General features: G+C 41.7%; 1 pseudogene; it reads right to left on the reverse strand.

Moving 5' to 3' along the window:
• Positions 1-27322: 27322 nt before the first annotated feature.
• On the reverse strand, positions 27323-172966 carry LOC101609383 (annotated as a pseudogene).
• Between the last annotated feature and the right edge of the window lie 112848 nt (positions 172967-285814).

The raw sequence follows: 285814 nt of genomic DNA on the forward strand, positions 1-285814 counted from the left end.
CTATAGCTGATTCTTTGTGGCAGTGGATTTGTCAACAGAGAGGGTACAAGTGTTATAGTGTAACTTTTGGTGGCAATAGGTGGCTGACCAAGAGGACACACATGTTTTACAGCTCTGAATCCTAGACAGGCTCTGGGATAACTGTGGGGAGGCATTGAAATAGGAATGTGGACTACCCGAGTGCCAGCACGTCCCATCACCTCAGCAGCCAGAGGCTGAAGGAGCAGCAGCAGGTCTCCTCTGATGCAGGATCCAGAGGCTGTCAAGGCAGCAGATCCGGTTGGGGACTCTCTCCAAGGAAGGAGAGAGTCCCGGCATGGAGGACACAGGTTGAGTGGGTAACTGAAAGCTTACTATTTGGATTTGAAGCCTGTTCCACGGCAGGAAGTTAATGTCTGGTACTAGCCAAAAGGCTATGGATTGGAAGGTTATAGGCTCTAGGATGGGAAGCTACTACTGTTTAGCTGAAAGATATATTGTGCTGATCAAATTCTAAATATTTTTGTTTATGCACATAGATTAGCACTGCTTTCCTTTAGGTCAGAGAAGCTTGTTTTTGAAGATGGTGGTGAACTACTGGTAGACTCAAAACTCATCAAAGTGCTGAGAAGAAATAAGTGCCAGTTAAGTGTTCAACACTAAATGAGACATCTCTATCACACCCTGGTCCTACAAAGGCAAGTGTCCGGAGCATAGGTTAGCTCGGGCACTCTGAATATAGCCCTCCAAGCTGAAAGAGATCTCGGGCCTCTCAGAAACACAGGAGCTCCAGTGCAAGAAGCTACAAGGGCCTCTGGTACATCCTCTCAAGCCCAAGCACCCTGGGGGTCCTTCAGTCTGACAACCCAAGGCCCATCAGCTCCTGGCGCCTTCTGGTGCCAGACGCAGAGCAGGTTTTCACCTCAGTCTTCTCACTGAACAGTTAGATGCATCTGTTTTGTTGAGGAGCTGAGAGCTGAAGCCTACCTAGATCCAGCTGGGTCCTGATTGGTGCATGCAAATAAGGTGAACTTATAGGGACCAATCAGAAGAGCCAGTGAACCCACTTTAAAAGTTCCTGCCAAGTGCACCATTTTCCCTGGTGCCATGGTGACTGCCAAGTAGCCACACTGGCTGTCAAAAGGATTGGTGGGGCTGCACTGGATCAGCAGCCGGAGTTCCTCACTGGCGGCTCCCACCAAGACTCCAGAAGAGATCTTACTTGCTTTGGGGAGGGGCGGGGGTGCGCCAACATCCGGAGCAGCACTCAGGTGTCACAATGGGCACACACAGTGTTCAATTTGTGCCTGAAGTTTTTTTGTGGAGCGGCCTCTTTCTGTCACAGCCAGGGAAGCTGCTTCTTTCCAGCTTCAAAAGGCTAGGACACTTGGAAGGTATGTTAACAGAGGAGTTTTCGCCAAGGGCAACAGCCTCAAGTTGCTTTCTAATAATAAGACCACGCTGGGGGGAAGGGGCAGATGCATTCCCTAGGACTGAGCCCAAACATGGCCTGTTTCTCTCTCTCTCTCTTTTTAAATTTTATTTATTTATTTGAGAGCGATAGACACAGAGAGAAAGACAGATAGAGGGAGAGAGAGAGAATGGGCGCGTCAGGGATTCCAGCCTCTGCAAACGAACTCCAGACGCGTGCGACCCCTTGTGCATCTGGCTAACGTGGGACCTGGGGAGTCGAGCCTTGAACTGGGGTCCTTAGGCTTCACAGGCAAGCGCTTAACCGCTAAGCCATCTCTCCAGCGCGGCCTGTTTCTCTTAAAAGACCTGCTGTGAGTTCTCCGTCTTATACTGGTCTCAAAGCCCAAGCGCAAACCTGAAGTCAGGATGCCTTCCATATAAGCTCTCTAAAAATAAACTGTAGGCGCCTCTGTGTCTCTGGATATCTGGTTTGGTAGGGGTTGATTGTTCCCTGTGTCTATCTTCTTAACAGTTGTGCTGGTTCCCAGTTCACCAAGAAAACAGCATTCTTGCATGTTTCCCCAATTATACTTAGTTTCAGCTGGACCCTTTTAAGGTATGAAGGGGTGGATCTGCGTCTATCTGAAAAAGAGAAGCCGATTCTCCAACAGAGAGTAAAGTTAGCACCAAGTAAATGTGATAACCATTGTTTCTTAGACAGAGTTTAATGGAGAGTGCGTTCATTTTTGGATATGGTTCTGACTTGTTTCCCAGCTCCAGCTATGGGTTCCGTTCTACTGAGCAGATCAGGTATCCAAACTGAGAGCAGTTGGTTTCCCACCATGGCTATGCACCACTATTGTGTGAGCGTCACCTCAGGTCGTTTGCTGCTAAGTAGGTTAGACCATGCGTTGCTTGGGCAGAATTGGTCTTTATCCCCAGTCGCTCAGGTAGCACCTTCAGGCACTAGACATGCTAACTGTCTGGGGACTGACTCTCTTCTAGGTTCCACCCATGTCCGTCCATGATCCATACCAACAGTGTGTAGTGTCTTCAGCAGTAGGGTGCTGCTCAACATGGAAGCAGACTTAATATGAACCCAACATGGCTCAGGGAAATTTGCAGAAGAGGGGGTGGAAAGAATGTCAGAGCCACAGGTTGGGTCATGACATGCAGAGATATTTCCTCTTACCCAAAAATGAAGGCTAGCCCCACAATGCATGATCCATATAACCTAACAAAAAGGATCCCAGTGGAGAGGAGAGGACAGAGAGGAGGCTAACAATGGTACCAACTTGACTATATTCACTGACCACAATAAATAAATAAATAAATAAATAAAGAAAGAAAGAAAGAAAGAAAGAAAGAAAGAAAGGAAAAAAACTTAAAAAAGTAAACTGTAGGAGAATAAGAGACAGGCACGGTGGTGCTTGCCTGTATATCAGCACTTGGGAAGCTGAGGCAGGAGGATGAATGAGCTATGAGGCAAACCAGGGCTACTTAGGTTGTTCCCGGCTAGTTTCAGCTACATGAAGAAATCCTATCTCAGTTCCCTCACCACCCTCAAAAATTCCTAGTGTGTGTTTAGTGTGTCATCCACTTCTCTTCTGATGGCCTGAGCAAGTTGTAGCATCCCATCCTTATCACAAGGCCAGGATATCTATTCAGGATGGAAGTCCAAAGAAAGGAATGCAGCAGCTTCTGGGATAAGCTGATTGCTGGTCCTCAAGGCCAGGATAGGTCCACAGAAGGAAAAAGTCTTCAAAGCTGTGCTCAGGTCTAGCAGAAACACTCAGATATTGATCCACTGCACGTGGATAAAACCCCTATTTTCTCCTTGTCTGGGACAACCTTAATCTTTGTTAATCAGTGCTGTTCCCTCTTGTCCTCTGTTCATTCTCTCTTCCAAGTTTATTAAGCTTGTGGCTTGAGTTTGTGCTACCCATGGGATCATTTCTGTTATCATTGACGTAGTGCATCTGGTGTCAGTCACCAGGGAAGAACAGTGCAGAGCAGCCAGGAAAGGTCAGTGCCACTGGGGACTCCAAACTCCTCCAGAGGTAGAAGAGGCCAAGAAGGAATTCCTTGGAGGAGAGATCTTTAATGGAGAGCTCAATGTAGAGCAGGAAGTGACCAGGTGCAGGTGGGGTGGAGGGATGTGAACAGGAGTGGGCATCAGAGGACAACTGGAAATAGGTGGGCTTGTCTGGTGCTTGCTGGGTTTGAGATGAGCTGCAGTGCCAGAGATTATATGGGGACTAACCCTGAAATGTGTACTGCCTGGGCCTTCATGGGAAAATTTGTTAATTCCAGAGCCACTGTACTTCCCTGGTGTCCTGCTGTCTCTAAGCATGGAAGCAGGGTACAGCCTTCTCCCCAGATCTCCAGAGAGTACTTCCATCTATCAGTTCCAGCACTCCAACTAAAATTAGCAGTGTAGCCCACAGACAGGAATTATTTGGCTCATACAGTGTTTTGATCATTTTGTGGAAGAATTGCCACCATTTCAACCTTGGAAAAACCATTAGAATTACAGGGCTTCAACTTCTCTTGACAATGAGTAGCTCCAGTCCTCATGGTAAATCCTGAGAGCCCAGTGTCTACATTCAGTGTAAAATGCACTTACTTCACTGCTTAGCCTGACCCCATAGTTCCCTCCAGGCACCTTCTCTGTAGGCATTTCCTGCCTGGTCCCCACAGGTAGCTGACTCTGAGCCCTGCTGAGGATGAACGGTGGGAGAGAGAGCAGTATTCTTGGTTCTTAGAGGAGGGTTGGTCCAAAGTAAGCCCTGGTGTAGGTTTGCTTAGCCATTTACACTTTCTTCCAGAGTAAATGTGCCCATCTCTTAAGTGTCTCTCAAGAAAGGTTCTTCAAATGAGGCAGACTTGAATGCCCCCTATAAGTAGGTTTCCTTTATGCTTCATGTTTCTTCTCTTTCTCTTAAAAACAGCAATGAGACTTGTGTTTTTTTTTTTTTACAATGAATACTTTATGCAAAAAGCAGCATAAAATACAGAACAACGTGAGCCTGTTGAGGTCGAATCTGATGTGCTCATCCTAGACAAGCTGGCAGCTTGATTTTCTCTTCTTCCCCACCCCAAGTAATTTTGGGGCATCTTGGGAGAAAAAGAAAGTTTCTCAGAATATAGTTGCAAAGTCCTGCCAGGAACAATATGGGGGATGCTGCTTCCAATAGAGGGAAGTGGAATGTAGGGAGAAGGGTTGAAAATAAAATGTTAAAGGAAGACACTCTGTTAGCTTCCTTTAGTAACTCTGGGCCAGTGGAAATTGGACCATATGCAAATAGCACGTCTGGATCTCTGTCCCTTGCTCCCGGATCTCCAGACATAGCAGCAGTTAAGACAGCTCATCAGTGACAGGTGGGGAGTGTCAGAGTCGAGGCCCTGGGAGCAAGCCTGGTCTGCTTCATCTTGTTTCTTGAGGGAATTGTGGAGCTGTACTCTATTTGGGAGCATGCCCCTTTATGTAGCATGCCATAGAAAAAGCACCAAGGTCCCACTGTAGCTTTGAAGTGGAAGCCAACTCTCTCACCTGCTGAGGTGTGGTACATGGATCTCTTGACCGCACTCTGCATGAAATGCCTATAGGAGTCCCAGCAAGGTGAGGGAAGTTTCTGAGCTTCCTGGCTTAGCCTAGCAGCTCTACTGTCATGTTATTACAAATGCTTGTCATTGAAGCATTCCTGTCTGAAACCTTGACATGTACTGATTCAGATTCATTTTTCAAAATTGCTTTGAAAGCCAGGGCCCAACCCATCCATTAGTGAAACTCCTCTCTGACAGGTGATGGGAATGACTGAGGCAGCTAAGAATTCCCTGTGCACTGTGGCAGGTTGTTGGATCACATGGGAAAGACACATAGGCTTCCTGGTGCCTAGTGTCCATGGTGGCTTCAGGGTACTGGCTTCTTCCTTCTCCTCTCCCCCTCCTTCTCTGCCTTCTTTCCCTTCTGTTTCTGCTCTAATCTTCCTTCTTCTTTTCCTATTCCTCTTCCTCAGTCATCTTATTTCTATAGGGCATAAGATTCCCAAACAGCTTCCTAAAAATGGAATCCAGTATACCTGTATCCTGGCAGGTCTCTTAAGATCTTGGAGCTTTGTGTGTCCAAACTGGACAGATATTGACAAGCTTCTAAAACTTTATGTTTCTATTTCCTCATTTGTCTAAAAAATAATACTTATTAGCTTCATCTATGCAGAAAATAACACCCACCCAACCAGAAGCAGCTGATAGAAGAAAAGGGTTTGTCTTATGGTTTCAAAGGGATGTTCCATCATTGCAGGGCGGCATTGCAAGAGAAGACAGGGAGCCAATCCTCACGTCTCCAGAGCAGCAGCAAGAAAATAGTCTATTAGCTGGGCCTGCAGCTGGCTATATCTCCCTAAAGCCTTCCCCAGTGAAACACCTCTTTGAGCAATGCTCTACCTCCCAAAGACTCCACAGCTTTCACAAATTGCCACAAACTATGGTCCAAACATTCAAAACACTTCAGCCAAAGGGGGATATTTCATATAAACCACCACAATCTCCACAGATCTTCATCAGTATGATAGAAATAGGATCCACCTCCCAAATTTCTCTGTACATTGGAAGTAATATCCATTTCACAACCTCATCTATATAATCGAAATAATGATACTTGCCGCCCAACCTCATCTACAGAACAGGAATTCCAATCTCCACCTCTTAGTTATCATCCATAAAATAGATATAATAATATCCACCTTGTACTTTTGTGTGGGAATTAGAGGTAATATGCCAAAAATGCCTCACAGTGTATTACATTAGTGGTGTGTTTAATATATAACAATCATAGGAACTCATAGCTTTCTACAGGCCCAAGCTAATGCCGTTTTGAGCCTCTAGGTGTATTTAAAATAAAGAAATCTCAAAATCATTATAATATTGTTGGATTTTCAGTGGATATAGACTCCTTCAAGTTGACCTCAATAATATAACTCCTTGGCTTTTGAACAGATAGGGTTTGGACCAAGTACATCACCATTCATGCCCATTATAGCCTTTAAATCAGCTTTAATAAATGCTAGTCATTCAAGCATGATATGATATATATCCCTTGAGATTATAAACATTTCTTCTCTAGTTTTATCTGTCTATAAATCAATGGAGTCTTCCTAGCATTAAAACACTCTGTGATGGGCCAGTGAGCCTAGTGGGAACAGTGAGGAAGGAGCTTGTTACAGCTGTTGGCAGTTGCTGAGCATTGTAGAGCCCTAAATGGGACCTACACGCATGATGGCAAAGCATGATGATTGTCCTCAGACCAGAATCACCCCACATACTGGCTGATTTCCAGTGTGCCAGGCTACAACTACCTTGGGCTATGTGAGATGGACTACAGTTATTGCTGCTAGTTGCCTTGGTGGCAGGGCATCTCCCTTTGGATGTTCCCATCGAAACAGCCTTTTCCTCATTGGGACCAGCTACCCCAAATCTCAGAGAGAAGTGATTTAGCTACCTTGGATTTTAGTGGGTTGAAATACACAGGTACTTAAGCCCTAATCCTGAAAAGAATCTTAAAGCAAGAATATATGAATATATACGTATAATTTATGAAGTGACAAGAACCCATCCTGTGCCTGGCTGGGAAAAAACACGGTTCTAGAGACACTTGGGCCACTTGGACTTGTCATGTCCCAGACTTAAAAATTTGATTATTAGCTCCAATTTCCTAAGTCAGGTATACATTCTTCAAAGCTAAAGTAAGAATTGTGAGAATTGCATGACTTCCTGTGGAGACAGAAACAAAATTTGTTTACTCCCAATAGAGTCTCTGGACCAAAGAAATTATTCCACCCAAGTTTAGTTTGGTGAAGCAATGAATTTATTGAGGTCACTTATAGGGGCATAGGTCACTCAGGCAGCCATGGATCAAAAAAGCTACCTCAGTATGGGTGTGACTCTCAAAAGCTGCATTTTTGGAGTTGACTACCAGATATGCAGGCAGCTCCACCACAGGGTCTCTTCTTCCTTTTCAGTTTTTTGCTTTTCTAACCCCAGGGAGGGTCATGTGAGTTTTGTAAGCTTAAAGAACTTTCTGAGCCTTGAAAGGAAATTAAAAAAGGCTAGAGAAATGGCTTTGCAGTTAAGTGCATGCCTGTGAAGCCTAAGGACCCCTGGTTGAGGCTTGATTCCCTAGTACTGACATAAGCCAGATGCATAAGTTGGTGCATGCATCTGGAGTTCACTTGTAGTGGCTGGAAGCCCTGGAATGCCCATTTTTTCTCTGCCTCTTTCTCTGTCTATCTCTCTCAAATAAATAAATAAATAAAAATAAATAAACAAAACACCAAAAAGGAGCATCCTGAGTCTTAATGACTCTTCTCTATCCCTTTATCAGAGATATATTTCAATTTGGAGAAGATAGCTACATAGCATGTGGTTTGAATGATCATAACATTAAGGATGGGATATTCTAAATGAAGGCCTCTTGAGAAAAGAATCCAAGACACTGCACCATAGCAGTAGAAATAAATGCCAGCAGCTACTCTATGAGAGGCTAGCCCACAAGTAGAAAGCAAGCTTTGAGGAATTAATTTGGGGTCTACTCAGTACTTCATAATCACTCCTTGGACATGTCTAGAATTTACACTTACAATCCAGTAGAACTTGCTGCGGAATTAATTTGAGATTATATTTAGAGATATGCTTTATCATTGTTGTAGTGAGTGGTAATTAGGAATAAAGTGGGAAACAATTCCCATAAAAGATTGTGATTAACATTGATTATGCACATAACTCAAGGTTTTCTACTGGCACCTTGTTACTTCTGTCTTGCTAATTAGCATTGATTTTTGCCTCCTCCTATTTTGTGAAACAAAGCTCTTATTTCTAACTCTACACTTAGGCTGTATTGCCCCATCTGCTGCTGGATCAGGATAGAAAATCAGAACACTGCTTTATTATTATTATTATTATTATTATTATTATTATTATTATTATTATTATTATTAATTTGAGAGAGTTAGAGGGAGGGGGAGGACAGAGAGAGAAAGGGGGAGAGATCGAGTGCACCAGGGCCTCTAGCAACTGCAGACAAACTCCAGATGCATGTGCCACCTTGTGCATCTGGTATACGTGGGAAATAGGGAATTGAACCTGGATCCTTATGCTTTGCAGACAAGCACTTTAACCGCTTAGACATCTCTCCAGCCCCAGAACACTGCTTTTTATGCCCATTTGGTCAGAATCCTGTGGTTTCTACTTCCATCATCTTTGGTTATCTCCTTTCTGCCTCTCATCTTCCTTGTGTGCCTGGTGGTGCAGAGGAGGCTGCCAGAGTGCACCTGCTGTTGGCCAGGGTTGAGACCCCTGGGGAAAGGATGTCTGGAGTGTGGAAGAGCCTGGGACTCAAGAATACATCAGGCCTCCTCTTCTTACCAGGTTACCTGCTATTTGAACCAGCCAGTGATGCAGGATCAGCTTATAAAGAGAATGCTTCTGCCTCCTATCATTGATTTCCTCATTTCCTGCTTCTCATGCCCTGGAATTTCCATTTGCAGACAGATATTTCATAGACTTGAGTCTTGAGCTGCAAACACTGAGGCTGTCTGCAGTATGAGGTGAAGAGGGGGTTTCAGGCTCTACGCAGGTCCTAGTGTTTCTGGTGAGACTATAGAGCAGAGGAATGTTTGGTGTCTAAGAGACTGGGCAGCATTCTTCATGGAAATGTGACCTAGAAGGGAGATGGAGATGCTTGAATGTCATTTAGACAGAGTTTCTGAATCTGGAGGATTTGCTTTTGAGTGAATGCTGGTGTGATGTAGACCTCACCTTTTAGTGCCTCAGACCTTGTCCATCTGTCCCTCATGAACATTGAGTCCAGGTCCCTGGGCTGCAGATTTTCTGAAAAGTTGTGTCAGAGCAGCTCTGTCTTCTTCCAACTGACATACCTTGTGAGAAGAAAAAGCTACTCCTGCACTAGATCTGAAATCTACCTTTTATTTATTTTTTTTGAGCTCTTAGATGGCAATTATGATTGCATTGTTTTTTTTTTTTTTTTTTGCTGAGATTATCTAACAGTCTCCTAAAGCTCTTAGAACCCAGTTCTAGATTATTTTATTTTTATTTTAAAATTATTTGATTTTTATTTATTTATGAGAGAAAGAGAGAGAGAGAGAGAGAGAAAGAGAGAGAGAGAGAGAGAGAGAGGGAGAGAATGAGAATGAATGGGCTTGCCAGGGCCTTCAGCAAGTGCAAATGAACTCCAGAAGCAAGCACCACCATGTGCATCTAACTTATGTGGGACCTGGAGAATTAAACCTGGGTCTTAGGCTTTGTAGGCATGAGCCTTAACCACTGAGTAATCTCTCCAACACAAATCCTAGATTATTTTAAAGTCCTATTTGATATGGTTTTTGCTTCTTTTCTGGTATTGTGTCCTACTACTAGCTTCACCCTTCCCTCTCTCTCTCTCCTTTCCTTCCATATATCCATCCATCCATCCATCCATCCTGACTCATCCATAGCTACTTGCCTGAAGTGCCTTTAGTTCATTCCTTCTTTTACTTGCCTTTGCTTTTGCCTAAAATGTTCTTTCTTGTAATACCCACAGGGTTTACTATCTCTTCAGTATTTGGGTCTCTGTTAAAATGCTCCTTTGACTTACTGTGCAGGTTTGTGCCTGAAAGGGCCATGTTGGGTGTGTGAAATGTGGTCTTTTATTTCTTGATTTGAGTTCTGCTAACATTCTGTGCCCCAGTATGTTCATGCGCAGTGAGCTGTAAATTTTGTACATTCCTGGGTATGTGTACTTCAAGAAAAAATTGTAAATAAACACTCTCACTTCCATCTCCATATACTTTGCATTATTTTTTGTCATGGTCTCATCACTTCCAGGCATTGTCTCATGCCCTCATTTGCATCATCTGCCACGTCTCATGCCACATGTAAATTTCATGAGACAGAAATTCAGTCTTGTTTCCTACTCTAGATCAGTGCTTAGCGCAATGCCTGTCTCATGAAGGAGTAAATTATCACCATCAAGTGAATGCATAAGTAACTGGCTGGATACCATAAGCAACAAGAAGGTGTAACACAGGAACTAGAGGTAGACTAATTAATCTGATGTTTCAGTTGAAATGGCCTAAACTAGGCCTTATTTTCCAGGGGACTACCCCATTCCTCTCAGAGCCTCTCCTGTGCCACATACCCACATTGCTTGGCCTCCCATAGCAGCGTCTGATGCATTTCCTTTGGTTGATTCTCTGGCCTTGTTTATGAACATTCATGCCAATGGTCAATCACGTCAGGTATCCCAGAATAAAATGTCATAGAAAATATTTGGGCTGATATTCACCCCACCCACAGTGAGTATCATGGGTCACAAAACCAGTTGTAAAGCCAGGAGCCTGAGATTTGAATCTTATTTTTGTCTTAATTTAATCAGATGACCTTAGACATGGCTATGTGGTACCTTCTTTCCTCATGTGGATAAAAATATTGGTTGCCATACCTACCCCTCAGCATTGTTCTGGGAATGTGGACTTGGCATCGTTTGTGACATTTGGTAACTATTAAGAATGGCTGACAATCTTAATCATTCAGTTACTGCAAGCTCCAGCAGTGATAATGCATATTTCTAAATATAATCTCAAGTTAACTCAATAGCAGGTTCTGCTTGATCATAATAACTAATATTTATTGCCACTGGTATCCACTGTTCTCTAGGGATATTATGATGTCATAATATGATGTCTACTTTGTGCCTTTGGGCTATGCCAGTTCTCTCATCATGTTTCTGTCTTCACTGGCTTTGTCTCCATGAATTGTGACATTTCAGAAATAACCTTGCATTCCCTTTCCTGTATCTTAATTTGTATAAAGGTGTTTTGTAGATAGATATTCTTGCTGTACACACCATTGTTTCTGTTTGCTTACATATGAGACTGTGTGTGGTAGAGGATGCTGTTTTGGGATTGAGTGACAAGGAGCAATCACTTAACCTCTTAGAAGCTCCATTTCCTCATTTAGGGAATGGGATAATAGCAGGACCTCCCTTTTAGAGAGGCTTTGAGTATCCTAGAAGGTGGCAGATGTGAAATCACTTGCAAGGACTATAGCAGAAGTTCAAGTGTTGCCTCTTTTCTCCCCCTTCTTCCCCATCTCATGAGTATTAATTAAATCTCAGAAGAGCTTTTTATCTCTCTTATCCAAACTTTCTTCAAATAACTTTGCACTGGCCATAGAGGATTTTTTTCACAATTTCGCTTTTTTTTTTTTTTTTGTTAGCCTTGATCACTGGCTGCCTTTGGTCTTCATCCAGAGGATCCAGAGGAGGCCTAGTGCATGGACGGTTGTCTACAAGGGCTCAGCACTGGAGCTGTAAACAGCCACAGTCAAGTCTTCCTATTACTTTTATGCATTTGACTCTCTTTGACTGTATATGTTCCACACTCCTCTCATTTTTAGGGTCATTACGATCATAGCAGCTGATTGATTTTAAACTGTCTCCCATTGCTCTAGTAAGCACTGGCCGACAGCTTGCTTAGGTAGAGGAATTCATGTGTTTTTAAAGCAAGAGGAAAAAGGTATGCTGGGTTTGGGGTCTGGTTTTATATCTTTAGTTATTTATAAGATATTGGTTTTCTCATCCCTTCAAAGATTTTGACTGCTTTTCAATGGACCTCTGTGACATTTGTGGTCATGGAGTGGCTGTCTGAGTGGCAGAAGCAACACTGGCCAGGAAGCTGCTGGAAATGCAGAATCACAGGCCCCCACCCGGGGAATCAACTGCACTGTGAAGAGGGATGGATTATGTTCTGTAGGATGTAGTTCTAGTAGGAGCCAGCAGGGTTTGTGCTCCACCTCACCTTTTTAGGCAGTGCTTAGAGGCCTGTGGGCTGAGTGTGACTTGAGGTAGAGAAACTGTGCATGTCTATCCACAGATGACTACTTCAGCTCTCCACATCTGCAGCCGCTTTGTCTGTCTGCCTGACCATCTTTCTCCTTTCTGCAGGCCTGTGGCCCCACCGCAGACCAATCACCACTGCTGCAACTGTTATCACCTGTGGTGCCCTAAAGCCTCCCCAGGAGTTGGCTGTCTGATTCACTTAGAGAAATCCAAGTACTGAGAAAGGAAGCACAAATTAGTTTGTTTTTGCCTTGCTTATCTGTCTAGAGAAAGCATTCCTGCTCTTTCAAATGTCTGATAAATGGACTTGATTACCCTCTTGAAGCAAACATGTTGGGGAGCCGTGGGAGTTGCTGGTTGTTGGAAAGTCTGCCAGCTGCCAGCAAATCCTTCTCTTAGCTCTTTTCTTCACTTTCCCAATAAAAGGAGTTTTTTCTGAGGCTCAAAACCTCTAAGTTTGTGTTTGATAAACATTGCTTCTCAGTACTTTCCTCTGCTTGCTGGGATGCTGGGAGGCAGTGGCCTTTGTGTGTGTTTGCTGGTATGTCAGAGAAGAGGTAGGTGAAGATGGGGAGTGGGAACCACTGGGCAGCATGACCTTAGATGTTCATTGCTAGCAGTGTTGTTATTTGATTTTTCCTATTCATCTTTCTTTGCTCATCCAATAGTGATGTCTTTAACTCAAAGTATCATGGTTCCAATCAGCTTGTGGAGCCATGCTTCCTGAATCCTGGTTTACCACTTAGCTGCTGTAAATTCTTCCACAGGTTATTTAATCTCAGTGTCTCGCTTTCCTCATCTAGAAAATGGAAGGTAGTGAAAGAATCCATCTTCGAGTGTTGTTGTGAAAATTAACTAATGAACACTACCTCATCTTTCTGGCATCTCATAAACACAGCTAAGTATTTGCTGTTGAATTAGTACTGTTGTGGGGCAGGCAAGATGCTGGGCTCCTAAGGGAGCATAGGAGCAGCACAGGCAAGGACTCTACCCTAAATGATGTTCCTTGAATGGAAGGGCAATAATTGGCTTCTTACCAGTCCTTTCTCTCGTGTGTGTGTGTGGTGTGTGTGTGTGTGTGTATGTGTTTGGTGTGTGCATGTATATATGTGGGGTGTGCATACTTGGATGCATGTTTGTATGTGTGGTTGTGTGTGTACCTGTGTGCATGTGCATGTGGAGCCAAAAGTCAGCACTGAGTGTCTTTCTCATTTTCCACCCTAGTTTTTGAGATGAGTTCTTTCATTGAGCCTAGATTTCCTAGATTTGGCTATTCTACTTAATCAGCAAGCTACAGGGATCCTGCTGTCTTTGCTTCTTCAGCACTGGGATTATAGGCACACACCACCATAAGTGGTATTTTATGTAGATCCCAGGGGTCTGAACTCAGGTTCTGGGAACCATCTCCCCAGCACCATCAGTGAAGTTTATAATCATCACAGTGAGAAGTGTGGGGAGAAACACATGCAGGCTGCAGTGAGGGTGAGTGCAGGCTGTTGTGGTTCGTTCATATCTGACATGTCCTCCTAGAAGGTTTTCCAAGGATATGGAAGACTGGTGACAGTCCTAAGGAAGAGGGGTGGCATTTATTTAGTGGGGCTGGAGTGTAGACAATGAAAACAGAAAAGGCACCGAAATGAGAATGCATTTCTTTGGCAACTGGCAAAAGAATCAGAAATTTTTCCTGAGGTTGTCATCAGAATTGATGGGAGAAGTTATGTAACAATGGAGATTTGTGTCACTGCTCCCAGGGGCTCTGAGTTAGAAGATCTGGAGGGAGAGCTCTGTGTGCACGCAAATCCTGAGGTCTTTGGTGCAATGAGCTTCTGGAAGCAGCACTGGCAGCATATTCAACATGCGTGTTTTCATCATTTTGTTTTTGTTTTGAGACAAGGTATTTTCAGTATTCAAAAATGATTCATTTATCATTGCTTGAATGTATAGTTCTCTTTTTACTACTGTATTTACTTGCTATATATTCATAGCAATTCTTTGGTATCATGTTTTCATGTCTTGGAACAATGTGTGTATATGTGAATAATGTATGTGTGTGTGTTCATGTGTGTGAGTATGGGCAATCATGGAGGTGAAAGGACAACTATGGGTGTTGCCTTTCACTTAATTTGAGGCAGGGTATCTCATTGCTGTTCATGGCTGCATTCTCTAGGATAGCTGGCCCATGAGCTTCTAACAGATTCTCTTGTCTCTGTCTCCCTCCTCTCTACAGGCAGCCTGGAATTCCAGGTGCCTGCCACAGAATCTGGCTTTTACTTGGGCTCAGGGGCTCAGAACTCAGGTACTCACTCTTGTGAAGCAAACACTTTATCCACCTAGCCACCTTCTTATCTCTTGTCATGATTTAAAAAAATGAATTCTTTTATTAAATTTATTTATTTTTTTAATAACTAGTTTTCTATTCAGTGAAATTGTTACCATTGTTATTCTCCTCCCTGTCCTCCCCCCTCCACATGGACCCTCCTTGCTGAGGTATATGGGTCATGCATTGTGGAGTTAGCCCACAGTTATGGGTAGGAGAAATGTCTCTGCATATCATGACCCAACACATGGCTCTGACATTCTTTTCACCCCCTCTTCTGCAAAATTTCCCTGAGCCATGTTATGTTCATTTTGGGTCTACTTCAGTGATGAGGTGTTGGGAGCCTGTGTGTCTCTGGATATCTGATTTTATAGGAATTGATTATTCTCTCTGTCGATCTCCTTCCCCCCTGTGCTGGTACCAGGTTTACCAAGAAAATAGCACCCTTGCTTGTTTTGCCAAATATTATTAGTTTCAGCTGGGGCCCTTCTGAGGTATATGATGGGGTGGTTCTCTCCTTAGGATCTGTGTCTATCTGAAAAAGAGAAGCAGATTCTCCAATTGGGAGAAAAATTAGCACCAGATAAATGGGATAGCCCTTATTTTTCTTATAGAGAATTTAATAGGTGTAGGCCCTCTTGTAGCTCATGATTGGTGGTGGCTTGATAATGGAGAATGGGCTCATGTTTAGATATTGTTCTGACTTGTTTCCCAGCTCCAGCTATGGGTCCCATTCCACCGAGGGGATCAGTTAGTCAAATCAGAGCAGTTGGTTTCCCACCATGGCTGTGTGCCACTATTGCACTTGTGTGGGCATCATGACAGGTTATTTGCTGCTAATTAGGTTAGACCATGAGTTGCTTGGACAGATATTGGTCATTTTCTCCCAGTTGCCCATGTAGCACCTTCTGGCACTAGATGCGCTGACTGTCTGGGAACTGACTCTCTGCCAGCTTCCAGACATGTCCTTCCATTTTATGTGTCAACCATATATGGTGTCTTGAGCAGCAGGGTCTTACCACAAACCTTTGGTGGGTCATCAAGTACTCTGACAGAAATCTGTCTTTCTTTTAGGAAACCTTTGATCAAAAGCTCATAGTGGATGATAGCCACCTGCTGGTACTGGGAGTTACAGGTAAGTACCCACTAAGAAAAGGAAGAAAAAGATAACGAATATAAAAGAGTTAGAGAGAAGAGAGAAAAAGAAGACAGAAAGAGAGAGAGAGGGGAACATTTAAGGTTAGTCTTCATCGTACCCTCTCCAATGCCTTGTGATTTAGTTGTCCCTTCTAAAGGCCTGGTGAAGGTTTAACCATTTGGTCTGCCTTTTAGGATGTAGAATTTTATGGCACCATTGCTGTTTGGGTCTAGATTTTTGTCCTCCACCCCCCCTCCTTGCCCTCTCCACCCACCCTATTGTTTAGTCCTCAAGATGCTTGCTGGGTATGTCAGCATCTTAGGTAGATTCAGGTTAGGTGCTATAGATGAGTGAGGCTATTTGGCGATTATCTTTCTGTGATTGGGTAAGCTCACTGAGAATGAACCTGTTCTAGGTTCAACCATTTTTCTTCAAATTTCACTGTGTCATTTTTTTCTTGCTGCTGTGTAGAATTCCATTGTGTAGATATACCACATCTTATACAAATGGCAAACACACACTTAAGAAAATGTTTATCATCCCTAATCGCCAGGGAAATGCAAATTAAAACAACTATAAGATTCTACCTTACCCTAGTAAGGATAGAAAACATCAAAAAAATTAAAAGAAAATAAATGCTGACAAGGATGTAGAGAAATAGGAACCATCATCCACTGTTGTGGGAATGTAAGATGGTACAACCACTTTGGAAAGCAATATGGAGACTCCTAAAAAAGCTGACTATAGAGTTACCAACAGACCCAGTTATTCCCTTACTGGGCATGTACCCTAAAACCTTTAAACCTCTGTCCAGAGAGATTTTCTCAACCATGTTTATAGTGGCTCAATTCATAATAGCTAAGAGCTGGAATCAACCCAGATGTCCATCACTAGGATTCCTTTACTCTTATTGAGTTTTGAGAATTCTTTATGTATTTTGGCTACATATTCTTAACTAGCAATATGTTTTTTCAAATATTTCCTCCAAGTCTATGACTTATATTTTTCACTTTTCAAAGAGCAGAAGGTTTAAATTTTATTAAATATAATTTATCATTTATTTTCTTATATAGTTCATAATTTTTTGTGTTTTGTGTAAGAAATTTTGCCTAACCCAGGTCCACATAAATTTTCTTTTAGACATTCCTATAGTTGTAGGTTTCATGTGTGGTTGTATGATCCATTGACATTTATGGCTATGATCTCACTTTGAAACATGGTATGGATCATGATTCTTTTTTAATATTTTTGGTCACTTCTTTGGCTAACCTGGAACTTACTCTATTAGCCCCAGGCTGACCTTGAACCAATAGTAATCCTAACTCATCCTCTCAAATGCACCTCTATGCCAGGCTCTGGGTCATGATTCTTACCACTTTGTCTTAATTAAAGAAAAATCAATTGACCATATATGTTTCAGATTATTTCTGGGGAATGTATTCTGCTTTAATTGGCATGCCATTACTTTCCTCAATAGTAGTATGAGCCACTTAGCATTGTTTTTCTTCAGAATTGTTTTTTATATGTGGTAAGTTTTTTTCATTTCCATATCACTTTGGGACAACTTGTCAGGTTTTAACAAAAAGTCTAGTGGGATTTTCATTAGGATTTCATTGCTTCTATAAATCAACTCAGGGAGAATAAAAATATTGAACCTCATAGGACTTAAATAAAGTGTATCATCCTATCTGTTAGGCTATTTAAAATTTTTATTTATTTACTTGTTTGATAGAAGGAGAAAGAGGGAGAGAGAGAGAAATACACACACACACACACACACACACACACACACAGAAAGAGAGAGAGAGAGAGGGAGAGAGAGAGAGAGAGAGAGAGAGAGAGAGAGAGAGAGAGAGAGAGAGAGAGGGAAAGGGAGAGAGGGGGAATGGATATGCCAGGGCCTCTAGCTGCTACAAAAAAACTCCACATGCTTATGCCACCTTGTACATCTGGCTTATATGGGTCCTGGGAAATCTAACCTGGGTCCTTTGTCTTTGCAAACAAGCACCTTAACTGTTAAGCCATCTCTCCAGCCCTATATTTTTATTTTTTATTTGTGTGTGTGTGTCTGTGTGTGAGAGAGGGAGAAAGAGAGAGAGAAATTTCTAATATTTCTCAATGTTATGGTTTTCCACATAGAAAAATCATACTTATCTTAGATTTATACCTCAGAATATGATGTTTTGGGAAGATTATGACTGTGCATTAAAAATTAGTTTACCCAGTTTTGGATTAAGATGGCATCCTCCTAACCATATTTCAGCTCCAGGGTAATATAAGGCAAAAATCTGTGAGGCCCCAGTGTGAAGAGGTCTTAGTAGAACTACAGTGGTCAGGCATGGAGGGGCACAGTAGGGAATCTGCTGATTCCCACACTCTCAGGTAGCCCACTAGACCCTCAGTTTCCCTCCACCACCCATCCCAAAACTGTGCCCTTGAGCAGAATCTCAGCTGTGCAACCTGCAGCCTCCACTGACTGGGCCTGTTTTGTCCTTCTTGCATCGTATCAGGTCACAATGCTGTAAAGGTAGTAATTAACAGCAAAAGATGCTTCAAGAATTCCACCATCTCCTGGAGACTGAACAACACACTTATTATTATTATTATTATTATTATTATTATTATTATTTGTGGTAGGGTCTCACTCTAGCTCAGGCTGACCTGGAATTCACTCAGAGTGAATTCTCAATCTCAGAGTGGTTTTGGCCTCACAGTGATCCTCCTACCTTTGTCTCTGAAGTGCTGGGATTAAAGGCGTGTGTCACCATGTCTGTCTTGTAACAGCACACTTTTAAACAATAAGTGGGTAGTGGAAAAAATAAAAATTAAATTGTAAAATTTCTAGAATTTAGTGACAATAATAACATAACTTACCAAAACTTATGGGACACAATGAAGGCAGTCCTTAGGGGAAAATTCATACTTCTCAGTACCTTCATAACAAAGATGGAGAGATCCCAAATTACTAACCTAACCATCCACCTAAAGGCAGTGAAAAAACAATAATAAACCAACCCAAAAACTTCCAGATGGAAAAAAATAATCAAGATTAGAGCAGAAATTAATGAGTTGGATACTAAGAAAATAATTAAAAAATTGATGAAACAATGAGATGGTTCTTTACAAATATAAACAAGATTGATAAACCCCTGGGCAATTTGATCAAGCAAAAAAAAAAAAGAGATGTTTCAAATAAACAAAATGAGAAATGAAAAAAAGAGAGGTCACAACAGACATCAATGAAATTGGAAGTATCATTAAGACTTACTTCCAAAACCTCTACTCCACAAAAGTGGATAATCTGGAAGAAGTGGTTTAGTTTCTAGACATATGCCAAGTACCCAAACTAAACTCAGAGCAGATTAATCTCCTAAACAAACCTACTACATCTTCAAGATTGAAATAGTAAGCAAAACCCTCCCCTAAAAGAAAAGTCCAAGACCAGATAGCTTCTGAGCAGAATTCTATCAAACCTTCATTGAAGAACTGAAAACAATTTTTCTCATATTGTTTCACATAATCAAAGGACGGAGAATGTGCCCCAAGTCATTTTATGAAGTGAACATCAACCTAATACCAAAACCAAACATAGAAACAAAACAAAAAGAAAAGGATAGGCCTATATCCTTGATGAACTTAGATGCAAAGATCCTGAAGAAAAATCCTTGCAAACCAAATTCAACAACACATCAAACAGCATTATCCACCTTGATCAAGTAGGCTTCATCCCAGTGATGCAGGAATGCTACAACATACAGAAGTCTGTCAATGTACTATACCACATGAATAAATTTCATCACAAGAACCACATGATCATTTCAATAGATGCAGAGAAGGCCTTTAATTAAATATAACACCACTTCATGATCAAAATGCTGGAGAGACTAGGCATGGGGAATTTATACCTCAATATAATAAAAGCCATATATAAAGCATCTAAGCCCTAAAATTACTGAATGTGGAAAGACTTACAGAGTTTCTATTGAGATCACAGACAAGACAGGGCTGCCCACTCTCACCACTGCTCTTCAACATAGTACTAGAAGTACTAGCATAAGAAATAAGACCAGAGACATAAATAAAAGGGATATAAATTGGAAAGGAAGAAGTCAAGTTAGCTCTATTTGTGAATAGCATGATCTTGTACATAAGTGACTCAAAAGTCTCCATCTCAAAACTTCTAAAGGTTATTAATTCCTTTAGTAAAGTGGCAGGATACAAAGTCAACACACAAAAGTCAATAGCTTTTCTATATGAAAAGGACAAAGATACAGAGACAGAAATTAATGAGGTTGTCCCATTTTCAAAAACAACAAAAATTTAATACCTTGGTATAACACTAATCAAGAATGTTAAAGACCTATATAATGAAAACATAAAAACACACAAGAAAGAAATAGAGGAGGACTTGAGAACTTCCCATGCTCCTGGATAGGTAGAATTAATATTGTGAAAATGGCAATTCTACCAAAAGCAATATGCAGATTTAATATGATAACAATAAAAATTCCAGCATCATTCTTCACAGAGATAGAAAAAAAAATGACCTCAAAATTCATATGGAATGGCAGCAGGTCTCAAATATCCAAACACATCCTCAGCAAAAGAAACTCTTATGGTGGTATCACCATATGTGATCTAAAGCTATATTACAAAGCCATAGTGACAAAGATAGCATGGTACTGGCATAAAAACAGACATATAGAGCAATGGAACAGAATTGAAGACTTAGACTTTAGGTCAAGTAAATATGGCTACTTAATCTTTGACAATAATGTACACCAGAGAAAAAACAGCAGTCTTAAACACATAGTGCTAGAAAAATTGGATAACCATATGTAGAACCATACACAAAAATCAAGTTCAAATGGATTAAAGACCACATTATAAGATGTGAAACTCTTCTCCCAGTGAAAGAAAAAGTAGGAGGGACTCTCCATGATATAAAAGTGGGGAAAGACTTTCTGACAGAACCCCAGTAGGGCAGGAAATTAAACAATAACTCAACCAAATGGGGTCCTGTTGATCTAGGTTGGGGATGCTCGTGGCTTCTATGGGCTATGACTGACTACCCAGAACAGAATTTTCTTCTATGCAAGGCAGAAGGGTAAGGTACAAGTACAGCTATTAAAGCATGTTTGAACTTCCATTTACATTATGTCTATTAACCTTCCATAGTCCATAAAAAACAAAACAAAACAAAAAATAAAAAAGACCTCAGAAAACAAAGGCACATGGGTAAGCCCAAAGTCAGATGAAGGGGAAGTACACTTGTCATGAAGCTATGGTGATGAGGTGGTGAAAGACATTACTTCAGGCTAGCAAAGAATTAGGGTCAAGAATTCAATCATCACATCTCTTAAATGAAGAAACACTTCAAACAGCTGGTAGCCAGGGTAGTGTCCCCCCCGCCCACACTCCCATAACTAGAGTGACCAATACAACACCTGCCTGGTGCTAAGTACTGAGATTTGTGGGACACTGGTAAGTTAGCTAACCCATATGTTACTAGTGAGGAGGGTCTTAGTTGAATATTTATTTCTCCTCTTCTGTGTATACTATCAACCCGAAAGGCCTTAGGAAAATGCTCTTTAGTGATAGCAGAAAGGATAAGATGAACAAATACATTTGTACCTCAGGAACGGCCAGCCTTTCATTGGAAAGCCCAGCTTGGGAAGATGACCTGGGTTTGTTTGTGCTCAGCTTTCTATCTTCTCAGGCTTTATATGGGGTGGGTGTCAGTGTACCCAGCCCCTGGATCTCTGTGTCCTTCTCTATAAAATGTTAAAATTCCTTGTTTGTGTCTTTCTATGCCCACTATTAAGATTTTTTTTTGTGTGATGGTGTATAAAATTGTGTCTCTGTGATATATATGCGTGTGTGTTTATAGGACCATAAAGGGTCATAAGATAAAGAGAGTTGCTACTGTGATGATCATGGACTACTGGGAGCCTTTGTCAGCTCAGGAAAAGCTGTGCTCTGGGAATGAAGCCCTAAGCCAGAAGGCTGGTGGCAATTTGGATTCTCTTTTGAAGTCATAGTCTTTTATCTCCCTAACTCCTGTGTCATCCTTGCCTGGTGGTCTTCTGTGCTCAGGGGAAACTTCTATCTCCTCTCTTCTCCTCTGTCCTCCCCTCTGCCGATCTTTTCTTTCCTCCCCTCCTTCTCTCCATTCCCTTTCTCTCTGTTATCCCCCCCTTTCTTCTCCTATGCTGTCCTCACCTCTCCTGCCCTTATTAGTGACCCTAGTAACTGGGGACAGGGATGCAGGTGATGATGCTGGCTCCACCCCTGAGAACACTGGAGGCCTGTATGCAGACAGGAGTGCTGAGTTTGTGGTAGGACAAGGAGGGAGATAAAGAGCAGCAGGAGTGGCGGGAAGCCTGGAAGGGCTATGGCACCATAATGCTCCCATAAAACCTATTGAGGACTCTCTAATAGCATCTTGAGAGCAGTCACTGTTTGAGTAGCAAGGAATGACATAGGGGACAGTGTACATTGACAAACCACAGACCTATGAGTAGTAAGGTGTACGATCCCACTAAGGTGTCTATGAGTTACTGTTCCAGAAATTGAACTGCAGTGCTGCAGTGTACCATGTTTTCCCCCCTCAGGATTTAGGCATTCATTTTCTACCTACCAGCTATGTTACCTGCTGATTGCAGCTGAGTGCTTCCCTAGTATTGTCCTGGCTGTATGAAGTTATGCTCCTGACTATGACCATCTAGTGTTTGATGAGTTGTGGATTGTTATGTGTGGGATCCAGCCATCCTTGTCTCAAGGAGGGCCTCTAGCTCTAAAGCACCCATGTGATTGCCAAGGTCACTTTGCATGCTGCATCACAGTTCAACTTCTTTGTTCAACAAGCTTCTCCCACTTACTCACAGAGGAAGAAACTAATCAGAATCTATCTCCCAGAAACCAAGATAATCCCCAACCTTTGACCTTTCCCAGTCTTGCAGGGTCAGTAGGTGCCTCCTGTAACTTACATGTGATGACATGTTGAGTCCGAACACTTCAGTGACTTGCCCAAGGTGATTCAGATATAAATGCTGCATGGGAAAATGGTCATTTAAGAGGAATGGTGGTATAAGTGAGCATGAATAAAAATAGAGTATTTTGGCACTTTTCTTCACAGAGTGGCAGGGGAAGGAAGGAGAAGCTACAGGGGACCTTGTGACATTTATGCATACTGTGGTGACATGGGGTAAGGGCAGTTTCTGAGATCCAGGTTCTGGCTCAAAGAATACACCTTGTTTTTTCTACTCACCTGATTCAGCTCTCTTTCAATTGCCAAACTTCACAGAAAGAACCCTTTGTAGTCATATTTTACTCAAGGGGACATCACCTTATAAATTACCTTCTCCCTAAAGACTTACTTGCATGTGTGGAAATATTTTTTTGTTAGAAAACATTTTGACCACAGACTGAGCTGATTATCAGTGTAATTGTGCTGTAATCATATCTGAGAAAACTCTCCAGCAAATCATCTCTGACTGTCCGCCTACTCACAGGTAACAGACTCAGAGCTGTCAAATCACAGCAGAGGAACAGCTGGCCTCATTCACAAAGGGAAGTTCTTTTCCCTACATGACTCTTTCTATGGAGAAGTAGAATGGCTGTAGGAGTTGAAAGGCAGCTGACCCATATACACAGAAATTGTTCATACATTGATAACAAATGGCTAGTGATTTTCTTCACATTTGGGTATAGGTGGTTTGTGAAATATTTCTTTATTGTCATTTTGGAAATGTTTGGAAAAGAACTGGCTACAAGGAATTAAAGGCAAAGTCTTATTATTCACTTAGTCTTAAAGTTTCAACTTTAAGATACCTGTGCTCATGTCCCCATGTTGTTGCAGAATTTTGGGATTCAGGAGGGATCTCCCAGAATCTATGAACACTGTTTTGGGTTATGTCCTACTTTCTAATAAAGAATTAATAAAGTTGGACTCAAGAAGTATAAATTATAAAAGATTAAGTTTATTTAGGGAGAAATCAGAAATTGTGGGGTTTATTTAAGGGAGAAATTATAAATTTGGGGGTCTATTTAAGGCAGATGGGAGCTAGAACATAGTCATAAACATATAGGAAGCAGAAAACATGTTCTCATGTGGAAACTCTGCATAGTTTATCAGGTACATTTAAGAGAATTTAAGGCCTTTAGAAATACACTAAGGTTTCTGGCATGTGGAAAGTAAAATCTAGGAACCATGTGTTTTTAGAGAAGATGACAAATGGTTAAGGCTCAAGGAAAAAAAAAAATATGAGAGGATAGATATCAAAACACTGACCAGAAGATTCAGAGGAGAAATGAGTAATGAAGAGAGTTATGCTCATGGTTACCCCAGGTTTAAAGAAATTATACAGGTCGTAGGCCTAAAGTTAGTGAAAGCACCCTTGTGGTTAAGTCTGGAGGGAAAGGAAAATACACGCATGGTGAGTCACACTGGAGACCTCTCCAACCTAGGGCCTAATTTGCAGGGCAAAGAGTTTCTCTTCCAAATTATGATTAGGATAGAAGTGCTTCTATCTTGGAGCTCAACTTCATATCAATAAGCAGCCTCTCAGATCATTATACTAGGGCAGAGGGATGGTGGAGCACCCACACCCACTTTTTAAAACTATGACCACTAAGGGTCAAATTTCTGCTGCTAATAGCCCATGAACCAGAAGTTTTCATGAGGCCTTGTCTGATGCAATGAAGCTGGGAAATGGAGGAACACACAGATATGGGGTACAGTAAGTACCTCTGCTAAAACTGGATTTCAATATCTGCATCTGCAAATGAATTAACTTATTAATTGAAAAGCACATGCATTAAATAAATAGCTCATGCCTTTTGGGGTTAGTACTTATGCTAAGCACCTGGCATATAGTGGTGACTAAGATGCCCATACTCCCTTCCACCACTGCACATCTGCTTTGTAGTGAAGTCAGATATGCCAACAATGAATACAGTCACTTTCTGTACCTGCTGCAGTAGAGGAAATGAAGGGCTCAGTGGCCGCACATGGATTCAACTACTTACTATCTCTGGGTTAAGGACAGTTCTTGAGGAGGAAGCATTATCTTTGCTGAAGTCTGAAGGATGTCTAAGGCAGACCAGAGAAAGATTGTTTGAGTGGAGAGATCACACTGGGAAGTCCTCAGATGAGGGAGCTACAAGGGAGCTAAGCAGTTTCCTTGAGAAAACACATATTTAGGGTGTTTGCTGACTATTGAGTATTATACATACTTCAAGGGCTTGCTGCTTAATACTTACAGTGAAACTTACATAGAATTCCTATTGTAAGACAGGCTTAGCTTTATGGAAATAGAAGGAATGGCAGGGCAAGGACTGAACACACAAGCATTCACACTCACAAGCCCAATTTTGTTACACAAAGTAACATTTTTGAGCAAGTTGTGATGCAAATATATGTGAAATTGTCATTGTAACCATCAAGTTCATTCAACTTAGATGTTCATTTTTTAGACAGGGTTTCTTGCTGAACCTAGGGCTTATCAATTTGACTAGGCTAGCTAGCTAGCAAGCCCTATGGATTCTCCTGTCTCTGTCTCCCCACTGATGAGATTACAGGCAGGCACGGCTCTGCTTGGCTTTTCCATGGGTGCTATGGATCAAACTCACATCTTTATACTCACACAGCAAGCACTTTGCCCACTGAGCCCTCTCCCAAGCCTCAGTATGCACCTTTTGACAATTTAGAATATGGTTATATTCTGATTAACTATGAATTAGGTTGAAGGCCACACTCATGAAGTTAAATCTGTAACATTGGATATGAAAACTGACCCATTTGTCAATAGCCAAGCTAGGGGCAAGGGAACGTTTCCTTTAGAGCTAGTGGATGGTATTTCCTAAGTCTATAAATCAGCCTCATTTCTATCAGACCCAGCCAGACTCCTGCCAATTCATAGGTGAGACAAGCATGACCTCCAACCTAAGGTAGGAGCATCCCTACCTAAGGTTCAGGGAGAGAAAGAGAGACAGAGCGCAGGGAGCAGGGAGACAGTGAAGAAGCCAGGAAGTGGAGAGGATGAGTGAAGGAGCTCCATTGGTCCAGCCAGAAATTGGTTCTTTTCATTTATCACTCATCCCAACTCATTTTACCTCTATTGTTATGTGGGGACTAAAACATTCATTTATGAAGAAATCGTCAAACTTTAGTGCTTTGAGATAATTTATGCCTTTCATCAGCTCACCAAATTGAGAGAATGACTCGACAGAGGTCTGCTATCAGGCAATCTCAGTGGAGATCTCTTTTATAACATTCATGCAAGGAGCCTCCTTCGAGATGCTGGTAAACAGTCCAGTGATCACGAGATATCTGAGAAGACATGCTTGCAGAACCAGACAGTGAACAAAGGGCTTTCATGGCCAGGAAACATACTCACAGGGGACCTGTCGGTCCCAGGCTCTGCCTCTGATTGGAAATGCAATCATTTGGCTGTGTTTAGCTGTGTCCAGTAAAGGGCCATTGGCAGCAATGCTCCACTAACTAGAAATCTCTTTTGCAATCAAATTAAACACAGCCACAGCATCCTCATGATGCATGCTGGTTATCACAGAGACATTTTATTGCAGAAATGCTTTTTAAACATTAATTATGCTGCATATGATATGACCCAGATAAAATATGGGTGTATTATGACTTGTCTGTGGCTTTGGATATGCTGTTTAATCCCTGGCAAGGGAGTAAAGAAAAAAGGTGGGTTGGACCATTTGTTTAGGATCTTTTCTCATGGAGCATTCCATGTCTATACTCCAAAAGTGGCTGCAAATGCTTTGGTTTCTGATTACTCAACCTGAGTCAGCCTTATCCTCTATCCATACTTCATGTCTCCTAGCAGAGCCACGGAAACATCTGCATTGCCTGTGAAGGCTCTGGAAGCCCGTCATTTATGACAGTTTGCTTTTTCCAGGCACAGCCACCCTCTGTCTCCTTCAGTGAAGACCTCCTATATTCAGGTTTGCCTGGTGCTTGGGACTTGCAGAGGGTTACCTATTGCTAATAATGCTCTGCACCACCTTCACCCTTTAAATATGGAAACTGAGACTCAGAGCATATATGACTTGGCTAATATCTCACCATGATAAGCAGTAAAGTTAAATTTTACTGTTTCATTTTGTCTCTATGAGCTTTCCACAGTGTTTTTTTTTTTTAAACTTTTATCTAAAGCAGTGGAAGTTTTTCTTTAGCTGAAATCTTCTTTTTTAACTTTCTTTACTGAAAACCAGTATGCCATTTGAGAATGATAAACTTATACTGAGCAACATAACTAAGGACAAATGAAGTCCATGGTATACTCCATTAGCATGCTGCTGTGGATTTCATAAAACAAGCCCTCCTCCACCAATTCCTGGCTCCTGGCAAGCAGAGATAAATTGTTATGCACTGTGGGATGATGCCATTAGCTGAGAACTTTGGTTTGTACAGTCGGCTACTGCAAAGGTTGCACTCCAAACCTGCTGTCCTGGCATCCCAAGTAAATCAGTGATGGTGGTTCATGGTGTCAGCTGTGTACCTTCAACACCAACCAAGCCAAGGTTTATTGTGCTGGCCCACTCCAATTAGTCAGGTTGCTTTATGTTCTAGGAAGCTGGAGTCCATCTTTGACTTCCTGTAGTCTGGCAAAAGCCAGTGGCTAATCAGGGTCTCTATCTGCAAGTCCATGATGTGTAGGTAGCATTTGTCAAAGGCAGACATCTTCAAAGCTTAGCACCCTGAGAATATCATAACTGTCATAGTCTCATTGGTTGAGACTTGGGCCAAACTACAGATCATATAGTTGTTGTCAAAATGAAGTCCTGGCTGCAGGCTGACACTTCTTTTTTTTCAAACCATTTCTTAAAATTTTTATTTATTTGCAAGCAGAGAAAGAGAGAGAGAAAGAGAGAGAAGAGAGACAGAGGGAGAATGGGCACACCAGGGCCTTTAGCCAGTGCAAACAAACTCCAGATGCATGTGCCCCTTGTGTAGCTGGCTTATGTGTATCCTGGGGAATTGAACTGAGGTCCTTTGGTCTCACAGACAAACACCTTAACTGCTAAGTCATCTCTCCAGCCACAGGCTGTCACTTTTATCTTCAAAGGCAGGCAATGGATTTAAGCACTTGCAATTGATTTCTCTCCCAACTGGCCAAGTCTTGATTTCACATTTGCCCACACTTAAGAGGATATAGTATCCAGGCCTGTGCAAGAGAGACTTGACTTTGCACTTATACAAACCCGTCTTGGTGACCCAGTCAGTATGTTCAGGCATGTCTCAGTAGATAAAGCCCATATTTTCATAGTGAAATCCACAGAGATACTTACTAAGATATCCAGTTCATTAGTATAGTCCACACTAAACACTGTCCCTGTGTTCCCTTCGAAGTGCTAGGTTCTGGCTCCAGCTCTCCATTCCTACCAGTCCACAGTGTTGTCAAAGGAGCCTGTCACAAGATTCTGTACATCAAACTTCAGCACTGCACAGGTCTCAATCTGTATACCATAAACTCCTCTCCTGTGCTTATAGACAGGTCACCTGACCCTGGACAGACAATTCCATCTTTATAGTTAAGTGCGCATACTCTGGCTCTGTATCCAATTAATGATGAGGTCTCAAAGGCTTCATGGTCCTTAAGTTGCTCCATCCTCAAAATAGCCTTCAAATAAACCTTCTTCCAGTGCCAAGCATCCTAAACAGAATCATCTATCTGCCAGCCCAAACTTGTATACACAGTTTGCCACCTCTCTGTATAGGCACTTGCCACCATATCCCAGTGTTCAGGGGAACAAGAAGCATGGCAATAAAGTCTGAGCATTTAGCTACTTCAACAAGTAAAATCTGAGGTCCAAGGGAAGGAATTTGAGGAAGTTCCACTTGAGGAGTCTCTAGATTATTGGAGAGATGCCCAAGCTAGACTGTCTCACTCAAGCTAAGCAGGTGATTCAGAGTTTCATTTGTCTGTGGTAGAACAAAATGTTGTATCAGTTCTGCTCAAAAAGACTAGCCAAGCAAGATTGCTGACCAGGCACCCTAGGTCCAGGATCTCACACCAGGCTCACATGAATTAGGTGCTGTTGGCTACCAGAGCCTCACAGAGCGTGGCCAGTTCACTCTGTAGCCATGGTGCCTGCGAGGTAGATGGAATATTACACAAATGCTCAGATATATAAAACAACAAAGGAACTGTCCTGTATGGAGAAGGAGCCTTGCAGAACCCTCTATCACAGACCCCTCTAGCCCTTGCTTTGGTAGCTTCCCAGTGTAAAGACTACTGCCTCACACCATCCTCATTCTAAGGTCAAATGCTGATTATGGTCCAAACTGATAGCTGTCCCTGTTCCCTGGAAGCTTGCCATCTCCTCAAGTAAATGGAGACAGAACACATAAGAAAAGTATACTCTGTTAGATGGATCAAGTGTCAGGAACCACAGCTGAGAGAGAGGCAACAATGTAGGTTTCTACAGAGTGAATAGGGTAGACTTTGCTAGAAAGGAGACATTTAAGTGATCAGGTATCTTGGGGAGGATTGTTCCCAGTTGTGGGAAGAATAAATGGGCACTGAGAGTTATAGCCACCCTCAGGTGAGAGCCACATCCAGTGTAGAAGAGCAGAAACTCCAGGGAGCAGAGTGGAAGGGTCAGTGAGGTAACAGGTTTGAAGACATCATGGACCTTGCTGTCCTGAGAGAGAGGTGACACTACAAAGAGTTAGAACCAGAAGACAAGATATGACTCACAGCTTCATGAAATCCTTCAGATTTCTGGCTTGACAACAGGCAAAGGTTGGCAAGAAAGAAAGACCTACAAAACCCAAATGTGCCTTGACAAAGATGTTGAGGGAAATCTCTACCTCTATGTAATATCCTTTTTATTTTACTATCTTACCATCATTGGGATTCACTTAATTTGAAACAGACTGAAGATGAGAGAAAAAGTTAAAGCACGTGTATGCACACCTACTCGAGTGTATGTGAGTGTATACATGAGCATGAAATGAGTAAATCCATGCATTTGAATATGCATGTATTAATGTGTGGAACACAAGTGTAAATGTGTCAGTGGGGCTGGAGGGATGGCTTAGTGGTTAAGTGCTTGCCTGTGAAGCCTAAGGACCCCGGTTCGTGGCTCGATTCCCCAGGACCCACGTTAGCCAGATGCACAAGGAGGTGCATGCATCTGGAGTTCGTTTGCAGTGGCTGGAAGCCCTGGCATGCCCATTCTCTTTCTCTATCAGTCTCTCTCTGCCATTCTCAAATAAATAAATAAAAATAAACAAAAAAATTTAAAAATTAATGTGTCAGTGTGTTGAGGGTGGGAGTGTATGACTGTATAAGAGCATGACAGTGTATGAGTGTGAATATGTGGTGTGAGTGTAGGGATAAGACTGTGGAAGCTTGTGTGTGTGTGTGTGTATCTGGACCTTGTTCTGCAGTGGGAACCTCCTTGTGGAGGCTCGAACTCAATCATGTGGACCAGTAGAGGGACTATGAGAAGGGCCACAGACAATCCTGAGGCAGCATGGTGAGTGGCTTTCAGCCACCACTCTTCAGCTACTGATCTCTGCCCCAGCCTTCTCCACCTGACATCCTCTTCAAGGTCAATTCTGTAGCTTCTCCAAGAAAAGCCACTCTACCTCAGCATACACTTCTTGTGTCTTGCCACCTTGAACTCTGGGAATATGTGGATTTCTTGAAGGCTTTGACTGTGTCTGGTTGATTCAGGTTATTCAAGAGCCTAACAGGTGCCTAAGACTTGGAAGAGCTGAATGTCTACTGAATGAATGGGAATCTTTTCTTTCTCTTTGTCTATATTCCCATCATAGACCTGTCTGCATGGAAACCATACTCTAAAGCTTTGCTCTGTACAATAGATGGGTGTGTTTTGTTCTGCTTGTGTGTGTGTGCATGATGTGTTTGTGTATGGATGTGTGCTTTTATGTGTGTGTGCACTTGTGTGTATATGTATATGTGCATGTATGTGGATGACAGAAGTCATCACTTGGAGTCATTCTCAATCTTTCTCCATGTTTCTTACTGAGACAGGGTCTCTCACTGATCATGAAGCTCACCAATTTGGCTAGTTTGTCTTGATGATCCACCTATCTTTGACTGCCAAGTACTAGGATTATTGGCACACATCACCATGCCCAACTTTTGCATGGGTGCTGGGGATCCAAACTTTGGTCCTCATGCTTGCACAGCAAGCACTTTACTGACTGAGCCATCCCTTTACCCCCAAAGGTTTCTTAATGATCAATCATTGGCCAGTTGATCAGATCTACTGGCCAGTCTGACTTGCTTGTCAATTCAGTTGGTGGCTAGAGTCTGCTTTGTGGTTTAGTCAAGGTGTTTTCTTTACTTTTTTCTTTTTTCTTTTTTTAATAGCATTATGGGATCAGAATTGAGTGTGAGAGAATTAGTAACAGGTCATTGCTGAGGCCTGGCCAGAGCATTGGATAATAGTGTCCATCAGTGGGAAATGCTCAGAATAAATTAGAGCCTAGAAAGAAGTTGACAAAAGGTGTCTACAAAGAATTTGCAAGAGGAAACAGAAACTGTGGGGAGTTGGGGTGAGAGAACAGATAGCATCAAGTGGAGCCCTGGTCTTCTTAGGCCCTCCTCTGCATAAGCTCTCACCCGCCCTTCTGGAGTAGTATCTTGGGCTCTCTTGGGGGTCATTTGGGCTGTGAGTTTCTGTTGTGCTGCTTTGCTGCCTAGGGAACTGTTTGGAAGAGAAATGCTTTGTGCAGATGACGCAGTGCACAAGATGGTCCCCGTGAGACTCTCAATGGGCTCTGAAGCACCAGAAGAATTGGACTAAGAAGATTCAAGGCTGGAGGAGAAATTGGACCACATGCCATCCTAGGAAGTGGGAGATTGTACATGCGTGGAGGAAGGAAGGGAGATCCTGTTGTGGACGGATACAGGGCAGGGTGGACTGTGCCTGTAAGGAGGTGGCTCTCTGTCTCAAGGTCTGGAGCTATTCCAGAGTAGGGAGAACAAAGTGGAGGGGAAAGGGTTCATGTGACACTCAGGAGACCAGTGTTCAAATTCTAGCTCCACCCCCTACTTGCTACCTGATGTGGGCAAATTGGGTCCTTCCACCTAATTCATATGGTAAAGTGCTTACTCTTGGCATGTCAGAATATGCATGTATTTGTAGCTATGTCTTTGAAAAAGTAGTTAAACTATAATGAGGCCACATGGATAGGAACTAACTCAATAACTAGAGTCCTGGTGAGAAGAAAAGATTAGAACACAGGCACAAACAGACGGAAAACTGTGTGAACACACAACCATCTGTCAGCTAAGAAGAGAAACTGCAGAAGAAATGAACCACCCTGCCAACACCTTGAATTTGCACTTCCAGCCTCTATAGTTGTGAGAAAATAAACGTCATCCAGCCATTCAATCTAGTACTTATGTATGGCAGCTCTAGAAAAGTGACACACTACCTAAGAGACCTTGAGCACACTGCTCCCCTCTCTTGGCCCCAATTTGCCCATTTGTAAAGTGAACGTGATACCACTCATCTCTCAGGGGTTTGAAGAGAAGTGAGAAAGGTGGCGTATGCAGATGTTCTCTGCAGTTAGCAAATGCCAGACAAATGCTCACTCTGACAGACTGTCTCTCATATTTACATTGCAAATGTCATGAGTGCCTACAATGTGTCAGACGATCTTCTAGGGAGTGAGCTTTATAGGGTCAGAAAGTACAGGAAAAGCTATCTCTGTCCTCCTAGAATTCTGCAGTAGAAAACAATAAACAGGTCAGGAAAATATGGGTTGTGTAAGAATAGGATAGATGTAGTGGTGAAAACAATCAAGGGAGGGGACAGGGCAGCTGGGATATGAGTGAGGCATAGTAAAGGATTTCAGATATTTACGTGAAGAGGTCTTCTCAAAAGAGGGATATTGATCAAAGACAGAAAGTTACTGGTGACACAGTCAAGTGCTTGTAGAAGAATGGCATTCAAAGAAGGGACAGCTGTGTCAAGGCTTTGAGACTTGGGTTAAGAAAGTACCAGTTTACTTGAAGCCCACAGAAGCTTGACTTCTACATTCTGGAGGGTTTTGGCATGTCTGCAGCTGTGTGAAATGAGTTCTTTCATTGCATACATCCACCCAAGTGGTCATCATCAGGGAGGCCCAGATCATGCACCTGTTGTTAGAAGGTTGGTTCAGGGAGACTTTTTTCTTATTTTTCTAGAGGGTAAGGCCTCAGAGTCTGGGTAGAATTAGTTACAAAGGCCTATTGAAGCTTTTTGACTCCTTGCTGCACCCATGATGCCTATAATTAGTTGGTAAGAATGAATATCTCTTAGAGCAGAGAAAAAGAAAGAGCAGGAGGCCAAGTGAACTGGGAAGCTGCTAGCAGGGCCAGAGTTTTTATTGCAAAAGAAAGGTTGTGAGCTCAGTGACCTGATCCAGCTATAACTGGGTCCTCTTGAGGAAATTGAAATCTCTTGCATGTATATTCAAGGAAATTGTAAATCACAGATAGGAAGAAAGAAGTCACCCCTTTGATACTGGCCTAGGTAGATGTTTGATATCTGCTTGTGTTAAGAAGTATGACCATGGCAGAATAAGGTGCTGTGAAGTTGGTCCACTTTTTTCTAGCTATATTTTCCCTGTGTATCAGAGTAACAAAAACTTTTTTGAAGATGGCCCATGCTTGTAATTACAGCATTTAGAAGGCTAGGCTGGGTTGCATAATGAGTTCCAACCTAGGCTAGGTCACCCAGAAAGAACCTGTCTCCAAAAATTTTCATGTTTAATATCCTGATCCTTTGTGGGGCTGGGGGTTACAGGTACACATGGCCATGCCTAGCTGTTTATGTGAGTTTTGGAGATTTGATCCCAGACAGTATTAGGCCCCCTCAGATCTCAGGCTTGCACAGAAAGTGCACCTACCACTCAGCATCTCTCTAGCCCTTGATCCTTTTAAAATCTTAATTAATTAGCACATTTTTTCATTATGCAATTTTTCATAAATATCGCAGCATAATATTTCATTATGTGCATGATTATAATTTACTACAACATTCCCTTGCTATCAGCTTGCAGTGATTGCTCCCCTCTATAAATAAGACTGTATGGAACATCCCTATGGATGTGGCTTCCTTTTCCTTTTTTTTTTCCTCTTCCAACATTCTTAGACCCTTTTCCCTAGAATCAATTTCCAGATGTAGAATAGAATTACTTTAGTAAAGGGTACAATTTCTTCAAGGCTGTCAAAATCAATGTGAATCATCTTTATTCTCTATTGGATCGCTTATTCCACTCACTTTTGTTTCCTCTGTAAATTGGAAAAGCATTCTTTCTGTCTTTACCCAGGATGCTGTCATACATGTTGAGTAGGACAGGTTCAAGGATACAGTTTTTTTCCTGTTGAAAGGTTCTCTACATTTGAAATTCCCATTTCTGTAAATTACAGTACTCTCTAACTCCATGTAAATTTAAAATTTTGTCCAATTATTTCTCTTAAAGTGGGATGCCTGAGAATTACCACTGATGCCTAAGTGTGCAGCATGTGTTTTCCTACTTGTGTGAATTTCCAAGCTTGATGTATTTAAGGAGAGATTTGAAAAGCATTTAGCACTGGTATCAGATTTATTTAGTTTTAATTATTTTATGTGAGTTGAATTGCTATGAGTAGCTTTGTGATGTTAGTTGCAAAATTTATTCTTCTCTTTTAAAGCAGGGTGCACTGCACAAAATAATCTTGAAATGGCTAGATATCATTATCTTTTCTTAAAAAAGAGTTTTTAAACTTATATTAGCCATAATGGGGTTTCTGCAAATAAATTGTCACATTTTGTTGCAAGATGCCAGAACTCCAGCTGAGCCTTCCCAAAGACTGGTGGGGGCAGGGATCTTGAACCATGTTTTTTTTACATGGTCACACATGTATATATGTGTACACACACACACACACACACACACACACACACACACACACACACCATTGTCCCTCTTTCAATGGAGCACAGTTTTCACTCTCTATAGAGGAGCAAGGACATAATTACTGGATAGTGACATGATTCTGAGTTCTGTGGCTGACAGTGTGGTTTCCACCAGTGCTGTAGGCTGACTGGGGAAAATAATTCTTTAAAAGCTCCCAATAAAAGACATAAATAAACCAGTGCAGAGCCAAGGGTCTGCTTAGACTCAGCCAAGTTATACGTCCCTGTGACATATAGTTGTTTCAGGACAATGACAAACATTTCTGACCATCCATAGGAAGCCACTGGGGGAGCTCTTGTTTCTCTCTAATCACTCCCAAAGCCTTTATGGCTAATAGTGTGTGTAATGAGTCCAGCTTTCTAGCCCCTGAGAGGAGCAGCAGGATTGTATGTAGGGAGGGAAGTTTTTTGCAGTTTGCCCAGCACTAATGGAACAGGTCCATGGTAAAGGAGGCAGATCACCTTCCATCAGAGATGGTGGGGAGAAGGGGCTCTGGAAATGAAACCAATGAGACAGGCAAGGCTGCTTGATTTGGACTTCAGCTCTCCAGCTCAAGGGAGCCAATGGTGACAAAGCAGGTGCTCAACCTGCTCCCTTGAGTAAAAAGATCACCTAAGCTGTTATTAATTTTCTGAGCTTATGTTGATAATTGTCCATTAGTCATAGGAAATAAATGACTAACAAGCCATGGAGCCTCTTTGTGATGATTAATATTCACTGTCAACTTGGTAGGATTTAGAATCACCTAGGAGACACATCCCTAGGCATATCTCTGGGGGTATTTCCAGAAAGGTTTAACTGAGGAGGGAAGACCCACCCTGAATGTGAATCACATTTTGAATGTGGGAGGCACCATCACATAGGCTAGAGTTCCAGGATGAATCAAAAGGAGAAATTAAGTAGAGTACCAGTACTCATCTCTTTCTGCTTTCTGAATGAGGATGCAGTGTGATCAGCACCTCAGGCTCGCCCAAATAAATCTTTCCTTCCTTACATGGGTTTTGTTACAGCAGTGAGAAAAGTAATTATTATGCTGTGTGTGCACAAATCCTGGCCTTGAACTTGGTACACAACAGATAGTAACTTAACCCAGGAGTTATCAAGTCCTTGTTTCTGGTGTCATCTTGCTAAAAGACTTTCAGTGCTTGAAGTAAGAATGGCTGAGCTCCTCCTCTGTGTCATCACCACGGTGCTTGATGTCAGGGCTTCACAGTTTGGGCTGGGCCTTATCAAAGCTGAGGGACTGTTGGTGCTTGAGTTACAGAGAAAGTACTAAGATGGAGTAGAAGAAACACATGTTGCTTCAACAGGCAAAAAAAAAAAAAAAAAAAAATTAACCCATATTATTGTCTTGGGCAGAACATTTCCCAAACAATAAGCATGTCTACATTTAGAGCTGAGTGAAATTTGACTCAAAAGTTTAAGCTGCAAAGGGACCAGACACAATGTATAAACAGAGATGCCAGGCCCTTTGTCCCATCCTAATCACCCATCAGAATTATGATTCAATGTTTGAAATATGATTGAATGGGGATTCAATATTTTAGCAAACGAGACCTTTCAGGTTTGCAAAGTAACCTAGACAATGGCCGCAATCCACATGTCAGAAGTGTTACCTCCAGCAAGATAGGGGGAAGCAAACAATGTAGTGCTCAGTGGTGTGACCTCTAAGATGGTGGTGTTTAGGTTAACTAGGAGCAAACATTCTGGACTTGTGGCCTAATATGATGTTTTTGGTCAAACTCTTGAAAGCTGGCCTCTGAATAGGTAACAGATTGCAGGCCCAGACTATATTTGTATTTTGTTCCCTGGTAATGGGGACACTGTCTCACTTGGACCAGCACCATCCACAACATCCGGCAAGTCATTAGGAATGCAGATTTTTCCATGTCAGAAGCTCTCAGGTGGAGCTGTCAATCTGCATTGTGAGGGGGCCATCAGGTGACTCTGATGCAAGTGTCAGACACCTGAGATGGGGGTTAATTACAGCAACAAAGGCAGGAGGCTACCTGGGTTAAATTGGTAAGAAGAAGGATTTGGGGAGCTTATGGTGCCAGAGTTCCTCATACCAGGTCTGTGGCTTAGAGATGCAAGAGGAAGCTTCACATATCATTGTCACATGTGAGGCCACTAGTGAGGGAATGCCAGGAGAGTGTGATGTGGAAATGGAATGTGGCTGTACTCCTAAGGCTGAGGGTCTTTAAAGCCCACCACTGATGAGGGTTGGGAGTGTCAGAGATTACAAGTGGCAGGAGAGGAGATACCAATATCCAGGAATGCTCTAGGGACATTTGGATGGTACTTACTTTTTCAGAGCCAGGCTGTAGCTATGTCCACAATACCAATCTGTCTCCCTCACAGAGCAATGCTGGGCAGAGGTAGAGAATAAAGCTAAACACTCTCAACTGGCTGTGGGTCCAGCCATGTTCAGATGCTTGTCCTGCCACACAGATGACATCTTTCTCCCAGTCAATAAACACGATGTGCAGCTGACTGTGGAGTTATCCAACATACAATGTTCAAAGATCTCTTTTATTGTCAAGCAGAGACTCCCTTTCCTGGGAGGGCAGCAATAAAACACTCACAGTACTTTGGTAGAAATAAATGAGGAACAAGCCAGATATATGTCAGGTGCCTGGAGCCCTTCATTTGTGTGGGTTATGTTGCTGCTTAGAAAGACCCATACTGGCAGCTACTTGTAGAACCCACTGCCAAGCCTGCCTACATTTCTGACTTCTAACTCAAAAAGCATAATCTTTTCTTTTTTCTTCTCTTCTTGAGATACTGACCAGAATCATAAGCATGCTTGCCCCGGCACTTTGGGCTTTCTCACACTTTTTTTTTTCTTCAGTGAATCTCCTTTGTTTTACTCACACATACAAAAAGACCCAAACTGAACAGCCTTAACACAGGTACTCCCTAAGGTCTCTCTATGAAAGAATCCCTGACTACTTGAGAAGTGGCAATGGCCCGGAGAATCCACATTGTAGAGAGCTAGTCTAAACTGACTTTGAGAAGGATTGAGTAGCCACTAAGTCCCTATTTTGACTGGATTTGTTCAGTGAATTATCCCCTGCTTCTGGTGAGAAAACTTCATCCACTTTTTGGATTCCAGAAGGTAGAGGTGGAGGATGGCGTTTTGACCTAAGCAGGGATATTACTGAAACTTTGTTTAATTTGAACAAAATCAAATATTTTGTGGGTCAGTGTAGGTTGATGGACCATCACTTTATCTAGCTTGCTTTGACATCCTATACAGAGTTTAACTTTGTTACACATTTTTGGTAGAAATTAGACATTTCAAAACCAGTTTCCATTATGCTATTAGGTTTCTTGCATTTTACTTACAGTGAAGAGACTCTGGAATCTCACATGAGATACCTGAAATTATTTTTTTAACCTTTTATCATGAAACCTTGAGGCATATCCAGAAATGGATAGAGTGGTACTATGAAAACCTGTGATGTGTCACACAGCTTTAACAGTTACCAGAGGATGGGTTTTAGATTTGTTCACACCTACTTCTCTCAACCCCTTTCACTCTCTCTCTCTCTTTTAAGGTAGGGTCTCACTTTAGTCCAGGCTGACCTGGAACTCACTCTATAGTTCCAGGCTGGCCTTGAACTCACAGATCCTCCTACCTCTCCCATCCTGAGTGCAGGGATTGTAGATGTGCCTCATCATGCCTGGCTCTCTTTCATTCTCATATGCTTACTTGGAAGGTAACCTCAGTCTTCACATCATTGTATCTACGTATGATTCAGGTTGTATTTAAATATAATAGTCTTTAAGAAAGACAATCACAATAGTATTATCATATGCAAAAATTAAAATGTCTATCACAAGTATCAAATATCCATGTGTTATTTAGCTTCTTGTCTGAATCACTTTTGTTATTGCTATGTTTGAATCAGAATTCAGAGGATTTTTATACTTTTTCATTGGTAGACATGTTCTGAGAAGGTGATTTGAAATAATGCCTTGCACACAGCACACTTTGACTTGTTTATATTCAGAAATGCCACGTAAATGACAAGGGGCTGAGGCCACTATGATGTCCCTTCACAGCCCAGCAATTGGCCCACTGAGTACATCATCTGCCAGATTCTGGCAGTACAGGCTAGGAGCACAGGTGGTAGAAGACACGAAGAGCATAGGTTGCCAGGCTTGCAGCTCGGCTGAAGCTGTGCTCCTCCTAAAATTTTGATATGCTTCAAGTGCTAGTAGGCAAAGACCACCATGGAGTCTACTTGATGTGGAGCTGAGGATCCACGTGGGAAAATTCTTGATTAAGGGATGAAAGTTGCTCCAAACAATGGGTTTGAGAGTGGGACTGACCATCACCTGGTTCAACACTATGGACCCAGTTTGCCTACTAGAAGCATGCAGTGTGACCCATTCAGACCTTGGAATGTGTGGTGTGATGGCTCTGAGTCTGAAAATAGGAGGAGAATAGTGTCTATTACTCAGGTCATTTCCTTTTTCAAGGTTGGAGGCTTTTTGAAATTTCCCTAGGACTTTAAGGATTCAAGTTCTAGCACTGGGAAACCAAAGCAAAGTAGCTGAGTTTGATTAAGGCCCATGGTCTATGTATAGATGATCAAATTTTAGAAAGACATATTTATGCCTTGGGACACAGGCATGAACACCTCTGACCCCTTCATAGGTAGGGAGCAGAAGAGAAGATCCACTCACCCACCCACCCACCCACCTACCTATGCAACCCATTTCTGTTCTCTCCACATGTCTATGTTTTCCTGCTTAGCAGGTAAATTCTTTCCACAGGACTGGGGACAAAGCTACAAGGAGTCTCAGATTATTCTACACTACTGTAAGGGGAATTTCTTCCTCTCATCATTTGTATGTTAATCCTAGTGAACTTGAGCCTGACTGGTTATTATGCTTTCAATGTGAAATAGCCCTCACAGACTCATGTGTTAGAACACTTGATCTTCAGATGGTAGCACTGTTTGGAACCTTTTGGACACGATGCCTAACTGGCAGGTGTATAATCTGGCTCTACTTCTGGTACTGTTATCTGCTCGCTGTTCAGGGCTATACTTCCTGGAGTAGCTGCCACTTGACGCTCCCGACATCATAGACTAAGGTACTTCAGCTTTTCTGCCATTGTGAACTGCATTCCCTGAACCATGAGCCAAAACGAATCCTCCCTTACTTGCCTTGTCTGTTATTTTGTCACATTCATGAGAAAAATCACTAATGAACTAACCTTCTTAAATCACATGTCCACACCACACCAGTGATCCAGGAAAACAGGGATAGTCTAAGAGGTAGATGCAGGTCAGGTATCCACCTGTGTAATCAGACAAGAGAAAAAGGAACATTAAGGTCAAGAGAAGCAAATAATCACTTCCATTCTACATTTCCTTACTCCATTCATATACATACAACTCCAAGTGAAAGCATCTAGAGCTGGAGAACATATATTGTGAATGGGGGATCAGCCCCAGTGGCCATGTTTAGAATGTTACTGTTCAACTCACTCAATTGTATGTAGTATGGTTAACTCTTTCAACACCATATCAATCCAGTTCTGGGATCATCTCTAGCAGAGAGGAAATAGAAACTAGAGCAAATAGTGGTCAACAGATATGAAAATAGTTATATCCACATCATCAGCTAGGACCAAACCCTTGTCTTTCCTTCAATGCACAAGTCACCTCCAAGTCAAACCAAGTATCACCTAGACTTCCTGTCCTCCTCACCCCTCACATTTCTCCATGAGGACTTGCATTAATGTGACCTCAATTTAAAAAGGCAGGCAGGAAGTGTAGGTATTAAAGAGAAAGTGGGGCTATCAGAAGAGGTAAACATACAATTCTGGTTCTTCTATGGTGTACATGGGCATGCGTGCACACACACACACCCTGGAACGCATGTCCAGCATACATATATAAGCATTATCTAATTCAATGCTCTATTAAAAAGTTCTGAAGTTGAGCATATAGTTTGGTGACAATTGATAAAACTCTGAACATCATCTCTTGCTCTAAGAAACTTGTAAGGAAGGAATATCATTGTTTACTCAGCAAATCCTGAGAGAGTCTGAAAAACAAAGGAGACCTTTCATCGCCTTTGAAAACTTTTCCAAATCTTGTGAAACTAGTCCAGTATTAACCTGTAGCTAATGTTGGTGTGGATTGAATGTAATAACAATCTATGTATACAATATGGTGGTTCACTTTATAGACAATATATAAATAATTCTCCCAAGTTTTAATTACCTAGAAGAGCTTATGACTTTTTTTTCCTGCTTTATAAAATATGTTATAACATTTTATACTAGTCACTGGTCAGGTACCATTTTCAAAATTATTTCTAATTGTAAAATAATATTTTTCTATAGTAATCTACCTTAAAAATCTTATGGGAGGCATTCTGTAGCAACCAAGTGGGCATTGACAGCAGTTCCTTTAGATTCCTTTATCAACATGGTCAAAATTTTGAGCCTGAATTAGAAACAACTGAATATTAAAATGCAAATGGCATAGCTGAACTCCAGGGACATCCTTCCCAGGCAGACGAAAGTACCATCAGAAACTCTACAGTGGTGTTATGAAATTTTAATTCATGATCAAAATGTCTTCTCCCAAGTCCCAATACCACTTTCCAATATATCTTTCAAATTATAGTGGGACTTGGTGGATAACTTTTTAAATATCCCTTAAATTGCAAGTAGATGAACATTTGGCCTCAAATACTTTCAGCTTCTTACTGTGGCTAAGCTGGGAGATTCAGTGGGAAGAGTTGCATCAGCACAGAGCACTTTGCCTCTCCTATCTTACATCTTATAGCAACCAGAATGTGTTTGAGGCACGCATTCCGGAGTTATGTTTAACAATCCTGAGACATCATCTCTATTCAGCCTCACAGCCTCTGGTGGAGACATAGTGAATATTAAATAACGAAGAGGGCTGCCACAAAATCCTGCTGCACTTGGGCAAAGCATAGCATTATGGTGACTGCTTTTTTTTTTTTTTCTTGTTATTACATTTGCATCTTGTTTCAGAAATAATATGCCTTAAGCTTTTAAAATGAGCATTACCAAGTGATTGAGGTCAGGGACAATCTTGAGTATTGATGATGTGTTAAAGGAAGCTATGGTTTAACTCTGTGAAATGTAAATTCCTGTGGTCTTATGCTGAAAACAATTATTCAGATGTGACTGAACTTGCAAAGTCTCACATAAATCATTTGTACCTGCAGTCATGTGGGAAGAAAATGAGGACTGGGGGGAGTCAGTAGTAAGGGGCCTGAGGTTCTTGCTGTGACTAGAGAATTGCTCCTGGCTGTGTAACATGTGCCTACAAATTTAACATCTTTAAACCTTAGCCATCTATTGGCTCCCTGTGCTGTGGTTCAGGATGGCAGGGCTGGGTCACCCAGTTGGGTTCACATCACAAGTCAAAATCAAGGTTTGGGTTGAACTAGCTTTCCCCCAGACATGTCTGCTTCCAGTCTTATTCTGATTGTTGGTAGAATTGAGTTACTTGTGGTTGTAGGAGGAAGCCTCATTTCTTTACTGGCTTATCAGGCATCCCACTCTTAGTTTTTAAAGGCAGCCTGTGTTTCTTGACCCCCACCCCCATGGTTGACCAAATTCCCCTGCTTTGAAATTTTTTTTTTTTTTTTTTTTTTTTTTGGTTTTTTTGAGGTAGGGTTTCACTCTAGCCCAGGCTGACCTGGAATTCACTATGGAGTTTCAGGGTGGCCTTGAACTCACGGCGATCCTCCTACCTCGGCCTCCCGAGTGCTGGGATTAAAGGCGTGCGCCACCACGCCCGGCTGCTTTGAAATTTTGATCTCTTCTGTGACTAATCTCTAGATGAGATTTAGAGAAGTCATGTGGTAAAGGCATGCTAATCCAGATAGTATATTTATCTTAAAGTGAATAAATTTGTGACAGTTGTAGCTTGAATATTTATTTTGTCTCATAACACAATGTAGCCATGAAAATGATGCCATGCTTACCATTATTACGAAATCTATAGAGCATGTCTACCAAGAATGGAGCTCTTCATCTGCTACAACAGGCGTGATGACCTTCTTAGATAACCATGGGCTTTTGGTGAGGGATATCAAAGCAGGCTAATGGAAGAATGATGGTTGGAGACTAGTTACCAGCAAACTACCTCTTCTACATCTGTGCCATCTTCTTGGTGATGGGATGAACCCAGGTCAGCTTGTTAATGCAGCAGAGTTCCTCATGTCCTTCCAGAAAATGCTGAAAGCATAACCTGAACTACCTAGAAACTTTGGTAAGTGAAAATAAACCTTGAAAAAAGACCCAGGGAAGGGGCAAACTTCCTCTTCTTCAGCTTTTGGAGTCATTAAAATTGGGAAAAGATATTCCCTTTTTTCAGCCAGATGTAGTTCTTCAGGCTTTGCCTGGTCAGTGGTCCACCAGACCTAAGGTTACCAGTGCTTCATCTGCCATTAGTCAGGCACATTTGTCCCTACTGAGCCATGTGTTCCTGTAGGGATTGTTTGCACATGTCAAGAGGCATTTGGGCCTGTTCAGTTTGCATAGCAGAATGTGCATTTTGTTGTTAGTTAAAGGAGAGTAATCTATAGATTCACCGTGAATTCACAAAACAATTAGATAGAACATATTTTCTCTATAGAGCCAGTTCATTCTTTGTGATGGGGCTGTCCTGTACATCACAGGATGTCAGCCCCTGGGCTATACCCAGTATGCCAGTAGCATGCCGCCTGAGTTGTGGCAACCAAAAATTTAAATATATGTATATATATATATATATTGCAGTGCATTGTAAAATTTTGGGAGAGGGTAGGCAAAACTCATCCTCAGTTGAGAACTGCTTTTAGAGTTACATTATTATGCAACATAAGAGGAATAGAAAGGGAAGATGGAGAGAAGGAAAGAGAGAGAGTGAATCAGAATGAACATGAATGATAGCAAATGAGTGCTTTGCTGGAGTTATGATCAAGTGATAACTAAAGCTATTACCTTATTTTTCTGTCACTCACAATCTAAGAGGCCCTAACTGATGGAAAGGATATCACAGACAGAGACAAAAAGGACCAAAGATAATGTGTTGTAGAGTTTTGCCATGCCATTCATGCATGGAGGAATGGGAAGGGCAGGGAGGAATGGGATGGGCAGTTTGTTTTGTAGGGATATGGCGGTCAAGGTCTTTGAGGGCCAGCATGAGTTACAGGGTTTTAGTCCTCTCATACTGAAAGTGTGTGTGTTGGAGGGATTGGTGGAACAGGTCCAATTAGCATATGCCTGAAACTGAGCCTATTGCAGCCAGAAACATATGGCAAAATGCTCGCCATTCTCCTTGTCTTAGATGCTTCACTTCCATTGTAGAAAAACAATGGAACAGCTATTAGTAGTGAAAATCCATAAACATCAAGAAGAATGCAGATCCATGACCCATAAAGCTGATTTATAAAGAAAAATTTGCCAAGAAAACGTGATTGCTTTTATTGATAGAATGGCTAAATTAGAAGATGAAAGGACCACAGTAGAAGTCATAGATCTTATTTCAGTAATGCAGCTGATATATTATCTCACAAAATTTTGCTTGACAAATTAATTCAAATTGGGCTGGCAGAGGAGTTGTCGGCACAGATTGAGAGCTGGATGAGGGCTCATAAAGCCACGGTAATGACAAACGGCCATGAATGGAGCCGCTGCCAGTTGACCAGTGTGCTACCGGAGGGATGATCTGGCTCTGGCTTCACTGAATCTCTTAATTCCTTATTGAGAAGAAGGGACCAATAAATGTAGAGTGGTCAGCCTTTGGCTGCTGGGTCACTTAATGGAAGGACCCAGAAGATCACTGGGAGTGAGGAAAGACAGGAGGAGTTGTCTTAGGGTTAAGCCTCAAGGGAGGGTCTCAGTATTTCAGCTCTCGTGAGAACTGTGGAATGAGCTAGAGACCATGTCTGGAGCTGTCAGACAATGCAACATGCTTTAAATCGTAATTATTTCTCTGCATCAGGGAGCTATATGTCCTGATATAAAAGTCCAAGTTCAAATGCCTGTAATAGGGCCAGGTGGGGAGATGACAGAAGCTGAAGAGAACATGATCCATCTAGCAACAAAAAGAAATGAAATCCATGGGCCTAAACAAATCTCAGGCATGATGGTGAGCAAGAATAGCTATGCCCAAGAGAAGGCAACTTAATAACATTTCATTTAAGTACAGCTCTTCAAATAGACAAAACTGTATACCTCAGTACATTCTTACATGGTGAAAATACACGTAAAAACAAGAAAATGGCTATGATGACAGTCACAATTGTGGTGAGCCATGGAGGCTGGTAGGTTGTAACCAAAAGTCATATGATTTTTCTGGGGAATCTGGCTCTACTCCACCTCCTGGAGCTGGAGGTGGGCCATGTAGATGTGGCATCATAGGAACTCTAAGTTGTTACTATACACTATTCATTTTTCTGAATATACATCTACCACAGTGAAAAAAAAAAAGGAAAGGAAAAAGGGCTTAGGAAGTATATAAAAGAAATGGTTTTGCCATGTGAAAATTGGGCCAATGTTTTCAGACCAAGTTGTTAAAAGAAGAAGGATATGTGAATTCTTTTAAATGTGAAATGAGCTGGTAAATAATTCCAAAATGCTTTAGACACTGAAAACTAGTAATATGAGACAACAAAAATAGGTCAAAAGGTAATATCAGGCCTATAAACTCCAGTTGGTGACTTGCCCAGGTCCAAAGAGTGAGGAAGAGAATGCAGACATTTCTACCTGGCTAGAGTCAAGAATAGTTTTTTTTTTTTTTTTTTTTTTTTTCCCCACTGACTTCCATTTGGGAACCATAATGATAATTGCTAATGACTTAGTAGGTACTTCTTCTCATAAGTATTTCATTATAGCTGACACTTAGTTCTACAAAGTTAGTGAGTGGGGGATTTGAACTTTGACCCTAGGTAGATTTAATTGCAAAGCTTGTGCTGTGTCTAGTTTTGCAAGGGTGCATGAATAAATGGTGAATTTTGTGCCTCTCTATTGACCCCTACACCTGGAAGACATCACTAATTGATCAATGCTCTTTCCTGCTGAGTGGATACCTATCTTCTACTGCATTTCACCCCAGCATTCCAGAAACCCACACATAATCAACTGTATTTGACAAATTATATGAAATGCATTTCCTCTTCTAACACCATGCCATTAGACAATCCCAGGGTTTCCAGGGTTGGGGTAGATGGTACCTGAAGGGTGTTGCCAGCCCTAGTTCTTTACTTTTGGTAAAATTCCCCATTAAAGAAATGCTTAGCATGTCTGCTAAGTGGATTCTTTCTGGACTGATCTCTTGTACATTCCTACTCCAGAAACAGGATGCTGGCTGGGTACTTTCTAGAGCTTGAAGGGCTCTCAGTACAGGGAGTTACCATGTCACTTGTTCCCCTCACTACACCATTGGAAAGAAGAGAATTTTCAAGGGTGCATTATTGGGATGTTACATGACCTTAGGACAGAAGTAAGGGAACAAGTGCATGAAGATAGTGCAAAAAAAGGAACGGGCAGTGGGTGTATGCTGTGCCAAGCAACCATCTTCACAAGTGGCGGACTATTCTAGGAAACACAGACCATTGGAGCCAGAGAGAGCCTGAGGGAACTGCAGTCCATCTCCATTTCACAAGTGAAGCCTGATTGTGAGCATGATTCTTCTAAGGAGCTAGGACGCTTCTTCTATCATTCTCCAGTGTCTCTTACTGCAGTGTGAACAAAACACAGCACAGCATTTGGGAAACAAGTCTTGGGTAGATGCCCCAACTTTGTCAGGATTCCAGCTTATGACTGTAATCAAGTCCTTTTAACCAACTACAGTGTGAACAAGATAACTGGAGGTATTTTGTAGAATTGTTAGGATAATAGAAGGAAATATAGATGAAGTATATATGTCCAATGCTTAACAAAAAACCAAGACTCAAAATATATGTGATTTTATATATACATGTACATATTTATAGAAAATCCTCATATCTAGTATTGTGGCAAGTAATATGCTCTAAGACACATATTTCCAAGGGCCTCAATAGTTAAAATTGACTCATCTTTTATGAAGTTGGATTTATGTGGCCATTTTGGCTCTGTTATGTCATTTTGGAAGGACAGCTCAGTATCTTTTATGAGGAAATATTGCCTGAGTGCTACTGGGAGAGGTAGTTCCTCCCAGCAGAGCCCCAGCCCTCTGCTGACACTGCTCTCTGAGGGGTAATGCTTCTTAGTTCCAGAATGGTGGTTGACTGACAGTTTCCTGCTTTGAGCAACTCTTAATAATAGCTAAAAGAGTTGTTTGAAATCAGGAATTTTATAAAAAGAAAAGGAAGATCATTGAGCACAGAGCTAATCCCATTCATAGAGATAAATGAAGTGTCCTGATGATTTTCTGGGGACCTTTCTGGGTGCCTGTGTCCTTAGGGTATGGTTACAGGTTAGGGTGGTATTCTAGGCTGGTAAAAAATGGCAGAGTAGATATGTCCTGTTGTCCACAGTGGAATTAGAACCTGGAGTCCAGCAGGCTGCTAGAGTGAGGGTCAAGCAGAGGACAGAAGTAAGATGTAAGATTATTAGAAAAGACCTAGGGCTAGGATAATTGCAGGCTGGAGAGGGTCCCATAACTGGTACTTGTCACTGAGGCTTTCTGGTGACTGTAAGCCCTACCTAGAAGGAAAATATATGTTTTAGGGCAGATGTGGGAAGTCTATAGATGATTGACACCAGACACCATTTGCATAGGTAATAAATAAATCATAGATATTAGATAGATATATAGATATTAAATACAGGCAATGTCTAGATAATAGATTAATAGACTGATGGGTAGTTTGTTCATTCTCTTTTCTTTACTTGTTATACCAAATTAACAGAAATTTCATACTTTAAATCATGTTTTTGTTTCTTTATCTGTTTTTTGATGAGGTCTTGATTTGTTGCCCAAGCTTGTTTTGAACTCATGGACTCCAGTAATCCTTCCATCTCAGTCTGTTAGTACTAGGATTATAGGTCATGATGCCCAAGAATACACCTGTTGCAGTCAGGTTTGCATTGCTGGAAGAAATCACCTGCCACGGAGCAGCTTTTGGGAAAAATGGTTTATTTTAGGTTATAGACTCAAGGGGAAGCTCCATCATGGCAGGGGAAAATGATAGCATGAGCAAATGGTGAACATCACCCCCTGGCCATCATAAGGTAGACAATAGCACTAGAAGTGTGCCAACCACTGGCAAGAGGAAACTGGCTATAATACCCATAAACTTGCCCCCAGTAATACAATGCCTCCAGGGGGTGTTAATTCCCAAATCTCCATCAGCTGGGAACCTAGCATTCAGAACACCTAAGTTTATGGGGGACTTCTGAATCAAACCACCACATCCCACTCCTAATTCCCATAAACTGATAACCATACATGATAGAAAATACAATGTTTTCAGGCCAACTTTCAAAGTCCCCACAACTTTTTATCAATTATAATGATGTTCAAACAAACCCATAATCCAAGGTCTTTTAATTGAGCCATAATACCAAAAAAGATCCCCCCAAAACCCATAATGGCACAGAATAAACACTCACACTGCAAAATTTGGCATTGAGCCTAGCAAAGGAATATTCAACTAATACAAGATTTAAACACGGAACACATCAAAACTAGTTCCAAGTCCAAAAACTCTGTTGAGTGACAAATCTCTAAGTCTGATAATCCTAACCAGCAACAAGTCTCTGGAGTTCTAATTCTGCCCCTCCATCTAGGCTACTCACAGTCCTGGAAAACTTCATACAGTGCTGGCAGCTCTCCTTGGCAGCTATCTTGTGGTCCTGGCATCTCCACTGGGTCTCCACTGCAACCTATGATTCATCCTCATGATTCCATCATGTCTCCATGTAGGCATCAAATAAACCTGCTTTATACTGCCCATGGCTGTTTCCAAAACACCAGACCAGCTACAAACTCAATGATACTCTTTTTCCTGCATTTCTTATACTCCACAATGTGAGGTAGGTACCAATTTGTTAATCTAGGGGGAATAAAGAAGACTTTTAAGAAGAGGATACTCCTTGAGCACTCAGGGCCCTTCAAAAGAGTCTACATTCTTCCTGTTGCCAAAATGCAGGTCAGATGGCCCAATCTCAAAGGTTGTAATCTCTCATATAATTGCAGCTGAACAGGCAGCAGTTTTGGCCCACAGATTTAATTTCTGTGCCATATTCCTCTGCTCACATCAATCAGTTTCTATGCAACAAAATCCTGCACAAATTCTCAGGATACAGGCATAACAGCAAGCCTCTCACACAAACTGCTTCTATCCCAGTCCAGTCATAGCTCTTTTTCACCCTCAGAAGCCAAAACTCACAGTCCTTAGTTATTACTGCATTCAAGTCTTTCACCTCTGACCAGAGTAGTCCATCAGCTGTACTTATAGCACTTCAAGGCATCTCTTGGGTCAAGGTTTCAAATCTTTCCACATTCCTCGTGAAAATCAACTCCCAAAGGCCAAAGCCACACAGTCATTTGTCTAGCAGCAATTGACACTACTCCTAAGTACCAAAATTACCATTGCAATAAGGTTTGCATTACTGGCAGAAATCAACCCAACCAAGAGCAGCTTTTGGGAAGCTCTATCATGGCAGGGAAAAATGATGGCATGAGCAGAGGGTGGACATCACCCCCTGGCCAACATAAGGTAGACAACAGGACAATAGCAAAAGGACAGTGTGCCAAACACTGGCAAGGGGACACTGGTTAAAATACCCATAAGCCCACCCCAATAATACACTGTCTGAAGGAAGTGCTAATTCCCAAGTCTCCATCAGCTGGGAACCTAGCATTCAGAACACCTAAGTTTATGGGGGACACAAGAATCAAATCAACACCACACCTTAAGGTTTTATCAACTGCATAGGTCAGAAGTTCAGTCAGCTACTTGTTCTAGGTTCATTAAGGCCGAAATCAAGGAGTTAGGCAGGCCATACCCTTCCTGAAGTTTCTAGAAACAAATTTTCCTTCAAAGTACATGGAAGTATTTGGCCAAGTTCAGTTTATGGAACTTCTTAACACTGGAATTCCTGTTTTCTACCTGGCTGTCACCAGGAACTACTCTGCTCATTAGAATTCCAGTGTTTCTTCTCATACTTCCATGGGACAGCCCCTGACCCCTCCCCTGCAGCTACATGTCTCTGCATCCTCTTCTGCTTAAAGAGCTCTTGCAATCACACTTGAGATCATATCATTCAGCACAACTTCCTTGTCTAAAGTGCAGATAAGTAACCTCAGTTACATCTATAAATTCACTTTCAATTGTACCTAGATTTGTGTTTCATTGAATAATTCATAAAGGGATGAAAATCTTTGGGAGGGCATCACAGAATATGGCTTGCCACTGACCAACATATGAGTGGATGGATGGAGTGATGTATTTCACATAGCCAGTTGAGTGAGAGATAGTGAATAGATGAATGGATGGATAGTTATTCAAATGATATGTAGGTAGATGGCCAATGAATAGACAGATGGATGGGTGCACAACAATAATACTCTGGGCATACACCAGATCATAGTTGTTATGTAATTGCAGACACCTGCATGAATAGGATTCAAGGAGAATTCTTATCAGGAGTGAGTGGGATGATTTCATCATGGTCTGGCCTACTTCCCTTCTTTAGGTTCTATATTTCTGACTCAGATGAATGTCCACCATATGCTATTGCATATCCATTTCTCTCACTCTCTACACTAGAAGGTGTATGAGAGTCAGGTATCTTTTTTATTTTTTGTATGATATAGTGGTTTGAATTAGATGCCATCCATTAACTCATACATTTTCAATGCTTGTTTCCAGCTGGTAGCAATTTGGGAGGTGGAGACTCACTGGAGGATGTGTTGTGTTGGAGAATTTTGGGTGTTATAGCCCAGCTTCCCTCTTGCCAGAATTCAGTTCACTCTCTTGCTGTTGTTTTATCCCTGCTGTGGCAGGAGGTAATGTCCAGCTTTTGTTATATTATCTTTTCTTTGCCATCATGAAGCATCCCCTTTGAGACTGTACACCAAAACAAACCCTTTCTTCTCACCAGCTGTGTTTAGTCAGATGTTCTATCCCAACAATGTAAAAGTATTACAACACATAAGTATATGTGTGTGGTGCACATGTGTATGTATAAGGGCATGTGTATATGTGTGCATGTGTATTTGAGGGCATATATGCGCATGTTTGTATGTGGGTATGGAGGCCATAGTTTAACATCAGGAATCATCCTTAACCACTCACTACATTTTCTTTTTTCTTTTCTTTTCTTTCTTTTTTTTAATTCAGAGCTTAATGAGTCAGCTAGGCAAACCAGTCAGTTAAGCTGCAGGGATTCTCCTGTCCTAGCCTACCCAGCACTAGAATTATAGGTGCATGTTACTACAACTGTCTTTTACATGGATATGGAAGATTTGAACTCAGGTTCTCATGTTTGTGTGGCAAGTGCTTTACTGATTGAGCCATCTACCCAGCCCTATCTTTTTCAGGTTTCATAAGCAAGTATTCCGTATTCCATTCCATTTCATTTCATTTCATTCTCAGTGTACTCAAAGCTATTTACTGAATCACAGCTTTGTTGAGATCTTCTAGTGCAACAATGATGAACAAGAAAGACTCAATCCCAGCAAAGTCTGCATATAGTGGGTGAGAGTGAAAAATAGACCTCTGTCATGTGATAAATACCATTGAAAGGGAGAATGCAAGATAGGAACTCTTGGCCTCATCGTGAAACCTGGGAAAGCTGTGTGGAAAGAGAAACATCTAACCTAAGACCCCAAGGATGAGAAGTGACTAAGTGTATAAAGGAAGTAGCTGCCTTGAGCACCAAAACCTCATCAATTCTAATGCAGTTTCACCAGTTATTTCTGTTCCTAATTGCTCTTGCACAGATCTGTACATTTGCTGGGTACTTAGGATGTATTCCTACTTTCAAATGCAAATGTGTTCTGCAAAAATGTCTTCTGTTTGTGAAACTCAGCAAAAGTTCTCCGTATCTTTGGCAAGGGTATGTGCTTTGCAGCTTTTTATTTAATTTTCATTTTTGATTTGGATAGGGTGAGGAGTCAGTGCTTGTCAGACTGTCTGGATGATGCCTCCATTACCAAGAGGCTTGTGCTCTGGCCCTGCTGTGCTTAGGACCTTGGGGGTTGCTTCAAGGCTGTGCTCAGGGGAAGTGCTGAGGCAGCAGAACTTCTGTTGAGCCCTTCTCTGCTCCTCATGTGGCATCACACTGGAGGGCAGAGCTGAAGGACACAGACAAAAAAGTGCCAAAGGCTTTATTTAGCTTCTGTCCTCTTGGCTTACCTTTCAAGTTCCAGTCCTGGCCATCTTAGGCTCCAGCAGATCTCCCTTGAAGAGTTCTAGTAGCTTCCAGGGCACAGTGGCTGCTAAGGAAGGAGCTGGAATGACTGGAAACCACATTCCTCCGTTATATTCTGGAGTGGCCCATGGGTGATCTATGTTGTTGCCAGGAATAGTGAACACAAGCTTGCATAGCCACTTGTCTCTGTGTTATACTTCTCAACTCCAGGGATGAGTTTAAATAGGACATAAGGGAACAGAACATTGTTGGAGGTTGAGAGTATTTGCTTCAGAGTTAGTGTTTAAACCACAGCTGTACTGCTGACTGTGTCATTGTTGGCTTGTTACTTTACCACTATGAGCCTCAGCTGCAATGTCTCCTAAGTGGGCTCAAGGAAATAATATTTGTCAAGTTTAATCTCAGTGTTAAAAAAAGCCTTTTAGTTTTAATTGTTACCTAATCTTCTGCATAGTTCTGATTCTTTACTGCAACATCTCACTGGAAGGAAACACCCACCAGGATCTTGTTTTACCAAGAAATTACATTTTATTAAATATGTATGCATGTGGTATGCATGCATGTGTGTGTATACACGTTCATTTATGTATAGACAGATGCGTGTGTGTGCAAGTGCATGTGGAAGCCAGAGGTCAAAGTTTGTTTGGTATCTTCCTCAATCACTCTCTTCCTTATTCTTTGAGTCAGGATCTTTCACTAAGCCTAGAGTTTACTAATTCCCTTAGATTAGTGAGCTGACAACCCTCTAAGGATCTATCCTTTCCATTGGGATTTACAGGCATGCACTACCACACCCAGCTTTCACATGGGCACTGAGGATCTTATCTCAGTTCTTATGCTCATGTGTCAAGCACTTTACCCACTGAGTCAGGTCACAGGAGCTGGTTTTATTGACTACGATTACATGGTGACTTTTCAAAGAATGTAAAACATAAAAAAAAAAAAAACACTAAGAGGAGTTAGTAAGCAGCAAATGAATGCATTTTGTCTTTTTAACTTTTTAATCCATTTATTTTTGGGGGAGGGCACACAAGAGTCTTGTGTCTCTGCAAATAAATGCCAAATGCGTGTACCAATTTTTTGCAAATGGATTATATGGGCAGCTGGGGAATTGAACCTGGGGCAGAAGACTTTGCAAGTAAGTATCTTTAACTTCTTCTCAATACTGTGAATGTATTTTAGCAACTTGATTTCTAAGCTTATGGAAACCAAGGCGAGAATTAAAATGAGATATGGATGTGATATTAATGCTGATAATGAATTTTAGAGCAGGAAGAGAAAGTATGCTTTTAACTAGAGTTTGCAGCACAATTTAGAATGTATTTTATAAAAAAACTTCATAGATAAATAAGTTTTATTCCAATATTTGCATAAATATGAGTTGATTTTGGGCAATAAAGGTTTATTTCAAAGGGTTAATGTATGTATATTAGGCAACAGGAATAATTTTGACCTTTTGGGACATCTCTGGATCCAGTTGATTGACACTTTGTTCTTAGAAGTCCATTCTCACTAATCATTTTCACTATAAACATAACCTAAAATCCTGGGATGGCACTTTCCATTTCTTGACTGTGTTTTTTTATTAACAAGGATTTATTAATAATTTTATAAGGAACACATGAAATATTTCTGTAGAAAATTATGGCAGCTGTTGATGGCAAGAAACAACTGACAGGTTTTAAAGGAAGCAAGATAGAAGGAACACTGAGTTTGCAGGAAGGCATCCAAGCACACCAACTAAGTGGAGTAGCTGTGAGAGAACACTCAGCAGACTGGAGGAGGTGGAGCTGGAGAACTGGGAAGGCTTAGATGAGTTCATACGACTGAAGAGTCTGGATATGATTGTCCAAAGATTAGGAAAGAATGATCAAGTCAATAGCAATGAAAAATAAATGTGCAAAACTAGAGCATATTGATAAAATCTTCAATTTGTCCTTTATCATTCCATGAGCCAGCATGGTGTGCCAGGAAGTAGGGACAAGAATGAAGTATAGATGTCAGCAGATCTTGTGGAGCTTATTAGAGAAAATTAATGTATTTACTCTGGAAATGGGAGGACCTGGAGAGAATATCATGATTACAGACAGATGTTTGAAGGGTTGTCAGCATCTGTTGGGTCAGAGAACCTGCCTGTCCTATATGCCACCAAATGACAAAGAATGTGTACATTAAAATATTTATTTATTTATTTATTTATTTATTTATTTATTTATTTATTTATTTATTTGAGAGAGAGAGGCAGATAAAGAGAGAGAGGATGAGCATGCTTCAAAGGAAGTTACAACTCTGTGAGTCTGTGAATCACTAAGTCATCACATGGTGGCCTTTAGAGAGATCATTGTCATCCCACCTCAACTGTTGTCAATGTGCATTTATTGTAAAGGACAGATGGATCAGGAAGGAGGTACAAGTCTATTTCCTTAAAAATAACTACTCTTCCATTTTCTTGTGATTAAGACATTTATTTAAAACGAGCCTTGCTAGCAAAAAGGCACATAATCACTGGTTCTCTTCATCCCCTGTCATGACAGATTAGCATTAATAATTTAGAGAACAGCAGCATTAAAAGTAATTACAAACTGTCAGAAAGATACAAGAATTATGACATAGCTCATAGCTTCTTTTCAGACCTCAAATATTATTTGAGGGGAAAAATAATTACATTTTCCTGTTCATTTCCCAATACAAATAACTTAGGATATCTTATAATTCTTGAAATTTGCAATTAATTCATTGAAAAATGAATGTCAGGTTGAAAAAGAAAGGCCTCTTTGGTCAAAAATTTCTACTGTGGAATGGTTCCTTAGGGCACATTCCCAATTGCCTTGTCAAAGCTCCTTTTAGATGCATTAACATAGCAACATGAATAAATCAACTAATGTTTTAAATATGAATGTCTAAACTTTAATTGTACATGAGTTTAGCTTTTCCCCTTTTGTCTATCTAAAAAGTAAATGTCTTGATTTAGGTCTGTGCTTCTATGAATTCACCTAAGATATCAGAATCTAGTAAAATTAGTTGTTATGAACTCTTATCCAACTCAAGCTTGTTCTTTTTATACCATGTAGTGTTCATTATTATATAAGATTAAAGTATCTATCATCTATCTATCCATCCATCCATCCATCCATCCATCCATCCATCATCTATCTATCTATCTATCTATCTATCTATCTATCTATCTATCTATCATGTATCTATCCATCTAGCTGTCCTTCCTTCCTTTCTTTCTTTCTTCCTTCCTTCCTTCCTCCCTCCCTTTGTTCTTTCCTTCCTTTATTTCTTCCTTCTTTCTTGTGTTTGAACCCAGGAATTGAACCCAGGGCTTGGCGCAGATTAGGCCAGTGTACTACCATTGAATCCTAGACCAGTGTTCACATCTTTATAACATTTGTAATGTTCTATGTCTTGTCCTGTTTTGCAAGCCTCTCTTTTTAGATTATATTTGCTTGAAACTGAGAAGAAACAAAATCAGAATGGAACATTGTTACTTTTATACTTATTCACTCTTATTATAGAGAAAGGAGGAAGGTTGCCTTTGCTTTTAAGGACTTTTCTCCACAAACTAGTCACTACTTTACTGTATATGAAATTTACAGTCCAAGCAGTTGAACAAATGCATTACACACATATCTTGATATGATTACATAATCTTATATCTGTTTCTTTATAAAAATATTTTTCATCTTTAGAGAATTGACCTCAAGGAGAGATTGTAAGTAGCCAACAGAGTGAAGCCAATTAGAATGGGTATGTTGCAGTGATGTCTGTGATATTTCTATCCTTTCAACACATGGCATATTGGAACATGCATAGTACCAGGGGGACACAAAGATGTCACATAAGAACTAAGGGGTGGGGAGGAGGGAGGAAGGTCACTGCATTCTAAGTACTGCCTATCCCTTCAAAACTTACCATTTGGGCTGGAGAGATGGTTCAGCAGTTAGGGTATTTGCTTGTAAAGCATAATGACACAGGTTCGATTCCCTGGTACCCACATAAGCCAGATGCATAAGGTGGCACATGCATCTGGAGTTCATTTGCAGTGGCTGGAGGCCCTGGCATGTCCATTCTCTCTTACTCTGTCCTTCAAATAAAAAAAAAAGAAAGAAAAGGACTTCTGGTAAGATTGCAGCATAGTAGCCATACCAAAGCAGCCTGGGGAGGAAATAAACAGAAAACAGCAAAATATACTCTAAAAATATTTTTTAAGGAGTGAGCAGTTCAACTATCTCTGGGGAGTGTTTCTCTTGTCACGTGCTCACCCACCTCTGGTTGCCTGGGTGCCATTGGGAACTATGGCTGGGCCCCAGAGGACACAGAAACCCACAGCTGGAGCCTGAACAGGGACATTATGAGATGGACAGGGTTAGGTGAGTGATCTCCCAGAGGGACTGGGGGACAATGGCCCATGCAGCCTTGCCTCCATGTTTTTGAGGCCTGGCAGGTTTCTCTTTTTCTTTATTTTTGGTTCATGCCATCAGGTGGGACCAGACATCACGAATTGGCAAATGAAGTGTCTTGGCTGAGGACACTCTTCAGTATTGACTGAAGGCCAGCCATCCTCTGTCTGGACCCTCACAGCCTGTTGGGTGTTGGCAAAAACCCTATATCTATTTCTCTTTCCTCCATCAGATGGAAGCTATTTTTCTTGTTCCCACTTTACTTAAGTATTGTCTTCCAGCAAAAGAAATCACAGACTCATTGATTATGGGCTCTTCTGAAAGTTAAGGGCATTAAGCTCTCCCAGAGGGAGGCTGAATCCTCTTGGGAAGTCCTCCAGGCTGACCCCTGGATTTCTGGGCATCCACATTGCCTAGACACATGGACCCACATAGCTTATCTGGCTGGGAAATGAAAAGTTCAGGAAGGAAATTTCCCCTCACTCCCTTTAAGGTGAAACTAAAAGCCAGCTTTGCAAGTACTCCAAAGTGGCTCGAGTCAGAGCCAGGCAGCAGGCTCACACGTGTCCAGACAATGGCACCTTGACCCGTGCAGGCACCATATCTTGGCCTCCTCTCTCAGCAGCCCCTGCTGATCCCCACTTTTCCAAGTGGTCCCCCAATGGGCCTCCTCCTTCTTCAGTGGCCTCCTGGCTGTCCTGAAGTCCCCCTCTTTTCCCAACCATCCCAGGGCCCCCCCATCCCTTCTTTCCCCTTCAGGTAGCTGGACTTAGACTCTGGCAATTTTCTCAGCTAGTCTCGGCCATTACCTCCACATGTACTAGACCTGATCCTGGGTGAGGGCCCAGGAGCTGGGAAGGGCTGATCTAAGGTGAATGCAAGCCCCACCCAGATGCCATAGCACACCAAAAAGTGGCAAGAAAGAAAGAAAAAAGGTCACATTTAACTAAAGCCTATGCTGAACTGAAGTTTTACATAAAAAATGCCATACTTTGTTACATGGTATCATAAATATAATTATTGAGTTTATGTTCTAGGTCTACTTCAACTTATATAGAGGATTATTGAAAACAACAGAATTCTCTCTGAAGTGGTAACTTATAATTTTTCAGGTGTTTTAAAATGATAAGGAAAAAGATTGTAATGTTCTGTTATTTAAAAGGAGGAGACAATGGACCTGACTTCTCGGCCAGCCTGCCTCGAGATAGCACCAAAATTTGCCTTAGTTACTCCTAATAAAGTCACTTCCAAGGGTATTATTGATATCAATGACATAAAATTGTCTTTAGACTACTTGCTTGTCAGTCAGTAATAGGATTAATCAATTTGGTATAGTTTTTCTTAACAGTCTTATAAGAAAGATGTTTAATAATGGGTGAGATGAGTTGACTGAAGGAACTGGGAAGGAATTTTTCAATGTTGGGACATAGAATGCCCATTAAAAATGCTTTATGAATGGCACTTAGATCAAAATGTTAAAGTATGTGGGTAAAGATGTATGTATGTAGGAAAGAATTTTCAGGCTAAACCTAAACACCATGCCTAAACTTAGAGATTTTTCAACTGTTTACAAACTCTTAAGGAACAAAAAATTAATTTTCAGGCTAAAATATGTTTGGATAGCTTGCATAAGCTTTATTAAATTTAAGTCATGGGTAAAACATAAAATTGTTTTATGTTAATAAAAATTTCTATGGTACATGAAATCAATAGCTATCAAGATTAAGCCAAAATCATTGGTATTAAATGGAGTCTTTTCTTTCAAAAAATTTAAGTCACGGGTTATATTAGAATTTAGCTAGCTGTTTTGGCTCAAAAAAAGACCAGACGCTGCTCTATTCTATGTTAAGTAACTGTCTCAATTAAGTCCAGTGCTTATAACAAAATTAACTCTTAAGACATATTCCCTACTTTAGTATTTTAGGGTATATCCTCATGCTCAAACAATGGTCCTCATCTGAGAAAAATAATATTCAAGCTCTGTGGTTCTGTTTCCTACAATGTCTGGTTAATTGGTACACACACAGAACTGAACTAATCAAAGATGTTTTCAAACACAGGTGCTAAGACTTTATACTCTTTTACTTGAACTTTTCTGACAATGTCTAGGTTAAATTATAAACCAATTGGTACTGTTTTCAAGAGTGATAGCAGTTTCTGTCTATATTTATAAATGTTATTTAAAGTGTGAGATGTGCCCACTTCCTGTGCCTCAGATATATGGCTTATGCTGCCCCACTACAACAAAAATTTAAAAGATTGGACAAAATGATTTTAGAAGCCTTTGTGCCATTCTTTAACTAAATCAATTTCAGTAATCAAATGTGCTCTATATGTACATACATCCAGGTTGGTGTAACTTCCTTTTTAAAATTTTCATTATTTTTTTAATTTGTACTAGCCTGCAAAGAATTATGTTTCATTATGATTTTATTCAAACAAATTTTGTTTTTGGTTTCTGTTTTGTTTTTTAATTTTTATTTATTTAAAATTAAAAAAAAATTATTTATTTATTTATTTATTTATTTGAGAGCAACAGACACAGGGAGAAAGACAGATAGAGGGAGAGAGAGAGAATGGGCGCGCCAGGGCTTCCAGCCTCTGCAAACGAACTCTAGATGCATGCGCCCCCTTGTGCATCTGGCTAACGTGGGACCTGGGGAACCGAGCCTTGAACCGGGGTCCTTAGGCTTCACAGGCAAGCGCTTAACCACTAAGCCATCTCTCCAGCCCTAAAAATTTTTTTTATCTGTTTTCTATTCAGCAAATACAGGCAGTTTGGTACCATTATTAGGCTCATCCATGACCTACCCCCTCCCCATTGGCCCCTCCTTGTTGAGATATATGGGTCGTGCATTGTGGAGTCAGCCCACAGTTATTGGTACATGTGTTTATTATGTAGAAGACAAAGCCAACTGGAATTATCAGAGCAAAAACAGCCAATATTTTGGCTGTGCTCCCAGGTCATGAGGCCACTGGAGATGATGGGACACTTCTACACTGGTCCTCTGGTAAGTCACCTGTCTTTTTGATCAGGGAGGATATGGAGACCCAAACAAACTTGGTGTACAGTCTGAAAGAGGAGAGTCATACTGAGGAGCAGTCAGTCCTCCTGATTTCCAAATGAAAGGAAAATTACTTGGCCAACATGGCCCTGACTCATCCTAACAGACACAAAGCACCAGTAAGCTATAGGGCTATTCCTGGGTCCCCAAAGTCTCTTTGGAGATCCATTAGTGACCTCCAAAATTAATCCTTAATTAAAATGTGGCTATCTATATGGTCTTAAACACTCAGAGGGAAATGTGTAACCAAAGATAAAAATACCTTAAATATATAAATGGCTTATTAAGTAATACAGCCAGAGCTTTCCAAGAGGTGAAACAAACAAATATTAAGACATCTTTTCCCCATAGTTCTAATTCTACAATAATAATAAAAAAAGTATAGATGCCCAAAAGGTTATTTTCAATTCAAAAATATATAAATAAGTTCTGAGACCAAAAATATATTTGTACAGCCTTTAATGACACCCAATAGCTCTCTATTATCAAGGTTAAATGTTGTGTATATGTTCCTGATAACTCTGCTGATATCTCATCTGTTTTACAAGCCATGTCGAACACTACTGTGCCATTTAATGAACAGTTCTAGAAGAAAATCTCAGCCTGCTCATCCTCAGATGGTCCTGAGATGATCCAAGCCTGTTTACCTGGATTCCCTTGACCACAAAAAGTACCAGTTTTCTCTGTGCTGACTTCTCATTACTTTTATTCTTCCTCTCCAGTGTTCTCTTCCAAGACTACCTTCCTACAGTCTGGGGCCCATTAGAATAGTTCCCATCTGTGGGAGAGACTCTCTAACTATAACAAGTCCCCACTTCATGTCCTATTCAGCAGGGAACAATAAATGATCTGATGTCTTTGACCCTTGTCCCTTAAAAGCAGTTAGAGTGTCTTCTCATGAGAGGGAGAAATAAAGGGGGATAGAATTAGAGTGACTAGACCCCTGAAGGTAAAAAAGACAAGGAAAAATTTCTTATCTCTTGCTCATTTTCAAAGAACTGTTTTTCCGTGTGTGCTCTGAGTCCCTGGCTCTGCAAAGGACAGGCCTCGCCCTCTTTGATGCAGGTCAAGTTATGTCTCTCTGCCAGTCCAGCTCTAAGCTGTCCAGAGCTGAATGCCTGCTCAATGTTTCCATAATCAGGACCAGTTGTGTCAAGACACCCACTTGTGTGAAGGGCTAACCACCCCATACACAAATATTTTCCTGTTCCACTTATTGTTCCCCAGTCTTGATTGATTGACAGGTGTATCTGTACAAAAAAAATCTACAAATCCTGCCTGTGCCAACCACTAGTGCCAACCACAAGAGACATCTTCATCCTTTTGCTGGTGGGCATTGGCATGGCACTGTCTCTGAGTGCCTCCGGTGACCGACAGCCTCAAATCTCTCCAGAGACAATGAACTTTCTTCTGGTGTAGTGCTTCAAAACTGTCTAGCTTTAGACTTCATTACTGCCTAACTTGGGGGACATGCATAGTCTCGGGACAAAATATTGTTTTCTTTGTTAACGAATCAAATGTTATCAAACTGCTTGATTGCTACTAGCCTAGGGACCCCACCACCTGGTTCTCTAACCATTTAGTTACTTGGCTTCTCCTTAGCCCCTTCCTTTCTATAATAACCCTATTGCTTGTAGCCCCCTGTCTCATCAAATTTCTCACATAACAAATAACTACTATTACTAACGTTGCTACTAACCAGGTCCTTGTACAGCACTTAACTCTATCTGGACCTATGGTAAATTATAAAAAAGTCATTCAGGATGACACTGCCCCATTATAAAAACAAAGGAGCAGTTGTCAGGCACTGCTAGACACAGGCTAGATCCTTCAGGAGAGGGGCCTGAGCTTCCAGGTATGGCTAAGTACCCCCAGGTTACAGGAGACCACTCCCTCTCCAAGCCCAGAACTCCTTTGTACCATACTTTAACTAAATCAATTTCAGTAACCAAATGTGGTCTATATGTGCATACATCCATGTTGGTATAACTTAGGCTCTGCCCATAGCCCTGTAACCTTTGGTCAGTGGCCTAGGAAACTCCTTCTCAGCCTTCACACAGCCTATCCTTCTGAGATCCTATATCACCTCAACCCCCTGCCATTGTCTACGTGCTAGAATGAATGTCTCTATATGCTAATTAGGCATCAGAAATAAACTTGGTATGTCCAATCACCTTAGGGTCCTACCCCCACCCTCAGATGCTTATAAACCCATTTTTACTGATGATAAGCTGAGAGAGCTGTTCAACTATCAAAAAAATATTTTTTTTTAAATTTTAGTTTCTTGAGAGAGAGAGAGAGAGAGAGAGAGAAAGAAAGAGAGAGAGAGGCAGATAGAGAAAGAATGGGTGTACCTGGGCCTCCAGCCTCTAAAATCAATTCCAGATACATGCACCACCTTGTGCATCCTTTGACTTTGCTGACCAGTGCCTTAACCACTAAGCTATCCCTCCAGCCCCCCCCCCCATTACACTCTTCTGCCAAAAAGTGAAGGTGCATAAGGAATTATCAACTATAGTAGATAAACAAGAGAGATCCAGAAATTCAGCTGAGCAGGAAAGCAAACCAAAAGTGGCTCCCACTGTGGCATTGGTGGCCCCGATCTGTGCCCCCATCTGACCCTGTGCAGCACAGAACTGCAGGAGCAGAAGCCAGGTGAAGGGATTTTCCCACCCATACAAACCTGCTCCCAAAGTCAAGAAACATGAAGGGAAAGACAGCAGAGAACAGCTGAGTAGCTGCTGAAGGAGCACACCAATGGGACCAGCTGATCAACTATAGTACAACTCTAGGCATCTTGTGCAGCCTCCCATTCCCCAAACACCAGTGCCATGAACCTCTGGAAAGCTCATCTCTCCCTGGCCACATGTCATCCAGCATAGCTGATCAGAACACCAGATCCAGGGACCCAAGCAGCCTAACAGAGTCCACAGCACAACAGAAAGGGGTCAAGGTGGGCCCTCAGCATTGGTGAGTTAGGCAGCAATTCCAAAAGGAAAGTGGACCTACATACACAGAGCCAGGTATATAGGCCTGTACTGGAAATGCAATCTGACCTTCCATGTCAGGGCAGGTTATTATGTTAGAGTTTATTGATGTATTCTTGGTAGCATAGCTTTACCATTCTCAAATACACTGTATTCTAGTGTTAACTATTTTTGCCTTTGATGTTTCCTGATTCATAAGGCCTTTGTCTTTTTCATCTGTCATTATTGGGGGAAAGATCTCACTCAGGATGACCTGTAACCCATTTCAGAGCAGAAACTGCAGCCTCCCAGCTGAAAGAATTAACAGTGTGGGGTAGCCTAAGGGACTTTGACTTTATTAGATTATCTGTTTGTTTTAATCCCTACTGTTGCATAAATACCCCAAGCTGGTTTTGTTTGAATGCTTGTACTGCTCAGTTGAATTTTAGAATTTGCAAGTAATTTGCTCCACCCAGCCTACTAGAATACTTGAATGGCAGGCAAACTCAACACCAAGGGTCACTCCTGCTATTACTTTGGTAGTATAAAAACAATACCTGGCACCTTAAGACCCTACCCTAAATGTATGTAAAGTTGGATTTACATGGCTAAGAATAATGTAGGTGATTAGAAAACCAAAGCATGAAATTAACTGAAGATGCAAAAGTCTCCACATTATAATACAAGAAACACAAAAAGTAATGACAATACAATTCCACTAAAAATTATAAGTTCATCAGAAATGATCTCTAGTGAGACTGATTTAGATGAAATCCCTGACAAAAATTTCAAAACATGATTTCAAAGAAACCACAGATGAAATCAAAGGAATCAAAGAAGAACACAAACTTCTGAAGGAATACCAAGAGAACACAGGAAACCAACCTAATGAAATAAAGAGGACAATGCAAGGCATGAGTAAGAAAATAGAAATAAAAAAATAATACCAATCGGAAATACTGGAAATGAAAAACACAGCAAGTCAAACATAAAAATCTGTAGAAAGTACCATCTGAAGAATGAACGAAGGAGAGAACAAAGTTTCTAAACTAGAGCACCAAGTGGCCAATCTAATACAGTCAAACAAAGGGAAAGACAAATGAATAGGAAGGCATCAATGGGAATTTCAGGACATTTAGAATACTATAAAGAGATAAAATATAAGAAGTCAGGCTATAGTAGAAGAAGAATTTTACTACATAGGCATAGTAGGCATTTTCAATAAAATCATAGAAGAAAATTCCCCCAAATGGGGAAAGTGATGCAAATACAGATATAGGAAGCCTCTAGAATGTCAAACAGACAAAGGAAATAACTTCTCACTGCCATGTTATAATTAAGTTACAAAATACACAAACCAAAGAAAATATATTGAAAGCAGTTAGAGAGAAAAATCAAGTCACATTTAAAGGTAAGACCATCTACTCAACACAAACTTTAAAATCTAGAAGTTCTTGGAATGATGTATTCCAAGTCCTGAAAAATAACAGTTTATAACCAAGATACTTTATAAAGTAAAGCTATCTATCCAAATTGATGGAAAAATAAGGACATTTCATAACAAAAACAACCTAAAAGAATATATGAATACTAAACCAGCTCTCCAGAAAATATTTGAAAGGATTCTTCAAGCTGAAGGGAAAGAAAGGGACACACATAAGGAAACAGGAAAAAATAAACCATACTCAAATAAAAGTTAATACAAGAGTGTAAAGGAAAAACAGGAAGAAGTATAAAACAAGAAGAACAACAACAATAATTGCATACCTTCCAATAATAACTCCTAATACCAATAGCCTCAATGCCCCAACCAAAAGACACAGGCTTGAAGACTGGGTTAAAGAAACAGGATCCTTCTATTTTTTGCTTCCAAGAAACTCACCTCTCCTTAAAAGATGGATACTGTCTTAGGGTAAATGGATATAAATGGGCCTAGAAAACAAGTAAGTGTTGCTATCCAAATATCTGACAGATTAGGCATCAAACCAATATTATTGAGGAAAGATAAAGAAGGTCGCTTTATAGTGACTAAGGAAATACTCCAACAGCTTGACATTGCAATTATGAATGCATATACACCTAAATGTAGGCTCCCACTTTCATCAAACAAACACTACTAGACACAGAAAACACCAAACATAGTTGTAGTATGTGACTTTAGTACTCCACTCTCACCAATTTCAGGTCATCCCAGCAAAAAATAAACAGAATGGAGCATAAACAAAATCATGAAAACTAAATAGTACACTACTAAATGTTGAATGGGTCAATGAAGAAATCAAGAAGGAAATAAAAATTCATAGAATCAAATGATAATGATAACAAAATATGCCAAGACCTTTGGAGCACAAAGAAGGCAGTCTTGAGAGGAAATTTATAATGTTAAGTGCCTACATTAAGAAATAGGAGGGATGAAAGCAAACAACTTAATGATTCACTTCAAGGCCTGGAAAAAGAAGAACAAAACAAAGCAGAAATCAGTAGATGAGAATAATAAAGATCATTGTAGAAATTAATGAAACAGAGACTAAAAAACAATACAAAGAATCAATGAAAGAAAAAAAAATAAAAAAAAGAATCAATGAAAGGAAGAGCTGGTTCTTTGATAGGATTAAATAAGACTAATAAATTCCTAGCAATTTTAACTAAAAGAAAGAGAGAAAAGACAAAAATCAATAAAATTAGAGATCAAAAACACCATTAAAATAGATACCAAAAAAGTTCCAGAAAATCATAAGGATCTGCTTTAAGAACATATATGCCACTAAGTTTGAAATGAATTATTTCCTTGATTTATATGACCTATTAAAAGTAAATCAAGATGAGGTTAACCACTTAAACAGACCTATAGCAAATACGGAAATATAAGCAGTTATAAACAATAATCACAATTAAAAAAAAAGTCCAGACCTAGATGGATTCACTGGTGAATTTTACCAGACCTTCATGGAAGAACTAATGCCAATGCTTCTCAAACTTCTCCATAAAATAGAAAAAGAAGGAATTCTGCCAAACTCCTTCTACAAAGCCAATATCACCCTGATACCAAAACCAGACAAAGACAAAATAAAAAAAGGAAAATTACAGACAATCTCCCTTATCAACATAGATGCAAAATCTCTCAACAAAATATTGGCAAACAGAATACAATAATATATCAAAAAGATCATTCACCCTAACCAAGTAGGCTTTATCCCAGAGATGCAGGGATGGTTCAACATATGCAAACCAATAAATGTAATATGCCATATAAATGGACTGAAGGACAAAAACCACATGATTATCTCAATAGATGCAGAAAAGACATTTGACAAAATCCAACATCCCTTCATGGTAAAAGTCCTACAGAAGGTGGGAATAACAGGAACATATCTCAACATAATAAAGGCTAATTATGAAAAGCCTATAGCCAACATAATACTAAATGGTGAAAAACATGAAGCTTTTCTGCTAAAATCAGGACCAAGACAAGGTTGTCCCTTTTCCCCACTTAAATTTAATATTGTACTAGAAGTAAGTCTTAGCTATAACAATAAGAGAAGAGATACACATAAAAGGGATACAAATTGGATAGGAAGAGATCACAGTATCAATATTTTAAGGTATAATTCTGTACATAAAGTGCCCTCATGATTCTACCAGCAAACTATGAGAGCTGATAAAGGCTTATAGCAATGTGGCAGGATACAAAATAAACACAGAAATTAGTAGCCTTCCTACATACTATCAACAAACATGCTGGGGATGAAATCAGGGAATCTTTCCCTTTTTCAGTTGCCTCAAAAAAATGTACTTTGGAATAAACCTAACCAAGGAACTGAAGAATTTCTACAATGAAAACTTTAAAACACACAAGAGATTAATTACAGAAGACACTTGGAAATGGAAAGCCAGCCTATGTTCTTAGAGTGAAAGAATCAAAATTGTGAAAATGTCAATTTTACCAAAAGCAATCTACACATTTAATGCAATCCCACCAAAATTCCGATGGTATTCTTCATTGACATTGAAAAATATCCTAAAATTCATTTGGAAGCACAAAAACCTAGAATAAAAAAAATTAGCAACAAAAGTAAGGCTGACGGTATCACCATACCTGATTTTAACCAATATTACACAGACATAGTAACAAAAATAGCATAGTACTCACACAGAAAGATATGTATAGCAGTAGAACTGAACAGAGGACCCAGATGTAAGTCTGAGTAGTTACAGCCATCTGATTTTTTACAAAAATGCCAAAAATGCTCATTTGAGAAAAGACAGCCTCGTCAACAAAAGGTGCTGAAAAAACTGGATTATTTATATGTAAAAGGATGAAATAAGATCATGTTACTCTCCATGCATAAGAATCAAGACCAAACTGATCAAAGACCTTAATATCAGACCTGATACTCTGAAACTGCTAGAGAAAAAAATAGAGGAAACCCTTCAACATAATGACATTCTGAATATAACCCCAGTTGCTCAGGAAATAAAACCACAAGTAAATCATGGGAACCTTATGAAATTATAAGGCTTTTGTATGCCAAAGGACACTATGATTAGAGCAAAGAGGTAACCTACAGAATAGGAGAAAATCTTTTCCATCTACATATCTGACAGAGGATTAATATCCAGGATATATAAATAACTCAAAAAAACTAATAACATTCAAACAGCCTAATTAAAAATGGGCTATGACACATAACTGTGGGCTAACTCCACAATGCATGATCCATATACCTCAACAAGGAGGGACCAGGGGGAGAGGGGAGGACATGGACGAGCCTAACAATGGTACCAACTTGACTGTATTCACTGAGTACAAAACTAATTAATAAAAAAACATAAATTAAAAAAAATGGGCTATGGAATTAGGTAGAGAGATCTCTTCATTCAGGACAACCTCAGAGGTTCCAGGTGTCCTCTAGACTTCCTAGGGTCTTGCTGCCATTAGTTAGATATAGGGTCAAATCCAGATTTAGAGCTGGGCAGGCAACATTGGACCAAATTAAACAGTGGAGCTGAGTGATGAAGCTGTGAGCAAAGGAGATTCTCCAGGACAGTGTGACATACTAGTCATAGCTTTCCTAAGCCACAGTACAAGAACTGGAGTTATAGTTACCCTTCAGGCATCTCTCTCTGTCTCTGTCTCTTTGTGGTGGTGGTGGTAGTAGTAATAGTAGTATGTGTGTGTGTGTGTGTGTGTGTGTGTGTGTGTGTGTGTGTGTGGTGTTTTGGTAATAAGCTAAATAAGCTAAAATGCCCTTCTTTTGATGTCATGGTAAAACACTGAGACCACCTAAGGTTGATTTCTTAGGATAGGGGTCAACAAACATTTTATGTAAAAGGCCAGATGATAAATTTTGGGGACTTTACTAATATGGTCTCTTAATAGGCTCTTAGCTCTGCTACTGTCATGTGAGAGTATACAGACACCACATAAACACACAAGAATAGCCAAAATTCCAATAAAGCTTTATTTACAAAGTCTTGGGGCAGACAAAATTTGTACCACAGCCTAACTTCCTTTGAGTTACTATTTACTTACTACTAAGTGACAAAGTGTCACTGTTTGTGTCTGGTAAAGAGAGAGAGAATTTATTTTCAATAGAAAAACAACTATGATGGTCATGCTTTTACTGCATGATAGGTAATTCAACAGCTTAGAATCTAACTTGGCCACCTCTGTCCAGCTTTCTCATCTTGCTGGCTCTCATGTTGATAAAATAGACAAAACTCTGGGCTATCTTCACTATTTATTTATAGGAAATTTATAAAATATGTATATTTATAAGATAATTATGTTTTAAGTTTCATGAAACTTCCCCTTTCAGCCTGCACTTCTTAGGCAAGGTAACTAAGGAAAACACTTTGCAGAGAGCCTGGCTTCAGAAGACCCACTCAGCCTTGCAGTTGGTGTTGCCTACAGGCAAGTCTTCTTTTCCAGTCACCTCTCCGTCACTGTGACCACATAGGTAACTTACTGTCCCCAGAGCACCTTTGTCCTCCTGAAGCTCACCTCCTCAAGGACAGCACATCTTCAGTGATAGAAGGGACACTTACTTGTAAACATTGTGACAGTCTTGCTAAATTCATGCTGTGGCCAATGGAATAGTTTCTTGAACGACTTTTTTTAGAGTAACACATTTGCTACATCTTTTTAAAGTAAAATAAAATCCTTCACACTTTTCTTTTTTCTGTGATGACTTCACCCTGAAAACAAAACAAAGTCTATTCATCATCTCTGGGCTAAGCAGAATGCATGGAGCCTGAGGGTCACCTCACAGTACCCATTGTTTCATTGTGCTCAGCAGCATCTTTTTTTCCAGACCTTGGTATGTTTTCCTTTTAAACACTGTTGTGTGGTTCCTACGGACCAAGTGAGATCCTTCCCGAGTCATCTCCTTTGATTTCCCCAGACACCCTGTGTGGTGGTGTCCTACCACTGTTTAAAGAGGATCTAACATCTCAAAGAAGGTGACACCCTAGCTTCAGGTCACAACGCTGTGAAAATGCCTGTTTTACAGGCTGGTGGGATTCCTTAGCAGTTAAGGCATTTGCTTGCAAAGCCAAAGGATCCAGGTTTGATTCCCCAGGACCCATGTTAGCCAGATGCACAAGGGTTGTACACATCTGGAGTTGGTATGCAGTGGCAGGGGGCCCTGGTGCACCCATTCTCTCTCTTTTTCTATATCATATAAATAAATTAAATAAAATAAAGAAAATGCCTGATTTGGGCTGGAGCGATGGCTTAGCAATTAAGGCACTTTCCTTAAGGACTGGGGTTCAATTGCCCAGTACCCTCCTAAGCCAGATGCACAAGGTGGCACATGTGTCTGGAGTTTATTTGCAGTGGCTAGAGGCCCTGGCATGTCCAGTCTCTTTCTAAGAAAGAGAAAGAGAGAAAGAAAGAAAGAAAATGCTTGATTAAAATTGACTGGAACCCAGTTCTGGCTCTTCTCCACTTCAGACTCTGAGCCGTATGACCCTGCTTTCAATACTGCCTACCTGGACCACTCTTCCATCTTAAAATTTGTTCTCATATCATATGTATTCAATGTGTGAGCGTGTATGTGTATGATGGGTACATATGCATGTGTGGAGTCCAAAGGACAACCCTGGATGCTGTTCCTCAGAAGCTGTCCCTCTTTTGGGGACAAGAGTCTCTCAGTGACCTGGCACTCACCAAGTAGGCTAGACAGGTTGGCCAACAACAGGGACCCAGCTATCTTTACCTCCCCAGTACTAGGATTACAAGTGTACCATCAACCTGGTTTTTTACCTAGGTCCTTGGGATTGAACTCAGGTCTTCATGCTTGCAAGACAAGCACTTTACCAACTGAGCTATCACCCCAGTCCCAATGTTTTCAAGTGGATATTTCTTAGTGAGTTTTCAGAATTCTTTATATATTTAGAATTAAAATCACAAATATGTATGTCACTTATATTTTAAAGCTTTTAGTTGTGTCTTTTGGAGACAAGTTAAAACATTTTTTATGAAGTTCAATTTGCTAGATTTTTATTGTCATAGTTTGCTTTTCGTGTGTGTAAAAATCATTGCCTAATTCATTATCACAAAGATTTTCTTTTGTTGTTTTTGCCTTTAATTATTTTTCTTACAAGACAAGTTTTCACATACTCCAGCCTGTCCTCAGACCAGACTTAATGTGTAGCTTAAGGTGCACTTGAACTTCTGAGCCTCCTGCCTCTATCTCCTGAGTGCTGGGATTATAGGTATGCACCTGGTTTATACAGTACTGGGAACGAAATCTTGGGCTCCAGGCATGCTAGGCAAGCACATTACCACACTGGGCCATATCATCAACCATCTTTTTCTGTAAAAAATTTAAGATGCTAGATTTTTCATTTAGATATGTGATCTACTCTGTTACTGTAGTGTTTGAAGACAGATATTGGCTGAGAACTATTTATGTATCTACATATGTAGATCTGTGTATGCCCTTTGCAGTTTTGACTTATATTTAGAATCTTTGCTGATATCACCTGTCATATTCCTACTGTTGGAAATTTATGTCCTCATTTTTGTTTCTTAGGTCTAATAAGTGGTTAGAGGTTTTTCAATAGTATTGACATTCTTAGGAAACCAGTTTTGGCTTCATTGTTTTTCCCTATTGTTTCCAAATTAATTGAATTCCTAATTTCTAATGATGGAGGATAACATCATTGATCTGAGACCTTTCTACTTTTATAATAAAGCATTGTAGTGCTGTAAATTTTCTTAATCAGTATTGTTTTTGCTTCATTCAACAAATTTTAATCAATTGTGTTTTCATTTTCATTCATTTCAAAATATTTTCTATTCTTTCTTTTGATATCTACTTTGACTAGTGGCTTACTTAGAAATATGTATTATTACAGTTTTCACATATATGAAGAATCTTCTTGACATCTTTTTATTATTGATTTGTAAATTAACCTCATTTAGGTCATAAAATATACTGTTCATTACTTGAATTCTTGCACATTTATGGACATTGGTTTGTGGTCTATAATATGGCATTTTGGTAAATGGTTTGTGTGCATGCTGTGTTGCTGATAATTATTCTAGAAATGTTTGTTAGGTTAAACAGGCTAGTATTATTTAAGCCTTCTATATTGTTACCAATTTCATGTTTATATGTTCTATGAATTATTGGAAGAGAGATATTGAAATATTTGATAATGAAATTTTCCCATTCTTTTAAATTATATCTCTTAAGGTTTGTGTTTTGAGAATTTGTGATTATATGCATAAATATTTAGTTATTTTCTCTATTTTTTGAATGTGTACATGGTGCATGTAAATGTGTGTATGGGCACATGTACGTGTGTGTAGACTAGAGGTTGACATTGGATATCTCCCTCAATCACTCTCTACCTTATTTATTTGAACAGTGTCACTCACTTTAACTCAGAGTTCGCCAGTTCAGCTAGTCTAGCTAGCCAGCAAGTCCTGGGGATCCCATGTCTGCCTCCTGGGTGCTGGGAGTAGGGGGGCTACTATGCCTGCTAGGCATTGATGTGGGTGCTGGAGACCCCAAAGTCAGGTTTTCGTGCCTGAAGGCAAGCAGTTTACCAGTGGAGCTACCTCCATAAGCCTACACTTTCTCTTGAAGAACTGACCTCTATTATTATTACTAACCATTTTTACCCCTAGTCATCTGCATTATGCTATTTGCTTTCTCATCTTTTAAAAATTAATTTCCTCTTTTTTCTGCAATCTTTTCTGTTTCTTAGGCTAATTCTCTGTTGTATTCTTTTAGAGGTTTTGTTCTTTTTCTTTTTTTTTTAAATTAACAACATTTTTTTTTTTAAATTAACAACATTTTTTTTTTTAAATGGATACATCTTATGGTGGTTCCCTCTTTTCCCTCATCATCAGTAAGGTTTCAGGGAATCCCCACAGGCTTGTGGTTATGTGTTGTGAGAACAGCAGACAGGTTTATTTTTTTCTTTTTTGTGGGGAAGAAATGCCTCTGGCCATGATGTCTCAACCTGTGGCTCTTAAAGTCTTTCTAGCCCCTCTTCAGAAAAATTCCCTGAGCCATGGTGGGTGAGTTTTAGGATGAGTTCTTAGGAGCCTCTGGATCTCTGCTTTGGTAAGTGTTTAGGGCTTATAATTTTAAGTTTATAGTTTTACATAAATATTCATATATACATACATAGAGTTGATATCTTTTACAGTTTTAAATGGGAACATTAAATGATATAAAAAAGTCACTGTATTTACCCAGGCAGTAACAATTTCTAAGGCGATTCCTTCCTTTCTCTCAAGCCAGATTTATATCTGGAATAATTTTTCTTCTACCCTAAGGACTTTCTTTAATATTTCTTTTATTGCAGGTCTGCTGGTAATAAATTATTTCTATTTTTACATGTCTGTAAAAGACTTTGTTTTGCCTTTGTTTTTACAAGGTATTTACAAATCAACTTTTAAATTTATATATATATGGTTTATATCTGAATGAGAAAGAGGCAGAGAGAGGGGGAAGCAGAGAGAGAAAATGGGTGTGCCAAGGCCTTCAGCTACTGCAAACGAACTTCAGAAGCATGTGCCACCTTGTGCATCTGGCTTATGTGGGTACTGGGGAAATTGAACCTGGGTCATTTAGCTTTACAGACAACTGCCTTAACTGCTAAGCCATTCCTGCAGTTCATGCCATCCCTCCAGCCCTTAAAAATCATTTTATAAGAGTTTTAGGTTGACAGGGTTTCATTTTTCTATAAATATTTGCAATAGTTTTTCTAGAATATTTAAATTACTGGGAAGTGATTTAATTCATGTGTGTCTTGTGTTTGAAACTTTGTTAGATGAGGGTCATAGCAGCATTTAATCTAAGGCTAATTCTTCCCTACAACTAAAGCTTTGCCATCTTTAGTACTTTAACCAAAGCCCTGTGAGGGTATTATTCTCCAGGTCCCTTTGGGTAGCTGTCCTTCAGTGTGGTGCAGCCTCACTCAGCCTTTCCACTGTGCCTTACATACTACATCACCAATTACATGGCCTAGGTAGTATTGCACTTGAATTCATTCCCAGAATCATGAGCCCACCTTGGTGTCATGACATTCAGCTTTCTAACTTGCATATTTTGAGAGACAAAGTTACATGGATATACATCCTTGGGACCTTTTGCCTTCTTTTCTTTGTCCCTCCCTATCATTATACAGTCCCACTTCCTGCCCATCACCCTTTCTGAAGGCCACTCACAATGGTCTCTTCTTTGTTCTACTATCTCTAGTCAGTCAAGGATATGCCTTTGTTTCCTTATCTTGCCTTGTTCAGCAATGTTATCTATGTGGAGGCCTAATTTGTTTCAACACCTCTCTCACTTCCCCAGGACCTTCACTTCACTGCTTTCTTACCAAGGTCAACTCTAGTTGCCTCCCCTGGGCATTGTTCCTTATCTGTGTAGCAGGATGCATTTTATTCCACAAAACCACACAAAAGAAATGCCTCCTTCTTTTAATTCTCTAAATCAAGTTTAATCTAAAGTAGCAGAAAATTCAATCTCTGTCCTTTGCAGTGCTTCCTCTGCTGTTCTTCCAACCCCGCAGGGCTGGCCTCTGTCATTCTGCACAGTATGTACAGGAAGGGTGTCCCCTTGTGTGTGGCTTACCCAGGCACCTGTTTTTGTTCCTACTGGGATGTTCATTTGAAGGTAAAACCCTGAAGCTGCTGGACCAAGTTCAGACTCTGTGCTTCTCAGGACTAAACACTGACCAGTTACCCCCAGCCACTGATAACCAGCACCCCATAGTGTTTATGTTTGTGGGAACCTTCAAGGATTTCACCCTTGTTGTCTTGAATAAGGATCTATGTTACCTAGTGGTGATGGTTAATTTCACTTGTCAACTTGATTGGGTCAGGCCTCACATCAGAGGCGTGTCTCTTGGTCTGGTCTGGGAAGGCATTTCCAGGAAGGATTAATGGAATAGCAGTACCTTCGAGCAGCAGCACTGAAATGAAGAGGTCTGAAGGAAAATCTTTGTTGCTGGCTGTTGTGGGGCTAGAGTGTGGGTGCTGCATAAATTCAGAACTTCCCAAGCCAGTGGCTTTGAAAGAACACCCCAAGCTCCCCAATATTTAGGAAAGAATGAAAAACACAGATGCAAAGGGTAAGTGCTGAATGATCTCTTTTAAGAGAGAGTAAGCTGGGCTGGAGAGATGGCTCAGCAGTAAAGGCGCTGGCCTGCTAAGCCTAAGAAACTATGTTCAACTTTCCAGACCCGGTGTAAACCAGACACACAAAGGGGAGGCAAGCTCAAGGTTACACATGCCCACTAGGTGGCACAAGCACCTGTAGTTTGAGTTCAATGGCTGAGGCTCTGCGGCACCCAATTCTCTCTCTCTCTGTCTCTCTCTCTCTCTCTCTGTCTAACAACCAACCAACCAACCAAACAAACAAACAAACAAAAAACCCCAACCAACCAACCAAACAAAAAACATTAAGAAAGAGTAAGTCTAGAGAGAAGAACAGAAGAAAAGCTCCCAAGCTAATAGAGGTTTTCCCCTCAGGTTAGAAGGGGTCTTGAGAGAGAAAATCTAGGAAATTTGGGGAAATCCATGTGGCAAGTAGGAGCAAGTCTTTTTATAAAGTAGACATCCAATGGAGATTAGTCTCATTGCCAAGTTCAAATACATATGAAGGACCTTGATTGCTTAGTGAGCCTAGGAAGAGAGCTCAGAAAGGGCCAGCCAATGGGAGGGTCAAGCCTGAGAAAAGGAGGAATAATCAGGAAGCTGCTCCTTTCACCATCTTGATAAATCAGACTGAAGTTCTAGTCAAGCCAGGGACTATTGAACTGTGTCCTTAGCTGACTGTAAAAGCAACCTACTTCACTTTTATCCTCTATCCCTGATGTTACCTGTCTGCCTGTTTTTACTCTGTGCTGGTAAGTGCATCTACCGTATTTCTGTTATTGTTGATACCAGAATGCAGCTTCTCAGCTTTATTTTGTGTACTCTTCAGTGGCTCTCCAGAAATCTCCCAGGCCTTCAGTGCCAGTTTGGGACTGCTTTTGTATCCATCCTGTGGGCTAAGCAGCTACAAGGTTCCTAGCCTCTCCAGTATATAGACAGCTCTTTGGACTACCCAGCCCATATTATTTAATGGATTCTTTTTTGTGATATATATTCATTCTACCAGTTCTGCTCCATCAGAGAACCTTGACTAACATACTGGCTTAAGTCAGTTCAGATGGCTATAGCTGAATGCTGTTGATAGTTTGTCTCAACCATTTATTTTGCATGTTTTTGAAGATAGGAAGTCCAAGATTAAAGTGCTCACAGCTCAGGAATCTGTGCAGACTATTTCCTGCTTTATTGACTGCCATTTTTGCACACCCTCATGGCAGAGAACAGAGAGGAAGAGCGGTCTGTGTCTTCTTATGTCGACACTAATCTTACTCATGAGAATTCCATGTTCATGACCTCTCTCACCTCCCTCAGATCTTCCAAATATTACCACATGGGGATGGGTGGAGAATTTCAACACAGGAAGTTTATGGGGGACACATATATTCATCCACAACACCCCCTTCATTTCAAATTGCTTATAAAAATCCATGAAGCCTTTGTTTCTCCCTATCTGGTATAACCCACCAGAGCACTCCTCAGAGAGGGAAGACTTTTGGAAAAAAATAGCTGGAAGAATGTGTTCTTCTTTCCATGGCATATTTGTATTTGCCTCAAAGACAAAGATGTCAGTCACTGCTTTCCTGACCTTGGCAGGGAAAACCTACCTGAAGTGAGAAAAACAGCACACTTCCAATCTGAACACCCTAATTACTGCCACCTGTTAAATGGGTGACCTCAGACATGTTTTCTTTCCTTCGTCTGTAAACTGGGTATTGTGTAACCATCTAATGCTGATTTCTTATGAGTATTTCAAGGATTAAATGAGTTAATAGAGTTAATTAAAACTTTGTAACAGTGCTATACAAGTGCTATCTATCACTATGCACAGATAATGATACTATGGGTAATGTTTTCTCTATGCTGTGTGCTCTACACAGATAGATGTGTCATGTGTGGAGCCTCCAAAGTCAGAACATAGGCTAAGGCTAAATGTCTTGTGTAGCCAGAATCACCTCTGAATTCCCTTGGAGACTCACCATCATATTTCTTAATAAGTCCAGCCCAGCCAGTTTTCCTGCCAGCATTAAATCTAATGGTACTTCCATGGCTTGAGCACTGGATGAAGGTGTTTCCTGCAGATTTATACCTTCCTTCTCACAGTGCAACTGGGGCAAGTGTGCCTTTAGTGAAAAACTGCAGGATCATCCTCTCTCTCTCTCTGTCTCTTAAATTCATGTAGGTTCAACCTGAATAAGCTCTAACTCCAAGGCTGCCTGAAGTCTATCCCAGAATAAGCCTAGCTAAATAGGAAACTTAAGTCCATTTCTATCTCAGAGGCCCTTTGTGATACCTGTGGCTAGACATGGTGAGTGAAAATTTCAAAGGCCTGCCATTCCCCAAGATGCTCATGAAGGCAGATCATCTTCTCTCCTATGAGATGATAATAAGCAAATTACTTTGTTAAAGTCTTTTCTCTTTGTTGCAGTTCATGGGAGATGTTGTGAATCCATTTCTCTGGGCATGGCAATGTGTGTATTATGCTTCTAATGGGGAGTGGTCTTTACCTTGTGGTGGCTATCTAGTAGCTATGAAACTCTACACAACTATCTATCATTACCTATAATTTCGCTTGTACTGAGATATACTATTCTAAAAGAGATTACATAGGCAAAGATTATCCAAATGCACTTGAATATGGGAAACACAACATGAGAATACAATTCATGGGAGTGATGTGAGAATTTAGGGTATCTGTGAAGGCAACAGAGGCTTTCTTGGCATTAACTCAGAAGGTGGGATGCCAGAAACTCATGGCCACACAAAGCTTCCATGGAATTAGTTCTAGTCTTATGAATTCAAAAACAGCATTCATAAACCAGAAGTTAAAATTTAGAAAGATTTTATTATAGAGACCAATGAGCTTGAGAGAAGGAAAGAATGCTGAGCTCTTGCCAAAGAGGAGGTGATAGGATCCCAGAAAATGGAAAAGGCCACCTTGGGTCATTAATGGGACAGAATTGGGGTTGAACTAGCTTGTCCATCCTGATCACCAGGTTTCTAGGTAGAGGTCAAATTTTCTGGGAAAGGGAGCAATTGTTCCAGGACTCTTAATCCTCCAGGAAAGGGAGCTATCTGTTCTTGTTGAAAGGGAGTGATTGCAGGAGTGGGGAAGTCCTTTAAGGAAGAAGAGTGAAGGAACTCCTTCAAGCAGGAAGAGATAAGAGAATAAAACCATACTCATACTCTTGCTTGTAGGCTCAAGGACATTTCTCACCTGCAGCCACTATCAGTTTATTTTTGGGGTCCCTGTTAACCCTAAATTACCATAGGTCCAGGTACTTCCCAAATTTAGTTTTCTCTTGTTCTTGTCTATAATCACCTAGTCTCAGGGAAGTCCCTTCCCACCTCTGAGGGTCAATTTTCTTATCTGTGAGAAAAGGAGTTTCACATAACTCCCATCCTGTTAGGTGCTTCCACTCAGTCCATGTGAATTCTTCCTTGAAACTTTTCCATTATAGCAATTACTGTGAGGAATGGGGAAGACAATACAGCATTTCTTAGTAAATGTCACCTGGTGGAGGCATTGTGGCGAGTTTAGCTTCTTTTGGGGCACCACTCCCTGCTCTAGCCTTTATGCATATACCAGGTGAGGTGATTCTGTCTTGTCAGTCCCAAGGATCCTTCCATTCATTCAAATGTAGTCATGTGACCTAAAATGGCCCAATGGAAGTCACTCATGACTTTTTCTTTTCTTTCTTTTTTTTTTTTGGTTTTTCAAGATAGGTTCTCACTCTGGTCCAGGCTGACCTAGAATTAACTATGTAGTTTCAGGGTGGCCTCGAACTCACAGTGATCCTCCTACCTCTGCCTTCTGAGTTCTGGGATTAAATGCGTGTGCCACCACGCCGGTCTACTCATGGCTTTTGATAGAACTATTGGAAAAGAAGTTTTCTATTTCCTCTAGTATTGATAAGCTAGTAAGCCTGGAGATGGTGATAGCTATTACTTACTATAGTATGAAGAAAATAAGAGAGAAGAGAGAATGAACATAAGTGATGGAATCCCTTGATTTCAGTCTTTCTCCTTAGGTTTCATAGTAAAAAGATATTTTACTTAAATCACGAAGAATCAAAATTCTGCTGCTTGCAATTGAATGTTGCCTACATATGATGTTTCTACTGGCATGTTCAATGAAAGAGCTCACTTATCTCCAGATAGAATAGGAAGTCTTGGAATTCAGACAGAGAGTTGGGATTTCAGGCAGAGGCTAGTGTTGGAAGAGGAAAGAACCCATGGTCTGCCAAGTATGCTGTTATGCTTTTCATACCTTCCTTCCTTCCTTCCTTCCTTCCTTCCTTCCTTCCTTCCTTCCTTCCTTCCTTCCTTCCTTCCTTCCTTCCTTCTTCCTTTCTTCTTTCTCCTTCTTCTTCTCCTCCTCCTCCTCCTCCTTCTTCTTCTTTATTTTTCTTTTGGAGGTAGGGTCTTACTCTAAGCCCCGGTGGAGCTGGAATTCACTATATAGTCTCAGGGTGCACATGAACTCATGATGATCCTCCTACCTCTGCCTCCTAAATGCTGGGATTAAAGGTCTATGCCACCACATACAACTATTTTTCATATTTTTGCTCATTGAATTCCATGACCTCCATTTATCAAGTGAGGGCTTGGAGAACATGTCTGGCATTCACCTGTGGTCACAGAATAAGCAGCAGAGCTATTCTTTTAAACCTGACTCTTGGTCTCCTGAGCTTGAACACTCAACTGTTGAGCTAATATTCTGTGCCAATATTTCTTTGCCTAACTTCCTACATAGCTGTGTGGTGTTGATATGTCTGTTAAGAACTGCTGGGTTTCAGGGCATCCTGAGGTTGGCCAGAAGAGAAGTGCAGGTAGTAAGATCTTAAGTGGGCAAGTGATGTGGTTAAACAGAAGCATGAATGATAATTGCCTCCATGATCCATCCCATCCTGCACCAACCAAGAAGGAAAAGATTATCCTAGGAAAATTAAGGTCTTAAATAGGTGCATTTCTTTTTTGTTTTTCCAATTTTGCAAGAATTGTGTGCCAGGCACACATTTTTAAACTGTTAAATAATTTAGCAATAAAATTTGAAATGAGAGTATGTTACATATCATCACATCAACATTTTATGAACCACATTGAAATTTATTAGTTATCAGTGGAATGTGTCTCAGCATATCTGTTTGTGATAGTCAAATATTTCATTTTAATATTTCCTTTTGCAAGCAATATACATGAACTTTCAGGATGTTGAGGCTGCTTTCAAGTATTTCTGTCTTCCTTCTTTCCTTTTGGTTTCTTTCTTTTCTTCTTTGCTCCAACTTCTTTATGTAAGTATCTTCATAGGTTTCCATTTGACTATAAGGGCAAGCTGTATACTGCATATTAGCTCTTGTTTTTCTCTGGTACTTAGCACATGAGCTGCTCAATAAAATCTGTTAAGTGAGTGCATTGTATAATGAATGTCTCAGTGTATCTCATTATAAAATACCAATAAGTAATTTAAAACAACCCAATAATTGAAGTTAACATGCATCATTATAATTGCATTATTTTAAATGTATAGTTTTGATTTACTATCACAAATTAACATACACTCAGATCAAGAAAAGAAGTACATTAACTAACTCACATTCTCTTTTTGTTCCTTCCAGATAACTATTGTTTTTACTTCTTCTTTGTTCATGTATCTTACCTGTTCTTTTATTCAAGGTAGGGTCTTGCTCTAGCCCAGGCTGGCCTGGAATTCACTATGTAGTTTCATAATAGCCTCAAGCTCACTGTAATGCCCCTGCCTCTGCCTCCTGAGTTCTGGGATTATAGGGGTGTGCCACCATGCCTGGCTAACTTTGCTTATTTTTAAATTTGACATGAAGAGTCCCATCCAGTATATATGTAGTTTTTCATGTCTGACTATTTAAGAACTCAACTTTATCTACTTAAATGTAGCACTAATTTATTTATTTCCATTGTTGTATAAAATTCTGTTGTAATGATACACCACAAATTCCTTACTTATTCTGCAATTGATAGACATTTGGGTTATTTAAATATTTTCATATTATGAATAACGACATGTTTATTGGTACATATTCAAACATTCATTCTGGGTTTATATTTAGTAGTTCAAGTACTGAGCCACCAGGCATGCATGGTTTCAACTTTGGTAAATACTGGCAAATAGTTTTCAAAGTAGTGATAACAATTCACGTTGTCACTGCTCTGTAGCAAAAGACCACCAGGAATACACTTAAAGTTGAATGAAACACAGGAGTATCTGGGGATTTCAGTTCATCATGGTAAGAGAGGCATGGCAGAAGGACTTGTGGAAATTGGAGCACATGATGGATGCTTCTCATGACATTGCAGATGGAGTACTGCAGAGCAAGACAAAGTGGGGCTGGCACATCCATAATGGGTGAGCTTTGGGGGCATTAGTCATTTCTTCATTTTGTCTGTATTTACATGTGATTTCTGAAAGTTCTGTATTCTATATAGTGCAATAGGAAAATATATTCAACAGAATACCATGGCCAGTTTCCTGCTCTCTGGGCACCACTTTCCGTTCTTGCCAACCTCGTCAACACTGGGTTGCCAATCTTTTAAGTTTCAGTTCTGGTCTGTACACAATGACAACTTCTCATAGCTGTATCTGCATTTCCTTGAGGACAATGGATTGAGAACATTTTCATACTTTATGGGGTTCATGGTCATCCTTTTTTCCAAAGTGTTTGTTCATGTCTACTTCCCATTTCTTTATTAGGTGTTGCCTGGCCTTTTCTTATTAATTGATTTCAAGTATATTCTAAGGAAGTCTTTTCTTTGTTATGTATGTTACAAATATCTTTTGCCAAACTGTGACTTGCTTTTCTACTCTATTAAATGTGTCTGTCAATGAATAAAAATTCCTGATTTTAGTGCAGTTAAGCTTACTAATTTATTCTTTGGTAGTTAGATTTCTTTGTGTTCCTTTGTAATATAAAACTAGGTTTTATTTTTTGAAATAATCTAGTCAGTACGGTAGATGATCAAAGCAAAATAAAATAATATGTGTTTATGAAATAATGAGCTTTATTTTCAGAAATGGCACATCATTTTTGTCAAAATACTGTGTGCTTATACAATAACAATTGTGACTTTCCAATATGCCACACAGACAAGCTCCAAAGAAAACCACATACACATATACACATAATTCCTAAAAGGTTTTAAGTATTGACAGCAATCGGGGAATAACTGAGTTGCTTCTCAGTGATGTTGGTCATCATATATAAGTAGTATAACATCTTGGTTGCAGGAACAAGAGAAAAATAACAAGACATTTTCTCCCAACCAAATACTAACCCACCCCAACCTTGCTTAGGTTCCAAGATCAGGCAATATAGTGCTCATTCTGGATGGTATGGTTGTAGACTTTAAGACCATTTCTTTTTTAGAAAAGTATTTTATTTATTTATTAGAGAGAGAGAGGGAGAGAGAGAGAGAGAGAGAAAGAGAGAGAGTAAGAGAGTGCCAGGGCTGCCAGCCACTGCAAACCAACTCCAGATGCATGCACCAAGTTGTGCATCTGGCTTATGTGGCTACTGGGGAATCAAACGTGGATCCTTAGGCTACAGGCAAGTGCCTTAACCATTAAGCCATCTCTCCAGCCCATCTTTAAGACCATTTCTATAGGGAAGACCATGGGCTAAGCCCTCAACCTATGCCAAATGATTTAACCTCATGACAGCTCGATACTGTCTCCATTTACCGATGTGGAAATGGAATGTATAAGCATGGATAACTTTCCTGCAATATCAAGAAGCAAAGCCAGGTCATGAGTACTTGTTTCTGCTTGCTGTAGCATCCTGTCTGCCTGCTGTGCCTGGGAAGGAGTTCTCTGTGAAGAGTGAGGAAACAGGGGTTGGGTTCTATGCTGGATACTCAGGTTGCACCCCAAGTACCCCAGAAAAAAAGTCATAAGTAAACACCATTCACATTTGCTGAGGGGCAGGAATCTATGAAAAGTTGATTCATGATATCTGGGGCCTCACCAGGGAAGGCTTGACAACAGGGGGACTGGATGTCAAGGCAGTGATTCTGGGTATTGTTTAGGTGTATCCTACACATGACATCTCTGTGTGGTCATTTTCATGGCCAAGTAAGGCTTCCAAATAATGTGATGGCTGAGGCTCAAAAGTAAGGTATTCAGAAGGTGGACACATTTGTCTTTTGACATCTTTGGCATTATGTGGCATCCCTTCCACCAAAGTCAAAGACCAAACTGAGAAACTCCCCACTGACTCACAGAAGGATTGTAAGACCAAAACACCTCTACTCAAAAGAGTTTGTGGGGTAAGATGTATCATAATGGCTACATTTGGGAGACATAATCTGCCAACAGTTCTAAATCTGTCCCATTTTATTTAGGTGTTTCTGGAACTTACTTAAACCTCTCTCTTTTTAATCAGCCATAGTGTGAGAAAGATAAATAATTTTCTTTTTCTTCCTTGTGTATACGTTATATGTGTGGGTATGTGTGTGCATGTTGTGGGTGCATATGCATGTGCCCATGTGTGCATGTGAAGAGGCCAGGAGGGGTGTCAGATGTCATCTTCTATTACTCTTCTGGCCTTATTTTCTTATTTTCTTGAGGCAGGATCTCTCATTTTACCCTGTTTATTTTTTAGAGAGAGAAAGAGGAAGAGGCAGATAGAGAAAGAATGGGCACATCAAGGCCTCCAGCCATTGCAAACGAACTCCAGACCCATGCACCACCTTGTGCATCTGGCTAATGTGGGTCCTGGGGAATCAAACCTAGGTCCTTAGACTTAGCACCTTAACCACTAAGCCATCTCTCCAGCACTAGTTGGTACACTATTATTCAGGACATTATGATGAAGACAATATGTCTGTCAATGTTCAGTACAAATGTAACTCTTTTTATTTTTCTTTCTTTTTTTTTTTTTGGTTTTTTGAGGTAGGGTCTCACTCTAGCTGAGGCTGACCTGGAATTCACTATGGAGTCTCAGGATGGCCTTGAACTCACAGCGATCCTCCTACCTCGGCTTCCTGAGTGCTGGGATTAAAGGCATGCTCCACCACGCCCGGCTTAACTCTTTTTTAAATTAATTAATTAATTAATTATTTTAAAGAGAAAGGAAGAAGCAGCTAGAGAGAATAGAAGCTCCAAGGCATCCAGCCTCTGTGAACAAATTCCAAACGCATGCACCACCTTCTATATCTGGCTTATGTGGGTACTGAGGAATCAAACCTGTGTCCTTAGGCTTCACAGGTAAGTGCCTTAACCACTAACCCATCTCTCCAGCCCTCTAACTTTCTTAATATGTTCAGTATCCTATTGGTTGGATTTTTAAAAATTTAATTAATTATTATTATTATATTTTACTAAATAGTTTTGCACTCAGTGAATACAGTCAAGTTGGTATCATTGTTAGGCTCATCCATGTCCTACTCCCTCCCTTTTGCCCCTCCTTGTTGAGGTATATGAGTCATACATTGTGGAGTCAGCCCACAGTTATGGATAGGAGAAATGTCTCTGCAGATCATGACCCAACATGTGGCTCTGACATTCTTTCTGCCCCCTCTTCTGCAAAATTTCCCTGACCCATGTTGGGTTCATTTTTGGTCTGCTTCAGTGATGAGGTGTTGGGGGCCTCTGGGTCTCTGGATATCTGATATGGTAGGAGTTGATTGTTCTCTGTACCCTTGTGCTGGTACCCAGTTCACCAAGAGAACAGCACCCTTGCTTGTTTCACCAATTATTCTTAAATTCAGCTGGGGCCCTTTTGAGGGATGATGGGATGGTTCTCTCCTTAGGATCTGCGTCTATCTTTCTAGCTGACTCTCTTCCTGTCTCTACTCTACTTCCCTCACTACTAGGGTTACAGGCATGCATAACCACACCTGGATTTTTCTGTGGGTGCTGGGTATTGAACTCAGACCTTCAGGCTCATGTATCAAGTGCTTTTACCTGCTGAACCATCTTCCCAGGCCCAATAGATACTTCTTGAAGACCATTATAAGTAGGCAAATGTGGAAGATATACTATCACTGACTTGTGTTAACTTCAGAGGGTGGAGAGCTGAAATCTCTTCCATAGTTGCCTGGCTCATGCCTCTTGCTTTTCTTCTGAACTGTGTGTTACACAGTGTAATGCTCTAGATACAGGCCACCATGGGTCATGAGGTGGGCCCTAATGAAGGATCTACTGAGGGAACAAACAGATACTTCAAACTGTTCTTTTTTTAAAATTTTATTCATTTATTTATTTGAGAGCGACAGACACAGATAGAAAGACAGATAGAGGGAGAGAGAGAGAATGGGCACGCCAGGGCTTCCAGCCTCTACAAATGAACTCCAGACGCGTGCGCCCCCTTGTGCATCTGGCTAACGTGGGACCTGGGGAACCGAGCCTCGAACCGCGTCCTTAGGCTTCACAAGCAAGCGCTTAACCGCTAAGCCATCTCTCCAGCCCTCAAACTGTTCTTGTGCTTCTATAATCCTGACACGAAACCCAACCACAGGTACTTTATCCCCACCTATGTGAGGGTCACGCCCTTCCTCTTTCTTGCCTTGCTAGCACTACACTTTTTTGTTTTATGCACTGTGTCAAGTTTTTCTTCATCTCGTTTCTTTCTTTGGAAAATAAGCTCCTTCTCCTGCTACATTTTCTTCTTTTGTTTGCATATGTCTATGTATGTGATACGTGTGCATATTCATATTTGCATGTACACATGGAAGATACAGTTGATGTTGGACGTTTTTGTCCATTACTCTTCATTTACAGATTGTCCCTGGGATCCTGCATCTCCACTCCTGGAGTCCTGGGATCATAGGCAGGTTGCCACACCTGACTGGTACTTACATGAATACTGGGGATCTGAACCGGGTCCTCTACTTGCACAGCAAGTGTTTTATCTACTGATCCATCTCTCAGTCCTGCATGTATTCCCTTTTTAGCCTTCTTAATTTAGTCTCATCTTTGGGTCTTCATTGAAATGTCTGCTCTCCATTTCTAGAAACTTGGCTTCCCAGGCTGGAGGAATCTTCTCAAGTATGCTCTGAGTCATCTCATGGTCTTGACAGAGCCCTTATCTCACTTGAGATTTAGTAATTATTTGCATGAGATCTGTCTATTCCATTGCTCTATAAGCTCTTCCCAACCATCATATGTCAAGGTCTAGGCCAAGGCCTGACATACAGTAGGAGCTCATCAGTATTGTGTGAATGAATGTGGGAGTTATAGTTTGTGCCTTGAGTTTGTTTGATTCTCTACTTGAACCAGAATATCCTCGTGTCTACATGGATCAGAGGAACAAGAACATGCTCTCTAAAGGGCATCTTCCTTCTTCATCCACTGATCAGGTGTTATACAGGTACCAAGGCTGAGCTTGCTTGCTCCAGCTTATTTTTAACTCTATGACCTCATCTATTTCTAGCTTGCTCCAGATACCTATGCTGCAGCCTTTGCCTACAAGGCTTTCCCATCAGCTGTCATCCAAGCTAGCATGCTTCCCATCTTTTCAATGACTTTCAATATCCTATGTCAAAAAATTTGTGTTCTACCATCAGAAAAAAAAGTCGTTCAGCCTTCCTGCTGTGTGTATGTTTGTTTGTTTTGTTGACCCAGTGAGGAACTCATGGCCTAACATGGGAAGTTATAAATATTTTTTTTTGTCTTTTGTGTGACATTATCAAAGTACCTGGAGATCAGGGGAAAGAGATGATACTGTGAGATTAAATCCTAAAAATGATGCATGTGAGTTTCAACAACCGAGGAAAAATAGGTGGCTTCCAGGCTGATGGATACTTTAACAACCTGATGAAATACATAAATGTATCTAATTAAAAAATACGTGTGGGTCCAAAAGGATTTTGATCTATTCCTGAAGGCAGAGAGAAAAGAGAGTCTTGGTGGAGACTTTTGACAGTGTCCATCCAGACTCAGCCTTGGGAAAAGAAACTTTCCTAGCTCCTTTTGAGGGCTCTGTACCATTGGCAAGGGTATCCTACATGGAGACAACAAAGAAGTAGAATTGGTAACTTTGGCTCATTGGCAGGCCATGCTTGGAGCCCACTGGTTGCATGGGTTTGTCTTGTGTGATGCTCCTATACATCCCCACACCTTATGATTCCATCAAACATTTAGGTAACATAGATGTTCTCCTTTGTAAGCTCTAGGGAGAGAGTGCAGTTACTGGGAGAACTTTTTAAAGTTACTATGTCAGTCATTTATCATTTCATGTTAATACATTGACATTGTATTTTTATAACAAGTCTCATGAGGCTTAGTAATGGGATTCCACATCAGAGCAAAGGAGCTGTGCCGAGAAAGTCAGCTTTTTGTCTCTAAGACTGAGGGGTCAGACCTCAGAAGCTAATAAATTCATAAAGTGAGAATGTATTACACTTAGTGAGGCTTTCTGAGATACAGACCACAGGTCTATGTCTTGGTGGGTGATACATGACTGCACTGGAGAGCCTGTGTCCATGTTTGCAGAAGGGTTCTTTGTATAGAACATCTGATTTCTAGCTATATTCTCATACTACTTTGATAGGGGGCTGATGCCTAAGAGTTGTAGGTTTTTCAGTTTTAGGCATCACAGGACATGTAACTCTTATTGCAGATTTATTCTTTATGATGTGGGATGCTATAAAATGTTAGACCTTAGATTAACTACTTTCACAACCCAGTGATCGCCATGTATTATTTTTAAATTTTCCTTTGACAACTTTATGTTCAGATTTCTAATTTCTTTGTCAGATGCAAAGTTACAATCAAAATGTCACCTGTTAAATGATACAAGTAGACACCTCAACTAAGGTGCTGTTTTTAATTAGCAATGTCCATGGTAATTGTGGCTGCTTATTCTATGTCTCCTGAGCTTCTCTTCTCAAATCAGTGGCATGCAAGTCTTTCCTCACACTTTGCAGATGCAAGGTCTAGGATTTTCTTCCCTTCCTTCTTTTTTCTGTTCTTCTTCCCTCCTTCTCTCCCTCCCTCCTTTCATTTCCTATACTTATGCCAAATGAGCTCTGCTCAAGCCCACTTGCTGCCTGGTTAAGATAGTGAGAAGGGAGGGAGATACTCAAGCCTCATAGTATGTGAGTGAAGAGAACCCAGCAGTGCATTCAATAGACCACTTATGGGAGGGAAAGGTTTGGCCCAATCAAAACAGAAGTGAAGCCGGGCTTGGTGGCACATGCCTTTAATCCCAGCACTCGGGATGCAGAGGTAGGAGGAGACTACATAGTGAATTCAAGGTCAGCCTGGACCAGAGTGAGACCCTAACTCAGAAAACAAACAAACAAAAAAAGTGAATGCCAAACAAAAGAAGAAGGATAAAGACATGGCTTACTGTGCAAATTCTTGGCACGGAAACACAATGACATGAGTTTAGGTCCCCAGGACCCCTCCACTGTAAAGGAAGCACATGCATGCAATCCACTGGGGAGGTGGAGAAAGGAGGATCCTTGGGGCTTGCTGGCCAGCTAGTTTAGTGGAATTGGGGGGGGGGTTCAGGTTCAGTGAGAAATCCTGCCTCAACAAATAAGGTGGATAGTCATTGATAATGATACCTGATCTCCATATGTATGTGTACACATATAAAACATATATATATATATATATATATATATATATATATATATACACATATATATATATATACACAAACACATGTGTAAGAAAAGAAAAGATTCTTATCATGTGTCTACTTATATCTCATGTGCTAGAGTTTGTGGTTTCTGGCAGAGGAAAGCAACTACCTTTCCTCTGAAGTTAAGACATCCTGAAGTGTATAGGGGCTTGGTCCTTCTCAGTAAATAGACAGACATCTGTCTTGTCCTTATGGGTTTACTAGCTGGGTGAGTGGAATTAAAAATATCTTCCTTAGCCTACTTAATCAACTACAAGAAAGAATTAAAAACTGTATGTATTTACATTGTAAGGACAACTGTTGAAGAAGTTCCTTGCTGGGAATGAGATGGGAGTTGGTGGGTTTGTTGCTCAGGACAGGTGACCAGGTACCTGAGGGAAATTGCTGCTGTGTTTCTTCAGGTTAACTTGCATCTGGAGTGTGAAATAAATGAAATATATAGCATAGCCTGTCACTTGTCACAGATGACTGCTCCTGGCCAGCCATGATCCACCAAGATTGAGCTGCTCTGCCTGGGCACTGCTTGTTTCCTGTTACATGTTGAAGAATAGACTGCCAACTTCAAAATCCTTTCCTGACTCTGTCTAGGGTGGCATCCACTTGCAAATGTCATGCCCTGAGAGTTTCAGGCTCAAATCACTTCTGCAGTGAAACCAGATCATTAAATAGCAAGTGAAATGTGATGGAATGCAGGAGCAATCATAGTTCTGTATGAACACACACATGAAAACCATACACTTACTAGATAAACTGCAGAAAGCACAGAAATACATAGCTATAGAGAAGTCCCTTTGCCTAAAGTGGTTCAAAACCACTGACCTCACAGATGCTGTGCTTTGGAGTATACAGGAGAGAAGGCCTGGCCACCTTACAAATATTTGGCTTGGTTGTCCATCCTGTGGAAGCATGTATCAACAGAATCTTTAAAATGTAGGTGGCAGTGTGAGGACCAGGTGATGCTCATTTTCTGAATGTGCAACATTTTCTAAAGGAGCCAAATTAAATGCAGTGGTTTGCCAGGACACACTATATGAAAGACTGGTACAATAGCAGATGGCAGGAGTCATGTCTGTCATCCTGGTGGAAAGAACATTGTTTATTGAGCATTGACTTTGTGGTGTACACGTACTGCATTCATTACCTCACCTAATTCTTACCCTCATGGCTGAGGCAGTGCTTCTGTTATCTCCACCTGGCAGATCAGGAAGACTGTAACTTCAAAACTTTAAATAGTTAGTGGAAAGTTCAGGATGTAGACCCAAGTTGTCTATATCCAAAATCTGTATTCCCAAACTCTACTCTGTACTTACAGCCATAATTAAAAATACTGGGGAGGGGTGGCTAAGGAAATGTCTTAGCAGTTAAGGCCTTTGCCCTTGAAGCCAAAGGACCCTGGTTCAATTCCCCAAGACCCACATAAGCCAGATGCACAAGGGGGCACATGTATCTGGAGTTCGTTTGCAGTGGTTAGAGGCCCTGTCGTGTCCATTCTCTCTTTCTCTCTATCTGCCTCTTCCTCTCTCTCTCAAATAATAAATAAATGAATCTTAAAAAATAAATAAAAATTCTGAGGGAATATAATGAAAGGATAAGTCTGATTGGATAAGCTGAATATTAGGAATTGTCTGTTCTCCAGAGGAATGATGATTGTGTAGACTCAGGAATACATATTATGAACTGTTTCCATTGTAAGTAGAAGACTTCCAGCCTAAAGAAGAACCAAGAAGGGAATATGTTGACTCCTGTGGTCAGTGGAATAATGGAACTCAAAGATGACAAAATCTACATTTTTAGAACCAATGTATATATTACCTCATATTGTCTTATGAGGTTTTCTAGATGCAGTTGAGTTTGAGATCTTGGGGAAACTGACCTGATAGAGAGTACAGGTATCAAAGGGACAGCAAACAAAAAGTAAGAGCCATGAGCTTTCAGACTGGAGAAAGGAGGTCCATGACAAGGGTCCCTTTGGAGACCTGAGCTGACACCCTATTATCTTTGACCTCTACCTCATGGGACTGGCTGTTATAAGGGGTCTTGCAGAGGTGTTTTTCCATAACCCTGTTGTGTCTGCCCTAGAGGTCTCTGAACTCACCAGGAGACCACCAGAGCTATAACATCTAGGTGCCTTTAGATTGGGGCTCAGTTTGGGCAGTGCTCACCTGCTGGGCTGCAACCATCAGTATTCATATCTGTCTTCAAAGAATGGGCAAGGATGCATGAGACCCCTGCAGTTATGTGGCAGTGAAACCTTAAGCCAGTTCCACTGAGGCACCACTTTCTATTATTACTGTGTGCAGACTCACTTGTGTCAGTTTTATCCTTGCCCTCAGTTAAGTGCCTGGTTTTTGGTTCATAGTATGTGGTGGTTTGAATAGATGGCCCCCAATATATTCAGGTTTTTATTGTTTGTAGTTTACATCTGTAGCCACCTGGATAGAGGCAGTGTCACTGGGTGGATCTTAAGGTGTGGTGGTGGGTTTCAGATTTTAATCTAAAGATATGCAAACTGTGCCTACCTGGAGTTCCTGAAGTGTGCTGTGGCTTTTGGGTTTTGGCTGGTGCTTCTCTCTCTGCTTGGTCCTGTGAAATCAGGCCAGTTTCTTCTGCCTTTATGGAACTTCCCCTGGATCTGTAAGCTTCAATAAATATCCCTTCCTCCATAACTGTGCCTGGTCTGGAAGTACATCACAGCAAACCTGAAGCTGTCTGCTACATAGTACTAGACAAAATAGATATTTTTACCCCTACTTCTGAAGCTAAGCTAGGTTTTCCTAATCTTTACAAATATGTTAGATCATGTCAACTTCTGTTCAGAGCTAACAATGGCTCTTCAGCAACCTGACAGTCAAGGTCAGGTCCTAACAAGGCTTTCATGGTCCTGCACCAGGACTCCTGTTAACCCTCTGCCCTCCTCACCTGTTTCTCTCCCACAAGAGTCACCCTGGCCGCCTCTTGTGCTTACTTTATTGTCTCCTGGTGAGGCTCCTCGCTAGCAGGTAGTATTTGTGAGGTCTGCTCTGCTTACTTCCTGTTGTCAGCAACTGGAGGAATGGTCACAGGTTGGTGACATAGTGGATGCGCTCACATATGTGTGCACGTATTCATTTGCCAGCCTCTAAAGTGCGCATAAAGCAGCAGCTAATGAACTTGGTGCTGTGGTCAGCGAGACAAGCTGGGTATGGTCTCTGCCCCTGAACAGCTAGTGTGGAGAGAGCAGCAGGCAGGCCAACAATGGCAGTCTACATGTAATTCTCAAGAGATGGTGTGAGCCCTGTGTGCTCACAGGCATGGAGAAGGAGAGGGTTCTGGGGCTGGATTCCCTCCTGCGTTGGTGCATGTGGTGCTGCCTGGGGACAACATGCATAATTGCTACTTCCTTGTTTATTTCCCCTTGGATATCTCCCGTTGTATATGCCACTTTCCGAGACAGTGCATTCTAAATCTGATAGGTTTCCCTGCTCCCATGTGGAGTTCTTACTCCCCAGTCATTTAATCCCCCAATTCTAATGTCTGCTGCTGAAAAATTGCAGTTTACACTCCTTGCTGAGAGAAGGTGGGAATACAGTGTTGCAGCCTCCTGATCAGAAGGGAACGGTATAGAGAGGAAGGCCAGGTCTAAGCCTGTGTCCCACAGGGCTCTCACACTGGCTGGAAGCCAGCTAGCATGTTTCAAATTCAATTCAGGACTTACTTATTTTTTTCCATGTCAATCTTCCCCCATCTCTAGATGAAAATTTTCCTCCCATTATTCAGGCTTTAATTACAATACCAGCTTGAAGGAGTGACCATCTCTGACCACCCTATCCAAAGCTGTCACTCCCACATCATTCTTTTTACCCTTGCCACTAAGCAATCTGATCGCACTGTTTCCCTCTCTAGGAGCCAAGTTCTAGGTGGACAGGGGTTGCTTTTGTTTTATTTGTTGTGTCCCCCATGTTCAGTGCTAAGCACTAATTCAGGGGCATGAGCTACAGCTTCACAGACCTTGGAATTAGCAGGTTTTGAAAGAAGTGTTGCTGTTGCTATTGTTAATGGGGGTTGGCTAGCTCCTCAGAAGGGTGAGTGTCCAGAGGAAAAGTAGTTCAATGGAATCTACGAGGGAGAAGAATTCCTGCAGGCAGGTGATCTGCACCTAAGATGTCTTAAGCCAGTGGGTTCTGCTGAGCTGGGTGGTGCTAAGCTCCCCAGTGGCCAGAAGTGTGCCTCTCATGGCAGTCCTGTGGTAGATGAAGCTCCCCCTGGCTGCCCAGTTTCATGAGACATTTTACAGGGCACACCTTCTCCTCTGTCCTTCTTAACCATTCAGCTCCCTCTGGACACTCACCACAGATTCCACAGGGAACATGGCTGATAAATACCACAGCTATATTAATTGCATGACTGACCTTAACCAGTGTTGGATTGCCTCTAGAGCCAACAGCTAATTTTGAATACTAAATGTTCACCGGGGTCCTAGTGCCTTCCAGAACTGTCAGCTTTTCTCACGTGTGTTGTTTGCAAGATTTTAGTCCTGTATTCTTTTATTTAGTTTACTTTTTATTGCAGTATAACCTTCACAAAGTGAATTTATAAATTTTCACTGTGGACCTCAATGATTCTGGATTGTTTTTGCTGATTGGTTTTGCCTGCACTTGTGCTTCATATAGGTATCATCATTCAGAACTTTTTATGTGTATATGCAGATTTTTTATTCAATATATTGTCTGTAATAAATTGTTCTTTTTCTTTTCATTGCTGTGTATTATTATGTTGTAACTTTAGACAGGAGTGTAAGCTCATTGTAATTTGTTCATTCTACACTTACCTTTTATTGGTTTTGTGATATCACCTTAACTATTTCCATACATGTATTATTTGCATGTGAAAGTGGTGTGCATGTATGTATGGATACATGTTTATGTGTATTAGCACATGTGTACGGGTGCACATGGAGGCCAGAGGTTGACATTAGGTGCCTTCCTTTATTATTTGTCACTTCATTTTTATGAAATAAGCTCTTTCACTGACCCCAGTACTCACCCAGCAGGTCCCAGGGATCCCCTTGTCTTTGTTTCACCAGCGCTGGGATTACAGGCACATGCCACTGTGTCTGACATTTGATATGGTACTAGGGAATTAAGTTCAGATCCTCATGCTCCTATGACAGGCACTTTACCTACTGAGCCATGGTTCTACTCTCATTTATATATTTCCTCATTTATATATTTTCTAAGCACTCATTTCAGCTGTGAATGAATTAGCATTAGTAAGTACTAACAAACATTTTCCTTAAGAGGTTGTAGCAGTTTGCACTTTCTCTTGCAGTAAATGAGAGTTCTGGCTTTTCCACATCATTGTCAATTTTTGGTGTGATTGCTCATCTTCACTGTCAACTTGGCTTTGTTGGAGTGACCCAGTAGACATAACTCTAGGCAGGTATTTGAGTGCATTTCTAGAAAGGTTTGACTGAGGAAGGAAAACTCATGAATGTAGGCAGCACCACTCCATTGGCTGTGGTCCCAAACAATTAAAATAAACAAAACAACAACAAAAAGTCAGAAAGAGGAAGTGAACTGAGTAGTAGTGTTCATCTCCCTCTGCCTCCTGACTGTGAACACAATATGATTAGCTGCCCCACCTTCTGTTGCTTTAGCTGAGAGCTGCTCCCACCACTCAGGCTTCCCTGCCACTACGCATGGACTACTTGCTTTTAAACACTGAGCCAAGACAAAGAGTCCCTACATTAAGTAGCTTGTCAGATATTTTGTCACAACAACAAGTAAAGTAATTAATACATTTGGAATTGTCAGTCCTTTTAAGCTTGGCCACTTTGGCAGGTCAGTGTGTTGGGGCTTTGCATTTCTCTAATAACTAATGATCCTGGCATTTGATGGTTATTTAACATTGAATTCTGAATTCTGAACAACTAAGTATACATTTCTTGTCCAAAACATAAACTCTGTAAAAATTTCTAGACTGCTTTTGAATTCCTTGTCCTTTTTCATGTATCTATCTCTCCATTCTCCCATGGAATATACTTGTTACCATCCATGGAAAAATGGAGGATAGAAACATATGGTCTTTTCTCCTTGCCTGTCCACAAGAGGTCACAAAGTCCTGTGAACTCTACTTCAGAATTAACTCCTAACTGTGTTTTCTTCTCTTGACTTTCATAGTGACCACCCCAGTTCAGTTTTATCATCACCTGTTCTTGCTAGCAAGAGCAGGTCATTCTTCTTATTCCATTAGCTGAAGATGGGCTCCATCTATCTTAGAATGTTTTCCTCTTTGACTCAGCACCCAACACAGTGGGAAACAGAGAAAAGAATAATAATGAGAACTGTTAGCTTTGTAAAAGGGTCCAGTGTCTTTCAGGTCTTTCAAATTCCATTATATGTACTTTTTGTGGAGTAAGGACGCCCATCACTGCCTGCTCTCCCTTTCTTTCAGAATAAGAGCCTGAACTTCAGAAATTAAGAAACAAATGCACTGCCTGATTGAGCTTGGGTTTAAACCCAGAGTCTGTCTTCAGAGACAGCTGCCTAAATACTCTATGGTACTTTCCAGTGGTGCTTAATTGAAAGTTACAAGCTCATATTTAATAAGCAGATTTTACTTTTCTACACAATCATCATTTGGAGGTTTAGAGTTATGCAGCTGGGAATGAGGTGGATTTGACAGCTGCCATTTTGGCTAGAGAAGGACTCTCTGTGGTGGTGTCAGGGCCAATATTTTAGGTCTGAGCTTCTGCAGAACCAGCAAGCTTCTGTGGAGCAAAGCATCAGTGAGAGTGATGAATCTCAGAGGAGAGTGGGCCCATTTGTGGAGATGAGGCCCTGTGAATTGTCACCATGGCAGGTGCCACAGATGTTAAGACTCCTGTGCTTTCTCTATGGGGCATGTGTGCCTCAGTTGTACACCCAAGGGAGATGGGTCTTTCTAGAGTCTATAGAGTCAAGAACAGGAAAGTAGTGAGGAGCACCATCCGAAGTCTGCCTCATGGCAGTTAGGGAGCCATGGCGACAACATCCAGGAGGCCTATAGCCTTAGCACCTGGCTTCTTACAATGCTATTTCTTTGATGTGTTATTTCTGGTTTTGCTTCTGTCTCTCTCTCTCTCTCTCTCTCTCTCTCCCTCTGCAGGTGAATATATATGTGTGTGTATGTGAAGACAAGAGGACAACCTCAAATGTCAATACCTTCTACATTTTTTGAGACAAGCCCAATAGACTGCCTTTATTATTTGTGTGTGTGAGATTGAGAGAGAAAGAGAGAAAAGAGAGTGAGAGAGAGAATTGGTGCACCAGGGCCTCCAGCCTTTGCAATCAAACTCCAAATTATTGTACCCCTTGTGCACATGTGTGATCTTGTGCACTTGTGTCACTATGCGCCTGGCTTACGTGGGACCTGGAGAGTAGAACATGAGTCCTTAGGCTTCACAGGAAAGTGCCTTAACCACTGAGCAATCTCTCCAGCCCACTTCTACATTTTTTTGAGGTTGTGTCTCTTATTGGCATAGAGTTCTCTAGTTAGGCTAGACTGGCTAGCCAGTGAGCCTCAGAAATCTATCTTTCCAACACTGGGTTTACAAATGTGCACCATAATGCCCAATAGTTTCAATAGGATCTAGGGATCAAAGTCAAGTCCATATGCTTTCAAGGCTAGCATTGTACTGAATGGGTTATCTCTCTAGCCTTGTGTGGTAGTTTGAATGGATGTCCCCTAATAGATGCAGGAATTTTATTCAAGCTTATAACTTAGATCTCCAGATCACTGTTGGTAGATCCTAGATTCCAGCCCCATGGTGTGTTTGGGGGAGGATCTGTTTCCAGACGAAAGCCATGTGGAATGATTGAGTTCTGCCATTATGGGTTTCTGATGTGTGCTTGCTTTTGTCAATGGTGGTGGTTTTTCTTTCTGCATAGACCTGAAAAAGGGGGCCCAGCTTCTTCTGACATTATGAAACTTTCTCTTGATCTGTAAGCTTCAATAAATGCCCGCATCCATATCTATGCCTGGTTTGGAAGTTCATCTCAATTATCTGACACTGTCTACTATACCTCCTTTGTTTATTTTCCATGATAGGGTCTCACTTTGTAGACCAGGATGACCTGGAACTCTCACTAGTTAGTGTGGTTGACCTCAAATTTGGGGCAATCATCCTGCAACAGTCTCCTGAGTCTAGGGTTATAAGTGTTAGCCACCATGCCTGGCTTCTTGGAGAGCTTTGTGAAGGATGTGATGGTTTCATTTTCTTTACCTTATGCTTTTGGGACCTAGCCCTTATTATGACCTAACTTCCTAAAATATTATTGTACCAAAAACTTCTAACATTTGCCAAGCACATACAGTGTGAGAAAAAACACCAGCCATATTACCCAGAGGATCTCATTTGATGCTTACAGAAATTCAGAGTGTTATCATCAACCCCAAATTTCAGATGAGAGACAAGATTCAGAAAAACACAAATATGCCCAAGGCATATTTAGTGTATTTAGTGTCACTATTTAGTGACAGAACTAGATTTAACAGCCAGTTCCAACTCCCCTAAACTTACTTACAAAAGTTACCAAATGAGCATTTGGAGGTAACATTATTGTTTCTTTGGTGTGGTGGTTTGAAAAGAATAGATGGCCCCCAATATATTCAGTTGTTTATTTGTTTGTAGTTTGCATCTGCTGCCACATGGCTGGAGGCAGTGTCACTGGTGGATCTTAAGGTATGGTGCTGGGTTTCAGATTTCAATCTAAAGATGTGCAAAGTGTGCCTAGTAGTTCCTTAAGTGTGCTGTACTGTGTGGCTTTTTAGCTTGTGCTTCTCTCTCTCTCTGCTTGGTCCTGTGAAGTCAGGCCAGCTTCTTCTGCCATTTATGGAACTTTCCTTGGATTTGTAAGTTTCAATAGATATCCCTTCCTCCATAACTGTGCCTGGTTGGGAAGTTCATCTCAGCAAACCTGAAGCTGTCTGCTACACATGGTAACAGGTCACTTACCACTTATGTTATGGGATCAAGTGGATGGAAACATTGAGCTTGGAGAATGGGACCCATCATGCTTGAGACATACATATTTAAACAAGCTGAGAAAAATAAAATAGAAAATTGTTGGCTTGGTAAACTAATCCCTATATTCTTCACTTTTCATTTTCATCCTATAATCCTTCTGTAGGTCAGGAAAATGTTTCCACTTCATGTTTGCTTTTAATTTTAAAAAATGACCCGAGCTATGCAGAAGGATGTATTTTGTCATCAAGAATGTGCATGTTTAACCCAAGTACTGGCAGGGTCAACTCACTTCTTTATGTCAAGCACATTATCTCAGAGCACAAGGAGGGTTAGGATTGCATTCTGGTGCCAGTGGACTTAACAATTTTGGGGACATTGTAACCAGTTAAATAGGACTCACCTCTTCAGGTGAGTTTTCTTCATTACTGATGAGAGTGTATGCTGCATGTGGAAAGGAGAATAGGGAGGGGGGGTATGATCTGCTAAAACAGCAGGGGTCAGAGCTTGAAGGTCAGGCAACCCTGATTTCACTGTCTGTAACGTCTGCATGCGAGTTAATGATGATTCTGCAAGTCCGGTTTCCTAGGGGTGAGATATGAGATGCCTACCTTCCCTAGTCAGGAAAGAGCCATCCATGTTCTGTAGAAGTTGGGATTTGATGAATAATCTAGAACTCTGCCAGAGTTACCACTTGGCCCCAGAAACTGGGACCACTAAAGTGTTTTCAGTTGTATTGTTATTTTCAAAGGCAAAGAATCCAGGCTTATGTAAGGGCCAGAGAAGCACAGCATACAGGCTATCAGGACTCACATGACTGTTATTGGAGGCCTTAAAATTTTGGGCCTTGGTGAATGGAGGCTGATTCCAGTCCAAGATCCAACCTTAGAAGTTCTATACAATTAATGATGCTTTTCCTACTAGTAATGATAAAATGCCTATAATGAGGGCAACACAGAAAAAATGCTGACTCTTCCTTTGTCTGCAGCATCTCATCTCCTTATATCCAAAGGGGTACCACCTGGTACACATCCCTGAAGCCTCCTCTATTTAGTCATTTTACCCTTTCCCTGGCCATCTGTGTTGGTCCTGGTCTCAGCAGGGTGTTTTTATTTAGTAGCACATTCAAATAAATTTCAGGCATGCTTATCAAATAGCAGCTTTCTAATGTGAGGGCAGGGTCTAAGGAACACAATGGATCTCTAGGTATCTGAGGGTTGGCAACAACCAGGATATTGATAACCCATGGCTCTGAGGGATGAAGTAATGGTCAGATCTCAAGTCTGCAGAGAGAATCTCCTTGGGTGTCACTGTGGCCTTGAATAGGTACAGTGCCATCCCTTCCCTCACTGACTCTGTAGACATCATCCCATCCTCATCTCCTCTGGCATCCTCCAGGACATCCACTGGCCAAATTGTAAAAAGAGCCACAGCCACGAAAATATTTAGATGTAGTCCACATGTATATGGAGACCAGAGGAAAGCCTTTGGTGTTCTTCCTCAGGTATAGTCCATTGGTTTTGAAACACACTCCATCATTGGCCTGGTGCTTACCAATTGAGCTAAACTAGCTGGCTAACAAACTCTAGGAATTCTCCTGTCTCTGCCTCCCCAGTGATAGGATTAAAACATGTGTCAACATGTCCAGCATTTTGTGTGGAGTCTGGGGATCCTCATGCTTGTAATGTTGAGATATCTCCCCAGCCCTTCAAATTATTTTCAGGATCTAACAGTATGTGTCTTATTTTCTGCAGGGGTTCTGTCCTATAAACTCTGTTCTTGCCTATCTTTGGGACATCCAGTTGTTTTTTTAGGACTTCAGATCTTGAAACACAGAATCTGAGTCCCCTGTGGCTACTGTGCTGGTAGTCTCCCTTTCTGTTCTTGACAACTCAGACCTGAGTCCAAGGTGCCCTGTTGTCTGTCAGGGATTCTGGCTCAGGGCCTGCAGGGAGGGGCTTCCTTTGAAGAGCATTGCTTAATAACGCACAGGACAGCCATCAGGATGTCTCACAAAACCCGTGACAGCTCCCTGGATACCTCTGTCATTACAGTAATAATTTGAATCAATAGTGTAGTAAAGCTGCCATAAGTTTATTTCACCCAAGAGATTAAGTAAACAATTACATCAAGCATTCTGTAGAAAAACCAAATGCTCCAAATACAGAGAGAGACTGCATGCTTGCCCCTAAACAAATGCCATTCATTTTAATACATTTATTTATTTGTTTGTTTTTCTAGTGCTTTATGATCATATTCTGAATTCCCATGTTGAGGAAGAATAAAACTGTGTATTTTCTCTATTTTGTCTGGGGAACTCACCCTGTGTGTGTGTGTGTGTGTGTGTGTGTGTGTGTGTTTTCATGAGTCTCAGTGTGTCTGTGCTACATTAAAGTCTGTGTATAGGAAAAGCTCAGAACATGCCCTGTTTTTTGGTCACAGCAATTGTTTAAAATAGTGAATGTGGCTGACTTCTGTAAGATTTCATGGTGGTGGGCCTTTGCTTTTCTCAGCTTTCTCCTTCAGGACAGTAACCAACTAGTACCACTCTAGTCATGTGAAATATCCACTGTGATGGCTTTATTTTAGCAGCGGTCAGAGGCAGCTGCAGCCATCTGCATCTCCAGCGCCAAAGGCAGCATTTGCTTCTGGAGGCTGGGATTTCCTCTCTTCAGTAGTCTGGAGGGCTCTCTAATGTACACTCAGTAGTTTGAACTTGGCCATAATTGCAGTCTTATTATCCTCACCAGCTTTACTTATCTCATTATCTCCTCCCTCTTATGTTAGAGGTCAGTAGAACATGCCTTTTATTAGCCACTTAATCCTTCAATCTAGTAGTTCAACTCTGATTGATCCACTTAAGGTCTTTCTTTGTAGTTAACTTTGCTGACATTTGAGATTCCCACCCCTCAAGTCCTTTGACTGGGCACAAGCAACCAAGTTCTCTGGATCAGAAATTCATTATCATTAATTTTATTGGAAGGAAGTCGAGTTTCATCACTGCTCAATGAGTACCACCTTATTTTATACTTCTCTTTTTCCCTTGACATGTTCTGGAAGTTAGCTCTTCTACCTTTGCATATACTTTAGTATTCTTCTGTCTTAACTTTTATAGCAGCTTGTAGACATCTGAAAATATCTACCTTTGTAGCTATAGCATTGTTGGAGAATACACAGGTATATGCCATAAATTATATGAATTTTATCAATTCATTCTACAAATACTTACTGAGCAGCTCTCCAATATTTACTGATAAAGGGGATCATTCAAGTCAGCATCTCCTGCTACCTCTCACTCTGTCTAGTCATTCCCAGGCAAATCTACTCACAAGTCGTCTTAGTTTGAATCTCTACCTGACTATAACTTTGCAGAATGTATACACTACTGTAAGACAAACCCCATACTTTCATTATGTATTTTACAATCTACAATTATGCTTTTATAATATTTTGATAGTTGTCTTTTATTTCCAGAGATTACTGTTGGATATACCTCTCTCGGAATGCTGGGGCTGGGGCAGGGTCACACCAAGGCTACTGCCACAAGCTACTTATGAGGCTCCAAAGTTGTTAGAGGCATCTGTGCAGTATACCCTGGTGCTGTGGGGGTGTGGGAGCACTGGGAGAATGCAAGAGATGATCTCTGTGCATGAGCAATGCGGTGTTTTGGAGTCATGGTCAAATGCTGTTCCATGGAGAGAAGTTCACAAGAGCCATCCTAATCACTTGAGGTAAGCCTGGTCTACTTGGTAGCGACAGTTGAGAAGAGTGAGTGCATGTGTTCTCCTGAGCTTTCTGCTCATCTAATTTTCCCTACATAGCTAGTGAGGTTATCAATGGAGTACAAGACTACTGGGGAGAGTGGATCTTCTAACTTCCAAAAAGGATAACCCATGCAGTGGCAAACAGGTACCAGAGACCTCCTGCTCTGCTACATGGGGTTACCTTGGAGATTCCCTGCAATATGGTCCTTATGTGGTTGATGGCCTTTGCCGGAGCATGTGAATGCCTTGGAGGGCTTGGAGAAAATGGAATGCCAGGCCTCAGCCCCAATTCAATGGATCTAGGGATGGCCTGAAAATTTACACTGGTGATAAATTCTTGTATAATCTTGGAGCCAAGACCCCACTTTGAGAGTAGCTGGCTTTTTTTTTTTTCTTTTTCTTTTTCTTTTTCTTTTTCTTTTTCTTTACCTCATTGAAGGTTTCACAACAATAAATTTCTCATGAATCAGGGACATAACCTGAAGGACAAGATTTAGGTTGGGTAAAGTACTTTTTGTCAAAAATTCAATTAATTTTGAACAAGAAAACTATAATAAACACGACTGAGCCAACAATTATGTCTAACAAATGTCAGCAGTTTGCCATGCACCCATGACAGTGACATTGCTTAAGTAATGGATTTGCTTGACATAATCTGCTTACTTCTTATACAGCTGTATGAGAAAGGTATTCTTACTCAACTTCAAAAAGAGGAAGAGACTGGGGCTCAGAGATATTGAAAGTCACTGGTTCTAAGTCCTCTAATTCATAAGCAGGAGACTAGCTTTGAGGTCAGCAAGGCTGGTTTCAGAGAATCCATGCACTTCACTACATACCTCAGTTATGCCTCTGGACATTTTCAACATTTTCTTTAAGGGAAAAATTACAGATGGAGTCAAAGTTCTGTCTCTACCCTGCCCCTGACCTCATGGCCACTTTTGTAGCTCTCCTGGAGCTGGTCGGATTCCTGGAGAGAAGATTGCATCATCCTACTTGAATCCTTTACTAGTGGAGCCATCTTTTCTGATTGGCCATTTGGGCTATGAAGGAAAAGCATGAAGAACTTTGTGGGGAAGGAGGATGACTACACAGTAAATATGGACACTACTAGGTGTCCTACATAATAGGGGTCACCTTCCCAGATGGCCTTTGTTATAGTGCCTCAGGAGGTCTCTACAAGCTCCTGTCCTTCTTCCCCCATTTATACTTAGTGGTGAGCTCCATCTCTCTGTGTGGGGTTGCCTGATATGATCTTGCCTGGTCACTGGTTCTGGCCTCCTGATTTGTCCTTTTACTGGATGCTCTTTTTGTTTTGTTTTGCTCATCCATTTATTAGAAAGCACTTAGTTAGCATCTATGTTGTGCTAGAAACTCTCATAGGTCCTGGGGATGCAACAGTGAGTGAGTGAGACAGGCGATACTCCCACTCCAAGAGCACTAACTGCAAGTCTCTTTTAGTTCTTTCTCCTCTGTTGCTTTCCAGATCTTTCTAAGTTCCCTGCTCTAGAGTCGAACTCCTGCCTTAGCCTCTACTTGTCCTGGAACAAAGTCAGCATAAAAGCCCTCTCTAAGCATCAGCCTCAGACATTGTCTAGAGTAGAAGCTCTATGTTAGATATCCCATAATATCATAATTTAGGAGATTCATGATATGAGACAGCATCATATATGGAAGTCCAGTTCATGGAGATATAACTGCCCAGGTACAAACACACAGGGGCTGGCAAACTGTGTAGTCTTAGATTCATGGTTTTCTTGAATGGGTCCCTATGTTCCTGCATGACATCCATTTGGTACCACGGAACACCATTTAACAACTGACATTGCAGAGGTGCATCCTTACTGAGATGGACGCTTTACAACAATGTTGTTCCTGTTGAAGTGCCAAAGGATGGGGGGTTGGGTGATGGCCCTCACTCCCCTTGCACATCAGGGCCACTGTCTCCCAGTGCCACATCTGAGGTTGAGCATAGTTATTTGTTGTTCTTCATCTTGCCTGACTTCCTGAGCTGCTCATTGTGTCATTGTGTTATGTCGTTGTTGTTGTTGTACTTGTCAGCTCCTATTTTCTTTGAAGAAAAAGGGCTTCAACCCACATATTATAAGAAATTGACTCTGACATGAATTTCCATTGCTGTTCCAAAGAAGTTTCCTTAGACATTTTCTCAAAGTGTCATTAAACTCTAATAGGCTTCCCCAATAGCCCCCTCCTCTGTCCCAGTCTGACTTAACCAAGCATTTTCTGAAAACAAGGTGACTCTTATTTAAAGATTCTAAACGTATCCCAGTTCTTGGCAGTCTTAAGCACACAGCTGAATGCGTGCTAAGTCTAGCATGGATAATTACACCAGCTGTGACCTTTTAGAAACATGTATTTGGACTAAAGTGGTGTTTAGTCACTTTTGATTGACTCAGGTTTTACTTGGCTTATGTTTGGTAAACTTCAAATATTTGCTTCCTTATAAGCTGGTTAAAATCCCAAAGAAGGTGCCATGTGGCATGCTTGGGGTGGGTCCCCATGATGTACGGGACACAATACATGATGTGTGTTTGTGTGCACACACATCTGCTCATGATTTGAGGCAAACAGAATGGCTGATGACATTTGGAAGTGATGCAGCATGGTGTGGCCATGCATGGGCTGTGAAGCCAGAAAGGGCACTGGCTGTCAGGAGGAAAACATGAGCTGCTCCTGCTCTAAGATAGCTATGTGGTGCTGGAGTGGCAGAAGTGGGCGCTTGAGTGAGCTGCTCTCCATCTATGCTCAGCAGCCTGTGGTAACCTTGGACAAGGCTCCCAAACTCTCCAACAGGGACCAGATGGGTATAGTCTGCCCTTCAGAGACTCTAGCTCACAGTGTTATCTCACAGGGATGAAACAGTCTAACCTTCAGCTGTGGCGGGACCACAGAGGAGACAAGTGGTGGTGCTTCCTCCTCATTATTCTCCTTCCCGCTCCTTTTCTCTTCCTCTCTCTTCCCTATGCTCTTTTCTTTCCACTTTCTCTTCTCCTTCCTTTTCACCTCTTGTTTCTCTTCCCCTTCTTCTTTTCCATCTGTCCTTTCTCTTCTTCCTTCTCTTCATTCTCCCTTCCTCCTTTTCTTCTGTCCTCCCCTTCTTTCTCTTTTATTTTCTTCCTCCTGTTTCTTTTCTCCTTCCTCTTTCTCTTCTTCTTTTGTGGTCCTAACACTTTATGATTTCCAAAGAAGACATAAAACGGTGTATTAGAAAGGTCTTTAAAGCTAGCAAATGTGGTAAGTCCTCCCCCACTCCCCGTGGACTCCATAGCTCCAGTCTCTGCATAAGTGACAGGCTGAGTAGGTTAATGCAGATGAGGCACAGCACAGCCATGCAAGAAAGCGCTCATCTGGGCAGTTCCAGTCAGAGCAATTTCTCACCCTGCAGGGACTGATTTGCTGCAGACCCAGAACCATCAGAATCCTGGTGTCCCAGAGGAAAACCACACAGCTGGCTAGGGACTCTGAGCTGCTGACTTCAAATCTGGAGAAAGCAAGTCTCCCATGAGGGATTGGCTATCAGTCACAATGGGAATGAATCTTTGATTCAGCAATCCTAGTCAGCAAGAATCACACCAGCCCAAACTTCCTGGCTTTCATTTGTCTTAGCTATGTTCCTTGCTCTGGTGCTTCATGCTGGTCTTCTTTGGATTATTTTTCCTAATAATTGCATTAGTGAAATATAATTTACATACCACACAATGTAAGTATTTAAAAATACACTTCAAGCCAGCACTTGGGAGACAGAGGTAGGAGGATCACAGTGAGTTTGAGGCCACCCTGAGATTACACAGTGAATTCCAGGTTAGCCTTGGCTAGAGTGAGACCCTACCTCGAAAAACCAAAAAGCAAAACAAACAAACAAACAAAAAGAAAACACTTCAGTGTTTTGTTGTTGTTGTTGTTTATTCAGTGTGGTATAACCATCCCTACAATTAATTTTAGAACAATTGCTTCATCCTCAAAGTAGCCCTTTGCCCTTTATTATCAAACCTCATCTTTCTTATCAAGCCTTAGGAAACACTCATTGATTCTTTGTCTCTATAGCTTTGCCTGTGTGGACATTTCATGTACATGCAGCATACCAGATGTGGTCATTTGTGGCTGGCTTCTTAAATTTAGTGTAGATGTTTTCAATTTTCCTCCATGTAAAATGTAATGCTATGCAACTCCTTCTAGTGGCTGCTTAATACTACACTGTGTAGCCATGTGCTACTTAAGGCATTCATTCATTAGTTGATAGATATATAGTCATTCCTAAGGCTTAGCTATTATGAATTAATGCTACTGTGAATACTGACAACCAAATTTATGTTTTTATTTCTCTTGTGTATATACCTAACAGTGGAATCTTTGAGTCCTGTGGCAACTCTGTGTTTCACTTTTTGAAGCATCCAGGATGTTTTCTACAGCAGCCTTAGCAGTGTGTAAGATCTGATATTTCTGTGGCTTGGTCAGTGCTTCCTATTGTGTGTCATGTTACTAGTGGATATGAGGTAGTATCTTTTTGTGGCCTGATCATAGCATAGAGCCACCTGAAACTTGAATCTCTGCCTATCAAATTCCAGGTCCCCTTCTTTGATTTTGCCTAGTGCTCAATTTCCTGCCCGTGGACAGAGGGGGAGATGAAGGGTTGTCCACAACTGCCTTCCCAGCAGCTCCACTTCTGCTCCAGCCTCACAAACAAGACTTTGACCCTTCAAACCCTTTAAACCATCTCCTCCAATCTTTGGTTTCTCTCTCTTACTTCACAACTGACCAAGACATAGCTGTCCCAGAAAATGTCCTTGGTAGCCCTCAGAATCAGGTCAGGTGTGACAAGCAGTCTCAACTTTGCTCTTAGTTGACTTGGAAGCCAGTGGAAATTTTTTATTGACAACTTCTATAATTATAGCCATAAACCATGATATTTCCCTCCCCTCCCCCAGTTCCTCTTCACAATTCTGTCCATCATATCCCCTCCCTCTCTCTGTTAGTCTCTCTTTTTTTCTCAATTATTATTAACATTTTCCATGATTATAAAAAGTATCCCATGGTAATACCCCCTACTTTCCCCTTTGAAATTCCATTCTCCATCATATCCCCTCCCCATCTCAGTCTCTCTTTTATTTTGATGTCATGATCTTTTCCTCCTCTTATGATGGTCTTATGTAGGTAGTGTCAGGCACTATGAGGTCATGGATATCCAGGCCATTTTATGTCTGGAGGGAGCATGGTTTGAGGACTCCTAACCTTCCTTTGGCCCTTACATTCTTTCTGCCATCTCTTCCCCATTAGACCCCAAGCCTTGGAAGGTGTGATCGAGATGTTACTCAGTACTCCAGTCACTTCTTTTCAGCACCATGATACCTTCTTAGTCATCCCAAGGTCACTGCCATCTGAAAACAGAAGATTCTCTACCCAAAGTGAGAGTAGTGTTAATAAAAGGGTATAAATATTAAGAGAAGTGCTTACTGGGCAGTTTAATAACCACAGTATATACATTTGTTCCAGACATCAGCAGATGTTACACCCCTAGGGCTCATGACCACCCCTGTTCTTTTTTTTTAATTTTTAAAAATTTTTTTTTATTTGTTTATTTGAGAGAGACAGACACAGATAGAAAGACAGAGAGAGGGAGAGAGAGAGAATGGGCGCGCCAGAGCTTCCAGCCTCTGCAAACAAACTCCAGACGCGTGCGCCCCCTTGTGCATCTGGCTAACGTGGGACCTGAGGAACTGAGCCTCGAACCGGGGTCCTTAGGCTTCACAGGCAAGTGCTTAACCGCTAAGCCATCTCTCCAGCCCATGAATACCCCTGTTTTAAGTTTTCAGTATCAGGGATGTATTCCCCCCCATGGAGCATGCCTCCAGTCCAATTGGAGGGCAGTTGGTTTCCACCATGACAGACATGCCACTATTGCACCAGTTGGCTCATCTGGCCTGGCTGGCCAATTATAAGGCTTGCAGTATCCACTGTTGAGAATCTTCACTGGTGGTATCACTTTCTCCATTGAACTGCATGTAGAATGACTTCTTCCAGCTTTCTGTTAGCTGGTCTACATGGAGGAGGTTATCAGCTCAGTTCCAGCAGGGTTTCTCAGTGGCCTTGCAGCCCAATTATGTGGAGTCTTCAGTAATAGTGTCTTACCATCTATTCCTGGTGGGAAATCAAGGGCCTCAGCAATGGCCTGTAATGTTTTGGGGGCATCAGGGACTGCCCTGGCCAACAACTCACTGGAGGTATCCCATCGCTGGCACTGAAAATTTTCTAACAACGATCTATGGCTCTTGAGTCTCTTTTATTTGATGTCATTGTCTTTTTCTCCTATTATGAGGGACTTGTGAAGGTATTGCTAAGCAATGAGAGGTCATGGATATTGAGGCCAATTTCAATCTGGACAGTTGTGTTGTAAGGAGTAGCACTCTTCTTTGTTCACTTACATTCTTTCTGCCACCTCTTCTGCAATGGACCCTGAGCCTTGGAGGATGTGATAGAGATGTTTCAGTGCTGGGTCCTCTTCCATCACTTCTCATCACTATATTGCCTTTTTGGTTATCCCAGTGGTCATCACCATCTGAAAAGAGATGCTTCTCCAACCAAAAGTGAGAATAGCATTAATATATGAATATGAATATTAAGTGTAGTGCTTTAGGGCAGTTTAGTGAGAATAAAGTAGGCATTTATCCAGACAAAAGCAGGATTTATACTTACCCCTAAGGCACATGATCTCCCCTGTGACTTGAGTATCCAGAGTGCAGGAGGCCCTGCTGAGAAAGAGGTATGTCACTGAGGGCAGATCTAGTGGTCCAGTCCTAAGGTGTGGAAAGAGAAGTTTGAGCTCTGGATGTTTATACTTGCTTGCTGCTAATCTGTCTCTCTGCTATGCTGATGTATGACAGAGTGAATAAACTTCTTCCACCATTGATGGTGTTTCCCCTGCATTCTGTAATCCTGAAATGAACACTTTTCTTCCATAAGCTGTTTCTGGTTGGATGTTTGTTCAGCAACATGAAGGAAACTGTGACACTAGGTATCCTGTGAGCTAGAGGATTCCTTGTCTCTGCCTCCTCAGTACTTCTGGGAATCTCAATTCAGGTCACCATGGTGGCACAGCAAACATTTTACTCACTGAGATACTTCCTAGCCCTCAGAAATGTTTTGTCTAAGACTTTATAAGGTTAGCATAATTTATTGTCTTCTGGGTTTCTTTCACCCTGTGCTTGTGCTTCCTTGGCAACTCAAGCTCTGAAAGCCCTTTATCTCTCTCTTAAGGCCATGTTGCTTCCCAATGATAGTGAGGCCAACTATAGCTCAGCAGCTCCTGAGCAGAGCTGACCAATCATTAGCCTACCAAATACATGGCCAAGAAGCTTCGTATAAACCAAAAACTCCTTGGAAACTGTGACTGATACACAATTACTAAACTTTAGTCCACCTCTAAAGATCACTGAAAGCCTGTTATTTACTTGACTAATAGAGTGAGCCTGGTCACTTCTGGTTAGTGCTCACTCCCTTTGGCTCAGGTTGGCTAGCTTGAACTGAAGTCCCAGATATAGAGTCTTGCTTATCTTGTCTTAGTATGTTTTGGTCTCATTTTTACTGTTTCCATGATATACTATCCCACTGTCCAATGTCACCTTCCTCTGTTCACCAGGCCAGCAACATTGCAGCTCTTTCGATGGAATTGTCTTGCCTTACTTTTCTACTTGTAAGGACCTTCATGATTACACTGGGTACCCCTTCAGTGTAATTTTCCTATGTGAAGATCAGTTGCCTAGTTAATTCCCCCTGCTAGTTCAGGTCTGCACCACCACAGAGAACAGCACAGTCATGGGTAGTAAGGATTTGCATCTGGGTACCCCGGGGAGTCAGAATGTATTATGTGCCATCCTTTGCTGCTCTTTGCTTTCTTCTTCCTCCCTTTTCTGTTATCTACCTCCCTCTAGCTTGCTCCCACCACATTTCTTTTTTCAGGCATCGTAGCACATGCCTTTATTTTTAAAATAAATTTTATTTAGTTATTTGGGAGAGAGAAAGAGGGAGAGAGAGAGAGACAGAGAGAGAGGAGAATGGGCACGCCAGGGCCTTCAGCCACTGCAAACAAACTCCAGATTCATGTGCCCCCTTGTGCATCTGGCTTATGTTTATCCTAGAGAGTTGAACCCGGATCCTTTGGCTTTGCAGGAAAATGCCTTAACCGCTAAGCTATCTCTCCATCCCCCACCACATTTTAATAGGGGAAGAAATGGAGCAGACTATCACTTTCCCAAGCACACTGGAAGATCAGTGGCAGTTCTGGGGTCATTACTGAAATGCCAAAGGCAGTGGAAGCTGTCTATCAAAATTGGCCTTGTAATGTGTAGGTCTTTTGGGGTATATTTTTAATAGAGTTTTAACTTCATAAGTTTCATTTCTTCAAGACTACAAAGAATAGCAAATTATAGAATACTTTAATCAGAAGCATTCAAAAGGTAAGCCTTCAGGCATCATGTACAAAGAATATAGATTTCTGGGTGGCATAGTAGCAGTTATAAGATGGGAAAGAGCTAGAGGGAGGGACCTGGTGCAGAGTATTTGTCTTGTGACCTTCACTCTATCCCTATGTAAAGACGATGGGATGAAACTCAGGGCCATAATTGGCTTCAAGCTTCAGATATATAAATTCGGAAGGTGAATGGGAGGAAGAGGAGGGGGCATGATGTAGTCACAAAGCAATCTAGACTTTATGTTTTAATTTTCTTGTGAACACATTTGTGAGATGACAGATGAAAGCAATTTGATTCATTCAATGACTTGTTACTGTGATGCACAGTTTGCAAAGACGAACATTATGCAACATGCATTGGCAAAAAAAAAAAAAATTAAAGGCACAAGGAATAAAGAAAAGGAAAGTCAGGGTGACAATCTCTTTCTTCTCTTAAGCTCATGTTAATAGTCATACTGTATATACCACAGAGTGGGGAAGGGCCTGCTGCTATGCCAGTGGTTATCCACGAGGGATGGTCCACATTTCTCACTTGAAATTAGTTCACTTGATTCTAGTATTGTGGCTCTTAGGCAATCTGCCCTATTAAAGTGGAAGTAATAGTAGAGACATTCTGTTAGAAGCAGGAAGTGGACATTTGTCCAGAATTTGGTCAGTCAGGATTGGATGGGGCTAAGAGAGACAGTGAGAATTTCTTGGTGGCAGTGTCTACAGAGGCTCATAGCACGATGGTGGTAGGCATCTCTGTAAAATACTGCCTCTGAGGGCTCTGACACCATCTTTGTTCTTGCTCACTTTCTAAGTTGGGCCTTCTGTCTTCCTATCCATATTGTGAGCCTCAGTTTTATCTAGGTTATGTCTCCACTTGACATGGCAAAATCCATTTTCTTTTGTTTACAAGTAGGAAATATGTAGATTCTTTTTAATTTTCTAGGATAAAATAACTAGAGGGCCAATGATGGTAAACTCACAGGAAACATAGGCTTTAGAACTTTTGTGTTGATTTTCACTCCTAACAAAGGTCTTCACCAGAGCTACGTATGTCCAGTTTTTTTTTTTTTCCTGAACATTTGGGTCCTAGTTAAATGCTGCCATCTCAGAGATGACCATCATAACCAGACTGTGTGTGCAGCTCTGCCACCCTGTCCCCCTCAATTAAGCAGGTTCAGAGTCCTGGCTGTATATTAGAGCAGTTGAAGAATAAAATACCAATGCTTAGGTCAGAGTCTGATTTAGTTGGTCTGGACATCAGTTGGGGCATTTGGGTCTTTAAAAATCAGCCCAGTTGGTTTTAATATACTGAGATAGAGAAACCTTTACTCACCTTATCATCTTATTTTAATTCTACTAAAGACCATTAATGTTTGTAAATATACAACCAATTAAAATTCAAAATCAAATGCAGAATGAATTCAAGGTATTTATTGTAGCATTCTCTCATGTTACATCCTGTGACTTCACCGCAGCCTTGTATTCTGAACACACAACATGCGAACTTTGTGCTACGCATGTTGTCATGCCACCAATGGACACTGGTTGAAACACCTGAGCTCAGATACATGATTATTGTACATTAAGAACTGCAGTGTTTTACTTTCTATAAAAACATAATTAATCAACTATGGAGAACAAAAATTATAATATTTTCTTATACTTATTTCTCAACAAGTAAACCTCAAGTTAGTATGTCTTTGGCTAGAATACTTAATTTTGAAACTAGCGATTTGAGTTGCTGACTTGGGTTTTATTAAAAAATAAAATAAAATTTTAAGCCAGGACTTGTGGCACATGCCTTTAATCCCAGCACTTGGGGGGCAGAAGTAGGAGGATTGCTGAGTTCAAGGCTAGCCTGAGACTACATAGTGAATTCCAGGTCTGCCTGGGTGAGAGAAAGACCCTACATCAAAAAACTAAAATAAATAAGTAATTAAAATAAAATTTTGAAGTGTTTTATTAAAAAAGATAAATTTTGACATGTAATTAGGACAGGATTTCCAACAAGTTCTGAAATGGCCCTAAGCATACTTTTTCCAGTCTGTTTCCATATTCTGTGTGATGTGGCATTCTCCATATTGACAATTATAAAACAAAAATATCAATAAAAGTTAAACTATCAGCCAACTCTGAAGATGCTCTCCACCCTGTAGCATCAAATGTTCAATGCAGCTTTAATTCTTCATATGAAAATAAGCAAGTACCTCTACCTCATTAGTATGCAGATTTACTTTCATCTGTTTTAAATGGAAAAATTATAACATATAATCAAGAATTGTTTTGCAACAAATTTCTCTGACTTGTGATCCACAAATGTTTGCTATGTATGATTTGCCACCTATTGTATATAAGTATAGATTCAGGATAGTGTAATGTTACTCAGGTGAAAAGGAGTCACCTATAGAACAAGTTTAAGAAACACTGCTCTAATAGTTCTTTTCTTCTTTTCTTTTTCTTTTTTTTTCAATTTCCTTCTTTGTGTGTGTGTGTGTGTGCATGCACATGCACTAGAGTCTTTTGCTACTACAAATGAATGCTTATCTCTCTTTACATGGGTGGCTGGGGAATTGAACTCTGGGCAATAGGCTTTGGAAGCAGGCACCTTTAACTGCTGAGCCATCTGCACAGCCCTGCTTTCTTCTTTTCAGAAATGAAACCTTCATTTTATTTTGGCATCAGCTTCTAAGCCCAGTGAGACCAGGATCCCTGTCTTATTCACACACTTGCAGCTAATAACACTGTAGGTCCTGAGTGAAGGGGGAAGTGGTGGAGAGTTTCTTTTCTCTTTCGGCTGGTCATTTTTCAGGGTGCTCAGATGTACTCTGGACAAGACCTGAGCTGCTTCTCTACATTTCCTCTTACTCTGATCCCCACCCTTGCCCATAGACTTGGAAGTATGGGAATTGATACTCTGAGTTGCATTTTGGGAGGCCAGTCATAAAGATTTACATTCTTCCAGGGAGCCATGGAGCTAGTCAGATTACTCAGTGGAGCAAAGGACACTCATTTCTCTTTGTCTGTGGTATAGGGATCTGCCCAAACTGCCTGGGTTTAGCTTCTGGTTCCAACATCCTCAGACTGTGTGCTCTTGGTTACTTCACCACTCAGTGCTTCTTTTTTAAAGGATAAAATGAGATTCATCAGTAGTACCTCACAAGGCTGGTGTGTGAGATGAAGTTACATTTCTGTGGCCTAATTAAGGGCTGTAGGTTATGTTAAAAGAGTCAACAGCACTGAGGAGAAAGAATGTGGAGAAGGAACAGGCAGGGTACTCTCTAACAGCCATCATGGTTCATTGACTGAGTGGCTGGGAGTACATCATGTTAAGTGTTATACATGGATTCTTCTGTGACATTATCATGGCCAGATGGGCCAGGAACTACTCTTATGTATGGGAATATGATGCTGCTATGTCTGCATGCCCAGGTCATGCAGCTGGAAGGATCAGCTGGAGTCCAAACCTCAAAGGCTTTACTCTAGAGCTCAAGGTGAGGTGTTACTATTAGGACTTGAGCTCCAAATATAGATGAATTTGTGAGCTTGGAGGCTACATTGAAGCAAATATGGAGGAAGACTTCCACCAGAAGGCTTGTCAGTGAAAACAGTGAGGAAGCAGAGAAGCCAGAGAGAGCACACAATGGGCAGCAGTCATGGAGCCCATGAGGAAAGGTGGGCTTGGAACTGAGCTGGGGCTGCTGAATGGACAGCTCTGTGCTGGAGTTGCGGACCTCTAGCATCCAGAGTCCATGTAAACCCTCTGCTCCTGTCTTCTGACTTCTGTTGTGCCCGGGATTCCCTTATCTTTCTCTCCCATTACCTATTTTCTCTACTGCCTCTCAAGTCTCCTGATGGGATAGTCAGTACATGAATTTATTCCTTTTATAAGCATTATATCTATCCAGGCCTACTTTATGTCAGAGGGATGCTGAAGATAAACCACCAGGTTCCCATATTCCTATGACTACAGACACCTTTGTCACAGCAGGACCTCAAAGATCCCTGCTAGCTCCTCTGCTTACCTGCCTGAGCCTCTCACATCATAAGCCCAGCTGTGCCTAGCAAGAGAGTAATCATAGCTTCACAAATTCCTGGGCTGGTTTCCCTTGCAAGGCACCCCTCAGACCTGTTATTAGATAAAACCATGAACCACTGGAAGTCCATCACTCAAAATGTTCCCAATTGCTTCCTCATGGGTCTGACCACCTAGAATGAGGATAGTGGATGAAATCATAAAACTGTTGTTTCTGTCACTTAGACAGTGCCATGTAATGTCCTTCTCCCCAGATAAGGTGTCTGTCTGCTGAACATCCTGAAGGTCTTCTTTGTGGAAGCTTCTGGCTTCCCTGACAGTCACATTGACTGCCCTGGATGGAGTGACCACCTCTAGCTTGAATCTCTGCAGTGACCCTGACCACCTACATCCCCTCAACAGGTACTATTTCCAAGGTGGAGATGCCACCATAGACTCCTGTCCCCACTCTGGGAAGACTGTGCAAGGTGGAGCTCAGGGGTGGATAGGCACCTGTTACCTGTGGAGAATCCGGACCCATGCCTGTGCCTGGCCCTTTCATACCTCCATCCATACTGGAACATACTCTGTTCTTCTAAGAATGCTTCTCAGGCCCTAATTCTCTGGCATACTGTCATTCCACTTATCCCAGCTGAGATTTCACTTGCTCAGATGATGATCTGCCATTAGCACATGTCTCCACTTTGAGCCCTATGTGGTCAGCAAAGTCTTGTCTCATCTTTCGTTCCTTTTGGCTACTTCTCCAAACTCAGCCCTCTTCCTCCCAGTCAGAACAGCAACATGCCCAGCTAAAAGACTTTACTTCTCAGATTCTCTTCCAGCTAAATGGAACCTGGCAAGGAAGTTCTGGATATAAAAATTGGTCTAGAACATAATGTCAAAATCATTTGGTGAAGTATGACATTTTGTCATTTGTCATATGTGGTCACAGTGGCAGGATTTGAGCAGCCATCATTAGAGCAGGGGTACAGCTGAGTGTTGCAGTCCAGCTCGCATTGCTGGTACATATCACTCAACCAAGAGCAGCTTGTGGGAAAAAGGTTGATTTGGCTTACAGGCTTGAGGGTAAGCTCCAAAATGGCAGGGGAAAATGATGGCATGAGCAGAGGTGGACATCACCCTTTGGCTCACATAACTGGACAACAAGAACAGGAGACTGTGCCAAACACTGGCAAGGGGACACTGGCTATAACACCCATAAGCCCACCCCCAACAATACACTGCCTCCAGGAGGTGTTAATTCTCACATCTTCATCAGCTGGGAACCTAGCATTCAGAACACCTAAGTTTACGGGGTATACCTGATGAGGCAGTTGTCAAGACAGGAAAAGGCAGGATCTCTGATAATCATGGAGCCCCCTCCCCACCAAATCTATACTGCTTGGTTTCAAGAATTTTCTTTAAAAACTTATTTCCATTGATCTTTTACCATTACAAAATTAATTCAATTCACATCCATTTGAAGTGGCAAGATCACAGCTACAGAGAAAGTCATCTTGTAAGAAATCTATTTATAAAATTCATTATGGAAGCATTTTCTTTTCTATATGCATTATAGATTTCCTTTTTTAAAGGCATATATGACATAAAGGTAAACCACTTGGTACATTAGCACCTAATTCTAATTTTGGGAGAAATGTTTCCTTATTTATAGTCCTATTCCATAGGGGCATCTGAACATAGCTTCTTCCTTCAGTTTTCTCCTTCCCTGCAGACCAGTTGTCAGAACAGCAAAGCTTTAGATGCTGCCACAAGATACTTAGAACTAGGAGATCACAATAAAACATAAAAATAAAGTACATCAAAAAAATCACAATGGGCTAGAGAGATGGCTTAGCGGTTAAGCGCTTGCTGTGAAGCCTGAGGACACCGGTTCGAGGCTCAATTCTCCAGGACCCACGTTAGCCAGGTGCATAAGGGGGCACACGCATCTGGAGTTCGGTTTGCAGTGGCTGGAGGCCCTGGCATGCCCATTCTCTATCTGCCTTTTTCTCTCTCTCTCTGTTGCTCTCAAATAAGTAAAAATTTAAAAAAAATTTAAAAAGTCACAAACTAGTGAGAACAAATCCTTCTAGAGTTTAAAAATTCATCTCTATTATTGTAGAAAGACATTAGGTAAGGAGTGAGTGGGCAACTTAGCTGTTGTAAATGAATGCATCCCTGCATAGTCTACACTGCTAAACACATGCATGACGCTCTAGTTGGTAGCTTACAGGCTGCAATTTGCACGTTTGCATTCTCAGGGTCCTTCTGTCATAAACAGCAGCTATCAATCAACTTTTAGCCACTTCATGGGAGCCATCGTATCAGGGGAAGCCTGCAGACACAGTACTTACAGGAACACAAACACTGGCCCACGTTGCCTGCCAGATGATAAGATAAAAATAAAATGACACATGCACGCAGAATATGGAATGAGGCTGCTAACTAATGGGCATTTGTTAAGCCCATTTACCAGAAGAAACTCTCATGCATGAAGGGACATTGGAGAGTTATTAGGATTCCTTTCATTTTCAAAACAATAAATGTGGCATTATGTTACCAAAAGATTTAATGAGAAATTAAGCAAAACACACAACAGCCTATCCAGGTGAACTAATTCATTATGCTTTGTAAAAAATGTTTGGTGCAGCTGGGAATGAATTAGTCTGTAAGAAACTGCAGAGAAGCCCACGAGAGCATTGTGCAAACTGGAAGGCTTGGTACGTATGGTTTTTGATTCAGGAAAACCCTGAAGGATGTTTCTGTGGGCAGCTAACCCCAATGGCTCCCTTATTTCCCACCCCAGGGCTTCATTTCAGGCCAAGGTTAGGTATAAGTTCAGTGGGCATGAGTATGAGTATGAGGAGAGGCAAGAGGGGCTGGAGGCTGAAGGAAAGGAAATTAAGAAAATCTTCATGCTTGGGCTTTGCCTGAACTTTTGCTGAGTGTGCCAAACCTACACTATCTCTTTCCAGATCTGGCACTGTTGTTTCAACCTCACCAGTGCTTTGTCGGTGGTGGAAATGTATCTGTAATAAGCTGCTAGGTCTGACTTTTTTCTTAATGCGTTATTGGAAATTCTATTAGATGATTATCAATTCTTTTCTTGCATGCACATGTGTATGCTCATATTAATGTGTATGTGGGTGAACATGCAGATGTGTACATTTGCATGAGGAGGCCAGAGGACACCTTCAAGTGATGTTCCTCAGGTGCTACCCTCCTTTTTTTGAGAAAGCTTCTCTCACTTTCTTAGAACTTACCAAGTAGGTGAAACTGACAGGCCAGAGAGCAGCAGGGATCTGCTTGCTTCTGCCCCCACATCACTGGGATTATAAGTGCACACTACAACTTAGTTGTTATTGTTTTCTGAGGGAGGGAGGGAGGGAGGGAGGGAGGGAGGGAGGGAGGGAAGGGGGGAGAGAGAGAGAGAGAGAGAGAGAGGGAGAGGGAGAGGGAGAGAGGGAGAGAGAGACAGAATAGTTGCATCAGGGCCTCCAGCCGCTGCAGATGAACTGCACATGCATGCAGCTGGCTGACATGGGTACTGGGGAATCAAATGTGAGTCCTTAGGCTTCATAGGCAAGTGCCTTAATCAGTAGTTCATCTTTCCAGCGTATGTTTTTCTTTCTTTTTTTTTTAAAACAATGTAATTTCTAGAGATTGAATTCAGGTTATGCTTGCAAAACAAGTGTTTTATTGACTGAGCCATCTCCCCAACTTAGAGATGACTATCAATATTATGTTGACTATGAGCCTAGAACTAGTTCAGGCTGGAAATATTTGAATCTCACAGTTCCTTCTGAGACTCTTCGATGAAATTCCCTCTGAGGGTCCCATGAACCTTATTATACAGGTATTGGATCTTGAGGTACTATGAGGTCAAACCAGTGAGATACAGCCATTCTCACCTCCCAGTGGTAAAGTCATATTTGGGTCATTGCTTGTAGGATTTTTAGCTGATGTGAAGGCTCTAGGCTAGGACACTTTCCTGAAGACACCCTGGCATGCTGGCTTGTTTCCCAGGTACTGGCTTTTCATGGTCCAACATATGCCACACATGAACAGTAAACACCTCTGGCTAGGATGACTGCAGAACATCATTCCACTCATAGACCTTCTCCATGATGCTTAAGTAGGAGCTACTAAGGTTCATGGAGAAGTGTATCTTCTTCCTATAGCCCTCCTGAGAAGTGGTGTCCAAAGTACAGTGTGGAAAGATCATTTCTCCAGTCTCAGGTGCCTAAATGGCTCCAGGAGGGTGGGAGATATACTTGCTGTCCAAGGTACCACCACATGTTTGGGCACAGTTCTCATTTCAGATGGGGCTCTCTCATCCTGAGCCCTAGGCTTTCATATGGAGAAGGAGCAAGATATGGTAATGCTTCTGACAGAAGTACCAAAACATAGATCACTCATCATGGGTGGAGGTTCTCCCACCTCTTATCAGGCTTGGCCAACTTTGAAGTAGTCAGAATTGCACAGAGTAAGTAAATACATGATGATGGGTGGAACTGGAATGTTTAAATGGGAAGAAAAGAAGAAGGAATTCAAGAAAGAAAGAAAGAAAAAAAGGAAGAAAGGAAGGAAGGAATAAAGAAAGGAAGGAAGGGAGGAAGGAAGGAAGAAAAAAAAGAAAGAAAGAGGGAGGAGGAAAAGAGTAAATGAAGGAAACGTAATGGGAAAGGGAAGGAAACATAAAAGGAAAAGATGAAAGGAAGGAAATAAAGAAAAAAAACAGCAAAAGGAAACAGGTGAGGGAAGGAGAGAGGAATAGAAGAAGGAAGGAAGGAAGGAAGAAAAGAAGGGTTGAATTGAAGTAATCCATGGTCCAAAAGAACTTTTAAGTAGGTATTTGTAAGAAAAATATTTTAAACATTGGGAGCAGGTATTATTCCTTTAAGGAAACACAAAAGTCCACATCTTAGTTTTGTGGGACTCTTAATTTGTTCCATGGTTGCAACAAATATTTGGAAATGGATTCTCCATACTAAAATATTTGTAGATTCTTGTGACACCTTCACAAGGCAATGAATACCTTCAACTGAACCACAGAAGTAGCCTAATGACCCTAGGTCCTATTATGGTTTAAATATGAGCTATTCCCCCAAAGCTTGTGTGTTGAAGGCTTCACCCTCTTGGCAGCAGTGTTCAGAAGTGAGGCCTTTGGGAGGAAACAGGATCACGAGGGCTCTGATCTCAAATGTGGATTAATCCATGTGTGGACACAAAATTAATGGGCTGGTGGGAGGTGGTAGAAACTTAAGGAGGGGCCTTGTTGGAGGAAGTCATTTGGAATTCATCCTTGAGGAGTAGATTTTGTTACCAATCCCCTACCCCACACATCCCTTTTACTAACTGGCAGCCATGTAAGAAGCTTTGATTTATCACATGCAGTCAGTCATGACTTCTTCCCTGTGACCATGGACCTCTAAACCATGAGCCAAAATAAACCTCTCAGGCATTTCATAAGGGAATTCAAAACAGCCTTAACACAATTCTCATTAGTCAATTGTACTATATTTATAAATTTTCTTAATTGCTAAAATTTGTTTGTAACCCCAAATTAGTACATGCTGCATTTCCCAGTCATTGCTAGACAGGTGCCAGATTGGGTCATTTGACACACAGGTCAAATAAAGTCATGATCTACCTTCTTTCGGCTTTCATTGTACAAACGCAGGACATGGATATGGTCCTTCTAGTGCCATACTTTTCTACAATAGGGAAGAGAGTATTACAAATATTGCCATTTAAAATCAGATTCATGTTGAGTAACAAATAAGAACATCATGTTTTTAAGATCAGAAAGGCTGTGGTAGGCCCTCTGGAGGAAGTAATGGGTTAGTACCTTACCTTCAGGAATGAGCTACAATGACATTGGCTGCAATTGCACTGAGAAAGTTTCACCCAATAGAAGCTGATAGAAAATAAAATTATAAACTTATCCTTCCTGAAGTTCTGTTCCATATTATCTGACTCCAAAGATGAACTTCTAGAGCAAATGTAACTGAAGTATTTCTGCTGCTGTAACAAAATGCCTGAAGCTACTAACTTAAAATGAGGAAGGAGCTATTTAAGCTCAGGGTTTGATCACAGGCTTTGGTTCACAGTCACTTAGTACTGTGATGTTGGGCCTGTGGTGACCAAGTGCATCATTGGACATGGGGTAGAAAACGTTGTATTCAAGGCATAATGCCCAATGACCTAACGTCCTTCTGCTAGGCCTCACTTTTCTAAAACTTCACCACCTAGTATTATTACCCAGATGATCATGCATTTAACCTGTGGGCCTTTGGAAGAAATTTCAGATCCATTTCAAAGCAGCTATTGTTAAGCATATTGGTACTGTACTGTAGCCCAAGCCTCAAAGACATCAGATCCATCCAGAATGGAGGGAAAAGACAGGGGTGTGATACTGGATTGCTCATTTCTCATTGGCTGAGTCATCCTTGAGAACCTGGGGCTCAACACAAAGCAAAATTTTCACAAGAGAACCAGCAACTTTGTATTTAGACAATTTTTTTTAAAAGAAATAAACTCAATAAGATGTCAGTTCTGGGGTTGGAGAGATGGCCTAGTGATTGAATGCACTTGCTTGCAAACATGACAGCCCTGCTTCTGTTGTTCAGTACCCATATAAAGCCAGGTGCATAAAGTGCCACATGCATCTTGAGTCCTGTTGAAGCAGCAGGGAGCCCAGGTGCATCATGCTCATACTCTCTGTCTCTCTCTCAAATAAATAAATAAATAAATTTAAAAATTAGAAATGTCAACTCTGTTCTCAAGTTTGTAGTTTTGTCAATTATAATATCTTGGAAGAAGCAGGGGAAATATTGCATTACAGATGTTCCAGTTCGGTGCTTTAAAAAATGTCAGTTTATAAGGAGAATCCACATAAAACATGAATCAGCTGTATCTACCTGTCATCAATATGAGCATTTCTAGAACGTGAACATGGCATCTTGGGAACATGATACTCTTCACTCTCTATGAGCTACCCAGAGACTGAAGAAACAAATCTGGAGTGGAGTTGGCTTTTATCTGGTCACATGGCCACATGGTGAGGGCATTCTGTTCATGGTCCGCCTGCTGTGCACCAGTCATGATTACAAGGAAAAAGTGTGCTGAGATGGAATATGAAGCCAAGTTCAAGCTCTGTGGTGCATCATCACATGATTGGCTACTGATATCTGTTGCAATTGTGTGTGGGAGGGGGACATATGCCCCATGTATTTTCCATCTACAAGTTATAGAAATTGAGCCTCACTAGAAAATCCATCTCATAGAAGATCATAGGGTCCTGTTTGATAGTTCATCCTTCTCAATGGTGTGCTTGGGACATTGTCTCATGTATAGTAGAAGCCTGACACATGATTTCTGAGTATAAATATGGAAAGCTTGTGCACCAGTGAATGTGTAAAGAAGGGAGGGGAGTAATGCAAGGTTTTCAGGCTTTAAAGTAGCATATCAAGGCCACAATGTTTTCCAGTTTTGCTATAGCACCCACCCCAGATGTGGCAGCTTCCCTTGCCTTCATTCATAGCTATTTAAAGGTACAGAATATTTCAACTGGTACCAACATCACCCTTCAAGAACAGCCAGAGCTGGTGGAAGCCACAGAGACTCAGCAGGACTCAAGCTTTGGAATGGATTTTGTGATGCTTCTGAGTGCTCAAAATTACAGCTGCCCATTGAGCATTACACAGGAAGATCCATGGAATGAGAGTGTTTGTAATTGCTTTGTGTCTGTGCTGGATTTGTTTGTCAACAGAAGGCCTTGTGTTCTTGAGGATGCATTAAGCCTGAACAGGACCAGTCCATGCCTCCCTCTCTGGGTGCCCAGTAGCATCTCCTCATGATACGCTGAGAAGCCACACAGAGGGATACCTGCCTGTTGCAGTCACATTTGCATTGCTGGCAGGAATCACCCAACGAAAGCAGCTTCTGTGAAAAAAAAAAAAAAGGGTTATTTTGGCTTACAGACTTGAGGGGGAAGTTCCATGATGGCAGGAGAAACAATGGCATGAGCAGAGGATGGACATCACCCCCTGGCCAATATCAGGTGGACAACAGGAACAGGAGAGTGTGCCAAACACTAACATGGGGACACGCTATAACATCCATAAGACTGCCACCAACAATACGCTGCCTCCAGGAGGCTTTAATTTCTGATTGCCATCAGCTGGGGAATGTAGCATCCAGAACACCTAAATTTATGAAGAATACCTGAAACAAATCACCACATTCCACTCCTGGCCCCCATAATCTGATAACCATAGATGATGTAAAATGTAATGTATTCATTCAACCTTAAAAGTCCCCATAGTTTTTATCAATTCCAACTATGTTCATGCATATCCATAATCTAAGAAGCTTTAATTGAGCCTTAATACCAAAAAAATTCCCCCAAAACCCATAATGGCACCGAATAAACATTCACACTGCAAAAGATGGCACTGTGCATAGCAATGAAACATTCATTCAATACAAGATTTAAACCAACCAGGGCAAACATCAAACTCTGTAGCTTTAAGTCCAATAATTCTAGTCAGTAAAAAATTTCCAAGTCCGATAATTTTAACCAGAAACAAGTCTCGGTATTCCAATTCCTCCCCTCCAGATAGGCTACTCACAGTCCTGGAAAACTTCATCTGAGGCCTGCAGCTTTCCTTAGCAGCCATCTCATGGTCCCAGCATCTCCACTTGGTCTCCACTGCAATCTACAGTTTATCCTTATGGCCCCATGGGGTCTCCATGCAGGCATCCAGCAAACCTGCTTCACACTGCTCAAGGCCGTTTCCAAAACAAAGACAACATTGCAAACTCAATGACCCCTTCTTTCCTAAATTTTTTATACTCTACAATACCAGGTAGGGGGCCAATTTGTTAATCCAGGGGGGAATAAAGCATACTTTGAAGAACAGGACACTCCTTGAGCTCTCAGACCCCTTCAAAAGAGTCTACATTCTTTCTTTTGCCCCAGTGTAGGTCAGCTGTCCCAATCTCAAAGGTTTTAATCTCTCAAATGCAGCTAAATGGGCAGCAATTTACTCAAAGATTTCATTTTATCTGTGTCATATCCCCCTGCTCACACCAGTCTGTTTCTACACAAAGCAACCCTGGACAACTTCTCAGGACACAGGCATAACAGCAAGCCTCTTACACAAACTGCTTCTAGCCCAGTCAAAGCAAAGCTCTTTCTCTCCCTCATAAGCCAGACTTCACAGTCCATAGTTATTACTGCATTCAGGTCTTTCAACTCTGACCAGAATAGTCCATCAAGCTGTACTTAGAACACTACAAATCATCTCTTAGGCCAAGGTTTCAAATCCTTCCACATTACTCTTGATAATCAATTCTAAAAGGCCAAAGCCACATAGTCAGGCATCTAGCAGCAAATGACACCACTCCTCAGTACCAATATTACTGTTGCAGTCAGGTTCACATTGCTGGTAGAAATCACTCAATCAAGAGAAGCTCGTGGAAAAAAGAGGATTATTTTGGCTTATAGGTTCAAGGGGGAAGCTCCATGATGGCAGGGAAAATGATGGCATAAGCAGAGGATGGACATCATCCCCTGGTCAACATCAGTTGGACAATAGGGTTAGAAGAGTGTGCCAAATACTAGCATGGGGAATCTGGCTATAACATCCATAAGCCTGCCCCCAACAATATATCACCTCCAGGAGGCTTTAATTTCCCATTGCCATCAGCTGGGGAACCTAGCATCCAGAACACCTAAGTTTTTTGGGGACACCGAATCAAATCACCACATTGTCTGAGCTGAGTAGCTCTGCTGAGGATGTCTGACATGATAAAAGAACAGAACTGGGGTAGGAGGGAAAGGCTCTTCTGTCTGTTGTTTGAGTGGAGGCCAAGAAGTAGTTTCTAAGTAATTCTTACACATGTAATCCCTAAAATTTTATTTTAAATTACTTGTAAAATATTGCTTCTTTTAAAAATGTGTTCTATATTTTATAATATGAAATTCGTTGTCAACTTGACTGGATTTAGAATAACCTAGGAGAAAAATCTCTTGGTGTGTCTATGAGGGTGTTTCCACACAGGTTTCACAGGGAAGGGAAGTCCTACCCTGAACATGGGCAGAATATTTACCTGGGATGGGGTTTTAGACTGAGTAATATTGAAAAGGAGAAAGCCAGGTGAGTGCCTCCATTCACTTTTGTCTGCTGAGATGTGAGCAAGCAGTCTCATGCTCACCCCTACTGCTGCAGCCACAAGCTGCCCATGAGTTCTTACTGTGATTGAATGTATGACCTCAAACTATGAGCCACGGCAAACCTCTCCTCTGCTAAGAAGTTTCTTGTCAGCATTTTCAAACAGTGATGAGAAGAGTATTTAATACCCATAATGTCCTGCCATGGTGATGAAGTAATGGGATGAGGTCCTCTGTCTGCCCAGTTGGAGCCATTGCAATGGAGACCTGGTGGAGAACGTGAAGTCCCACCTTCCAGTAGTATCAAAGCATGCTCATTCCCAGATGAAAATGGAACACTTGGTAGAATAAGGTAGTTTGATGTCAATACAGCACAATGTTTGCTAAAATAGATGTCAGAAGTCATCAAATTTCATAGCATAGTATAAAATGTTCAAGATAGAATAGAAACCACCCATCATACCAAGAACTAGGAAATCTCTACTGAAATGAGAAAATAAAATTGATAGATACCAACCCCTAGATGACACAGATACTGGAATTACCTGATAAAGATTTTGGAACAGCCACCATGAATATGTTTCATTGATCAATCCTGAACATGGTAGAACCAAACAGAAAAACAGAAAGTCTCAACAAGGAATGAAACATCTCATGAGAAAAATAATAAAGGTTATATGGAAATTCCAAAATTAACGATATAATAACTGAAGTTTTAAAAATGGATAGCATCTTTAAGCTACTCAACTGGCCAGCCAGGGAAGATGTGTCCCGAGTACAATAGTGGCATGTCTGTTATGGTACTAGCTTTATGCTCTCTGATTGGATTTGAGGCCTATTCCACAGGACATCTTTCATACCTGACACTGAAAATCTAGTCAAAAGTCTATGGCTGGGTATGTCATAAGCCCAAGGTGGGAGTCTAATAATCTTGTTTAGCTAAATGGGTATGCTATACCCACAAAATAACCCTTTATGCTCATGCCTATAAATTAGAACCACTCTCACTTTTGGTTAGAGCAGTTTCTCTTTTGTTTATTTGGTTTTTTGGTTGTTTTGTTTTTCAAGGTAGGATCTCACTCTAGCCTAGGCTGACCTAGAATTCACTATGTAGTCTCAGGGTGGCCTCAAACTCATGGTGAGCCTCCTACATGTGGCTACTGGGGAGATTCAAAACTCACCAAAGTGCTAAGAAGCAACAGTTGAGTGTTCAGCACTAAATGAAACATTTCACCCTCCCAGACTCAGGGGCCATTGCAGAGAGGTAGCAGAAAGAATGTAAGAGCCAAAGCATGGAGAATGATTGGGAACGCTGTTCCAGACACCCAAAGGTCATTGCATTCATGACCTCATAGTGGCTGTTGTTATCTGCACATGACCTGCATAATATTGGGCCCATTAACATATCATGAAGGTTGCAGGAGGAGAAAACACCAAAATAGAAGAAGGAACAGTTGGAGGAAGAGGGGTTTCAGTGGAGGGAGTTTGGGGGAGAAAGGACAAAGGAAGATGGTAGGAGGAAATCATGTATATTTCAATAACATTTTTTAAGTAATTAAAAATGGGTAGGCTCAACAGCAGAATAGATAGCAGAGAGGAAAGAATCAGTACACTTGGAGAAAGCAGAGTAAAAGTTGCTTAATCTAAACAACAGTGAAAATAGAGAAGGAAGCATCTCAGAGACCTGAGGGACCACGATAGTAGGACAAGCTAAAGTGAAAGAAGCTTGGGGGAGGACTAATGCATTTCAAATCCCCGAGGGGGTCTCAAGTTCAAGAAGCTGAGCTACCCCATGTAGACCAGCCCTGAGGATATCCATGCCAAAACCCTTATAACCAAGCCTTCAAAACCAAATGCAAAGAAACACTCTAGAACAGAGCAAGACCACAGCAGTATTTCCCTTCTCACATGCTCTAGCTCCAGAGGAAAACAGTAAGGATGTAAGCTAATTTCTGTATTCAAGTACTAACCAGGGCTGACCCTCCTTAGCTTCTGAGATTAGAGAAGATCAGGTGCATTCAGGGTGGAATGATCATAGACAATGACAGCTCATTTCTTATCAGGAATTATGGAACCTAGAAAGGAATGCACAATATTTTTCAAATGGCCAAAAAAGAGATTTGTCAACTTGAAAATACTTTTTAAGGATGAAGGAAAAATGAAGACATTTTAGGATTAAGGGAAACTAAGAGCCTTTGTCACCAGCAGACTTACCCTGAAAGAATGGCTGAAAGAAATTCTCTAAAGAAGGACAAAAAGATGAAAGAAGGAAACTTGGAACTTGAGAAAGGAATAAAGAACAATGGAATTATAAAAATGTAAGGAGACAGTAGACTTCTCTTACCGAATTTAAGTTTTCAGGATATGTCTGATGGTTGGGGCAAAAATTATATCATTGTCTGTTAATTTTCTATTGAGGTCTTCAGCGTATATAGAGGAAATATTTTATATTGTACATTATGGGGGCTGTCCAGGGAGTTAAAGAGTAGGAAGGTTACTTCATCGAACTAGTGAATGAACTACTTTATTTGAATGCCAGCAGTAGATGGTACAAAGTTATGTGTGAAAAACATAATACTTAAAATAACCATCATCAAGCCTACACAAATCAATACACTGGAAAGCACTCTAGGTAACTCACATTGGCTTAAAAATATTCACCTCACTCAGAATAAGGCAGGAAGAAGAAACAAGGAAGAAAACCAATGGGAAACAAACTGAAAAGGTAAATGTAAGCTCTAATATAACAATAATTACATTCCACTTAAATGGCCCAAATGCACTAATTAAAACACAAAGAATGACAATAGATAAAAAGATGATATAACTGTATGCTTTCAGAAAGAATTTACTTCAAATGTAGCATCAGTAAGTTTAAACTAAGTAGATGGGAAATGATATACCATATATCAAAAGAAATCACAGAAAAAAATGTTTACATTAACATCAGATTAAATAGACTTCAAAAAAATAACAGAGTAGAAGAAATGTTTCTTGATAATAAAAGGATTGGGCAATCAGGAAGAGATGGCAATTCTAAGTGTGTTGGTATCTGTCTTAGTTTATGCATTCCTGGTATGACAAAATACCACAGATTGAGTAAATCATAAGCCAGACAAATATACTTGGCTTCCATTTCTGGAGGGCTAGAAGTACAGGATGAAGGGTCCACATCTGGTGAGGGCCTTCTTGTTGGGTCATAGCAGGACAGAAGTGAGGTGGAAAATGAACATAAGAGATTAAGGGAACAGGGCCAATTTTCCCTCTTCTAAAACTAACCCTCTCCCATGATAATTGCAAAGCCCTCCCAGCTTGATCACCTCTTCAGGGCAGTCTCTCCGCAGTTACAGTGGCAATTTCAACGTGAGTTCTGGAGGGGTGTTTTATACTTAGCGGCCCTGACCACAAAGCTGCAAATCATGCAAAACAGAACCTGATAGAAATAAAAGCAGAACTAGAAAGTTCACATTTCCAGCCAGAGCTTTCAGCTCCCTTCTACTTAACTCTGAAGGAACCGTGAGCAAATCAAGGCTCTACAGAACCATCGGCAAGAGCACCAGTCACCATTTCCAGAATCGTCCACTCAACAGCAGCCCAGTGAGCAGTTATGAATATGGACCATATTCCGGGTCATCAAACAAGCAACAGATTAACAAGTATTGGAATCATACAGAGGATGTCCTCTGATTATATGGAATCAAACTGTAATACAATCACAGAAATGTGGTAGGAAAGCCTCCCAACATGTATAACCTATACATAGTTCTGTGTGATATATAGGTCAAGGAAGAGCTCTCAGGGGAAGTCAACAGAACACAAATGGAAATAAGCACATTAAGCATGGAGAATCAAATTTTATTTACAATGAATTTACAGAGTAAAACAGAAAAGGTGAAAAAAGCTATTTCTAAGTGTAAACAGAGATTATGTCTCAGGAGAGGAAGAAATGAGAGAAGATTTTTAGTACATTAAATATCAGCTCAGGGTCCTTCTCAAGACTCCACTTACGGGCTGGAGAAATGGCTTACTGGTTAAGGTGCTTGCTTATGGAGGCTAAGGACCCAGATTTGATTCCCGAGTACCCAAATAAGGCAGATACATAAGGTAACACATGTATCTGGAATTTGTTTGCAGTGGCTGGAGGCCCTGGTATGTCCCTTCTCTCTCTGTTCCTTTCTGTCAGACCCCTCAATTAAATAAAAATATTTTTGAAAAAGAATACATATAGGGCTAGAGAAATGACTTAGCAGTTAAGGTCCTTGCCTACGAAACCTAATGACATAGGTTTGATTTCCCTGGACCCACATAAGCCAGTTAAACAGGTGGTGAATGCTTCTGGAGTTCATGTGCAGTGGATGAAGGCCTTGGAACACCCATTCTCTCTTTCTCTTTCTATCTCTGCTTCTCTCTAGCTATCTAAAATAAATAAATAAATAGCTTTTAAAAAAGAATACATTTAGGGGCTGGAGAGATGGCTTAGTGGTTAAGCATTTGCCCGTGAAGCCTAAGGACCCCGGTTCGAGGCTCCATTCCCCAGGACCCACGTTAGCCAGATGCACAAGGGGGCCCATGCATCTGGAGTTCGTTTGCAGTGGCTGGAGGCCCTGGTGTGCCCATTCCCTCTCTCTCTCTCTCTCTCTCTGTGCCTTTCTTTCTTCGTCTGTCGCTCTCAAATAAAAATAAAAATAAATCTTAAAAAAAGAAAATAAAATAAAAAGAATACATTTAAACTAACACCAGCCAAGAATGTTTAACTAAATGTCTGTCCATGAGGAATGGGCAGGGTTTTTGGATATCAAGAGGGATGTCATAAAAGAATAGGACTATTACTGAGGACGATATGGTATTATAAACCCAAAGTGGATAGTGAAAGGCTTGGCATAAGAATATGCAGAGACTAACAGATATGCTGAGAAAATCATCTAGAAAAATGATAGGCCCTTTATTCCAGTGAGTCAGCTTTTGCCCTGCTACCCAATAAAGAGGAAGGTGGAGAAAAACTTCCCCTTCATCTGCTGCTAGCATCCAGGATGCTGGAAGTCGAAGGAAAGAATCTGTCTGTCTTCCATATGCAGTTCAGACAGATGTGTCTCCAATGGCATAAGCAAGGTGGGAAGGATTGACAGAGGATGAAGGAAAGGAAAGACAGGGAATTGGATAGCAGAGAGACACAGAGGTGGCTTTCAATCTTGGAGACATGTTTAAAATGGCAACAAAATGGACTTCCTGGAAGAGAGTTGCCAAAAGGAATTGCCCAATCCAAATGACTATCATGTAAAAGTGAGAAATAAACCTTTATTACATTAAGCCACTGGGAATTGGGGCTGTGTGTTAAAACAGCTACTGTTAATTACCCTGACTAATACCCCCAATAAAAAAATAAAAAAAATAAAAAACAAACAGAGCCTCCAAGTCTGTGTAGAGTCAAATATTAAACACCCAGTCCAGCACTCAGGAATAATTAAAACGTGATTCTACTATTTATTTGTGTCTGTTGAAAAATGCTAGTGGGGATACAATTCATAACTTTAGTGACTCATCCCAAAACCTATTTTATTACTCTTTGACTCAGATATGCCAATCCATCAACCCTCAAAACTTCGCATAACTCCTAGTGCATGCAGGACATTTTCTCATTCATTTAATCCTTTCCCTTCTAGGACTTCTACTATTCCTCTTTGTCTTTCCCATCTCCCCTCCCTTTTTATCACATAAATCTCCCCCAAATCTAGTTGTCTCTCACAGAGGGATGTGTAAGGATTATAGGAAATTAAGACAGGGAAGACAGGGAAGTAGCAGGGATCCTGGGATGTACTTAAGACACAGGTGTGTGCCTGCCATGGGTTGGCTTCCCTGGGAAGCTGTTGCTGAGACAGAGTTGGCATGCAGCATGTTCAGTGGGAGCACATTTCAAATCAGTGCCTACAGGGGGGAGAGAAAACAAGGATATGCAGAGACAAGCCAAGATGCACAGGCTCTGGTGTCTTCTTGTCCCCATTTTGGGCCAAAGGGACTTAGCACTCATCATCCAGCATCCATCTGCCATGAGTGTGATCTGCCTAGAAAGCAGGTGACCTTGGGTGAGGACATTCCTGAGAGAGCTGACAGCCAAAGGCTGTGGCTGACAGCTCTCCTTGCAGCTGGGACAGAGTATCCTGACAGCTCATCCCTCCTTAAAGGGAGACCTGGGCAGCTGGTCATCTATCATGGCACAGAGAGCTTGCGTATGTGCTGGGAGCGGGCTGCTGCTGAGTGGCTCTACACTGTCTGCCCTTGCTTTGTAGAGGCTGTTATTGTGTCCTGTTTTTCATTCCTTCCAAGTGAGACCTGGAGGCCCCTAGATTGTGTCATGCTTGCCACTTCCATCAAAATTTCCTTCTTTGAAGAAGTCTTGTGGCTTGGCTTGTATCTTATCCTACCCTGCTGCCCCAGTCATTGCTGCTCAATCTATTGCATGGGAACTGCAGCCCTGAGGCTTCTCCCTAGACTGCTGGGTTGCAGAGCCATGTGCAGCTGGCCTTGCTGGAATGTATTGATTTCTCATTATTATTAAAGAATAGGGCAATGACTGCAGTCAGTGAAAGTCCTCATTAATGGTTCATTCCCTCTTGACTATTGCCTTAGAAGTCACTCAGGGCTATGCATAGCTTGCTAGTCTCTAAGCTGATTATTTTTTCCTGATTATATATAATTTGAGGCTGGGAAAGAATAACCTTTTAATTTCTCTTTTCCCCATGAGCCTGGTTATTCAATACTTACAGAGCAGTGTTGGATAAACTCTGGACTTAAGTTGGGCAGATCATGAGAGGAAGGGAGTAACTACTATGGTGCCTGAGGTGTGTGTCTCTTCTTGGGTTTGGAAACCAGCTTAGTTTAGAACTTCCAGTATGATTCAACTTCCTCCTCTGTTAAATGAGGTTAATAGTGCCTTCCTAATATGGTTGTTGAGAGAACAGACTCTCTTCACATGATTGTTACCAGGCTCACCACTGGTACCTCTGATCAGTGTGGTCAAGATTATTTTGTGTGTGAGTGATTCGTGGTGTGTATGTGCATGTATATTTGTATGTGTGTGGGTTCATTTGTGTGTTTGCATCTTGGATGTTATCCTCAAGTACACTACCCACATTGTTTGAGTGTATCACATTGGACTGGAGCTCACCAATTAAGCTAGACTGTCTGGATACTGAGCTCCAGGGATCTGTCTTTGCCTCCCCAGTGCTGGGGTTATAGGCATGTGTCACCATACCCAGCATTTACATGAGCACTGAGGATTTAACTCAGGTCTGCATGCTGCCAGGCAAGCATTTTATGGATTAGATTAAGCCATATCCTCAGCCTCTCACTGTCATTTTTTTTCTATTTCCATTTTTCCTTTAAGAAAAACACACTTGGTTTGTCATAAGCCCAGTTAGCTTTTGAAATGTGTGAGAACTGGTTTCTCCAGCACTTCTCTCCATACTCTTTCCCTTGCCCTTCCTCCAGGTGTGCAGAGGTCATAAAAGCTGCAACACCTTTCATGCCAGCACTAGCTGCGAGCCCCCAAGGAACTTCTGAGAACTTCGTTCATTGGGATTGCTCTAACTTCTTGTTGAAAGCACTCATTGGCTTTGAGCCTCTCGGTGACAGACCTCACTGAATCTGCCAGAGAACTCATCCTTTAAGGGAACAGTTTTGGCACAGGTAAGAGTGAATTGTTCAAGGGAATACTTTCTAGGAAGTTGTCAATATCTGTTGATTTCACATCTTCAGCTTTCATGATAAATATGGCTATTGCCTTGAATTCTAATCTCTGACCATTTGTATTTCTCTGAACATTGCATGCTCAAGACCTCTGAGAATATGTGAAAACTGTATGCTAGTCTGGCTGTCTCTTCTACTCTGGTCTTCTCTGGTCTGACACCCTTCTCCAGCACTGCAGGTTTCTGTTGACAGTCAAACTTCACCTCATGTCACCAGTTTGTTTCTACTTGATTCTTCTTCCTTTTCCCCATCCCCTTCCTCCTCCTCCTCTTCTTTTTTTTGCCATCTCCTTTAGCTGCCAATGTCATAACTTAGACAGGGGGTCTCCAGAACCCATAGGTATGAAAAAGCACTCCTGTTCATCTTCAGCCAAATGCCTGGTCAGAGTCCTCTGTGCCCCATAATTTTGTGGGTCAACCTACTTCTGTGAAGTACATGAATTCCTTCCAGCTAGCCATCTAGTAATGTTTCTGGTGAATAATACACATGTGAACCAGGGCATACATGAATTACTACTTTTTATGGGATCATCACATCTGAGATTAAGTATATAGTGAAAACCTATAGAAAAAAGCAATACCATTAGATGTGGATATACATCTTTTCTGTAGAGGCAAAAGGAAAGGAATCCTTGGAGAAGAATATCATAGTTTAGCCTGATCTGGTATCACTGGACCTTTCAGACCAAGAATGAAGCAGAAGCAGCTGCCCTTGGAGTGCTGAGGAATAAGCTAGGACATTTCATGCATCTATGTGTAGGTTATAGGATGGATAGTTGCTTGTCACATTAGAGTGCAAGGTTGCATAAAAAGTATGGATTACCTTTGTTACCATGGAAAGGTTCTAAGTGCCAGAATGAGATGTGTAGAGCTGTGACTTGTAGATGTTTTTTTCAAGAGGAGATCCAAAGTAGACTATAAGAAGCAACTTGGAGCCTGGTGTGGCAACAAACACCTTTAATCGCAGCACTTGGAAGGTGGAGGTAGGATCGCCGTGACTTCAAAGCCACCCTGAGACTACATAGTGAGTTTCATGTCAGCCTGGGCTAGAGTAAGATTCTACCTGAAAAAAAAGTCATTCTGTGGAGAGAAGGCTTAGCAGTTAAGGTGCTTGCCTTAAGGACCCAGGATTAATTCCTCAGTGCCCACATAAGCAGATGCAAAAGGCAAGGGGGCATGCTTTTGGAGATCATTTGCAATGGCTGGATGGCCTGGTGTACCCATTCTTTCCTTTCTCCTTCTATCTGTCTCACATACTTTCTCAAAATGAATAATTAAAATTAAAACAAAGAAGTAGCATGCAATGTTTAGTGTGACCAGCCTACCAGCAATGGATTGCATCCAGGAAAAGAATAAAGGGTATTCAAGAAGCTGAATGTATGCAAAGTGGATGTCAGGACTGAAGGATTTTTAATTTTTTTTTGAAATGTGCATGTGTCTTTGCATGTTCATATATGTGTGGGTGCACATTTGTATAAGGGTGTATGAGCATATTTGTGTGTGTACATGTGGAGGCTAGAGGTTAAAGTTGAATGTCTACTTCAATCACTCTCCACCTTATTGTTTGAGATAGGGACTCTCATCAAGTGTGGAACTCATCAATTCAGCTACACTAGCTAGTCAGAACACCCAAAGGATAGATGTCTTGTTTCTGCCTCCTCAGTGCTGAGATTACAGGCATATGTTGCCATGCCTGGCTTTGATGTAGGTGCTGGGAATCTGAACTCAGGGCCCATGTTCTCAAGGCAAGTGCTTTATGACAGATCTCTCTCTCTCTCTTTGAAGGAGGTTCTGCAGACAAATAATGAGATTCCTACAGAATAGTAGTATCGTAATTTGGGGGGGGGAGGGCAAAGAGTTCTATCTCAGAGAAGGGAAGGAGATAGCTGGAACATCTGGGGTGGGGAACTGGGATAGTGAGAACATGGAGCTCTAGCACTCAGGCATGCTGGAGTAAGCATCAGAGTTGGAACATAGTGTCAAGAAAGCCTGTGAGGTAGCTGGGTAATACAGGAGTCAGTTTCTAAATTTTGAGATACCTCCATACCGATTTCCATAATGGCTGTCTAGTTTCACTCCCACCTGCAGTGGGTAATATCTGTAAGCATGTAGGTAGGGGGCAAATGTGTATAAATTTATAAAGATATGATCGTAACTGGAAGTGGGTATAAAATGATGAAGTTGGGCTGAAGAGATGGCTTAGCAGTTAAGATGCTTGACTGCAAACCCTAAGAACCTAGGTTTGATTCTCCAGTACCACATAAGCCAGATGCACATGGTGATGCATGCATCTGGAGTCTGTTTGCAGTGGCTAGAGGTCTTGGCATGCCCATTCCCCCTCTCTCTCTTTATGTGCCTTTGTCTCTCCCCCACCTCTCTCAAATAAATAAATAAAATGTTTTTAAAAAATAATGAACTCAGCTGGGATGGTGGTGCATGCCTTTAATCCCAGCACTTGGGAGGCAGAGGTAGGAGGATGTCTGTGAGTTCAAGGCCACCCTGAGGTTACATAGTGAATTCCAGGTCAGGCTGGGCTACAGTGAAACCCTACCTCGGGGAAAAAAAATGAACTGGAAGAGGGGGGAATGTATACGCGTGACATGTAAACAGAGTAAACAGAATGAGGGTGATACTGGGACAGCAGAAAAGTGTTGGGGAGAGATTGGGGATAGGATTTAGCAGATAAGAATCAACAACAAGTTGTATTTGAGAATGCCAGACTGTATGAATCCTGCTGCTTATATGCCAAATTAAAACAATTTAAAATAAAAATATACAGCTTATAAAGAAGAGCAGTAGAAATGGAAAGCTGATATTTTGATTCATAGTATAGATATTTTTACCATCTTGCAAGGGATCTGTTAGTTAGCTAACAGCTTTCCTGGTCCAAACAATTTAAACCTGTTACCTGATACATGGACTGTGACATCTATAAACATCTGGCTAGGGCCGGATCACTTCTACCTAGGATGTGAAATCTAGGTATTGACTTTATTAATTAATGGTTATTTCTTTTAATTGCCAAATTAGTATTTCTAGTGCATAGCACCCTTCCTACCATAGGCAGTGAAGAAGCAGAGTTGTGTTTCAAAGCCTATCTCTTTGTAGGGTCTCAGAAGGAAACAAAACAGAGTTGAGGGGCCATCTAGAAGGAGAGGCCAAGTCTTGAAGTCTATAGGAACCACTGATCACTCTGTCTTCTCCAGAGACTGGCTAGGACCATTGTCCCTGAGTCCTTGGGAGTTTACGGTTTTGTATTAAATTTAACTGTTTCCTTTTGATGAAGTATTTTATGATGGGCACTATAAATTACTGTAAGGAAATTTTTAGTCAGCAAGAATTTATGACAATGATAAATTTGGGCAATGTCTTTCTAAGTGTCTCTATGAATGAACACTTTCAAAATTTCCCCAGGTTCTAGTCAAAGGTAGAGCCTCTTGGTGATTATTTTCCTACTTCCCATGTCTCAAGTGACTTCTTTTATTAAGATTCCCAAGAATAAGACTTATGATTTATCTTGATGACATATTAACAGCCAGTCATATCAAATACATTTTTCTTTCTTATGTACCAGAAAGTATATATTTGCTGTCAGCCTTTGGGGGACAATGAATTTCAAAAAGTTCTCTGGTGTTCCTTCCTCAACACTGAACATTTCTTAGCTTTGTAAGTTATCAAAATTGCCAGAAGTTCTGGAGAGAAAAAAGAAGTAAAAATACAGGCAAAATGATGTCTTAAGAAAGACATAAAAATGACAGTCATCCCATGATTTGCACATATAAAATGATTGAACCACATCAGCATTTACGGTGAGTCCCATGAATGAATAAGGACTCCCAAGTACACTTTGTACTCCGCCCAAATAGGCTGATTGCTGGCCTTACTCAATATTTCTGTGCAAGTGAGAGCTCCTATGTGCCACAGAAAATCATTTTCAAGGAGGTGTCTTTGGGAAAGAGACAAATGCAATTGTTTGAATTTTACAGAGTCCTTTACTGCGTATCTCTTGGGCTTTACTTCTTGGATATGTTTATAGCAGTAAAAGCAATCAAATCACTGGCCACTTCAATTCTCCCAGGAGGAGATGAGTCATCATGACTCATTTAGACATGGCAACAGCTTTCATTATTGGGGTTGAGGGTGACAAACTCCACCAAATGCTTCTTTTATCTACCATGATTTACCCCATCCTCGGTATACAAGCCCTCACATTTCAATTCAGAGGTTCTAATAACAAGTCAAAACTTGCATTATGTCCCTTGGTTGTTCTGTAGCTACGCACCATCTCCACCTTGCTTATTAAGAATTTTCATGTCTCTGTCAGACCTCATTTTGACCTTAAAATTTTAATTCTAATAAATAGAAATGAAAAATGCATTATGGGACAGGGAGAAGTAGTGACATGCATTTTTCTGCATTTTGGTAGTTCCCTGTGGTGTTTCTCTTCTAAAGAGGATACTTCTCTTCTTTTAAGGAGAAAACTATAATGGAGAAATACAAAAATATTCAGTGACATTTGATTGACTCTCTTTGTGATGTGTCCATCAACAGGCTTTTTTTCTTTGAGGAAGAAATCGCCTGGATTTGTCCTCAGAAGAGAATTCCTGGCACAAGCCCTTCACTGCTTTGTGGGTATTTTTCAAAAAATAAATCAGCTTGCCAAAATGGATCTGGGTTTAAACTGTAATTGTGTACTGTACATAATACATACACGAATAAGTAGATGAATAAGTATGTGAACCATGCTCCCTATTGTTGGGGGTGGGACACTGAAATTGACATGGCAACTTTGTGGAAGATCCTGCTGACTATGCTGTTGGCCTCCAAAGGCACTAGTTGGGTAGAAACTCTGTGACTCATTTGACTGAACTAGAACTGGCTGTAAAACTGTGCAAATCAGCTGTTTAGTATGTTGATCATTAGTTTGTTTAGCTCACCACCTCACTTCATGTATGAGCACTGAGTTTATGATGCTCACTGATAAGTTCTACTGTAGGTATTGTAAGGGTTTCCTGATCAGTGGCTGCCCAGCTGATACTTCCTCATACATCTGCTTTCTTCCTCATCACCTAGAACTAACATGGCATTTTGGCACGGTTTCATATTGTTAGAGAACTGGGTGTGAATGTGGGATGGGCTGCAACAGCAACAGTGGCCACTGTGGGGGGAAAGATGAGAATTGGTAGGTGTGGCACAAACCCTGACAGGTAAATCCAGAGCATGGGAGTACTTGAGAAATGAAACAGATGATGGGATCAAACACAACAGGAGGTATAGAATCTAACATGAGAAAACCAAACAAATATCTCATGGAGACCAAATGATCATTGGAAGTCCTCTGAACTGCCCACAACATTCTGTACACATTGGCTCCTTTGAGCACACTGGAGACCTACAGAATGTTTTCTAGTAAGATATCCTTTGCTAATGTTCCTCCAGGGTCTGTCTCCTTCCCTGCTACCACGCCCTACCTCCACCCCTCTATCCCTCCTACTTATTCAGGAGCATATATATGGGTTTGCATAATTGGATTCTTTGATGCTAATCTCAAGTTCAAATACTGGGAAGGGTATAAGAAAGAGATTGTGAGTAACAAAGCTAGGAAGATGGGCTCAGTGTTAGACTTGATGTTGGAGAACCCAGGGGCACCGTGTTTGTGGGGGGATCCTTCTGACCTGTCTGATCACTGGTCCGGGAGTGAAGTACCCTTGTCCACAGTCTAGTTGACTCAGTTTAAGGATGAGGAGTGAAAAGTGAAAGAGAAAGCACTCTGGGGCGTGTATAAGCTTCCATTGCCTCACCCTCTTTGCTATCATGTTGGGGCAGAGCAGTGTTCCAAGGATTCCCTGACATACATGAACAGAAGTTGAGCATAGTAAGGGGTTACTGTGCTTGAAGTACTGGTTTATAATTCTCAGTGGCACTCAAATTAAGTCACTAATTTGGAAACAAAATTTTCAGAATATGCTACCTGAGAATACCTATATAGGCATTTTCATGTAGGCATATTTACTATGTAGATAGTTTAAAATCAAAGCATGCTATAATTTAATAATATTAAAATGTTAGAAATGAAAAGAGTATAATCCTAGCATTCCTAACATAACATCTTGTTTTATTATCACTTATTATTTTTCTTCCCATTCTTTTTTTCTTTTCATACTTATTCTATGTCTTCTTTCTTGAGGTGTTATTTTAGGACCTGAGGGACACAGTATCACCAAACAATGATTACTTCCCTCCTGGAGATTTATAAATATTAAAAGATAGACATAAAAATTATTGCTGAAGACTTCACATACTTGGGCTGAAAGGTCATTGAGAAATCAAGCTAGAGTTGAGGTGAACAACCATGTAGACCAGCTGAAAGAAAGCTGGGAAAAGCTATGCTGCATGCAGCCCTATGGGAGACAGAAGTCATCAGCTGTCAAAACAGTGGACACTGCAAACCTTACATTTGGCTAGACAGGCCAAATGACTGAAAGGTTGCAATAGTGGCATGTCTGTTTTGGGGGAAACTAACTGTTCTCTAATTGAAATGGAGGCCCACTCCATAGGAGGGCATATGTCTGGTACTGGAAACCTAATCAAAAGCCTATGGTGGGGGAGGTCATAAGCCCTAGGAGTGTTGTCTGGCTAAATGAATGTATTATGCCAACCAAATTTCCCTGTAAGCACTTTTCTTCATTTTCATACCCATATACTAATGCTACATTCACTTTTGGTTAGAGAAGCTTCTCTTTTCAGTTGGGTATGGATGGCCACTGGAATGACCCAAAAGGCACAATAGTGTCAAGAAGAAGTGATAGAGGTATGTTCAACACTGAAGCATCTTTATTATAATTTTCCAAGGCTCAGGGTCCATTGTGGAAGAGATGGTAGAAAGAATGTAAGAGCAAAAGGAAAGGTAGAGCTGCTTACAGTGCAATCATTCAGACTTAAACTGGCCTCAATATCCATGATCTTGCAGTGCCTAGCATTACCTTCACAAGATCATCATAAAAGGAGGAAAAGATGATGTCTTCAAAATAAGAGACTAATTTGCGAAAGAGAGGGGATATGATGGAGAGTGGATTTGTGAAGGAAAAAGTGAGGCAGGGGGAATGATCATGGTTTATTGTTTATAATTATGGAAGTTGTCAATAAAAAGTTTAAAAAATAAATATATAAACTTTTAGGCAGGAAAAGAAATAAAAATAAAGAAGTAACATTTTAGACGTTTTAAGCCAGGGTGGTAGGTATTAAGGATGATTGAAGGGAAGAGGGTTCAGGCAGGAACCCTAGAGCCATGGCTTCAAAGAAATAAGAGTGTTGTCACTGAGAATGCTGCAAGAACCACAGTTACTAAATCTAGGATGTAGGGGAGTCAGTTGGTAGAGCTCTTGATTAGCATTCACAAAGCTCTGGGTTTGTTCCCCAACACCACATAAACTGAGAATAATCTGGTTACACTTGAAATTGTTCTTTTTAATATTTTATTTTTATTTATTTATTTGAGAGAGTTAGAGGGAGAGAAAGAGAGAATGGGCATGTCAGCTCTAACTGCTGCAAACGAGCTCTAGACACTTGTACTACTTTGTGCATCTGGCTTATGTGGGTCCTAGGGAATCGAATCTGGGTCCTTTGGCTTTGCAGGCAAGTATCTTAACCACTAAGTCATCTCTCAAGCCCTATACTTGAAAACTGTAGTACTTGGGAAGTGGAGGCAGGAGGATCAAAAGTTCAAAATAATTTTCTGGTACATAGAAAGTCTGAGGCCACCCTGATCTGCTGAAAGCCTGTCTCATAATATAAAGAGAAGGAAAAGAAAGGAAATGGAAAGAAAGAAAGGAGGGAAGGAAAGAAGGAAGGAGGGAGGGGAAAAGAAGGAAGGAAAGAAGAAAGGAAGGGAAAAAAGAAAAAAAAAACAAATCTTATGTAGCTGGAACAAAATGGGTGATGGGGCTGAGGTAGAAGATGAGGTCTTCAGATGGGTCCTCATGGAGCCCTTGAAGACTTTGCCTCTTCATGTAGATGGAAGAGTTTGCTCTGCTTTGTGGCTGCATACAGAGATCAGATGGGGCAAAGCAAGGAAGGCAGCAAGGAGGCTATGTGGAAAACCACTGTATTGATCCAGGTGAGAGAGGGGACGAGGGTTGTATGAAGGTGGAACATTGGTTGGTAGATACCAGATCCACATAATTCTAAATGTAATGCACTTGACTTGTTGATTTAGACAGTGTATGCAGCATAGAGCCACAGCAGGCCAGAAGCTTTAGCAACTTTGCTCTCAGCCTTGTCCATAGCGTGCCCATCACAGGACGTGTAATTAATGGTTTAGGGAGGATAGGGGAGGGCTGCTGACCCAGGCCTGGAAGCTGTGTATGCATTCATCACATCTCTGCTAATGCCAGCGCTAATGAATCATCAGCCTCACTGTTTGCTGCTTGGGGATCACGTGCACCATCCATTTACCTTCATGAAATCTGGTAAACGAAATGTGTTTGATATTATGAGATTCTTTTCTGCCTAATTTATTTTATAAACTGCAAATGTAAATCATAACACTCTTGCATGCAATCTAAGTTGAGAGGGTAACGACGACGACGTTGCCATAATTGAGACATTCTGACTTGGGGGGTGCCCACAGAACCGCTGAGTCGGAATGCCATTTCAATTTTTTAAAGATGTTTTCAGTTTTAAAATAATTTCCAGAGTGTCATTTTTGTAATTCTAATTTCAATTTATAGCTTAAACATTGCTATGAGCTTTGGGGGGTATTGTTGGTTGCTTTAAGATCTTTGTCTGTTAATGTGTCCATTATTGCATTCTTAGTGAAACAATAACATTTTTCTTTTCTAAAAAAAATAAAAACTTCCGACATAAGTGTTTTCTAAGTGTTATCTGTTATGAGGTGCCAGGCACTATCAAGGAGCTTATGGCTGTAGTTGTGACCCGTCGTGGAGCACAATGCTGTCATGAGGGGTAGCGTTAGTTTTCCGTCATACATTTTTCCAGAGCAAATGAAGAGGACTGTGGTCTCTGACCTGCATGACTGGAGCGAGTTTCACATATGACACAGGCCACATCTTATATTTTCAGATGGAAAAACTGATACTTGGGATTACAAATTAGCTAGTGAAGAGCTTTTATTTATTTATTTAATTTTTTTTTTTTCAGTAGTCTCATTCTCAGGATATCCTGGGACTCATGTAGTTCAACTGGCCTCAAATTCTTGGCAATCCTCCTTCCACAGCCACTCACATATTAGGATTATTGGCAAAAATTGTTTCCCTAATATTATTAAGACATGGACTTTATCACACCCCACTGAGATCACACTAGGAGTAGGATTCACTTTAAAAATGTTTTTAAAATATTTTATTTATTTATTTGAGAGCGACAGAGACAGAGAGAAAGACAGATAGAGGGAGAGAGAGAATGGGCGCACCAGGGCTTCCAGCCTCTGCAAACGAACTCCAGACACGTGTGCCCCCTTGTGCATCTGGCTAACATGGGACCTGGGGAACCGAGCCTTGAACCGGGGTCCTTAGGCTTCACAGGCAAGCGCTTAACCGCTAAGCCATCTCTCCAGCCCTAGGATTCACTTTAAAAGCGAATTCCTGAGAATGTGTATGATCACTCTTTGTCTTAGCTGGCTTAGTATGTTGAAAGACCCATTTGTCAGTTTTGATGACCCACATTCAATTTGGAAACAAAGCAAGGGTTTAAGGCAACTGCTCTGTCCCCCACTCCCATATCAGGCTCCTAGACATATGACGAGGCCTGTAACTTCTAGAAAGAAGATACTCAGCCCAATTTTTCTTTTTTTAAAAAAATATTTTTGGTTTATTTTATTTATTTGAGAGCGACAGACAAAGAGAGAAAGAGGCAGATAGAGAGAGAGGGGGAATGGTTGCACTAGGGCCTCCAGCCACTGCAAACGAACTCGAGATGCATGCGCCCCCTTGTGCATCTGGCTAACGTGGGTCCTGGGGAATCGAGCCTCGAACCGGCTTCCTTAGGCTTCATAGGCAAGCACTTAACTGCTAAGCCACTCTCCAGCCCAGCCCCATCTTTCTGAAGCATAAGTAAGACACCATGACATTCATTGCCATTCTGTAGAGATTGATCCAACTTCCCTGTTAGGGAACTATAGGCTCATAGCTCACTTCACTCAGGAAAGTAACTCCTCTCTCTAGGTGACAATAATGACTGCAGTAGAGAAGTGTCATGGTCGGCAATGGCATGCAACCATAGTCCAATGAACGATCATACTAACAAGTATTGTTATGATGGAATGTGTCTGATGTTACCTTCCTTCAATGAGGATGCACATTCTGGTGATTTTGACAAGACCTCAGCTTCTATTTCCTTATTTGTGGGAATTATAACGCATACCTTGCCAGGTGAACAGACAGTTAGATTAGATGGCCAAGCAAGAGAAGAGTTCTGTGTACAGTTGGTGGTATCACATGACTTGATTATAGAAAGTTCTTCCTTGGACTAATATCAAATAAATAGAACTATGAGTTAGTCTGTGAACCCTGCTACAGCACTGACTGTCTATTCAAATGAGGGCATAGAAGGTTTGCTCTTCCTGTCACTGTATTTTAGATATACTGAGTTAGGCCAGCCATAGATGTGGTGGAGGTCTGGGCTAATGTAGAAGGACGGTGTCTGAATCAAGACTCTCTCCCTTGTATAGAACTGCCTGCGATGAGAGGACCTTTTCTCTTCTGTGCTTGGATTGGTTGGTCAGCTTAGTGGTGCAGGAATTTGGAAGCTGTGTTAGTTTTTTGGCCATTCTGACAAAATATGTGACATAAACAATTTAAAGAAGGGAAAATTTATTTATTTTTAATATTTTAATTTATTTATTTGGAAGGATAAAGATAAGGAGAGAGCACACCAGGGCTTCCTGCCACAGCAAACATATTCCACATGCATGCACCACTCTGTGCATCTGGCTTTACATGACCACTGGGGAACTAAACTCAGGTCATCAGGCTTTGCAAGCATCTAAAACTCTGAGCCATCTTTTCAGCCCAGATTTATTTTGACTCACGGTTTGAAAAGGGTCAGTCCATGGCCACATGATCCTATGTGAGAACATCATGACAGTAGGGTGGGGGGGGGGGCTCGGAATTCTTCAATTCATGTTGGACAGGAAGCAGGGGAAAGGTGATACAGGACAAAGTCAGGGAAAGATACCCCAAGGCCATGCTTTAATTACTTCCTCCTCCATTCTCTAACAGTACCATTATTTTATAAATCCATCAAGGGATTAACCCACTGATTAGATCAAAGACTTCAGGATCTATCACCTGGTAACCAAGCCATTAACACATGAGGCTGTTGGGACCATTTCATATTGTAACCATAAGAGTACTATCCATATTGTGGCCCTTGGTGACTTCTTGACTCTTCTGTGGTCCTTCTAACTGTTAGGCATACTATAATACGGAGGGTCTGGTGACCTGCCTGCATTTTCATTGAGGAAGAAATAATTGATTCACTTGAAATAGTAATGCAGCCATGCCACGTGACCAGTCACTTGTGCCCCTTCAAGTCTGTATGAGCACCGCTGACATGCAGGCCTTGACATCAGCTGACTTGGGGACTGCCTTGGCTGGAGAGCTCATCCATCCTGTGATCAACTGATATAGGTGGTGTGGAAGCCTGGCTTCTCGCACCATCTATAATTACGATGGACAATCCTAGCCACACAGCTCCCCACAGGGTCAGCTGAGGCCGCCTCAGCTCAGTTTCCTGAATCCTTGACCCTAACTCCATGCCCCCCTTTCCCCGAGCTGCCCCTAGATAATCAGTTCTCAAGAACACTCCTGGGTACTCATCTCTAGCTGGCTTCCCTGCTGTGTGACGGGGACACTGTCATGTGGACATACACATCCATCAGTAGTACTTTCAGTATTTTGTCTCCTAGATTTGACCCTTGGACATGCACACTCCCTGGGGTCCCTACCTTGCCCTATATATTCTCTTCATCCCAGTTTCTCATCCTGTTCTACCATCAGCAGCATTTAGTAGCCACTCAGTTTTAGATTCCAACATCTTCCCTAGGGAATGGACTGTGTTTCCAAGAGCTAAGTGCAGGGAGTTCCTAGGGAGCAGAGCTATGGTCACACTGCGATCAACAACCCGAGTGAGGATCTGCATGCAGAGCTGATGAAGAGGCTCAAAGGATGAAATGTTTTCTCCTCATATGCATCTTCAAATCCTTTATAAGTAATAGAGTAGGTTTCTTGTTTCTGTGTGAGTAGGATGTGTGGTGTGCAATGTGTATGTGTGTAGGCTGGTGTGTGCACACAAGGAGGCCAGAAAAGTACACCAAGTATCCTTCTATTGCTCATCTGTGTGTTTCCTTGAGATAAGGGTCTCTCTCTCTCTCTCTCTCTCTCTCCCTCTGAAAAGTGAGCTGGGATTTTGCAAGTTCCAGTCATTTTCTGGGCTCTGTTCCCCACAGAACTAGGGTTCCAGATAAGCATGGCCTCACCTAGCTGTTTACACAGGCCCCAGGAATTGAATTCACGTGCACTCAGGGCCCCCTACTTGTGGCAGGCATTCTTACTCACTGAGCCATCTCCCAGCCATAGAGTAGGTTTCTAATTATAAAATAGCTATTTTTAAGTATTCATGAACCTAACCAAGGCAAAAGAAGATTTTAATTTAACAAAGGTCTGAAGCTAATCAGTAAATTGGCCGTGTTTTGCTCTGAGTGGTGCAGCTATGGGTCAGCTGGTTCTAGTATCTACAACTTCGGTACATGTATGCATTATTTCAAAAAAAACCTCTGTATAAAGAATATATATTACTTTTGTAAATGAAAAAAAAAAGTAGACAGTTTATTAAGTAAAGTCTCGCTGCTACCTCCTGTGCATGTCCCCAGGAGCTATATGAAGAAAACCCTAGTGTTTCTGGCCTCTGAAATGAACACCCCTGTGGAAGGTCTTGAGGCTTTTTGGTCAAGGTAGAAAGAATTGTGAGAGAACAGAGCGTGTTTCACGCTACAGCTCATAATCTCAGAACATAGGCTTCTTTTCACTGTAGACTACAGAACATCACAGGCTGGGCCTGGAAACTTCATCTTCCCCTTTACAGATGTTCATTAACATAACAAAACCTCAGTGAGTGTTTAGCCTTTCCTCTTCTAAGCAGCGACTAAAAAGAAGTATGTCAGAAGTAAGCCAGCTAGACCAAGGAAACGCAGTTTCATGTAGAAATTTAAAAAAAAAAAATGATGTGAAATATGCAGTCACCAAAGAAGGGCCACCATGCTTTATTTTGTAATTATGAAAATTTGTCTTCTTTGACAAGTGAAATGAATTTAGGCACTCAGGCATGAGGAGAAAGTTGAATTGTCTGAAAATTAAATCAAAGTAAAAATGAAAAATATAAATGGGTGTTTCATATTCACTAACATGGGAGTCATCTTTTAGATCTGACATTTTGAAGCAATCCCTGAGAAACCTGATAGCTCATACCTCTGAGTAAATTATGATCTTGAGCAGTGTGGAAATAATTGAGAATGTTTGTTGTTTTTAAATAAATGCAATAAATCTCAAGTGGCATCAGCGGCCCAGAGGAGAGTACCATTTCATACTGTGATATGTACAGTGTGCTGGGGTCTCATGGGGAGAAACATGCATGTCAGTGGCTATGTATGGCAGGCCAGGTGTGCTCAGACATAGTCTCATGTGAATAGTGATTTGTAGTGGACCAAAGAGAGAAGACATCCAACAGAAGTAAGCTCACATTTGAAACCCTTGTGTCCTAGAGGTATGGCCCAGGCAAGTCATTTCCTTTTAAAAAGGTAAATGTCAGTGAGTCTGTGTGACTCCTAGGGATGCTGAAACATTTGATAAGCACTCAGTTGCTCCTATTACAGCAGGTGTGAGCACACACTCCATGAATAGTGCCTGGCTTTGAATAGTCAAATGAATACTTTTCAGTAATCTCTCCCTCTGTGTGTTTTTAATGCAGTGTGTGTGTTTATGTGTAGAATCTGTGTGTATGTATAGCTGTGCTTTTTATGTGTGTGTGTGTGTGTGTGTGTGTGTGTGTGTGTGTGTGTGTGCATATGCATATGCATATGTATGTGCATGCTTTGTGGGTCTGTCTGCATGGGTATAATTTGAAAATGTATGTACTTAGTATATTTGTAGTGTGAGTGTGTTTTATGTGCACAAGCTCTTTGTTTTGGGTGTTTTCAAAGGATAAAAGAATAAGGCTCTCTGGCACTAGTGATGATGAGCTGTTCTTCATGCTTTCATAGGCTTGTAGTCATAGAAGAGGACAAGAGATGGACTGGGCTAGAGCTTTGTAACTTTTAACTGAGCAAATGAATTAATGGCTTCTGTTCATTTTTTTTGTTTGTTTTTACTTTTTGAGATGGGGTTTCATGTAGTCTGGGCCAGTCTTGATGGAGAATGACCTTGAACTCCTGGTCTTTCTGCTTCTCCCTCCCAAGTCCTGGGATTACAGGTGTGCATCATGACTCCTGGTACCATTCTTATGTATCACTCAGTGCACTAGGTGCTATCTATACATCCGCACATATTCACATTTTACCATGCATTATAAAAATGTTCTACACATAGTACTATGTTTTAAAACACTTCATGCATTTTGAAAAAAAAAATAAAACAATGCTAGGGGGATAAGAAACCTGCTGTCCCTTTAGAGGAGGGTAAAGCTTCAAGGGCTAATTGTTCTCCAAGCCAAGATCTGCCCCAACTCATGGTCTAGATAGAGGCATGTCTCCATATGTGTTTGAAACCCACTTTCCTTCTCAGAAGACCTTTACCCTGCATGGTTCCCTCACCCTACTTGGCTTGCAGTGGAATGCAGACCTGTGTCTACCCGTGCCTAGGCAATGCTCTTCTTTCCCTGGTACAGCACCTGACTAATGGAAGATGCTCAGTGAACACTGAGTTTCTTTTTTATTGACTCAGTGCACATTTACTGAACATGTACTCTGTGTGTGTGATCTGCATTGGTCCCTTTTCCCCATCAGGCACAAGGCAGGTATCATACTCTGTGTGAGTTAGCAGATCCTAGGGATAGCCCCTTGCTTAGCTATGCATTGGTCTACACCCTCCCTTTCTTTCCTCTTGTTGTCCTGTGAAAGAGCCATTATATCCTTGCAATTCATTATATCAACCACAATTCAGATCAATGGAAACTCCTGGATATATGTAGGAATTGAACAGTAGACCCTGGGCAAGAGTCCTCATTATGAATGGAACTGGGCTGGGGGCTGTCCTGTAGGCCTGAGCCCGTGAATTAGTGGGAGAGGAGATGTTATACATGGTTCAGGAAGAAAATGAGACAATTATATTAATTCTGGAAAGTGGGAGAGGAAGAGGGAGAGAAATTGAGAGAGAGGGAGAAAGCAAGAGAGAGAGAGAGAGAGAGAGAGAGAGAGAGAGATGCATTTCAGACCTATATGAAGAAGCCATCCCAGTTGAAGTGCTTCGTGAATTATGCGCAGTTATTAAAGCTGAGGTACATGTTTGCTGGAAAAAGAGCTGTAAACATTGGCCAGGTTGGGAATGTATTTGTTGCAGCAACTCCTGGGGCTTTGGCTGGTGATGCTCTGTATGGCTGGAGCAAGCCTGTTAGGCAAAGGTGGCAGGCCTCTGAGGCTGCTATAGTCCCCCACACACCATCAGGGGGCTTTACACAGGAGTATGTGGCAATATGGTACGAGAATGGTCTATTGGGTACTTTTATCCTGGTGACCTGAAAGCTAATGGGAGTTGAAATGGAAATTATATGCTGAGTAGCTGCTATATAGGAGAGCATCTTAGCTGCTTGAACTCATTTTATTTTAAATAACTGAAAAGTAGCATGTAATAGTTCATAAAAACTCAAGCAGATAGATATGGGCTTGTACCCCAACTGCTATTTAATAGTCATGCCATCTTGAACCTTGGTATATGGATACTTAAGCCTCAGTTTCATCAACTGAGTCTTAAGGCCAGATTTTGGCCTGGCCTGTGATATGCTTCCCGCAGAGCCCAGCATAGGTTATATACTGAATGGATGCTAACCCATCCAAAGCACATGGTGAGGGGTCAGTGAAGGAGCACCAGCAAGCGGGGTCCATACTGCTTTTCTGGGAATCTCACTGCTGCAGAGGTATCTGGGATCCAGACATCTTAGGCTGACTTCAAAGCCCTCACCGTGATGGGTTATTGATTTTTCTTTTCAGTTAATAATGCTGGCTCCATGTACACAGTGGCCCGAGAGTCTTTACATTAGAGAGGAACTTGGACGGTCACATTACACCAGGGTACAGTTGCTATTTTCATGGGGTTTGAGGATAGTGGTTCAAACTGACAGCAATGGTATTGCCCCCAACAAGGAACCCCCATCTTGGGAAATACTACTTTTAGAATCATTTAAAACCCATTTTCAATTTAATTAACACAATCTGCACATGGTTAAAAGTCTAAAACAGAACAACCACATGAACTCTGAAGGGAGTGTCTTGTGTGGGTCAGACCTCTGGTGTCTCTTCCAGGGCCAACCCTGGCTGTGAAAATTTCATTTGTAGAATATCAGGATTTTTCTGCATATTTTCAGGTACTTGTATATGTTTCATGTATTTGTGAATGACTACTCAATAGGTTCTTACATAACACGCACAAACACACATACACACACACACACACACACACACACACACACACTTGCTCTTCTCAGTCATTTACCTTGGAGGGCATTCTTTATTGCCTACATTAGATATAGTAAATTCTTTATTTCTTTTTATATCTCACTAATATTCTTCTATTGTAAAGATATGCCAGTAATTATTTATAGAATCATTATTGTTTGATAATATCCATGCTTGCCCAAGTTTTTACTATTATCAATAATTCTGCCAAGACCTTATTGAACCCATTTGAGATCACATCTGTTGGATAAACTTCTCAAAGGGGAAGAGGGAAGGCTCTTGTAGCTCTCAAGGTTTTAACAAAGGGCCTGATGCAGAAGTGGCCCTCATCAGGCTGCCCACAGATGGGGAAAGCCTCCCCACCCACCTCCTTGTACACAGCTCCTGTGTACTAGTAAAATTGTGCTCAATAGGAACCAAATGGGCGAAAATGTGATCTAATTTTTCTTTTGATTTGCACTTCTTCATATTGAGTGAAGTTGTGATGAGCTTTCATTAAGTAGCTTATTAACTAATTATTACATTGTTACATTAATTGCTTATAATGGCATCTGCCAATTAGGTTTTGTGCCGAGTCTCAGCCAAGACAACCAGAAGAGGGAAGAGGATGGAAATGACCACTTGCTCTATTTCAGTTCCACATCTTAAGTAACTGTTTCAGCGCAAAGGGCTATACCAGACTATTCCTGAGGCAGACTGTACACGTTCTCCCTGCCAGGCATATCAGGGTGTGTCTGAGCACTTACTAAATGACCAGGTAGAAATCGTTCCAGCTTTGTGAGCCAGCTGATTTCCTCAAAGGGCTCATGTCAGTCCCTGCCATGCAGAACACCCAGGAGTAAGGAGTGACAGAATAGATGGGGTTATCTTTCCATGCAACTCTTTATCAAGCAGGCAGTGAGTGAGCTCTCTTTGTCTCATGACCCTTAACTTTAAGGCTCTGTTCTACACTGTGTTTGCAATTGGACACTACAACTCAACACTTCTGTGTGCAGATTGCAATGGCCTAAATCTTACATAGTTGTGACATTCCTATCCTATCACCAGTTTCAGGCAGAAAGACTCTCAAAATAGCTGAAATGGTAGATTGGTAAGAGCCAGTATATGTGTTTGAACACTCAAGATATGTCCTGTCATCACTGAGACTGAGTGAGAGTCTGGGTGTTTTAAGATTTCTCCACTTATATGCAGAGCCAACCTTTGGAGCTATTAGGACAATGTCTCTTCACCCTGGATTCCTATTCATGGATCTAGCCTGCTCTGGGTTCAGTGCTTTAGTGGCACTCAAACTAGTATTTAGGACATAAGCTGTCTTGCTGCTCTCCAAGGTCAGGGGACACTATATTGAGACCTCTGTCAGGGAGAGAACTTAACCGGAGGGAAGTACTTCTCAGCAGCATATGGAAAGCCTACTAGCCAAGATAGGAAATGCCGAGGTCCAGCATCAGAGGGGTGGTAGAACTAGAAGGGGATGTGTGGAGTCGGTGTTATGAGAAAATGATGTGGACCAGTGGTTCAGGTGAAGCACAATGGAGGAAGAGAAAACTCTGCTTCTTTATTTATACTTTTACCATACATTATTTATTTATTTTTGCAAGCAAGACATAGCAACTTATTCATTTGGCTTCTATTCTCTAAAAATTCTTGCACAATATTCCTCTTTTCCCTTGGTTTTCCCTGCTTCTGCTTAGCTCACAAGCCTCTTGCCCCATAGACATTCTGTTAGCATCCTAAACAATAAAAAGTCAAGGATTGCAAGCTGGTTAGTATCTTACCCAGGCCCATGGAAACTAGCCAAGAGCCCTGGCAGGTAGCTCTTGTGGCTATAAGGTGATAGATAGATTTTACCTCAGAAAGGGTTGTGTTAGCCACTCTCTACATAATATTAGCTTGTGGACTGAATGACAGTATATTTCTATATTTCTCATCCAGTACTGAATTAATTGTCTCTGTATGACCTTTCTATGTTTCTCCATTTTATAGTTTGGTCCTGACTTTGCAAGGCTCTCCATAAAAAGAAGATTTTGATACTTTACTCTTTTCCCATCTTTCCAGACCACCCTTACTCAATTAAAATATGCCCCTGTATATAGTAAAAGTTGATTTATGCAACCAGTGTTTTGCATTGATACCTTTCCTTTAGGAGCCCACCAAACTCTGTTATTAATTCTGAAAGCTACACATTCTGTTTTACTTCCTTATGTGGGCCCAACCTGATTATTTGAAAGATGTTAACTTTTGCTCCCTAGCATTTTAGGCTCCTTTTCTAGTAAGTCATCTGTAGGTTCCGGAAATGTGTCCATTAATTCCTGTAATCATAAGTAATGTTGCTTGGGAACAATTGGTAAGGCATGTGACATAGAATTGTGAGGAACATGTCTCATTAGGTGAAATCTACATTTGTGGTGTTAAGAAAGTGTACATTCAAACTAGTCATAGTTTCAGGATCCATAATCTGTTTACCTGTTTAAACATTACAGCCTCAGAAATTTCTATAGAAACAATATTTTCCTGTTTAATCATTGGTGACTGTATACATAGATCTGAATTGTATTCCCTATTATTACTTGGAAGGGGAAAATGAATGCAAAAATAAGTAGTAATAAACATAATAATTCCAAACATTTTAAGGAAAAGATAGCAATAGCGCAGTCAGAAAACAGGTACTCTAGGAAGTCGCTGAAAGACTTCTTGGCCCTAGCAAAGAACATCTTGGATGCCACAGCCCTGCTGAATGGTGTCCCATCAGCATCACATTCCAGTTGGCCACCAACAAGGAAATAAACATGTCTCTCTGGGGATGGGTTCTGGAGTGGGCCTCCCAGTGTGGGGCCAAGCAGGAACCTGAAGAAACCAGAGTTGCTGGGACCTTGGAGGTGGCTTTGGTCTGTATCTATCAAGTGGAGAGCTATGGAGTCAGTGAATTGGGTTAGGAAAGGCTCAGAGTCATGTGATTGATTCTCCCCATTGTGCCCCTATGCCTCTTAACAGTGCCTGGAACACAATGGGGCTCAGTTACTGTTGGTTGGAGTGATTCATGGATACATGAATAAATGGAAGTAGTGAATACTATAAAAAATGACTTTCTATAGCCAGGTGCTAATTGTCCATCCAGTCACATGAACAGAGCCTGGCTCATAACAAGTGTACTGATCAAAGTAAATATTGGTATCATCACAGTTGATTTCCGATGCAAATAATGATAGCAGCAGGGAACACTTGTTCATCTAACCATGTGTGGCTGTTAATCTCAGTTGTCAATAGAATTGGATCTGGAATAAACTAAGACGTATTCCAGGCTGGTCTGTGAGGGCATTTCCAGGAGGTCCTGACTGAGGAAGGAAGATCTTCCCCACAAGTGGGCAGTACTTGGTGGCAGCAGCCCACATAGAGAAGGAGCTGAGGAAGAAGCACCCTGCTTGCTTTCCAACCTTCATTCCTTGCTGGTGAGTGCATCTATCCTGTTGCTGGTATATGCCCTGTATCCTTTGCTGACATCTGAATGCAGGTTCCTCTACCTTCCAACACAGACTGAAGCTCAAGGCCTTCCATGCCTGGGACTGCTGAGGCATCCAACCTTGTGGACTGAGCAGCTCCCAGGTTCTCAGCCATTGTTGGACTACCCAGTCCATATCTTGTAAGCCTTTTGCAATGTACATTCATTCTGTCAGTTTTGTTCTTCTAGAGAACACTGACAAAGACACCATGCAAATTCTGGTTCTAAATACTTTCAAAGAATTATCTCATTCAACTCTCACACAAAACTAAGTAGCATGTGAATCTTAACATGATTTTTTTTAGGCCATATATTACTGTATATCTCTGGCTGGTTTGGTACTTGCTGTGTAGCCCAGTGTGGCTACATAGGTGTGCACCTTCACACCCAGCTCTATCAATCCATTCTATAGATGAGGAATCTGACTCTTGAGTAGGTTAACTAATGTCACACTATACAGAGCCATGTATTAAATAGTGTACTTTTGAGGCTGGTTTGGAGTAGTGGTTCTAAAAAATTCTCTCTAGAGCACTTGATTCTGAGAAAACTTGTGAATACACAGACCATAGGTCTGGAAAGATGGATCAGTGAATAAAGTGCTTGCCATGCAAGTACAAAGACCTGAGTTCCATCCTCAGCTGCAGGGTCAAAGCAGGGCTAGGCTGTGCATATTTGGAGCACAACAGTAGGGAGGTAGAGATATGAAGCTATTAAGGTTTACTGGCTAGCCAGTCTAGCCTAACTGGTGAACTCTGGATTCAGTGAGAGATCCTGTCACAAAGAATAAGGTAGAGAGAAATTGAGAAAGAAATCCTACATCCATCAACCTGTAGCCTTTGCATGCACATGCAATATGCACCCTTACATATAACAACATGAATACATACACACATACATATACACACATGTGCACAGCATACACACATGCATGTACAAAAATGCCCAAACAAACAAACATACAAAACAAAACAAAAAATAAAAAAAAAATATCCAGCAAACAATCAAAAACTTGACTGCTGGCCCTCACCCTTGGAGGTTTGGCTTTGGTATATCTAGGGTAGAACCTGAAACTCTGCATTTCTTACAGATTTCTTATTATTGGTTGTTAGCTTAGTAGGCTTGCATAGTGGATTCTGCATGCTATAAAATGGAGAAGTGGTCCCAGTGAAGCCTGCTTTACTCCGTTTCTTGGACTCCAAGAACCATTACAGTCTTGGAATATTTCCCTTCCCTCCTCATTCCTTCTTCCTCCCTCTCTTTAGGGCCCTTGCTCATTCAGCTAGCACAGTCACAAAGTGAACCCCAGGGGAAAGACACCAGACGTTTGATGAAGCAATCCTTTTCTCCCTGGGAAGTAACACAGCATCGAGTTCAAGGTGCAGGCTCCATCTCAGAGAGGAGACCCTGAACTTTACTGCAGGTACAGGAGTGAGGTCAAACTCTGCCTGAAACACCAGTGCCACTTTTCCCATTTCAGTGTCTTACCCTCACAAGTGCTAAATTGCCCCATAAACAAAATACATCTGGTGTTTGACTCATGGAAAATATTTCTCTCTGGTTGAAAAGAAGTGTGTGGATAGTCTGACTCCATTAATTTCCACTGGAGTGACTCCGGACCATCTGTTGTGGGCTCTGTTGCAGGGGGAGGAATGGGTTTGGGATGCTGGGCAGGCAGCCTGGGTAGCATGCATAGCATGGGTAGGTGCCCACATCAGCTGTGTTTCTGACAGACTGGGGGTGCTTCCCCTGCCTGCTCTGAGCAGCTGCTCCAGAGCTCTTTGGTACTGGTAGAGATAATCTGACACCCTACATGGCTTGATCTTCATAACCAAATCCACAAAACTAGTCATGACCATGGTGAAATTCCAGGATCCTTGAGATATGTGTATGGCCACCAGCACACCTTTACTACTTTAAGCAATAATTTGCTGCCCTAATTCTGGGGAATTGATTCAAAGCATATAGGGAGTGAGGCGCTCCCTCCTGGACATCTGGTACTCAGCTTGTGAAAGCAAGGTGTTGGGCAGGTATATAGATGTTAAGCTAGGCTACATGGAGCTTAAAGATGGGGTGGTCTTTGAAGTAGCACAGGCTTGGGTTCACACATGACATCTTCTTGTCATGGTCATGTGTTCTTTGCCAATTTGTTAACCCTTCTGACCTCTGTGTCATCATATCAACATAGAGGGATTTTTCAACCAATAGGACAATGTTCTGGTTGCATATAGTCTTTTGAACAATGCTTGGATCTTAGGAGATGCCAAAAAAATGGTGTCTTCTATTGTTATCAGTTAAGTATTGAGTGATAAGATGATTTCAGGGTAGCTACTTCTATATGATAACCTGTTTAATCTCCTGCCTTTGGGTGAGGCAGAACCCATGAGTAGGTTGGGGTAGGACTCTGAGTGAACCAAGGAGCAGATTTTCTAGGCAATTCTGACATAATCAAACAAGATCTTAAATGGGACAGGTCCTTCCCAGAAACCAGAGGCTGGAAATTGGAGTGTCAATGAATGGGTTGTGAACAAAAAGAGATGAAAATGCTGGTAGCAAAATGCAGACCATACAAGAAAGTGGTGTTCAAGCCCATACATGTGCAGCATGGGACATCAGGATCCAGCCATGGCCAGACATGAGCCAACCCCCAACAGTAGAATGAGCAGGAGGGATGCAGGGGCACAGGTGACAGAGGCTGAGGTTTTGAAACAAGAATATGTTCCTGGTGGAAAGGAAGAAGTCTTAACTGAGGAAAAGATCTGGAAGAAAGAGGATCCTAAGATGCTAAATCCCAGGGTTGCTATCACCAGAGCTGAAAATTTCACTGTCCTGCAGATTCTACACAGAAGTTAACATTTCCTCCCTCCTTCCCTCCCTCTTTCTTTCTTTTTTCCTTCCTTCCTTCCTTCCTTCCTTCCTTCCTTCCTTCCTTCCTTCCTTCCTTCCTTCCTTCCTTCCTTCCTTCCTTCCTTCCTTCCTTCCTTCCTTCCTTCCTTCCTTTCTTTCTTTCTTTCTTTCTTTCTTTCTTTCTTTCTTTCTTTCTTTCTTTCTTTCTTCCTGACAAGATTCTGTTTTCTCTCCTTCTATATGTCTGTACCTTCTTCCTTTTCCTTTCCTTTTTGCATTCATAAGTATGTGGCATGTTTGTAAGTTTGTGTGCATATTTGCATATTTGTGGGAGCATGAATATGTGCAGGTGCACATGTATGTGCACTCAGAAGACAGAGGTCAGCATCAGGTATATTCTTCAGCCAATCTCCATCTTATTCTTTGAGACCAAATTTCTCTTGCTGAGCCTGGAGCTCACCCCTTTGGGTAGACAAGCCAGGCAGTGAGCCCTAAGGAACCTCCTGTTTCTGCCTTCCCAGTGCTAGATAACAGGCACATGTCAAAACACTTAGCTTTGTACGTGGGTTTTGGGAATCAAACACAGGTGATCATGCTTGCAAGGCAAACATTTTATCAACTGAGTTATCTCCCCAACTCTCACCAGAGTTCTGACATGGAAAGCACTTAGCCTCCTTGAAGCTCAGTCTCTCGCCTGGAGAATGGGATACTCTCGTTCTCCATGAAAGGGTGGTTGTGAAAGAGCAGGCGACAAAGGCCTGACCACTGGAGGGTGTGGCAGACATATTAGTATTGTCCTGCCTCCTTTCTGTCTCTGAAAGCAATAACATAGAGTGACAAGAAAAGACCACACACAGCCTAGTATGTGTGAGAGATGAGGAAATAAACCTGATTGTGGGATGAAGGCTGGCATTCCAAGGGTCTGGGCAATTGAACAGGTCTGGCTCATACTTTTTGGTACCTGTTAGGGTGGGATTTGCCTTCCCATAGAGCACGTCGTCACCACCAGGACCATTTCTGCATCCACAGCTCCTGATTAGAGACTCATGAATATTCAAATACTCATCTCCTCTTATTTGCTTCACTATTAGCATTCTGTCTCTAGGCTTATTTTGCAGTTTTTTTTTCCCTGTTGCACATTTGTTCAGTGGTTCATGCTTCATCATCTGATGTGACTGGCTTTGAGATGATCCTACCCATTCCCAGTTCTCAGAAGGCTGGGTCTCGTCTCTGCCTTGTCTGCCAGCTCCCCCTTGCTCTTTCTGCTCCCAGAGATGGGAGGATGGAGGAACAGCCTGCAGAGTGCCACTTTGGGAACTCATGTCTGTGTTTTTAAAATTCATATTGATAATAATAATCCAGTCCATATGTCTATCACTTCAAATTTTACAAAGAGATTTTATATCATCCTGTTTTACAGTCTGGCTTTCTGCAAATGCAAAATGCTGGCATTCTTTTCTGAATGGGGCCATGTCTCTTTCCCTTCTGAATATTTAACAACAAGATTTGAACAAAACAGAATCTATGTGAAAGCCCAGCTGTACACCAATTTCTCGCAGTGGTGCAATATAGGAGATTTCTTGCTTTTTCCCTCCCCAAGTTGATTGAATCTCATTTGAAGTGTGTTTAACTCTGTAGGGAGTACACTGTGTATTAGTTTCTTATGAGTGCTGTAACAAATCACCAAAAACTTAGTGGCTTAGAACAACACACCTATTCTCATATAGTCTGGAATCTGGAACATGAAACAGGAAGGCAAGACTGTGTTCCTTTTGCAGATGCCAGGGGAAAATATGTTTCCTTGTTTTCCTAGCATCTAAAGACCACCTATAATCCTTGGATCATGGGTCCACCCTCTATCTTCAAATCTTTCTCATTCTTCCTTTCTCTCTCTGCCTTTTGTACCATCCTTGTTTGTCCTTCTTGCTTTAATCCCCCTTCCTCTATCCTGTAAGAATTCTGTGACTGAATTGTGTTCACACAAAAAATCTTGGATGTTCTCTTTGTTGCATGATTTTTCCTGAGGAGATGTAAAGAAAAGTCCACTCTCCCTGGATAGAGAGGGTCCCAACAGACCAAAGGGGAAAAAAAAAGTTTGGCTCAGTTCAGCTTTGTGAAACAATGAGTTTATTGAGATTACTTACAAGAACATGGGTGACTCAAAAGTAGCTGCCTTACTGGAAGGCCCTTGAATAACTTTCAGGCACCCCATCTTTGTAGAGTCTCACAAGTACCATGGATGACACATGACCAGATTTAACACTGCCGAGTCCTCTGGGCAGCCCACAAGCAGCCACACTACCGATTATATCTACCTTACAGTCAACCTTCCACCTCCTGTATCACCATAGGGAGGGGAGCACTCATGTTAGGATCATGTGAAGGCTCGTGAGCCCCATGAGTCTGTGGCCTCCCTCTGCAAGGGAATGTTAGTTGGCCTGATTTATTTGGGGAATTGATACAGGTGATCAAAACTGCTTCATTCATGGCAGTGGTTATGTCCTACCCAGAGAAGGCTGTCCCCATATCAAGATTATTTAAGTTCCTTACATCTGTAGATTTCCCTTTGCCATGTAAGCTAACAATCCAGGGCATCTAAATGATTGTGGGTCCACGTCCTATCTATTGCTCCGCATTTCTGGGCCAGTAAGAGAAGTTGCTGTTTGGTACTGGGACCTCCTTGTTCATCTGGTACTTGCTCTTTTGCCTCCTTTTCCTTCCCTCTTCATGGATTCCTTCTAAGTGCCATAGTGAGTTTGTCAGCTGCAGGGTGTAGCGTCCCCTTTGAGTACTGGAGGGCTGATGGAAATGACTTCAGTAGCACATACCAACTTCTAAGCCATGAGATGGATGTACACTACCCAACTTACAGTTTTTGGAGTAGAAGATGAGGTAAGCCTTATACATTTTAGCTGTTCACCACCATTACTATTATTATTAGTTATGTGTATTTTTCATGCTTGCAAAAACCTGTTGTAATTATTAAAATTGCTGTTCTGGCCCAGAGACATGAGCAGAGGTACGTCCATATGAAATGTCTTGGGCCTTAGTACATCTATCTGAATCTATAGAGCAGATTCTATGTAACGCATATATTACAGAATGCAGCTAACTGCTCTGGTTTCACACACTCACATTTGGTACTCCATCCCAGGTAGAGCAGCTACTGTCTCCATTTTTTCATTGAAAGAAACAATGGCTGGGAATGTGAAGTGATTTTCCTATGACAGTTCTCCCTGGGGCCTACGAGATCCTGTACTCCTGATCCTTCACCCCTGATCTTTGCCAGCTGCCTCTCCAGTAGACAGATATAGTAGCCTGGACTGTACCCACTCATTTCAGATAAGTGGGACACACATCCCAAGCCTGGAGACCTGAAAGATCTTGAAAATAGGGACCAATTAGAGTTCATTAGGAAGCCCCTGGTTTAGGCAGAAATCAGCACTTTGACTCAGTCTCTAGCTCACAGGATGAATTCCCACAGAGCAATGGGATCAGGAGCCCCTAGGGGCATTTTTTTTTTTTCCATAGCTGTCAAGAGCTGTTTCCTTATATACCACACATGCTTCTCTCTATCACCATAAAAGTCAACATTTACATTGAAGCTGATACTAAGGCTAAAACACAGGGAGAAATGTGGGGAGTTTTCTGTAGAACACAAAATGTCCAATTTCCAAAGATCTGGCTTAATTGCAAATAGGCGTTGACTTCAGTTCTTGTGGGAGCTGCTACTCTGCATACCAACAGAGCCTGTGGCTGTACTGAGACAACCCATGCGTCTCACAGGGCATTTGTCAATAGGAGCATCTACTTGGGGCTTGAGGAAGTATTGAATAATGTATAAAATTAACACATTAAGGTTGATTAAAATCCTAAATGCATTATTCCAGCTGGAGCAAAAGACTCCTGAGTTCTATGGTCACTGAAAATTATTGATCTGGAAGGACTTTTGTCCTCACAGCATTCCATGACAATGAATGCTTGGACCATCAGCTCTGTGGAGAGGCCAGCATGAATGTAATAACTCACAAGGATAGTACCAAGTAGGCTCCTGCATAATGGGATTGTTGCACCAGATATTTGGTCTTCATATAGCCAGGGATATAAAAATGTTAATAATTTATCCCTTTTGCTACTTTTTCTAATACAGAAAGCTAGAAAGAAGAAAGAACCAGTAACTAGGGTTTTGAGGACAAAGATCTGGCATTATTATTGGCATGTACTTGATTATCAAGATGTTTGTTGCCATCAGAGAAGCCTTGTCCTTTCTCTGGTCTGTAAGAAACTGACTTATGAACTTTGGCTTCTGAAAAGTGTGTGTGTTTCTGTCTGTCTGTGGTATGCATGCATATTTGTATATAAGCATGTGTATATAGGCATATGTACAGAGATCAACATAAGGTGTCTTCCTCAACCATTCTCCACCTATTCCTTGAGACAGGGACTCTCACTGAACCTGGAGATCACTAATTGGTATAGACTAGGTATCCAGTAATTCCCTGGGATTCTCCTGTAGCAAGCTCCCCAGAATTGGGATTACACACATGTGCCACTGCACCTGGCTTTTTCATGGTGCTGAGGATTGAAACTCAGTTCCTCATGCTTGCACAGCAGGCACTTTTATAAACTGAGCCATACCCACAGGTCTGAAAGAGTATTTCCAAGGGTATACCAAGCAGGGATGAGTATTCTCACTAGGAAATCATTCACAGGCCTGATGAAGGCAGATGTCAGGGTGTTGAGACTCCAGGGAGTAAATTATATCTTTATTGAGGACAGTGTAAATCCTACAATTACCTGACCACTAATTTGGAAGAAAATAACTTGTCTCATTTCACAAGTGCACAGACAGGAATTCTGCCTCAGGATGCACCTCATCTATATTTGGTTTACTTGATTTTAGATGAAATTTGGGGAGCTGCTTGATGCTAGCATGAGTTAAATATCTTAGCAGTGCTGGAATGAGGAATGTATTTCACATGTAAGAAAGACAAGAGTTTTAGGAAGGTAAGGGCAGAGTTTTATGGATTCATTTGTAGCACTCTAGCCAAAGTTTCCTGTTGGAATCCTAGCAGCAATACCAGAGTGAGACCTGATTAGAGATGAGCTCTTCATAGAGGAAAGTTAAAGCAAGGTCATTAGCTTGTCCTAGCCCCACTAATGAGCTTATAAAAATGGAGAGTTGAACACAGCGATGTATCCAGGGAGGAATGCAATGGGTAGATGGAAATAGAGGTGGAGTGATACATCTAGCCAGTCTCATCTGGTGATGGGAACTAAGCAGGATCAGGCCTGTCAGTGCTAGGATGTAAGAAGGAGTCAGTCTTGTAAATACCTTGATCCCAGACTTCTAGTCTCAGGAATGTACACAATATGTTCCTACTGTTCAAGCCACTCAGTTTGTAGTATTTTATAAATGTCTTGTTCGCAAACTCACAAAGTGTTAGCCAAAGGATTCTACTGTTCAAGTGAAATTTGATGAGAAAACTGTTACAGAAAGCAGATCAGTGTTGTAGGAGAAGTGGTGTTTGAGAGGCCTGTTCACTTCTTTCCCATGGGGCTCTGGGGAGTCTTTTGGGAAGCCCCCAGAATATAGTTAGAATATAGTATAGAATATACTGAGGGGACATTAAACCATTCTGCTATGATATGACAGCAACAGTCAGTACAGTCATGGCAACTTCCAGAAGCAGTGTATGAAGGTAGATTTGAAGATGTGGCTCAGTCACTAAATTTAAGTGTGCATTGATTGATTAATGATGTCTGTTATAGGCCTAGTAGCAGGAGGAGAGTGATTTTTAACAGCTATCTTCCATTCTCTGACTGGACCACACCTGGCAGGGAGAAAGGTTGTAGCTGAGACTGGCTCAAAATCGCACACTACTTTGGAATCAGATGTGCTGGGTGGCCTTTCAAGACCAGGTTTGCTATGTGGGAGATTTATTCCTCCCTAGAGAGTCACACTGAGTATGACTCAACCAGTCAACCAGTATGACTCTGTAGGTAAGAATCAATCTCCCCCATGTCAGACCTGGTCTTACACTGTCAATCATACTATTAGGATGGCCTCATTTTACTCTCAAATCTCTGAGCATCAGGCTTTCTCTGTGGTATCTCTCCCTCTTTAGGAGGCACTGGCTTCAGACCAGTGGTTCTCAGTCTCAGTGATTTGACCATGCAGGGACAATAGTGGGGCACACGTTTAGCTGTCATAACTGGGGATGGGGCATATTCGTCACTCAACTTATTATTGTGACAAAATACTTGAAAAGAAGCACCTTTAGGAAGGAAGGAGGGATTTATTTCAGCTTACAGTTCAATGCCCTTTCCTGTTTATGGAGAAGTACATATTCTTTTTTATAAAAACATGGAATTTGAGAAAGAAAGGTTCTTATACACTCCAGTTAAGGGCTGTGAAAGTGTTGAAAATATTCTGTTTACATGTATGTTGCCTTTTTCATGTACTGGACATGAGTTCCTTGAGACCAGGAACAACATCTTGTCCACCAAGTTAGTACCAGTGTACAGTGGCTTCATTTATTTAATCAATCCACGAATTCATTAGCCAGGGGCTGAAGCCAAAGGCTGTGTGTGTGTGTGTGTGTGTGTGTGTGTGTGTGTGTGTGTGTGTGTATGTGTGTGTGTGTGGTACTTAAATAAATCCTTATTAGGTGCTCACTATGACTTGCTGGATGAACCATTGAATGCTGGTGCTCCAGTCCCTGTGCTTATCATTTAACGTCATTTAATGCTCACCACAACCATACAAAGTAGGTACTGTTCCCTCCACTATAAATATGAGGAGACTAGGGTCAGAGGTGCTTAGTAGCTTTATTAAAGTCACCCAGATAAAGATTAGTAGATAAGATCTGAATTCTGGTCTGATACCAATGTCCAAGCCTATGTGTACTTCATTCCCACTTTGAAGGTCAAGGAAGGACAAGTAGGGCCTCACTTGTCATTTATGAGACCACTGGATTTTTGTGTTCAGAGTGGAACCTGGTGAAATCAGTGCAGGCAACAAGTATGGAGGTATGGGTAGATACAAGAAGCATTAACCTGCCCAGGTTAGAGCTCAAAGAAGGAGCCAGAATGTGTGTGTGGCTTGATGGAAAGGAGAATATCAAGGATATTGATGGGTATGGTTGCCAGGGATGCAGAAAATGAAGCAATCCTGGGAAAAGTTAGGATATGTGAACACAGGGACAGCAATGTTTCGAGCATGTTGAGTCTGAAGCTATGGAAACACCTTGAGGGAGATATTGAGAGGTGGTAAGATACACTTGGTATCACACAGTAGAGCCTGTCCACATAACTTATGCTTAAAGGAGCACATATTTGCTCATATAACTGAGAAAGATAGCTCTCCCTGCAGGCATGGCTGGAACCAGGGTTTCCACTGAGAGTCCAGGGTTTCAACTCTCTCCATTTTCTGAGCAGACAACTATCAGTCCTCAGGAGCCCTGAATTCATATCCTAGTAGCCTAGGAACTCATGGCAGAATGAGAAAGAGAGAAATAGAGAGACAGAGAGAAGGGAGGACAGAGGTGAGATAATAATTTCCAGACTCCTAAGTTTTTGTGGTCCATACCCCAATAAGGGGGCATGGAGATAAGGACCCTTTACTTATGGTCTATCCAGACTCACACCGAGTTACAGGCAGGAAGGCTAGAGAAGCATAGCAAAAATCCACTCAGATATTCATCACCCACCCCACAGGATGCACATCCCACAAAGGGGTGTTCAGAGCAATGGCAGGAGAGTGATGACTCTACATCTCAAGCCAAGAATCACTGCTGAGCATCTCTGTGCCTCTTCTTACATCCTCCTGACTTGTCTGGGTGTCCTGACTAGCTGCTTGGCTAGTCAGGTGACCTCAGAGGAACCCAGGGCCTTTAGCACAGGTAACAGAGTCCGCGACTGCTGGAAGGCAGCGTCCTCTTTGCAGATTCATTGCTTGTTTTGTTCACAGTTACCTGCAATATGGCACTGATGCAGATGGATAGAAATATGCTTCCATGTAACACATTTATAGGAGGGTAAGAAACGCCCTAAAATACAACTGCTCAATACGAAAACGGCGTCTGCTGTGCTCTCTGAATGCAAAGAGACTGGTGATTATTGCAATAATAGACAATTGAGTTGTGGTCAGACACTTGAGAAGTACTTTAAACAGTTGGTCATAAATATAACATCAGAACATTATGATTCACATGAGAGGAAGACAAAAACAGACCCAAGTAATGAGCCTGAGATGAAGCCTGGGGATGGGAGTCAAAGCTGGCCAAATGCTCATCTTCCCAGCAGAGGGAGGGAGGGTCTGAACTAGGGTGTACCCGAGCTTCTTGGGGAACATGTAATACACATGTCCTCCTTAGGAAAGATCTGTGGCCCCTATAGTGTGTTTCACCAGCCTTCATAGACAGCCTCAGAGGAAAGCCACATGAATGGCTAAGGGTCCATGTGACAGACTCAGTGACGGTCTCCCACAATGTCCATGCCTAATCTCTGGGTCCTGTGAATATGTTCCTTTGTGTAGCACGAGGTTGTTTGCAGACATGATTAATACAAAACTTAGTTGGAGGATGATCATGGACTAGCCAGGTGGCTTGATTTCACCTCAAAGGTCCTTGTAAGAGGGAGGCATGACAGGCAGAGATTGGAAAGGAGAAAGAATGACAGAAGCAGAACTTATGATGATGTTCTGGGAAGTTGGAGGGGGAGGCCAAAACATGCAGGCTGCTATCAGACACTAGAAAAAACTTCAAATCTCTCCTGGAGCCTCAAAGTGAATGCTGTCATGGGACATCTTGACATCTGCTAGTGAGACCTTATTTTGTACTTGTGTGTTTCAGTGCTGTGCAAGAGAAAACGTGTGCTGTTTTAAGCCATTATATTTGTGATTATTCATCATAGCACCAGGAAGACATGAATAAATACAAGGCATAAAAGTTCAACCATCTTTATCCCAGGCTGGGCAATCAGACAAGTAGGCCCTGCCAGCTCCAGGGTACCATGTGAAGGGTGGGTTCTGGGCCTGCATTAGAGGCCAACTTCTTCCTCTGCCCACTTCCCTTCCTGCTTCCACAGTATAGTTCCTAGAGACATTTCCTAATATAGATGCTTCACTTCTGGGTTGGCTTCCTGGGAAGCCCAGGCTGTGACAGTGTGCCCCTCAATGGTGATGTCTGGGAGTGGCCCAGGACATGAGTATTGGGACTGACTAGGCTGTGTTAGCCTTCCAACATAGATGCCAATACACAGTGCTTTTCTCTTTTAAGACTCAGTTGTCTCAATGGTAAATTTGGAAAAAAAAATATAGACACACAACATGTAGTGAGGTCACAGGGAACATGAAGAACACACATGACACACAGCCTGCCACAAGGCAATCTCTTGGTGAGGAGGATGCTGTTGATGAGGTGGATGATGGAGGAACAGGTGCTTACATGCTTTTGTTGGGTGGCTTGATGATAAGGGTGCAGACAGTGATATGAGAACTCCAGGGGCTGGTGGACAACAGGTGTGTGGCTTAAAGAAGAATCTATGGGGAGAGCTGTCAAAACATTCATTCTACTAGTGTCAGGTGGGCCAGATGAAAACACTAAGGAAAGAACCTTTCCTTCTCTTTCTGTGGGCATGTGTGATGTATGTACACTTGTTTGTGTGTGTGAGGGCATATGTGTATATACAGATATGCACACTTCATGTGTGCAGAAGACAGACAAGAACATTGGGTGCCCTTCTCTTACCTATCATCTACGTATTTCCTTGAGACAGAGTCTCTCTCCCATAGTTCATGTCAAGCTTTTTATGTGGGTTCTGGGGAGTCAAACTTGGCATCTTTGGGCTGAGGGGCCCTCATGCTTAAGCAGATAGCAATCTTAATGTCTGATCTACCCCGCTAACCCCAGTAAGGACTTCTTCAACCTGGTCTTCCACCTTTGCTTCCTCATCTAAGTTTATTGATAGACTGCTAGGATGTGGGTTGAATCCCAGTGTCTGGGATAGAATAGGGGCATGCCTTTGTGATGGTTAATCTCTGGTTGTCAGTTTTAATTTAAATTACTACAGAATACAAATCTCTTGTCTGTTAAAAAATTTCTAGGTTAGATCAATTGAGGAAAGAAGACCCCCTATGGGTGACAACATTCCATGTTGCTATGGGTCCTGCTATACAGAAAGGGGAAAGCTGGCCGAGTGCCAGCATTCATCTCTTTCTACTTCTCCCCTGCTGATGTGACTATGTGAACTGGTTTCCTGCTCCTGCCAGGCATGCCCTGCCATAATAGACTTTCTCTCAAAAAAGGATGCAGAAAATGAACTCTTTACTTCCTTAAGCTGTGTGGCAGAGTATTTTGACTTAGAAACAAGAACATAACTGATGTAGTCTTGAACTCCAGACTGGCCAACTGCAAAATTGTTCTCTGGGATCCTTCTTGGTGTAATTCCTGGGATAGTGACCTGTATTTAGTCTTGGAGCATTGTAGATCATATCTCACCTTCCCTGAGAACCCTGAGAGCCTGTACCTGAAGCTGGGATTAGAGAGATGTGAAGACCATGTAGAGAAGTTAAGAAGCAACTTTTAAATAGTTATCTGAGCTACTAGCAACACATTTTTTAACTTGAAAAGAGGCATAAACATGGAACTCAACTATAAATCCCCTGCCTAAGAAAATCACCCTTTGAAGAGTGTGCAAAACAACTCTCCTACATTTGTTCCTGAGCTTGAGATTTCAGACTGTCAGAAAAGCACAATTTTCAGGTGAGCTATCAAGGATGCTCCGAATAAGAACTGCCACAAAAGTGCCAGAAGTCTAAACTTGGACCTAATTCAATTTGCTAGTCGCCAACATGGAACCATGGCCAGAAATTTCCAACTACATTAAACTCTACCTACTTCTCCCAGGCTGGGCCTGTGGGTGCAGAAGCCCAGCTGTCAGCCCAGCCTGCTGGCTGAAGATGAATCACCACAGAAAATGGGCTGTAATGAAAACACTGACAGACCCTTCAAAGAAATGGTGCTCAAGGGTCTCTCTTCTGTTCCATTCCCTGTTTTGTGCCATTATTACCTTGGAAATGGCCTTCTCTCCACTCATGAGGGGTGCATTGTGCTTTGGTCACAGGGGACATCATGTCATATGATACCTTCACGCTTCAGATGGGATGTAAGCTGGATTCTACCTGGGCCAGTCCTCTCCTTGACAACTGCAGCAACTTTCTATTTCATGGAGGTGAGAATTGGCCGTGTAGAAGCACCAGTATCAGTGCAGCATGGGCAGGACAATGCAAGTAGACATCATCTGTCTTCCGTGGAGATGTTCATGCCTCGAGAAATGGATTCTCTGCTGCTTTTATGTTCTGTAGGAGACAGCATGACTGAGAAAGGACAGCTTTCCTAGTTGTGGGGTCCAGAGCAGGCCATGGGAGAAACATTCAGTTTCTTCTTACTATTATTAGTGAAGGATCCAGGCACAGTGGGTTACTGTGGGAATATAGCTAGGCTGGGTCTTTAGGGAATTTTGTACCATAGTTACTCTGACATGCCTCTGACTGGCCTCCCTGCCCCTGGTTCTCTAGAAGCATCTAAAGACAAACCACAGGACTGGGGATGTAGCTCAGTTGGTAGAGTGGGTTTTACTGTGCCATGATGCTCAGGGTTGAGTGCAGGGCAAAGAAGGATCCCGCCTTTTCATGGCTAGTTCCAGAAATTTGAAGAAATGGTAGATATGCAAAAGCATCCAGAAATACTAGAAAGACATATTTAGAGATGTCTGCTCCTCTGTTTGGATTCGAAAGAATGCAGAAAGAAAGGGTGGCTTACAACCAAACCACACCTCTGCCCTTCTCTTGCAGTAGACTGGAAGTGACTTAAAAGCTGTGTTTACATCTGCCTGCTGCCTGGTGTCAAATCTGTCGGGTATTGTGCCTGGCATAGTAGATGTTTATTGAACAGAGGAATCTTTCTTTTCACCTCTTTTAACTTTGGCAAACTCTACCTGGCACATCAGCACTGTGGTGGTGACAGGTGTCTGATGGGCTTCCAGACAATCTACCAGTTACATACAGCACAGTCTCAGGGGCCAACAGGCAGTTGAGAACCTGAAACCAGCTGGACAGACCTGTGTTAGCAAAGTTCACACATTTCATCTGAATCTGGATGGTGAAAGGTTTTTCAAATACTTGTTCCAGTTATGCGATACTCCTGGGATGATTTCTGATGAGAAACCAAACTGAAGATGGTCCAGGAGGTATATTCATTGACAGCCTGATGTCTAATCCCAGGAATATATTACATGTCAGAGGTTTTCAGCATCTGTCAGGTTTTGGACAAAGTGTCCCCTAGAAGGCACATGTTTTGAAGGGTTTGGTCCCCAACTGGTGACACTATTTTGGAAAGTTCTGGGACCTTTAGGAGGTGCAACCTAGTTGCAGGAAATATTTCACTGGAGGCATGTCCCTCAGGGCTGTTTATTATCCTAGCCCCCTCTCTGTTCTCTTTTCTTCTTCTTCCAACTGCTATGATGATGTGAACTGCTCTGTACCACCATGTCCTCCCTTCACAAACCTCTGAAACTCTGAGCCAAAATGAAATTTTTCTTCTGCTGTTGATGCCAAGTATTTTGTTACAGTGACAGAACATGTGACCTATACAGCATCTTCCCTGAGCTTCTATCCTTGACACCAGGTGTAGCTTACGGTATTGTACCACAGAGCCCCTCTTTACTGCAACTCCCCAAAAGGCAGCCCAGTATTTTGCTGGCCTTGCGATATCTCCTACCATGGCACTATGCCATACCTGTTCTCAGCTGGGCTGCACAGCCAGTCTGCTAGAGAGAAGAGCAGCCCTTTGGTATTTATCTTCATACTCTCTTATGGTAGAAGGAAGCAAAGACAAGAACATATTCCTGAGTAATTTATTCTGTTCCTTGGCATTGATGAACGAGATAAAAATAAATCAGTGTTTGTACTCAACTTGTTTGAAGGACAAGACAAAATCACACCATTAAAAATTAACATCTAAAACAGATTGTATATTACTAGGGATGAGTTCAGACCTAAAGTAGAATAATTGGCCAAATGAATCTACAGAATGTGAGGTAAGACCAATTACTTTCACTTCCAGTGGTTAAGAAATAAAAGAAGATTATCTTCATTTTTGTCTGGGAACACATTTTTAGGAACACCCCACAACATTTTATTGGAGTTACAAATAAACTAAGAACGAGGCTCAGGTCAGAACTGTGAGGCCTTCTAGAACACCAAATTTATGAATGAGCACAGTGCTATGAACTTCACATCAACATTACCAGATCAATTCTCTCCTTAGACCTGCCTAATTTCTAGTGCATATTAAAAATCTCTGGCTAATTTCTGAGGTCCTAAGCAACTGATAAAAGTCCATTGTTTCCATCTATTGTTATTATCTATACGATATGAGATCCACCCATCTATCCATCCTTCAGGAGCCGCTGCCTTCCTGTCTTGCTCTGTGCTCAGGCAGTGATACCACAGTAGATAAGAAATAACTTCAGTACTTAGCTTTGGATACAGGCATGCCAGTCTGTGGCCCATGGACCACAGGAAGTCAGCACATTTGTAGATGATAACATCATGGCACTATGTCAGAAGGATAGAGACCCCAGATAGAGTGTGGGATTTCAGCCTCTACAGAACTGATATTTGGGTTTAGGTAACTCTTTGTGGTGGGGTTGTCATGTTCTTTGTAGATGTAAAAAGCATGCTTGGTCTCCGTCCACTAGATTCTAGTAATGGCTGAACTCCACTCCATCATGATCATCAAAAATATTCCCTGAAATTGAGAAATGTCACCTGATGGGGGAAAACTTGGCTTCCATGCTGGTCTCACCCCTATACTAATTATTGGATTGATTGTTACTATACTCTTCCCTCTCTAGCACCTCACACAGTTTTTGCATAAAGTAGAAGCTTAATGAATACTTGTATGCCAAGTAACTACATGAATGCATGCACGAACTAGAGTCCAAGCTTTCCCAGGGAATTGACAAAGCTCGGGAAAACTGTGAGTCTAGGCCATGCTCCAAACCAAGCAAGCAATGTCTTTAATCAAAACATGCCTCAGCTAAATGGGAAAAATCCTGCTTATGAGGTATTTAGCTGTGTAAGCCTGACAGATAATTGAGCGGCTGGATTTTTCAGTTTCAACAGATTGGTTTGCCATTCTGTAGCCACAATAACAGAGCAAAGTAACAATCATGTCTATGTTTAATTTTCTGAAGAGTGCTACATCGCCCAGGCTAACAATCTGGCCAATTAGATGTGGCCGATTGGCACTCCCCCACAAGTTTGGGGGTATTTAAAATAGCTCTCTGCAAAATGAAAAAAAAAAAAATCCAAGCTGCAAAGAAAGTTTTAATTCTCCTAAGACTTCATATTACAAATGCAAGCTTGTGATAGTGAAATTTTTCTGGGTGGCAGTCAAGAGACAAGCCACCCATTTGGAGTGAATTAGTGTCAAACTGAGTGTTGTCTTTGTGGCCAATGTTTGTGGAATTGAATTTTTTTTCATGGTCATGGAAATCGTCAACCTTCTATTCCTTATGGACTGAGATTAGGGAATTCCTCACCACAAGATCACCCATTTCTATGGGGTCAGAAGTGCCACTTAGCAAGCTTTCTTTCCTACCTCAAGCTTAAGTGAATGTAGGCTGATGGGAATGAGAGAGAGCTCACCATCTGCTTCACTCATGTGTTCTAGGCACAGTTGTAGGTTTGTGTGGAGGAGGCTGCATCTTGCTGAGTAACAAGCCACCAAGAAGTGTTACTAGCATGTGGTCACAACATTTGGTTAGCCCATGAGTCTGGAGCGCGTTTCTGATCTTAGCTGGACTTAGCTAGTTTTGAAGGCCAAGCATATCTGGTGTCAGCTTCAGGCTGACTGGCTATGTTCATCTAGTCTGGGCTTACTTACCTGTCCCGACATGGTATGGCTGTTAGGTGAGCTGGGGTGGTCTTGGCCAGGATTCTTGTAAAGTATTTTATCCTCCAGGGAACTAGCTGAGGAAAATGCATGTGGCAGTTACAGCGGTATAGGAGTACATGAACAGCCAAGCCCAGGGTTGAATTCAAGTGGTGATTCACTGTAACGGATTAACTCATCAATGTGCTACACAGCTAGACTCCATGAGGCTTAATATAAACAAGAATGTTTGTACAACACCGATACTTGAAGGGACAAGAGGAAGGGAAAGATGAAGGAACAGTTCTCAGATACCCAATTGCTACAGGGCTCCATTTTTCTATAGCTGGGCAGAGTATCTGCAGTGCAAAGGAAAGAGCTCTGTAAACACGAAGGAGAAATATCTGAGGATCAAAATGGAAGGGCATCTAGTTCCCAGTAGTCTAAATTTGCAATCCTGTGGGAGTTCCAACTCAAGCCATGGAAGGGCCGGCCCATAGAATTACTTACAACGAGTGTGGGGCATCATGGGACATAGTGGAGGCTCCCAAAGATCATAGCTTGATTTAAACAGTGCACCCTTGAAATTTGACAAAGACTTGTCTCTCTAACACATTTGCAAATTATTCATTTCACAACTGCACTGGGACATACGGGGCCTACCACATACTGTACAGTTAAAATAACTAAAAATGCAGAATATCAATGGTTTTATACCTATACCTCTGAATCAATTCCATCCTGTATCACAGAGTGGCTTAGTTTCTCTCATAGCAGTATTTATGTATTGAACTTTCATACTAGTGACAACTAGTATTTATTTTTATTGCTTCTGTGTGACAAGCATTGGGAAAAGCCCAATTTACATACACAGTCTTGTTTGATTCTTATAACAATCTCATGACATGTGTGTCATTATGGTCATTTTATAGATGACAACTGATCCAGATGTCATGGGTAATAGGTGCATGGTTCATTGTGAGCTGAGTGTGGAACCACCTTGAGGTGGGTCACTCCTGGAGGCGCTCTGATCTGTGGCTTGTGGGTGGGGGGCGTCACTCAGAAGAGGTTCTGCCCTTGGTGCTGACTTCTGACATGTTGATTAAAACACTTGGTTCCTCTGTGTGCTCAGCCACTACATTTAAGATATGGTAAAGAAAGTGGTACTTCTGCCTACGTGAAAATTCTGTTTTAGAGAGGGAATGTTTATCTTCTACTCCTTTCATGTTGTGGGAACTCTATTAGTTGGATCCTTGGACTGTCATCCCATTACTGACTCCAGACCACTTATGTTCTCTAAAATCTGAGGAACTATGAGGTTGATGTCCCTTTGCCTGATTTTGGTCTCTCAGGATCAAGCTATACAGAGAAAGTATGGTGCCTCTATTCTTTCCCAGGTATGGAACACACATTCTGTACCCTCATGCTGGGACCCTCCCCAAGGCCACTGTTTCTATAGCATGTGGGCAAATCTGTCAGAATGAAGAGCACTCAGTACTAGGAATCAGCTTTGCTTTCACCTCTGATGACATCCTTCAGTGCAGGTTTGCTTGGGAACGAGAGTGATCTTCTCATCCCTTCATCGTATGCCTCATTTGGAAGAGTTCAAGAATGGAGTGGATGCTGCTGAGAGCCCCTGAGAACCCATTCATTGAGATGAGACACAGGCGTGGAGGAGGGAGCCATGTACTGAAGGTATATTCCGAACATTGATGCCCTACCTACACTGGCTCCTCTATGTGTCCACAGTGTCACTGTCACTATACATCTCCAGTGTACAGACTGGAAAACTGAGGCTGGTCCAAATTCAGAAGCAATAAAACACACAGCAGTACACAGCTGCCTGAACCCAAGGTCATGGTTCTCAATTGTGTACAGAGGGAAAAAAAAGGTTTGGAGTTTTCTCTAGACAGAAGATATGGGCTGTCAGAAAAGAGAGTGGCTGACAAGGTGCTGAGAAAGTGAGAACTCTGCTGAACTTTAGCTGGTCACAGTGGCTCACAGATGGAGAGGAAGTTGTGCAACTGTTTCAGGGACATAACCAAGAAGCAGTTCTTCTGGCTGAGGAGATGACTGAGTGGATAAAAGTGCTTGCTGTGCACACATGAGTGACATATAAAACTAGATGCTGAAGCAGGAAAGCACCAATCTGCTGTGTATACCTGCATTCTCTAGAATGCTATGAAAATGGAATCATACATTATACTTTTTTAAAAGTTTGGTTTCTTTCAATTATATTGAGACCCAAGCACACCATGATGCATGACAGCTTGTTCCTTTTGGTACTGAGTACTATTTTCTCTGACCCATCACATGTTGGTGAGCAGTTGGATTGTCCTCAGTACTTGCCTGTCATACATGCAGATGTGTTGCAGGGACACATGATTTCTCAGCACACTTATTTTTCGCAGCACTAGGAATTGAACCAAGGGCCTTGTATATACCAGACAAACAACCTACCTCTGATGTGTATCCCCAGTCCTCTCTTAACTTTCCACTTTTTTAAACAAGCTGTCACTAAGTTGTCCAGGCTGGTATTGAACTCACCCTGTAGCCTAGGCAGGTCTTGAACTTGAGAGATTACGGTTCTATGCCACCAAGTTTGGCTGCATAACCCAATTTAAAAAGATGTTTATTTATTCATTGGTGAGAGAGGGGGAGAGAGAGGGAAAGAGAATGGGTGCACCAGGGCCTCTAGCTACTGCAAACAAACTCCAGGTACCACCTCATGCATTTGCCTTATGTAGGTACTGGGGAATCAAACCTGGATCCTTAGGCTTTGCAAGCAAGCACCTTAACTGCTGAGCCATCTCTCCAGCTCCCATAGCCCACTTTTAAAAATATTTATTTATTTTTTCAAGCAGAGACTGACAGATTAAGATAGAGAGGGAGTGAGAGTAAGCAAGAGATAGTGAATGAGTGTTCCAGGGCCTCTAGCCTATGCAACTGAACTCCAGATGCATGTGAGACCTTGTGCATCTGGCCATTTGTGGGCACTGGGGAACTGAACCCAAGTCATTAGGGTTTGTAGGCAAGCAACTTAACTGCTGAGTCATATCTCCAACCCCTTGGAAAAGGCTTCCTTGTTTTGTTTTTCTATTTTATATTTTTGAGATAAGGTCTCACTCTAGCCTAGGATGATTTGGAACTCACTCTGTAGTACCAGGATGACCTCTAACTCACAGTGATCGTCCTACCTCTGCTTCCTGAGTGAATGTTGGGAATAAAGTATGCACCCCCATGGGCCAGGCCATAGCCCACTTTTAAGCTTCACAATGTGGAAATGGCAGTGCTAATGAGTCCCCATTCTATAGGTAAGGTAGCTGAAGACCATTAGTGTCAACTGTTCTGCCCAAGGCCAGGGGCTCATGGGCATCAGAGATGCCATTGGAGGTCTTGCTCATAGCTCCTATGTAATCCTGCAGCCTCACACTGAGGTGTGTCCTCAGTGAGAAAAATGAAGAGGTTGATTTTTTTTTTTTTTTGGCTATAAGAATAAATTTCTCAGCCTTTCTCAGCTCCCTGTCATGGCTCTCCAGAGTGGCTACTTCACCTGACGCTTAGAGGGCAGCATGGGCACTACAATCACATTGTTTCATAGTTTAACCATCAGCCAAAGATAAAAGTAATCCTACCAGGACCAAGACTATCTCCTATTGAGAAAATAAGAGACTATCTTCACCTTGTAAAGAACAGTCTTGCCTTGTAGCTCTCATTGGCCTGGAACTCACTCTGTAGCCCAAGCTGGCCTTTAACTCAATAATCCTCCGACTTCAGCCTCCCCAGTTCTAGGATGGCAGACATTAGCCATGACACCTGGCAGAGTAATGTCTAGGCTCTGAAAGGGAGTTTATAAAAAGCAAGCTGGCAGAACAAAGACAGTGCAAGCATCCTTGTACTTCACCCACAGCTTGAATGGAGAGTTCTGTGGTGAGATGAATGCAGAAGACAAACTTGGCTGTAGAATAGCAAATAGTTAAAGGTTCAACTGTTGCAGCTACTTGGAATCTCAAGTAGCACCTGAGGACGAAGACGAGGATGAGGACGAGGACACTCTGCCCATCATTTCCTTTCGTGAGCTGGTCTCTGGGCCTTTGTGCCATGTTCTTCCTGCATTCTGATTCTCAGCTGTTTGAGTCATTCACGTGATAAGCAGATACCCAGTGTGAGGTGGCCATCTGTGGGAAATGACTGGACCAGTTTCTGCACAAAGGACAAAGGGCTACATGAAGAATGCTGTGGAAGTGCTAGAAGTTGAAGGGACCCAAGAAAGCCTCTGAGATAAGGGGTCAGTTAATTATTTAAGGATTTTTCTTCTGTTTGTGGTTTTGAACACGCACATGAGTACAGTGGTGATAAGCCAGCAGTGGGTTAGTCACTCTTAGTCAATTCTCTGGGGAAGATATAGGTATGCCTCACAAGCTTATTAGAAATGCCACCCACATGAACAATGCACAGCAAATAATTTATAAACAATAGTAAAATATAAATATTCTTCACTGAAAATCCTATGTATGTGGGCAGTCGCCTTTTCAGAGAATGCTTTTGTAAACTTTTGCTAATCTCTTGCATCTGTATCCAACCTGTGGTTCCAATTAATGAACAAACATATGCCAGCCATGAATGCTGGTTAGTAATTTCATTTATGTTAACAAAGGCATAAGGTAATATTATGATGTTAAATATGACAAGATTGAAACAATTAAAATAAGTCAAAATGCCATTCATTTGTTAATGACATTGAAAAATACAGTTTTGCTGAATTGGATAACAGTTTTTGGTAAATTGAAGAATAATTGATCAGTAGTCTGTGGTATTCACAGCATTCCACAGCAATAGACAAACCCACCTTGAATCTATTATCCATTAATGGCAATTCCATGATCAGTTCAACCAAGGCAATCATTCAAACAATAAATCAAATCTTGGCTTGTAATATATGCTATTTACAATGATATAGACATGCTCAGTGTCATTGATTTCAATCTACCGATGTAACATCATGGAACAACAGGTAGGGAGATGTGTGGTTCCACCATGTTCTATGTTATTTCTTCGACATAGATGCTGCAGTTGTAAAACCTCTGAGGAGCATAGGTAAAAGAACACAGTGAAATAGTTGAGAAGTGATAGGAATTGTCCACCCATTACTTTTGCATTTAATACAATTTACATTTATATTTTAGTAACATTAGATTTAAGAGCAATCTTACGCACTTCCCAAATATTTAGGAATTGAATCATGTGAGTGAATAGGGCATATCAATAGATACAACTATAAAGGTCTTAATTTAGAACCTCTTGTGGACCTATAGATGGATCCGCCAATCACTTATATGAAATGGCATAATATTTGCATATAACCTATAAACAGCCTTTAAATTGCCTCCAGAGTATTAAGAATCTCAATAGAGTATAAATTCTATGCAAATAGTTGTTACATTGTGTGGAGGCTAATGACAAGGAACAGAGCTTTACATGGTATGGACACAGTGATGTGTCCTGTGGATATGAGTATCCACTGTATTACCCAGCCTATATCTTTCATCTCAACCCAAGTGAGGTGTAGCCACAGGTCCACACACTTGTCTTTGAACTAACAGAAGATGTAGACCATGTGGTGTACAGTATGCAGATAGCCAATTTTGAACTCTACTTACTGAATAATATCATACAATGAAAGTTACTATGGCATTGTGGGGTGGAGCTATAAGAAGTAAATTAGATAAAGAACTGACTTAAGTTGTTCTCTCTGTCTCTCTCATTTCAGTGGAGTTGTAGGAGTCATACCACACCTGGAATGTTCTTTCTAATGGAGTTTATTTTTTCCCCTTTGGGCTTGCTATACTCTGTAAGTCTCTGCCTAACTCCATCTTAATCAACTCTACCATCATACCTAAGCATGTCATAAAATTATGTACATAGGCTGTGGTATATTTTCTACTCAGATATTTCTAGCTACACAGCTATGCATGCACATAGTTTCTTTGACTGTTTTATTTAATCAAACTTGGTGCTGTAATATGCATACTTCTTTGCATGGTACTTCGCAGTAATCCTCACTGAATAGTTGTTTTAATTCTTTTAAAAAACATTTTGGTTTATTTTTATTTATTTATTTGAAAGTGACAGAGAAAGAAAGAGGCAGAGAGAGAGAGAGAGAGAGAGAGAGAGAGAGAGAGAGAGAGAGAGGGAGAGAGAGAGAGAAAGGGGAGAGAGAGAGAGAGAGAGAGAGAGAGAGAGAGAGAGAGAGAGAGAGAGAGAATGGGCCTCCAGCCACTGAAAATGAACTCCAGAAGTATGCACCGTCTTGTGCATCTGGCTAACGTGGATCCTGGGGAATTGAGCCTTGAACCAGGGTCCTTAGGCTTCACAGGCAAGCTCTTAACTACTAAGCCATCTCTCCAGCCCATTGTTCTAATTCTTATTTTTCATTTTTTGGTGGCATTACACAATTTTCTATTTTATGCTGTGAATGTAGAATATTTTAATTAATATTCTCCCACTGATGGACATTTACTAGTTCTAGTAATTTCTTCTGCTTTGAATAATGCTGCAATGAACAACCTCAAACATCTATCTTTAGATTCTGAAACTTGTATTTTTTGAAGGCTGAAATTGCAATACTGGGGCTTGTGAGTTGAAGTATATGGGTGTTTTTAATTTTAATAGATATATCCATATGGCTTTCTAGAAATAATCCCCATTTCCAGTGGGAATAAGTAAGATAACTTTTCCTTCATGCCCTCTAGCAATGGGTCTTAACTCTTCTTTTAATTTTTGCCTGGGACATGAGTGTAAAGTAATAACTCCTCACTTTCATTTGCATTTCTCTGTTTACAAGTGAGCCTGAATATCTTTTCATGTATTTATTGTCTATTTGGGGTTGCTCTTCTATGAATTTCCTATTCATATCCTTTGTTCATTTTTCTGTGGGATTGCTTCTCTGTCAATTTGTAAGAACTCTCTACATAGCATGCATGGTAATTTATTACCTGGTATTGACACTGCAAATATTTTTCCAAGTCTTTTGTTCCTCTGTTAACTTGAAAAATTTAACCTTTACTTATACTTATAAACTTTATGGTTTATAGTTACATGGTATACAGTTTATAGTTGATGCTCAGAGACATGTGTAGTGTTCTCCCTTTGGAATTAAGTGTTTTCCCTTTTGGTGTAGACAGATAATATATTTTTTGTGATTTTTTTTTGCATATGTCTATAACCAGATCTTTATTTAATTCATGCAAATTTACTTTACTTATTGCATAAACAAGTAATCCAACTGCATATTTTTATTTTTAATCAACATAGTAATTGCACACATGTATTCATGGAATACAGTGTGGTAGTTTAGTATATTCATACACTGCATCACAACTGAGTCAGGGTAATTAGCCTATTTTCTTTGTGGTGATAGCTTTCAAAATATTCTCTTCAACCCATTTTGAAATACATTAGAATGCATTATTGCTATCTCTCATCAGCCTCCTATGCAACAGGTTTCTAGAACTTACTCCTCCTGTCTCACATTGTGTTCACTTGTCCGTAGTCTCTTCTGATTCAATCACCATTTGCGCATGACCATTTACTCTGTAGGATATCATTTCCTCAGTGAATACAGGTACCTCTTTGGCCACAGTCTAAATCTTGCCCTTAATGGATCTATTTGGGGATGATCTTATCCACTGACTGTTGTTCTTCTATCCTTAGATACTGTTATACAGATTTTTTTAGAGTGGCTTTGTAGTATATTCTGATGTCTGTTCAGGCAAATCCTCATCTTACTATTTATGTATGTGTCTGAAAGTTTTAGTATTCTGTTCATTTTTCATTCATATGAACTGAAGATCATTTTACTTTTAAAGAAAAAGAAAGATGCTATTCCTGTTTTAATGGGAGTATCATTAAATTTTCCACATTTATATGTATAATTTTGACATTTTTATGATATTACTTCTCCCTAATGAAGAATCTAGTTTCTTATTTCATTTGATCAAAATCTGTTTTATGTCACCCAATTAGATTTTATAGATTTATTCATATAGACCCTATGGCTTTCTTGTTAAATTTTACTTATTTTATCTCTTTTTCACTATTTTAGATTTTTATGATATCCATTTAAATTCTTATTCCTAGTATTCACAGAATCTACTTTTCTTTCAAGTTTTTCTAATTTTGACCTTTGTAGTTCTTGTTCTAGAAAGTTTAAGGAATAGCATGTGTAGATATTCTAGCTATGCCATCAAGCTTTAGCCAGATAGGATGGTTTTGCACTTTTTCTTGAAAATTTGAGGTCTATCATTCAATTTATCATGTTGTATTGGCATCCATATATACCATATGGATGAAGATATTAGTGGTGGGAGGTATCTCTCGTTTCTGATTTTAATGGAAATTCACTTCTTTTAATAATTGCTAGCTTCTGTTAAAATGTATTTTTTAAATATTTTATTTTTATTTAGTTATTATTTGACAGAGAAAGAGGGGAGAGAAAGAGAGAGAGAGATAAAAGGAGAGAGACAGAGGGAGAGAGAGAGAGAGAATGGGTATGCCAGGACTTCCAGCCCAGAAGTGTGTGCTCCCTTGTGCATCTGGGTTACCTGGGTCCTGGGGGATTGAACCTGGGTCCTTTGGATTTGCAGGCAAATGCCTTAACCACTAAACCATCTCTCCATCCCAAAATGTATTTATTTTTTAAATGTTTTATATTTATTCATTTATTTGAGAGAGAAAGGGAAGGAGGGAAAGACAGAGGGAGAGAGAGAGAGAGAGAGAGAGAGAGAGAGCACGAGCATGCCAGGGCGTCCAAGCACTGCAAACAAACTCCAGATGCATGTACCACCTTGTGCATCTGGCTTACTTGGGTCCTGTGGAATCAAATCAAGATCCTCCTTTGGCTTTGCAGGCAAGTGCTTAATGGCTAAGCCATCTCTCCGGCCCATAAAATTTATTTATTTTTATTTCTATTTTTTTATTCTTAGGGTTCATTTTAGGAATGAATATGAAAATTTATCAAATATCTTTTCAGCTTATGTTCATGTGATCATAGAAGATTTTCCTTTATTGTTGATATTGTTGAGTCATTGGCATAAGTTTTTCTGTGCCATGAATTCAGCCTGAAGGGATGAAGAGGATCTCCTCTTGGAAGGAAGGAGAAAAGTGTATCAAACAACAGGGAAATCATTATTAAATGAGGAAAGGCAAGGAATCTAGGGCTGATGATGGAAACCAGCACAGTTAGTCTCTGAGGACTGCAGGTCAGGCTACCCACCATGTGAAAGGAACAAATGAGGACATTGGGCTGTTAAGGCTGGGTGGAAGCTCATGGGACTCTGTCTTCTACTGCCCATTGACAGTGTCAGAATTGGGGTCACAGGAGTGTTTTGGATACAAACAGGACAAGATGCACATTTTTAGGAAACCGATGAAAGCTCATGACTGATAGAGAAGCATGAATACATGAAAGGCAGGTCTGAAAAAGGACTCAGGTACCACGTTAGCCATCTACAAGCCCTCTGGGGAGAGAGGTGGACAATGCGTGGCCACTGGGGCTGAAAAACGCACCTGCTGTTTAGTTGTGAAAGATGGAGAAGGAGATCTAGAAACCAAAGATATATCAGAAAAAGAGACAAAGGCTGTTTCATTTGAGTGAGGCTTTTAAACTATGAGGTCACTAGGAGCAGACAGTGCCTGTTAACCATTCTGGCACTCAGCACTGAACATCCTACCCAGAAGAGGCTCAGCAAGTCCTCAAAGGCATGTGAGCTCAGAGGCTCTGCTCTCTTGGGAACTTGAAAGAGATGATACTGACTACACAGTACTAGTCCTTGAAGACAATTTGGAAACTCTTCATTCATGCATTTGTGCATACCCACTCATTCCTTTATTCTCTCTCTCTCTTTTACATTTATTCACTTGATTTTAACATCTACCATGTACTAGGTGCCAGGCACAGGTTATTTAAGATATCTGCCTTCATATAACTTTTTCCAGAGTGTGAAAGAAATGCTTATTAAATAAACAAATTGGGCAACTGCAGGCTGTGGGAATAGCTCTTCTTTGACATCCATATGCATAGTAGTGATTTGAGACATGATGCTAAATGCAGGCTCTGGTTTAACAGGTCTTAGGTTAGGTTGAGGTTCTGTATGTCTTAGGAGTTTCCAGATGAAACTCTATACTCTAAGGACCACACTTTAAGGATCAACAAAATTCTTAAGACTATGCATAGAGGATAATGGGAAGGGGGTACCTTGTGGATATGGTGATCAGTGCACATTTCTCTAGGAAGATGCTGTTGAGCTAAGACCTAAAGATAACATTGGATTTTCAGACCAGAAACCAGCCCTGTGAATAACTAGAAAGCATGGCCCAGTTATCACTGGTAGAATCTGGAACTGTCTTATTGGAGGGCTTGTAAACAGTGAGAAGAGAGGGTGAAATCAGGTTGATAATGACGAGAAGAGCCAAGTTTTTTTCTGGGAAGAATTTCAAGAAAAATGGGACTCTCACTGGGGAAGGATTTGAAGTTTCATATTCATACAATGCTTACAGTATACCTTCAGGAAGGAAGGTTGTACAAACAGAATACTTGGGGAGATATTGAGAAACAGCTTCCACCAGGAGTGGGTGTTGGACCTGCATGTTCTAAAAGGGGAGAGAGCTCACTCAATAAAGTTCTTGCCAAACAAGCCTGAGGACCTGAGTTTGACACCAGAAAAAAAAAAAGCTAAAAAAACAAAAAGCAAGGCTGTGGTGGTGTTCACTTATTATCCCAGAGCTAGAGGAGTGCAGACAGGCAGATCCCTGAAACTTGATAGCCAGCCAGTTTGGGTATTTGGTAATCTCTGAGTCAACGAGAGACCCTGTCTCAAAAAGGTAGATGACAGCTGAGGAACAATACCTGAGGATGTCTTCCAACTACACATGCACATACAAATAGGTGCATATGCACATGAACTCACACAAGGGATAAATAAATAAGCACATATTAAAAGGGAGAGGGAGGTGCCAGATCAGGCAGGTGGAAAACATGCAGGCAGAATGCCCTCATGGAACAAGAAACACCACTGGTGTCCTTGACTCTGAGAAGAGGGTGGTGGTGGGGTGGGGTGAGGTATATGATGAAGCTGGTGAGGTGGTTTAGGTCACACAGTATCCCAGGTATCCTCAAGGATTCCATTTATTGTGCCTTTGGAAAACATGGCCTAACTCAAGCCAGTCTACTCTGCCTGACAGAAGTGGGAACCCTTGTAGGAATCATACTGGGCCTTGTTACTTGGTGATGGGGAGGTGATGTTCCTTGGGGGACAGGGCTGTCATATACACTCAGCTGTAACTGAGATCCTTAGGCCTTGGCATGGAAGGCACTGGAATTGGAGGTTGGCAGCCCAGCTGTGACCTAGTATTACCCTTTGAAGCTTTTCCTGTCTGACACTGAATACTGAGTACCCCTCTCATACCTGACTGGATCTGACCCCTCGTACCTCCTGGTGTGGATATAGTTCCACTATGTGTGTATATGTATGCATGTTTGTGTGTGGGGGGGACATGCATGACATGGTGGCATGACATGTATGTGTGGTGATCAGAGAACAACTTTCAGGTCAGTCCGCCCCTCTCGACCTCATTTCAGGCAGAGTTCTTGCTCTGGATTGCTACTTTCTTATTTTTTGCTGAGCTGGCAGGAAGCTTCCAGGAAATTATTTTTCTATCTCTCATCTCACCATTAGCATCAGCATGCTGGGATGACAATAAGCCTTTCATGATGTCAGGTTTTTCATTTGAGGTCTGGGGATCAAACTCAGGTACTCCAGCTTAAGCTGCAAGTGTTTAATACACTGCCTCATCTTTCCAGCCCCACTGCACAACTCGAATCCACTTTGCTCCAACACCCACAGCAGAAAGGAACCAACCCCAAGCCTTTCTTTTTTCTTTTTATGAAGGAGAGAGAGAGGCAGAGAGAGACAGAAAAAGAGAAAAAGAGAGAATTGGCATGCCAGGGTCTCCAGCCACTCTAGCCGAACTCCAGATGCTTGTGACATCTTGTGCATGTATTCAACCGTGTAGGCTTGCATCCCTTTGCATGTTTCCCTAACATGGGAACTGGAAAATTGAATATAGGTCCTCAGGCTTGGCAAGTGCCTTGACTGCTAAGCCTTCTCTCCAGCCCCCAAACCTTTCTTTATGCTGCGATTACACTTATCAGAACATAAGGGAGGCCAGCACTTCTAAATTTGCCTCATACACTGTGGTAGCTGCCTGAGTTTCCCATAAGGAATCAGCTGCTTTGGTCTGCTCAGCAAGTTATGTGATAGAAGAGAGGGAAGAGAAAGGGAGACAGGGAGCCCCCCTATATTTTAGGCAACCCCGACTGTGCTGGCCAGAAATCAGTGAATGCCCAGACCGAAGGCTAGTTGGGCTTCCAGTGGTGTCAAGAAAAAGAAATAGGATCTGTGGCTCTCAACTGGCCTCCTGTGTTACTGCGGATCTGTTCACAATGTCTATGCTGTGGAACAAGCCTAGGAGGCCCTCAACACAGGAATGGTTAAAAGAAATGTAGTGTATATACACTAAGAAGGACAGAGTCCCACCACTGTAGAAAAATAAATGCAATCATAGATCATCATTCTAAGAAAATGAAGCCAGACAGAAAGACAAATACCATGTTTTCTCTTATTTGTGATTCCTAGGTTTTATATAGACAAATTAACTTGAGTGTGTACGTATGACATGAAAGCAGACACTATACTGTTAGAGGAGCATGGAAGGCTATGGCAGGAAAGAGCAAGAAAGGGGAGAGTAGTGGGAAATATGTTCAAAATGCATTATATACTTACTTGCAAATGGTCTTATGTAGCCCAGTACAATAAGATAAAGTACAATAAAATAGAGATTAGCTCTGTACTAAAAGTGGCATGAGATTGTGACAAGTGCAAAGGAAAGCAGGGCAGAGAGAGAGAAAGTTGGGGGGGGTTGTCTGCAGCTTGAATTTGTAGACAAGCAAAGGCTCAAACTTTCAATCTGAGGCTGGAAATTTTCTGAAGGAGAGGTGGCCAGACACTGAACAGAGAGCCCAGGGTGGGATGGGGGCACTGTACTAACTTACTAGGGGCTGTAGCTAGAAGGAGCAAGAAGGTAGAGCTAAGGCTGGGCATGGTGGGAGAGCTGGCACTTCTCTGAAGCATGTTTGGAGTAGAATGTGGGTAGCAGTAGAGGCCTTTTGTAGCACTTCTGCATGACTACCACATCAGGATCTAGCCCTTAAGGAAGACAAGGTTGACAGTAGATGCTATGGGAAGCTCCTTGGTTCCCATTGCCTCTGCTCTCCAACATGCTTGAGCTCCATCTGCCAGGTTCGTCTGGAGCAGCTTGGAGAGAGAAATAGACAGCTTATGAAGAAAACCCCACAGGCGAGGAATAGAGCTTCCCACCTCCTCCCTATGGGCTTGTGTTGTGCTCGCGACCCAGCCAGCACACACCTGGGGCCTGTTGAGAATGCTCTTGATTATCTTTGTTCTCCCAGCCTCCTCTGAGTTCGCGGACTTCCCCATTTGCATACTTTCCCATACTCCCTATTTGCATACTTTTTATGATTATCTTCCATCTTTACAGTTTGCCCCATTATTTAAATGAGCTTGAGGTAGATGCAGAAGTGCCAGCTGTGTTGGAAAGGCGGAGGTGCCGCACAGAGGGCACTTGGCTGAGCTGGACCTGCCAGAAGCTGACTGCCTGCCTAGGTTCCTGACACCAACACTTGGGCTCTCTGCTGTCTAGAATAGCCTGAAACCCTGCCTTCAAGGGCATGGGTGATAGGAGACATTAAGCTTGCGACCAGAATTGTTTATGTGGCTGACAGAGTACTGATTTAGAGATGTACTGACCTTTTCCCCCTTGGGCTTAATCACAAAGACTCTAATGGGGGTGGGGTATGGTTCAGTGATAGGGCATTTGTCTTAGCACCACAAGAAAAAATAAATCCCTATCAAACATATACCCAAGCTTCACACTCCTCTCCAAATTATTTGAGTTATTATTTGGTCTCAAATGTTCAAGATTCCTCCGTGGCATTGGACTCTTAGTGTCACTGTTAGTCCCTCCAACAGTTCTAGAGAACTATAATGCTGCATGTATCTGAGAAATGAGGTAAAGCTGTTATGAGACGAATATCCACACTTATAAAGCAAGTTCACAGAGAAGGTGAGATTCAAACCTTTGTCTGGTTGGTTACCAAGTCTGTGGTCTTCTCTGTACTGCCTGCATTTGGAGAGTTGGGCTTGGGTGAAGGATGGGTGTGTACAGGAGAAATCTGAGGCTGAGTCTTGTATATGGTACCATGTCTATCAGGGGACAGAGGAAGGAGAAACTGTGCTGAATGCCTACATGTCTACTACCGGTTCCTACCTTGGTATGCTATAGATGGTAGCTGTGCTATATTGCCACTCAAATTGGCAGGGATGGTAATATGCTGAAAGGCAGAATCGGGGTCTCAAGGCTCTGCAAGGACAAGAAGGAGGAGGCTATCTAACACAATGATGTTGACTATTACTTAATGTAAGATCTGGCTTTGAGGTACAAAATATGAACCAAGCAAATGTAAGTGCACTGGCGTCCTGGCCTAGTCAGACCAACTCTTATTTACTAAATGTCTGTCCTTTGACAACTGTCAGGGTTATAGCAGTGAAAAAATCAGGCACGGATCTGGCCTCATGTGGGTAAGGTGAAGCAAATGTTAGTAAATAAACATAGATAGCAAGTCAGCTGTGGTGAAACATGGTGGGACAGCCACAGGTATATCAAGGGATATGACGGTGACAATCACAAGAGGCCTGCTTAGATGGTGCAAAAGGCTTAGGGGCTTTTGACATGAAGCTATATGTATGTTAGCATTTCCACATCCAGGTCTTCAAACGATGGGCTAGAGGCGGTTGTCCTTTCTTTCATCTGATATGTATTTCTTGTGTATTTAATATGTGACATGGTACTATTCTCAACACTGGAATTTAGGAAGGTTTTTTTAAAATAACATTTTATTGTTACTTATTTATTTGAGACACATAGAGAGAAAGAGCCAGATAGAGAAAGAGAGAGATGGGGGGAATGGACACACCAGGGACTCCTCCAGCCACTGCAAACGAACTCCAGATGCATGTACCACCTAGTACATCTGGCTTGTGTGGTTCCTAGGGAATTGAACCTACATCCTTTGGCTTTATAGGCAAGTGCTTAACTGATAAGCCATCTCTCCAGCCTGACTCTGGAATTTAAAATGGTTTTTAAAATCTGATGTGCAGTATAGACAATAACAAATATTGAGATAAATGTATAATGTGACATTGGGAGATATTTGATATTATCTTCCAAATGATTGGAAGAAACAATTAGAGTAAAAGGATAAGAGCTGGGGCTGAGGCTCAGTTGACAGAGTGCTTGCCTAGTGCATGCACAAAGCCCTGGTTCTATCCTCAACATCACTGGCATGGTGATGTTTGCCTGTAATCCCAGCACTTGAGTGGTGGAGGTAAGAATAATGGAATCTCAAGGTCATCCTCTGAGCTACATTAGAAATTGGAGGCTAGAAAACCTGCCTCAAAAGTAACAAGAAAGAAATAGAAGACACTAGGAGATGAGGGCTTCTCTGAGGAGTACAGCCAGATAGGGTTCTCTCAAGATTTATTTGGGCAAAGATCTGAATGATGAGGTAAACAGCCCTGAGTTTTATGGAGAATGATCTCTTGGTAGCACAAAAAAAGGCCCCAGTGCAGGGATGAGTTAGAAGTGTTATAAACTGAGGACAAAGCCATGGTCACCACAGTGAAATGAGCAAGGCAAGAAAAGTTGGGCAATGAGACTAGGGATCAGATAGATGAATTCTATAAGGATAATGGGCATGAGGAAATGTTTGGGTTTTATCAAAGGCATAGGGAAAACACTGGAAAATTTATGAGCAGGGTAGTGTGTTTGGAGCAACGTAAGCTTGGTTCTGCTGCTGGGTGAAGCCTATACTTTCAGGGCAAGGAGACCCAATAGTGGAGACAGAGATTGGACTAGGTGCTCGCTTCCCAGTAGCAATGTCCATATCTCCAGTAGTACAGACAAGGCCTACCTGGTGGCCAGAACCATTGGGTGGACCATGTTCCAGGACTGTGTGTCACACTTCAAACCCAATCATCTTGCCCACGAGAGGTATTGGGCTCTTCATAACTGATAGGTTGGCCTCAGCCATGTGGTGAAGGTGAGGTACAGCACTGCTCACCTAACATGCCCTTCATGGCTCCTTTTCTGAAGACCATATCTGCTTCTGCTTACCTCCATCCTCCTGCTTACCTGCTGCATACCAGAGATTTCCCCAGCCCAGAAGGAACTATATTCTTGAAAACATCAGGAGTAGAAACAGGAGCCCCCAGACGTGGGCACATGCAAGCCCCACACTCACCACCTCCTGCTGTTCTGCTCATAGCATCCTTGCCACACACAGAGACTACTTTTCTCTGGTTCTTCCCCAGAGCCTGCATCTACCCAAGGTGAAGGGCAAGAGCTTCCTGCTGTGATGTGCTAGTCCCATGCAGCTCACCACTCATAAGCAAGAGCTTCCAAATTCTGTCTCATCTCCTGCACTCAGCCTGGACCTCCCTCTACCACCCAGTGTCTTACACAAGGATGTACCTGCCTAAAGGGTCTAAGGAGGACACAGATAGCATTCTATCTTTCCTCAATCACCTGGCCTTCCTTCATTCAGGACCAGACTTCATAGGTTCATAGGACTGATCAAACTGCTAGGTTTCACTTGGGTTCATGTGAAATTCTCTGCTGGATATCACTCCTTGGTGTCATTCATTTGGACTTAAGCTGAGACGATTCAGTATTATTGACTCTGTTTTTATTGATCCTAACTAGACTGCAAACACCTAGAGGGCCAGATCTGTGTTGTATTCATCTCTGTGTCTCCTGGAGAGCTTAGCATGGGGATTTATTGATGTGAGTGTGTGTTAAGTAGATTCTGATTGACCTGGTGTTATGCCAGCTGCAGAGAAGAAGGGTTTCTGAAAGAGTCTAAGTAAAGAACAGGTATTTGATTCTTCGCCTCTTCAGTTGTAACAGTAGATCAGGGCAAAACAGTACATCAGGGAAAGATTTCAATTATCCTCTACTTTCCTTACCAAGCTCTCCTTTATGTTTATTCTGTTGAGAATGCCTGGTGACAGAGATTTAGGCACTGAGAGACAGAATGCTTTCAGAGCCTCGGGAAAGCTGTGTACCACAAAGGACATATTTCAATGAAGTTATTTTCTACCAAGGCTAATATTGTGCTTCAATACTTCAGGCTCTAGCGAGCTCATCAACAATGTTTGCCTTTAATTTTACCATTTGTACCCAGTCATATGTTACTCATGATGTTTCTGTCTAGCTCCGTCTTATCAGAATGATGTTAGTGCTTCCATTGTTTTTGAAAAATGGCTTCAAGATGGATGTGCTGGGATATCCATCATGTTTAATTATCTCCTTCATCACACGCCCTTAATTGTCTGCTAAAGGACAAATTGTTCATAGACTCATCAGAAAATGGAATTCCTATGACTGTGAGCAGGAAGGAAAGTGTATATTGGGCTGAGGTGTGGAGAGCCTTCTTCCTGATTTCCCCTTAGATAGCCTTGGTCTTTACCAAAGAAAACGTGGCTTCATTACTGGAAGCAGTCTGTGGCCAGACCTAGACAGTTCATGAAGGTTGTGATTTTTCAGGTTCTTAGCTCTAGAATCTCCCAGGGATAGGTACTGTATACTACCTTCCTCTGGTTCATACAGTAAAAGCTCTCGGTTGAAGCAATAGTTTCAACACCTCCACCCCAGGTGAATCCACTCTGCAGCAGAAGGAAATTACTGGCTTAGATGTAGCATGTGCTTTCTGCTTCAGGTGATAATGAGTAGGTTTTGGGGACATGCTTGATGACCTTAATTGTAGGAGGTAGTAGTGTGACTGGCATGCAGTAGATTAAGGTCCAGAGTGATCCTAAACATCTTGTAATGTATAGGCCAACCCCCCACAAAAGCCCATCATGTGCCACATGAACCAAAGAAAAAGGAAGGTACTCTTAAGAATGGAAGTGGGGGGCTGAAGAGATGGCTCAGTGGTTAAGGTGCTTGTCTGCAAAGCTTGACAACCCAAGTTCAATTTCCCAGTACCCATGTAAAACCAGAAGCACGAAGTGACACATGTATCTGGAATTCATTTGCAGCAGATATAAGCCCTGACATCCTCTCTCTCTCTCCCTCTCTCTGCTTGAAAATAAATAAATAAAAATGTTTTTACAAAGAACACAACTTGGCAAGAGAGCTGAGCTAGGTTTCAAGGCTCAAGAGTCCTGGGCCTCCTGTCCCTTTATAAGTCATTTGCATAGTGTCCATAGTTTCTCATGTTCAGAGATAATGGGACATGGGGCTTCTGCTTCTCTCACAGATGCTCTGCTTTCTTATATGCAGCCCAGGTGAGGAAGGGTTTCCAGTATTTCCCTGACAACTGGCTTCTTTTGATCTTGATTTCTCCTCCCTTTCTCCCCCTTTATCTCTCCTTTGGCCACAATCTTACATTTGTATGATGATTCTGATTTTCAAAATAGTTTTACATGCTTCACTGCGTTCACTATAAGGAAAATATTGTCACCTTGATTGTGCACATCAGGAAACTAAGGCTGACAAAACTTCATGATTTCTCGGGAATGTGTGATCAGTTTTAAGTAGGGCTCTTTTCACTAGTAGGTACTCAACTTTCTAATTGTGCCTCACATTGATGGCCAAAACTGTAATTAATCACTACCCTATAATCCTTCTCACCATAATGTTCTGGGCAGCCAAAGGTGAGAACTGAAACTTATTTGTCAAAATCTCCCCAACCCTATACCTCTCCCTGAATTATGATAATCCTATTGAAAGAGACAGGAAGGAGTAGGAGGGCCCTTCAACGTCTGGGCTGCAGGTGTTCTGACAATCTGTCTGGGAAATCACCATGCTAGCAGCATACCCTCTTGCCTATGCCTTTGAGGGAGCAGCTGTCTCCCTAACCATTGTGTTTCTTTATAACTTTATTAGTATGTTTGACTCTCACCATATGTTTGTAATTGATATCCAAAGGACTTACATGGTATTCTTCATTTGATGCAAAGTGAATTTTTCACCCTTTTCTTGAGCTTGCTAGGATCTCCTTCCCAAGCCTGAGAGATGAGATAATTCTGAGAACATGTTGAACTATGATTCATGAAACAGTCAGGGCAGGAGTCAGCACACTGAGCTGGCAAGGTACAGAAGCCAAGGCCCACAGCCCCTGCTAAAGCCCTGGTACAATGAATAGTGACATGCACAATTAAGTGCCTAATGCCTGACAGAAAGTGGAGCGGGTGGGAAGGAGCAAAGGACGAAAAGCAAGCACAATTAGACACCAAGCCCTGCATCTTCCCAAGAGCTGTGTGGTGGAGAAAACAGGCAGCTCATGAAATCACTTGGCCCCATCACTGAAAGACAGTACTACCAAGTGGCCCAGAGCAGGTATTCATTGATCCTTGTAGCAACTTTTTCACAAAGTTGCCTGAGGAGGATGCCATGAGTTCCAGGTTACCAGGGGCTTCATAGTGAACTCCAAAATAAATAAATAAATAAATAAATAAATAAATAAATAAATAAATAAAACAAATACACAAAATAGTGTCTGAGGCTTTTTAGAATAAACAGGACAGGACACTGGGTTCTGGGTGAGCTGTACTGTCTGCAGTTTTCCATGGGGTCAGTGTCTTATTGTAGTTCCTGGGGCCACTGAACATTGGTTTCCCAGGGGCATTCAGGCAACTGCGGAGCATGGTCTTGAGTGGCCATGAGTGGGACAGGAGGAAACACCAGGGAGACTGTGTCAGAGGACAGCTCATTTATTTGTTAGGGGAATGGGCATATAAGCACTTAGGTAGTGGCAGGAAAAGGTACAGGGTACACGTCACAGGGAGATTGGCTGTGAGAGGCTGCTGGCTGACACCTCATTAACATATAGGGACTTTCCAAAGTGAGCAGTAAATGGTTACATGGCCACAGGGAAACCAAAACCTAAGGCCGTCCAGATGCCCCAAGGGAAGGGAGTGGCCTCACTCCTGCAGGTCTCAAAGTGAGATTATGGGGGTCTAGGCCTGCTGCACACTCCTGTGGCCCTTAGTCCTACCTGACAGCTCAAACCTGCTTAATCTCCAGTGGCCCAGGGCCATCAACCATGCCTGATAACTCCCCCTTAGATTTTCTAATGGGGCCATATCATCATATTGAGTGAGATCTTTATATAGTCTATCGCAGCAGGTCTAGATAGAGCTAGATGGTGCACAAGGACCTGATTGGTAGCAACCCTTTCAACCTTTGTTGTCTGAAAACTTTGATGAGGCAGGGCCCACAAGTAACAGGGTTCCTACTGCCAGGAGGGGGCCAAGGAAGGGGAGAAGCCAAGTGGCTAAGGAGTTAGAGAACCAAGTGGTGGAGTTGTCAGGTTTACAGTGATCAAGTAGCTCTTCGCAGAGTTTTTTCAACATTTTTTCAACAACATTTGATTCATTGACAAAAAAAAAATTCTTCTCCCTAAGACCATATATAACTCCCCCAACATATTCAGCAGTGATGAGGTCTAAGGCTCTACGATTTTGGAGTTTCACACCCTCAAGAGAGTTTGTCTCTGAAGAGACTCAAGGCTGTTGGTAGTAGATGTCATGGCCTGGTCAATTTGTCTTGGAAGTCCCCTGCAAGGTGGTTGGTTTGGACAAGAGCAGTTCCTGCAGCACCAGGGGCGCCCAGGGACAGCGTCACACTGAGGCCCACCAGTAGGGGGGTGAAAATCTCTCTGGGTTTGCATGAGTGGAATTTGTAGGCCACTTCTTCTTCCTCATAGAGATACACTTCTGGAAGAATCAAGACTGGGGAACAATAAGTGGGAGAGGGAACATTTATGCATGGGGTGGTTAGCCCTTCGTACCATAGAAGGGTGAGTGTTTTGACATACGTAGTCTTGGTTATGGAAATATTGAGGAGGCATTCAGCTCTGGTCGGCTTGGAGGTGGACAGGCAAAGGGGCATGCCTTGACCAGCATCAAAGAGGGGAATATCAGTAAGGCGGGGTTGTGAATAGTTTGCTGTAGATGTGGGGTAGTCAAAGGTGGCATTAAGAGGGACCATGATTATTATCAGTGGTTGGATAGCAGACACACAGAAGAAGCCGTTAGAAGCATTGGGGTGGTTAGTAAAGGGGAGGAGGTTGGCCTCATGTTGGGTGTATTGTGCCCAGGTTATGGTGGCTTGTATCTTTTCTATGACTTGCTTTTCCTGTGAGAGAATGTGCTGGTTAATAAGAACCAGGCAGGAAACAGGGATAAGCTGTCTAAAGATATGAAGATCACCAGAGGGAGATAGTGAGAGGCTATGAGCCTAGAGTTTTCCTGTCACACCTATGTGCCAGCACTAATCCCAGGGATCTCACATGGAGAGTATACATTTTTTATACTTGGAGGTCTTGAAGGCAGTGTCTGAACATCCCCTGTGTTCCATGACACAGTAGATGTATCAGAATTCTTCATAATAGGCCTGATTTTCAAGGTACTCTTTGTTAGTTTGGCGATAGGCAAAGCATGCCATGCCTCGATTGCAGGGCACAGATGTAGACACGAAAGCTGACAGTGTTCTGGAAGCCCTGAGTAGGGCATATCCTGTGCAGATGATTTTATTGACCCTTTGATAGGTCTCTCAGGCTTCAAAGCACAATCCTCCATGGTGGGGGGGCAGTAAGAGGAAGCCAGAAAGACCTTTGCACTGGAATGTAAAATTGTAAAATCTACCAACAAAATGGCAGAGAGGGATGCCTGTGGTGGGCATATGGCTTTGGCTGCATCCACAAGCTCAAAATGTCCCTCAAGGAGACTGCCTTTTTCTGGTATAGGTGATGTCAGCAGGGTGGCATTTCCTCCATTTTCTTCATCCTTAATCTGTCAGCATCAGGCAGGCCATCTTTTTGGTCAGTGGGATTGAATCCAATATTTTGGGCTGGTACCCAAATGGGCTTTGGCTGATTCTGTGGGAAGACACAAGCAAATCCCCTTCCTTTGATGAGGAGGGGTTATGGTCCCTTCCATATTCCATCTAAAGGACCTCTCCACTGCACCAGGATGGGAGGGACAGTCTCTGGTGTAAGCCAGTGGAGGGAGATAGGGGGGATGTTTATTGGGACATTTTGTGAATACTGAAAATGTTTAAGGTAGTCAGGGCAATGGCCAACTAAGGATTGGGCAGGTAGGTACTGGGATGTTGATTTTTAAGTTGGGCTTTTAAGGTTTGGTGTGTTTGGCCTTGTGGGTTATATGGGATTCCCATACGGTGAGCAGTCTTCTGTTGTATGAAAAAGGCTTTGAGTGAGGAGCTAGTAAAGGCTGAGCCCTTATCGATGGAGGAGGCCTATGGTCTCAAAGGTGGAGAGCATATGATGCACGAGTTTTTTTTTTTTTTTTTTTTTTTTGTTTTTTTCCTGAGTTATCTCCTGTTTGGCATGGCCCATATAAGGTGGGAGTTTGTATCCATTGTGACAAAGGCATATTTTTAATGGCCAACTTGGGGGATGTTGGTGACATTAATCTGCCAAAGGGCATTGGCCTTGAGGCCTCAGGGGTTGGTGCCCATTGTTTGAAGGGCAGATATTGTTATTAGTGAAGCACAAGAGTGGCACATTTTTAATATGCATTGGAGTTGTTTTGTAGGGATCAGAGGGAACTGTAATTGTAATCCCTTAAGGTTTACATGGGTGTTAGCATGGAATTTTAAGCTTTGTCAAAGGTGGCCAGGAAGATGTCTGTTGAGCCTCTGTAGGAGATTACCTGGTCTGCTAATGTGTTCCCCTCAGTGAGTGGGCCAGGTAAGGGCTGTGAGACCTTATGAGTTATACAAACAGGAGGACCCTTCTTTTGCATGTGAAGTTAGAGACTTTTATCAGTAGTGGTGAAAGGAGGTTTTTATCTAGCCGGATATACAAGCAGGCAAGCCAGAGGAGTAAGTTAATGGCATAAATACTATCTGAAAAGAGATTAAAGGGATATTCTTCCTCTAGGAGTACCAGATAAATAGCATATGGTTCATTGTATTGTGGGGATCTGCCAGGAAGCTCCTTAGAGTGGATGTTGGGAGGTTGATCCCTTGGGTGGTAGAGGACCATAGCTGCTCCTCTTTTCCTTCCATTTGTAAAAATGGGGGCATGGAGTGGCTCCTGAGATTGTTTTTCCTTTTTTTTTGAAAAAAGTCATGGTGGAAGCCATGTTAAAAGAGGTATCGAAGGGACCCGTTTTTCATTAGTGTAGTGGTTGTCCATTTGACTAGGGAAGCCTATTAGACTGATTACAAATTGGGAATGGTTTCTCAACAGCCACTGGATATTGGAGAGAAAAAAAGGGGGTTGTGATCACATCAAGTTCCTTGCCTAAAGTTTGGAGGGCCCAGTCCCTCCCGGATTTGATCATGGCTGCAAAGGTGTCAATTTCTGTATTATTCTTGGGGCAACACCAACGGAGTTATAGAGCTATTGTAGGATCCCCTGAGCTTGATACAGAACTCTCATGATGGTCAGGGAGGAATTAAATATTATGAGTTGAATCGGCCTGTCTGGTGAGTATCGGGCAAGGACCATATCAGAAAACATGTTATTGATTTTGGTTAATGTTTGTTTTGCTTCCAAGCTCAGGCAGCAGGAGGGAGATGGGTCTTTTTTACCTTTTGACATATCAAATAAGGGTTGTAAATCACTGGTGTGGATAGGGAGCCATGGTCATTGCTAATTGAAGTTTCCCAGAAAGCTCTGAAGTGAGGCCAATGTAAGCTTCTGGGGGAAGGAGAGTATGGGCTTAAGAGGCCAGGCAGAGGTGACGGAGAGTTCTATCACCAGAAAAGCTATGGGTGGGATAAGTTGGATCTTATTTGGGGTGATTTTGAACCCTGACTCAGTGAGGGAAGGTATTAATTGGTCTCTTAGTTTGGCTGGTGAGGTGGAAGGGCTTTTCCATACTAGGATGTCATCCATATAATGATAGATGTTAAGGCCCTGATCTAAGTGTGTCTTTAGTGCCACAGCAACTGCCTCTTGGCATATAGTGGGGCTATTTGGCCAAACCTTGTTGCAAAACCATCCATTCAAAGCTATTGGCCGTCCCTGAGTTATTGTCTAAGGAATTGAGAGCGCAAAGTGTTGTCAGTCTCGGGGGTGCAGGGGAATAGAAAGGAAACAGTCCTTGATGTTGATGCAAGGAGGGGAGTGTTGGATGGAATGGTTGATACAAGGAGCAGTCCCCTTTGAGGGGCACCTAAGGTGAGCATAGCTTTTTTGATGGCCCTGAGATCTTGCAGTAACCTCCATTCTCTTGAGCCCTTTTGAGTTATGAACACAGGAGTATTCCAAGGGCTTTCTGAGGGGTGGATGTGATTAAGTTGGAGTCATTCTGTTACAAACTGATTTAAGATTTCAAGTTTCTTCCTTGGTAGAGGCCATTGTTCAACTCAGGTTGGCCTATCAGAGAGCCATTCTAGGCAGGGAGTTTTGTATTTATAGTGGCCTTTAAGATTGGGGGTGACAACGGTGAAGTTACCTCTCATAGTCTTATATCTCAATGCATATCTCTCTGTATTGCTGGCAATGACTACATCTAGGGCCTCAAGGATGTCCCTCCTTAGCAGTTAGTTGTTATGTCCGCCACAAAGGGTCTAATAAGACATGTAGTTCCTTCTGGGTCCTTCCATTGGAATGCTTTTTTGGTAATATATGCTTGTGAAGGATCTCCCATCCCCACTAATTGAGGCTGAGGAATTAGCTCCCAGTGTTGGGGAAATTCAGATCTCTTTGGGATTGTCTTGTCTGCCCCAATATCAATTAATTTTTTTTTTCCTCTGACCTCTAAGGCTAAGCTTGGGTGGGCCCCCTCTAGGATGCTTTTACCCATCGTACATTATGGGTTTTCCCTCTTCTTGGCAGTGCTCAGGGTTGCCCCTTTTCAAGTTTAAAGGCTCTAGGGCTTTACCATCTTTGTCAAAGGTGGTGTGGCAGACTTTTTTCCAGTGAAACACCTTGCAGCATCTAGGGCAAACTGTTTTTGGAGGAGGGGGGTAGATGTATTTGAGCCTTTAGCAGTCTGGTCTTGAGGGCACTCCCCTTTCCAGTGTCCTTCCTACCCTCAATTGCAGCATTTTCCTTTAGTTTTCAGGGCTGCCATGAAGGCCTGTGCTAAAGAGGTGGCCTTATGTGAGGCAGTCCCAATATGTTGAGCAGAGAGTATCCATTTATCATAATGTTCATCCTTGAGGACTTGGCAAGCTAGTCTACAATCTGAGGTCATGCCTTTACAAATGGTATTTTTGAGGAGGAGGTCTCTGGCTATTGGGTCTGGAATTTTTCTCTCTAGGTTAATTTTTGTTCTCATATAAAGTCAGATAGGGTTCCTTCTGGTTTTTAATGAAGGTGCAGGTGCAGTAAGGAAGAGGTATTGTCCTGGGGACTGGGGGTGGGGGTATTCTGTCTCATGCCTGGAGAGCACAGAGGGGAACTTGGTCACAGTACCCTGGGGGCTGTTGGGCCTATTGAATGCCTGAGGAAAAATTAATTTGTCCGAACAGCTCATCAAAGCCCCAGGGGATGTTTTATGTTTTTGATTCCTTCTTATTTGTTGGGAGCATTCATCTCTATAGAGGACTTCCCATCGAAGGAATAGGGGTCTAGGTAGCAAAGAATGGTAAATATCATGCCAGTCCTGGGGTTGTTAAGGGAGATAAGTAGGTTCTGCAGGAGGGACTTAGTCCATGGCACATGTATCCCATCCTTCCTGACTGCCTGTCTGAGTTCTTTAAGGTCACTGGCCTGATATGGGTACCATTGTATGGATCCAAGTCTGTGTTGGTTGGACATTAACAAGTAAAGCTATGACTCTCTGATTATATGTATTTGTATTGTTATCTTGGAGCTTACATAGTTGGTGTGTGATGGTCAGTGAGGGGGTGGATGGAGAAGGGTCCTGGTCTGGGGAATTTATCATGTTGAGATTCTTTTGGACCATGTAGCATCATGAGTCCTGGGGGCGGGGAGCCCACATTGTGAGGGGAGTAAAGTGGTAGGGGTAGATAAATGGTGGTGGATATGGGGGCGTCTGGGGTTATTTTTTTTTTTTTCTAATTTCTTCTGTAGCCTTTTCAATGGAGCTGAGGTCCACCACTGGCTGGTCTTCAGGACCTTCTTCAATGGAGTCATCATCCAATTTTGCATGGCGGTGGTCTTAGAAGAACCAATACATTGTCTAATAGCCACTATATTTGGGAGGAAAGATAAAGGGGAGGATTTCTTTCCTGAACATTTCATCTCTTAGACAGATAAGCTATGCTGGTCCATAGGTCAAGGTCATATGGATCCCCAGAAATTATCCAGGGGATGATCTGGAGAACTTCTTTCCAAAAGGAGATGGCTTTCTTCTGGGAAAGCTTAATGCCTTTAGCCTTGAGAAATGCTTGTAAACTGTGAATTTGTGACTCCTTTTGGTGGGAGCTGATATTACCCATGATAGAAAAATATTGGAGATGCAAAGACCAGAAATCAACATTCCCAAGGGCTGGATAGTACCACGGGGGATTCCCCAAATGTCTGAACTCAAGCTTGTCTACAAGTTTAAGAGACTGATGACCATCCTACAGGCTTTTAAGAGGTCATTGTGTTACCAACGTTTTGTGTTAGAGGGAAGTAGAAAGGGGGTTGTTGCCAATGCCCATGTGGGCTGTTGGGGTCCAAACACATGGCTAGGAGCCTTCAGTCAATGCTCAAGAGTGGTCTTGGTCAAGAGACATCAGTGGCCCATTTGCTGTATTAAGTCGTGTGCCATAGAGCAAACCGAAAGTAAAGGAGGAAAGGGAGAAACCTGCCAGCCCTCAGTCATGGAGGCAAGGCCACAGGGGGCAAATGTCCCTCCAGGGCAGCCCTCACCTATCCCAGCGTGTCTCAGAGAGTCCCTGTTCAGGGGCAAGCTGTGGCTCCTGGATTCCCTGTGGACATTGCACATGGGTTTCCCAGGGGTGTCCAGGCAACTGCGGAGCAGGGTCTTGAGTGGCCATGAGTGGAACAGGAGGAAACACCCAGGAGACTAAATCAGAGGACAGCTTGTTTATTTGATAGGGGAATGGGTTTATAAGAATTCATGTAGTGGTGGGAAAAGGTATGTGGTATGGTCACAGGGGGATTGGCTATGTGAAGGTTGCTGGATGATACCTCATTAACTTATAGGGTGAGGGTGTGGGTATGGGTCACAAGGGGATTGGCTGTGAGAAGGCTACTGGCTGATACCTCATTAACATATAGAAACCTTCTGGATGAGTGGTAAATAGTCACATGGCCACAGGGAAACCAAACCGTAAGTCTTATCAGGCCGTCCAGGTGCCCCAGGTGGGAGACGGGAGCTGCCTCACTCCTGCCAGTCTGAAAGCAAGACTATTGGGGTCTAAGCCTGCTGCAACCTCCTGTGGCCTGGGGCCCTTAGTCATGCCTGACAGCTCAGGCCTGCTTAAACCTCCATTGGTTCGGGGCCCTAAACTGTGTCTGACATCTTATTAACTCAGAAACCTCATCAGATCATTTACCAGTTTGACCTCTATGACCCTATTTTTTATCTTTGGACTTGTTGGTGGGTGTGGGTATGTATAGAGGCACTCCAAAGGAGGCTACATAGATGTTCCATGCTCCCATTATCTTGGGAAGCAGGCAGGCTCAAGGCATATTTTACTAGGTAGGCTGCAGCATTGAATAACAGCTCAGGTGGGCCTTGCAACAGGAGAAGTTATAAGTTTCTCTCCTCTCACATGGTCTTTGCCACAGACCCCAGGAAAAGTTCCTATGGCTGCTCTGGAGTTGTGGTGTTCACTCTGGCTGTTCCTTGGGACCACCTGAGGAACAAAAATCCACAGATGTTTCTACCTTTGCTGAGTAGAATCTCCCAAGGGAGGGAATTCTCCCTGTTCATTCTCTTACTTCCACTCCTCTTTCTCCTTCCCCTATTCTCCTTTTCTTTCTCCTCTACCTGTTGCTCCTCCTCACCTCCTTCTCCTCTTCCTTCTTCACAGATTCTTATAGCCCTGGCTGGCCACCTGCTTCAGCCTCCCAAGTGCTGGTGTGCCACCCTCAGAATCTGGTTTATTTATAGCTTGGTCCTCAGAATCTCTATCCATATATGATGCTTCCTGGGTGATAGATCATTTAACTGGCGTCATACTATGCCATGCCCTTTCAAATATGCCATCTGCTATCAATTATGTGTCTTTTCCACTATGTCATTGTTCTTATTTTTGTGAGTGAGGATAATGAGTCTAAGGTCCCATGGTTGGTAAGTGGAAGCACTAAAGTCTTACCAAGTCAAGCTCACATCAAAGCCTGTCTCTTTGACTCTTTGATTGTTTTACTTGTGAGTTTAGGAGGAGTAAGTGAGTATGAATGAGGGCATTTCAGCATAGCAGTCATTTTATCAAATTAAATGGGGAACAAAACCCAAAACTCCTCATGGGTTGGCATTCAGAAAAAACAGCATCACCCAATTTATGTTCTTGGAACAGGCAAACTTGGTTTGGTTGAAAGGTATCCCAGGAAGAAACACCAAAATAGTAGGAGTCTATCTGAATGCGTATCTTTGACACCCTATCCTAAAAGAATCTCATCTCTGAATTAACATAACAGAGACAGTGCAACCTTGCATTGAAAAACTCTGTTTAAAGCAGAGTTTGCCAAATCTTTGTGTCTTCAGAACCTCTCTTTTCACCCTGTAGAGAACCTATTAATATCTCACAAGACACTGGTGTTCCACTTACAATTCTGTGATCTGGAAACAGCCTGGCATGTCCTACCCTAGGGTAAAAATAGAAAACTCAATAAAATGCAAACACACTCATGTTAGCACACAGATGCTTCAGTGACAGATCTGACCTTGATTGATATGCTGGAATCCATTCAACACTTTAAAAATGGCTAAAAAATAAAACTTAGGGACTGAACTAGTACAGAACTTTCACTAAAATATGCAAGCATGGAAAATACTAAAGCATTGCAAAATGAGCAATGATAACACTCATTTCATAAAAGTAACAACAGATAATCAGTGACTTACTGAGCCTGATTAGGGCAAGGCTCTACTGGGCATGGGAAATCCACGTGTCAATGAACTGGACTTGGTAGTGAAGGTCATAGTGTTGGCAGGCTTGTAACTTTTCCTAAGTGCTCTGCATAGGCTGTGGAGATTGCTCAATGAGTAAGGTGCTTGCCCCATAAGCATGAGGACCTGAAACTGGGTCCCTTGAGCCAACATGAAAGCTGGATATGGTGGTATATGTTTATGATGCCAGGGTTAGGGAGGCAGAGACAAAGAATTCCATGGAATTGCTGGCTACATAGTGTAGCCAAATCAGTGAGCTCCAAGTTTTGTGAGAGACCCTGCCTCAAAAATAAAGTAGAGAGCCATTGAGGAGTACAGTTAATGTCAACCTCCAGTTTCCACATACATATGAGTACTCGTGCACATGTACCCAGACACACGGGTACATAACAAACATAAGAACGTACATACATACCACACACATACTACCTCAGTTACTTTCTCATTTTTTGGGCCAAAATGCCTTGGCAAAAGCAGTGTAGGGTAGGAAAAAGTCTATTTCAGCTTATAGTATTTTAAAAAAATATTTTATTTCTTTATTTATGAGAGATAGAAAGAGGCACATGGAGAGAGAGAATAGGTGCACCAACACCTCTATCCAATGCAAACAAACTCCAGACACATGTACCACCTTGTGTATCTGGCTTTATGTGAGTACTGGGGAGTTGAATTAGGGTTCTTAAGATTTGCAGGCAAGTGCCTTGACAACTGAGACAAGTCTTCATCCCTCAGCTTACAGTTTTGAGAAGAAAGATGTCATGGTGAAGAACACACAGTAGGAGTGGACAGTTGATATTACATCTTCACATTGGCAAGGAGGAAACAGAGAGGGTATGAACGCAGCAAGCCATTCTGGACTGTAACACATCAAGGCCCACCCCCAGGGACATGCTTCTTCTAGCAAGGCAGTACTTCCTAAAGATTCCACAACCTTCAGAATAGTGGCACCATCTGAGGATTAAGTATTCAGATACACGAGGCTATGGATGATGTCTTATATTCATACCAACACACACAGAATAAAAAGAAGCTGCTCTCCTGTATTCATTCAGATGTAGTTTATGCCTCTTCCTTATCTGTAGCCAACCTTGATTCATAAGCACAATCAGGAATGCTTCATTAAGCACCTACTGTGTACCAAGTACCACAGACACAGCAGTGGATGGTACAGATAGAATTCCTCCTGAGAGGCTTTTTTCCTAGTGGAACTTGTACTCTGATCACTTTAGATTGATTTTAAGAGATGCCATCCTCCTGAGATCACACCTGCCATGTGCTTTAAAGGAAGCCCAGGACGTTCTCGCTTGTGCAGGGTCTTTGATCTCATCCACTGAACCAAACCTTCCTGGTGTGACATTCGCCATGCCCTTGATGCCTTTGATCCCCATACATCACTTGCTGTCCATTTTCTGGACCTTCAGTCTTGATTCTGTCCCCCACTCCTGGAAGATTCATGAATCTGGGCCTGAAACCTGCCTAGGGGTATCTCATTGCTGCTGGCATTGTGCAAGACCACAAAGATGAGCAGGCACATGTCTTGATTCTCAAGGGGCAGAGTGGAGTTAGGCCAAAGAAACACTGTTGAGAGGGCAAGCCAGGTGAAGGAGCAATACCAACAAGCAGAGGCAGCCTGGGCTCCCAGGGGAGCTGTCACCAGCCTGAGTCTTGAGGGGTATGGAAGGACAAATGGGTTGTAAGAGGAAAGAACGTGACTTTGCAGGAGAAAGGAGACACAAAAACTGAAGCCAGAAGATGGCGAGGAGGGAGGAGGAGTGAAATCACAGCTTCTCCCTCCTGCTAGTGCTGCTCCATTCTACCCAGCTCTGCGCTCAGCCCCAAGACAGATGAATAAAGCAGACAGGGTTCCTCCCAGCTGAACAAAGGGAATAGGCAAACAGCAAGGAACAGCTTCTGTAGCAGAGGCACATTATTAAGAGAAAGAACATGATAGGCTGTGGGAGCACTGGGTCAGGAAAAGTCCCTCTGTTGAGTCAACCTTAGAGACAAGCCCTGAAGGCAACCAGGCAGAAGGAGCAGCAGGTGTGAGAATGCTGCACAGGAACGAGGGAGGAGCCTGCCTCAAGAACTCCAGAAGGTATCAGAGTGGGGAGGACAAAGGGGAATGGTGGCGGGGGCAGGGTATGGTGAATGTTTCTTTGCAGAGTTTGAGGATGAGTTGAAGTATGCCTGGGTGGATCTATTATATATGTATTTTCAAATGGTAATGATAATTGGACTGAGGAGACAGCTCACTGGTTCAAAGAGCTTGCTGCAATAGCCTGATGATAGACTTTGGATCTCTAGCACCCATATAAAGCCAAATGAAATTAGCATATGCATAATTAACCTAAGGCAAGGGAAGGAGGAGTTAGGAGACTCCAGGAGTAAGCCAGCTAGTGGGGGGGGGGGTGGTGAAGAAAGAGAGAGAGAGAGAGACCCTGTCTTAAAATAAAGTGAAAAATGAGTATCTGAATACTGACATGCCAAGGTTATTGTCTGATCTCCACACATGCAGTGACACATGAATCCCCCCACACCATTCACATACATACACACACAAAAAGTGTAATAGCACATAGTAGATGACAACTGCTATTAATTAGGGCAGGTGTGATCATGGCAAGGTGGTTAAGTTAAAAAAAAATCTTTATGAGTTGGAGATTTGTACTGAGCCCTTTGGAGATAAAATGCTACAGGAGTTGATATAAGTTAACACAAAAATAAGAAGGGGCAGGGTTGTATAAAGATGGTGGTAATTATTGAAGCTGAATAAGTGTCCATAAGGATCATGAAACTGTCCTGTTTTTTTTTTTTTTGGTTTTGTTGTTGTTGTTTTTACTTGTGTGTCTAATGTACTGTGTGTGTGTGTGGTATGGTGTGCTCTGTATGTGCCCTTGTAGTGCCCCATGCACTTGCCTGTGGCAGCTAAGATAGAATGCCAGGTGCTCACTCCATCACTTTTCTGCCTGTTCTCATTTTGAACCAGCGTCCCTTACTGATACTGGAGTTTGCTACTTATTGCGAGCTCTAACCCAGGCAGTTCCCAGGCCTCTGCTCCACCTTTGTAGGACTGAGGTTCCAGGTGCACATGGCTGTTTCCATGGGATCTAGAGATTTGAACTCAAGTAATTTCAGACCCCCTTTGGGCCCTCATGCTTATGCCGGAGGCATACTTAAATGCTGAGCCATCTCTCTAGCCTCAGTTTATGAATGTTTTCAAATTACCATAGTAAAAGTGTTTTAAATTTTTTGAAAATATAGTCAAAAATTTTTCAGTCAATGAGTGGTCTGAATAAAACAGTTGCTTTTTACTGGGCATGTCCTATTAGTAGATACTAAATCAGTTCCTTGATACATACTAGCTTAGGCCCCTCACACTTTAAAACCTGTACACAACTCTCCACACAATGATTTAAAGTGCATCTACCCACAGAATTACATTTGATTACTTACAGTGTCCCATGGTATGACTGGAGAACCTTTCAAAGCACATACACATTCTAAGAAGTCCGAAAAGGATGAAATTAAGTTGGAAAAATAATATTTAGTGTCCTATTAATTATGGCAGACTTGCACTTTTATTAGATACTCTCTCAGCTATGCTACACAGAGACAAAAATTTGTCACTATGGAGAGTGGGTGTGATTCCATATTCCAAACAATCTTAGCATAATTTCCTTGGGTGGGTGTCTTGTCAGCTGAGGTTATATCATCTTTTCTTTCCCTTCTAAAGTAGCCCATGAAGAGAACCAGTAGAAGTGAGAGATGAGCACTGCTTTTCTTAGATCTACTTGTTTGCATGTTTTCAACCTGTGGATTTTTTTTTTTAAAACCAGAAACAATTTCAAGTCACTAAAGTGGATCTTATAATTCCCAAATTCATTTAGTGGGACATGCAAACTACTAAACAAGGCAACTTGGTAAGAGCAGATGAACAAATGAAGGCTGTTGCCTATTACTCCCTATCAAAGAATGAAGAACTGATACACAGGTTGAATGCGGAGGTTATGTGTTCATATATGCATTGTATATTAATAAACCTTAATTTCCTTTACCACAATCTTAAGGGGAACTGAACAAATCAGAAATGGAAATTCGGGTTCTTTCTTTGTGCAGTCCCAGTGGATTATCCTGAGCCAGGTAGTAGAGCATGTTGCATGTCCCACCTTGCAGTCTCTGATAGTGAATTCTGATTTTCAGCTTGGCTGGACTAAGAAACACTTAGAACATTAATGAAGTGCACCTTTAAGTGCGTCCAGAGCAGGTTACTCAATGGAGGAGGACCCACCCTGAGTGTAGGTGGCACCATCTCTAGGGCTAGAGTCCAGGATTAAATGGACCAGAGAAAGCTGGTGGAGTGCCAGCACTCTCATCTCTCTGTTTCTTCCAAGATGTGACCAGCAGCCTCCTGCTGTAGCATGAGAAAAATAAGCCTTTGCTCATCTAAGTGGCTTCTTGTCAGGGATTTGCTCACAGCAATGAGAAAAGGACCTAGTGAGGATTCCTTGCCATTTGTGATTGAGTCCTCATATAGTAATGTCCTCCAGTTTTCAGACGAGCAAACAGCCCAATTTGCTCAAGAGATATAACTATCATGAGACACAGCCAGACTCAAACTCAGGGGTCGAACAGAAAGTTCCTGGTCATTAATGGTATGACAGTACCAGCTTTCATCTCCAGTGTTGGTTACAGCTAGGCAGGGATGGGGACCATGATTTATCTGATGTAGAAGGCAGGGAGTGGGAGGCTAAAGTAATGTCCGTTATGCTCAGGCAAAACTGTCAGAACATGTCTGATTCTAGAATGTAGCTGTCCATCTGTGAGTACCAGCTTACCCCCTGTGCATCATAAGCAAATAGTTTACCTTCCATCATCTCAGTTTTCTTGTCCTTAATATGAGCTAATAGAAACACCCATCTCATAAGCTTTAGAAAGATCTATGTCAGAGACTAGATGGGAATATTATCTGGTATTGTTCTGTGTCTAAGAGATGATGTTATACTATATACTTAAATGCTGAAGCATCAGAGGCATTTCCAAGTCTGAATACATACTGATATAATTGATGGATGGATGTGTTGCCCATTAACTCATGTCCTCAAACATACTTCATGCCTGGACTTTGGTTTCACATGTCACCCAGGGTGAAGCTGCTCAAAGTCCCCATGCTGTCATGGGCAGGGGCATGGAGAAGTCATTCACCTCATCTGAATTGGGTCCAACTCTGTCTGCAGTGGCTGAAGCCCCATGGTTATCCTCCTGCCACTAGGAATAAAAATTGGGCTCATCCATTCTTACCACCAAGTAGGGAAGCTTGGAGGGAGAAAGACCAGTATGGACAGGACTTTCAAATTTATGTGACAGGGTCACAAATAATAACTTGCATTCTGAGAGCAGGGACAGGCCTGGAATTTCTGCAAAGGTATTCCAACTCACAACATATGTTAATACTGTACTTGAGTTCTGCAGCAGAATAGTTCTCTCTAGATGCCACAGCACAGCTATAAGGAAAAAAAAAAGAAAAGAAAAAGAAATTGATCTACTCCTAAGATCCAAGCAAGCTTCAAATTAAAAAGGGAGAAAATTTTTCAGGTGGCTCATGTGAAAGAAGGGTCATTTGTCATGAAGACCCAGGGAAATAGCGGTGGATCCTGAGAAGGTTCTAATTTACTGGACATTTATGATAGGCCATGGTTTGTGCCAAATGTTTCTATCTATTATCTCACTGAAAGCTCTTAACATCCTTATGAGGCTGATATTACTGCTGCTTAGAATCCCAAAAGGAAACAGTGATACAATCACATTATGATAATTGGAGGAAAGTTTATTTGAAAGAGATTATTTGCAAAGGTATGAAGGGACTTCCAAAAGAGGAATAGTGGCCAAGGGCTGGCCATGCTACAGATGTGATCACCTGATGTCTGTTTTCAGGACAGAGAGCTGTTGCCAGAATCCAGAAAGAGAATAGCTTCCCTTGAGTGGATCAGGGCCCATAGTAGAGGGACTCAGGCAGCCTGAGGAAACAGTATAGAATTAGAGCAAATGCAAGGGGTATCCTGACCCCTTCCCCTTCCTCCTTATTCTTTCTAGACTCTAATTGACCAAAGCCAAGCAAAAGCCAGAGGGTAGGAGACCCTGTCAGTGTGGTCTCGCATCTCTAAAGCTCTGCATTGTTTTACTGTTGGGGTTGGGTGGTTCTGTTTTTTACAGTTGGGGTGGGTTGTTCTCTATACCAGGCTGTGCATTGCAGTTTATGTAACATCATCCATTTCCTTTGCCCAGCAGATTCCAGTAACAACTCCTTTATCTGGATGCACACAAAGAAAATGTTTCTAGACATTTTTGCCCAGTATTCCTTAGGGAGGGGCAGTGCTGTTCTAGCTGGGAGCCATATGCCAGTTGTTCAGGCAGAGAGCTGGGAGGAGAGGGGTCCAGGGCCAAAAACCAGGTGAGAGGTTATCTTTGTCTCCTTCATTGCCAAGGAAACTGAGGCTCAAACACATTATTCAGCTTCTGAAAATGCACAGAGATTGGGAAAACAGAAGCCAGTCTGCAAACCTAGGTCTGTTTGATTTCCATGTCAGAACCTCAAATCATAAGCTGTGGCTCGTGATCACAAAGGGGAAATATCTCAGAAGAGAAGACCAGAGATGTATGAATGGAGCTCCTAGAAATTCCCAGCCAGCTGTCATGTTTGTGTTTCCTTTTCGCATTCAGTATCTGAAGTGAGCAGTGGTCCCTGTTGCAGACTTGATGGCCAACAAGACGTTTAAACTCACAGGGACCTTGAGCCCTGTGAAAGCATCCTTCAAAACCGTTGCTGCCCAGAAAGAAGGTTTACTAAGGATGGAGATGGGTGCATCAGGATTAGAATTCTAACACCACAGGCCTGCAGTGGGTTGGCACATCACCTTGTTACTGTTTTATTTTATCATCATAGCCATTTATAGGTGTACAGCTCAGTAGCACTAAGTAAATTTCAAGAGGTAGGAGTCACTGAAATGTCCATCAAGAAATGAATGGATAAACAAAATAGTTATAGACATTCAATGAATACTCTTTAACCTTAAAAAAAAAGAGTGAAATTCACACATGCTACAACAGGCATGCTTCTCAGAGGTATTAAGCAAAATAAGCCAGCCACAAAAGGACAAGAGGTATGCAATTCTAGACAAATCGTCTGGTAAGATTTCTGTCCCTGACAGTGGGTCTTGGGCTGCTACAGCCTTCTTAGACACTTTCTGCTGATTTGAAACTTTTGGCTCTATACCTCAGTCACCTGCACACTCTTCTACTGGCACCCCCCCCCCACCTTTTTTCTGTAGTAACAGTTCATTATTTATTCTAATTACTTTCAGAGGAAATAGTTTTTCTATCTCAGTTGACCTTCAAATGTTTCCTACTTCATTCAATTCTTTTGTAGATAGGTGGTGCTCAGGAACAAGCAACCCAGACTAGGTAGCAGGGCAGGCACCTCCTCAGATTGCTCTCTTCCCAGGAGACACACTTGAGCTGAGCTTGTTTCCACCAGCAGCATCAGCACATCATTGATTGGATGATCCCTGACAGTGTGACCCTTGGCCACCTTGTTTCTCAGCCTTGTGTTATTAACAAATGCTGATTTAGGGTGAAGAGCTGAGAAAGCTCCAGGAATATCACAATACCAATAGCAGGCTCAGATCTGTGGGGTAGAGACCATACACGCTCTGTTCTTGCTGAGCACCCAGCTAGATTACAGTATGGGTACTGGCGTGATGGACTCTACAACCAGGTCCAGCCCATTAGTCTTCCATATAGGACTGTGTTGTTGTGTGTATGTGTGTGTATGTGTGTGTTTGTGTGTGTGTGTGTGATGCATATGTATGTATATAGGTACATATGTGCATGTGGGTGTGATGCATGTGGAAGCTAAAGGTTGACATTACATGTCTTCTTCACTGTCCTCCATTTCATTTATTGAGACAGGATCTCTCACTTGAATCCAGAACTTGCCACTAGACTAGCTAGTTGGCCTTGCCCTAGGACAGTCTGCCTCCTCAGCTCTGGGATCACAGGTGGGCCACCACGTCTGCCTGGCATTTACATGGGTGCTGAGGATCTGAACTCAGGTTCCTGTACTTGTCTGGCACATGAGCCATCAACTCAGCTCCTATGTGTGATTCTTCATTTCCCCTCTTCTCTCAGCTACTAGTCAAATTCAGGAGACCCAGAGGACAATTCCCCTGCCCATGGAGAAGATAGAATCTTTAAATGGGAGAAGTCTGTGTCCTTAAGTCACCACATGAAAAGCTATTCACAAAGATCCAACTGTGTATTTACTAAATAAAATAAAAAAAAAAATCACCCTTTTGGAGGGATAAACCACCTTGGCTTTCTAATCTGTTCAACTTCCCTAACTTAAACATCCTCACCACTCAGAGTTCTTAGTCTACAGGAAGACTCAGACATCATTTAAATAATCACACAAATGTACTCCAGGGAGATCTATGTGGTGCCATGAAAGGGCAGTGGGGTGGGATTTGCCTTGGGCAAAAAGTAGCTTTGCTGTTCTAGGATCATAAAATCACTGGGCCCCCATAAATTCCCCATCTCATCTCTTTCTTATTAAACTTTATTTATTTATTTTTTGTTTGTTTTTTCAAGGTAGGGTCTCGCTCTAGCCCAGCCCAGGCTGACCTGGAATTCATTATGTAGTCTTTCATCATGGCCTTGAATTCATGGTGATCCTCCTACCTCTGCCTCCCAATTGCTGGGATTAAAGGCCTGCACCACCACGCCCAGCTTTAAACTTTACTTCTACTCTTCCCTACTGTGCCTTTGCAAGTTCTATTCCCTTTCCCTTCCATGTATCTTATATATTCAGCCCCCCTTTATACTTTCAAGCTAAGATAAAACTATAGCTATCAAGGAACACTACACTGGCTGAAAAATGGGCTATCACAAACAGATCTGTTATATTGAGAAAGAAAAATGTGAACTTATGATTTTAAAATAATGCAGCCTGATCATTACCAAAACATGGCTCATTAATAGTAGCAACTGACATAGTTTTATAGGAACCAACTCAGTGCCAAGATTTTATTTGCTAAAACTCCATTCCAAAACGCTAGGGTGCTAATACCATGTATGGGATGGAGAAAAGACAGGGTAGATTTGTACTTGTTAATATCAGGGCAATGAAGGAAGAATAAACTGGTGATGCATATGTAAGTCAATTAATTCAAAAAATAACAGGCCAGATGGTATTCAAAGTTTAGGCAGGACAGGTCACTGCTACTGCTGCTGGTCACATGCAGGTAACCAAGTGGAAGGACGGTTCAGTTCAGTGATGTAAAAGCACTCATTAGCCAAGAGTCCTCCAGAGGTGTGGGAAGCTCACAGACCTCATCTCCTAGGAGATGAAACCACTATAAAGCTGCATAGATTATAATAAAAACTGAGTAAAATGCATGCATTTTTAATAATGCTAACAGACAAGATCAGCAAATTAGAATGATAGCATAGGAAACATTGAGGCAAATGCCATCCCACAGGTTGTTCCCAGTGCACAGCTTGGAGGAGTCCCAGGAGGCCATGAGAAAACCCTGTGTGAAAGATAGAACTAAGAGCTACATCCCAAGGATGTGTGGACTGGCTTTCCTCTGCCTGACAGCCAGGCCTGCAGTACTGTCCGGGTCTTCAGCCTGAGGATCAGAGATGTGATTCTTTGATTTGTGTGGTATATAATAATCCCCACCATGAAAACTGTCACACTATTACAATGCAAACTTAGGGCAAAATAAAAGCCACACAGCAAGAACTTTAGAAACCTAAAAGTGCAAGACTGAATATAACAAAGCAATTTTAGGATAGGTTTGAGCCCCAGAAGTCCATTTGTAAGCCCAATTTCTCTGTTTTATCCGCCCTTGAAGCTGCCTGAAATTTTCTCAAAGTGCAGACATCATGTGCATAGCAGCTGCTAACATGGTACTTATGTGTCCACAGGCCTCATATCTATTCCTCCAGCCAACTCCCAATGACTTACCTGCATTGTTGTCAGTGGGTACCATCCAAGGGCTCACTCTGGGACAGCCTCTAACCAAAAGCTAACAGGCGTGGGAATGTAGACAACCTGAAACCCTTACCCGTCAACCAGGATAATTCTGAGGCATAACTTTCTACTTTTTCCCAGAGCTGCTTTATGGTGTCTGGCATCTTCTGACAGCTGGCTTGACAACATTCTCACTGCAGACTGCTTCTCCTTTGCAAAACTCATTGTTCATTCCTCCAAAGATGTCCCTTAGCTCCTACATATATTGTGCATATTCAAACTTTGATCAGGGGATAATTCTGGGCAAAACTCAGCTAAGACTTCATTCACAGTTATAGCTTAATTTAGTTAAGGGCAGTTAGGCAAAATTGTAAGCACAATTTACATTATCCAAAGAATATTAGCTCAAGAATTTGCTTATAATCTAATAGATGATTTTATTAAATGCGGTACTAGACAAAGTCTGAATGTTTTTGGTTGTTTTTAACCAGGCACAAAAGTTCCTCCCCAGCATTCAGGAACACATAATAGCTGATAATAAAAGTTCTCATCCATTTTCTATAAACAGCCCAATGCTCAGGTTTTGTGAACTCCTCCAGGGTGAACTAGCTGTTTCACTCTCTCTGTTCTCACAGCATTTGATTTATATTCCTGCAATAGCATACTGAGCACTGTATAGTGATTTATCAGTTCTCATATGTGTGTCTTCAACATTAGTCAGAGTTCCTTAAAGGCGAAGTCCAAGTCTCCTTTACCTCTATAAGCCCCATACTACATTCCAGCCCTGCCATGCCACAAGAGTTAATACAAGAACAAATGGTTGAATGAATAAAAGAACATCTGTCCTGTCCAATAGGTCATGTGTCCTTGTTGATTGAGACTATTTATTGGTAAAAATGAACTATGCAGAGGCCTTAGCAATAAGTTGGAGTTTAGTGTTAAAAATTAAATGGATAAGTCAATAAATGAATGAATGAATTAGTGAATATATAATGAGTGAGGCACATGACCAACCCCATACTGTTTTTGATGAAGTTGGAAGCCCTCATGTTAGGTGCATATATGTTTAGGATTATAATGTCCTCCTATTGGAATATTCCTTTAATCAATATAATGTGATTTTTTTCTTATCTTTCCTAACTAATGTTGGTCTGAAGTTTACCCTGTCAGAAATTAGTATAGTGACCCCTGCTTGTTTTCTAGGCCCATTTCCTTGAAACACTGTTTTGCAATCTTTCACCTTAAGATAGTGTCCAATCTTTGTAGAAAGGTGAGTTTCTTAGAGGCAACAAATTGCAGGGTCCTGCTTTTTAACTCAGTCTGAAAACCTATGTCTTTTGGTCAGGGCATTGGGGCCATTGATATCAAGAGTTATTATTGAAAGGTGTGTATTTATTTTTGCCATTTTTCTTCTGTAGTTCTTCTGGTTTTAACTTTGCTCTCTTGAATTAACTAGTATTTTAGTATTATTTGTTTTTTTTTTCCAGGTTCCTTATATTTTTCTTTCTCTTCAGCATGAAGGGTCCTGTCCAGTAATTTTTGTAGAGCTAGTTTTGTCTTCAAATATTCTTTTAGCCTGTTTTTGTCATGGAATGTCCTTATTTCTCCATCTATTTGAATAGGTAACTTTGCAGGCTAAAGTAACTTTGGTTGAAAGTTGTTATCTTTCAGAACTTGGAATACATCATTCCAAGCCCTTCTGGCTTTTAAAGTTTGTGTTGAGTAATCTGATGTGATCTTGATGGGCTTGCCTTTGGATGTGACTTGATTTTTCTCTCTGTTTTCAATATATTTTCTTTGGTTTGTATGTTTGGTAGTTTAATTATAATATGACGAGGAAAGGCTCTTTCCAGGTTTTGTATGTTTGTGTTCTAAAGGATTCCTGTATCTGCATTGGCATCTCTTTAGCAATTTAAGAGAAGTTTTCTTCTTTGATTTTGTTGACAATGCCTACTATGCTTTGGAGTGAAACTCTTCTCCTACAATACCCTGAATTCTTATGTTTGATCTTTTCACAGTGTCCCAAATATCTTGAAGTTCCCATTCATACTTTCCTATTAGTTTGTCTTTCTCTTGTTAGACTGTATTAGATTTGCCACCTGGTCTTCTAGTTTAGATAGTCTGTTCTCTCCTTCATCCATTTTACTGGTGAGATTTTCCACAGAGTTTATTTCACTGACTGTGTCCTTCATTGCTAGTATTTCTGACTGTTTTTCCTTTATTATTTCTATTTCCATATTTATGTCTTATATTGACCTCCTTATTTCATTAAATTGGTTTCCTGTGTTTTTATTCCTTTGATTTCCTCTTTGATTTCTTTGAAAATATTTATAATCATTCTTTTGAAATTTTTCTCAGGCATGGCATTTCCTCTAAATCAGTCAACACTGGAGGTCATTTCTGATGCGTTAATACTTTTTGTGGATTTATATTGCCTTGATCTTTTGTGTTTCTTGTATTATAATGCAGAGATGTTTGCATCTTGGATTAATTTAATGTTTGGATTTTCTAATAATCTGCAGTATTATTGGATGTATCAATCAATCTGATGTTATAGATCATCATGGTAGGAGTTTAATATGCTAAATGTGGCTCTTAAGACTTTCAGAGTAATCACAGAAGTGTCCCTAGGTGTTGGGTTTGACTATTATGAGAGTATGCAAGCAGACTGAGTAGAGCAAAATACAGAAAATTTCTAAAATTTAACTAAACAATGTATACATCCAATGAAAAATAGCACAGAGTATTTATGCAAGGGTAGGTATTATGACAAGCAGATCCTCTAACAAAGTCACAGTCCCTTAGGATGTGTGCTGTCCCACACCCTTAATCCTATCGACTGGAAGGCTATGATTTCTGGCCTGTAGAGGGTTCCAAGTCAGCTTGTGACCAAGTGAGACCCTTCCCCAATGAAAGACAGAAGAGGAAACAAAGGCACTATAAATCAGGAAGCAACAAATGACAAGCCCAAAATATAGCTTATTTAAGAATGGCCAATCTGACCATCTACCAGATTTAACATATACTTTACCCTGACATGGAAGGTGCAATTAGCACTTCCAATTCAAGCCTATATGCCAGGTTTATTTGGCAGGTACTAACCTGGGGAAATTCCAAACAACTTTTTAAGAAGGTTTTGGTCTCAAATATGCTATGCTTTTTTGTGGGTCCCTCTTTGCTGTGCTGTGGGCTCAGGTAGGCTGGCTGGATTACTGGGTCACTGCTCTGATTGCCTGTTCAGGATGCTGGGTTGGTGTGCTCCCTTCCTGAGGTCTCTGGTGCTTGCTGCAACTTGTCCTGGTGGTGGGGGAGGGAAGACTGTGGATTGTGGCTGAAGTTCTGCTGCTCCTCATGATCCTATTCCACATGAGCTGCTCTGCTGGTCCCTGCCATCCTCTCTTCATGTTTCTTGAGTTTGTGAGGAGGCTAGTGTGAGTGGAGAATCCCTTCATATGACTCTTCATGCAGCTTAGGCCAAGCCTTATGGCTATGGCCACGTGGACCTGGGGCTGCTGCTGCTGGAGCTGATTCTGCCTGCTTCTGTGGTCTCTAGACACTTTGAATCTCTCCTACTTCTCTGTTGTAGTTGGTAATCTCTTATATACCTCACTTTTTAGTAGAAGAGCATATTTTGCTTTTCTTTTCTTTTTTGGCTTTTTCTCCCCTAGGCTGCTTTGGCATGGTTCCTATGCCACCATCTTAACTGGAAGTCCCCCCATACTGCTTTCAACTAGTTATTGTCAAATCTAGTTTACACTTGATTTTTTGTGATGAACTCCAGGTGAGCATTGTTGTTGATGTTTCTTAAGTTAAAAAAAAGACTTTTATACATTAACTTGTGCCATATTAATTTGGACTAATCATTTTGTTTCCTTAGTATGATTTCAAATATTGACTTTGCCATTTATCATATAGAATATTTTTCCTAGTTGCATCACTCACAAATATGTCAGCCTTTCCACCTGTCATTGAAGTAGATAGACTTTCTTAATTCAGTTGTTGGGGTATAGTCATTCAACCTTCTAGGGCATTGATTGACAAACTAGTTTCTGCCCATACCAGGCCTGCAGTTTGTTCATGTAAAGTGTTATTGGATACAGCCATCACTATTTGGTTTGTGTTGTGTGTGGCTGCTTTTATATTATGATGTCTGAAATTATGTAATGGCCCTATTAAAATTAAGACCTCAGGTTTCTTCTATAGCCTGTTACATTGTCATGGAACTAAATTCAGTACAAGTGCCTAGTTAACATACTTTCTAGTGACCAACACAGTAAGGGGGGGGGAACCTTTGATTTTTATTTAGTTCTCTCCCTGTGGTAATGACTCTGGGGCTATACACAATTTATCTATTTTTTTTTTTTTTTTGGAAAAGTCTAGAACAACCTAAATCCTTTTGCTATCCTATGGCCTTCTTCTCTATACAATTCCCACATGTGGACGCTCTGGTTCCAGGTTATACCATCAACTGGTTTTATCACTCTAAGGGCTACTGTTTCCTTTTTTTTTCTAAATTATTTATTTATTTATTTGAGAGCGACAGACACAGAGAGAAAGACAGATAGAGGGAGAGAGAGAGAATGGGTGCGCCAGGGCTTCCAGCCTCTGCAAACGAACTCCAGACGCGTGCGCCCCCTTGTGCATCTGGCTAACGTGGGACCTGGGGAACCTAGCCTTGAACCGAGGTCCTTAGGCTTCACAGGCAAGCACTTAACCGCTAAGCCATCTCACCAGCCCACTGTTTCCTCATTGAAGATGTTATCATAAGATATAAGTCATAAGATGTTATCTCTTCACTTAAAGACCAAATGAGATAATTAATGACTAGAAAATAATTCATATGACACAATTAATATAATGATAGCTTTTGTATGCACTTAGCTAAAGATTTTTAGTATATATTATCCATTTATTTCTACCAAAGCATAGTGTTGTCCACAATTGACAGATGAGGCTGAGCTATTAAGAGGTTTTGTTTATTCCTCCAGCAAGCATTCAACATTTTTTCAATAAAACGTGTTTATTTTATTTATTTAAGAGAGAGAATGAGCATGCCAGGGCCTGTAGCTACTGCAGAGGAACCCCAGATTCATGTACCACTTTGTGCATCTGGCTTACATGAGTACTAGGAAATTGAACCCAGGTCCTCAGGCTCTGCAGACAAGTACCTTAACTAATTAGCCATCTTTCCAGCTCAATTTAACTTACTTTTTTAAAAAAAATTGTTTTATGTTTATTTATTTATTTGAAAGTGACAGAGAAAGAGGCAGAGAGAGAGAGAGAGAGAGAGAGAGAGAGAGAGAGAGAATGGGCACACTAGGGTCTCCAGCCACTGCAAACGAACTCCAGATGCATATGCCCCCTTGTGCATCTGGCTAACATGGGTCCTGGAGAACTGAGCCTCGAATCGGGGTCCTTAGGCTTCACAGGCAAGCGCTTAACTGCTAAGCCATCTCTCCAGCCTGGAATTTAACTTACTTTTATTAATTGTTTTTAAAATTGACAAAAGAGCCTATCTGGGCATGGTGGTGCACACTTGAAATCCCACTGTTGGGGAGGCAGACAGAGACAGATCCTATGGGCTTACTGACCAGTCTAGCCTCTTTGGTGAGCTCCAGACCAGTGAGAGACTATCTCAGAAAAAGTGGAAACTTCCTGAGGAGTGGTCTGAATAGGCACAGACTTACATGTGCATCCATACCCATATGAAAACACACACACACACACACACACACACACACACACACACACACACACACACTAAAGGTTTTAAAAGGAGCCTGACATGGTGGTGCCTATAATCCCAGAACCCAGGTTGCTGTCATGTTGGTGCAAACCTATAATCCCAGCAACTGTTCGGCTAATGTTGGAGGATTGAGAGTTTTAACTATCTTGTGCTACATAGCCCATTTCTAAATAAATAAATAAATTTGATGAAAAAAAAGTGCTATATATTTCTGATATACTACATGATGTTTTGAAATATATGCACTTTGTGCAATGGCTAAATAACCTATGTTTTGTACAATGGAACACAAAGGAGCCATAGATTGTTAGTAGAAAATTTTCAGTGCCAGGGATGGGATACCTTCCAATGAGCTGTTGGCCAGGGAGGTCCCTGATGCCCCCAAAACATTATAGGCCATTGCTGAGGCCCTTGGTCTCCCATCAGGAATAGAAGGTAAGACCCTATTGCTGAAGACTCCACATACTTGGTCTGCAGTGTTACTGAGAAGTCCTGCTAGAGCTGAGCTGCAAACCTCCTCCATGTAGACCAGCTGATAGAAAGCTGGAAAAAGCTATGCTGATGCATTTCAATGGGAGAGAGAGAAATCACCAGTGAGGCGACCCAACACTGGACACTTCAAACCTTATATTTGACCAGCCAGGCAAAATGAGCCAACAGGTTCAATAGTGGCATGTCTGTTATGGGGAAAACCAACCACCCCCTAGTTTGACTGGAGGCCCTCTCCATGGGAGGGGATACATCCCTGATACTGAAAACCTATAATAGGGGTAGTCATGAGCCCTAGGTTTATAACATCTGCTGCTGCCTGGCAAAATGTATATACTATGTTCACCAAACTGCCCAGTAAGCACTTCTTTTAAATTAATGCTACTCTCACTTTTGGTTAGAGAACCTTCTCTTTTCAGATGGCAGTGACCTTGGGATGACTCAGAAGGCACCACGGTGCTGTGAAGAAGTGACAGAGGAGTACTCAGCACTGAAATATCTCAATCATACCTTCCATGGCTCAGGGTCCACTGTGGAAGAGGGAGTAGAAAGAATGTAAGAGCCAAAGGAAGGGTAGGACTCCTTACAACATGCTCCTCCAAACACAAAATGGCCTGGATATCCATGACCTCACAGTGCCTGACACTGCCTACACAAGACCATCAAATTAGGAAGAAAAGATCTTGACATCAAAATAAAAGAGAAACTGATTGAGAGGGGGAGGGGATATGGTGCAAAGTGGAGTTTCAAAGGGGAAAGTGGGGAGAGAAGGAGGGAATTACCATGGGATATCATTTACAGATGGAAGTTGTCAATAAAAAAATAAAAATAAATAAATACAATAAAAGATTTTAAAAAATAAAGCTTTAGCACATAGATTGCCTCTGTTTATGAAATATTTGTGCTGTTTTTAAAACACTTAAAAGCTATTTTCTTAGCAATTTTAACATACAAAATACATGTTTAAACAATATGTTTCTGGAGTATATTTTGCTTGCCTTATTGAAATTTTGCACTCTATGGCCAACATCTTCCCAATCCATATACTCCTTCTGTGGCCATTCTTAGCTCTTGTCACACAGTGACCATCATTCTACTCTCTTCTATGAAGTGTGATCACACAGCATTTATATATTTGTGTTTGGTTACTACACTTAGCATAATATCCTCCAGGTTCATCCATATTGTTTTAGATAACAGAAGTTTTTCTTTTTCTTTAAAGTCTGAATAGCATCCAGTTTCCTTGTCTGTTGTGTATTGTGTTTAAATAACAAGGGTACACAGATATGTCTTTAGAATACTGGTACATTTCCTTTGGATATGTAACTTTGTAGCACTGGTGGAATCATATGGTAATTCTAGTTTTAATTTTTTTTTAATTTTATTTATTTATTTATTTATTTGAGAGCGACAGACACAGAGAGAAAGACAGATAGAGGGATAGAGAGAGAATGGGTGCGCCAGGGCTTCCAGCCTCTGCAAACGAACTCCAGATGCGTGCGTCCCCTGTGCATCTGGCTAACGTGGGACCTGGGGAACCGAGCCTCGAACCGGGGTCCTTAGGCTTCACAGGCAAGCGCTTAACCACTAAGCCATCTCTCCAGCCCTAGTTTTAATTTTTTGAACAAACTTCATAATGTGCTTCATAATGGTGGCAGTAATGTAGATTCCTACCAACAGTGAATAAAGTTTCCATTTTCTTTACATCTATCATTAACACTTGTTATCTGTTACCTTTCTGATACTTGCCATTCTAACATATTTGAGGTGATTATCTCTTTATTGTTTTAATTTTCACTTCGCAACTAATTGTTAATATTGTGAAGTTTTTCACATAGCCATTGGCCATTTGTTTGTCTTTGTTTGAGAGGTATCTATTTAATAGTATCAGAAGTCCTAACCAAAGCAATTACATGAGAGAAAGAAATAAAAGGCATTTACATCAGAAAGGAAGAGGCTTTGTTGTTTGTTTGTGTATGGTGTAAATTTATATATGCAGAAATCCGTAAGTATTCCATTAAATATTTAAATTAATAAATAAATTTAGTAAAGTTCCAAATTACCAAATCAACACACAAAACAGTAGCATTTTAATGCACAAACAGTGAACTATTCAAAAAAGAAACCAGGATCTTACTATCATGTATGCTGGTGGCAATATACAATAACATACTGAGGAATAAATTTGACCAAGGAATTTAGAAATATGTACACTGAAAACTATAAAATCCTGTTACAAATAATTAAAGACACAAATAACTGGAACAATGACCCATGTTCATGGGTTAGAATGATTAATAATTTTAAAATGTTTGTACCACCAAATGAAATCTGTACATTCAATGCAGTCTCTCTCAAAACTCCAAAGACATTGTCCTCAGAACTGGAAAAAATGTTTATAAAATTTGCACACAGTCATAATACCTCACAAATAGCCAAGAAATACTGAGAAAATTTAACAAAGCTACAGGTGTCCCACTATCTAATTTCATAATGTTCTACAAATAATGATCAAAACTGTACAATATTGTTATCAAAACAGATATATGATGAAATAGAAGACAGAACCTACAACCAAATCCTTATATATTTAATTAGATATTGGTAAGGTTGCTAAGACCACAAAATGGAAAAAGGACAAATTGTTAAGGGGTATTAGGAACACTAGATATTGACACAAAAAAAATAAAATGGGACCTTTAGTGTACCTACAGCACATGTACCTAAGTCTTAAAACTAAACATTTCTAGAAGAAACCATAGGGGAAAGTTTGTTTGAATAATCAGTTTTGTTTTGTTGTTTTGAATGTCTCACACTATAGCCCTAGCTTTCTTGAAACTTACTATGTAGTTCGGGCTTGCCTAAAACCCATGGCAATTCTCTTGTTTCAATCTCCAAGTGTAAACTATCATGAGTGACATTAAACACTACCATCTTACCCTAAAAGAACAGAGAGCAAAAGCAAAATTAGACAAGTGAGATTACATCAAAACCAAACAATCAACAGAGTGAGGGTACAACTTGTGGAGTGGGCTTATAGATCTTAAATCTTATTGTGTTATAATCTTTATGATTTTAAAATTGTATATATATACATATATATATGCAGAAAATTACTGCACTTACCAATTTATCAAATACTGCACAAATATTCATTCAGCACTAGTACATGGTATACACTATTCTAACTTTTGAACAAAACCAACAAATGTGTCTGTCTTAGTATATATGATGGGTATCTGTGTCACATAACCTGACATACAATAATAACAAATGTATTTAGCTTTAAAATAGATAATGTGTGCTGTGGGAACAGGGAAACATGATAAGGGGCATGGAAAATTCTGGGGTTGAGGGAGAACGGGAAGGAGAACTGATGTATTGATGTTCATGGTAGACTGCACTGATAAGATGATGACAAGAATGGACACTTGAAGGGGATATGGAAATCATCACCCATAGAAATCTAGGAGAAGGATCCTCTGCAGTCTATAGGTGCGTTATGGAACAATCAGTATTCCAACTTGGTCCCATCATACTCCAGAGCCCAAACTTGCAACCATCAGCAATGTTAGTTCTCTATACACTATTCCCCAAGAGACATGCTATGGATTGTAGCTCTCTTTGACTGCTACTTTCATGAATTCTGGACTTTCCCCCTTCCCCAAATCATGTTCCATGTCTCTGGTCACATGCTGTTATTTGCCTCGGTTACTAGAACTGCTAAGGCTGTGTCTGTTTAGAGTACTAGGGTGCTATACTGCTGAGTTCATGACCCTTTCCTTTGTTACCTGGGTGGTAATTTCATCTTTGTGGTCTTTCTTTAGAACATTCTGAACTTGTAAGTCCTGGACTTACTTAGCCTGCTAAGTTCCTTGCCCTGCTTTCCCTGTGCAAGGCAGTGACCCTGTTATCTTCTTGGTGGTTGTTTTCTTAGGGAGGTGGAATCATTTTCTGTCATATTCACAGAATTCTGATATACCACATTAAAAAATCTAATGGCTAAGTAAGAAGCACTGTTTGTACATGTTAGTGCTGTGTCTCTCCTCCTGATTAAGAAGTGGGGAAAACAGTCTTTCATGCCCCTTTGCATCCTATCATGACACACCCATCATTCTTCCTAAACCAATGAATGTCCTCAGTCACAGGTCACCTCACTGCAGCTTTGCACTGAGAAGATAAAATAGTCCCACATGAAGTGTCTCTACAGAGCCTCTTATTTTTGGCCATAGTAGACCCCTAGCAGATGTCTCCCTTAATGGCCATAACGTACTTGGGTGCTGATTTTTGAGATCAGCAAAATGAAGATTAAACATAGAGCCCATCTCATAGGGTTGTTGTGGGACCAAATGTAAAATGTACATGCAAGGAGAGTTAGCAGAGTGCTTGGCCTTGGTCCATGGCAAGGGCTTCTAAACATCAGCTACTGCAGATGGATGGGACACTATGTGAGAGTGAGACAGGCTATGTTTTAGTCCAGCTTCATTGCTCCGTAGGTGTGTGGTTCTGAGTGATAAATCACATTCTATGTACTATAAAGCTGGAATAATAACAGGAATTTCAGAAGGATATGAGATAAAAGGTATAAAGATGTGTAAATTAATATATGTCTTTTAATAACAATATGAATTTCAGTATTAAATTATGTAAGATGTTTAAAAATATAAAATTCAATGTATAAAAATATTAAGTAGTATCAATTTAAGTAACAGGACAAAATGTATAAAATAAAATTTTCAGCCTGGTCTCTGTTTCCCTGCTGCTGGCTTGGGGCTACCTGTACCCTGTGAGCTTGCTGCAGAAGTAGACTCCTTGCTCTGCCTTCCTGACTGAATGGCCCCTGGGTCCCCAACTCCTGGATCACCTGCTCTAGCAGGTACATGTGCAGAGTGAGTAGACCACAGATCGAAGTTCCTTCCCCACCTCCCAGTTCCCTAGTCTGGGTTCCCTTGCAGCTAGCTTGGGGCTTCCTGGACCCTGTGGGCTGGCTATAGTAGCAGGCCCCTTGCTCTGCCTTCATGATTGAATAGCCTGTTTCCCCAACACACAGATTGTCTGCTCTGGAGGGTGTGCACACTGAGTGAGTAGGCCAGAGCTCCCAGCTAGCACCCCACCTCCCACTTCCCTGGTCCTGTTATTCCTGCTGCTGGCTTTGGCAGCCTGGTCTCTACGTGTATGATGTGGAAGCAGGCCTTTTGCTCTGGTTTCCTGACTGACTGACCCCTGGGTCCCCAAATTACTATTCACCTACTCCAGACGTGAGTGGAGTGAGTAGGTCAGAGCTCTCAGTTCATTCCCCACTTCTCATTTCCCTGGTACAGGTACCCCTGCTGCTGGCTTGGGGTGGCCTGGTCCCTGTATATGTGCTGCATAAGCAGGCCTTTTTCTCAAGTTTCCTCATTGGCCATGCTGTGAGTCTCCAAATCCCTATTCTCCTGAGCTAGAGGGTATGCAGGCCACTGTGGGACCTGGCAATTTGCCCCAGGCTCTCCAGATTCAGAAAAGCCTGCTCCTCAACCCCTGTTCCACTTGTGCTGAAGAGTACACATAAGTGGAGTGTGTAGGCCAGAGCTCCCAGTTCCCCAGGTACCTTTGAAGTACCTGCAATATTGACACTGTTCACATCTGCAGTTATAACCCCATTGTATACCAATTTGGTTCACAGTTAAAACCAAACACTCACGGAAGATCCTACAAGGATAAATAGTTGCTTCTCCCTCAATAAAATAAAATTTTTCCCCAAGATGAGTAGACAACAACACACACACACAAAAAAAAAAAAAAAAAAAAAAAAAACAACAAGGAAAGTCAGAAAACTGAGAGGTCTCCACCAAGGGTTCCTATTCCCACAATGGAAGCCTCCAATGAAATCATGGAGTAAACAACAGACGTTGAATCCCAAAATGAAACCACAAAAGTGATGTGATCTAGAGCAAAAGAATTGCTAAATTAGAAGAAAACCGTCAAAAATCCACCAATCACATAAATTAAGTTGAGAAAATCATTTCTTTGCACACTCAACTTTTCTCACTGGGTTTAACTTAATTGAAGAAAATCAGAGGAGCTTCAAAAGTGATATAAATGAAGGTGAGTCAACCAGCTGATTAAGCTTAGTGAAGACATGATCAAATTCAAAAATGACTTCCAGGAAGCATCAAGAAAATCCGACCTCAAAATGAAATTGAACTTCAAAACAGAGATAGACATGGTGCAAAATAACACGATGGGAAACAAAAATCAAACAGAGCTTCTAAAGCCCTCTATAGAACACCTCACTAACTAAGTCACTCATGTGGAGGACAGAACTTCTGAGCTTGAAGGAAAGACAGAGGGAACTAATTGGGAGTCCAAAAACTTAGCTAAGTTCAAAAAATCATGTGAACAGAATACAAAGGAACTGTGGGAAACCCTAAAATGACCAAACATAAATATCACAGATATACAAGAAGGAGATGATATACAGGCTAGAGGCATAGAGAACATATACAACACAATTATTGAAGAACATTTTCCAGTCTCACAAAAGAGAGGCCCATCCAGATAGAAGAAGCTCTCAGAACACCAAAAAGATAGGTCCAAAAAAGAAACTTTCTAAGGCACATCATAGTTAAAACTCTTAACTACAAAAACAAAGAGAGAGTGCTATAAGCAGCAAGAGAGAAATGATTCACTATATACCAAGGCAATCACAATTACCTCAGATTTCTCAATGGAAACCCTGAAAGCCAGAAAAGCCTGGAATGGAACACTTCAAAGTCTAAAAACTATGGATTCCAACCCAAACTACTATATCCAGGGAAAGTATCCTTCATCACAGATGGAGAAAGGAAAACTTTCCAAGTAAAAAGTCAACTGTATGATTATATAAACACAAAGCCAAACCTACAGAGAATACTTCAGGAACTAGTCCACACAGAAGAGTGAAATAACCAATTTAAAGAGCCTACAAGAAGAAGAATACAATCACCAAAACTAGAACAGGCTCACAAAGGTACAAAGCACAAGAAAGAACTAAGTCCCATAAAGCAACCCTGTACTTCAGCCAACCCACAGCTGAAACACAGAGGACTTGGGGAGATGAGCAAGAGTGCTGCTTCCATTGTGGACTTGACAATCAACACCAGAGTGAGACAGACCTTCAGTATTTTACACACTTACCAAAGCAGAGATCCAGAGGCCCCCTTAAAGCTCATCACCAAAGTAGACATAAAACATAAAAGCCACCATAGTTCAGGGAATTTTGTGGAAGAGGGGGCAGAAAGATTGTAAGAGCCAAAGGCTAAGACACCATGTCCAAAAGCATTGCCTCCTTCAAAAACTGACCTCTGCTCCCACTACACATAACCCACAGTCCCATGGGGAATACCTGCAACTCCACTAAGGAGGGTTCCTAGTGGAATGGGGCCAGGGACAAGAGGAAAGAGGGTACTAACACACCGTGTATCCATACAAAATATGTTGTTAATAATAATAAATACATACAGAAGAGAAAAAACTCTATAATTTATCAACTTGACTATTAAATGAGACATGGATAAATTGGCCAAATCAGTAGAATACTGTGGTGGTTTGATTCAGGTGTCCCCCATAAACTTAGGTGTTCTGAATGCTAGGTTCCCAGCTGATGGAGATTTAGGAACTAATGCCTCTTGGAGGGAGTGTATTGTTGGGGGTGGGCTTAAGGGCTTTATAGCCAGTTTCCCCATGCCAGTATTTGGCACACTCTCCTGTTGCTATTGTCCACCTTATGTTGGCCAGGAAGTGATGTTCCCCCTCTGCTCATGTCATTATTTTCCCTGCCATCATGGAGCTTTGCCTCAAGCCTGTAAGCCAAAATCAGCCACTTTTTCCCAGAAGCTGCTCTTAGTTGGGTGATTTCTACCAGCAATGTGAACCTGACTGCAACAGTAAAGTGGTACCGAGGAGTAGGATTGCTGCTAGACACCTGACTGTGTGGCTTTGGCCTTTTGGAGTTGATTTTCAAGAGGAATGTGGGAGGATTTGAAACCTTGGCCTAAGAGATGCCTTGCAGTGCTGTAAGTACAGCTTGATGGACTATTCTGGTCTGAGCTGTAAGACCTGAATGCAGTAAGAACTATGGACTGTGAAGTTTGGCTTATGAGGGTGAGAAAGAGATTTGCCTGGACTGGTCTAGTAGTTTGTGTGAGAAGCTTGCTCTTATGCCCATGTCCTGAGATGTTGTGCAGGGTTTCTTTGCATAGAAATGAACTGTTGTGAGCAGAGGGATATGGCACAGAAAGAAAAATCTTTGGGTGAACTGTTGCTCGTTCAGCTGCAACTGAGACATTACAACCTTTGAGACTGGGCTAGCTGACCTGCGCTGGGGCAACAGGAAGAATGTAGACTCTTTTGAAGGGGCCTGAGTGCTCAAGGAGTCCTGTTCTTCAAAGTCGGCTTTATTCCCCCCTGGATTAACAAATTGGCATCCTACCTGGTATCGTGGAGTATAAGAAATGCTGGAAAGAGGGTCATAGAGTTTGCAACACGGTCTTGTGTTTTGGAAATGGCCATGGGCAGTGTGAAGCGGGTTTGCTGGTTGCCTGCATAGAGACCCCATGGGGCCATGAGGATGAACTGTGGCTTGCAGTGGAGACCCAGTGGAGATGCTGGGACCATGAGGTGGCTGCTAAGGAGAGCTGCCGGCCATGATGAAGTTTCCCAGGACTGTGAGTAGCCTAGCTGGAGGGGCGGAATTGGAATGCCAGAGGCTTGTTGCTGGTTATAGAAATATCGGACTTGAAGATTTGTCACTGGCTAGAGTTGTTGGACTTGAAGCTACAGAGTTTGGTGTTTGTCCCGGTTGTTTAAATCTTGTATTGGTTGAATGTTTCTTTGCTATGCTCAATGCCATCTTTTGTAGTGTGAATATTTACTCTGTGCCATTATGGGTTTTTTGAGGTTATTATTATTATTATTTTTTTTGTATTATGGCTCAGTTAAAAGATCTTGGACTATGGGGATATATGAACATGATTGGGATTGATAAAAATTATGGGGACTTTTAAAGTCAGACTGAATACATTGTATTTTACATCACATATGTATATCAGTTTATGGGGGCCAGGGGCGGAATGTGGTGGTTTGATTCAGGTGTCCCCCATAAACTTAGGTGTTCTGAATGCTAGGTTCCCAGCTGATGGAGATTTAGGAACTAATGCCTCCTGGAGGGAGTGTATTGTTGGGGGCGGGCTTAAGGGCTTTATAGCCAGTTTCCCCATGCCAGTATTTGGCACACTCTCCTGTTGCTATTGTCTACCTTATGTTGGCCAGGAGGTGATGTTCCCCCTCTGCTCATGTCATTATTTTCCCTGCCATTGTGGAGCTTTGCCTCAAGCCTGTAAGCCAAAATCAACCACTTTTTCCCAGAAGCTGCTCTTAGTTGGGTGATTTCTGCCAGCAATGTGAACCAGACTGCAACAAATACTAAATGAAGTAATATGTATATAAAGCTGATAGATAGGGCCAAGCAATTAGTATATATTGAAAATGATGGGAACCAATGTTAGTGTTGTTGTCTGTATCAGCATACCACCTGTATCATCAATCTCTCTGTCAGGATGTGTTTCAAGTTACTGTGATGCTTTTCTCCTTGGTACTATTTAGTGACCATTTCATAGTCACAATCCTGACTATAAGCCATGATCATCTAACCCTATATGTTTATTACTTCTGATTGCCTTTCCTTCAGCAACCTCATTGATTACCCATTGAAAGTGGCCCTGAACTGCTTCTGGTTCATATAGTTAAAGTCCTGTTGGGGCAGTCTTTTAGCTGTGGCAATTTCCTTTGGATCCAGGAGTTAGACTATAATGTGTACACCTACATTATTTGTGTTACTCTGGTCACCATTGTACCATACAGGGTTGGCTGTTGCTAAAGATACATTCACTGAATAAATTGCATAGACTAGAATTCATTGGCAATGTAGCAATGATTTGCACTTAGGAAAAACTTCCACATAAATCTATCTTTGTACAGTAGCAACAACAAAAAGCCACATACTCAGATAAAGGCTCTTAAAATTCTCATCTACAAGCTGTGACTATGTTGCATTTTTTTCTTTCCACGTGATTGTACATGGGACCCCAGATGTTTGATTCTTTTTTATTTCATAGTCTTCTCATTCCTGAGTTCCAATTAATTGAATTTTGAAAGGCATAAGCTCCATGACAGAGGAATCATTTCTTTGACAAAATCTGCAGAATACCAAGGAAAAGATTCATCCATCTCATCTTTGTTTAGGTTCATAAGGTTGAATCACTAATTTGACTGATTGATTTTCTGTTATAACATTTGGTTAAGTAACTAAAAGTTTCAGTGTCATACATATATAGGCCTGAGGTCATTTGGGGAAACATATAGTGGCATGGTTTCCTAAAACATCATGGGATAGGCTAGGAATCCCAAGGATGCTTGCTGTTACATTCCATGTCATTTTTTTTCCCCAGAATTCAAAAATTCATTTTCTCTCTGTCATTTCTTCAAAGCATAAGTCAGTGTTGTCTCCAAGGACAATTACTCAATTCTGCCATCCAAATAATTCTTTTATCCCTCACCCCCTCACCCCCACCTACAAACACAGAGATCCTGTACCAGGCAGTGCTTCCCTTTCCATTGCTCCAGCTCACCCCAGGGAAAATCCTTTGAAATTGCATTTTCTCGCAGGCCAGAACCACCCCTTTGCCATACAGCTCCATTGACGAGAATTCTTTGCACATTGACTGGCAGAAGATCCGATGTCAGAATCTCACTTCCCCCAAGACCATTCTGTTTGCCAGCTGCCTTAGGTTGGGTTTCCAAAAGGTCCCAGGGATTCATATATAAGTGATTTATTGAGCCATTCATCTTAAACAAAAGCTTGTGAGGGAGAAGGGAAGCAGAACAGGGAAAAGCTGAGCAAGAATTTCTAGCATTTGTCTGACCCATGGAGTGCCTGAGACTTGCAGTGTCCTGGAGGTCATCCTCACACTGGAAGAAATAGCATGATTTTTTTCTTGTTCATTAACACAAGCCGGCCAGCCAGCCATTGACTAAGGGTTGTCTCTGGGGAATGGGTGTTCCCTTCCAAATGAGGCAGTACTGGTTTTCCCAGGACAACAGGCATTCCAATAGGGACAGCTGTAAGCTTTTAGCAACAAGGCTCACAGCAATTAGGGAATGGGAGGGCATGACTGGCAAAGGGAAGTGGGAAGCCAGAGCATCTGCCACTTTAACTTGTGCTCTTATAACAATCTTATGAGGAAGGAGCTATTACTGGTGCCATTTTACAGATGAAGATAAAGTCTCAGGCTGTATTTCTCAGAAGCAAATCCTGTGATGATATTTATATGATTTCTAATAAAACACAGAAGGGATATTTAATAGTACTTGGGAACCTCTTACAGAAAAGTGAAGCATGGGTGATACTCCTACCCATGTTTTATGATGCCAGTGCCAACTTGATACAAAACTTATATAGTACCAATCTGCACAAGAAGGGAAAGGAACAGACAAATATCTGTCATAGATGCAAAAATTCTCAAAGTATTTGCAAAGTGTCTGGAGCAATGGCTTAGTCAGTAGAGTGCTTGCCACAAAAGCATGGGGAACTGAGTTCAAATTTCTAGTATTCACGTAAAAACTGGACATGGAATTGTGCACCTAGCCCTGGAGGTAGAGTTAGTACAATCTCTAGGGTCACTGTACAGCTAATTCAGCCAAATCAGTGAGCTTTGGGTTTAGAGAGAAACCTTGTCTTAAAAAGTGAGGTAGAGAATAACTGAGAAAGTCACCCAACCTCTGATCTCCATGTATACACCCACACAAGGTGCACCTACTCACACGAGAACATGTGTACACACATGCAAGCACACTACGCATGCACACACATGCAAAAAATATGCAAATTGAGCCAGGAGTGGTGGCACATTCCTTTAATTCCAGCACCTGGGAGGCAGAGGTAGGAGGATCTCTGTGAGTTCGAGGCTACACTGAAAGAGTGAATTCCAGGTCAGCCTGGGCTAGAGTGAGACCCTACCTCAAAACACCAAAAAAAAAAAAAAAAAAAAAATTAAATTCAACTTTCAATATAGAAATGTTTATACTACCACTAATATATTTTTTCTACATAGGCAAGACTTGTTCAACATGTAATTTTGGTTATCTTTAATTCATCATATGAATAAGCTAAGGAAGCAAAATGGTATAAAACCAAAGAGTGAAAAAAATACTTTGATCAAGTCAAATATTCAGACATAATTTAAAAATTCAGCAAGTTAGGAATAGACAAGAATGACCTCAATTTGACAAAGCACGTCGACAAACTATTTACAATTGACTTTGGGCTTAGTTGTGAGAAAATGGACACTGTTCTTCAAAGGTCAAGAACAAAGTAAAGTTCTCCTTTGTGACCATTCCTATTCAGTGTTGTACTGAAAGTCTTAACCAATGCAATATGACAAGAAAAGGAAACAAAACCATAAAAGTATTCACAAATTATCTGGTTGTCTATATAGAAAATTCCAAGAAACTACAAAAATAATTACCTTGGAAAATAAATGATTATAGCAGGTTAGCAACATGCCATATTTATTTATAATAGCAACCATTTCTTAAATGAAATACTTAAATGCAAGCCCAATAAAATAAATATAGGCTTTATAAAATGAAAATATATAAAACCCTGATGAAAGAGATTAAGGGAGATCTAAGATATAAATGAACTATGCATTCATGGATCAGAATGCTCAGTTTTATTAAGATGTAAATAGCATAGTCTATCCATCCAATGCAAACTCAATCAAAATCCCTACATATTACACTTTAGATATTGACAAATTATTTTAAACATTATGTGGAAAGGCAAAAAACAATGCTGAAAATACAGAGTAAGACTAGATGACTCCCTAGTCAATTTTAAAATGTATAAAGCTATGGTAAGAAAGAGCATGGTGCTGAGAATGAGAACACATAGAGGTCAGGGAAAAAACAAGTCTCCAAAAGAGTCACATGAGCTTTTATAAGAACACAACAAAATTTTGACAAATGGTGCTGAGCTGGATATTTGTTTGCCTTAAAAATTACACATTACACAAATGTCAATTTGAAATTAATCAAAAACTATGAAAGTTTAAAAAATTGTAAAATGAGTAGTTGGCTAGGGAGATGGCTGTGCAGTTACAGGCACTTGTTTGTGAAGCCTGATAGCCTGGATTTGATTTCCCCAGTACCCATGAAAAACCAAATGCACAAAGTGGTGTATGCATCTGGAGTTTTCAGAGTCAAGAGGCTCTGACATTCTCATTCTCATTCTCTCTCTCTTTATCTGCAAATAAATAAAAATGACTTTAACAAATATATAGATGGCTGGAGATATTGCTTAGTGGTTAAGGCATTGCTTGCAAAGCCTAATGATCCAAGTTTGGTAATGATCCAAGGTTGGTAGGGCTTGATATTGGAGAGTTGACTCACCTTTTGGATATGGTTCTGACTTGTTTCCCAGTTACAGCTATGGGTTCTGTTCCACTGAGTAGATCTGTTATGCAATTCAATAGCAGTTGGTTACCCACCATGGCTGTGTACCACTATTGCACTTGAGTGAGCATAACATCAGGTTGTTGGTTGCTGAGTAGCTTAGACCATGAGTTGCTTGGATAGATGTTTGTCATATTCCCCTACTCACTCATGTAACACCTTCTGGCACTAGACAAGCTAACTGTCTGGGGACTGACTCTCTTCCAGATTCCAGCCAGGTCTCTCCATGTTCCATACCAGCAGCATATGGTGTCTTTGGCAGTCACAGTTGGGTCTTACCATTAACCTTTGTTGGGTAATCAAGTGCTCTGACATAAATCTGTCTTCTTTTGGGAAACCTTGTAGGTGTCTCTGATCAACAGCTCATTGTGGGTGCATATGTGTGTGTGTGTGTGTGTGTGTGTGTGTGTGTGTGTGTGTGTGTATTGGTTTTTCAGTTTTTCAAGGTAGGGTCTCACTCTAGCCCAGGCTGACCTGGAATTCACTATGGAGCCTCAGGGTGGCCTTGAACTCACAGCAATTCTCCTACCTCTGCCTCCCAAGTGCTGGGATTAGAGGCATGCACCACCACGCCTGGCTTTCATTGTGGATATTAAATGCATCCTGATACTGAGAGTTACAGGCCAGTGGCACCACGCTTTTTATGAGGCCAAATGTGTACTTACTATCCAATGTAACATAATAATCACACTTTTAGATTTCTGCACAACTCATTTGAAAAGCTATAGTCCCATAAAATTTATAATTTTTATACTGAATTAGTTCATAGTTTTCTTTAAAGCATCTAGAAGTGATAAAGATATTCTTCAGTGAATTAATGGATAAACAAACTTTAGTAATTCCATGCAACTGAATGTTACTTATCCATAAAAAGGAATGAGTTATTGAACCCTGCAAAGATAAGTTCATGTTGACAAATATAAGTCATCTGGGGATTACTACTATATGACTCCATTAATATAGCTTATTGGAATACAAAACTATAGACACTGAAAATAATCATTGATTCTTTTGAAATGAAGGAGAGGGCTTTGTGAGTCAAGAACAGGAAAATTTTTTACAATAGTGAGTGAGTCTATTCTGTATAATATGGTAATAGTGGATCTATGACCATGTCTCTGTGTTAAAATCTACAAGTTTACAGCACCTCGACTGAACCTAAGTGCATAAAAATGAAAAATAACATGTACTTAGTTGCAGGATCCAAAGACAGAATGCAGACTATAGCAAAATAATATGACATAATCTGATCCCATTGCAGATGTAAAGAACAACCTCACTGAAGATAGTAAAGGAAAATTAACAATGCAATATTTACCTTGGAAATGAGCAGGATCTATAAGTACATACATACTGTGTTCTAGTTCTTGAAAATATATACACAGGGAAGATAGGTTTAACAATTGTGAAATTTCTGCACACACAAATTGGAAATGAGTAATTAAGTAATTAAGTAACTGGATGAAAGATGGTAGGTAGGAGTCTTGTTTGTCACTGTTGATATTGGAGGTTAGAGATAAGTAAAGGATCATGGCTAGAATGACTATAAAATAATGTATTAGGGTTGGTGACACTAGTATATACTCATGCTTAGTTTAATGTAGAAAATTTATACATATATATATGCATATGCACAAAGATTAACATAATACTTAATATTCATGTACATAAGTACTTTCAGGCTTTGTCAGCCAAGAGGGTCTGGAAGCAATGAAACTTCATTAGTAATGATCAGATCTCACGCCCAAAGCTTGGCTTTCAATACCATTCTCTAATAAAATCAATTAGGACTTATTAGAGAAATTGTTGGTTCTAGAACTGGGACAAAGGCATATGAGATGAGCTTAGAACATCTTGTAGAGCCAGAGAATAAGGAAGTGTCAAAAATTAAAACTTAAAAGGCCTGCAATGATGGATATAATTTTTATTTTTTGTTTGGATATTTACTGAATTGTGTCTAGTACAATGACTTGTATTATCTTTCTTCATTATAACGTGATAAACTAAGATTGACAGAATTTGTCACCATAATGTTGATTGTTCATTTTCTATTATGAAAATGATTAATCTTTAAAATTGCTATTTTTCAATTCCCATAGAGTCATCTTGAAAAGTAACATTATTAATCAAAAGTAGTAAATGAATAAGAAGTCATAGGGTTGTAGAAACAGTTTTCAAATATCTTACATAATAAAATGTTCTTTTGTTAAAGAGACAGGAGTCAAGGAAACAGACTCCCAATAGCCAAAATGAGAATAAATGGAGTAAAAGCTAGTTCATAGTGGGTCCAAAATAGGAAATAAATATCCAGGTCCCTATTGATATAAATTAATTATTGAATAAATAATTAATAACTATACAGGTCCTAGCTTAGAACTTTTATTTGTGTGTGTGATGGTAAGAGAGAGCATGTGTAGATGCCAGGAAACTCAAAGGGAGCCTAAGGGAGCAGGGAGAGGCTTCAAGGAAGAACAGAAGGAAAAGTTGCAGATCTTAAACATTAATATATCCAAGTGCAGGCTATTGGGGTGGAAGTGTGAAAGGGCACTGGAGCAGAGAGATGGGGCAGAGGATAGAGAAGGGAAGGCTTAGTCAAAACATGTAATAAAGAATCAATCAGTTTGGACTGGAGTGATAGCACAGTTGCTAAAGCCCTTGCCTGCAATGCCAAGGGAACCAGGTTTGATTCACTAGGACCCACATAAGACAGATTTACAAGGTGACACGTATGTCTGGAGTTAATTTGCAGGGGCATGAGGCCCTGGTGCACCTATTCTTTCTCTCTCTATGTACCTCTATGTTTCAAATAAGTAATAATAAGATATTAGCAATAAACAATCAATCAATCAATAAAGGTGACAAGAAACATCTCCATGCATAAGAATTCCAAGTAATGCGTCCTTCCCCGCTTCATAACTGTGAGCTTTCCAAAGTGACTTCCTTACAATGATTGCAGTACAAAGAGGGTGGAAGGAATAAGAAAGGAAGAGAGGGAGGGAGGGAGGGAGAGAGAGAGAGAGAGAGGTGTGAGACCTTTATAGGATGGGATAAGAAGTTGCCTTTATGGTCTTCCTTCTCCAAACCCATAACCTCTGTCAAGTCCTGAATATGTCAAGTCAAGAATATTACAGAAATCTGTATTGCATAGGAGAATTCTGTAAGTTGGTTGACCCAGACTCCTCAAAACTGGTGACAGTAACCACAGTAAAGAAATTTGAGACAACGTCCTAGCTAAAGGAATGGCTGTAATGTATCATGCTTAGGATGGGGTCCTGGAGCAGAAAAAAAGACATGAAGTTAAAAATAATATCTGAATAAACTTGGCTTTTTGATAAAAATTATGTGCCAATATTGATTTTGTAACTGTGACAAGTGTATCATGTTGATGGAAGTTGGATGTGGGTTTATGGGCTCTCTTCTACTATCTTTGGAATTTTTTCTTCAAAATAAAAATAATATTCTAAAATATAAAGTTCATTAGAGAGAGAGGGAGAAAGAGAGTGGTATTCTCTGGGGAAGTTGGTATGAGAGTACAAGGAGAAGGAGATACACTAGGATAAACAGCCAAACAAGGGTGAAATTGTGAGAGGCTTCAGCCACAACCAAGTCCATGCAGGAGCTTCAGTGGCAAACTATACAGAGGAGTCTGTTCTGTTGGAAAGAAGGCCTCTGCAGCTCGATGCTCCTGCACCTGCTGCGTTCTCTGAGCTCAGAAACTCCCAAGTACTCCTGAATAAAGTGACTATAGAAGTCCATGGGTGGTTTTCTTTAAAAACATAAGATGACTGAATGCTGAACTGGTGTCTAGAAACACCAAATCAAGAGCATCCAAGGAGACTTAAGCAGTGCCCTTCAGTGTTCCTCACCTTCACAGAGGTCCAGAGAGAATGACTGCTGCTCCATAGGGCAATTCCAGCAGGAAGCAGAGCAAGGATTCATGCCTGGACTGTATGGCCCCAAGTTTGCTCGCCAGCCCTGAAAACTCTAGAATTCTTGAAGAGACCACAAAATCAAGGACAATTCATATTTCATACATCATTTAAAGACTTTAAAAGTGTTACAAATAACAGTGGATGTCTGAGCTATGTCCTGAACTCCTCTGAGTGTGGGACCTGAGAAGTTCCCATAAAGAAACTGCTGAATGGTCCTGGCCCATGCCTGTGGGATAAAATAGAAGTCACTCTTTATCTATCTATCTATCTATCTATCTATCTATCTATCTATCTATCTATCTATCTATCTATCATATATCTATCTAATGTAGTGAATGAATGTACTTTTTTACTAAACAATACAGTATTTCTATCTGACACTGTCTTTTTAGGTTGGGAAAGAGCAGATTTAATGGGGGGAGGGGGCTTCTTTACTTCTTCTCAGACAGGAATTTCCTTTAGCCAAAAAAAATCAGGCCTGTCTGGCAGGATGTGTCCATAAATGTCTGTTTTCCACATTACCCCCAATACCAAAGGTCTACATTTGTCCCATTAAACAATTTTCAAGTGACAGTTCCAAGGATACAGTGCTGCCTGAGGAGTCATTTGCTAATGCAAGTTTTATAATCTCTACTCATATAGGATAATTGGATGAGGCCCATTTCCCCAGGAAAGTAGCAAAATGGTGCTTTGTGTGGACAACTGTTCTTCAACTGCCAGTAGTAGAATATCAGAGGTTACCACTTCTAATTATCTGCATTTGTGAACCTGGAGTGTGATTACTGTGAAACGCCTCTCTTCTCAACCAGGCCAAGGTGCAAAAACAAGCAGTACTATCATTGGCACTTATTTATGGCAAGCCTTGGTCTTTGGTCTCTGGTTTCTCACCTCTCTGGACCCTGCTTCTTCTGCTTCTGTGCTGCTCTCATTTTGCCTGGAATTCTAAGTATTCTCTGGGGCCACTTATTTGTCAGCCGACACAACAGGGTGCTGCTGTAAAAAATAGCTATGAAATCTCAGGGGTTAAAGTAGATGTGAGCCTATTTCTCCTGTGTGTGAAGTGTCCTCTCATGTCTTCCTGTTGTCTGGAACACATAGTCTCCAGTTGGAGAGAGACCTATTGAGACACATTAAGTCTTAACTCCTGCTGCCAGAAAGAGTAATGTATCCTTTCCATACGGAGATTTTTTTGGACCAATCTGGTTATGTGGCTGCAATTTGACTGCAGGGCATGCTGGGAGGTGGACAGCACATGGGCCTTGAGTGAATGTTCTGCACTAGCCTCTTCTTGATATCTCAGATCACATCTGTGTTCCTAAACTATTCACTTGACAGATGGTAGGAAATACTGGATAGAGACTGATAAAATAAAACCAAGTCTCAGTTTGTAGACATACTTTGTGTAGTAAGGCAGTAACTAGTTGTTTGTAGTTATTTTCATCAAATATAAATTTGATGAAACTAAAAATGTAGTTTATAGTTACATTAGCCACATTTCTAGTGTTTAATAGAGTATCTGCCTAGGTACTACTCTATTGGACAGTAGAGAATGAAACATTTCCATGATTACAGAGTTTTCTGGTATATTCTAGAATGTTTCAGAATATTTCAGAACAAGTGGCTGGACACTACTATATTAGATTGTAAATGTAATAATGGTTTCAAGGGGCTTGTTCAGGTCTTTGACCAAATTTGGGCTTCTTTGGTGAAAATCAGCTCAGTGTGCCACAGTGATTCTGAAGGTTTGTTTGGCTGAGAGTCCCTGATCTTAGCGGCTTTTCAGGCTTCTGTGTAAGATTAAGCTGAAACAATGGACTTCATAATAAAAATAAAAGTTTGAAAACTACTAGAATCATATAAATAGTCATACAGATGTGTGAGTTCAAATTTTTGCTATACTGACACCTCAGGCACATGAACTGGCCGCCAGAGCCATAGGTTAACCATGTACTTTGGGATTCTGTGATGGAGATGCTGGGAGTCAGCATACCAGTAGACTCTCCTGAGTTCTGGGGGCTGGAAGATGGCTCAGTGGGTAGTGCTTGCTGTGCAAGAATGAGGACCTGAGTTCAGATTTCCTGTATATATGTAAAAATGCTGGGCCTGGCAGCTCATACCTGTAAACCCAACACTGGGGAAGTAGACAGGATAAGCTCTTTGGTTTATTAGCTAGCTAGATTAGGTCAGGTATTGAGTTCTGGGTTCAGCAAGACTGTCTCAAAGACTAAGGTGAAAAAGATATTAAAAAAGACCCTCAACCTTGTGCTCTGGTACGTGTGTGTGTGTGTGTGTGTGTGTGTGTGTGTGTGTATGTGTGTGTGTGTGTGTACATGTACACATTCACACACATAAATTATGGGCTTCTTACATAATCATCACTGTAATTACTCAGTAGTAATTGATAATTTAGACAAACAACTAATTATGAGTGACATGAAATTAAGAATGATAAGAAACATGTAAGGTGACAAAATCAGTATTTAGAAGGATCTTTCTATGGCTTAGTCTAATGGGAGGAAGTTTATCAGGGCAGATGCAGCATTTAACTTAGTAATTCATGAATGCTACCATGTAGGAGGAAGCCTAAAGCAACACAGTGGTATATAGTCACAATGAACAATAATTAACTCACTGCTGTCCAACCCGATAATAGATAGGGCTGTGTCAGGAAATGTGAATGCCCTGTACCTCTTTGCTCTGGCCAGGGAAACTGACAGTTTGTTTTGTTCAATAAATATTAATGAGTATCTCTTATGGTACAATTCCAGGTCAAAATAGCAAACAGGAAGTACTACTTGCCATGACTCTGAGAGCAACAGACTAGAGATGGATGGAGATAGTGTTCAAATTATCACTGAAATGAACATAAGATTAACACTGCTATTCACACCATGGTGTTCAAAGAACATTTCTTGGGAGAACATCTCAAGGAGATGTGAATTGAAGATTGAGTTTAGACCTAGGTAGAACAAAGGTGAGTGGGCAGAAATGAAGGCATATTCTGGGCTCATACTTGTGAATATTGGAGGCGAAAGAATAAGGTACATTCAATAGAAGAAAACTGATGAAGTACAGATATGACCTAAGTTTCAGAAAGAGGCACTGAATAGTCCCAGAAGGCTATTTTGGCTGTGCTGTGGTTTAGATCTTTGTTCTTGAAACAGTTGGAAGCTATTGAGAGCTTTTAGATAAGGAAGTAGATGGTCATGTCTGTCCATTCACAAGATGACTCTGGCAGCAGCATTGAGAATAATGTTGATGTTGGGCAGGGGTGAGGCTCAACATGGCTTACAGCAGCTCTATGCCAGTAAGGAGGGTACTGGCCCCATTCTACCTAAGAAGCCTAGGCCATCATCAAGTAAAAGTTTGGTGGTAAAATATGGTTTCATTGTTTTATTTTGTGATTCTTCAAATTACAATCAATTAAATCATTTTTTTAGACTTTTGTATTTCTTTTGTAATTTGGCTTTCTATAACTGTGAAATTTAAAATTTTGACTTAAGGATTTATATTACATATTTATAAGAATTTGTTACGTATTAACACTTTTAAAAACTTGTATTGGCATATAATTAATAGGTATGCAAGCACATGCGAACACATTAGCACATACTTTCTGATTTACTTTTGAAATTAATTTAAACCAAATGTGGTAGCACATGATAATAATGTCAGCACTCTGGAGTCTGAGACAGGAGGATTTCATGTTTGAAGCCAGGGAGGACTCCACAGAAACTTCTATGTCACAAATTAAACAAACAAAGCACTTCCCCCCATTATGTTCTTTTTAAAGTAACCAAAAAAAAAAAAAAAACACCTTTGGGAGATGGGGAGGTGGCTTAGCACTTAAAGCCACTTGCTTGCAAAGCCTGCTGGGCTAGTTCTGATCACCTGTTACCAATATAAAGCTAGAGGTACTAAAGATGAGGCAGTGCAAGGTTTCACATACCCACTAGATGGCGCAAGAATCTGGAGTTGGATTGTAGTGGCTGAGGCCCTGGTGTGCTAATCCCCTCTCCCTCTCCCTCCTTCCCTCCTTCCCTCCTTCCCTCCCTCCCTCCCTCTCTCTCTCTCTCTTTCAAAAAATGATAGAGGCACAAACTGCATACATCTGGAGTTTGTAGTGGCAACAGACCATGGCATGCCATTTTCTCTGTCTCTTAAATAAATAAAAATATTTCAAAAACATACCTTAACTTGGTAGAGATAAATATCTGTTTTCCCTTATGATTTATTTTATTGATTTTATGCTTGAAAACATTGATCAAAATTAAGGTGTTCTTTTTTCTACTTTCTAAAAATTTTAATCAAGTCTGACATATACATAAAACATTTTATTCCATCTGGAGTTTATTTGAAGGATTAGAACTTCCAGAAATTTACAAAATCCAGTTTAGATATTTTAATCTCCTGACTAATTTCTCCTTTTAATGGTATGACTGTTTCTCCATTACAATGGTTTTAGCTTAATTTTTATGTCATGTTATTCTGTTCCCAGTGTGATGAGGTGTCACATAATATTTATTTACTTTGTTTTAAAAAGTTTCTTTATTTCCTTTTTTTATCTTTCTTTCTTTCTTTTGGTTTCTTCCATCCTTCCTTCCTTCCTCCCTTCCTTCCTTCTTTCCTTCCTTCCTTCCTCCCTTGAGAGACAGATAGAGAAAAAGGCAATTAGAGAGAAAGAATGACCACACCAAGACCTCTAGCCACTGCAAATGAACTCCAGATACATGTGCCACCTTGTGCATCTGGTTTACGTGGGCATTGGGGGATTGAACCTAGGTCCTTAGGAGTCTCAGGCAAGTACCTTAACCACTAAGTAATCTTTCCAGCCCTATTTTCTTTCTTTTTTTATTATTTATATGTGGGTACATGTGCATGTGTGTGCATGTTTGTGGAGAACAGGGGACAACTTCAGGAGTCATCCTTAGGAATGTTGTCCATACCTTTTTAGACAAGTTCTCTCATTGACCTGAAGCTTACCAATTAGGGTAGACTAGCCATCCAGCAAAACCCAGGGATCATCCTGTCTCCGCCTCCCCAGTGCTGGGATTTCAGGAACACCCACCATGCCTAGCACTTTACATGCATGCAGGGAATTGAATTCAGGTCCCCATACTTGTGAGGTAAGCTATTTACTGACTAAACTATATCCCCAGCCCCAAATACCTTTGTATTCATTTTTATATTTGATATTTTTATTTATTTATTCACAAGGAAAGAGAGAGGGAGAGAGGGAATATGAATGAGAGAGAAGAAATGGGCATGCCTGGGGCTCCTCCCACTGCAAATGAACTCCAGATGCATGTGCCACTTTGTGCATCTGGCTTTCCGTAGACACTGGGGAATTGAACCCAGGCTATGAGGCTTTACTAGAAAGTGCCTTTATCTGCTGAGCCGTCTCTTCAGCTCTCATTTTTATTTTTTACAAGAATAACAACATACTAAGAATTAAGTTTCATTATGGTATTTATCAAACAAATTTTGTTTTTGTTATTTCCCTCTCCCTCTCTTTTTTCCTATCTTCCTTGCCCTGAGTCCTCCCTCCATTTTCAGTTTTCATGTCACGTGTGTCTTTTTATCCTTCCCACTTTCTCAACATCCCTTCTTTTTCCTCTCATGCTCTCCCATCTTATTTCATAATCTCTACTGCTTTCATACCCCATTGTTTACATACATGTGAACATTAAAAGTTATGATCCTCAAAGGGGAAGGAGACCAAACAGAGAAAAATCAACTCCTCCCAAATCAGAGAGCCAGAGCCTCAGAGGCCCCCAACACCTCAGCACTGAAGCAGACCAAAAATGAACCCAACATGGCTCAGGGAAATTTTATGGAAGAGGGGGCAGAAATGTCAGAATCACATGTTGGGTCATGATATGCAAAGACATTTATTGTACCAATAACTGTGGACTAACTCCACAATGCATGACTTATTTACATCAACAAGTAGCATCCATTGGGAGGGGTAGATCATGGATGAGCCTAAACAAAGGTACCAAACTGCCTGTATTTGCTGAAAAGAAAACTAATAAATTAAATTTTAAAAAAAGTTATGATCCTTATATGAGAGAAAAATTTAATTTTTGTCTTTGGTGCTCTGGGTTACCTCACTTAGTATAATATTTTCCTTAAAACTTACCCATTGATACAATGATGGGTCTCCAGTTTCCTATAGTTAAGCCACCCTTGCTCTGAAAGTGTCAACTAGATTTGGCTAGAAATTTTCTTTCCTTCAATTATTCATGCATCTATATAACAAATACTCCTTAAGTGCCTTCCACATGCCAAGCATCCTTTAGGTGCTAAGATGAAGCAGCAGATAGAAGGGAGTCTTGTGGCTCCCATCAGGGAAAGAGAGAGGAAACATACATATGAATACATGTGAAGAAAAGTATAGTGCAGTGAGGAGTCAACCAAAAGCCAAGGGTGGGGGGTGAGTCCTGTAGACAGGAAGGCTCTCCACAGAAGTGACATTTGCACACAACACTCCAGTGATAGCAGGGAAGCACTACAGAAATGATCTTGGCTTCTCTTTGGTCCGGGAGTTCCTGGCTGCTGGCAGTCAGAAATTGACTTAATTTTCACATCATCCTTTCTGCTCTCCACTGCACCTGGGGAGGACCTTCATTCTGCTTTTGAGGATCTGGATTCTCAATGAGGTTCAGTAATGAGCTCTCAGGTATGAGTCTTCCAAATCTCTCTACCAGTTCTTCCCTGTGTCTCCCAGCTCTGAAAACTCACACTGCTCCTTTTTTTTTTTTTTTTAAATACAATTTCCAGAGACATGTTTTTTGTCCCTCTATCCATTTTCCTTGTAAGTTTGTTCATGTTGTCATTCATTCATACTTTTTTGTTTGTTTGTTTGTTTGCTTGTTTGTTTTGAGGTAGGGTCTCTAGCCCAGGCTAACATGGAATTCACTCTGTAGTCTCATGGTGACCTTGAACTCATGGCAATCCTACTTCTGCCTCTCAAGTGATGGGATTAAGGCATGTGCCACTGAAGAGAAAGGAAGGGAAGGGAAGGGAAGGGAAGGGAAGGGAAGGGAAGGGAAGGGAAGGGAAGGGAAGGGCAGGGAAAAATATTGGCACACCAGGGCCTCTAGCCTTTGCAATCAAACTCTAGGTGTGTGAAGTGCCTTGTGTACATTTGTGTCACTGCATCTGGTTTACATGGGGCCTGGAGAGGCAAGCATGAATCCATAGGCTTCACAGACAAGTGTTTTAAATGCTAAGCCATGTCTCTGTCCCCTCAGCCATTTTTTTAATCCATTTTATCAACATGTTATTTTCATAGAGGCTCATATTGGTGTGAGTGTATTAGCAATTCTGGAGTGTGTGGAATATCTTGTCAGCAGACTAGGTCAAACCACCCTGAGGGTGCAGTATTCATTTTTACTAGGCAGCCAACTTGTTAGACCATGCTCACTAGAGAGAGAAAAGGGCCTTTTGATTTTCATGTGATATGTGTGTATGTGTATAGCATGTTTGTATGCATGTGAGCACACATGTGTGTATGGGTACACATGTGTTCATACATGCAGAAGCCAAAGGACAACTTGGAATATCTTTCTTCATGTGCTCAATCTCCCTTTTTGTTGGAGACAGTGTTATCCATAGACCTGATGTTCACCAACTAGACTAGACTGGCTGCCAGTGAGCTCCAGATTCATATATTTCTGTCTTTCCAGTGCTGGGATATTAAGTTCACCACCACCATGCCTGGATTTTTTTAGGCATATATTGGCCTTGAGAGATTACTTAGTGGTTAAGGTACATGCCTACAAAGCCTAAGGACACAGGTTAGATTCTCCAGTTCCCATGTAAGTAAGATGCACATGGTGGTACATGCACCTGGAATTGGTTTGCAATGGCTAGTGGTCCTGCTGTATCCATTCTCTCTCTCCCAAAACAAGCACTTCACAGACAGACCAATGGGCTTTTCCAGCCCTGGAAGGACCTTTTAGTGCCCTAACTTTGCTTTCCGGCTCCTCTTCACAAGTATTTATACACAATGTGATCATACAAGACAACCTTGCTACCAACAGGGGCTTTTGCTGGGTCAGGAAGTATCTCATAATCAAAGACATTCTTTTCACAACACAAATGATCCTTCTGTCTTATGATGAATGGAGACAGAGAATAACTGCTGGAGAGAAAAGGGACCTCCAAGGACCACATTTCCAAATTCTGTGTTCAGTTTCTTCCCCTGGCAGCACAGGAATGAGCACACAAAGTGAAATTTGATGGAATAGTAGGCAAGCATGTTTCCTACCTTCCTTGGAGGCATTTAAGCTGTTCTAAAATATATACCTATTGTGTCTATTACAAAAATGTGCTTTCCCATTAGCCCCTCTGACTAATGCAGTAAGTGAATATTACCCCTTGTGTTTTTGTTACTTTTTTCCCTGCAAGGACAAACTGTAGTCTGTTGTTTATCTCTCTGGGAGTATTTTCATAAAGATTTGGAGAGGAATAGTCACAGCAGGCGTAGATGTACTGCTTCCGCTCACTCTAAGAAAGATTTTCTACCAACATTCTGAAGATGGAATACACTGTCTTTAAGAGAATGAATTTTCCATCTGTGGAGGTGGTCAGGCATGAGCTGGGTCGTCATTTGGCTGTGATACTGAAGCAGCGATTCCAAATGTCTCCAGTCAGGAATAAGAAGTGGGTTTTGCCTTGTAGTCCAGGTCTGATGGATTATTGCTGGCTGTCTGGGCTCCATGGAATGGTGTTATGATCCATTAGCAAGGTCTGTCCTGAACATGGGGAGTGTGGATGTTGGAGACATATGCCCCGCATATTTGTCATCTTCAGAGAGGAATTGAACCAGAAGCTTGTAATGCATGCTGAGCACTGAGAGTTCTAAGATGGATGGACCTTATATTTGTAGCAGAATACTTTATGGGAACATGGTGAGCAATATTAGCCACAGCTGTGCTTTAGGAGGGGTCTAGACGTATCACAGGGATTTCAATGCCCTACTTTAGAGGTGTTAGGATTGCAACTCCACATTACTGTTATCGCTAGAAAGTCTACCTGCTATGGGGACTGTAGGTTTTCCATTCCCATCTGCTTGCCATTGAGCCACTAGTTGATTATTGTTCATACTCATAAATTATTGAGAATTTAATATATGCCCTATTTCTATGTTAAATCTTTTAGAGGGATCAAAGGATGAACATTTTCTAACCTTATGATTTCCTGAGAAATTAGGCTACAGTGAAGATATCTGCATGGGTGTCAATTGATTTATCTTATCCTACTATATAGCTCTCCTTCCTTCTGGAAAGAACTCCTATATTTATTTCAAGAAATTTCTCATCTACTATTTCATGAGCCTCTGTGGACCACCTATTAAAATGCATTATTCCATTTCTCCTACCATCCAATCAGGGGTGGACTTGGGATTCTATCTAGACCACACATGCCTGAGGCATTTGGCATTGAGGTACTCAAACTGCTATATCCAAAGGTATTGGCCATTCTGGCCATTGGGAAGTCCTATTTCTGTGCTTCTTTTAAGTCATCATTTACATCAATGCATTATCAGTTTTCTCCTGATATTTCCCTTCAATTTCTTGTTCTATGGGTGTATGCATGCATGTTCACATTGTGTGTAGGAAAGGGTGTGGTACATGAGTGGACATGCAAAGTGCAGATATGAGGACAACCATGATTGTCATCCTAGGGACACCCTTCTACCTTCCTCTGCTTTTTTTTTTTTTAGACAGAGAGATAGTGAGACAATGTCTTTCACTGTTCTGAAGCTTGTTAATTAGGCTACCCTGGCTGACCAGTGAGCTTCAGGAATCCTACTGTGCCTCCCCAGGTCTGGGATTACAGATAACCCCCCCTTTTTTTGGAGTTTTTCTAGGTAAGGTCTCACTCAAACTCAGTCTGACCTGGAATTAATTCAGTCTCGGGGTGGTCTCAAGCTCACAGTGATCCTTCTATCTCTGCCTCTTGAGTGCTACAATTAAAGGTGTGTGCTACCACACCTGGCTTGAACCACTACACTTTGCTAAAGTCCAATATTTTTATGTGGATTCTGTGGCTTAATTCAGGTCCTTATACCTGAAAGGCAAGAACTTTACCAATTGACCTATCTACTCAACCTTGCTTCCAGTTTTTGGAAGTTCTCTACCTTGGTCTCTGAGACCAGTGATCTCAGAAATCTATCTTGTGTAGGACTTGAGGTTGACACTGAAGTTCAAACCCATGAGCCACATGCAGATTTTCATAATGTAGAATCTATTTAACTTGTGTCATAACTCTCTGCCTTCTGCCACTGGGTTTATTCCAGAACAGGGCCAGTAGCTGGCTGTGGGGAGGAAGACAGGCTACAGCAGAACTTAAGTAGATTTAATTTGCGCAGCTTCTGAGGCATAGGTGAATACACTGAATCATCCATTCTTCCTAGTGACTGAGGAATTGATGTTTTCTTCACTCATGATGGAAAGTTTCCACATGAGGTATGTAGAATTGTGGTTGTAAGTAGAACTTTGGAGCCTGAAGTTAGCCCAGATCTCAGCTGCTCACTTCCTCATGGGTTCCGTGGGGCAGTTTATTTCAACTCTTTGCATGCCAATTCTCTCATGTGTCATGTGAATATGGTAATGGTACTTACAACATAGAATCATGTACACAAGTATTTACCATCATGAAGTTAGATTCTGGAAAACACTCTAGCATGGGCATGTGCATAGGTGTACATTTGTGTGTATTCCTTAGATTCTAAGAACTTGATGTTCTATAGAATAGTGTGTTTCTCACTCTGTAGCCTCTCATAGAGCCTCCTTAGTATTTGCATTTGAGAGCAAGAAAGAATAAATGTGATAACTATAATTCTATGACCTTTCCCACCCAAATGTCACATGAAAGCTTATTCTAAATCCATGTTTCTTCTTCAAGCATACTGTTTACTTCAGAGTGTATTAATAGTGCCCTCTGCTGCCCATAGCACACAGCTTAATGGGAGCTCCTGGGGCAGCTGAGGTGGGGTGAGGATCTGAGCATCTGGCTCTTTCATTTCTCCTCCTCCTCCTCACACGTTTCCCTTCCTCTTCACAGCTCCATCTTTTCGCCTGCCTTTCTAGCTGAGCTCTGATTCATCAGTCTCAACCTTTAACTCAATACTGTGCTTGGACTTGAACCAAACCATAGATAGACACCCGTGAGGGCTGGGCAGATGACAATGTGTGCTTCTTTTACTTTGGATCAACAGCAGGCAGAGAGTTGTTCCAGGGCAATAGGAGCCAATTCTATTTTCTTATGTTACAACGTGGGACTCAAGTCATGCTCAGGGCTGGCTGAGTGATTTCATAAATCAGAACAGTGTGCAGTATGGCTTGCCATGTTGACTGAGTTCCATTGGTTCCCTTTTATTCAGCCAAGTGTAGTGGTAACTTCCACAGAATGATACTCGAAATCTGCTCACTTTGTCTTCCGCAGTGCTTACCATTCCAGCTGGAGAAGTGGGCTGTGGGGAAATAATGGTGAAAGGATGGAAAAGGTATAAAGATTTCAACAAATTAAAGTAAGGCTCGGTTTGAACTTCATAATTTTAGTAAAGTATAATATTTCCTTTAACAGATATATATTTTGGGGAAGTTAGTGATGAAATGAGAACATGATTCCTGCAGAGTACAGGCTACACATAGCTACATATTGGAGAGGTGTGAGGCAGTTCCTTGGTCTTCTTCAAAGGAGCTCCTGGCAAGTAGTTGAGATGAATTTGTCTTCAGTGACATGCAGTCCATAACACTTTGATCAATGTCCACTAGATGGGGGTACCAGATGGTGCTTTTTGAATCCCTGGGTTGTTCTGCCCCACCAGAAATGGGAATCTCAGGATTCCCAAATCCTTTATCTCAAAGCCAGGGCTAATCATCCAAGTAAAGAGAAATGTACAATTCATGACAACATATGTTCTTTTCACACATGTCATGTTCCACTAACTTTCACAATAGCATAAGTGGGTTTTGACCCCATGGTCTGCAATCACATGGACCTGGATTTGAATCCCTGTGTCAACAAATTGCCTCTCCTTACTTCCTAGTACCTTCCTTTTCTCATCTGACAAAATGCTTGTGGGAAGTGAAGTATGAATCCCTGCATGTACCCTCACTTTTAGCTGCATTTCAGTGCTAGTGACTTGGTAAAAATGGTGACTAATGAATTTGAGATATACAAACAAGCAATGAATCCAAAGAAATGGCAAAGTTGGGTCCCACTCCTCTCCTCTGTCCCATCAAAAATTGTTCGCCTGTATATTTCTTGTTAGTCTCCATGGGTTTCCAGAGTTGATGTTATTAAGCAAGTATCAGATCTGTACTTCCCAGCCATAGACATGAACATGTTATAGATTTCTATGATGTTTCCATTCACTTTACAACAGTTTAAAGAGTGTAATACACAATTGTGTGAGGACGTTCATACACATATAATTGTAGGGAACTTAAATAGAATTGTCAACTTCTAATCACGCCGATAAAGGCACATGAAGGAAAGGCAAACACCATGCCATCATCTCCTCGACACATAACAGAGGAAATAGAAATTGTGCACAGTATCCTGGGTTTTCCATTTCTCTTTAAAATAGGGGGTCAGCTCAAGCATTTGGGATATCTGCTTCTGGGATTCCAGGACCCCGAGTTAATTAGATTTTCATGCAAGGGACATGAGGTATACTATCCTCTGTGACCCCTTAAATGGCATTGGTCACAATGGCAATGAAAAAGTGTGACTGGAACTATGATTAGCCTCCACTCTGGGCAGATTTATCTCTGTGGCCAAACTCAAAGTATATTGGGTTTGCCAGGATAGGTATTTTTAGCACAATGGGGAGGGAACTTTCACTTTGCAGAACAACCCAACACTACCAGCTATCTCCTCTGAGGGGGACTCAGAGGATTCAGAGAGATCAGAGCTGATCCCTGAAGGTCAACTCAGTCCCACATTCTTCACAGGGATTAAGGAGTCCACGATGTACGATGGACATGTGTGGACTTTAGCAAAGCAATTGAAAGTGATTTGAAGAGATTACTGGGGCTTATGTGTCCTTTACTGTAGTGAATACGCAAGTGGTGTGCTGTCCCCAGAGAATAGTGCTGATTAGTCATCACGCTCCCTGAGGACATTCCAGATTTGCCAAGGCTCACATGAATCTGGTATAGAGGAAAGAGGGCACACCCACCTCTGCAAGGAGGTCACCTCTGACTGCAAAGAGAGAGGAGGTGGGTCTTAGCTATATCTGTGCCCTGTATTTTGTTACAGAACAAGAGAGAGAAGTGGCATCCCACACAGAGAGGAATGTCAGGTTGATAGTGGTTGGCTAGAGAGATGGGATATGACCTCCCAAGGTCTCCAGACTCTTTGTGCATGTGATAGTTATTCTGCCTACAGACCTAGAAGAAATGACACTAGACTCTTGAGCCACTGCAGAATTGACTGTGTGGCTGTCACAGAAGCATTGCAGACTTTAGAGTTAGGCAGACAGTGTTAACTGTGATTGTTGATTGTGTCTGAGCCTTGTCAGCAGAGAAGTGTTACTAACCCTTCTGATCCGTTTCCATCTGCTTCCCTGCCCACCACTGTAGCCACCAACCATATGTGGCTTCTGAGCTACTTTAACCCATGTGGCTTAAGGCATGTCTGAAGGATAAAGTCTTCCTACTTATGACAAATAGCACTAAGAAAGGAATATAAAATATTTCATTACTATTTTCTGTATTTATTGCATCTTATCATATTGAAGTAATAACATTTCTGATATTATGGGTTAAATACCATTTATTATTAAAGTTAACTTCACCCATTTTCTTTTACTTTTTTAATGTGGTACTAGAAAAATTAGTTACATTTATATCCACAAAATTTTTAGATGGCCATTTGTTGGGAAGCTCTGGACCATAGAGGAAAACTGATTGAAAAGGAAGGGAGGAACCTACTGTGTGTTAGACTCTGTGCCTTACTATTTAATAAACTTCCCATCCTGATATGGCAAAAAATATATTTGTTTTGTGTGTGTGTTGAAGCATTGAGAAATGAATGATTTTCTCAGAGCTCAACAAACAGTTAATGTGTCAAACAGCAGCTCAAACTCAGATGTTTATATTCAACAGCTCAGTGTCTTTACTGCTCACTTCTGTGTTTGCAGCAGCCAGGGACCTCAGGGCTGCTGTATCTTGCTGAGTAATTATAAGAACTAAATCCAATGATGCAAGTACCCTCAGCTTAAATCTTGACATTTAGTATGAGCTGAAAATCATGATAGCTGCAGTTAATGTAAAAATAAAGAGGAAGAGTAGAGGGAGTTGCTGGATAGAGGGAGAAGGAGAAATAGGAAGAGGGGAAGGGAAAAGTATATGAGGAACAAATGAAAATGGAGAAAGACAAAAAGGAGGCAGAAGGAGGAGAGAAGGAAAGCTGGAGGAGCATTTGGAATAGGTAGAGGTAGAGGTAGAGGAAGAGGTAAGTATTATCATCACCGCTACTGTCACTAAGTGCCAAGAACTGTCTTGGGCGTGTCACATACAACATGTCATTCATTTAGTGCTCACAGCAATCCTAGCTAGTCTTTATCCATCTTCCCAGCCTCTCACTTTTTGTTGGCATGGTTTGCTGCTATCAGCCTAGCATTTGAATATTTACTTCTACTTCAGGACTCCTTACCATGGTACACTGGGTGCATAGGAAGCTGGCTATGGCTAAGGGGTGGCTGGCACAAACCACTGGGAAATGAGTAAACAAGATGACAAGGTGGGGTTGGCATTGGGTTTTATAAGTGGAGAATGGCTGCCCTAATGCCATCATTTTAGTAAATGATTCATCCAAGGAAATTGTGAGCAAGTCATACCCCAGAATTCAGACACCATGAGTACTAAGGGAAGTGTTACCACCTGTTGAGATTAGTGGAGTTGAAAAAGAAGCCAGACAGGTTATGGATTCTCACTAAGGATCTCAGCTCTAAACCACTCAAATATCAGTGGAGCCAAAAAGTGGATTTTTTTCTTTAGATAACTTGTGTGTGTGTGTGTTTTTAATGTGTATGCATTTGTGTGGTATGCATGTTTGCATGTATCTGGATATGGGTGCACATGCATATTCGTGTGTAGGCCAGAGGTTGACATAGGTCTCTTCCTGGATACTTCTCTGACTTATTTATTGAGACAGAGTCTCTCACTGACTCCCAATATCACTTTGAATCCAGAGTTTACTAATTCAGCTACCCTAGCTAGCCAGCTTGCTCCAGGGAATCCCCTATTTCTGCCCCTCAAGTTCTAGAAATTAATGCATATAGCCATATCTGCTGTCATTTACATGGTTGCTGGGAATCTAAGCTCAGGTCCTCATATTTGTGTGGTGAGTGCTTGGCGCAATGGATCACTGGAGCACTGGTGCACTGATCCATTGCTCCAGCCCCCATTTACAGAATTCTAGAGGGCTTATTTGAAGCATTTGGCTACATCTCTATATTTAATTGGACTGAAGAATCAAGCATGGAATTGCAGTGATCCAAAAGCCTTGGAAAGAAAAAAATGTGGCAACAGTATATGTGTGTATCTTGGTCTCAGATACTTTTGATGGCAGGATTTGTACCTGACCTATATCAGGGACACTTGGGTGTGATGGTCTGAAGGAAAGAGTGGTGGTTAGATTCCGGTGGCCCCCATAAACTTAGGTATTCTAAATGCTAGGTTCCCAGCTGATGGAGATTTGGAAATTAATGCCTCATGGAGGCAGTGTATTATTGGGCACGGGCTTATGGGTGTTATAGCCAGTTTCCCCATGCCAATGTGTGGCACACTCTCCTGTTGCTATGGTCTACCTTTTTGTGTTGGTCCGGGGTGGGGTGATGTCCACCCTATGCTCATGCCATCATTGACCCCTGTCATTGTGGAACTTCCCCTCTAGCCTGTAGGCCAAAATAAACCTCTTTTTTTTCCCACAAGCTGCTTGTGGTTGGGTGATTTCTACCAGCAGTGTGAACCTGACTGCAACAGTAAAGTGGTACTAAGAGTGGGGTTGCTGCTAGATTCCTGCCTGTGTGGCCTTGGCTTCTTGGAGCTGATTTTCAAGAGGAATGTGAAAGGATTTGAAACCTTGGCCTAAGACATGCCTTGCAGTGCTGTAAGTACAGCTGTGGACTATTCTGGTCAGAGCTAAAAGGCCTGAATGCAGTAAAAACTACAGACTGAGGTTTGACTTAAGAGGGTGAGAAGGAACATTGCCTGGATTGTGCTAGTAGTTTGTGCAGGAAGTTTGCTTTTGTGCCTGTGTCCTGAGAAGTTGCTCAGGGTTGCTTTGCATAGAAATGAAATGGTGTGATCAGAGATATATGACACAGGAAAAAAAATCATTGGGTGAACTATTACCCATTCAGCTGTAATTGAGAGATTACAACCTTTGAGATTGGGCCAGCTGACCTGTATTGGGGCAACAGGAAGAATGTAGACTCTTTCGAAGGGGCCTGAATCCTCAAGGAATGTTCTGTTCTTTAATGTCTGCTTTATTCCCCTCTGTATTAACAAATTGCACCCTATTTGGTATTTGGAGTATAAGAAATGCAGGAAAGATAGTGTCATTGAGTTTGTAATACGTTCTTGTTTTGGAAATGACCATGGGCAGTGTGAAGCAGGTTTGCTGGATGCCTGCATGGACACCCCATGGTGCCATGAAGATGAACCGTGGATTACAGTGGAGACGCAGTGGAGATGCCGGGACCACAAGATGGCCACTAAGGAAAGATGCCGGCCACAATGAAGTTACTGGTTAGAATGATCAGATTTGGAGATGTGTCACTGGCTTGAATTGTTGGACTTGAATCTAAAGAGTTTGTTTTTGGTTGTTTTAAATCTTATATTGGCTGAATATTTTTTGCTATTCCCAAATGCCATCTTTTGCAGTATGAGAGTTTATTCCATGCCATTATGGGTTTTGGGGGCATTTTTTTGGTATTATGGCTAAGTTAAAAGACCTTGGACTATGGGGATATATGAACATCATTGGGATTGATGAAAAACTATGGGGACTTTTTAAGTTGGACTGAATGCATTGCATTTTACATCATGCATATTTATCACTTTATGGGGGTCAGGGGTAGAATGTGATGGTTTGATTTAGGGCCCCCTATAAACTTAGGTGTTCTGAATGCTAGGTTCCCAGCTGATGGAGATTTGGGAGTTAACACCTCATGGAGGCAGTGTATCACTGGAGGTGGGCTTATGGGTGTTATAGCCAGTTTCCCTATGCCAGTGTTTGGCACACTCTCCTGTTACTATGGTCCATCTTATGTTGGCCAGGAGGTGATGTCCACCCTCTGCTCATGCCATCATTTTCCCTGCCATTGTGGAGCTTCCTAGTGAGACTGTAAACCAAAACAAACCTCTTTTCTCCACCAGCTGCTCTTGGTTGGTGATTTCTACCAGCACTGCAAACCTGACTTCAACATGAAGCCATTCCTATAACACGCTGTCACGTTCTATCAACACAAAGCAGAGTCTACCTGAAGGACAAAGATAGACTCCCCAGGGTTAGTATATTCATTCAGTGTCTAGAAAAGACCAGTTGCAGATGGATGCTTGCTGTATGACTCCTCCTTCAGTCTTCATGCTAACACTCTGAAGCATTTATTTTTATATGTCATTTTATAGGGAAGATCATGTTATATTCTATTGGCCCATGTAATTAGACACTAGTAGAGCCAGAATCCTAAACTAGATTGTCCTAAATCAAAAAGTCTTACTCATTTTCCCTGTGCCATGAAGCCTTGTCTTTCAATTTCACATTATGACCAAAACCTTCTCTACTCATGAACAAGACCCCCCAGGAGACAGAGCTGACTCCCTTCTACTGGCATCCAAGAGTTAGACCTGGGGAGGCTGATGGGAGGGGCAGTAGGGACTAGTTTTGTGTTATATCCAACTTGGTCATGTTTGGAAGGGGAAAATCAAAATTTTTTTCAATGCAATCTGTAAAACAGAATTATATCATGGGCAATATATTCTGGTGATGTGATATATAATTCCACATGTGCAATTTTGAATATAGAGTCTAGGTATACAGACTAAATAACTTTATTTTTGTTTCTATTATTTTTAATAAAACCTAATTTCTCTATAAGCCTCTAAAAAATCCAGTAATTGCCATTTGTTCTTTTCCAAAATAAAATAATTAATTGGTACTATTTAAGTTGCTCAAGTAATGAGAGAATGCAATCCAATTATCATAAATCCAAACAACACCTCAAATGGGAGAATTCCCTTGCTCCTTCCAAGCCATCTGCCCTTCCGGGGTGACCCTGCCATCAGCTCTGTGCCAGTCTCTAAAGACTGTTTGATATCTAACATTTTATTTGTAAGAATGTGGATATGGCCCTTTGTATCCATACTTCCCTCTTCTGCCATGTATTATTGTGTGACTTCTAACTTTATGTAAGGTGATTTTCTTGTTATAATAACTATTTCAGTTACTTTACTCATCACTTTGACCAATTATCTAACAAGAAGCAACTTAATTGAGAAAGGTTTTATTGTGGCTCACAGTTTTTGGGGACACAGTCTATCTTAGTGAGGAAGACAGGGTAACAAGAGCATGAAGCAACATGTCATATTGACTCCATGATCAAAGAAACAGAGGATAGACCAGAAATGGGACTAGACTATATCCTTCAACACCCATCCTTCTCTCCCAGCAACCTACTTCTTCTCATGAGGCCCATCTCTTCCAATATAGTGCCACTAACTGGAGACCAAGCATTCATGAGGCTATAGGGGCATTTCACTTTCAAGCCATAACAGTGTCTATCTGTATCTTAGGGCATCAAGGTAACAGAATTTATTCGTTTGCCTTCTATTGATAAATATTTAGGTGGAATCTTGTTTCTTACTCTTATGAAAGTGACTCCTCATTCTTGATAACCTATAGTCAACATATGGCTGAATAAATATTTAAGACTTTATGTTGGATTTTTGCTCTCTAGTTCAGAACCTTTGTCGCAGAATTCACTCCTTGAATTGCATGTGTTATCACTTTCTATGTCTAATTCCAAAGGCTATCTTTCTTTACTAGACAATACTTCTTCAAGGTTTCAGCTAAGAGCTAGTGAACATTAGTAGTCCTACCTCAATGAGAGTTTTGGGATGCTTGCATCAAAGAACATAGTAAAATGGTACTTTGGAGATTCAGGGTTCAACCTCTCCCAACCTCCCCTGGCCCTGAGGATCTTATTCCATTGAAGCAAGCATTGAGAACTCGTGGCTTTCCATGGGAAATTGAACATATGTCCATGGGGTAAGCCAGTGCCAAACCTTTCACATTCAGGATTCTCAGTTGTGCACAAGATCCCAGGAGATAACCCCTCAATCTGGACCTTGGGCCCACCACAGCTCTGCTGGGATTCAAGTAATTTCTCTAGGTAAGTTCTATCCAACAGAAAGTATCCAGTTACTCTTTGACCCATCATTTGTACAGGAACAATGTCACAGTGGCAGCTTTTCCATCCTTAGGAAATATCCCATAAACCCTCTAGTCCCGGTCTTTCCATAGCACTAGGCTAGAAATCCCTTCTTAGAAACATGCAAACAAGGGAGTATAGTATCCCTCAACATTGTACATAGTCTGGCTTGCTAGAAACCTTCCTTAAAAGTTTGGATTTTCTCAAAATGTACAATAGTGAGTGATTTTTGTTTACTGTAGTGTGCCAAATAGATCTTTCCTCTGTACACAAATTAAGAGCATATCCTAATATCAGTACATTATGAGCTTTTACTGGAGAAAGGTCTTTACAGATATAATTAAGTTAACCGCCTTGAGATAAAGATCTCCTAAATTACGTTCATCCAAGTGACAGTTCCCTTATTAGGACAGAAGATATAAAAGACATTGCTGTTTAAAGATGCACCAGAATTGGAATAATGGTATCCCAAGCTAAGAGATGCTAGTGCCACAATAAGGTGAGAAAGACAAAGATGGATGCCCACCTAGTGCTTTCAGGCACTAATTTCAGAATATTAGCTCAAGAACTGTGAGAGAGAAGAAAAAATGGTGTTGTTTTAAGCCTACCCAGGTTTTGGTTACTGTATTGGCAGCCTTTGGCAATGCATGCATTTATTGAAAACAAGAAAGAAGGAGAGGAGGGATGTAAGGAGGAACAGAGGAGCCTTCTAGTTCAAGTTAGAAATAGGATACTAGATAAGGTACCTTTGCTTGAAGTTCATCTGTTTGCTATCACTCTTTCATTGCTTTTCCTGCTTGTGACCTATTCACAGTTTTCTTTTATGGAAAGCACTTCACTGTGTGTGTGTGTGCATGTGTGTGTGTCCAACTATCTATTTATTTATTGAGACAGGGTGCCATGTAGCATAGGCTGGCCTCACATGCACCGTGTTGCTGAGGCTGGCTTGAACTCCTGATCCTTCTGCCTCCACCACCCAAGTTCTGGGATTCCAGGTATGTGCCACCAACATCTGTTTCACTGGGCAAAAGAGAGCTGTGGGAAGCTTTGCTTGCTTATGCCAGGAGCCAGTAGGCTTCTGGTGAGCAGTGCTTCACACAGCTCTCTTCTGCCCACCAACTCCTCTAAAAGCCTCTGGTTTTACTGCCCTATTGTTTTGGTGGCCTCTTAGGCCCACTCTCAGCTCCACATATTCCATTCTTTTTTTAAAATTTAATTTATTATTTTTCTTTTCAGCAAATACAGGCAATTTGTTCTTTTTGATGTAAGTGCAGTGGGAATAGGGTGGTCAAGAGTCCATCCATGCAGGGAATCCTCTGTAGCGTCCTTCTGTAGGAGGAATTTACTTGGGAAATTTTATCAGAACATGTCAACTAATTCAGTTCTCAGTTCACCTATACTGGCCTCTCTGTCATTGTACCAAATAGCTTTATGAAGAAAGACTGTCCACACATCTTTATGGCTTCTTATCCATGATCCATTGAGGTTTTTAAAAGAGTAAAGCCCTTCACTTTCCCTCTCTCTTTCTCATTTCCTCCCTCCCTTTGAGGCAGTGTCTCACTCTAGCCCAGGCTGACCTGGAATTTACTACATAGTCTCACAATAGCCTCAAACTCATAGCAATCCTCCTACCTTTGCCTCCTGAGTGAGTGCTGGAATTAAAGGTGTGTCCCTCCATGCCTGGATTTTTTTCACTTTCTTGGGGAAATATACTGAAGAAAAAAAATTGAATGAAATAGAACATTTTGACAACAGATGTTCTTCCAATGAGTAGCTCATCAAATGAACACCTGTGATCCTGACACTAGTGGTGACATCACAGAAGGAGATCCCTTATGGCAGATCTTCCCACTCAAAAAGGTGGGAAAAAGGATCACTTCATCAGCTTCAGACCAGCTTCATAGTTACCTGGGACTTTGCTTAGTTCTCTGCTTTTGCAGTCTTAAAATTACTAATAATTTCTAAACAAGGAGCCCCACCTTTTTATTTTGCAGTGGGATCCACTGTAGGCAGTCCTAAGACTCTAACATGGGCCTGATTTAGCTGATATCCCTGGAATGATTCCCTCCTATAGCAAACTACCCCTTCCTTTCTTTAGTGGTATTTTTTATTTGTCTTGTTTTCCCTTATACTCTAACTGTGAAAACTTTGGGAGGCAATATTTCATGTTAGGTAAGGTGTGGAAATACCCCTTTCATTATATGTTATTGTCTGGGGACAATTCTGGTTGTCACAACTGGAATGTGTTACTAGCATCTAATAAATTGACATCAGTTATGTGGTGAGATATCCTTCAATGATCTAGGCAGGCTGTAGCACAAATAACTATCTGGCTCCAAATGTCAACTTTGTGAGAGTCACTCCAAGGTTGTCCTTGCATCTGCAGCCTCAGACCAGCTTCATGGATGTGCGACCTCATATTCACATGGTATTGAGGTTAGTTCTCTGCTTTTGCAATCTTGAAATTACTAATAATTTCTAAATACGGGTTCTGTGTTTTTATTTTGCAGTGGGATCCACAAAGGATTTAGGTAGTCCTAAAACTCCAGCATGGGCCTGAGTTAGCTGATGTCCCTGGAATGATTCGCGCCTACAGCAAGAAAGACCTAGAAGCATATTGGAAATGCAGACCCTAACCTTGTGGGCATTGCAATGCAGGAGGCATCATAACAGAAGCCCCAGGTGAATGCTCTACTTGTGAAATTTGAGAAGCCCTAAGCTGGCACAGAACACATCTGGCTATGTTTATTTGTTGCAGGGATCCTTAGTGGGAGGGCTGCCCTTTGGAGTGGGAGATACCATGTTTGAATCGAATTGGAAGTATGGCCTGAAGAAGCAAAAGTTAAAAATTGATCGTGGGATGGGTCATCAGGAGAAGTTAGAATAGCTAACTAGATATCCCAAGCAAGTATGGAAGGCAGGGAAGATAAGGAGATAGGCTAATCCCAGGAGGATGGAGGGCAGGAGGGACTGTTGTATGGCAGAGTTAGTGTTTCTTTGGATCAAGACATGTTGAAATGTTTTTGGGCTCCCCTTGCATGGAGCTCAGTGCATGGAATCTCACTGATGAACACCTTCCTCAGGACCCCTGGAGAGCCCCCTGCATCTGGTGGTAACAGTGGATTGCAGATGTGACATGGCCATGATGAAGCTTCTCCGTGTTAGTTTCCAGGGCTCCTATGACAAAGTACCATGAGGTGAGGTGGCTTTCAAATAGTAGACACCTATTCTTACATAGTACTAAAGGCTGGAAGTTCAAGAGCAAGGTGTGAGCGTGGTTGGTTCCTTCATCAGCCTCATGCCTTGGCTTGTAGATGGCTGTCCTCTGCCTGTATCTTCACATGCTCATCCCTGTGGGTCTGTGTCTAGTGTCTGCTTCTCAGAAATAGGGCTTGGACTCACCTTAAGCATCTTATTGATTTCTGTCAAGGCCCTATTTCCAAACTGAGCTACAAAGAGAGGTCCTGGGAGTTCACCTTGAAAGCATGAACTTGGGTGCTTCCCTTTCCTTCTAGACACACCACGGCACCCAAACCTCCCTTGCTTTCCTCACAAATAGAAATTTTGGCACTTTTCCCTATGACCTTCCCCTTCAAGATTTGAAACCACTGCTCATGAGGAACCCAGCCATTTACTGATATTGAACATATATGCTCTGAGCCCTTGAAAGACAAAACTAAGTATTGAGCCAGGATGTTGTCTTCCTCAGAAGGTATGTCCTTCCCTCTATGAGCACACCATGCTAGGGCCACCTGGTTAACCAGGGCAATTATTAGCAAGTGGTCAGAACATGATTGCCTAATGGCTCAGATGGATAGGTCATGGGAATGTGGGTGCAAATGCATTTTTAAAGCACACTGCAACTATTGTTGGGTATAATGGAAAGTCATTAAGCATATTAGCTGTTGATTTTATAATGAAATACTAATGTTTTCTGGATGCTAACCTAAGTAACAGGAGATATTGGCCATTTGCAAAACATGTTTAAACAAACAAAAAAAAAGATTTAGAGACAAGAAGTGCTTCTCATCTTAATTATTTTTTGCATCATAAAACCCTCAGGAACAATGCCTCTGCAAAGGCATAATGGATGGGGAGCAGCTGTAGAAAACATCTCACTTGTTTTGTTTGGAAACAATGTTTTTACATTTGGAATGGAAAATCTTGTCCAGCGAATTTTCTTTCAAGGAGAGGAGGAATCTGAGTGAGAAGTCTGTGCTGTCTGAAGCCTACCTAGCAGTGTCCATCAAACAGTGTCGGCTGAACTCGGGACTTGAGTGAGAAGCAGTGTGGGGGTGAGGATTGTCACTTCTAGGTTTCCACTGGGGGGCTGCTGAGGCTGCAGGGGAAGGGAGTTGTGGAAAATCATATCTTGCCCTTGATTTCCAAATTTTTCTTTTATCTGTGCTACCCATAGACCATCAGCTCAGAGTCATTTTTCTGTGGGTCTTGTATTATTTACATCTTTTCTAGTTGCTGCAATAAATCCTGATGAAAGCAACTTAAGGAAGAAGGGTTTATTTTGGCTCAGATATCAAGGGCATTCAGTCCATTATGGCAAGGAAGGCATGGTGGCAGGAGCAGGAGGCAGTGGTTTACACAGTCAAGAAGCAGAGGATAGAACTGTGACCAGTGTATGGAGCCATGGCCTACTCAACCATGGTCTCAAGACAGTATTCCCCACCTCCCTGCATGGCTCACTCACAAGAGGGCCCATCTGTCTTTACTTGTATAACAAACCACCTTAAATATGTTATAGGAGCTCTAGGCCAGAGGCTTGTCTATGGGGATTCCCACAAATGAGTTTTGGCTACTTGCCTCACAAATCACATGGAAAAGTATTGGTGGAAAGAAAATTAATTAATATGGTCAAACATCTCAGCTTGTCTTCAAGCTAGGCCATATGATCCCAGATTATTATAAAAAAGACAAAAGTGTAGAGGTAGGTTGGAGGTAGAAGCGTGTATAGTCATTTTTATTCTAACTATGACCTGATTGGTCATTATCTCAGTTCTGCTTCTCTGAGATGGCTCAGACAAAGTCTTCATTGCTGCCATCAATTGAGGGGGCAGTCTGGTTCCCATGACATGATTGTTTCAGCTTGTTTCCATTATGGGGTAATTCCTTCCACTTAGGGGGGTGATCTCTCATTACAGGGTGGTCTGCTTGCCAGGTTCTGCTATTCGTGGAGTCCAGGTGTGGTGGTTTGAATGCGAATGAATGAACTCACAGACTGAGGTACTTTTGATTAAGCTTACAGCTTAAGTCTCCAGCAGCCCATTGGAGGAGGTGTCACTGGGGCCAGATATTAAGTCCAGCCCTAAGGTGGATAAAGAGCCAGTTTGAGCATTGGCTGTTCATGTTTCTCTGTATGCTGATGTATGATGTATAATGAAGTGAGCCAGCTTCTGCCATTGATGGTGTTTCTCCTGGACTTTGAGAGCTTGAAATAAATTCTTTCCTTCTGTAAGCTGCTTCTGGCTAGATGTTTGTCTAGCAACTCAAAGGTAACTGCAACACCAGGGTGACTACAGGTTTAAGACAATCACTGGAAGCTTTTAAGCTCTTCTCAAACAGTCAGGTTGGGGCATTGTAAAAGCCAAATAACCAAGTGATGTTTATCTCAGTGCCTTCAATCTTAAATGGGGGTGAGAGAGGTTAGTAATATTTAGGGCTAATCAAACTTGCATCACCAGATTTCAGATACTTTTTTTTTTTTCTAGGTAGGGTCTCACTCTAGCTCAGGCTGACCTGGAATTTGCTATGTAGTCTCAGGTTGGCCTCAAACTCACATATTTCTGCCTCCAGAGTGCTGGGATTAAAGGTGTGTGCCACCACGCCTGGCCTAGATACGTGTTTTTTTTTAATGATTGGTGTCCCTGCATGCAGAGGCAAACGGCAATCTTACCCAAAATTTTAAGGCAAAGGAGACAGGCACAGAAGGAAAGTAAAAATATGAAGCCTTTATCTTGCTTATAGCAGGACCATGTGAAGATACTGTGGTTTTGAGTAAAAAGCAGCCTTGGAGTTCTCCTTATAAACAGTAGCTTAACAGTTTTTTATTCTTTTTTTTAACCATTCCTCATCAACCATTGGTGACCAGGTAGTTCTAGGCAAATCTCTAATATTCCAGCCTGGACTGGATAATCTGCAGTCAATGAGCAGACAGACATGCTTAGGCTAGTTGGTATAAAAGGATCATTGCTGGAACATTTCGGAATTTCTCCAGCTGTCTTTCACATCCTCCTGTAGGTAGATCTGGGCACATACTTATGCTTGTGGCACAGGTCTGAGAGAGAAGCACATTGCTGAAATGCTTCATATCAGGCCTCTGATTCTATTGGTAAAAGCCAGTCATAGGAGTCAGTGTGAGAGCACTCTCAGAAAAATCAAGAAAACATGGAAAATGGGGGTATTTAATAAAACCAATATCAACATAATTCCCTAATGTGTGTGCTGTGCAATTATCATGCTCAGTTCCTATGTCTGAACAAGGTTCAAGGGCATCGTTTTCCCTCCTATCCCTGGAGTAATGAGATCTGATTCCTGAGACCCTGCCCCAATCACATGGAGGCCTTAATGACTAAGGTCATTAGCAAGTCATTGCATACTCCAGACATAAGATGTGCCTCCAACTACATCATTCAGTGGAACATGGCCAGTTCTGCGTTACCAAGATGTTGTTTGCCTAAACTAGATTTTATCATTGCTCCAAATACCCCTCCTGACATACCAGCACTGCTCTCTCTGGTGGGCATCTACTCCATCCATGCTGAGTCCAAGTCCTTCTGCCTGACTGGCTTGCCACTGACAGTGGGCCCTGAGTGAGCTGAAAAAACGGAGTTGTCAACCAGCAAATATCTGAGCAATAGACATGGCCCCAGATAAGAAGCCCTTTGGTTACTTCCTTGAGGTGAAAGAGCTTTCAGCTCCACAAATTCAATTTTCTCCATTCACCCAGGAAGTTTTAGATCTGGGAAGAATTGATAAGTGTTTTGTTCACTTACTCAGTGTCACTTTAGCCTTCACAGTTTTTCCCAACTGTTCCCTTCTCTATTAAGTCTTCCTCCATATGTTATAATTAGCTAAAGCCTTTGTGTATGACCCATTGTACCTGGTGATAATAGCTTTCTTATTCGTTTTCACTCATTTGTTCACCAAATACAAATTGAGAATGTTCCCTGTGTGCAAGGCTCTATTCAGGCATTGAATAAAAAACAATGAACAAAGCAGCGTGTTTTGCTCTCATGCAGCTTACATTTAAGAGTTAAAAAATGAATTGTTGAATAAATATATGCTCTGTTAGATCTAAAAAAGAAAAAAAAATGAGATTGGGAAAGGGACAATAATGGAGTATACATGTACACACACATGTGTGTACATATGCGGGGCATATGTTGGGTGTGTGCACATACATGTGTGTGGTATGCACACAAAGTGGGTGTGAATAGGGTGTGTACAAAAGTGCATGTGTGTGGATATATGTGGAGAGCATTCTCATCTGAATGGGGTTTAAATTAGACAATTCATATGGGAAGCTTTTTTTTTCATAAGCTATAGCAGGGCAGTGACCTGAATTGTTTGAGAGAGTGGGCTCTAGGTATTTGGGGAGATCTTAGCTATAGCATATCAAGCGTGATTGCTTGGTTGAGGGATACTTAGGAAGCAAATAGAGGTTGACTGAAAGAAGTAAGGTCATGATACCTGAGCAGAGCAAGGTCCTTGGTTGTTCTCAGCCCAGTAGGGCAGGAAAATCAGCTTTACTTTTATTGCAAGTGACCTAGGAAATGTGACAGACAGACTAACAGCCCCCAAAGAGGATCATTTCTTACTCATAGCATACATGTATGTGTGACCTTATATTACAAAGGGACTTTGAAGCGCTGGTTAAGTTAAACCCTTTTGATGGGGAGATAATCTTGGATTAGCCACAGTGGTCCTAGTATCAGCACAAGGGATCTTTTAAGAGGGAGCAGAAAGGTATAAATAAAGGAGGTTGTGGGATGCAGAAGCAGAGGTCATAGAGATGCAGGGTCACAAGCCAAGGACTGCAGATGGCCTCTGACAGCTGAAAAACCCTCCCAGGACTCCATAGAAGGAGCTCTGCTTATACCTTGATCTCAGACTATAACACCTCTGCCAAATTTCTGACCTCCAAAATTGGAGAAAAATCAACTTGTGTCTTTCTTTTTAATAAAAATAATCATTTATTGACAATCTCTATAATACCCTGATCATAATTCTGTTTTATCAGCCTCCTCTGTGCCCCCTCCATGGAACACTTTCTTCTTAGCAGCAAGACCTTCTTCTGTTTTGATGTCATTTGTTTTCCATCATCATAATATGCAGGTTTTGTGCATACCTAACAACAACTATGAGGTCATAAATGTTACTGCCACTTTGTATATGAAAGGTAGTGTTCCATAGCACTCCTCTCCATCTTTTATCTCTTACATTCTTTCAGCCATATTTTCCTCAATGTTCCCTGATCCTTGGAGGGTGTGATGAGATGTCTCATTAGTACTGAGCACTCCACTGTTACTTATTCTCAGCACTTTGATGAATTTTGACATTCCTTAGTAGTCGCCACCATCTGCAAAGAGAAGCATCTCTATATGACAGAGCAGAATTAATATATGTGTATAAACAAAAATATTTAGAGGGCAATTTGGTTGGCATAATATAACTATTTAGACAAACAACAGCAGCAGCTTCCCCACCAAAGGATTTTAACTAGGTTTTCAGTATTAGGCATGAATTCCCATCCATGAAGTGGACCTCAAATCCAATCAGAGAGCAATTGGTTACCCCCATAACAGACACTATTGCATTAGTGGACACATCTTGCGTGAATGGGCAGTTGTTTGGCTTGCAAGGTCCCAGTGAGTTGTTGGTCAGGGAGGCCCCTGAAGCTTTCACAGCAATAGAGGCTATTACCAAGGCTCTTAATTACTTTTTTTTTTTTGCAAAAATATGTGCATTTGTATGTTTATGCATTCACATGTGTACACATATGTGTAAAGACCAGAGTGACTTCCTTGATTGCTTGCTTTCCACCTTATTTACTGAGGCATGGTCTTGCACTGAACATAGAGCTTGCTAATTCAGTTTCGCTAGTTCATATAGCCAGCTTGATCAAGGTTCTGCTGTCTGCCTCCCTAGAGTTGGAATTATAGGCAACCTGCCACATTCACCTAGCATTTATGGGGGTGCTAGTGATCTGAACCCTAGTGTTCACCCTTGTGTGGCAAATATTTTATCCACTGGATCATCTCTGCAGCCCCTTGTGTTGCTTTTTGCTACTAAGTTCATGCAAAATTTATGCAGGAAGACACTGAAAAGTAGTTATGAAGAACTATGATAAAGCTAGAGTCACAGTTATAAAACCTGTTGGGCTGATTCTTCTGAGAAGAAAGGAAGAAGATGGAATGGAAGAGTTGGTAAATAGAGGAAACCCTGGTGCCTGGCCTGGGGTTTAGTGATGAAGAGGAGATAGTGAAATCTGCCTATGATTTAAACTCTCAGACTTAGTGTGTAAGCGAGTAGTTCCTGGGGCTGAGGGAGACCAACGGGAATGAATTAGTCCTAGACTCTAAGTTAAGGTCCTGAAAAAATGAAAATGTTATTTACTGAGGCTGGGGCAGGTTGGAGGTTTGGTGTTTGTGTTGATGGAGAGATTGGATTAAGACTTTCCATTTTGACCTATCATGCTTAGAATGTGTGTCTGTAAAGCCACCCAAGGGAAGGTGCCAACTAGACAGTTGCTGTCCATGAACTTGGAGCTCAGCGAAGCAGCCTCAAATTCTGGTGTACACGCAAGAGTTTCTCAGTATAAAGATGATGCTCAGAGTCATGGGAATGGAAACATGGATGCAAGAGCACACAAACTCTCACAAACTCAGGGGAAGCCCCAGAATTCTATCTGTTTTGGCTCACTGCTGGCAGAACACCTCCCTGTTTAGATCTCAGGTCAGGGAAAAGTTCCCCAGGAATGCTGGGGTGGATAGTAGTCTACAAAAGATATTTTTAGTTACTCACCTTCCTCCTCTTTGTAGAACATTACTAGACCCAAGCTGATATTCCTTATTATAGATTCATAGTGGCAAGGTATGGTGCTTTCTAAAATAGATAATAAATAAGCCTGCATATTTAAGCAAAGGCAGCAGTCATATCAACACGTGTACTATGATACCCCTTGGCTAAGTATACCCATGGAACTGCTTTAATAGGGTTCATGAGATAAATGATGATTGTAAGAAAAGGGTAAATACTTGGAGGAAGCAGGAAGAGGTCCATGGTGTGGAGGACAAGATGGCCTCCTGGCTTGATTCATTGGCTCCTGTTGACTATTTCCACACCATAAATCTCAGTTGAAGAGTCTTGCTGTACCCAAAATGAGGGCCCAGAAACCCCAAACAAGAATACAATCGCTCACCAGGGAAGGTATTAACCAACCTAAGTGCTGCTTTCCTTCCCCGAAGAAATCTCCTCCATCTGTGCAGGCGTCGTTATCTCTGCCTTCCTTGGAAAGGAGAAAATTTGCACTACTTAAAACAGGAGTTTTGTAGCCAACCTAACTTCAGAGATACTAAATGATAAGCTTTCTGAATGAAGAAGAGTTAGCTCTAAGCTTGTTGAGTAAATGAAGATGGGGCCACATGCCTAAGAGTCAGCAGGAGGAAGCAGATGTCCTGAGAAGCCCTGTCCAGTCCTAGGGCCTTGCTGTGGTCTGAATGAAGTGTTTCCCATAGGCTCATGTGTTTGTACTCTTAGCCCATGGGTGGTGGAAATTTGTGGAACCAAACCAATAGGAGGTGAAGCCTTGCTGGAGGAAAACAGGTAACCGGGGGTTAGTCTTGATGTTTGATAGCCTGGTCCCACTTCCTGTCTCCTCTGGGCTTCCTGACTGCAGACATAATGAAACTAACTGCCTCATATTCCTGCCACAATGCCTCCCATTCCATGATGGACTGTACTCTTAAACTATGAGCCAAAATAAATTCTTTGTCCATTATTTATTTATTTTTTGTCATGTATGTGGTCACAGCAACAAGAAAAGTAACTGACAGGCCCCCAACAAATTTATGGTGATTTCTTGGTTATTTGTACCTATGGTATCTTCTAATGCAAAATGTTTTTGTTGCCATATTCTTGCCATATAGACATATTAGTAATTCTTAACACTGTGATTATATGTGACTAGCCATAACCAAACCACTGAGCAAATGTAAGTAACTATTTGTTTCTTTCCTTCACATTTATAATATGTTAGAATTGGTCCAGGTGACTCTGCTTCACATCTTTTCATCTTTAGACCCAGGATGAAGGAGTTGTATTTGTCTAGAAGGCTTCTTGTGGTGGGTTGGAAGTTCACCAGAGAGTAAGCAGAGTTATATAATGCCGCTTACAGTTTAATCTCAGAAGATGTACTGCCACTTTGGTCCTTACTCCACTGATGACGCAAATAACATGGCCATGTCTAGTCTCATGAAATGAGGGAATGTATCTTTCTCAGTGAGACAACTGAGACAATAAGATCAGTGTCATGTTTATGTGCAAATATTCCCAGCTGGAACTTATAGCAAACACATTGCACTAATTACAAACAATGTTATTCATCATTTATTTATTGACCACCAGACTCAGTCTCCAGCAAAGACTCTCATTGTTCCTTCCTCTTCATAAGTGTGATCAGGGGAAGCAATTGAGTAAAGGAAAGGTGGAGGGAGAGCTAATCAAAATCTAAGAGGATATAAATAAGTCACATGGAAGCCTACTTTTTTGGACAATGGAATACTCAGAAACCATAGATTATTACAAGAAAATTTTCAGTGCCAGGGATGGGATACTTTCCAGTGAGTTGTTGGCTAGGGAGGTCCCTGATACCCCCAAAACATCACAGGACATTGCCAAGGCCCTTAGTTCCCATCAGGAATAAATGGTAAGACCCTATTGCTGAAGACTCCATATATTTGGGCTGCAACATCAATGAGAAATACTGCTGGAGCTGAGCTGAAAACCTCCTCCATGTAGACCAGCTGACAGAAAGCTGGAAAAAGCCACACCGTATGCAGTTCAACGAGAGAGAGAGAAATCACCAGTGAAGATACTCAACAGTGAACACTGCAATCCTTAAATTTGGCCAGTCAGGATAAATGAGCCAATGGTGCAATATTGGCATGTCTGTTAAGGGGGAAATCAATTGCCCTCTAATTTGACTGGAGGCCCATTCCATGGGAGGGAATACATCCCTGATACTGAAAACCTACAACAGGGGTAGTCATGAGCCCTAGAGGTGCAAAGTCTGCTGCTGCTTGGCTAAATGTATATACTTTGCTCACCAAACTGCCAGTAAGTACTTCTCTTAATATTCATACCCATATATTAACACTACTTTTACTTTTGGTTAGAAAAGCTTCTCTTTTCAGATGGCAGTGACCTTGGGATGACTCAGAAGGCATCATGATGCTGAGAAGAAGTGACAAAGGAGTGCTCAACACTGAAATATCTCTAACATACCTTCTAAGGCTCAGGGTCCATTGGGGAAAGAATGTAAGAGGCAAAGGAAGGGTAGGACTCCTTACAACTTGCTCCTCCAGATGCAAAATGGCCTGGATCTCAATGACCTCACAGTGCCTGAAACTACCTACACAAGATGATCATAATAGGAGGAAAAGATCATGACATCAAGATAAAAGAGAGACTGATTGAGAGGGTGAGGGGATATGATGGAGAGTGGAGTTTCAAAGGGGAAAGTGGGGGGAAGGAGGGAATTACTATGGGATTTTTTTATAATTATGGAAATTGTCAATAAAAATAAATAAAAATTAAAAACAAAAATAACAAAAATGTGTGATCAGGTGTCTTTCATCTTCTTTTTGCATGTGTGTGTGCTTGTGTGTTGTATGTTCATGTATATGTGTTTGTTCATATGTGCATGGGGACATATGTGTAGGCAGGTGCTCACGCATGTATGGTGAGCATACCTGTATGTGTAGGCCAGAGGACAATCTCAGCTGTCATCTTTAAAAATGCTATCTACCTTCTTTTGAGACAAGATTTCTCATTGGCCTAGTAATCACCAATTAGGCTAAACTAGCTATCCAACAAGTGCCGCTACATCTGGTATTTTTCCGTGGGTTCTGGGATCAAACTGAGAATCTCACTTTAGTGACTCAGCTGTTTCCTCGGTGCCTCATTTTCTGTTGTCCTGAGCATATGAACAGACATATTTGTTCCTTAAATGGCCTACTGTTTCCAAGCAAGGAAAGTAAACCGTTTAAGGAACAAATATGTCCTTCTCATCTCTGAGGTCAAGAAGTGCCCTCACCTTATTTCAATGATGTGTCTTGTGACAGCTAACAGTTATTGAAGTCTTAATAAATTCCAGACTGTGTGTGTGTGAACACACACACACACACACACACACACACACACACTTTATATAATATCTAATTTTTTTAAGTTTTTTAATACATTTTTATTTATTTATTTGAGAGTCACAGAGAGAGAGAGAGAGAGAGAGAGAGAGAGAGAGAGAGAGAGAATGGGTGTGCCAGGGCCTCCAGCCACAGCAAACGAACTCCAGATGTGTGCACCCTCTTGTGCATCTGGCTAACGTGGGTCCTGGGGGATCAAGCCTCGAACCAGAGTCTTTAGACTTCACAGGCAAGTGCTTAACCACCAAGCCATCTCTCGAGCCCAATATCTGATTTTAAACCTTGGCAATCCAGTGCATTTATTGTGTTCATGAGGAAATCTGGGCTCAGGTCAAGAAGCAGCCAGATAAGATGATACCCCTAGACACAGAGATCAGGAATAAAGCCTCAGGGTTCAGGTTCCTATGGCTTGCTGTTATTCTGGATGCCCAGCCAAGCAGATTACTGCTCACTGCTGGCAGTGCTTTCTCTGGGAAGCCACTCATGAGGGTGGGTGGGGGACACACATGGCTGCTTTTCCGTAGCCTCTGATAACACAACTCTCTACTGGCAGCCCAACTCTACCTAGTCTTCTGTCTCCTAGGTCTGAGCCCTGGAATTGGGATACTCTATCTTTCCTTGCATTGCCTCTATTTAGCTCTGAGTCCCAAGTCAGTTGTTCCATTTAGAAACCTTGGTCTGCCCTTTTGCTCAACCACCCTGGGAAGCTGTGCCCATGGGGAACTCTCTCCCACTTGCCATGGTGACAGAGAGACTGATTACCCATAGTTCTGCTTTACAGATTGCTGAAGCCAGGAGTGGCGGGAAAACCCACCATCAAGGCTACTGCGTCAAGGCAGTGGATTTTCCGGAACAATGATGAATGGGCTGCAAGGGGCCTGAGAGTACTCTTACAGCATAATAAGGTGTTTGCTGGCAGACACCCACCGAAAGGGGTGTAGTTACTCCCTTGTTGGCATCAAGCCTCTTTTCTCTCCTCTGGCTGAGGCTGGGCTCCTGTCCCTGTCAATTAACCTTGATATCAGTTTGTAAGAAACAGCCAAAGGCAACACTGAGAACCAGCGAGGCCAGGGAAGGTGACTTGGTCTGAGTGAGTAGGGATCACTGGGAAGTGCTGAGCCTGGAGCCCTCTGTAGTCTCTAAGCAACCACAGCTGATCATGAATTTGACCCTGAATTTATGGACAGTATGTGACCGATGGTGTAAAGGACCACAACCTTGTCTGGAATTCTGGCCCCTTCTTTTCCTATGTGCAAAAACCAAAATTCACTGCCAAGTCTCTGTACAATGCAGTTTTCATATATTTATACAGCATATTTGGAAATCAAGGCACCTGGTGACCAGAGAGATGGTTGAGGCAGTACAATGCTTGCCTTGCAAACATGAAGAGCTGAGTTTGATCCTCAGAACTCATGTAAAAATAGCTGAATGTAGGCGAGAGAGATGGCTTAGTGGTTAAGGCATTTGCCTGTGAAACCTAAGGACTCCTGTACAACTCTTCAGGTCCCATGTAAGCCAGAAACACAAGGTGACGCAAGTGTACAAGGTTGTGCATGCACACTAGGTGGCACACGCATCTGGAGTTCAATTTACAGTGGCTGGGGGCCCCAGCATGCCAATTCTCTTTCTCTCTCTCTCTCTTGCAAAATAAATAAATTTCTTTTAAAGGCCAGTCTGTTGAGTTTGCCTCAAAAAAAAAAAAAAAATGCTGGATGTGGTGGTATGTACTTATAATACCAGAGCTGGGGACAGGGGGACAGGCGGATCCTTTGCTGGCCAGCTAATCTAGCCTATCTGAGACTCTATCTCAAGAAGAATGACATTCCTGGGGAATTGTACCCCTGAGGTTACCACGTGCATTTTGATACAAGCGAATGCATGCACATGTACACACATACACACACACACCCCTACACATGCACACATACGTAGATGAAGTTAAAATAAATAAAAAGAAATCATGGCCCTGGTCCTGTCTGCGAAATATATACAGGGCTATATACATTTTGTAACATCAGTTTAAGAGACAGCATCCTAAACGAGGCTTGTTTGGTCCATGTGTTTTTCAAGAAAATTTTCCAGCCTTAGATAAAATATATAGATCTATGTGAGCTTACCTCTTGGGGTTTCTTATAAGCTGGGCTTCAGAAGTGAGTGGCAGAAGAAACCCTTCGAGCTGCTTAATTTCTCCCCATGGGTGAGAGCCTGTTGGCTGTCCTCTTGCAAACTCAGGCCCCATGTCAATCTGCTTCTGCACAACAGTTTTATTCTTAGATAGGGAGGCTTAAGTGCACTGCTGTAGCAGAGAACAAGACAGAAAAGACCATGACACTGAGGTATCAGAAGAAGCACTAGAAACCTTCAAGGTAGAAGTGACTGGCATAGGACTGGTGGGAGATGGGTTTTCCACTCCACCATCAGACACTTAGAAAACACTGGTTTGGGGGTGAAATCTTTTAAAAAGTTTAGTAGTGATGGAAAGCCCATCCCTCCTCATGTTCCTAAGCAGGTAAAGAAAGTGAAGGCAGATGGTTTTATTATGAACAGCAAAGGTCTCCATTGGGATGGTAGCATTGCAGAGCTAGAAATCTGATGAGTGGGTTCTGGATTGGGGTTTATAGGGCTGCCCACTTTCTTCATTCTCCCCGCACCCCCGCCATGCTAACAACAGATCTGACTCGCTTTCTCTTTGGTGTCTTTGTTTTGCCTGTGGCTGCTTGTTTCCAGTGCTGGTATGCCTGACTAGGGCCAGCTTGCTTGACCCCTCCCTGTCTCATTTTCTCAGGTGCGTGGGGCAGGTGGTGGAAGCTGGCTCCCGCCCCAGGTGAGTGCAGCAGCAGGATGTTCCTTCCTCCCTTCCTCTAGCTCCCCACTTCCACTTGCCCCTTGTTCAACCTAGGAGGGCAGATGCAGGCTCCAAGTGCATGCAGCTTAAGCCTGCCCCTGTGCAATGGACCATAACCTGGCTAGGCTCTCGTGTGGAAGCTGCATCTGGGAGCCTACTGCTTTCCTGTCCTCATGCCAGATTGCTAAGCTACAGATGCAGGTGAGCACCTCACTTGGAGCCATGTACAATGGCCATCTGCCTTGTGCTGCACTGTGCTTTGCAAGCTACAGGCGACAGTCCCTCCTTTCAGTGGCCCCTCATATTTTCCTAGGAAATACACCCTGGAATTTGGAATTTTTTGGAAAATGATCAAAGGAAGTTCCAGTAGAGAAGTAGACAGGAGGTAGATGTAACAGGGAAAAGGAACCAGCCCTAAAGCCATCCATATCCTAATCTGTGGTACATATGGCAGTTGGGGCTCTCAGCATGAAACAAGGATCCACATTGCCCAGGTGGGCCCTAATCACAGATCAAAGACCAAGGTCATAGCCAGAAAAGAAGTGTCACAGGTACAGGTCTGAGTCCAGGGGGGCATTGGCTAAGATTTCCAGGTTACTGTGTTGTGGATCAAAGATTTGCACCAGGGACTCATGGTAAGATAATATAAATCATACAGCTTTTTAAGAATGAGAAAGGTACCCCTGAGAATAGGAGTGGGCTAGTGAGCTGGTAGGTGGCATACACTCAAAATCCTGTGGCAGTCATCTCATGATAGGTCATTTACATAATGTGTTGTATATCCTGGCATGCTCTATTATAGCCAAGGTAAGGGAGCCAACTGGCTTCTTTCATATATTAATCTTGATCCCTCTCTCTTCCTCTCCCTCTGTCCCTACTCCCCTCCTGCCACAGGATATGGCCATGACACCAGAGGCCTTTCCTAGCGTTCTGCTGACCTGATCTTCTTGAAACCCTGGGGGAGCAGAAGTGGAATGACCAAAAATAGATGCTCTTCTATCTTCCAGGGCATGCCCCACGGACTGGGAGTGGACTGCCATAGTCACACTTGGCAGCTGTCTTGAATTATGGAGGAAGTTTCTTTCACTGCCACCCACTTAGCAGCCCTCTGCCAGTGTGTGTGTGTGTGTAAGTGTGAGAACTTGCCACGTGGCATTGTTGGGGAGAGAAAGACCAAGTCACTTCAGACTGTACTGGAGCATCAAGGCCTTAGACCATTTTCAGTGAGTTAGTTACCTCTTCGGGCTACCTCCACTAGTCCCTCTGCACACTGCAGGAGTCTCTGGAGACAAAGGGCCTGCCTGTCACTCTGCTCACATACAGAAACTCTTTTCTACCCCTACATCCTTTGCTGTGGCAGTTACTGTCAGAGCCTGTTCCTTAAGCCAACCAGGACTCCCATAATCCCTGTCTTTCCTGTAAGCTCTTTTGAATTCTCTTGCTCCAGTTGCATCTTGGAGAAGAGCGCCTTGTTATGCCAAAGCAGCTTCTCCCATGAGCCTTTGTTACACAAATAAAATAGATGTTTGCCTTTGTTCCTTGTGCTCCACTTTCTTGCAGTTCCCATACAGGCTTTTAACAGAGTTTATTATAAATGGAAAAGAAAGCGTCTTCCCTGCAAAGGGCAGCTGGGCACTCTTCTCCTTCTGGCTCTCGCCTGTCCCCAGCGCCTGTGTTTTCGATAATGAATGTCACAGGGGGCCAGAGAGATGAATGGGGACTGATAAGTATGAACCATTATGTGTTCAGCTCTGGGGAGCAGGCGAGAGGTGCCACTGTCAGATCCCACAGGAGACAGCACAAAGTACTTTCTCTACCATCTTGTCTCGGATCCTCCTCGGGCCAGGAAGGTTCCCTGGGATCGGTGATGGGTAGCACTGGGCCAGGAACTTGGAGGCACTTACTGTTCTGGCTTTGCCATCATTGTGTTGTGAACCTTGGTCATGTGACTGAAGTTTCTGGGCCTGGCTTTCCTCAAAATTACTTAATTTCATGTTAAGCTACTCTTCCTTAGATGAAGAAAGGAACATATATTTCCCTCTGTTGTGCTCACAACCTCTATGTGGGACATTGTCCTGGCCCATAGGCTCCAGAGGACATGGCCACCCTGGTTTGCAGTAGTAGATTTACATCACAGATGTGCAAGCATGTGGCAAAATGTGACAGTCCATGCCTGAGTAATGTGTTGTTTTGTCATGACCTAGAATCCCCTGTGGAATACTGAGAAGGAAAAGAGGTAAACTAGAAAACCCCTGTGGGCCAGATGAGAGGCTACAGTGTGGGTGGGCTCACAGGCGAGGTGAAAGCTGGAGATGGTAAGAAGGGGGGACTACCTACAGCAGGTGGTGACTGACAAGCCCTTGGCACCTTTGGTGTGGGTGAAGTTTGGGTATCACTCCAACTACCCATCTCAGAATCTATCCATGTTGTCAAAGCCTTTTAGCTGTGACAGAAGATTTAACTCAAGGTCTCAGCCCACCCTCACTATTTCTATCATTGCCAAGGTGATCACCTTACTGGACATCCATATAAACATACTTATCATTAATGCAGCTGTTTATGTAATGGCTTATCTTTATTGTCAGCTTGGTTTGGTTTTGAATCACCATGGACATCCATCTCTATGTGTGTCTGGGAGGGTTTCCAGACAGCTTTTTAACTGCAGCCCAAGACCCACCCTGAATGTGGGCAACGATATCCCAAAGGCGGAGGTATGAGACTGAATGAAAATGACAAAACATTCTGGTCACCAGCACTCACCTCCTTCTGTTTCCTGGCTGCAGACACAATGTGACCAGCTGCCTCCAACTCCTACCACCATGCCTTCCCCACATTATGGCCTGTGCCCTCAAACTGTGAGCTGAAAGAAACTTTTCATTCCTTAGGTATTTTCACAAGTATTTTGTCACAGTAATGAGATGACCTACTATTGCTCTGGCCTTTTCTTTTTTAATCATATTTCACTTAGAACCATTGGAACTTAGGGTAAGCCAATACATCCCTATCTCTGTCTTTGTTCTGAGAACTATTGTCATTTTGGTTCTGACGATTCTTTATCTTACATATATTTTAAGTTAAGGGAAGAATTTTACCGTAATAAATAATAGCACTTATATAAATGAAAGTACTGCCAGCTTGATGAGGTTGCAGCCAGATGGACAGATTCTTATGTATTTTCAGGGACATAAAGTGGAATTGGTGAGGTGGTGAACAGAAGCATAGATCAGAGTGGATGCTTTCTGAAAGATCACAGTGAATCTGACCTGCTGGTATTCCTGACTGTGTGTGATCCCTTTTCAAAGGATTCAGGGGCTTCCAGATTGTTTACCATGTAGTCTATGTCTTGAAGAACAAGACAGCTCTCCATCTTGGACATCTTGCTTTAGAGAGCCAGTCCCACGACAGGAGGATGCTAGAGAATCCCTGTGGAGAGGCCCCAGATAGAGGAGAACTAGGGCCTCCTGCCGGCTACCAATGACATAGGAGAGAGCCCCTTTCAAAATTCCTCTAGCCCCAGACAAGCTCCCAGGTCAGAATAACCTGGATCAGCTTACATAGGTTCCTGGCCTGTAAGATATGTAACCATAGGCATTTCTTATTGTTTAAGCCATTGAGTTTTGGGGTAACAACAGGTAACAAATATGGTGGGTGTATATACACTGCCAAGGGAGCTCAAGGTCAAAACCTAGAGAAGCCATATTTTTTTGCCTTAAATCTATGGAGTAAATATTTGCAATTTTCTTTTTAAAACATGTTGCAGTTTATGAGAACTATTTTACCAGAGGGAAAAAAGGGGAAGTTCATCATCACCTGGGAGCTTGGGGCTCCAGCACTCCAACCCCATGGCATGCCAAATTATAGATGTTAAACAATCCATGAATATAATGGAAGGCCCTGTGAACATGGCCTGTGGCCATCAGAAGGGGGAGCCCTGTGACATTCAGAGAGGGAACATCAAGCTCACCATGGTGGCAGAGGATGGGAGGGAATACTGGCCATAAATTATCAAGCTTCAAAAGGCTTGGGGGAAAGCATATGGAATACATATCTTTGAAAGGAATCACCATTATTTGTTCTGTAAAGCATACCAGATCTCTCAGAGGGTGACATTAGAAATCTGTGAAGGGGTCATATTCTGGGTTCAGTCAACTCAGACCCTCTAACCCTCACAAGCATTGAGACTTTTGACGTTTGGAAGATGTGAGATGAAGCTCAGTGGACTTCAGGGTTCTTACCTGCATGAGGGCAGAGACAAAAGCAGCAGCAAGGACAGGACCTGGGGTGTCAGGGCCAGGGCTCAGGTTCCAGTGAGAATGACCTCACAGTTGCTCTCAGGGCAGCTGCTTGTATTTTTAGAGGGACTGTTAAGCCTTGATGTCTGGGGGTAAGAAATTCTCTGTCAGTCTCAGATCCTCAGGCCTCTTTCTCAGAAATCCATCCAACCGTGGGGTGTGCAAAAAAACCCTTAACTGATCCAGGGGTCATGGATATCATGTAAGGAAGGATTCCAGCATTCATCACAAAAGATTCACAGGCAGCCAAATGGGGTACCCCCATTCTCTTTCAAGGGCAGGGGTATTTCTTGCTTCTCTCCATGCACATTCTTGTGTCCTCATGGCATGTGAAGACAGGATGGAGGGTATCTGTCAGAATGATGACACTTAGAATTACTGTTATTTTTAAGGCATTAAGTCTTAGTACCTTTTCAATAAGCTGGGCCTCTCAAAACTATTTTTCTTCCTGATTGAAAAGAAAATGCAAGCATTTGAAGAAATAAATGTGATTAGATGATTTTAAAAGGGCAGGGATGTCTTCATCCAGGCACTCAAAAATATGAGTAATTTTTATAGGTCTCCAGCGTAGGTCAAATGGCTACAGATGAAGCTATTCAAAACTATTTAAATAGCAAGAACTAAAATTACACTTGAACTAAACAAACCAAAGTAGAACAAAACAGAGATTTAAAAAAATTATTTCATCAAGCATACAAAAACAATAGAAGAAAAGAATGAGAACTGTGTTCCCTGCTTCCAGGGGACTTTGAAATCCATCTTCCACCTTCCATGTTTCTGGGCTCAGATTCTCAAGGGAGAGAGCTGTGCTGCCCCAAAGCAGTCACAATCTTTCCTAGGCAGGCAGGGTGGCATTGTGGGGTGGGGACTCTTGCACCTATGTGAGGCTATACGGAATCTAGGATGATATGGTTTCTACATTTAGCAAAGAAAATAATAGAAAAATGAAATTTATTGTAAGTATGCAATGATGCTGACATACTGAATAGCAAAACTGACTTATTTGTCTGACATTCTCTTTTAAACAGGTGTTTTTGTTTTATGTGGTAACTGTACTCTGGAGTTATCTTTCTCCATCCAAGCTGTCATTGAGAAATCTTGGGGAAATATAAACTCTCAGTCTCAAACTAAATTTTCCTTGCCCAGGGGCTGTTTGTGACTGTGTCCTTCTTGGGCTCTGGGATCTCACTTCATGTTTATGAAGAACACCTGGGCATGAAGGAATGTAGCATCCCTCTCTGAGAATGGTGGAATTGTAGCACACCTCTATGGGCATATAGCAGCCCTTTCTGGGCATGATGGGATGACAGCACTCCTCTTTGGGGTGCTGGATCTTCCATTCAGGAATAGCAGCTCGGCAGGCCATCTGGCTCTGAGCTCCTCTGTTTTCTGTCTACTGCTCCATTTCCTTTCTGGAGTCTGAGTTGTCCTGTAGGGTCTCTGTGAGGGGCCTTCTTTGTGTTCCAGGCAGAAGCTTTCCACATATTAAATATTAATTGAGTTTTTGTATGTATATGGAATATTTTCTTACCCTTTTGCCCATTGGTGGGCATTGAGGTTGTTTTCATACCTTTGGCTCTTGTGAACGATGCTGTCATGAGCAAAACAGTGCATACATCTCTGAGATACTGAATCCAGTGTCTTTGGAAAACTACCCAGAAGTGTTAAGTGAAATAAGTCAGGTTTAGAAAGACAAGTACTACCTAACCTAACCTATATGTGGAACCTGAAACAGCCAAACACAAAGAATGGGAACCTAGAAGGGTGGATTGCAGGGACTAGAATAGGGGCACATGGAGAGATGTTGGTAAAGTGTACAACGTTTCAGTGACACCGAATGAGAACATCCTGAGACTCCAGTGTATAGATGGGGACATTGATCACCAGTATTGCATTACATACTTGAGGTTCACTGAAGGGTTATGAGATAAGGTTCTCTAGAGGAACAAAACTGACTTCGTGTGTGTGTGTGTGTATGTATATGTGTGTATATATATATATATATATATATATATATATATATATATATATATATATATGGAGAGAGAGAGAGAGAGAGAGAGAGAGAGAGAGAGAGAGTTACAAGGGGATGAAACTGACCTATATCATAGGGGCTGTTAGTTCAGCAATGGCCTTCTGAACTCTGCTGCTTTTCTAGGGCTTCTCTTTATTGGAATGGAAGGTGCTGCACACATTGAGGGAGGGTCTTTCCTTCCAAATCCCCTCTTCAGTCCTCTGTGGATTTCCCCCCACCCCATAAACACACAGGTATATTTACCAGTTCTAAATATTCTTAATACAGTCAGTTTGACCTCCGAGATCAACCATCACTGGAGGGGAGTTTTAAGTGTTCTACACACACACACACACACACACGCAGTACATGCATGTATGCACACACACATGCAAACACAGTAACTAAATGAGATGATGGGACTGTCTTTATTACTTCGATTATAAGGATTATGTCACAAAAATACACACACATACATATGTATGTATATATGTACATACATATAGATCATTTAAAATCTTCCTGATTCATCCCTTAAATATATACAATTTGAATTTTGTAAAAAGATTGCTATGAGGCCTAAGTTCATGCAGATAAAATACCCAGCAGGGCACCAGACCCATAGCAGTTGTCCAATGACCCACTGCCCCTCTTCCCTTTACAGACACACCAGTATCTAATATTACCTACAGAGAAGCTGTTGTTACTCATAGCAGACAGAGGACTGTGTGGTGTATAGGCATTGTCTCTTTCAGTTCTCTCAGTGGTCAAGTGAGGGATCTGTTTATATCCCCACGTGACTTAGGTGAAACCAAGGCTCAGGTTGGCACGAGAGGGATACTAGGGACAGAGTTCCTGAATGACAGAACCTAGATGTCAGCCCTGGATGATGGGTCTCCAGAGTTCCTGTTGTTAACATTCACTCCTGTGCCTGTCCTTGCACTTGGCAAGCATGCATCCCATCGTGTGACATGTGGATCACTTGCAATGTTCAGTCTACCCTGTGCCCAAGTGTGACTGGCTCAGCAACCACTCATTTGCCCATACTCACTAAGTGTTCATGCTGTTGCAAGTTCTCTTCTTGAGGACACAGTGATGGGAAACGTCTCTTCAATGGACTTCTTTCCTGAACAGGAACCAGGAAACAGACAGGTTACATAGACAGTGTCATACTATGGTGCATGATGCAGAGATAAACAGGGGAAGGAGAGGTGTGACCAGGGGTAAGGGACAAAAGAGGGATATTTTAAATAAAGGTGGAGGACTTCCCTAAGGAGGTGACCTGTGTGCAGAAACCTAAAGCAAGCATATGGTGACTCAGGCGGAGGAATGGCCACAAAAAGGATGAACCAGGAGTGATGGGGGATCAGCATACGAGCCAATGTAAAGCAGAGTATGCAAGAAAGACAGGTGGTAGCTGAAGCCAGATGCAGAAAGGGGTTGGGAACTTAATGATCAGGGAAGGTAGATGAACGTTTCCCTAGGGCTATTCTGTTTGCAACCCAGGGCACCGACCACAGCTTCAGGAGAAACCCCCCCCCCCATCTCCAAGGCACAGAAGCCTGTGTAAAGAAACCAATCATACCACTTATCGCCCCAGTTTGAAAAGTAATTGCAGACACATGTGTAAAGGGCAGGGCAATCTTTTCTGCCAATTACGTGCCCTGCTATTAGGCTATTAAAAGCTCATACAGTCATCTTGTGAGGGATTAGCTAAACCTGCTTGGTGGCCACCTCTGCATTTTTGCTACTCTTGAGGGCACTCTACTTCCTCACTGGGGGCCGAGCCCAGCTTGAGCCAGTGCTTGCCCAGATAACATTCCTGGCACCCACTTCTCTTTGTCTGCAAAAGTTTTTTGTTTTGTTTTAGTCCTGCAAGAGAGCTTATAAAAGTATACCTAGAAAACAGTAAACCATGTTACAAACTCATTTAACAGCATCTGTGGGAGCTTCTGGTCTCCTTTCCAAGGCTATGCTGGTCCTTCTTGCACTTGTTTTGTTTAGAGTTAAGACCAGGGTCTTTCTCTAGCCCAGGATGGCCTGGAACTCACTGTGTATATAGCCCAAACTTGTCTTAAGTTCTCCTGCTAGCTCAGCCTCCTGAGCGCTGGGATGTCTCGCTCATCTTTCCTTTCTCCTTTAATTTTATTTTTTGCATGTGTGTGTGTATGCAAGGAGTGCTGTACTTACAAGTGTGTGAAGGCCAGAGGTTGACCTCAAGTATCTTCCCTTGACTGCTCTTCCTTTATTTGCTGAGACAAGATTTTTCAGTGGACCAGAGCTTATCAATTCTGCTACTTTAGCTAGTCAGTTTGTTCCACAGATCTGCCTGTTTCCCCAGCCCTGGGAGCTGGGATTCTACCTTGGACCCTTATGCATGAACAGCAGGTACTGCACATACTCAGTCATGTCTCCTCTCCTTACTGTTAGATTTGGTTTTTGACTGTCTTCATCTGCATATTTCTATGAGGCTTTTATTCACCCATTTTTTTCTAGCCCTTTATTCTCTAAACTGATGTTTAACTGAGTTGCTCTTGTTTACCTGAGATAGGGCTGCTTTTTAAATTTAACAGTAGAATCTAGTGGACAGGGGCATTGGGGCCAAGCAGTCTTGAAGTCAGATCCCAGTATAAGTTAACAGTGGAATCTAGTGGTTAGGGGCTTTACTGTCCAACCATCATGAAGTCCAGTCCCAGAGTAGCTATTAGAGACACCGCGTCATAATTTCTCTGATTCATGGAGATGATGGCAGGACAAGGCAGTCTATCCTTTTAATCTTTCATTCTCGCTCTCAACCCTAGTGGAAAGCGCATGTTTAACCTGGCATCCCATCCATTTCAGTGTGGCAGAGGTCAACAGTGGCAGGAGGAACTAGTTGACTTACAGGGATTCCACTCTGGAGGTGAAGAGGCCATGGCCAGGAAGGTTTGTAGGACATGGTCTTAGGGGAGGATAGAACATGTGACCTTGAGAAACTGGACACAGCTATAAGGAGGGGAGGCAGACAAGAGGCTGGAGGAGAAGAAAAAAGTTGCTGAAATGAGAACAGAGCCATCCAAAACACAAGCAAGAGGACAGCCTGTGTCCAGAGGGGAACTAAGCCATCCTGGGCCAAGTCCTTAGTCTGCCCTGGTTAGCTACACAGCCTTGTGCAATATTAGGATAGTGTTTGTGACTCATAGTCTCATCTACAAAGTGAGCTGAGTATTATAAATTATGTAAGTGGGGATCAATGAGTGATCAATGCAAAATGCTTAAAATGATGCCCAACCCAGTCATCAGAGAACAATGTTAGTGACTTTGGGATTTGAACTCTGCCCCAGGGTACTCTCTCTTCTACCTCTGCCTGAAGTTCTCCAGAACCCTTGCTCTGATTCTGTCTTATATTATTCCTCCTGTCTGCTGTCCCCTCACACACCAACCGGAATGCAAATTCCTCTGAGGCTGAGGTAGTTTGTCTGTTTGGTTCACTGTTGTATTCCCAGCTTTATTTCCTGGGATGGTGGTTGGCACACACAGGGGCTCAGTCAATACCTCTGAAGGGTGGATCGATCAAGTGAATGAACAAAGGAAAGAATGAGTGAATTATTATCCTGCAGATTTTAATTGTGTTCCTACCTGGCTCTAAGTGACAAGGTATTATTGGGTAGAAACTGTGCTATGATACTATTAACACCCAATTTCTCTCTTTTTTCCCATTCATTTTTTAATTCGTTTGTTTTTTAAAAACATTTTCAAACAAAGATATTTCATTTTCTTTCATAATAATAGTAATTATTATTAATTATTATTATTATTATTTTTGTTTGTTTTTCAAGGAAGGGTCTCACTCTAGCTCAGCCTGACCTGGAATGCACTATGTAGTCTCAGGGTGGGCTTGAACTCACAGTGATCCTCCTACCTCTGCCTCTGGAGTGCTGGGATTAAAGATGCAAGCTACCACACCTGGCATGTACTGTATTTTGATCATATGCACCCCTATTACTCTCCCTGACCCCCTCAGTGCCCCCATACCCCTTCTTCCCACCACTATCAGTCGTCATGCCAAGAAGAGAAAGACTCTCCTTCTCCCAGCAACTGCTAACTGTCCTCAGCTCTCAAAGAGGGGAGTGACCTCATAAGCGCCTCCAACACCCATAATGAAGGGTTGATTGGCCCCATCAGGTGTAGGTCTTGTGCAGGTAACCCCAGCTGCTCTGAGTTCATGTGTGTAATGGCCTTGTCATGTCTAGATGAAATAATTCCACAGTGTTCTCCTCATCCCCCAGTTCTTACATTCTTTCCCTCCTCTGTTCTGCAATGTTCTCTGGGTTCTAGAGGACATGATGTATATGTCCTGTGTCAGGCCGAGCATCTCATTGGTAACTTCTTTTCAGCACTTTCATAAGTTATGATCTGTGCTTAAACTGCCTCCCACTGCCAGAAAAAAAAAAAGAATGAATGAACGAATGAGTGAATGAAAAAGAAGAAAAATGATGTTTTTCTTTTTTTGACCAGGAGTGATAACTGAACAATCTGGGGGTGCAAACATAAATATTGAGGAGGTAGTCTGACAACATATCCAGTTAGCAAAATGACAACTGTAGGTTCTCCTTTAAGTCCTGTGGTCTTCCCAGCCTTGGACTTCTGGCCTGATTTTTCAGTACCAGGCAATATTTCTCTCTTGTGGAGCAGGCCTCAAATCTAATCAGAGTGGTTGGTCATGCCTGTGACAGTCCTGTCACTATTACACCAGAGGGCACGCATAACTTGAGAGGTCGGTAGAATGTAACCTTCACTACTATGTAACATTGCTGCTGACTTTTCTTTGCAGGAGCATGCATAGCACTTTCTGGCACTATGAAAATTAGCCAGCAGGAAAGAAACTTCCTTCTCAGTTGCAACTTGAACACCTATTTTCTGAGGATGGAAGGCCATGATGCTTATAAGAGGGTTTGTCTGGCCTGGTAGAGAGTAAATGCCCAATTTTCTTATCTGCCAGTAACATCATTGTTGTTCAGGGTGTACCCCAACTCTTTGTACCACACAAGTAGCTGGTCATTTTCCAAGTCTTTCTGGCTACAACATGAGGAATAAAGTGAGACTATGAGTGACTGAGTGACAGGAATCTCACTTAGGCTGTGCACTCTGGATCTTGGATTCACCCTATCTCACGTGGAGCAAAACCACATAGTGAGGCCATAGGTCTGGAGCTGGTAGTGGCTCCCGGAAACCTCCTAGAAGTTGGCCATCTTTCACAAGTTACCACTGCATTATGCACCCATCTTAGATTAGGCACAAGTGGCTAAGTTGGAAATATTCAGACACTTATGTACAACAGACTTTCCAACAGATGGTGTATGTCCCCAGTTCCTGTTCCAGGGTGGAATCCTGATCCTTGGGGACTCCTCTTTTTTCCCTTATGATGGTAATTCTGCATATACAGCTGAGTGACATGGGCATTGGGTTTGGGCTGGTCCCATGGAACACAAGGATTGTCAGGTGCTAAGAAATAACCAATCCAGTCTAAAATCTGTGGCTTACTTGCACCATATCATTTAATCTGCTAAATAGAAACTGACCACAACCCTCTTTACTGAAGGGTCATTGGAGTCTTAGGAGGAATTAGAGGTCCCACAAAGCAAGGGGCATGAGCTCTTGCTTTTTAATTTTTTTTTTTTTGAGCTCTTTCTTTTAACAGATGAAGGGGTCAGTATGGTAGGCTGATCATTCGATATGGGGGGTCAGGACTTGGGCACTTTCTTCATTAGATATATGCCTTAGTTTACCCATTTTAAACAAGGGTAGTAAATGATGCAAATAGGGTAGAGAATGACACAAATGGGATCATAAGACTGTCATAAATAGCAAGCAATCTGGTGCATAAAAATGCCTAGAACAATGGCTAATGCATTATCAGCTAAGGTTGATTATTGATTAATTATGTTTATGAGGCTTCTTTTATTAAACCTATGGCTGCTCCCATGCTAGGCAATTGCTCTACCACCGAGATACATACTTATCCTTTCAAACATCTTTTTTTATTTGAGACAGGGTCTTGCTAAATTACCCAGACTGGCCTTGAGCTTCCAATCCTCCTTTTATCTGAACCTCCTGACTATCTGGGATTACAGGCCTCCACCATCATGCCTGGTTGAAATAATTAAATCATAAATCAATTATGACAATATTTTAAATAAAAATAATAAGCCACTAAATTTAAAGATAAAATAATTAACTCTCAATTGGTCCTGGTTAGCACCAGTTATTACTTCTGTAGTTCTCGCCATGTGGTGCAGTTCTTGGCAGGTGGCCAGTGCTCAACAGTGATGAGCTAAGTAGCTCACCCAGCCTGGCTCTTTTAAGTATCAGGGTGGAATCCGACTCCAAAGATAGTGAGAGGGAAGGCATGGCTTCCAAGAAGAGATCTGTTCATCATGGCTGCGCAGACAGGCTTAGTTGGCGGCTCAGCATCCAGGGTCTCAGACTTACAGGCAAGGACCTAAGTTCCACCACTTCAGGGCAAATTGGCCAGTCACCAGTCATCAGTGGAGGGAGGTTATCATATTTCATATGGAGTCATTGAGGATTCAGTGAGAAAAATGTCAGTGTAAATTGTTTGTATAAATACTTTTCATTTAATAAACGTCCCAGGCCTCATGTCTGTTTTTCATAAGTGCATTTACTGATGCATAGATGTTACATTAAATTCACATGTTTGTTTGGAACTGTGCTCATGGAGGCTGAAGATGAGAATCAAACCTGGTTTCTTTAGGCAGCTCCTGAGGACACAAATAAATTAATGCATGTTATAGTTATATTTACCTCAGCATGGGAGGATCAGAGGCACTCACTGGAGAATTTGGCAGTTGATATGGTTCGTTTGTGTGTGTGTGCATGTGTGTGTGTGTGTATGTGCAGGTACCCATGCATGTGGGTGTGCTAGAGGACAATCTCAGGTATGGTTTCTCAGGAATGCCATCCACACATTTTTTTTTTTTTTTTTTGTCTCCCATTGGTCTGAGCTAGCCAATAAGGCAAGACTGGCTAAGCAGTAAACCATAGGAGTCCCCCTGCCTCTTCTTCCCAGGACTGGCATTATAAGCATGGAACACCACACCTGCATTTTTACTTGGATTCTGAGGATAGAAATCAGCTCCTGAGGTTTTTAAGGCAAACTCTTTACCCATTGAGCTATCTGACCAGTCCCCAGTATGGTGCAGAGTGGTGATCTGTGGGCACCAAGTGGACCTTGGCTGGCATTAGCGAAAGGGGATAAGGAGATTTCAAGGAAGCAGGAGGTCCTGGGGAATGAAGTAGCCTCATAGAAGGTAGATACAGAAGGAAGAGGACTGGCAGAAGTTCTGTATGGTCAGATATTTGAACTTTATTGGGAAAGGCGAAGAAAAATAGCTATTTATGGTCCTTATGCTTAGCATCATATGCCAAGCCAGACATTTGGACTTTAGCCCTAGGACAATGAGGAGCTGTCAAAAGTCTTGTACAGATACCATGGCCTTTGTCATTCTCTCTCACTGTTATTCACAGCTGAGAGAATGCATGCCTGGGTCATCGCTGATGCTTGATGCTTGTTGGTGAATTAAAAGTTATTCTGGCAGCAGTATGGAAGCCAGATCTGGATATCTGCAAACTCCAAACCAGTTGCTTATTTTGATTACAGAAAAACACTTCTCTTTAAATTATGACTTGCTTCTTGTTATCAAAACAATTGTTGACTGAATGAATAGTTGTCCTACTTTCTTTGTTAAGAAAGAGACACTTTAGGGGCTTATGAGCCATGTGTGCTAAGAACAGTAAAATAGGTGTGTCATGGAATAAGCAACCATTTAAATCTCTAAGGAGTAAAACCCCGGCTGTGAATCTCTTCTGGGAATGTGCTAAGACTGTTTGCTCACCCACTGGGTTTCATGACAAGCCATGACAATTCTTTATCTTCAGACATGTCACTCTGTGGTCTTCAGAGTCCCCATGGGGGCCAGCAGCCAACCAATAAAGTTAGTGAATGAACAAGGACCTGGCACTCTGAAGAGACTTGAGATAGATTCCTGACCTGTCATGAAATAAAAAATGGGATTGAAAATATTTTTGCAAAAGTGTGTTGCAGTTCACCTTATCCTCACCTCAGGGAAAAGGGATCCTCAGTTTATTCCAGACCTGTTCCACAGCCCATGTGAGCTTGCTTTCAGCAGAACATTGACAGCATTCTCCCTGGCTCACCATCCAGGCCCATGCCCTCAGTCTAATATTTCTTACTACAAAAGCCTTTCAAATATGTATTCTTATTTCTAGCCAGACTTTGCTGGTTGGTTTCTTGTGAAGGTCTAGCAGTCATTCACCACAGAGCCACTGGGGATTCCCAATGAGGTGGATGTATTCAGAGTGCTACCAGCCTGTGAAATGTTGGGTACATGATCACCCATTTATTTGTCTCTTTACAAGCAGGTTCCTGGACGAGGCACATGGCTCAGTGGGTGAAGTACTCACCATTCAAGCCGGAGTACTCAAGTTCAATTCCCAGATCTCATGTTAAAACCCGATGCTACGGTGCTCTCTGTAATACCAGCATGCTGACTGATACTGACAGTGAGACAGGAGAGCAGAGAAGAGACTGCTCCAGAAGCTTGTAAGTACAGCAAATGGAAAATATAGAGCAAGGAAGTCTGCCTCAAATGGAACAGACAGATGAGGAGCAATCCAAAATTGTGTTATGACTACAGCACATGTGCCATAGTATGTATTCATCTGCACTAACATGAACACACACATGCACAAAGTTTTTTAAAACTTTTTTAATACATTCTTGAGTGCTTGTCAGGAAGCAGGCTTGGTATTAGGTGCTTGAGAACATCAAGCATTAAACTCTTCTCATAAATCTCATAAGGTAAAAAGAAGCTAACCAATGGGCTTGGCATATAGCTCAGTCAGTAAGGTGCTTGCCTTACAAGCATGAGGACCAGAGTTTGTTTTTGAAGAAATCACATTAAAAATAAACTGGACACAGGGTTATGTACTTGGGATCCAAGCTTTTGGGGAGATGTCCAACAAATTTTGCTTACTTGGGGAGCACCATGCCAACATTGTCCCCATGAAAGAAGAAAAACAAAGCCAGTGACAAGTCAAGTAGTGAAAAATGTTAGTTTCATGAAGGAACTGAGTCAGAATATGAAGGTCAAGAGGGTGAGGGACTATCCCTATTCTGGAGAGATGACCTACAAATGGGTTCCAGTGGATGGGAATGACCCACAAGCGAGAAAATGCACATTTTAGGTGGAGAGATAAGAATGTGGAGGTCCTCTGGTAGGGAAGCACATGGTATGATGATGGCTGAAAGCAGAGGGCTAGGAGCAAAGGGCAGTGGATACAAGTGAATTTGGGGAAGGATACAGAGGCAGCTTTGCAAGTCCTGAGGCTGTGGCACTCACCCATTTTCCTTCATTTGCAAAGGAGGGATTTTATGAACAAAGACATGCTCACTGTTGAGTTTTATACTACAGAACCAGGATCAGAGTAAGAAATTCATATCACCATGTGGAGTTTTGGGAGGGAGCACAGATTCTCTATGGATCACACTTTGAGGACTACTGCAAGGAAGAGGGATGCACTGTGGGATAGCTCAGTTCAGCTATGGCGAATCTGAGGATTACGGACAGCAGGCATTTGAGGCTGGGCTGGGGAAGATCTCTTTGATTGATGCATCTCATATCTATTGAGTGTTTGCTGTGAGCAGGCAATGTTCAGGGAATAAGTTTTCAAGGTGAAAGACAGATACTGTCTTTGACTTAATGCAAGTTGCACACCAGCCTTTTCAAGTCTACAGAAGCTCATCTGAAGAAACAAAAGTCTTGGCCTTGTCTTTTCTGGCACTCCTTGGTTAAATTCTGGCAGCTGCCACATATTCACAATCACTGAAATGTAGTTTTCTGTGCTTAACTTGCTTCCACAGATTAACTTTTCTCAATTCATTATGGTGGCCCTGACCTTGGTCTATTAATAAAAGACCACAGAAATCATTAATTGGGTGGGTTTCTTTTTATAGGAGCAGCACAATTTTATCTACCAGAGGCATTGGCAGTTTTGGATTACATTGTAAATGAATGTACCCGTTTCAAACATTCACGGATCTGCATTGCATTGTAAATAAATTTTCCCAAGTAATTGTTGAATGTGGCCTTACAATCCTGCCGGCAGGAGGAAAACAGCAAGAGGGAGGGAGAGACATAACAGCTTTGTGGCACTGTGCAGAAAGGAACCAGGGGATTTTTGAGGAGACAGCAAGCTAGATTAAGTGGGTGAAAGGAGACAGCCACTGAGTGAATTGATACATTACTCACAACTTGGAATTATGATTATTAAGAATATTAATTAATCAACATGCCCATGTAAATATCTGTTCTGGAATTATGTGTTTAGCATCCAGCCCCTACCTTAAGCAACACATAGTCCTAGGAAGGTGGGTGGCATTTTTTCCTTGTATATCCGTGTTTTAAAAATTCCAGGCTTGGAGCTGGAGAGATGGTTTAGCAGTTAAAGTAAAGCCTATGGAACCGGGTTTGATTCTCTAGAACCCACACAAACCAGATGCACATGTTAGAGCATGTGACTGGAGTTCATATGAACAGGTTGGAGACCCCAATGCACCCATATGCTCCCTCCCTCTCTCAAATAAGTAAAAATAAATTTAAAAAGAACCAAAAAGTATTCCTGGCTTGACAGGCTATAGAGATGGCTCAGCAGTTAAAGGTACTTGTTCGTGATGCCTGATGGCCATCATTAGTACCCGCATATAGGCAGATGCACGGTGGCACATGCATCTGGAGCTCCTTTGCAGCAACAGGGCCTGGAGCTCCCATGTTGTCTGTCTCTCTCTGTCGCAGTTTCTCACAAGCAAATAAGTATAATAATAATAATAATAATAATAATAATAATAATAATAATAAACCCTGGCAGGGGCAAATTAAGGGAAGAAGGACTCATTTTGGCTCGTAGCTTTGGGGCATATAGTCTACCATGACAAGGATGGCACGGGGGCTGGCGCAGTGCTGCCCCTAGTGGAGAGAGCTTAAGGTACAGCCTGTTCACATAAATGTGGGTCCAAAAGCAGGAACCTGTGTGCTAGCGGGACTGCGCTACTACCCTTGAAAGTCCGCTACTAGTGACCCACCTCCAGCAGCCTTGGCTTCCTCTGCAAAGTTTCTGCAGCCTTCCAAAGCAGCACCACCAGCACAGGGCCACATGTTCAAACACACGTGTCTGTGATGTACATTTCACACCCAAACCGTTCGGGTCTTCACTGATCTATTAGCTGTTTCTGAGCAACAAATGACCATAGTAATCTCCCTCTTGTGGCAGTCGGCATTGGTTCCTATGGATTCAGGGATTGGCTAGGACTTGACATTTCTAATTTGAGCTGCCCACCATGATTTGTGCTACACATCTGGGCCAGGCTGAGCTGGGCTGGCTCAGCTTCATGTGTTTCTCATCATTTTTGAACCAATGGGACAGCCAAGGAATGCTGTTTGTTTGCAGATGATGGAAGTATAGGAAAATAATCAGACACTTCCACATCATTCTCTTCATCAACATAAGCCAAAGGCACCAGCCCAAAGTCAAAAGAAAACAAGTTCACTCCACCTTACATTAGGCAAAGAATAGCTGTAGGTGGGGTAGAGATCTAGTGTAAAGCTAGCCCACTATATCAGTAAGTATATTTTCATGTTCCTACTCTTGCACAAGAGCCCCCAACAAAGTCTCTCCTCAGTTCTTGCCCTCTATTTAGTCTTCTGCAAAGTGACTATAGTGATCTACCTGGAGTAGGAATGAGCCCCAGAACTCCTCTGTCTGAGCAGCTTCAATGATACTTTCCAGTAATAGGATGAAGGTTGACATTTAATCATTTAATTAAATGGTACCGTCCGTTGTCATTCTTCTGGCAATCATCCCTTTCTCCAAATGCTCT

Source organism: Jaculus jaculus, chromosome 1 (genome assembly GCF_020740685.1).
Source record: "Jaculus jaculus isolate mJacJac1 chromosome 1, mJacJac1.mat.Y.cur, whole genome shotgun sequence".
In the NCBI taxonomy this organism is placed as follows: domain Eukaryota; kingdom Metazoa; phylum Chordata; class Mammalia; order Rodentia; family Dipodidae; genus Jaculus; species Jaculus jaculus.